Raw genomic sequence first — 288,358 nt, forward strand, 5'->3', positions numbered from 1 at the left:
TGCAAAGTCTCTTTTTATTTCGCATAGGAAGAAACCAAGGCCCAGAGAGACCGGACGATCAAGGGCAAAAATCACACAGTAACTAGTTACAGAGCAGGACTAGAATCCAGGTCTCTAATGCCACCCGTGTACAATACTTCTGTCTGGGGCCTTCACAATTTGCATATGGTAATTTGATCTTACATACATTATCTCCTCTGATTCTCTCAGCAGTTCCGTGCAATAGGCAGGAATTAAGATCCTTATTTTGCAGAGGAGAAAACTGAAGCTCGGAGAGATTGTTTGGTTATGAGGCTCACACAGTCTCAGGGTTTGCTGATTATCCACCTTAGAACAGCTTGGAAGGTAGATAATGATTACAGAGGAGGGCTTTCAAGGAGTCAATTAACCATGTTTAAGCATTCTTGCCAGTTCTCCAGTATCCACGGTGCAAATCAAAATCAAAATCAGCAAGTAGCTGGTCCTGCCCTACTAATCCTTCCCTGCAAATTGCCGTCTGAACCTCAAGCCAGCAGTCTGTGTGGGAAAAGCAGCTCCCTATCTTCAAATCCACACTTAGGGGACACGTGTTTTCTGCTGGGACTCTGACAGTCACTCTTGTAGAAAAGGTTCTCATTAAATATGTGTTGAAATAAACAATAATTGAACCATCTGCTGGGTGTTCTGACTCTAGCCATGCTCCCCTCATTTTCCCTTGGGGGGTTAAATAGGGGTCCATGTGCCTTTGCTGCTGGTCTGGGGAGGCCACAGGGTGGTCCACACCTGGTAAGGTGATGCTCACAAGGCAGTGCCGGTCCAGATGGGGAGTGAGAGCTGGCAGTGGCCCAGTGGCTTTCCCAGAGGATAAGTGATGTGCCTAGTGGGGAGAACTGGGTGGTTCTATGATTTTGGTGAGATGGACAGAAAAGCTGGGGGAGAAAAGCAGGGCTGCGAGGAGGTAGGGGACTGCAAAACGCGACGCCAGGTCCCCAGCAAGTCTGGCATGGGGTATGGGAGGGTGGTAGAAGACTGGATTTAGGGAGGCAAGGAAAGGCTGTCTTTCCTTTGTCAGGTTGTAACCAGGGGTGGTGCTAGGTAGTGGAAGGGGGTCTGCTAAGCTAACTGGAGAGTCCTAGAGGGCAGGGGTAGGACGAGGAGCATTTGGGGGCACTGAAATGACCATCCCCTCCTCCCTGTAAACCGAGGGCTTGCATGCAACTCTAGAAGTGGTCTCTCCTTCAGCCCTGCTTCCTCTGTCTTATTAAAAACCAGGGTTTGGGGCTTCCCCGGTGGCGCAGTGGTTGAGAGTCCGCCTGCCGATGCAGGGGATACGGGTTCGTGCCCCGGTCCGGGAAGATCCCACATGCCGCGGAGCGGCTGGGCCCGTGAGCATGGCCACTGAGCCTGCGCGTCCGGAGCCTGTGCTCCGCAACGGGAGAGGCCACAACAGTGAGAGGCCCGCGTACCGCAAACAAAACAAAACAAAACACCAAAGGAAAAAAAACCAGGGTTTAAGTCCAGAGCACAGCGAAACATAAAATGAAACAGAGGACAGGCCTTGGCTGCTCCCACAGACCTGCAGAAAAAGATTGACCTTAGGTTTGCCTCTGCAGTTCCAACGGCAGTTTTATCTCCTTGTGTTTCAAAGAAGGTCTGGATCTTCCAGCTGCAGGTAGGGTTGATTTAAAGTGCGTCCTCCCCACTCTTTGAGTGTCTGCCCCCACTGCCCCCAGTGGCAAGCTTTACCCCCTTGGGAAGGGGACTTGCAGCAAGCAGGGTTGGCTGTGGGCTGAAGGGATTGGTGTGTGTGCCCGTTTTGGGGGTGAGGTAGGGTGGCTCAGTGTTCGTTCACCCAGGAGGGGGTCACAGGTAAGCCACTGTGCTGGGGCCATGCGTCCCGCGCGGGTGTTCTGTGTGCAAGGAACCATTGTATAACTGTGTGATTGTTGAGGTGTGGCGAGTCCCTTGTCGGACGTGCCCTTGCTTTTAGTGCCTCTGTGCCGGATGTATATTTACTGTGCTCCGGGCAGGGGCAGTTTAGCTCGATCAAGGGTAGTTTTGGTGCCCAGAGTTATTGAAACTGTGTGAGTTGCACCACGGGGGCGGGTTCATCTGGACTCTAACGTGCCCGCCGCGTCCTCGGAGCTAATTTTCTCTGGCTGTCCGCGCTCCCCCGGAGGTGGGGATGCGACAGGGGGCGGGCGAGGTGGTCGTGTGGCGGGACAGGAGGCTGTGCAGTCGGGAGAGGAGACCGGCCGCGGTTGAGGACGACCTCGACGCGACCCGGTAGAGGAGGCGAGAACTCCAGGGAGGACGGGCGAGCCCCACGCGACTCCTGGTTGCCGCAGGGCGCACGGGCGACGAGTAGCGCCTGCCAGGGGACCGGGCCGCGCGCCCGCTGCCTTGACTTCCCCATCCCCTCGCGGAGGAGGGGCCACAGCGGAGAAAGTGCGCGAAGGGGCCGCGGCGGCGAGCCTCCCACGTGACGGGGCCGCGCCGAGCAGAGCGGGACCCGGCGGCGGCGGGCGCAGCAGGGCGGCCTGGAGCCCCGGGAGCGGCGCGCGCGGCCCCGGCCGGCCGGCGTCCCGGCCTCGCGCTGCACATTCTCTCCTGGCGGCGGCGCCACCTGCGGTCGCGTTCGCCCGAACATGGCGACACGGAGCAGCAGGAGGGAGTCGCGACTCCCCTTCCTCTTCACCCTGATAGCGCTGCTGCCGCCCGGGGCTCTCGGCGAGGTCTGGCCGCCGACGCTGCCCGGCGGCCGCGCGCCTGGGCCCCAGGATCGGGGCTTCCTCGTGGTGCGGGGCGACCCGCTCGAGCTGCGGCGTGGGGCGCGCGGGGCGCCCCGGAGGGCGGACGAGAAGCCGCTCCGGAGGAGACGGAGCGCTGCCCTGCAGCCCGAGCCTATCCAGGTGTACGGACAGGTGAGCGGTCGGCCCCCGCCTTCCCCCGGCTCTCTCCTCTCCCTGCGCCGCCTCACCCCCGCATCCATCCTTGGCTGTCGCCTCCCAGGTGCAGGCACCGCTGGGGACTTCCCGGCTGGCGTTTGTTTTTTTCCCCTCCTCACAGAGGAGTACAACCGTCAGCACTTGAATCGCCTTGATCTTTCCTTCTTCCTGTCGATTTTAGCAAACGGATTCCAGGGCACTTGCGGGGTGCACTGCCTGTTTCCCCAGGGTGTGTGCTCACCGGTGGAGTTCCGGCAGGTATCAGAGGGGTGCAGCTTCATTTTACGTGTGGATAAAAAACGGGCTTTCTTTCGTGTATCATCAGTTAGCAGCCGAGGCGAGCACCCTGCAGATGCAGTACATTACCCAGAACCGTCAGAGGAGGGGGTTTCCACACTTACCGTTTTTAACCACAATTAAGGTGGGCAAACCTGAAAGCTTACTCTCTGGGTATAGTCCAAGCAAGAGGGGTGTGTGTGAGTGTGTGTGTGTGTGTGTGTGTGTGTGTGTGTGTGTGTGTGTGTGTGTGTGTGTGTGTGTGTGTGTGTGTGTGGGCTGAATTTTTTTTTATTTTGGACAGGAATATCCCTCATGACACTTGGGAATTTGAAAGACTGCAATAATTTGGTGGGCATTATTGTTCAGTAAGTGATTTATTTCTGTCTAGGCAATGGATTTAATTAGATCATAAGGAACATGAATTTCATTTTTATGGCAGGACTTACTTCTGGCAATTACAAACCGAGTTTGTGGGTTAGTATCAGCGCTGGCAAAATTAATTTGTCCGTGTTACTGCCTCATGAGACTCGCAGTCCTATGGTTGAGACTGACATCAGCAAAACTGGAAGGTCGGTGGGGGGAGAAAAAGTGGGACCAGTGGAGGTGGTCAATTACACGATTTCTAGAGTCAAAATATTCCCTTCAAAGTAGAAATTAAAGGATTAGTCTGAATTCTGCCTCTCTTCACTGATTTTCCTTTAGCCGTTTCTTCAAGAAATATACAGAGTTAAATGTTCAACCCTTGGAGCCAGGAAGAACGTTATAAACCATCTTCCCTATTGTGCCATTTTGTTGATGAAGCCACCAGAGCTGGGAAAGGTGAAGTGACTAGCCCAGGGTCACATGGGGCAGGGTTGCCTGCTCTTTAGTTTTTGTCTGCATTGTCTCAGTGACCTTCGAGTGATCAAATAGTCGCCCTCTCTTTATACAGTGCTTCTTAAATAACTTTTTTCCAAAGTAAAATGTATTGGTAAGAGAGGGGATAGGGATGGAGGTGAGAGGATGGGAGCATTTGCCTTCCATCCACCATCAGCTCCTGGGCAAGAGCGTGTACCAGTGGGCATATAACTGCTGGTGGGCATGGGCTGCAGGAGCCTGCCTGTTTGGCTCCCTCGTGGGTCCAGATCCTTGTTCCCTTCCCCACCCCCATCTGAAACTTCTTTTTTGTATTGTTGAAAGAAGTCAGCAAGGTCCTTGCTCCCCACAGGGATGCCAGCCTCCTGATGGAGGATGGGGGAGGGAGAAAGAGAGGCTCCCTTGTTCCTTGAGCCTTCCCCATCAGCCCAGCTCTGCTGTGGGCTTGAGTCAGCTTTCTGGGGGCTGGGAGTGGAGAGCCGCAGGAGACGATCCCTTCCGGAGCTCAGGTCCCTAACATCTATAGTCTGGGCTGCGGGAAGAGCTTCCTGGTCGCAAAAATATGCACACAGGTGCCATTTCTTCCTTGGGTTTGGTTTGTGAAAGCTCCTGGGATTTGGGGGCCAGTTAAAGATGAACTGTGTTCTTCTTGGGAGTGACTAAAAAACCCTCGGCTTTTATATTTCTGAGCCAGATTGAGTTTGGTTCAGTGGAAGGTTGGAGAACTAGCCCTGGGACTCATAATGAGGAATTCCTCCCAAGGGTGAGGACCCAGAGCAGTGTTTTTTCTTCTCCGAGGCCTCCCCCCTGTGCCATTGTTCTTGGCTGCCCTGAAGCTAATAAAACTGGGATTAACTTGAATCTGTAAGGATTTGAGTTAGATAGAAGGAGGGACTTCCCGGTCCTGGGCTTTCTGCTACAAACACTGTCTGGTGCAGACCCTTTAGACTGCAAGCACAGGAATCAGTAACTGAAGGGGTTTGGCGTGTCCCTCTTGGAGCTCTGGAGGGCCGCCCAGCTATTTGGAACAATCTTTCTAGCAAAGATGCCCATTTGCCTCTGTTTTCCCTGGGACAGACCTGGTTTTTACGTTATCCCTGATGGTTATGAAAAGTGCTGTGTTCACTCAAAAAAGTGTCAGGATGCAGACTATAAATTAGATGGCCATTCTGCTTCTAGCCCTAAGCCAATTCCCATGTTATACTCCCCCCAGTCTCTGCCCTTTAACTTTGAAATGTAAGGACTTGCCATGTTTTTCCATAGTGTCACTTGAATTCAGTGTGATTCTATATAGGGATGGGGGTGCAGATGAGGGGGTGGGGAGAGTTTTCAGCCCTGCTTTCAGAAAGCTTAGAATTTAAGGAGGAGATAAAGCAGATGCAAATATACAGGCATGGAAATGTACCAGACAGGGACAAGGAAACATGGACATGATTCACCAGCCACAACTCTTCAGTGGCATGTGAGTGGGTTGTTTGATATGGGAGGGCATGGGAGATGGAGTGATAAAGGGTCAGTGGGCTCAGACACTCTGCAGCTTCTCGCTCTCTGACCTTTGAGTGAGGTTAAGAGGATGCCTGGCAGCACAGATTAGGGCTGGAAGCAGAAACTGCCTGACGGAAGAAGCCCCAGGGGTGATGTTCAGGCCACCAGCTCCAGGGAGGGGAGCAGGAGGGCTTTTGCATCTGAGAAAGAGCCCTGTGTTGCAGTCAGTGTCAGTTCTTTTTCTCTGGCTCTGCTAACCTATGGAGTAAACTAGGCTTAGTTGTGTCCCTTCTAAAACAGGCCAGACCCAAGAAGGGGGATTCCAGAATTCCTGTCACACTGGATTTCCTCCTGATTTTATGTCAGCTCCGTGCCTCTGTGCCACCTGCTTTTCCCTCTGCCTCAAACGGTCCTTCCCCGTTTCTTTCTTTGCTTGCAAAACCCCTCTTCCCTTTTTCAGCATCCAAGGAGTACCTCTTAGTATTCCCAGGCTCTGGTGGGAAGAGTTCTTTTGAGCTTGGTAACAGCACTGACTGCCTGGTGTTCTCATTGCTTGTTTAACTGTTTCATCTCCCTGTTTGCTCCTTGAGGGCATGGATCAAGCCTCTCCTCTGTGTCCCTGGCACTTGGGAGGCCCTTAATGAATATTTGTGGACCAGCTGCCCACCTGGAAAGAGAAAGACCTAGAGGGTAGGCGGCACATCCAAGTTACAGGAAAGGTATTTATAAGGAGGACTGTCGTGAGCCCACAGTGGAGAGTGGAAGTGAGTTGGCTCAGGATGTGGGTCTGGGAGCCCTGATTTTCCTGTGCTATTTTGGGGTTTATTTTGAATGAAGAGCTGGGATTCTATCGTACAGAAGGCTCCCTTTTAGGGCTCTCATGGTATTGCTAATGGTATTGTTTCGGGGAAAAATCCTTTGGAATGAAGCGCAAAGCCTAACAGGATTTACAGGTTTATTTTCCTTCCAATGAGTTCTCTCTTCATAATTCCTGCTTTTTAGAGTCCAGGGAGTATTCAGTGTCCTGATTTGAGACTGAAAATAAAGTGTCTGTTACAGCACGAGGCCCTGAGACAAAGAGCCTCCTTTGGGGGTGGAAGACTGTGTAGCTTTAGATCTCTTTGGGGTAGATTCTTGTATGATACACTTGCTTGGGAAAGAATTGGCTGGTTGATTCTGAAGTTAGGATGTTTGACCTGTATGCTTCCAAAAGATGAGAAGGCAAAGCATTTGCGGTTTCAAGTTGGCTTCTTCTGCAGAGGCGAAGGGTTCCTTGGCGTTTTGGGTTGGCTCGATCAGGGGTGTGACCTTGAAAGACTTCCTGATCTCACTTGGCATCTCTTCTTGGGCACAGTTCTTGGCTCAGTGTCTGGCCACTGTTTAATAGCTTGCCTGTCTTGGGGCGTGGCAGGTGGAGGCTTTGAGAGGTGGAAGGGATGGGAGGAAAACAGACAGGGAACAGGAGTGAGGAGATGGGGAATGAAAAGGATGAAATGTAAAGCCATCCAGTCCCTTTATTTAGCTTTCAGTAGGTAATGCATATTTGTAAAACAATATTTGAACAGAAGAGTATGTAGTGAGAAGTAAATTTCTCTCCCTTACGTGACCCCATTCACCCAGTGTCCACGGTCATCAGTTTTTTGTACGTCCTTCCAAAAACATTCTACACATATGTAACATATATGGACATAAAATTTCAAACTTGAAATATCAGCGGCTTTCTATTATCCCCAGCCCCTGATATCATGAATAATGACATCAGCTCCAAAATATATTTATGGCATAATTACTGTCAATGGGAAGGGAGCTACCTGAAGTGTCATAGTATAAAATAGATTGTTACTTTTCCTCCGGGCCAGGGTGGGAAATACCAGTCCACTTCAAGGATTCCGGCCAGCCAGGGCCAGGAGAGCAGCATTACGTAGCCCTCTTGTCACTTGGAAAGGTGCTGGAGGGCAGTTCCCTAGAGATGTAGCGCCCAGGTTTGTGAGAACATCAGAATACTGAGATCACGGATCTTGGCTTTAACTCATGTTCTTTTAGAAAATGTCTTCTTTAGATTCTGGAAAGTGGAGTCAATAGTATGCTTAATAAACTGCTTTGAGACCTGGGATCCAGGAGGCAGATTCTAACAGCAGTGAACATCCCAAAGCAAAAAAATGGATGCTGTAGGAACATTTCATTGTCGTATTTTGGGCTGTTCCTCCTTAGAGATGACAGCCATCTTGGTAGTGTCATTGTTTAATCCGAGGGCCAAGGATGGATGGAGACAAGGCTTGTACTGTCCCCTGTAATGGACAGACACAGGAGCATGTAGATAACCTGGAGAGCAGGTAACCCAAAGAATAACCTATTTGCCTTTGCTATGTATTTATTTAGTGTTTTTTTTTTTTTAAGGATCAGTTTACCTTCCTGATTAAATTTTGCTTAGGTGAATATTAAAATGAGTTTGCATTCTTTGAGCAGCTGATATACAAAATGACCGGCCTACATGTGTTAGGGAAAGCCAGTTTGGAGTTTAGAATTTTTGATAATAATTCAGATGTAGATAATTTGAGAGTTGACCACGTAGAAATATATTAAAACGAGGTATTATAGTAACCTTTCCTCCATTTTTTTTAGGTTCAGGTGTGATGGAACGTAAAGGAGAGCTCACTGCACTTTCGTTTGCATAGTTCATTAGTATTTCAGCAGACGTGGTCTGGGCTGCAGGGCTGAGGCATCTTTGTCGAGCACAGAACCTTCCTGTGCATTCCCTAGGTATGCCAGAATCTCTTGGCACATGGCACATTCAGTCCAGCCGTGTAAATGCAGAAATCAACTTCCCTCAGTTTAAAATGAGCTGCAGTTAATTTCGACCTAATTTACTGGTTTATCGACCTGTGAACCTTGGGTCTTCGAAGTAGTGGCACGGGCAGCCTTCTAGCATCCAAGTGGCTGATGATGCTGTAAATCAGAGAAGGTGGGCGGACTGCTGATTAAGGTCAAGATTTGGATTTCCTCCCGTGTTATTGTGAGACCCTCAACTTTTTATTGTAACATGAGGCATGCTCTGAGCGTTTTGGGCTGGGTTCCATAAAAATAGGACTTCATAAGTCACATGACTTTTGTAGTCCTGAACACAACAGGGAGTTAAAAATAATTACAAAATTCTGTTTTCCACTGCGTAGTTGTTAATAATCATGGTAACATCCATGGTTGTGTCACCGCTTCTGGCCAGGAGCTGGAAGGGTTTATCTTCCTGACCTCGTGTCAGGTCTTCTCTTCAACGGATCTTCCCGCCATGACGGAAATATTCTGGATCTGTGCTGGCCAGGGTGTCCACTAGCCATCTGTGGCAGTTGAGGCTTGACATGTGGCTGGTATGACCGAAGAATTGAATTTATTTTCCTTTCATTGAATTTTCATCGAGTTAAATTTAAGTTTAAACGGCCCCATGTGGCCCTTGGACAGCATAGCTTTAAGCGGTTGTGTGAAGTTCCCTTTCCCAGTGGTGGCAACTGGTGCTTCACCCGGGGGAGAAGCTTGTAGCCACAGCAAGGCCTGTCTTTGTTTCCACCACAAACAGGGGAGGGAAAGCGAGAGTTGAGGGCTGCTGGCTGCCAGGTTGAGTGTGGGGAAGACCCTGGCCTTTCTTTCCCGGGTAGGGCTGCATCAGGGGGTGTGGTGGAAGGTGCCGTGGGTGCCCTGTTCATCTTAGCAGCTGCCTCTGCACAGCTGTCTCCTCCCATCAGGGACCTGGGCACTGAAGGCTGACCTGTGTGCCTTCACTTTTGCTGTGGCTTTGCCCAGACAGCCCACGCGGCCCGGGCGGTGTGCAGACCCTGCGCATCTGTTTAGCCGAGAAAGCTGTACCTGGTGCCTTGACGTGGGGGCCGCCTCCCCACCCCCGCCCTCCGCTTCCTGGGCTCACCTTGTCTTCCCTCAACGCAGCCAGGTCTGTCTTCCGTCCCTGCAGCCCTGGAGGCTGGCGTGAAGACAAACAGTGTGGGCGTGGGCGTGGGCGTGTGGTCTTCATCACCGCCTGGGACCCCCGCCTCCCGCCGGCCCTCTAACCCCGCCCGCCGCTGCAGCTGCAGGCGCTCGGCTCGGCAAATTGGGACCCTTCACCATGATTTATCTCCAGTCCCCTGAATTAGATTAAAAACACCACTACAAATTCTCAGAAAGGCAGGCTGATGTGATTACGTCCCAAATTGGAGTGGCAGACAAGGGCAATAAAAAGATGTACTTGTTATCTTATATTCGTGTTTTGTGCCGTGTAGGGACCAACGTGTGGTTTATTATCTATCTCCCTCCCCCTCCCTTTGTTTTTGTTTTGTAACCAATATTGCATCTTTTATTTAGAAAAGAGAATAGCCTGTTGAATAGAAACCCTCTGCCCCCAAATAACTGAATTGAAGGGGGGAAGATGGCTGGGTTGATTCTTCCATAAATAAATGAGGGTTTGAGCCAATGGGTGGGTCGTGAATGGAGATTTTAATGTGTTAGTTGGGGCTGAGGTGAGATCCAGTCTACTTTGATGGTCTGGGGAGCTGAATAGTGTCAGGGTGAAATTCTTCACTCTTAGGAAACCTCTGTGTCCAGAAGAAATTGGGAGAAGCTGGTATAATCTGATGGAGCTTGGAGGGCCGGGGTTAAAAATAACCCTGGAGTAAAAGCCAGTTTAGGGACTGTCTCTGGGGAGCCTGGCGTGGGTACATCTGAGAAGAGCCATGTATGGGGGAGGGGCCCAGATAGTAAAGGACTCTATTTCTCTGTTAGCCCAGAGGATACAGGCAAGACGTTTCCATGTGGGTCTATGCCAGGGGCCTGGGGAGAAGACCTGCCCCAGGGTCCCAGCAGAGGAAGCTGCCCATGGCAGGGAGTGGGGACAGCGGACAGAGGTGGGTGGGTGGGGCCTGTGAGGCTGTTGGAGGGTTTGGAAGAGACTTGAAATGTTTTAAAGCTGTGCTCCATTAATTGGGTAACATGAGACTGTGTACCTATAACTTACCTCATCTGTATATATTTAGTTCCCTGAAGTTCTCTGAATAGTTCTTTAAAAAAAATCCTGCAGTTAACTGTGCACGTAGTTTGCTGGACTGGGCGAGATGTGCTGCTGTGGAGGTGATGCAGGGGTTCCTGCAGAAACAAGCCTCGGACCTGGAGAGGGGAAGAATTCGGGAGTGGATGTGGAGAGCTGGATGGAGGAGAAAGGCTGTCATCACAGGGTTGGGGAGTTAAGCTGCGTGGGGGTGGGGCCCGAGGGGCTTCTGCCCTCCTGGTAGCAGAGGCATCTCACAGGACTGAAAGGTTGACCTTGCTGTTGTGTTTAAACCACTGGTAAGGTGAGGTCTCGAGGCGTTTGGTTCTGGGATGTCATGTAAATATTTTCCCCTTGGGGCGAGGGAGATGCTAGAAATCAGTGCCACCTCTGCGTTGGATGGTTCGTTGGAGCCTTGGGAACCAGAGCTTGGGTTTCCCCAGGTTTCGAATCTTGGTTGTGGAGTGAGGGGAAGGCTGCCTGAGCGCAGGGCTTGGCCACAACTGTCTTCTTTTTTTAAAATAAATTTATTAATTTATTTATTTTTGGCTGCCTTGGGTCTTCGTTGCTGCACACGGGCTTTCTCTAGTTGTGGCGAGCGGGGGCTACTCTTCGTTGCAGTGTGTGGGCTTCTCATTGCGGTGTCTTCTCTTGTTGTGGAGCACGGGCTCTAAAGTGCAGGCTCAGTAGTTGTGGCACACGGCCTCAGTAGTTGTGGCTCACGGGCTCTAGAGCGCAGGTTCAGTAGTTGTGGCACACGGGCTCCATAGTTGTGGCACACGGCCTCAGTAGTTGTGGCTCGCGGGCTCTAGAGCACGGGCTCAGTAGCGGTGGCGCACAGGCTTACTTGCTCCATGGCATGTGGGATCTTACTGGACCAGGGCTCAGACCCATGTCCCCTGCATTGGCAGGCAGATTCTTAACCACTGCGCCACTAGGGAAGTCTCCACGACTGGCTTCTGAGCTTGACCCGGACGTACAGTGTTTCACCAGTTTATGTATGTTGTTACTTCCTGCTCTCAGGCCTCAGTGTTCCAACCCTGATGCTGCTCATGGTAGTTGTTGATATGCTGCCATTTTGTGAAGAATATGGTTTATTTTGGTATAAAGACCATACCAGTAACAAGAGGAGATAACGTTTTAGCATTTTGAAGTTTATGAAATATATTCATGGATAAGATCTCTTTTGATTTGAAGGTGAGCCTTATTTATTTATTAAAAAATTTTTTTTTTAGCAATATGAAAGGAAGTCTTTATTTGTTTTCTAGGGAGGACTAGTTGCCAGGATCACTGTTAAAGACTAAATCTTAATAAGAGACATACATTAAAAAAATCCCGGCACATATTTTTATTCTGTAATAATTTTGTCTCTCTCCCCTTTTGACATCCCTAAGAAATCCACTTTGCCAAAGAATAACGTTCCCCCTGCAGAGCTTTTCCAGTACATGTCAACACAGTGAATTTTCCCTCCTTTGTTAATAAAGCAGAAGTATCCAGGGCACCTTCTGTGGCCAGGCTGGTGGGCAGCTGCGATGTTGCTGCCATTCTTGTTGGCAAGACCCTGAATTGTGTGGCTGTTGCTCATAGGGTGGTAATGGTTCGAGCAGAACTTTCCACTGGCTCTGTGGTGTCACACATCTTCAGGGAAGCCTTATTATTCTTCTCAGGTCACAGATGAGTATCTTGAGGCACCAAAAGGCAAAGGGACATCCCCCAAGTTGTGCAGCCCATCAGTCGTCGAGACCAGGACTCAAACCCAAGCCTCTGACTTGTCTCAGATTTACGGTGGCACCTTTCCCTCTTCTAAATATTCCAGTGAAAGCCTTGCTTTCAGCCGGGGGTCCAGTGGCTGTGATCTCTTTTGTTCCCCCTTCAAAACCTAGAGAGCTCATATAATGCCACCCGTTCCTTGGCTCTCCTGGCTACACCAGTTTACTTTTAACTTTTCAAATTTGTCAAGTTCCAGGTCCCTGCCCGTTCCTGGATTTCGCTCTGTTCTTCCTCTGGATCTGTCTTTTCTGTTCTCCATCCCTTCTGCCCTGGACTCCTCCCTCTTCATCCTTGTGGTACCCACTGGGGGTCTTGTCTTCAGTGCAGCCCTGCACTTGGTTATGCCCCCCCAGGCTCCCACATTTAACATCTGTAAGTATTATTCATGAAATTAATTGTTTAACGTTTGTTTCCCCTACTGATTTAAGAGTCATGAGGCAGGACCTAGAAGTCTGCTGTTTTTTTAACGCCTAGTAGAGCACCTGGTATGTAGTAAGTGCTCAGTAAATCTCTACTGAATGAATGAGGTGGGGGGCTATTTATGGTGGAGCTGCAGAGCCAAAGTGGAGGGTCAGGGAAAGTGGATGTTCCGGAACCATCCTACGCAGGTGAATCCTGATTTAAGGCTAGTCCTGGTTCAGTGTGTCCAGCAGCCCGTAAACACCAGTGAGGGGCTTGCTGTGCTCTCAGTGCTGTGTGCCCCACTCTGCGGTCCTGGGTTTTAAGGCAGATGGAAACCCCATCTTTCTTTGGGTTTAACCCCATCTGCAGGGTTTGGAAGGTGGTTTAGATGTTCCCTGAGGTTCCTTCTGGCCCAGATAGTTTCTTCTTTTTCTTACTTGCCAACTGGTGAATTAAGGGGTGATTATTTTCATGACAAAGAGATTTTTCACAGGTTTTTTTTTTTTAATAGGGAGCCCTCCCAGAGCAGCAGAGCGGGCTATTTGCTAAATGACAAAGTGGGTTTCACCAGGAGGGAGTGGCAGATAGAGGTGGATCCTACTTGCCGAAGATTAATCAGAACTAAAGTCTCTCCGAGCTGATACTGTAAGTCAGGAAGAGGCATATAAATAAATCTAAAGAGAGCTCATTACTCTAGTTAAGGAGATTATAGTGAAAAGCTAAGTTTTTTAGTCTGAGGTCTTTCTCCCTTTGTTTCTTTGTCTGTGAAATGGGCAGCCCGCATTGATCAGAGAAGTAGTTAACGAATTCTCTGGGTGAAGCATCAGTGAGATGAGTGGAGAGGCCAGGACAGGGCCTCTCTGAGCAGGGAGCTCTTAAACTAGATTTCAGCTCTCCTTTGGAGGTGGAGAGTCCAGGGAGGGAAATGAGCTTACTAAATATAGTGGAAACACAGTCTCAAAAGGGGACATGGAGGGGCGATTTGCATAACCAGCATTTAGGTCGTGCAAACAGATGGTCTGAGAAACCTTGTTATGCTTGGACCTTGCGTGTCTGTCTTTGGTTTCCTCAGGTCCATCCTGCAGTTCCGACGATTTAGCAGCTACGTCTGTCCTTGCAGCTGAAGGACAGGATATTTGTTTTATACTTCACTGTAGAATTTTAAAGATGCTTCTTTGTATTTCACTGCTAGTGAGGCAGTGGAATGAACCAGGCTGCCTTATTTGTCCTTCTCATCCTGTGTTCTGGAAAGAAGGAGTGGTGAGGACTACAGGCTGTGGGTGTCTAGGACATCCTGATCTTTGGGTTTGACCAATTTGAGAGACGTAATGGCAGAAGAAATGAATGGAGATGGCATGAGACCCCGTGCATTAAGGGCCCCCATCCTTCTGAATAAGACTCAATGACTACAGATTTTGGTGGGTTTTATTGTAAATTTCTTATTACTTGTCAGACTTGTCCGCTGATTTCCCCCAGAAGTGCTCTGTGTACTCTTTTTTTTTTTTTTTTTTCCTGCGGTACGCGGGCCTCGCACTGTTGTGGCCTCTCCCGTTGTGGAGCACAGGCTCCGGACGCGCAGGCTCAGCGGCCCTGGCTCACGGGCCCAGCCGCTCCGCGGCATGTGAGATCTTCCCGGACCGGGGCACGAACTCGCGTACCCTGCATCGGCAGGCGGACTCTCAACCACTGTGCCACCAGGGAAGCCCCCTGCTCTGTGTACTCTTGACAGGTGAGAAGTGAGTAAAGAGCCCCAAAGGGTACCTAGCCCTTAGTGGGCCTCAGTGTATAAGCGATCACCACCTTCCACAACAAGCAATTTCTTTGTCTTCCTTCTATTTCTAACAACCCAGAGCTTGGAGCTTGGGTGGCAGCAGCTTCTTGCCCCTCTCTGAAGAGTGAAGCAAAACACTTAACCTCTTTGGAACGCCAGGGCCTGCCAGGAGACTGAGACAATGTGTGGGTTGACGGGGACCCAGGTGATGACTGTTGTGAACTGCGAAGTGGATGCTAGCCCTGAGCCTATGGCCATTGCTCCAGCCAGGAACCAGGGACCAGGGACCAGGCCCGCAGGGATGCTGTGGCTTTGCAGATGCCGCTTACGGCATTTTGAAGGATTGCTTTGACCAGAGACCCACTCCTCAGCCTGCCTTCTCCATGACTCACCCGAGCTGCATCTTTTGGTAGCATGAAGGACCGAGGTGGGGGAAAGAAGAATTTCTTACGAGTGGGAGCTCCTAGGTATTGCATCAGCAATTGAGAAGTGTAAGGTTCTTTGCAGGTCATAGACAGAGGCTTTTAAAAAAATGGAGATGAAATTCACGTAACATGAAAGTAACCATCTCAAAGGGAACAATTCAATCCAGTGGTGTTTAGTACATTCACGATGTTATGCCACCACCACCTCTATCCCGTTCCAAACCATTTTTTTTTTTTAAATTTTTAATTCTTGTGCAGTAAACAGGCCTCTCACTGCTGTGGCATCTCCCGTTGCAGAGCACAGGCCCCGGATGCGCAGGCTCAGCGGCCATGGCTCACGGGCCCAGCCGCTCCGCGGCATGTGGGATCTTCCCGGACCGGGGCACGAATCCGTGTCCCCTGCATCGGCAGGCGGACTCTCAACCACTGCGCCACCAGGGAAGCCCCCAAACCATTTTCATCACTCCAGAATAACGCCTCTTACCCTTTAGACAGTCACTCCCTATCCCCCCCTTCCCCCAGCCCCTGGCAACCAGCAACCTGCTTTCCGTCTCTGGATTTACCTGTTCTGGATATTTCGTATAAGTGGGATCACGTAACAGGTGACTTTCGTGTCTGGCTTCCTTCCCTTAACGTAGTGTTTTTGAGGCTCCTCCATGTTGTGGCACACGTCAGTAGATCATAGGGTTTTAACAGCTACCCAGGACACCCAAAGACAAACCCTCACAGAAAGAGTGAGTCTTCCAGCCACTGTCATTCACGTTCTGCCAGGAGGAAGGGAGTGAACTAGATTCATCGTTCCCTAAATAAGCTACATGAGAGACACCAGGGGCGTGTCCTTTAAAAATACCGATTCCTGGGCTCCAGTCAGAGGGTTCTGAATCAGTAGGACTGGGGTGGGGCCTCTCTGGGGTCTCTGGTTGTTAGCTGGGTTTGGGACCCCTGAACCGCGTGGCTTGTGGGGGGGCTACCTTGACTCTTAACGATCTGCCTGTGATCTTCGCAGAGGCCTGAAGCTGCGACCCCGATGCTGTTTGTTGTTTATGAGGCAGTTTCTCTGTGCAGAGACTTCTGTGGCATGTGATTTTCCTGTTTGCCTTCTGAGGGGGAGGCGTTGGGCCCCCTCCCTGCTGCTTTAGTACAGCTCCGATGAATTGTGGCTCATTTATCGAGCTCCAGCGACAGCCTGTGAGCTGGAAATCGGAGAGGGAAGGTTGTTCACGCCCCGGGGTTGTAGTTACAGCTGACTGCACATCAAGGTTACGTTGCTGTCGAAAAGCCACCCTCCCATGGCTCTCCCTCCCTCCCAGACTGGTGCCTTCTGGGTCCGTATGTGCCCACTCCTCTCCATGCGGTCTTTGGGACCCGAGTGAGCAAGGCTGATAGGAGTGATCCGGAAATCGGGAAGCCTGCAGCTGCGTCAAGAGGGCTGGTGAGGGGGGAGGCTAGGGGCTGAGGCCAGGAGGAAATCCCTGGTGATGGAAGAGGACCCAGACGAACCGGAAACCACCCACAAAGTGCAGGGACCCAGCACTGGCACCTGCAGGTGTTATGATCGCTGGGGGCCACTCTTGCACCTCTGGTTGCCTGGTCCCTGTCCGTGGAGGGCCTGCTTTGACATCTTCCCTTTCTCCTGGGGTGGGGACGGGGGGATGGAGACCAAGGGGAGATGCAGAGGCGGAAAGTGAGGCCAGAGAGCGCGATGATGTCTTTGCCTTAGTAAACCGGATAGCTTGCCAGCCTGCCTGGTGCGTGGTGGATTCCCACAGCTGACTCTGCACTGTGCTGTGGGGGGGTGGGCACCTGGGCTTTAGTGGGGATCAGCCTCAGCCCCGCAGGCAGCTCCCCAGGGAGTTACCCCCTGACCAGGAGGTGCGCAGCGCGCGCTGACATCCTGCCAAGGGAAGGAGCTGAGCTGTTGTGTGAGTTGCCTGGTGGCCCTTGGACAAGCTGTTCCTCGCCTGAGATTTTTTTTTTTCTCCCCACTGGGCTACCCTTTTAGGAGTGAAAGGGACCTCTAATAAAATCTTTTTTTTTTTTTTAAAGGTGTTTCACCAAGCTCGCCTTCTGGGCTTCCTTTGTAAAAAAAGCCCTTGGGTGTTCGGATGCCTCCTTTGTGCTGCTCTCACCCCTTCACCTCTCCTAGGATTGGTTGAGGGGGCCCCATAAATCTCACGTCCTCTGAATAGAAAGACTTTAGCAAGTTGTGTTCAGTCCTTGTTCCCGCTCTGATCACTGTAGGCTTTGTAACCTGCTCCAGGCGTTACTTGATTGTGAACCTGCCCATGGGGCTGTTCTGAGGTTGCCTGAGTGCAACATTGCTGGGCTTTAAATCTCAGACCCTGGATGAACTTAGTGATTCTTCCAGGTTCCAAATCCTTTATCGACTGACATTTGCATAAATCCTCAATTTGTTACCCTCTGGTTCTAAGGGTGAGGATGTTTTGGAGGGAGAAGGCTGTTAGCCTGGATTCCCAGGGCACCTTTGCCTGGTGGGCTTCTGATCCATAGATGCTTCCAGATTCTTCCCAGAGGCGAGGGCTGGCAGGAGAGGGGGAGAGGGAGGGCTGGAGGAAGGCTCTGCAGCTGGTGGCGATTCCCTTAGCTACTTTCCCCCGAGCATCTGGGCTCAATAATTTACTTATTTATATTTTTTATTTGCACGTCTCTGTCGATGCTTGCCTGGACTTACCTCTCTGGGAGTGAGAAGGAATGTTTTGGAATGACATATTTTCCTAAAAAAAAAAAAAAAATCCAGGGGCTTTTTCTTTAAAGAGGCCTCATTTCACCTGTTTCCCCAAAGAGCTTGGGTCCTGGATCAAATTAGGTGCAGGTGTTTAAGACCCAAAGCAATGTAGTTAAGGATTAGCTCTTTTGTTATTCTGTCAGCCAAGTTGGTGGCACAGGTGTTTCCCTTCTCCCTTCAGACAGTCTGAGAGCACTATAAGGAGTGGGCAGGATGAGGAGGGGAAAGGAGAAAGCAGCTGTGGAGGGAGGGGGGAGGGGAGGGAGGGGGGAGGGGAGGGAGGGGGAGGGGAGGGAGGGGGAGGGGAGGGGAGGGGAGGGGAGGGTTTTCTGCTCTGAGGGCCCATCAGCTCAGGTGTATACTTTGCATCAGTCCGGGAGGTGGGGTGGGCACGGTAGGGTGAGGGTGGGGAAGCGTGCAGGTGGACTGTGCAGAGGCTCCTCGGGGTCCAGAAGCTCGAGTTCCTTCTCCTGTGCCCAAGACAAGCCGAGGTTGAAGGGGCCGGTGGAATAGCTTCTCCCAGGCATTGCTTGTGCTCCGGATTTTTGGGGGGGTTTTGTCCTGAACGTTGACACCAGCTCTCAGAATTTTTGTGTGTGGTCATCAGTTGGCTCTTCCCACACGGAGGGGGGGGGTGAAACGGTTGCCTCAGGTGTGCCAAGATGCCAGCCCTTGAACTGTCCGTCAGTGACGGGTGAAAGGAAAAATAAGAGGAATGGAGTTAGCTTTTCATAAAGCAGAACCTATCAGAAAGAACTGTTCTTGATTCTGAGAGTCTATCTTTCGTTTTCCTCAGTTTTCTGTGTTAAAATGTCCTTTCTTTGAAACACGGCGGTGATTCTAGATGGTGGTCGTGTTGCTTTGGAACACAGCGGTGATTCTAGATGGTGGTCGTGTTGCTTTGGAACACGGCGGTGATTCTAGATGGTGGTCGTGTTGCTTTGGAACACGGCGGTGATTCTAGATGGTGGTCGTGTTGCTTTGGAACACGGCGGTGATTCTAGATGGTGGTTGTGTTGCTTTGAAGGGGGCGGCTGCATAACAGGTGAATCCCAGGAGCTCAGTGGTGTGAATGCATCTCCCCATTATGAGAAGTTCAAAACAAGTGGAGGGCCTTCTCGGGGACTCGGGCTCCTTCTGTCCTGTGGCCCCACTCTCCTCTGGGACTGAATGCAGCCTGCAGGTAGGGAAAGAAAACAGGGCCGTGTAAGGCCACACCCCGTCGTAAGGCCTGGGCCAACAGTCTGCTGTGTCCTCAGGAGGCCGGGGACAGAGATCCAGAGAACAGCCAGCCACGCTCTGACACGGTGGCTGTTTGCGTTAATGTTCTTACCTGGCAAGATAGAGGTGGCCGACCAGTCTTCTCCTGGCCTGCCTAATTCTTCTCCATTTTACTGGTTTACAAAAGCCAGAAGCCTGGGAAATACTGTTCGCAATAAACCGAAGGTCATTTCTGTGGAGTCCTGGAAAATATTTCCTTACTTGGAATACTTCAAAACTAGCTAAATAAAGCTGATGCTTTCCTTTTGTTCCTTCTTGTTATGAGCTAAGGATAAGCAACGTCACCTGGAGGCCAGAGAGAACCAGGTTGAACAGAAGTTTGAAAGCATGTTGTCTTTCCGGCTTGTGTCCCTTTTTTAAATGAAGAAGATGCTTCAGTGTTTTGGTTTCAGATCTGAAGAGTGCATGTCCCATGTATGGAGTAAGGATGAGAATAACCAGAGGTTGATTTCACAGAGGACAAAAATAAGCCAAGTTATTGGTTATGCCAGTGAGAGCCTGCGAAGAAGATGTTTGGCTATCTGGTTAATGCCACACAGCAGAGGGCTAGTGTTTCTTCTTGGGGAAGTTGAGTCTGGTGGAATCTGCAGAGAGGGAAAAACGGGCCGCCCTGGCCCGGTGCTCCAAGTGTGAGCATTTAGTCATGACAGAGGGGGAGAGTCTTGCTTTAGAAAGTTGGTGGCCGTCACTCATTTCTGTGTTGGTTTGATCTCTTTCAGGTTAGTCTGAATGATTCCCACAATCAGATGGTGGTGCACTGGGCCGGAGAGAAGAGCAATGTCATCGTGGCCTTGGCCCGGGACAGCCTGGCGTTGGCGAGGCCCAAGAGCAGCGATGTGAGTATTGGTGTCACTCTGGGCGTTCCTCTGTGTAGCCAGGACGCCCTTTTCTCATCCATCGAGGTTATCGTGCCAGACAAAATATTGGGTAATTGGGAGAATCTGGAAAATAACATATATCCCTTCTTCGCGGAACACAGGGTGGTGCAGGCGGTGTTACAAAGAGACCCGTGTGATGTGCGGTGACGTTTGTGCAGTGGGAGGGCGTGGTCTGGGTTGTTGCATCTGCTCAGCAGAATGCCGGAAGCGTGTTGTTGGGCAGAGCTGTCCGTCGGCAGCGGAGCCCGATGGAACCGAATGGGTCTTTCCCATGTGCTGATTTCTTCTAACCCGTTACAGTTGGGTGAGTCCTTGAATCTGAATCGCTCAGACTCTTAATTTCCACAGTTGGCACCTTACGATGTTTAATAGCCTAGAAGACATTAGACGAGGGTCACGCACTCAAAAGACCCGTGATAGAGGCCAGATGGGTAACAGGCAGGGGCGAAGCTGCCTCCACGTTTATAACACTCTTCACCTCCACAAGGAGGAAGGGTCTCTGCCATTTTTCTTGAAGTATGTGGCCCTCTGGGACTTTTTCCCACTTTTGATAGAGATGCAAGTTCAAAAAACATTCACCGGTATCTTGATTTGAACATGGTGGTGGACGCTACCTGGTCTCAGGGTATAAGACACTGGGAAGTGGAGGGACTTTGAGCTTCTGGGCTGTTACTGGCTCTCAGCTCTGGTTGCCATGCAGGGCCCAGTGCTGCTGGATCTGATTTTCTGAGAGAAGCTCAGAGGTGGGGATTTTTACGTGAAAACTGCTGAGTCTTACAAGTTGGCAGCTGCCGTATAGCTTTTACAAACCCTGTGTGGGCCAAGTAAAACATATATGAGGGCCAGAGTGAGCCCCTGGGTCCAAAGTCTCTGGCCCCTTCTCCGAACCTCCCCTCGTGGGGAAGAGGAACAGCCCCTGCCTCGGGTCAGGGTGAGGCTGTGGACAGAAAGCCACGTTGTGGAGGTTCGGTCACTCTGCACTCTGGCCAGAGGAAAGCCCCTGATGGCTTTGCTAGCACTGTCCCGTCAGCCTGGAGGACATACTTGAAATTCTTGAGCCTAGATTTGGTCTCCATGAGGCCCCTCACTCTGTATCCACCATCTGGTTTGGATGTGCTCCAAGGTAGGGGACCAGAGGGTACCCCAGGGGCTGTTTTCTGGTGGGCTGAATGGGGGCAGCTGGGGAGGGCAGACGAAGGGCTGGCCATCGTGATGTGTAACTTGGGCCAGGGTGGGGTGCTGAGCAGTGGTGGTGGGAAACCGCTGCAGCTGACAGCCAGGCTGGGCGCGGTGACCTGGTGCAGGGCTAGGCTCGTTTGGGGCCGTGACTTTGGCCCAGTTATAAATGCGATCAGGGTTGGCAAGCACAGATGGCAGTGTATTGATGACTGTTGGCCTGTGAGAGTCCGTAGGCCGCTGTGTTCAGAGGCATCTCTTTTGAGCACAGGAGACAGCTCTCTGCCCTCCTGCATTAAGAAATCCTCCTTAGGGTTTTAATGTATTTAAAAAATTCTTTGTGCAGATAGTATTTTTGGCGAAGACCTATCTTTTTACTGTTTTGTGGTACAAACAGGAGCCCAGAAGCATTACAGTGATTTGCGTGGGGTCACTCAGCACGTCTGGGGCAGGGTTGGGGCTAAGACCCCATCATGTACTCGGTCAGTGCGTGAGGGTGTAGTGTTGCCACGGTGACCAACATTAGTTTTAGCACTGACAGTCCTATATCCTGGGACCCTCCTCAGTCTTGGGTGAACCAGGAAGGTTGGTCACCCTACAGATACTGCCAGTCTATCCAAACCCAGTTCTCACTCTGCCTAAATATTTGGGTGATTCTTACTAAGGACCCATTGAACATGTGAAACGATAAACTATTCTGGAATGAAGTATACGCTAAGATTAAGTGGAAAGGAAACTTCGTGCTTGGAGATAATAAATTGGGATGGCAGAGATTTCCCTCATCAAGGCATAAGCTACATTAAAGAACCGGCAGATGAAACTGAGACGTTCTCATGTGGAAAGTTAATGCAAAAATAAATTCTGACTCAGAGGCAGGAGTAGGTGGTGCTGGAGTAGTAACAATCTAAATTTTCTTTAAAGACTGGAAGCACGGTTCACAGGGCCCCATCAGCAATCCAAAAGGAACAGAACCTATACAAATTAGGAACTGTGTGAGTTGGAGAACGGCCAACTCATACATATTCAGTATATAAAAAAGGAATGGATCTGGAAGCTGGAATCCCGGAAGATTTGCTCTTAAACAGAAAAAAAAAAAAAGAATATCCCGATGAACTTGTAGCCAGTGTGAGTCCATGAAGCATGGCTCCTGCAGGACCTGTCTTTTTCTGTGATAAGCCTGTAGATGAAAGGAAACCGAAGGTGGTGTTTATCTTGACCGTCCCCGCCTCTTCCTTTCTGCACCCTCCTGACGTATTTTATCAAGTACTCGGTTGCCACATAATTGACCAAAGAGCTTTCCAGAGATAGTGTCTACCAGAAGACCAGAATCAACCAGGGGAGGCATCAAAAATGGTAGGACTCACTGCCCTTGTACCCAGAGTGGTGTGACTGGTGCCCCTGGGGATTGGCAGGGGAGCCGGGCCCGCGCCTGTAGCCTGTGGGAGCCGGAGTCTAGCTGAGCCCCAGGTCTGAGAGCAGAATGCGTGGGTTTGAATCCTGGCTCTACCATCCATCAGCAGTCTGACCTTGAGCCAATTCCTTCATTTCCCCTTGGTTTTCTCATCCATCAGTGAGATAGTCCTTGTAAAATCTTGCTTCCCAAAGGGTGGTCTGCAGACCGGCAGTGCGCGGGTTTTGTGGGAGGTGGTTAGAAATGCAGAATCCCTAATCTCACCCCAGACTTCCTGAATCTGAGTCTGCATTTTGACCTGTGTCCTGCTGGGTGATTTGTAGGCGTGTTACAGTTTGAGAAGTATGGGTGTAAAGTACTTAGAACAGCCCCAGACACCGAGATGCTTTCTGGACACTTTAACCCTTCTCCCCCTCCCCTCCTCCTTCTCGTTATTATTTATGGTTTTGAAGTACAGGGGAAATAATTTAAAACCGTTCACTCTGAAGGACCGTCTTTAGAGGTAAGACTGATCTAACTAGCAACTTTTGGCAGTTTAGAAACTGGGTGTGGAATTAACAGACTACTGTATATAAAGCCACAAGGATGTATTGTACAGCACAGGGAAACAGAGCCCTTGTTTTGTAATAACTTTACATGGAGTATAATCTATAAAAATATTGAATCACTATGTTGTCTACCTGAAACTCATAAATACTGTAGATCAACTATACTTTAATTAAAAAAAAAGAGAAACTCCTTTCTTCTTTATTTAGTTGAGGGAGTAGTGTCCTGTGGAGGCCAGAGAAGACTAATTAGTGCAGAAACCTGTGTCTGGATGCAAAGCAAACGGTAGCAGCACAGGATGAGTGAGCCTGGGGGCGTTTGCCTCAATTCACTGGAGCTCACTGTGGGCCGTGAGTGAGGCAGCGTGCTAGGGAAAGAAACCCTGACTCAGAATGTACCAACCGGGGTGCTGTGTGGAGGCCATGAGGTCATCAGCCCACTTGGCCTCCTCTGAACACTGGAAGAGGCCCTTGCAGGGCTCCTCACCGTGGAGGAAGGTGAATAGCTGTGCACAGCCCCGAGCTTGCCTTTGCCCTATTGATCTGTTGATCAAGTAGGGATAAGAATTGTGAGGATAGGATCAAAATACCGTGTTGGAGTTGTCCAGCCTGGAGAAAGGAAGCAAGGCTGATGAGCAGTTTGAGAGCCTCAGGTGTAGCCTGGACCCTCACATACCTTCCTCACTTCTGTTTAGTATAAGCCCCAAAGGGATGGAGTTTGCTTACAGACGAGAATGTTAAGGGCGAGGTTTGTGGTTTTGAGGGTGGCCGCACGTCCACCACCAGTGGGTGATGCAGAGGTGTGGCGGGGTGTCCGGGGAAGGCCCCATGCTTCATTCAAGGTGGTGTTTTCTCTCTCCATCCAGTGTTCCTTCCAGTGCCTGGGCTGTAGCTTTGGTGTGTGATCTTCCTCTTTAGCAGAGAAATGTAAGCGTGCAGAGGAGAACATTCACCCAGAACGTTGACTTGAGAGAGTGGAAAGTCAGCTGAACTTGGGCTTGGAGGAACCCCTCCTAGTTTTGTCAGTTTCTAGCAGCATGACCTTGGGCTAGTCGTTCATTTCTCTGAGTTTTATCTCTTAAATGTAAACAGTTGTTCACTGAGTCAGGGATCCATTCATTTCACTCTCTTTTGTTCACTCACAGAACACATGCATTTACTCATGCTGTAGTGAAATTTATTCATTTCAGAATTCTTTTCTGAGCTCCTGCTATGTTCCAGGTCCACAGAAAGGGGCAAAGGAGAGACCCACTCACTGGGGTTTTTAAAGATGAAGAGAGTTGATGTATACAAAAGAGTATTGTTATGGAAAAATGCTGCCCCGATGTGAGCTTATTAGCACACTTGTGCCTCTGAGGAGGTAATGGAGTGGATTATCCATGTAGGGGACGATGCTAGGGCTGGAAGGAGCCTGAGCTCCCTTTTGGAGACGCCGTCAGTTTGCTGCGTATGACTTTGAATGTCACAAGGAACACTTCATGTCTGTTCTTGGCCTGGAGGATGGAAGTGAGAAAGTACCGCTTGGTCTTCCTACCACTCAGGTGATCTCTGAACGCTCAACCTGCTGAATTTAGGAAGCTGTTTCTGTGGCAGCCCCTTACCGTGTGTTTGGTCGTCGGGGAACACGTGCTGTGCTTAAGTGTGTGTGTTTGTAACAGGAATTCTTCCAGATGTTGGCAGAGGTTCTATCTGTGCTCTTCCAACCTCGACATCTAATAAATATTAATAACCCGCATGTGCGCTCAGTTTTCTTTGCACAAACACCGTGTAGTTCATTGTTCACGTGGGGCATCGTTTATCAGCAGTGACATGTTTACATGCCCGTTGTGTGAAGGGCCGTGTCTTTGTATGCCTGGTGTCCAGCGCAGTATCTGGCTCCCATGAACCCCTCAGAATGTGTTCGCTGCTGAGTCGATGGGATTCGTCCCGAGTTCCCATTCTTCTTGGGATTCACCTGTCCTTTTACTTTAACACTTTCCCCAATTCTAACTCAGTATTATATTCATAGTGTTCATAACATTGTAGTGTTATATTCATCTGTCAGGCTCATTTTAAACCCACTGACTGTATTAATTTCACAGTGCCTAGGTAGTAAAGTCTAGGGACAAACGATCTGACAACTTCCATTTCTTCCATCCCTTTCTTGAGGTGTGATGGCTTTCAGGTAGCCTCCGGGCACCTGGTAGACACTCAGTGCACAAGTTATTCTTCTGTTTCATACCTGTGGTTACCGGGGAGCCAGAGACCCGGAAGCAGGAGAGAAGTAAATACCGTTGGCAACTGCATGGCCCCCCCTGCTGTTCCTCTAAACTCAGAATCTCCCATGTTACAGGGTCAGGGTGCTGGAGGAGGGGGGTTCTGGGACCCCTCTGTGCAGCTTCTGTGCATATTTAATCACTTAGCACTGCTCTCTCTTTCATCTCTGGGGCTACTCTGTGAAAACCCATGAGGGTTGTTTTTTTTTTTTAATCGTCTGGAATGCTGTAAGGACAGAACTCCCCAGCAGAAGGATGAGAATTAGATTACCTTTTGGGTACATTTCAACAGATGGCAAAACAAATTCTCAATCCCTTCCCCTCAGACAATCACATTTTCTCAGCCTCTGGATGTAGTTTGTTAAACACTCAACCCGGCCTGTGGTGAGGAGCTTATCATGGTTTCTGTCTGCGCGTCTCCCCATCCAGGGAATTGTTGTGGCCTCAGAAAAGAGGCCACTGGCTTGGGGACAGACACAGAGGTGGCCTGCTTCTCCTTTGTGGGTTGTCTTCACACCTGTAATTTCATGGTATCAGGGACCCGTTGGGAACCACACTCGGGGCGCAGGGGACGCGTTTGCAAGTGGAGGCGGAGGGAGCCGCCTTTCTGCCACTTTTCTCACCGATCCTTTTCTTCTTTCCCACCTCCGTCTTCCAGGTGTACGTGTCTTACGACTACGGAAGATCATTCAGGAGAATCTCAGAGAAGTTGAACTTTGGCAAGGGGAACAGCAGCGAAGCTGTGATCGCCCAGTTCTACCACAGTCCTGCGGACAACAAGCGTGTAAGGACGTCACCTGTCGTGACCGCGTGGGGCTGTCTTTTGGGACCATGGCTGCGCTACAGGAGGGCGGGGAGATGCAGCGCTTGGGCGTCTTTGCCATGTGACAGGCAGCCGGGGACTGTTTTTCTGCTTACCTGGGAGTCGGTGACAGAATGTCATTCTCAGGGCAGAGCTGTGCATAATCAAGCAGGCCAGGTCCTGGCCAGGCAGGATTTCTAGACAAACAAGGGCAGGTTAAAGCCCAAAGCATCTGCCAACTACCCGATAAGTTGCCTGCTTCATAGGTGGCACAAATGTTACCCAGGGCCACTGGGTCTTGCACTGGGGTCTAATCTAGGTCCTCCAGGGCAGCCGCTGAAGTCTTGGTTTCATGGGTATCACCAGTGTGCGTACACACGTGTGTACCTGCGTGTGCATGTGTACCCCCGCTTCCCTCCAGCCTATACCGGTCTAGAAGGGAAAACCAGGGCAGCTGATCCTGCTGTGGCTCCTCATTTGTTTTCCCAGCTGTCTGCCCTGGGGCTTTGTTTCTGCAGTAGAACCCGGGCAGTTTGATTTGGAGAAAGCCTAGACTTGAGATGGCCCTGGGCCCCAGGGAGGAAGAGGGGGGTGCGGGAAGCAAGGCTTTCCTGTGGGTTAGGTACCTTGAGCTTGGAGAGCTGTGTTTGGTTGCCTTCCTCCCCACTCTAGTGATCCCGAGCTCATGTCCAGGATAGGATAACCGCTTCTAAGGATGCTGGAAAACTAGCTCCTTAGAAGCCAAAGCGAAGGTACGGGGCAGCTGCTGCTTTTTGCTCATCCGGAAAGGAGAGAGCGAAATCCACAGGGTCCTCTGACCAGGTCCGCCCCCGCCCCCCTGCCCCGCAGTGCTGGCTTCTCAGGTTGCCTGTGGTCTGTTAGCAGGGACTGTATTCAAAATATTTAGCCACTGGAATGGCCCTGACCAATCAGAACAGACCCAGTCTGGAGGGAGCTGGGTTTTGAAGGCCACCCTGCTGAGGCAGGCATTAACCTTTCAGTTGCTGGATTGTGGGCTGGGCCTGGGGAGGGGACCAGGCCAATGGAGCTTTAGGAGGGGCCGCTCACGGGTTTAAACGGCCTGTTTACTAACAGAAGTAATTGTTTTTTTAACAACTAGAATAGGTGCCACTGGTACCTACTAGTTAATATCAGCCCCGTCCGATGGTCTCAAAGTGGAGGGGCAGTTAGGACAAACTCCCCTCTAACCTAACTCCAAGGTGACTGAGCAGTTCTTCGCTCTGTGAAGAAAAGCACAGAAAGGGGTTGGAATCGGTTCTGTAGTCTGGACAGCAGGCCCGCCGCGCCCTCCCCACCACTGCACTGGCAGGCCTGGTACTGGGGACTCCCGGTCCCTCGAGTGACTGGGGAGCCCTGCCCCAGGGTCCAGCCTGCTGGCCGTGTTGCATCTCCTGTGGATCAATCTGCCTCTCAAGAATCAGACAGCCCTTGGATTAGTCTCTACGTCAGGTGGTACCCATCCATCATTGTTATTATTAGTAGTAGTACTATTACACATTGTCCCGAAGTTAACTCTTGCTGAAGTTGTGGTCTCGAAACTGCTCTGTTGTCCCTTTCAGCCCCATCTCGTCCCCTCCTCGCCTCTGACCGCAGGGCACAGGTGTCTGTAAGCAGGCTCCGTCTCCCTTCCTGCTTGTCGCGGGTTGCGGTGAGCAGCTGCTAAACCCAACAGTCGGAAGAGTCAGAAGACAGGAAAGATGAAGTTGGGGGCTTGCGGCGGGGGGTGGTTAGTGCGGGGAGAGGATCTGGGGCTTTTGGAGAGGGTGAAGGAGCAGGGCAGGGGCTAGGGCAAGAAGGAAGGAGAACCAGGGAATGGTTGCAATAGAGGAGCTCTAGGTGCTGCAGGTGCGGTGGGAGCCATGGGCCTGCGGCCTCAGTGCTGTCACCTGAAGAGGAGGGCTGCTCCGATTTCTCAGGGCTGAGATGGGGATGATTTGGAGTTGCTGGGAGGATGCATAGGGCTGCCTTCTTGGAGAACTTGGTGGCTGTTGGACCTGGGGCCGGAGCAGGCTGAGTGAGGTTAGGGATGCTGCCTTCCCTGTTGGGTTTGTAACTCCCCAGTGGAGGCTGTTACCCCTCCTCAGACTTCTCAGGAAGGAAGTGACTCTTACTGTGCTGATGACTTAGGTTACTTTTTGCTTTTGTCCCTTGGAAGGCAGATTGCCCCACTCGACCTACCATTTCCTGATAAACATCCCCCATGGCTGAGTGCTTTGCCCTCTACGCCAAGGTGCCGGGCCCAGGCCAATCACCTGCGCACAGACGTTAGCGTGGCTGCCACGGAGGGCGATTGGAAATGGTGGAAATGACTGTTCGCAGCTGCTCGGAAGGGCTAAGGTGTCACGAAAGGGCCACGTGGAAGTCTGGGGGGGCGTGGCCTGCAGGAGGGGAAAGAAGGCGCTGCTTAGGTAAATGGAGCGGCTGTGGGGTCACGTGAGAGTTTGGGTCTATTTTCGAATCAGCCCGCCGTCCCACTTCCTTCTTTGCGGGCCCCTGTGTGCCACCGCCTGGAGCAGTGTGCGGCTCTAGCCACCTGACAGTTCCACCAGCCTCGCAGTGCACCCGAGATCAGTCAGCAGTGTCCAGACATGTCTGGGCTCTTTGAAGGTCACTGGATGTGTGGTCAGATTTCCCAGCCTCCACAGATGCGAGAGCTGGTCCTGCCTTTTTCCAGGCAGAGGCTGGTCCCAGGTGGGATGGTGAAACGCTCTCTCTTTCTTCCCTTGGTTCCCACCTCCTGGAGATGAGTCCGTTCCCTGCTTCGTCTGCCCATCCTCCTTTCACGGTACTCTTGGCTTCTTCACTCGAAACTGGACACAGTCACTTAGGCTGACATGGGGATGAATTCTGTAGCGACTTTTGTTATCTCTCCGGAGGTCTTTGTGTTTTACGAGGGAACGTAGCGTTAAGCTAAAGGAAAAGATGAAGCACGTCTGGAATATTAAGTGATTGCAGACATGCTTGGAAAGGTAGGGGGTGGCGGTGAGGATGCTCCTGAAATTGCCCAGGTTAGGAAGCATCTAGTAGGTCAGCTCTGCTGGCCAGTCTGCAGGGTCGCCTCGGGCAGACTTGACAGCCAGGCGTCCTGGGACTAAAAGCAGAGTAGGACGTCCCATGCCTTCGTACTCTGTGCACATTGGAGGACGGTACCTAGCGGCAGGAAGCACGTGCCTAAGGGTGGGATGGAAGCTGTAGGTCATTAGAGTAATGTTGGATCAGAGAGGTGGGTGCTCGGGACTAGGGCTGGAGCTTCACAGATGGGCAGATTTCTGTAGCTGGAGCGGAGCTGGTGGGAACCCTAGGGGATCAGGGAGGAGAAGGGCATGGGCAGAGGCTTCAGGGTGCCAAATGTGTTTTCTCTGCAGGTGGGGAGGGGAGTGTTTGCACTGAATGGCTTAATGATGTCAGTGGGGCCCCACCTGAAGAGGGAGGAGTTTTCCCTCTGCCTTGAGGACTGGAGGGAGCCATGGAAGAACCTTGGAGCTGACGGGTTACTGTGAATACTGTCCCTTAGGGACCTGTGTCTGGTCTGCCGGCAGCATGCAGGATGGGCTGGAAGGGCAAGGTTAGAGGACGGTAAGAAAGGGAGCCCGTGGGTTACTATAGGCATGAAGTTGCCCAGTCACTTTACCAAACCTAATATCCACCCTCTAAGGGTCTCGCTCCCTGCTGGTCCTAGAAGCCAGGAGGATGAGTAAAACCCAGTGCCGACCCTAATTTCCTCATAGTCTCTAGTAGGACCACGGGCTGCGCTAGTAGCACTGGGAAGAAAAAGGAAGGCACTGATTGTGAAAGACCTTTTAGAGGAAAACCTAACAGGGTAGGTGGCCGATTGAAAGTAAGGGAAGGCAGTGGAGTAGAAACCAGACCCTAATGGTGAGTAATGGGGCCGGGGAAGGTGTCACGTGGATAGGGCTTGGGACATGGGGAGGGAGAAGTGGGTTTTGGGGGGCAGGTGGCGAAGAATTCAGTTTTGGACAGAGAGCAATATCTGGGCACATCCGGGTGGAGATGCTGACTGAGAAGGTAAAGAAGGTCATGAAAACTAGACTCTTGGGAAGACATCAGGGTGGGCGTGGAGATTTGAGAGTCTTGGAATGCAGGCTCCTGGAAGGGCGGTGGTGGAAGCTTTTGGAAGGATGAGCCATAAGCCACGGTAGCAGCCGAGGATGGAGGAGTCAGGGTCACCTGAGGGCGAGGAGCTGAAGAAGACAGAGGGGCTGGCAAGAGAGAGTCAAAGACAGATGGTCAGGGGTGGGGCGTGGAGCGATGATGCGACAGTGTCGCAAAAGGCAAGAGCATTTGCAGGGAAGCTTGGGGACTGGGTTAAGAGAGGAGGTACTTCACTGAGCCCAGCAGTCCAGGCTAAGACCTATGGACTCAATTCGGGAAAGGCTGCCTTTTTGTTGGAAGGAGAGAGGTAAGGTTTGATGAACCAGCCAGACGCTGATACGAATGCTGCCTCTTCCTGGTCACCTTGGGCAGCCGACCTCTCTAAGCATGAGTGTCCTCATTGGTAAGAGAGGAGATGACAGTATCATAGCTTGGAGGTGCTGCAGGGATGCTGTGAGTGAAAAGAGGCAAGGTATGCAGACATTCAGCCCAGCGCCTGGTGCATACTAAGTGCCTCTTGAAAAATTGTAGCTATTGGACTTCCCTGGTGGTCCAGTAGTTAAGACTCCGCGCTTCCAATGCAGGGGCCACGGGTTCAATCCCTGGTCGGGGAACTAAGACACGCATGCTGTGCGGCGCAGCCAAAAGGAACAAAAAGAAAAAGAAAAAAGAAAAATCATAGCTACTGTCATGAACGTCATACGTTCTGTGGCCGGACATGGGATTTCTAGGTCCTCAAATGTGAAACTGCAGGCAGCCATGGGATAGGTGTTTCTGGAGAAAACTTTTCAAACTGAGAGAACACTCCCTCCCCCAAATAACCAAGACAGTTTCAGAGCAGGAAGATGGGCCGTGTTATTTCTAGGGGACACTTTTATACCCCAAATGATGATGGTCCTCCTTAGGGTCCTAATTGTTTTTATCACTTTGCCTTTGGTTCTGCTAGTTTTTGCTTTCATACCATTTACTACCCTTTAGAGTTAGACTTCATTAGGCTTCTCCAGAGTTTGGAGTTTTACATTAGATGCTGTGGAGGAAACAGAGGAGAGAGAACACGTAAAACGCATGCCTGGGAAGTTTACAGGCTGGATGTGGGGAGAGAGCGTGAAGGAGAAGGAGCAGGAATGTCAGAAAGCAACGTGTAGACAAGTGCAGATTGTTTCTCCAGGCTGAGGCTGTTAGAGCTGAAGCGGGGTCTGGAGCAGGTGGAATCAATTAGGGAGAGCGTCCTTGGACTGATTCCTGTGAGTCCGTGATTTCTAGGATGTCAGTGGCTGAGTTTTGGTGGCGCTGGGTCCCTCCAGCTCTGGTTCTGGGTCACAGTCGTCCTCTGAGCCACCCTGTGCTCCTGGGAGCAGGGGACGTCCTCCAGCTCTCTGTGTGCACGCCAGGCCTGCCACCTTCTGGGCTTTCCAGCCTTAATTTCCTGATATTTCCCTCAAGCCCCAAGACCGTCACCAAACCCATACTGTTTTTTTTTTCCTTCCTCTTTTGTTCCCAAACTCAAACTGCCCTTGACTCGGCGTGTTCCTTCCCTGTGGAAGTCTTGTCTGCCCGTCAAGGCCCAAATCTTCCATGGAGTCATATCCGATCTCCCAAACCGGAACTGATCTGTAGTCTGTGCTCTCATAGGACTCTGTCCATGGTTTCTCAGTTGGTCTCATTTCCCCTTGCACTGTAGTTGGCTGTAGACACGTCTTTCTCCCACATTAGACTGGAAGGTGCTCAAGAGGAAGGGTCCTCTGCTTTCTCTGGGACGCCCTCGGCATCTGGTCCAGGGTGAATGTTCGGTGCAGATTTGTTCAGTTGAATTGCTTTGATCCTTTCCCCTTGAGAACTCTTCAGGCCGGCAGTCGCTCTCCAGCCTGACTTGTTCAGAGTCACTCACCCGTGGGGAAGCAAAATAAGGTGAGGCGCCTGCTTGCCCGCTGTGCCCCACAGTGAGTCTGCCGGCCCCGGTGGCCACTGGGTCCTCAGAGCTGCCCTGTCACCCGGCACAGGGGCAAGAAGGGGAAGCTAAGCTTCCTGGGTGGGTGTGATGGCAGGGGTCTTCCCGGAAAGGTGTGTCAGAGGATGCACGGCTAGTGAGCAGGCCCATCCGTGTGCAGCCAGCCTGGAGAGCGGGGCTCCTCTGCCCGGCTTCCTAGAGCCGCCCTCTGATTGTGACCGGGTCACCCCCCAGGGAATGAGAAAGGCCAAGTCAGTTGAAAGAAAAAATAGAAAGGCTTGGCTTGCTTCATTACCTGGGTAAACAAGAGCTCCACCTGGCTTCAGCGCAGCCCGTCTGCACCCTTCCTTTGCCGAGCCTCGTGTGATGTGCACCGGAGTCTCTTCATCGTCAGGAGATGGCAAGAAGACCATGTGCGAGGGTGCCGGCCCCTGGCCTCTGCACGCGTGGGCACTCAGACTCTGCTGGGGAAGGGGCGTTTGGGGCGCGGCCAGGCTCTGCTCTGAGCTCTCCTCCTTTCCCCGCAGTACATCTTTGCAGATGCTTATGCCCAGTACCTCTGGACCACATTTGACTTCTGCAACACCATCCAAGGCTTCTCCATCCCATTCCGGGCAGCCGACCTCCTCCTGCACAGCAAGGCCTCTAACCTTCTCCTGGGCTTTGACAGGTCTCACCCCAACAAGCAGGTAAGAGAGCTTCTGGGGCTCCTTGAGGTTTCTGTTCTGCCCCAGTGGATCGCCTGTCCTTCAAGTGACCTCCCCCAGCCCCTCCCTCCTCCTCTCTCAGGCTGAGCCTTTGTAGCTACTATTTCACTTCCCACGGCTGCGGAAAACTATATCCCCCTGGCACCCTGGGTCTGCATCCTAGCCAGGGAGCAACACCCAGCCCCGGCAGGCCCTGTTAGTTACACATCAGGCCATTCTTGCTGCAGGGACGCCTCTGTTAGTCCTGGGGGTAAATCGGGTCTCTGGAATTAAATCAAAGAGAGCCAGGTAGGGAAGGCTGGCATCTGAGCTGTGCTGGGACCTCTTGTCGAATTTCTGTTCTACCTTTCCCATCCTCCACCTTAAACATACTGCCCTTGCCTACCATTTATTTGAAGTTACCATTCACTTAAATATTCTTGCTGTGTGTGTGTGTGTGTGTGTGTGTGTGTGCGCGCACGCGTGCGTGCACACGAGCACACGTGTGTGCGTGAATATAATATAAATGTGTGCATTTTCTTCCTTTAACCCGGATTTGAAGGAAAGGTGAGAGATGGGGAGAGCGCCCAGGTAAGTTTCTATCTCAAGGTTAAAACTTGCCAAGTCAGGGGTATTGATCTCGCATAATCCCGTGGAACCTGTTGGCCCTGTAGGATGGGGTTCATGATGAGTTTCAAATGACTTTGCTCAGAGGAACCTTGGAACGATTCTTTTTCTTTCCAGGTTGTTTAACCAAAACATGACCTGTTTATCTTCACTCGCCTTAGGGAGTAACCCAAGTATGGGCTGTTTACCAGTGTAGGTGGATTATTTTTGTTTTTAATCTCCTGCTTCTTGCTCCCTGGTCCCTAGGGCCACAGGAACCCTCAGGTTTTGTCTTTGGAAGTTGAGGGGCAAAGGTCAGCAAGTCAGTTACTCATGGCCACACCTTTGTGTTCCGGGGATTCCCTGAGTCCTCTCCATTCAGCTTTCATCACTGTGTCCCATTATGGGTTTTCAAGGACACTGTTTCCCAGGCGAGAAGTACTGAGTATAATCCTTTTGTTTTCACCACCACGTGAGGGTCTGTCTTGAGTAAAATATAATTTCTGATAATCCGTAAAAGGAAGACAAGTCACGATCGTTTTTCCTTCCTTCCAATACGGAGGTACTGAGACCTTAGTAACAGAATGGGGAAGAATGCAAAGGTGAACTTCCTGCCCTTCCTGCCCTTTTTGGCACGTGGGGTAACCGGGTTGGGTAATGTGATCTCCCCACCTGTCTTCACAGGGGACGTATTGTTGAGGCTGGGGTTTCCACGGGTGTGTGCTGGTGATGCCATTCAGGGATCTCACATCATGCCTCTTGCATCGTGACCACTTGTCGCTTTGGTCTTTGCAGCTATGGAAATCAGATGATTTTGGCCAGACCTGGATCATGATTCAGGAACATGTGAAGTCCGTTTCTTGGTAAGTCGTGCCATCTGAGAAATTTGAGTTACATAATCCCCTTGCTTCAGTTCTAGCTCCTTCATGCAGGGCAAATCTGCCCTCCCCTGAAATGTGAAGCATCTGGTTCAGGAAAGACACATTCCAGACCCAGGAATGAGAGCTGCAGGTATAACAGACTCCCCAGGGGTTTGGGGGGGTGAGGAAGGAAGGTAACTTGTGGCGGGAGTGACAGAGCTTTTGCATTTTTCAATCCGTCAGGGAATCCAGGGGAATCTTGAAGCTCTTGCATGTATTAGAATTTCTAAAAGACCTTCATTTTTAGAGCATCATATCAGAAGTGGGGACTTTTCTCTAAAATTCGTTCATTTGTTCATTCATAACATATTTTTTTTGAATGTCTGCTGAATATAAAACAGACGCTTTAGGGTGTAAGAAGTTGAATAACTGATGGATATAGTTATTAAGGAGATTGCAGTTTAGGAGAGAAGAAGAGACATTTTGTGCATGTAACATACATCATGAAAGAAGCATGAAGTCCCACGGACATAGCATAAGAAGCCAGAGGAGGGCCATGCTCCTTCCAGATGGGTCATAGGCAGCTCCACGGAGGAGGTTACTGTTGATCCAGGATGTGCACACCAGGTAGGGTGTGGCTGTTTGGAGGGGTGCAGGATGGGAATTCCAGATGGGAACAGAATGGCCCAAGGCAGAGACGAGGCATCGTGGTGCTTGGGTGGAGAACCCTGAGTCTTATCCTTGGACAGTGTATTGGGTGAAATTTGGAAAGGGGTGTTGGTATCAGAATCTGCAGTGCTTGCTTGATAAAGGAATTTGGACTGAATTCTGAAAGCAATGGGGAGCCATTGTAGGTTTTTGAGAAGGAAAGTGAAATCAACAGGGCTAACCTTTAAGAGCTTGTTTCTGGTCTTAGTCACTTCCGGCCTTTTACTGTTGTGGGGATGATGTATATAATCTTGAATTTGTACATATGCAGACGAATGTGTAGAGCAGACTCCCAGGCGTGGACTTGGTGGGTCAGTGGGAGACAGTCAGACCATTCACACCTACCAAACTTGATACCTCTTGACCTTCACCACCCTGGATCAGCTCTACCCATACGTAATCTTCCCCATTTCAGTTTCTAGTTGCTCAGGTGAAAAATTCCGAGTCATGACTGATTCCGTGTTGGTTTCATGCTTCACGTTCAGTCCATCAGGAAATCCCTGTGGCTGTACCTTCAGTATATACCCAGGATCCACTACTCAGCAACTGCTTTACTCCAAGTCACTGCTGTCACTCATTAATCATCCAGCTGGTCTTTCTACTTCTACTCTTGTCCTTCTGCAACTGATTCTCAGCATGGCCGTATTGATCCTGTTAAAAACAGGTCAGATCATGTTGTTCTTCTGCTTTGAACCCTTTCAAGTGCATCATTACTTTTCCCAGATTAAATGCCAGCTACATTCCTAACCACAGGGCCTTTGCACTTGCTATTTTCCCCGTCTAGAATGCTTGTCCTAAAGATATATTTGTGGCTTGCTGCTTTACCTCATTCAAGTCTGCTCAAATAACATCTTCCAGATGGGGCCTATCCTAAGGATCTCATTAAAATTGCAATTACTCCTGTCATTCCCGGTCTGCTGTAGCCTGATCTGTTCTTTTCCTGCACAGCACTCATCACATCCTAATATACTCTTATTATGCTTATTATTTGTCTTTCTTCAATAGAATAAAACTACACGAGGGCATGGACTTTTTTCAGTTTTGCACTGATATATCCCCAGCGACTAAAGCATTGAAATTGTAACTTTGCCAAAATTTCTATAGAAAGTGTCAAATTTTGCATTCATTCTCAACAACATAGAATTATGCCTTTTTCCACAGCCAATGTGTTAGTATCTCAGTATAGTTGTATTTTAAAATCTTGTTTTATTTATTTATTTACTTACATGGTTGCACCAGGTCTTTGTTGAGGCTCGTGGGCTCCTTGTGGCATGCAAACTCTTAGTTGTGGCATGTATGTGGGCTCTAGTTCCCTGACCAGGGGTCGAACCTGGGCCCCCTGCATTGGGAGCAACCACTGTGCCACCAGTTAAGTCCCTTGGTATAGTTCTGATTTGCATTTTTCTTATTATGAATAAGTTTGAACATCCTTTAACCTAAGGGTCATTTTTACTTCTTTTTTGGGGCCATGTCTCTTCATGCCCTTTGCCCTTTTTCCATTAGATTGTTCATCTCTTTATTACTGATTTCCAGGAGCTCTTTATATATTTGAGATTGGTCCTTTGTGATATGAAAGAGCTTGTACGTGTATGTTCATTTATATTTATATTTTCCAGTTTGGCATTGGTTTTTTGACTTTTACATGTAGTTTTAGTCCTCATTAAATATAGTGGCTCCACAAGATGTGGATCCTGTCTGTGCGTCTTTTAGCCGTCTCTTTGAAGAGGAATGTCTTTGAGTTCGTATTGCTTCCTTAGTAATTAAGGACAGTAAAGGATGGAGCAGAGAGGGGCCTTACAGCTGACTATCTTCAGGCTCCAGTGGACTTCCTTTTTTTTTTTTTTTTTTTTTGCGGTGCGCGGGCCTCTCACTGCTGTGGCCTCTCCCGTCGCGGGGCACAGCCTCCGGACGCACAGGCTCAGCGGCCATGGCTCATGGGCCCAGCCGCTCCGCGGCACATGGGATCTTCCCGGACCGGGGCACGAACCCGCGTCCCCCGCATCGGCAGGCGGACTCTCAACCACTGCGCCAACAGGGAAGCCCTGGACTTCGGTTTTGTAGAGGGCAGCTCTTTCTGACTCTCAGTATTTTCCTTGGGCAGAGGTTGTAGAGTCTTAGATTATAACCACACTCTCATCCGAGTACAACCTCTACCCAGGGAATACCATTAGAACTTTTTTTTTTTAACTTTAAAGGGACAAATTGTTCTTTTTTCTGTTTAGAGAATCATATATTAAGAGGGCAAACCAGCAGGATTACTAAATAAAGAAGCTTCATGTTTGGGAATTTTTGTGTTGTACCTTCTGCCTCTGTGCAGACATGCAGATAGATATCCTAGGGGAAGGGGCTGCCTGTCTTCTTGTAGATAATGACATGTCTGGTGTCAGGGAATTTCAGGCTATTTGAGGGATTTCTCCTAGAGTTCCCCATAATACGTGAGAGTGTAATGTAACCTCTCAGAGAATAAAGGCACACTTTGTTCAGCGATGCTTGGCGGCCTAGGAGCAGCAGGGGTGAGGAAAACCAGTGATTTATGTTATCCAGAGCTGGAGATTGTCAAGACAGGACAGAGGATGAGCCATGGGGGCGGGTTCAAGGATGCCCTGTGGAGCACCCCTGAAAGGCTGTAAGTGAGGTGGGTGAGGCCAAGTGAGGACCAATGACTGTGCTCAGAGACAGAGCAAGGCTTGGAACTTCCAAATGCGGGTAAAGAGAAGAGGAAGTCAGTGTCAGTGAGCATGGAAAGTGGGAGGCTAGCGATTGCCAAGTACAGGAATTTGGGGGAGCAGCTCTCAGAAAGGAGAGGTTCAGATGTGGATTACGGAAGAGAATTGGGCTGAAAGCCGCAGCTCTTTCTGTTGCTAGCTGTTGGCTGCTTTGGGTTACGAAGGAATAGTAGAGGTGAGCTCCACCTCCATATCTGGGGGAAGGTCCCTTCCTCTCTGCCTTTTTAAAAATATCCAGCGTGTTTTAATTTGCATATCCTCTAGGGTAGAGGAAGTACTTTAATCAGTACTTCCAACTGTGGAAAAGAAGAGAACACGTCCTCCCCACCCCTCCCCTGCTCTGCACACAGAGCATCTCACGGTGAACGTTAGTTTCTCATTGGGACAGGCTGGTTTCTCCAGTGTCCGACCAAGACTCCAGATTGTAGGGCCAAAGTCAAGTCTTCCCCCTTTGCAAAAAGAGGCTCTTTTGTTTTCCTCTTTCTTGTCTCCCTTCTTTTCTTCTTCCTCCCTTCCTCCCTCCTTTCTTTTCTTTTCCTTCTCGTCCCTTCTGTCTTGGAACTTGCTCTTGACAATACATCTTGGAAGGAATTTCCTATCATTGCCTCCATTATCCCGAGAGCCATTGTGTCTGTAGAACTGTACAGATGGTTTGTGTGAATTAATCATTAATGAGTCCTGCTTCTCCTTGGGTCATCACTGCATCCTCACTGTGAAGCCCTCCTCCAAATTTTTCCAACTGTTTTTCCCTCTTGCTAAATGGTCCGCCTGGCCTTGGTGTTCTTGTGCATGTTAGGAAACCTCGGGCAGGTTAGTTGTCCTCCCAGGCTGCTCTTAGGGCCCTTCTTAGGGGACACACCAGTGCAGAGATTCTTCTCTCAGGTAGTTTGATCTAATCACTCTGCAGTTTTTGGTTTGGAAGAGCTTTTGCAATATGTCCATGGATCCACGCAGCAAAGATCAATGCAGCAAGGAACTCTATAGGATAAAAAGAAATGTAAGGCATGGCCTTTGATGGAATCTATACTCTGTCTAGGAAGCTCAGACAGATACATTATGGTGAACGGTATAATATAGTGGGTAAGAAGCTCCATTGTATAAAGTGAGAAGACTGATTCCAAAATCCACTTAAGGCAGTTCTCTCCCTTTTCTTGAACTCATAAAAAAGGCTTGGAATTGAGACGCATGGCTAGTGATGGGAGAAGGGCATGGAGGAAGGCTTCCTGGAAGAGGGGGACTTGCACTTGATCTCAGAAGACGAGTAGGATTTAGATGTGCAGATCAGAGTATATGCAGAGGGCATCCAGGCAGAGGGGGATAGTGTGGACAGAAGCACAGAGGGAGAGTTGAGCCCTGCGTTTCTGAAGGACGTCAAGGGGATCAGTACACTTGCCTTTCACTTTTCCTTCTTTTCCCTCTAGCCCCGCTGGAGCTTGCCTGGAGTGAAACCCAGGCTGCACTGTAAACAACAGTACCAGCAGAAAATACTTGACAAGTGGCAATTCCTTTCCCTCTCTACTGAGCCAAGGAGCCACCAAAGGGTTGTGTTTGCGGCACAGAGAGAGCATCACTTGTAGCTGCTGCCATGGTGACCCTGGGTTCTCACTGATGGTCTGCATGGCAGGACCTCTACACCTCCAACGACTCAATGTGGAGATGATGACAGCCGCTTTTTTTTTTTTTCTTCCAGGGGAATCGATCCCTACGACAAGCCAAACACCATCTACGTTGAACGACACGAACCCTCTGGCTACTCCACAGTTTTCCGAAGTACAGACTTCTTCCAGTCCCGGGAGAACCTGGAGGTGATCCTGGAGGAAGTGAGGGACTTCCAGCTGCGGGACAAGTACATGTTTGCCACAAAGGTGGTGGTAAGTTCGAGGAGTAAACTGCTTTTGCGTGTCCGTTCTGAGGGTGGGTGTTCTGTGATCAGGCACGGAGGGTCCATGCAGGCAGGGACGGAATGCACGTGCCTGGGGGAGCTTGACTGCCGGTGCTGGATGTAGCTGGACACTCCCAAGGGACCTGGAAGGTTCTGGGAGGTCAAGGAGCAGAAAAGCTTAGACAACCACTCAGAGTGTCTCTGGGTGCTGGGAATTTGGTCCTTTCCTGGTCCAAGCATCCTTGACCAACACACATTTCTTTGAAATCCCGATGAAAAGAACACAGAAAGGAGGGGTGGGGCTAAGTGGCTTTTTTTTCTTTAATCCCACTCCCTGATTTCCCTGCAGCTCAGGCCCATTTCTTTGGGAGGTTTGGACACATGTTCATTTACATGGCTAGTAGAATGTGTAGTCATTGGCTAGTGGGAGTTAATGCTCTAAGAAAAGCAGTACTTAAGCTTCCAGCTGTCAGTAAGTAGCTTAAGTCTCAGGCTTCGGGAAGATCTTCTCCTTGATTTTGTGTGTTGGAGCCACACGCTGAAATGGAGGGCTTGCTCATTTAAAACCACAGTTGATTATTTAACAGGACTTGCCTTACAGCTGTATCAAGTTGCAACCATACTGCCCTTGTGTAAAGGAAAAAACCAGGCCTGGCCAAGAGTAGGTTGGGCTGCTCTTGCCGGGGGGTGCAAGCTTGCTTTCATAACGCGACCATTGCCTCCTTGACCTCAGGTCTGACGGAGGTCTCTGGTGCCTGGGCGGTTGCTCTTTTCTGTCGTTGTTAACCTTAGGGACTAAAACCAGATGTCATGTTTTCGTCCAGGTTCTCACTTATTTATATGTTGGTAGCTGGCCAGGCAGAAGCAGGTCAACCCGCTTGGTAGGATCCTAGGGTGGAGAGAGGACTTCCCCAAAAGGGAAAGCAGGGAGCGAGGTTGGAATCAGAAGAGAAGATGCGAGAGGCTAAAGGCCAGAGGGGTTCCCCATTACACACCTCGAAAAAGGGTTTTTTTTTTTTGTTCTGTTTTGTTTTTTTTTGCGGAACGCGGGCCTCTCACTGGTGTGGCCTCTCCCGTTGCAGAGCACAGGCTCCAAACGCTCAGGCTCAGCGGCCATGGCTCACGGGCCCAGCCGCTCCGTGGCATGTGGGATCTTCCCAGACCGGGGCACGAACCTGCGTCCCCTGCATTGGCAGGCGGACTCAACCGCTGCGCCACCAGGGAAGCCCTCGAAAAATGTTTTTTAAGACCGCTAAACCATGACAAGTTTTCTTCTGTCAGGCTGTTTGCCTCGAGTCACTCCCTGGATCATTTGCTTCCTGCCTTGCCTGTCTGTCTCTCTTACACACGTGTGTGCACACAGAACAGCCCAAGGACACAAGCATCCTTGAGTTGTTTCAAGCACAGGGATGTGCTGGGAGTGCAGGGGTGAGAGGTCAGGCCTGAGGACTGGTACCTTGTGACATCCAGTTGGGTGACCCCAAGTACCAGTTGTGTTTAAAACCTTGTCTCCAGTCCTCTGGTGCTCATAGGTCTTTTTTGTTTTAGTCTCTTGGGCCTGTGCTTTTTGTGATTTTAATTTCTCAATTTTAAGTCCCAGTGACTAATTCCCAGATTTCTTTTACTGACTGAGCTGGGAGGGTCTGAGGTGGAGAGCACTTGTGCATTCCCTCATCCTATTATTTCTAGATCTCACACCTGAGAATAAGTTATATCCCATTTAGAGCTTTCTGTGCCTCTGTTCTGCCATCACAGCTATGTCTGTTGTGTAGACATAGCTGATTTTCAGAGTGCCGGTGGTAATTTCTTTACTATTCCTGGCCAGTGGTAGGATCAGGGGCTGTGTCTGTTTGATCATCACTGATGCAGTACCCAGTATCTTGCACATTGCTTGATACATAGCAGATGTACAGTGAAGTCGAATGAATCTTTGCCTGCCTAATTTAGAAAGATGAGGCTACTGGGGTTTTCTTTGGGTGGGGGATAGGATTGGGGGATATTAAATTATGAGCTCTTTTATTGTCAACTCTCAACTCTGTGTGTGGCTTATTGATTTATATGGTATTGGTGGCAAAATTGTAGTTGTGTTGGCTTCTTGCTTCAGCACATGGATGGACCACCAGATTCCAAGGTCAGTGGTGTTAGCTAGAGGCTCCAGGTGAGATGAGCTAGGCCACCTCCTGGAATTGTTGTCCTAGGGTCACCTGCAGCAGCAGCAGCAAGGGCCCTTGTTACAAATGCAGATGGCAGGGCCCAAATGCATTTTTTCCCCTGAGCACCCTAGGATGCCTAAGAGTCTCCAAAATTGGAGACATTCTTCCCTAAAGCCTTCTACATGCAGAAGCTTCCAATGCTAGTTATATTATCAAAGGCACGTTTCTCAATGGATAGGTTGATGAGAGGAGAAACACAACTGGCAGTGGATAATAACATGGGTATTTTTCTCCTTAATACACTAGAGTCCTAAGCCATAAGGATAAACAACATTGGCCTTGGTTGGATAACCCTGTCAGTAGGAGTATTGAGGCCTGCAAGTGTCACTTCTTCTCTGGGGTGTGCCCAGCACTCTGGTTGCTGGTTTTGGGGAATTCTGAGTGACTTTAATGTTAAATGGATTCAAATCAAATTAGGAAAGTCAAGAAACTCATTGTAAAACGACAGAAAATTGGTTTTGGGCGATGAACTCTTTGGCTTTTTTCCGGCACCGTGAATGATTCCAGTTCTTTGCAAGTTAGTACTTTAGAACGTGTCTGGGCAGCCATCTTGGTTCTGGACTGGAGCTGGTTTTCAAGTCTTCATATCTTTCTGGGGCCCTTCTGACCTGGCTCTTACTTCACATGTGCTTTGTATCAGATGCCCTTCAATTTCCTTTTAACCCAAGTTTAATTTTTCTTCCTTGGTTTTTGACATGAAATTCACTTACATAGTCCACAGCATAGGGCCACCATTAATGCAACAGGGAGGCACCTCTGCAAAGGGACCGACATCAGTTTGTGAACTTGGTGAGACGCAGCTGTGAGGTACTTCCTGGTGGATAACGGTAGTTGCCGAACAGTTGGAGGGAGGGGAGGGCTGGCTGCTACTCTCCAGCTGCACTCCCAGCCTCTCCTGAAAGCCAGGCTCAGACATTTCTTGCACAGACGTGCAGCAGTGAGCCAACACCCGATGCCTGAGCTTGTTGGAGTCTCCTCTCTGTTCTTACAGATGATGCAGACACAGGGTTCTAGAGCAGGCTTGGCAAACCATGGTCCTTCACTTGTTTTTGTCAATGAAGTTTTATTGAAACACAGCCATGCTCATTTGCTATGTGTCACCTGTTGCTGCTTTCATGTTACAGTGGCAGAAATGAGTCAGTTCCTAGAGGCAGGATGGCCCACAAAGTCTAAAGTATTTCTATACAGACCTTCGCAGAAAAAGTTTGCCAGCCGTTGTTTTAGAGGCAGGATTCTGTTCGCCTTTCACTTGGCATCAGGCAGCTAGAATCCTCCAATGCAAGAGCTTGATGAATCTGAGGCATCACCCCCAAGAGTTCAGGTGACAGGCCTCCCTAAATCGCTGTGCCCTGTTCATGCCAGGGTGTTACCTTTAGGATATTACGGCTAATTCAGACACCTTGCATTCTGCAGATTTCCCGAGAGAACTCATTTGGACTTTCACTATTCTGACCAGCCAACCACTAATTTCACTATTGGAAACCAATTTCTAACCATCATTATGCTGATTTAAAGTCGCTAAGGCTGATAGAGATAATGGAAAAACTTAGTTATTGCCTCAGAACGATGGGCTTCTACACAGGGGGTTAGCTGGCCACGGTTGGGGATGTGACTTTTAGGATAACTGACCAACATCTGACTCTTGACGAATTATTTTAATTATGACATCCCTTAAAGGTCTCCAAACATAGACCTAGGTATACGTACTCGCTGCTTATAACTCATACAACAATAAAGCTCAAATGTTTTTACGGATTAAAAATAAAACTATCCTACCAATGTGTTTAAAATTAATTTTTTGTAACACCAGTATTGAGATATAATTTGTACAGCATAAAATTCACCCTTGCAAAGTACACAATTCAGTGGTTTATTTCACGAGGTCACGTAACGCTCACCACCATCTAAATCCAGAACATCGTGGTCACCCCCAAAGGAAACTTCATACACAGTAGCAACACTTTCCACTGCCCTCTCCTTCCAGCCCCTTGCAACCAGGAATCTACTTTCTGCCTTGTGGATTTGCCTGTTCTGGACATTTTATGTAAAGGGAGTCATATGATTTGTGACCTTCCGTCACTGTTGTCTTTCGTAGTATCGTGTTTTCATGCGTGTTGAAGCAGGGATCATGGGATCACCGTAGTTTTACGTTTGCTGCTTCTTTCTCCTGCCAGATCAAATCTCTGGTTGAACCCCTCTGGCGAATTTTTGTTTTGAGTTATTGTACTTTTCAACCCAAGAATTTCTATTTGTTTCTTTTTTTAAAAAAAATAATTTCTGTTTCTTTATAGATATCCTCTATTTGGTGAGACAGTGTTCTCATACTTTCCTTTTTAATTCATGAGACATGATTTCCTTTAGTCCTTTGCATGCATTTAGGATAGGGGATTGAAATTTCTTGGCCGATAAGTCCGATATCTGGCCTTCCTCAGGAACAGTTCCTGTTGACTGTTGTGTGTGTGTGTGTGTGTGTGTGTGTGTGTGTGTGTGTGTGTGTGTGTGTGTGTGTGGTGTGTATGGGTGATATGTTGCTGTTTGCTTGCCATTGTTTTGGTGGAAAACTAGACATTTTAAGTGATATAATGTGACAACTCCTCACATCAGAGTAACCCATTCCCAGGGGGAGCTTTTTGTTGCTTGAGTTTTTGCAAGCTTTTATTTCATTTTCAGGATTCTGAAAAAGTTGATTTTTGTTGGTATTATTGTTGCCTTTGTTTTGTGAGTTTCCTGCATTCATTTTGTAACGTCTGCATCCCTTGTTGGGTATGGCTAGTAAAGTACTGACCATTAGTGGTCAGCTAATGATGGAACAGAGATTTCCTTAAGTACTTTGAGCCATTCGTCTGGCAGCCTTTGCTGAGGGCCTCTGAGTGTGTGTTGGTGCCATGCCTTCTACAACTCTGCCTTAGCCTCTGCTTCTTGTTTGTGTAGAGACGCAAGGTTGTTAGCTGGCTGTGAGAGATTAGGCCCTTTCAGTTCTTTCCTGAGCATAGCACAGCCCTTTTGTGTGTGACCTTGTAAATGTCTTGGAATATTTCAGAGCTTATCAAAACCTCTTACGGACATCTTCTTCCCCAGTTTTTCCTTTTAGGCCTTTTAGTTCACCTTTTGCAGTTCCAAGCGATAATGTTTCTCCAGCAGCTGTGGTGTTAAAACATTTGCCACTTGTCACTGTTCCCCGTAAACGCCCTGGCTACAGGTCTGTGTGTACAGCGAGCTGAGTCATGTTATATAAAGAGAAGACCTGAGAATGCAGCTTTCAAGTGAGTCACCAGGCAGATCAGATCTGACAGTCCTCTGGCTGTGGGGCATTTGGGAAGCTCCAAACCTGTTCTGTCCTCTCCAGTGGCTGCTGGGCTGGTGGTTTTCACAGCTGTTGTAGCTGTGAAGCTGTGGGTTTCCCAGGCTACCACAGAGCTAGAGAGAAAAGGGATGGGATTAGAACAAGTTAAAACATCACCAAGTTAGCTCTTCTTGCCGGTCTTCAGTCGTTGTCTTGAATAAATGCTCCTTGAGTTTTTGCAAGCTTTTATTTCATTTTCAGGATTCTGAAAAAGTTGATTTTGAGAATTTTTGTCAGTGTTCTTGTTGTTTTCACAGATGAGTGGGTTTTTAGAGTTCCTCACTTTGCCGTTCCAGAAGTGCTTTCAATTAATATTAACTTTGCACACTTTTTATTACGGACATTTTCACATCTACATAAAAGAATAGTTTGTACTGATATGACCCCCCCTTGTGCCTTCATTCAGTCTCAATAGTATCTACGTTTGCTAATCTCTTTTCAGCTGTCTACGCACTACTTATTTTTTTTCCTGGACTGTTTTAAAGCAAATCCAGATATATCATTTTATCCATAAATTGGGTATAAACAACATGAATGTGGATGGTATATAGCCGAAACTTTGTTACTGCTTTGAAGGAGAAGGTGGCAGGGAATCTTACAGCCCATTTCTATCATGATCTAATTTGTATGTGCAAAAGAAATTTGGATGTATCAATTTGGCACTGTGTCTGGCTAGCAGACTAGAAATAAAAGCGGCGTAGCCAAGACGGAGGTTTATTTTTCCCTCCTCAGTGCTGCCGGAGGTAGGCGGTCTAGGGCTGGCATGTTGGTGCCCTGGTGTTATTGGAGTCGCAGGCCTCTATCTTGCTGTTCTACCATCCAAACAAATGATTTCCATTCTCAAAGTTCCCTCATGGTCCACGACACGTGTAACTAGCCTTCGAGTCTATTGGAGTTAAGAAGAATTAAGGACAGACAGAAAGGTCAAAATAGGACCCCTCCTAGCTGATTCAGTCTCTTTAAGCAGCTTTCCTTGAAACCCAACGCAATAGTCTGTTTACGTCTCATCGACTGGTAACTCAGTCGCATGACCACACAGAGTTGTACAAAAGGAAGAGAGTCTTAGTCTTTTACTCAGGTGGCCTTCAGGGTCCTTTTGCCAAGGATGAAAGGCATTAATGGATGCTGGGGTAAGTGTAGCAGTGTCTGTCTCTCTCTGAATATGCTCATAGGTGACTGCGCAGAACATTTCTGAAGGAATGGCCCAGAGCCCGTTACCAGTGAGCACTCGGGAGCGGAGCGGAAACAGATCTTCTGCATTTTACCTTATACCTGTCTGTATTGTGAGATGTTTTTCATGAGTATGTTTTACTTTTATAATAATGGTAAAGGAAAACCCAACATCAACAAAAACCCATAGTTTATTAAGAAATCTATCTTACAATCAATGTGCCGTAGTTTCATTGTTAATACTTTTCTTGGTGGTGGTAAAATACCACAATAACTCGTCTGCAGATGCTTTAGGAATGAGCCTGATTGTCCAGATTTAGGAATCATTCTCTTGGAAGGAAGTGGGATGGGTGTGTTTAGAGGTTTCTCATGACCTTAGTATTCTGCGATTTTTGCATTTATGCCTTGCTATCCGTCCTCAATTCTCAAGACTCCCAGCAGCCATCATTAAGAACACTTAACTAATGAGGGGCCTGAATGTCACTGAGAAAGGTGGCTCCTTTCTCAGGTATAACTGCAATAGGAAGTAGTGACAGAACATAAAAAATATGTGTTTCACTGATATCTGTGTATTTATATATATTCATAAGGATTTATATAGGGTGACTTAAATCGTCTGACCTTTATACATAGTTATAAAACTTTATTGACCTAAGGAGGGCTTTTGGAATTTATACATAGCAGTTTTACTGGGAACTCTTCTCTCATTCAGGTGATACATTTTGCGTTTTTTTTTTTTTTAACATCTTTATTGGGGTATAATTGCTTTACAATGGTGTGTTAGTTTCTGCCCCACAACAAAGCGAATCAGTCATACATAAACATATGTTCCCATATGTCCTCCCCATTTTGCGTTTTTAATCAATCTGTCATTTCTATAGCCCCATACTGAGGACAAGGTATTATGTGGTTTTCGGGCTGCCATTCTGAAAAGGCAGTCTTCTGTACTTCTCTGCCTGGCTTCTTTAAAACAGACGACTTTTAACCAGTGTTTAGTGGTGGCTTGAAAAAAAAAATGTGTGTGTGTGTGTACACACATTCTGCTGCTCAAATGAATAGAAAATAACTTCATGTTCATCAGCCTGCTCTTCACAGTATTTATTGGACATGCGTGAGCATGTGTATTAGTAGTTGTTATATTACAGTTAAGAGAAATGGGCATCTTCCGTCCTCTATAGGAATTTAAAATCTATAATAAACAGTAGCAACATAGCCAAGGATAAGTGAAGCCTTCTGGCTGGGGATCCCGACATTCTAATCAGTTGGGTGATAGGCGTGCTTGCGAGGATGTCCGCACGAGGATGGGCCTCCCTGTCTGTTTTCGTAGATGTGCGACATTTGCCTTCAGTTCCCGGTCACAGACTTGTAGAGCTGGAAGAAGCCACATAGATCCTTTACAGTGTTTCTTATCCTTTTTTGAATCATTGACCCTTTTGAGAACCTGGTGAGACGTTCTCCCTAGCAACACGAGTGAGTACATCGACACAGAAAATTTGTATATATATTTCTGGGGTTCCTGGACCACTTAAACCCATACCCAAAGTCCTGATTCAAATCAGCTTCTCATTTTATAGATGAATAAACTAGGACCTAGAGAAGTTTAGAGGGGGCTCCAAATCTAGTGCTTTTCTATACATTTGCAAGCTTCCAGCTGTGGTTTAATGTCTCTAAAATGCAACGTGACGTGGTCAGCATCGTGTGGAGTGAGTGCATCACGTGCGCGGTCAGCATCATGTGACGTACTCTGTATGCTACCAAAGAAAGCATATTCTAGCCAAAGACCTGAATCACTGAGGAGTCTTAAAAGATTAAAAAGAGAATCAATGAAAATCCCTTCAACTCTTGGTACAAATTAAAGCCCTGTGACTCGGGGACCCCAGCGATCTGCAGATAAGAGTAGAAGGAGGAAGAGGGTATGTTTTTATGCGTATCAGGTGTGTGGCTGACCTCACCCAGGGGTGGTTTGGGGGCTGTGGGCTCCTCCGCCCCGCCTGTCTCGCCATCACACAATTCTCTCCCTTTTCACTCTCTGCTTAAGCTTTGGTGGCCACCGCCCCCTTCCCCAAGCTCAAGTTCTCCCATCATACCGTCGTCCTTCCTCTTCATGTGGTATCTGGAGTATCTAATATTTATCGTAGACCAGGTATCTAGGATAAAGTGGTACAGCCCCAGCTGCCCAGTGACAGCACATGTTGCAGAAATGTGCATTTGTGGTCACACTCCCTATTTTGTGTTTTTAGTTGAATCAGAGGGGTCTGACTTTTCACTTTTCTTTTTGCGCTCATTTTGAGTGGCGATAATATAGTACAGTTGATTTTTTTTTCCTCTTCCTTGGCAGCATCTCTTCGGCAGTCTGCAACCATCCTCTGTCCAGCTCTGGGTCTCCTTTGGCCGCAAGCCCATGCGAGCAGCCCAGTTTGTCACAAGATATCCTATTAATGTGAGTGGGGTCCACGCCGGGGTGGGAAGGAGTGCCGTTGTCCTCGTGCAGAGGTTAGAGGGAGGGTGATGGGGGATGGATACCTGATGGAGTCTCCCTGAAGTCACTTTCTAGATCGGTCTCGAGAGAGAGAACCATTATGCTTTGGGCATCTTGGTCTGTTTTCTCCCTCTTCACTTTTTGAAGTGGAGCTGAATGGGAGCCTTAATTTGCTTTAAGTGGAGAAGGATTGGCAGAGAGGTTTGGAACCAGAGTCAATGGTCTCAGTGTGCTAGTGCTGAAGGAATGAGAGGTTAGTGACAGCAGTAGTTATTTATTAAGTACCTGCTGTGTTGCTCACAGATGGTGAGGTTCCAAAAGGGGATAGGATTTGAGTCTCACCCTTTTAGAAACAGATGGGTTGGAGAGCCTGAGAGCAGAGCAGAGGAAGAAACCATGTACAGTCAAAGGCTTGACTGTGCAGTACGTGTTAGAACATAGGGAGCGATAGGGAAAGTCAGTGTGGACCGGGTCATCAGAGAAGTGACCACGGGGAGGAGGTGGCCTTTGGAGGCCTTGATGCCCGGAGTTGGTGTAATGGAAGGTTGGTAGCTAAGAGGAGGGTGTGACGGAGAACATGCTTGTCTGTTCTTTGCTTTCTCTGGGCTCTGCCTTCCTATAGTCACCTTAGAGAAAATAAGAGGGAAGGGAATGCACATTAATCCATGTTGTACTTTGTACTAATGATAGGGAGACATTATTAACTAAAAGCGATTTCTGGGTCATGTTTGGAGTTCAGGGCCCATTCTTATTTTGTGTCCCACCTGCCAAGAAGGGGTTTGCTCCGGCCGTAAGGCAGCCTCAGGGTCTCCAAAGAGAGAGTCGGCCAAGCTTCTTTCCCAACGTGGGGAGGCTTTCCGTGGGCTCCGAGCCCGCAGTCCTCACTGGGACCTTTGGAAGTCATTGCTTTAGTGTGCGCTGGGACAGTCCACAGGGCCTGTGTGGTTTTTTTGACTTCTGTCTTTTCTGACTTCTGATGCCAAAGGAATATTACATTGCGGACGCCTCCGAGGACCAGGTGTTTGTGTGTGTCAGTCACAATAACAACCGCACCAACCTGTACATCTCGGAGGCGGAGGGGCTGAAGTTCTCGCTGTCCTTGGAGAATGTGCTCTATTACAGCCCAGCAGGGGCAGGCAGTGACACCTTGGTGAGGTAAGGAGACCGGGAGGCCCTCCCTGCGTTCTTACAGCCCCGCACGACCTCTGGATGGGTGGTTTTCAACGTTAGCTGTACATTTGGACTCACCTCGGCAGGGAGGTTTCAGAAACCCCGATTATGCCTGGCTCCCCTTCCTAGAAATTATATTTTATCTGGTTTGGGGTGTGAGGGGTGTGTGAGGATTTTCAGAAGCTCCCCAGGTGACGTTTATGTGATGCACAGGCTGAGCACCACTGCCTGGGTGACACTTAGGGTCACCGCCACAGTGTCAGCCCCTCCTTTGGGTTCCCTTCATTCAGTTACCTGGTTTTGTGGTCTCAGAGCCAGTGGGAAAGAGCGCTTGCAAATCATCATCAACTCCAGACCAGCTGGTATATGTGGCCGCAAGGCCCTGCTTCTGTGTGACTCTGGTTAATTGACATCATTACTCTGTTTTTCAGTAACTGCAAGGTATTGTTCTGTGGTGTCTGTGGAAAGACACCACCATCACCGATCCTTTGTCAGTAAATCACATGCCTGGAGTTGTCCTGCAGTAACGGGTGTTCTCTGGGTCGTGGAGGAGTCCGGGGTTTGGGAGGGGTGGATGCCACGAATCCGTGGGGGCATTGGTGCCACAAGCCCATTTATTCTCATTTATCGGGTGACAAACCAGACTTGTGTGTGTCTGACTGTGATTACGTTTACTCTGTGCTCTTGGGAAGAGCCATCCGGTGGAGCTGACTGACTGGTCTGCAGTGAGGTCTGGCCCAAAAGGCCGTGACCACCAGGTCAGAGGGCAGGTCCTTGCTGCCCACTGTCCCTCTTCACGTTGCCAGTTCATTCAGTCATCAGTTCATTCAGCAAGTATGCTGCTGCCTGGTGCCTGGCGATGTTGCGTGTACAGCCATGAGATATTGTATCCAGCAAGGAAAACTCAGGACGAGGCCCCGCATTCTATGGAGCTTTTGTTCTAACTGGGGGAAAACAGAATATAAACAAATATGTGATCTGCTGATAATGGTGAGCGCTGAGAAAAAAAATAAAGCGAGATAAGAGGACAGAGGGTTACGCGGGTATTACTTTATATTGGCTGGTCGTGGAAGGCTGTTTCACGAGGGTGACATTCCAGCAGGTGCCTGAATTACACGAGGAAGGGAGCTGGGCACATACCCCGGGGAAGAGCATTGCAGGCGGAGGGAACAGCAGGCATGGGGGTTCTGAGGTGGAACTTTGTTGGTTTATTTTAGGAGCAGTGAGGAGGCCAGGGTGGATCAAACAGCTGGTGGAGGGGAGAGAGCATCCCCAAGACACAGGAACCAAGAGAGCAGGGTTCAGGTTGTGTAGAGCCCTCAAGGGTGTAGAAAGAACTTTATCTTTTTCTTCTGTTCTTCTTTTTTTGTGCGGTGTCCTAACCACTGGACCGCCAGGGAATTCCCTGTTTTTTCTTCTAAGCACGATGGAGGGTTTTGACCAGAAGCTGGACATTATTTGATTTAACCTGTTACGTTTTTTTGGACACCATTTTAAAAACTGTGAATTGCATTATGTAAAGAAAAGTGCATAAAACGTAAATGGGTAGTGTTAATAAATAATTTTCAGTGAACGCTCACGTGACTTATCTTTTAAAGAAGCCATCCTGGATGCCGTGTGGAAATTAGACAGCGGACTTTCACGTGTCTGGTGGGGACATGAGTGGAGGCGGACTTTCATGTGTCGGGCGGGGGGGACGCCCAGCTGTGAGAGCACTGCCGGAAACCAGGCCAGTGGAGATGGAGGTTGGCTGGACCCCGGGGCGGTAGCAGTAGAGATGCTGGAAATGGTCAAATTCTGACCATTTGCTGATGGACTGGACATGGAGTATGAGAGAAGGAGGAGTCAGGGACCCACCACTGCTTGGCCGGGGTTGCTGCTGCAGTGATGGTTTCAGACTGACGGAGAGGGCTGGGCGAGGTGCAGGTGTGGGGAAAAGATCAAGAGTTCTGGTTTGGAGATGCCTATTAGATATCCAAGCAGAGAACTTTCTGTGTGGTCTCTGATATGCTTTTCTACGCCCTGTTTCTTCTCCTTTGGAGGTGCTGTCATCTTTTACTCCTTACTTTTTTTTTCCCCGGTGTAGACTCGCAGGTTATTTATTTATTTATTTATTTATTCCGGGTCCCTCCCCCCTCCCACAGGTTACTTATTATTCAGTGTCTTATGTTGTGTTATAAACCATTCCTGCCCTGATTCATCCTCAGGTCGTTCTGGTCAGTCACGGCTGGTCCAGACCCTTCCGGCTGGTCCTGTGGCTTTTTTTTTTTTTTTGATTTATTGAAGTGAAATGCTCATGATGTTAACCATGTTATTAATATAAACAACTCAGTGGCACACAGCACATTCACAATGTTGTGCAACCCCCAGCTTGATCTAATTCCCAAACATTTACATTTATATTTCCCCCAAAGTAAACCCCTTACCCGTTCAGCAGTTTCTCTCCACTCTCCCCTCCTCCAGCCCCTGGCAGCCACCAGGCTACTTTCTGTCGCTACGGAGTTGCCTGTCCTGTTTCATATAAATGGAATCATGCCGTAACACCTGACCTTTGTGTCTGCCTTTGTGTCTGCTTCACTTTGTCATGTAACGTTTTCAGGGTTTATCCACGTGTAACACGTGTCAGTCAAGACTTCATTTCTCTGTATGGGTGAGTAATAGTGTCCTTCCTTTTTCATAACTGAAATCATGAACCACTCTCTCTCTGGCCTTTTGCTGACTCTTGTTTGTCACCTTTGAGAGCCTCCAGCTATGGGGCTGATAAGTCGCGGCTTGGCTTCTGCATTTGTCAGCTCTAAAGGATGGAGACGGCAGGGCAGGGCAGGGGCCCGAAGCTGAAGCGAGTGGCTCCCCAGGAAGCGGGAACCTCAGTGACGTGGCCACGCGACCCCTGCGCACAGACAGATGGCCCTTTATGCAGTTACAGACGTTCCTCCCCGGCTGCCTGCCCTGCCTCACCGCTCGGTCCAGTTAGGAAAGTGAAAATAGATTTACGTCAAGGTTCATAGACTGACATCCTCCTTGGCCTTCTTATTTTTTTTTCTTCAGATTTTATCTCGGGACTGGAGATGTTCAGATGTACTCAATTGAATGACCTTTGTCGGCTGCGTCTCCATCTCAGCACGATGACATGGGACGGGGGTGAAGGAGCAGGTTATGTGGACAGGCTGGGCTTAACTTACAAAACAGAAAACCACACCAAACCAAACGAGCTCTTCTTTGAGCTCAGTGGGAACGTGTGGTGCCGAGGACCTGGGTCTCTTTACTTAGAGACCGGGAGGAGGAATTCTCAGCAGGGGTGACCCTGACCTTGTGAGAGGTGCCAAGTGGAGGCAGCGTCTAGATGGAGAGACAGACGTGGTGGGCCCACAGGGCATCTTGAGGATGTGCTGGCTTTGGGCTGAGGGTGGTTGAGGGGGACCTGGTGAGCTGCCTGGCGAGGGGAAGAGCAAGTGGTGAGAGCCAGGGAGAGAAAACGGAAGAAAACGGACTCTCCGGGGGAGATGCTTGGGTAAGTCAGGTAGTTGTAGGGTGCAAGGCGTCAGAGCGGGAGATGACAGGGTGGACTGGGGCCTGGAGGAGCGTGGGACGTACAGAGGCTAGGCTTCTGCTTGGATTGAAAAAATAAAACACCAGGAGAGAGACCAGGGGGAGAAACAGGGCTCCTGAAAACGAGAGAAATCCAGACCTCCCAGATAAATTGAAAGAAGCCGATACGGGGACCTCACGATGCTAGGATCACAAGCAGCAGAGCCGAGGTGAATGGAGGGCAGGGGGGAGCAGACGAGGGGCCCGTTCCTAAGGAAGCAACTGAAAAACAACTAAAACAGACCTAAGGAAACCACGCATCCGAACGTTTGGTCTCAGCGCTGGTGTTTTCTGGAGGACCTTGCTCCGCCTCTCAGCTGGGGTGGCCCTGCCACTGCTGTGTGCGTCTTCCTGTCTGAGGTGGCCAGCCATCATCCAGCTCGACATTTGTATGACAGATAAAGGGAGAGCGCAGTTCTGTGCTTTTTTACAAAGCCCAGTGGCCCAGAACCCTCCAAATAAAGGACCCGCTTCCGGTTTTACAAGCCACGTGTGAACTGTGGCTACCCTTTCTCAGAGATCTGTTCTGTTTGTAACGTGTGTACCATGTTAGAACAAAACTTCTTCCCAGGGCAATTACAGTATCTGGGGTAGCAGTTAAGGCCCGGGAGGGTCGTCTTCTCTGCTTCACTGTTAATAAGCATAACCTCAAGGTTTCCAGAGCCATCCTTGTTAGATATACCATGCCTTTGGGAAAGGGGTTCTGCTTTGCTCCCAGACAAATCCTATCGGCTTCCGTCTGACCAGGGTTTTGGCTAATTAGTTGTTAAGTATCTGGACAGTGGCTGTGTAACCCCTTAGCTATATTCCTATAGATTGGGTTAGATTGTAAGCCTCAACACTATACTTCTTTAAATTGAAGAATAGTTGATTTACAACGTATTAATTTCTGCTGTACAGCAAAGTGATTCAGGTATACATATGTATACATTCTTTTTTATATTCAGTCCCATTATGGTTTATCATAGTATGTCAAATATAGTTCCCTGTGCTATACAGTAGGACCTTGTTGTTTATCCATTCTGTATATAATAGTTTGCATCTGCTAACCCTAAACTCTCAATCCTTCCCTCTCTCACCACCCCCTCTCCCTTGGCAACCACAAGTCTCTTCTCTATGTCTGAGTCTGTTTCTGTTTCATAGATAGGTTCATTTGTGTCATATTTTAGATTCCACATGTAAGTAATATCATATGGTATTTGTCATTCTCTCTATGACTTATTTCATTTAGTATGATAATCTCTAGGACCATCCATGTTGCTGCAAATGGCAATATCTCATTCTTTTTTATGGCTGAGTAGTATTCCATTGTCTATACGTACCATGTCTTCTTTATCCATTCCTCTGTTGACGGACATTTTGGTTGTTTCCATGTCTTGGCTATTGTGAATAGGCCAGCACTATAATTAGTATCGGTGAGTTTGGTTTAAGGTTTCCTGTTTGTCAGGGCTCACTAGAGGATTTGGGGTCAATTTCATTAGTGGAGAAATAAATGTGACTCTGACATCAACTTTTCCGTGTTGTATTAATCATTCTGAACCCCACGTGAGGAGTGATAGGTCAGGTGAGCATCTTGGCCTTCAAAATGACAAAACATCACTTTTTTAAAAGGACAGATTATTCAGCCGTAAGAAGGAATGAAGTACTGATACAACATGGATGAACCTTGAAAACATTATGCTAAGAGAAAGTAACCAGATACAAAAGGCCACAAATTGTATGATTCCATTTATATGAAATATCTAGAAGAGGCAGATCCATAGAGACAGAAAACTGATCAGTGGTTGCCAGTGTCTGGGATGGAAAGGGAAAGTGGGGCATGACTGCCAGTGGGTCCAGGGTTTCCCTTTGGGAAGATGAAAATATTCTGGGACTACACAGTGATGATGGTTGCATAACATTAGGAAGGTACTTAATGCCACTGAATTGTGTACTTTAAAATGGTTCAATTTTATGTTATTTAAAATAAGAACATGCCAAGCAAATGATGAATTCATGCTCACAGCTGTTTCATTTTCTCTTAATGTAGGTATTTTGCAAATGAACCATTTGCTGACTTCCACCGCGTCGAGGGGTTACAGGGAGTCTACATTGCTACTCTGATTAATGGTTCCATGAATGAAGAGAACATGAGATCAGTCATCACCTTTGACAAAGGGGGGACCTGGGAATTCCTTCAGGCCCCAGCCTTCACGGGATATGGAGAGAAAATCAATTGTGAGGTATAGATACTTTGCTCTTGTTTGGATTGTTAATACACACTTTTAACTGTAGTTCTACTCTTAACAGTTCCCAAACTCTGCCTCAAGATGCCTTGGGATGCCATAGTGAACTCACAGGGGCACCATGGGATATTTTAAGTTTTTGAGGGAAAAACTGTGATACTTGACATCTGTTGGTCACCATGTGAATTACTATCTTGAGTTAGTTCACCGTTTCAACATTAGCTCATGCTATATGTCTTTTGATGACATATCTTTGTGAAGCTGGATTTTTGGCATTTGATGTGATAAAAAGCAAGTAAGAAAATCAGGTTGGCACAGGAAATGATGGTAGTGATATCTGATTAGATTCCAAAGTTTGAGAAGATGTGCAGTGCCCAAAAGGTGTCTATATACTATTATTAAGTAATTTTGGTTATTTAAGAATGAAATAAAATTTTGTTTTCTTTCAATTTATACACACACACACAATATTATTTCAAACTGCTGCTAGGTTATTAGGATGTATACTTATTAAGTTGTTTGGACTTAACTATGTAAAAAAACAAACATTGGTATTTCTTCTGACCTGAGGCTGTTATAAAAAAAATTACTGAGATACCAGTTGTGCTGGGAACCAAGAAAGTCTGGGGACCTGTGCTGTACAGCAAAGTGATTTGCTGGGGAACATCTTTTAAAATTCCTCCCTGAATATAATTTAGGATTCTACAGTTTTCCCTACCTGTCGCTTCATCTGAAAAGCTCATAATACTAAAATGTGTTATTTGGTCCCATTCAGTGTTACCATTCGCTTAAGTGGCTCCTTCCTTTTCCCTGGGGAGAAGTCTGTGATCGTGGTCCTTGGCTTCATGTGACACCCCACACCTCCATTTTCATTTCTCTAGGGGATCTAGGGTGTGTAAAGTAGGCAGGCGGAAGGAACTTGGAAAAAAAGAGTAGTACTCATTTTTGGAGAAACCAAAACATTTTAGTTAGGCAATTACCTGGTCTTTTGGATTTTTGAACTTCATTTGCCCATGGTTAAGTGTATTGACTCTCTTGTGTGCTGTATCCGTGGTCCTTGGGAAGATTATTTTGGAGACTCTTGTTCTAGAATGTACTTCTTGATCTTTTTTCTTTTTCTTTTTTTTTTTTTTTGTACTTCTTGATTTTTCTTCCCTATTTGGCAACAGGTCTGGACTTACCACATCGAGTCTAGCTTTGGAGAGAGGCAGGTTATAAGTAGGTGCAGATAAACACCTAGGTGTTGTTTCACTGCACGATATAGGTTTTGGAGCATGTGGTAGGGGTCCAAACCTTGGTTAAATAAAATGAATACTATTGTTAAAATCCAGCTGCTTATTTCCCTGACTGATCAGTTTATTTATGAACTGTACAACAATTAGTAATCAGCTTTTAGTTTCTGCTTCTGATTTGAGGTGGTGACAGAAAAGGTGAGTTGGCAGGTATTTGAGACTCAGCCTAATTTGCTCCAGTTTTTATTTGCTGAACATTGATGCTAGCAAGACAGATATTTGTTAGAGAGATCCTTTTGTTATAAAAATAAGTATATCTAGCAACTCATGTCAGTTTTTACCTGTAACTTAAGCACATAGAGATACCCCATCTAGAACACCAGACAAGGCTACGTAACATTTGACAGTCACTTTCTGGCCGGGAGAATCAGGTATGACCCTATAGCAAAAGGCCTTGTTTGCAGAGCTATTAAAATCTGAGCATAAGTGATGGAAGCCAGTTTGAATAACCTGAAGTCTTGCAGAGGACACGTGAAGACTTGTCGTACAAATGCAGACTGCTTAAAAAAGTTTAATGTGACTCTTTTGGTGTTTATATCTCATATGTGTTGTACATCTGGGAGCTTATCAGTGAGATTTTCTGACTTCTGATTCTTAGTTTTTTTTCTGACAGAGTTGCTTAAATCACATTTGAAATACATCTTCATTGACTTAGAAAATAAGTACCATGAAATCATTTCATTCTCTTTCATTCTTTCGAATGACATGAGAGAAATTCTAGGTAACATGAGAAAGTGAAAGCTTTCCTATCTACTTGAGTTGGCACTAATTTCTTTTTTAATTTTTATTGAAATATAGTTGATTCACAATGTTGTGTTAGTTTCTGATGTACAGCTAAGTGATTCAGTTATATATATATATATGTGTATATATATATATATTTTTATATATATATATATATACACACACACACACACACACACACACATCCCCACACATATTATATGTATATATACACACACACACTTTTTTTTTTTTTTTCGGTACGCGGGCCTCTCACTGCTGTGGCCTCTCCCGTTGCGGAGCACAGGCTCTGGACGCACAGGCTCAGAGGCCATGGCTCACGGGCCCAGCCGCTCCACGGCATGTGGGATCTTCCCGGACCGGGGCACGAACCCGTGTCCCCTGCATCGGCAGACAGACTCTCAACCACTGTGCCACCAGGGAAGCCCCCACACACACTTTTTTAGATTCGTTTCCATTGTAGGTTATTACAAGATATTGAGTATAGTTCCCTGTACCATACAGAAGGTCCTTGTAGGTTATCTATTTTATATATGGCACTGATTTCTAATTGCTATTCTCTGAGAGTCTCAGAAGGAATTTTTTCTTAGGATTTTTCTCTTTTCTTCCATGAGAGGCATTTATGTGGTTCAGATGATCATGTCCACCTGGGGTAGTGTGGGGACAGCCAGGCTGTGGCTCTGGTCTCCTTTGGGCCGGATCTCCTTCCTCTGTGCCGACTGCAGCGTGGGCCCAGGAGGCCTCGGCGTTTCGAGGGAGACCTCCGTGTCGCGTCGCGTGCTGACGGCTCCTGAACTTGTGTTCTGTAGCTCTCCCAGGGCTGCTCCCTCCACCTGGCCCAGCGGCTCAGCCAGCTGCTCAGCCTCCAGCTCCGAAGGATGCCCATCCTGTCCAAGGAGTCGGCTCCCGGTCTCGTCATCGCCACGGGTAAGTTGGCTTTGCCTGTTCTCACTGACGGGTTAAGCTATTGGGTTACGTGCAGCCAAGTACACAGTGACCGCTGCCACCTAGGGCAATACTGGCTGTTCGTGGTTCTGAGACATCTTAGTGCGAGATGACTCAGAATTTCTGGTTGAGCAAGGTGATTATCTGGCGTATTCTTGACATTAAAAATAATTAGTCTTCTTGCATTTTAGGTTCAGTGGGAAAGAACTTGGCAAGCAAGACAAACGTGTACATCTCCAGCAGTGCTGGAGCCCGGTGGCGAGAGGTCAGCCCCCTCCCTCCGCAACCCCTGCCCTTGTTTGTGGGAGAATGTGGACTGTGCCTTGACATTTCAGGGACACACACGGCTGGTGGTGGAGGCCAATGACGCCAAGTATGATTATAAAATAAGGAGAGGTACCCGGAGCCACACTGACAGGGTCAGCTGATTTGTATTCACACCCCGTGATGTGGGCTTGTGATTTTGCCAAAACTGTTACTTTGAATCCAAAACAAACTTTTTAAAAAACAACTGTGAATTTGTGTAAATATCGCAAGATTATAAGTTCCGTAAGGATAAGGCAGTGTCTGTTCTGTCACGTCTTTACTCCTGGGACCTAGCAGCGTCTGGCATGGACACATGGTGCTCAGTAACTGTTTGCTGAATCCATCGGCAGATTGTCACGTATTTGTAGTGGTATCAGGGCTGACCCTGGTTTCTTACTTATTTTTGCATATTAGCGAAGTTAAAGCCAAGCCCCTGCCCCGCCCCCTTCCCTGACTGGCTGTGCTGCGCAGGCGCTCCGTCTCACTCCGGGCTACGGCAGACGCTGTGCTGTGGAAGGAGGCTGCTTTTGCCTGAAGGTTGTGTGACGAATTTGGATCCTTAGGAGCTGATTGTACCAATTCTGAAGGTGGGGCTAGTTCTCTAGTCCCCAAATGCTAACTCAGCCTTGGACATTAGAGAATTCCCAAACTTGTTTAAAAAAAAAAAGTGTTTTTCACCAGTCTCCCATCAGGGAGACGGGCATCTGGTCTCATTCTGTAGGGGCCGCTTTCAGTGGTGCTCTGCTGTGTGTGCAGGGAGCTGCTGGGGTAGAACTCACCAGATCTCTCGCAGGCCGGACGTGATGTCAGGAGGGCTGTGGGATTCTCGGGAGAACCAGCAGACAGCTCCCATCCTCATGGTGCCCTTCCTGGGAATGCAATACATACACTTGCAGAGTGAAATACATAGTATGTAAAGCAGTAGTAATGCCCAGCATTTGTTTGGGTCTTGGCCTGTCACATACCTTATCTCGTTTGAGGTAGGGCTTGCTGTCCCTCCACACATTGTGTGTGTGTGCGTGTATGTGCATGCGTGTGTGTGTGTGTGTGTGTGTGTGTGTGTGTGTGTAAGGACTACACAGCTGTACAGTATGGTAGGAAACATAATTACGTATTCGGATGAGGGAGATTGTTAAGGCCAGAGTAGTCAAAAAGTGTGAACATGTTGGAATTTTCGGGGCATCCTTGTCTAGCTTCCACGGGAAAGATTAAGCAGCGGCTTTCCTCTTCCCTGGAGCTGGACATTCCTTTTGAAATTGGGTGTTCTCTCCTCTGCAGATAGGCTGGTGGTTTGTTCGTACCTTCTGATGTTGGTGTAATCTGGGATTTGAACATCTGCAAGTGATTTCCTTCTGGGGAGAAAGCAGTGTCTTGCTCCTCCTCCAGTGAAGTGGTGTCGTCTGGCTAATGCTGGGGCAGCTGTCAGCGCCTCCCGCCAGGCATGCTCCGCACCTGCCAAGAGGCAGCCGTCGCACAAGGGACCTTAGTTTTGGAGCTAGCAGGGACTAAGTAGGGGATGAAAAGGTGGAGACTGTCTGTGTGAGCGGGCATCTGAGTCCCCACGGGCAGCCTTCTCTTTAGAGGGACATTCTCGAGTGTGTGAGGGGGATAGGTGGTGGCCAGGAAAGAGGAAATGGGATGCAGTTGACAGATGCTGTCTAGAAAACTGATGACTAGAATTCTTGTTTCCCTTCTCCTACTAATAAGTTGTGCAAATTCTCAGATCCACAGAGTTCCTTTTTTGCACTTAAAAAAAAAACAAACTTTGTTCATGTACAGTAAGCTGCACATAGTTAAAGTATATAATTTGATCAGGATCGATCACCATCACTACACCTTCACCCACACCACAATTAAGACAGTTGCATCACCCACCAAAGTTTCTTTGAGTCCCTTTGTAATTCATTCTGGTCTCTACCCTCATCCCTCCAGACTATTAGCATTTTCTAGAATTCTGTGTAAATGGACTCATACAGATGCAGTCTTTTGGCTTTGAGGTTCACTCATGTTGTTTCATTTATCAGTGATTCTTTCCTTTTTCATTGTTGATCAGTATCCCATTGTGGGGATATTCCACAGTTTCTTTATCCATTCATTGATTGATGGACGTTCTAGTTTTTGCTGATTACAAATATAGTTGTTACAGACATTTAATTGCATGGTTTTTAGGTGGACATATATTTTTATTTCTCTTGGGTAGATACCGTAGGAAGGAATGAGTGGGCAACCTGGTAGATATGTCTAGCTTTTAAAGGAATTACCAGATTATTTTAAAGTATCAAATTGTTTTCCAAAGTGGATGTACTGTTTCATGTTTCCACCAGCAGTGTGTGAGTTCTGATTGCTTCCGGTGCATGCCAACACTTGATATGGTCAATGTTTTAAATTTTAGACATTTTAATAACTGCATATGATATTTCATTGTGGTTTTAATTGGCATTTCTTTGATGACTAATGATGTTGAGCTTCTGTTTTTTTTTTTCTTTTTGATGTTGAGTTTCTTTTCATGTGTTCATTGGTCATTTAAAACTCTTTTGTGAAGTGTCCGTTCAAATCTTTTATATATTTTGAAGAGCTGTGTTTGTCTTCTTATTGAGCTGTAAGAGGTCTTTTTTTTAATATATTCTGAATTTAAGTCTTTTATGTGTGTGATAAGTGTTTTCTCCTAGTCTGTGGCTTGCTTTTTTGTTTCCTTAAAGGTGTCTTTTGAAGAGCAAGTGTTTTTAATTTTGGTAAAGTCTAATTTATCAGTTCTTTTCTTCTATGTTTTATGTGCTTTGTTGTTCTGAGAAATGTTTGTCCTTCCCAAGTTAGCAGAGATTGTCCCCTACGTATTCTTTTACAGGTTTTATAGTTTTAGGCTTTAGGTTTAGGTTTATGATCTATTTTGAGTTAATTTGTATATCTGGTGTGAGGGAAGGGTTGATACTCATTTTTTCCTTATAAACATGCTATTGGTCAAGCACCACTTGTTGAAAAGACTTCTCTTTTCCGCATCAAATTGCCTTGGTACCTGTTTGAAAATCAATTGGCCATATGTGTGTGTCTCTTTCAAGACTTTCTGTTCTGCTCCATTGATCTATATGCCTATCTCTTCACCAAAACCAAATTGTCTTGATTACTGAAGACTTAGAGTAAGGGTTGAGATCAAGTACAGTAAGTCTTCCAATTTTGTTCTTTATAAAATTACATTGACTTTTTCTCGTTCCTTTGTCTAACCACATTAAAAAAAATTTTTTTTAAATTAAGTTTTATTGGAGTATAGTTGCTTTACAATGTTGTGTTAGTTTCTACTGTATAGCAAAGTGAATCAGCTATATGTATACATGTATCCCCTCTGTTTTGGATTTCCGTCCCATTTAGGTCACCACAGAGCACTGAGTAGAGTTCCCTGAGCTATACAGTACGTTCTCATTAGTTATCTATTTTATATATAGTATCAACAGTGTATGTATGTCAATCCCAATCCCCCAATTCATGCCACCCTCCTTCCCCCTTGGCATTCATACGTTTGTTCTCTACGTCTGTGTCTCTATTTCTGCTTTGCAAGTAAGATCATTTATACCATTTTTCTAGATTCCACATATATGCATTAATATATGATATTTGTTTTTCTCTTTCTGACCTACTTCACTCTATGACAGTCTCTAGGTCCATCCACGTCTCTACAGATGACCCAATTTCATTCCTTATTATGGCTGAGTAATAATTCCATTGTATATATGTACCACATTTTCTTTATCCATTCCTCTGTCAATGGACATTTAGGTTGCTTCCATGTCCTGGCTGTTGTAAACAGTGCTACAATGAACATTGGGGTGCATGTGTCTTTTAAAAAAAATTTTTATTGGAGTATAGTTGCTTTGCAATATTGTGTTAGTTTCCACTGTACAGCAAACTGAATCAGCTATACATATACATATATCCCCTCTTTTTTGTATTTCCTTCCCATTTTGGTCACCACAGAGCACTGAGTAGAGTTCCCTGTGCTATACAATAGGTTCTTATTAGTTGTCTATTTTATACATAGTATCAATAGTGTATATATGTCAATCCCAATCTCCTAATTCACCCCCCCCCTTGGTATCCATATGTTTGTTCTCTATGTCTGTGTCTTTATTTCTGCTTTGTAAGTAAGATCATCTGTACCGATTTTTTCACATTCCACATATATGCATTAATATATGATATTTGTTTTTCTTTTTCTGACTTAACTTCACTCTGTATGACAGTCTCTGGGTCCATCCACGTCTCTACAAATGACCCAGTTTCGTTCCTTTTAATGGCTGAGTAATATTCTATCATATATGTGTACCACATCCTCTTTATCCATTCCTCTGTTGATGGATATTTAGGTTGCTTCCATGTCCCGGCTATTGTAAATAGTGCTGCAGTGAACACTGGGGTGCATGTGTCTTTTTGAATTATGGTTTTCTCTGGGTATATGTCCAGTAGTGGAATTGCTGTGTCATATGGTAGTTCTATTTTTAGTTTTTTAAGGAACCTCCCTACTGTTCTCCATAGTGGCTGTACCAATTTACATTCCCACCAACAACAATGCATGAGGGTTCCCTTTTCTCCACACCCTCTCCAGCATTTATGATCTGTAGATTTTTTTTATGATGGCCATTCTGACCACTGTGAGGTGATACCTCACTGTCGTTTTGATTTGCATTTCTTTAATAATTAGTGATGTTGAGCATCTTTTCAAGTGCCTCTTGGCCATCTATCTGTCTTCTTTGGAGAAATGTCTATTTAGGTCTTCCACCCATTTTTTGATTGGGTTGTTTGTTTTTTTTTTATATTGAGCTGCATGAGCTGTTTGTATATTTTGGAGATTAATCCCTTGTCAGTTACTTCGTTTGCAAATATTTCCTCCCTTTCTGAGGGTTGTCTTTTCATCTTGTTTATGGTTTCCTTTGCTGTGCAAAAGCTTTTAAGTTTCATTAGGTCCCATTTGTTTACTTTTATTCTCATTACTCTAGGAGGTGGGTCAAAAAAGATCTTGCTGCGATTTATGTCAGAGTGTTCTGCCTGTGTTTTCCTCTAAGAGTTTTATAGTGTCTGGCCTTACATTCAGGTCTTTAATCCATTTTGAGTTTATTTTTGTGTATGGTGATAGGGAGTGTTCTAATTTCATTCTTTCACATGTAGCTGTCCAGTTTTCCCAGCACCACTTACTGAAGAGACTGTCTTTTCTCCCTTGTATATTCTTGCCTCCTTTGTTATAGATTAGGTGACCATAGGTGCCGCGTGGGTTTATCTCTGAGCTTTCTATCCTGTTCCATTGGTCTAAATGTTTGTTTTTGTGCCAGTACCATATTGTCTTGATTACTGTAGCTTTGTAGTATAATCTGAAGTCAGGGAGCCTGATTCCTCGAGCTCCATTTTTCTTTCTCAAGATTGCTTTGACTATTCGAGGTCTTTTGTGTTTCCATACAAATTGTGAAATTTTCTGTGTAGAAAGCCATTGGTAATTTGATAGGGATTGCATTGAATCTGTAGATTACTTTGGGTAGTATAGTCATTTTCACAGTATTGATTCTTCCAATCCAAGAACATGTTATATCTCTCCATCTTTTTGTGTCATCTTTGATTTCTTTCATCAGTATCTTATAGTTTTCTTCGTACAGGTCTTTTACCTCCTTAGGTAGGTTAATCCCTAGGTATTTTTTTCTTTTTGTTGCCACATAACACTTTAGAATCAGCTTGTCAATTGCTATAAATCCTGTTGGGATTTTTACTGGGATCACATTGAATTTATAGATCAATTTGGGGAAAATTGACATCATAACACTACTGGGTCTTCTAATCCATGAATGTGGTGTGTTACGCCATTAAAAAAAAATTCTCTTAGCAATATTTTATAGTTTTCAATGTGGAGGTCTTATATACTTTCTTTTTGTTAGCTTTATTCCTAGATATTTTTATTTTTTGGTATTACTGTAAATGGGACTTTCTTTAAAGTTCATTTTTCAGTTTTTGCTATAGTATATAAGAAGACAGTTGATTTTTATATATTAACCTTATATTCTGCAACCTTGCTAAAATAATTCATTAGTGTTAGTAGTTGTTTTGTAGATTCAGTATAAGCAGTTGTATCATCTGCAAATAGGGACAGTTTTATTTCTTCCTTTCTGATCTTTATTTGTTTTACTTCTCCTTTTCTCTCTTCCTTCTCTTCCCTTCCCTAATATGTAATAATATGGTAATATGTAATATGGTGTATCATGTTAAAGGAAAAACTCTTTTCCCTTACTCTCAGAATACCTCTGATACCCAATGTATGGAAGTTTTCCCATCACAGCAAGCAGTACTCCAACTCTTCAGACACCCACTGATGTCCTACAATTCAGTCAGGACACATGCTAGCTGGAGTTGGCACAGACCCAGAGGGCTCAGTCTCACAAGACTGCCCCACCTGACCCCACTTCAGACGCCAGTTGCAAGTCTCAGGTTGTCACCTGTTCTTCTGACTGACCAGCTATAAACTGGGAGTTCCCACGACTCACTCTTTGGGTTCAGTAATTTGCTAGAATGGCTGACAGAACTCAGGGAAATATTTATTTACATTTACCCGTTTATTATAAAGGATATTTCAAAGGATACAAATGAACAGCCAGATGAAGAGGTACATAGGTCAGGGTCCAGAAGGGTCCCAGCCATGGAGCTTCTGTCCCCACAGAGTTGGGGTGTGCTGTTCTTCCAGCATGTGGATGTGTTCACCAACTTGGAAGCTCTCTGAATCCTGCAGTTTAGGGATTTTTTTTTTTTTTACTAATCATTTGACTTTATGTATTTATTTTTTAAATTGAAGTATAGTTGATTTACAATGTGTTAGTTTCTGGTGTACAGCAAAGTGATTCAGTTCTATATATATATATTTTTCATATTCTTTTCCATTATGATTTATTGCAGGATATTGAATATAGTTCCCTGTGCTATACAGTAGGTCCTTGTTATTTATCTGTTTTAATGGAGGCTTCATCACATAGGCGTGATTAAATATTAACTCACTCTCCAGCCCCTCTGTCCTCCTGGGAGGATGGAGGTGGGGCTGAAAATTTCAAGCTTCTAATCATGCTTAGTCTTTCTGTTGACCAGCCCCCGTACTGTCCAGGAGCCCACCGTGAGTCTCCTCATTAGGACAAGAGACTCTCCTATCACCCAGGAAATTACAAGGGCTGTAGGAGCTCTGTGTAAGACACACTCCTGTCACCCCCATCAGTCAGAAAATTACAAGGGTTTTAGGAGCTCTGTGTCAGGAACTGGGGTCCAAGACCAAATATTAAAACAAAAGGTGCTCCTATTTCTCTTCATCACTTAGGAAATTACAAAGATTTTAGGCCCTCTCACCAGGAGCCCAGAACAAAGACCAAAGTTTATATATCTTCTTATATCACAGTATCACAAATGTAATATGTAATATGGTGTGTAGTACATTTATTGGTTCTTGAATATTAAACTATCCTGGAATTACTAGAATAATTCTTGAACCCTACTTAGTTACAATATATTATCCTTTTAATGTAAGGTTAGTATTTTTTAAAATTAATTAATTAATTTATTTTTGGCTGTGTCAGGTCTTTGTTACCACACGCAGGTTTTCTCTAGTTGTGGCAAGCGGGGGCTACTCTTCGTTGTGGTGTGCAGGCTTCTCATTGCGGTGGGTTTTCTTGTTGCGGAACACAGGCTCTAGATGCGTGAGCTTCAGTAGTTGTGGCTCACAAGCTCAGTAGTTGTGGCTCGTGGGCTCTAGAGTTCAGGCTCAGTAGTTGTGGCGCACGAGCTCAGTTGCTCTGCAGCATGTGGGATCTTCCCGGACCAGGGCTTGAACCCGTGTCCCCAGCATTGGCAGGTGGATTCTTAACCACTGTGCCACCAGGGAAGCCCCTGTAAGGTTAGTTTTGATTTGCTAGTAGTTTTTAAAAGGTTTTAAAAGGTGTTACTTATGAGAGATATTGCTTGGTAATTTTTTTTTTATTTTTATTTTTTGGTAATGTCTTTGTCAGGTTTTGGTGTTAGGATAAAACAAACTGAGCAGCAATTCTTCCTCTTTTATGTTCTGATAAAGTTTGTGTAAGAATGGTGTTTTTTTTCTTGAATCATATACCAGTGAAGCTATCTGGACCTGAAGTTTTCTTCTTGGGAATGTTTTTGTTTAGAAATTGTTTCTCAGGCAGATAGAGAACTATTCAGATTTTCTGCTACTTATGTCCATTTTGGTGAGTTGTATATTTTCAGACATTTGTCCTTTCATCTAAATTTATTGAATTTGTTGGCTTAAAATTACTCAAGGTATTTTCTAATGTTTTAAAATGTCTGTAGGATTTGTGGTAATAACCTGTTTTCATTCCTGTTATTGGTGATTTGTATTTTTTTCCTCTATTTTTCTTGATTACTTTAGTTAGTGGTTTGTCAATATTATTGATCTTTTCAAAGAACCTGCTTTTGGCTTAAATTTTCTCTGTTGTCTGTTTTCTATTTTGTTGATTTCTCCTCTGTAGTATTACCTTTCCCTTATACTTGTATACTTTGGATTTACTTTGCTTTTCTATTTGTAGCTTGTTAAGGTATAACTTTAGGTTATTGATTTTTAGATCTTTTCTTATGTAGGCATTTGCAGCCCTAATTTTCCCTGTAAATACTACTTTAGCTGTATGCCGCAAATTTAGATGTGTTGTTTTCGTTGTCATTCAGTTCAGAATATATATATATATATTTTTTGCGGTACGCGGGCCTCTCACTGTTGTGGCCTCTCCCATTGTGGAGCACAGGCTCCGGATGCTCAGGCTCAGCAGCCAGGGCTCACGGGCCTAGCTGCTCTGCGGCATGTGGGCACGAACCCGTGTCCCCTGCATCGGCAGGCGGACTCTCAACCTCTGCGCCACCAGGGAAGCCCTCAGAATATTTTTTAATGTCTCCCTTTAAAATTGAGATGTAATTCACATGCAATAAAATGTACCCCTTTAAAATGTATGGTTCAGTAGTTTTAGGTATATTCACAAGTGATGTGATGTGCAGCCATCACCACTATCTAATTCCAGAACATTTTTATCACTTCATAATGTCCCTTTTGGTTTTTGTCTTTGTCTGATAAGTTATTTAGAAAAGGGTTGTTTAGTTTTCAGATATTTGATGTTTTCATAGATATCTTAATTTCCTTGTAGTCAGATAATACACTTCATATGATTTCAAGTCCTTTAAACTTAATGGGACTTGTTTTGTGATCGAACATGTGGTTTGTCTTGGTGAATATGTCATGTGCGTTAGCAAGGAGTGTATATTCTGCAGTTGTTGGATGCAGTGTTCAACAGATGTTATTTATATGAAGGCGGTTGATACTTGTTCAGACCTTCTACATACTTCGGGGCTAGTTCCATAAATTGCTACATATTGCAGTTTGGGCGGGGGCTAGTTCCATAAATTGCTATATATTGCAGTTCTGTAAATTGTTGGTGGTAAAATCTCCAGCTATGATTGTGGAATTGTCTTTTTTTCCTTTAAATCCTATCAATATTGCTTCATGTATTTTTACGCTCTGTTATTATGTACCTACACATTTATAATTATTTTTTCTGATTTATTGTCCCCTTTATCATTATGGAATATTCCTCTTTATCTATGGTAATACCCTTTGTCTTGAAGTCTTTTTTATCTGATACTGAAAGTCACTTTAACCGTCTTATGTTTACTATTTGGATAATATATCTTTTACTATCCGTTTACTTTCTACCCATCTGTGTCTTTACATTGAAGTGTTTCTTATAGGCAGCATATAGTGAGGGTCTTTTTAATTTATTCTGATAAGCTCTGCTTTTTAACTAAATGCTTAGGCCATTAACATTTAATATAATTATTGATATGGTTGGATTTAGGTTTAATATTTTATGTATTTGTTTATTTAAATTTCATTTTTAAAAACTATTCTGTTCCTCCTTTATGGCCTCCTTTTGTATTATTTAGGTATTTTTAGTATTCTATTTTTATTTAAATATTATCTTTTTGATTATATTTCTTTGTAGTATTATTATTTTTTTAGTGGTTGCTCTAAGGATTACAGCATATATATTTAATCTTTCATAGTCTTTTTTGAATTAATACTGCATTTAACATAATATTACACTTAACATCAAATTTAGAAACCTTGCAACCAAATAAATCCCTTTTCTCTTCTCCCAACTTTTTTGTATTCATTTTTTATCACATTGACACATATTGAAAAACTCAGCAATGTCTTTGTTTTTGCTTTAATCATCGTATGGATTTTAAAGAACTTAAGAGGAAAAGCAGTCTTTTATATGCACCCAGATATTTACCATTTCCCTTGCTCTTCCTTCCTTCCTGAAGATCCCTGTTTCCCTCTGTAAATTTCACAGCAGCCTGATGACATGCCTTTAGCATTTGTTGTGGAGCAGATCTACTAGCTGTGTGTTCTCTTGGTTTTCCTTTTCTTGATTTTCCTTCATTTGAGAATCTCGGTAATTCACTTTCATTCCTGGGGGATGTGTTTGTTTGATGTTGTGTGCTGGATTGATAGTAATTTTCTTTCCGTAGAGGCATACCTCATTTTATTGTGCTTTGTAGATATTGTATTTTTTACACATTGAAGGTTGTGGCAACCCTCCATCGAGCACGTCCATCGGTGCCATTTTCCCAGCAGCATTTGCCTTCTTTGTGTCTGTGTCACATTTTAGTGATTCTTGCAATATTTCAAACTTTTTCATTATTGTTATTATATTTGTTATGGTGATATATGTTCAGTGATCTTTGATGTTACTACTGTGACTTGCTGCAGGCTCAGATGATGCTTAGCTTTTTTTTTAATAGCAGTAAAGCACTTTTAATTAAGGTGTGTACATTGTTTTATGTAGGCATAATGCTGTTGCACACTTAATAGACTACAGGATGCTGCAAACATAACTTTCATAAGCACTGAGAAATCAAAAACTTCATATGATTCACTTCATTTTGGTATTTGCTTTATTGTGGTGGTCTGAACCACAGTATCTCCAAGGTGTGTCTATACTTTAAAGATGTGCTCTCTGCCGATGGGAAATCTATAATCATTTGTTACCATTTTCTTGTATGTATTGTGTCATTTTCCTTAAGATGCTTCGATATTTTTTCCTTATCTTTGGTTTTCAGCAGTTTTGTTTTGATGTCTCTAGGTGTGGTTTTCTTTGTGATGATCGTGTGATTCATCGATCTCTTGAATCTATAAATTTATCTTTTTCACCATATTTGGGAAATTTTCAGCCATTATTTTTTCAAATATTTTTTCTGCTTCAGTCCCTTTCTCTTGTTCATCTTGGCCTCCAATTAGACATAGACCTTTTGTTATTGTCCCACAGTTTCTTGGGGCTTTTTTCCTTTAAGTCTTTTATTCTGTGTGTTCTTTAGAATAGATCATTTAAAAATATATATTTATTTATTTTTGGCTGTGTCGGGTCTTAGTTGTGGCACGTGAGATCTTTTGTTGAGATGTGAGGGCTCTTCATTGTGGTGCGCAAGCTTCTCTCTAGTTGTGGCGTGCAGGCTCCGGAGCGCGTGGGCTCTGTAGTTGCCGCACACAGGCTCTCTAGTTGTGGCATGGGGGATCTTAGTTCCCCAGCCAGGGATTGAACCCATGTCCCCTGCATTGGAAGGCGGATTCTTAACTACTGGACCACCAGGGAAGTCCCAGCATAGATCATTTCTACTGTTCTGTATTTATCTTTAAATTCACTAATTCCTTTGTCATTTCTATTCTGTCACTGAGCCCATCAGTGAATTTCCTATTTCAGATATTTTATTTTCCTGTTCTAGAATTCATTCCTTTAAAAAAAATAGTTTCCACTTCTCTGGGAAGAATTCTTTTCTTTTGCTCATTTCCTTTACCTCATGGAACACAGTTATAAGAACTGTTTTAAAGTCTTTGGTAATTTCAACGTTTGGATCATCTTGGAACTAGCACCCATTTATTGTCTTTTCTCTGGAGACTTGGAGACTTTTTACCGATCTGTTTGTATGTTGAGTGATTTTGGATTGCATCCCGGACATGAAATGAAATCCTCTGGAGGATGTTGCTGTTTTCGTTTCAGCATGTAATGAACCTGTTCAGATTCGGACTGTAACTTTTGCCTTGCATTCTTTGGAGATCTCAGTTCAGATGGCTAAGTCTTTTCTGTGCTAGTTTGGGTCTGTTCCCCACACATACAGTTTAGGGGTTAGGCTGAAACATATGTGAGTCCATCCACGGAATTAGAGGGTTTACTTCCTCATGCTCTCCCCTCTGGGATTCCAGCTACATTCTCTCCGTCATGCAGGGGCTTCTTTTCCTGACTCCTTAGGCAGAAAGTTTCCATTGATGGTTTAGCTGCCTGGCTGGGACTAACGTATTCTAGGCTGGGGCATTCCCTCAGGGCACAGGTGTACCAGGAAGCCCCAATTGTTTGGGTAGTTTCTCCAGGTTTTAAATCCCCTTCATAAACTGCCTTATTTTGTTTACTTTTCAGCATCCTCGGGTAGCTGTCTTTTTGTATTGAATATTTTGTCCAAATTTTTTAGTTGTAATTAACAAGAAGGATGGGCTGTAGTGGGCTTATACCTGTCACAGTCAAAAACCAGAACTCTAGTTGGTTAATTTTTAATAGCTGCTTGGTGAGGGTCAGAGATGTGGGTTTGACTCCTGCCTCTGCAGTTTACAGTCTGCCACTTTAATAGGAACTCCAGTTTCTTCATTTGGCAAAAAAATATTGGAATGTGAGAACTTGCTCTGCCCAGCCCCAGGGCTGTGTGGTTCAGATGAGAGAATGGCTGTGAAGTGCTCTGGAAATGGAAAAGTTGTATTCAGGTGGTTGATATCCCTGCTGTGTGTGTGCATGTGTGTGCCTGAGTGTGTGTGCACGTGTGTGTGTGGTGTGTACCATTTATGCCCGGCCATCTCCATGGCAGTGACGTCAGCACTGGCTCTCTCTCTTCAGGCTCTTCCTGGACCTCACTACTACACATGGGGAGACCATGGCGGGATCATCATGGCCATTGCCCAAGGCATGGAAACCAACGAGCTGAAGTAAGTGTCTCTGGTGAAGCTTTTTAACATCACACTGTTCTCCCAGAAATTTAACTCTGTGATTTTAAGTGGATTTATCTCTGTAGCACTAGGTTATTGACAGCACAATTTGTGCCTTGGGAAATTACTTAAATTTTTCTTGTTTATTAAGTGGGAATGATAATCTGCCCTTCCTATCTCAGAGAGGAACAAATGAAATAATTTTACTGATTTGAAAAAGCACAGCTCTATATAAATATAAATTAATAATGACTAAAAAATTAACTAGAGGCTCTTCAACTTGTCTTTCTTTGCTTTGTGTGTGACACACAGAATTACTTATAGAATGAGTCATAATAATAATAAATAATAATGATACATGAGTAGTAATTTCAGAATACATATTACTTGATAGCCAAGTGACTTTTACTGTGATACCTTTGGTTTTGGGGTTCTTGCAAATAGACCTGGAAAGGACATTTGGGGTTAATGGCTTCATCTTCTAGATGAGAAAACTGAGGCTCAGAAACGTAAAGTAACTTACCCAAGATCCTCCCCTTTGTTAATAACAGACAAGACGAGCACTCAGGGCTTTAAATTACGTTCTGTGCTCTTTGCAGTATATTCCTCTGAAAAGCAAAAATGTCAAGAGTTAGTAACCTCTGCTTTCTTGAGTCTGATTTTATCAGAACCAATTCTTTCATTACTTTAGTCTGAGTTAGGACAGAAGTTAATTTTGTTAACATTCGGTCGGGACAGACTATCTCTCATTTCTCCTTGTTTTTGGGCTGAACCCATGAGACAGATTGCTAAAGGAGCGGGAGAGAGCTCCTATAATCATCTTGTTTAATGCAAGGGAGAAAGCTTTCTTTCCTTGGCTCCTTTTAGAAACAGGGTCAGCAGCAAGAGAGAGAGGTGGGTGGTTTGAAAAAAGAACTCTTAGCTCGTTTCCCCTGTAGTTAATTGGACATGTGCTGAGTGACCTGGCCTCCAAGAAGCAGAGAGAAGCAAAGTCCCGGTGTTCTGCGCTCCGCCTGGCTGGTCTCTGGTCTGTGCAGCTCTGGTCAGCAGCTGCTTTAGAGCCAGGAGTCAGAAGAAGTTCTGTTTGTACGCAACACACTGTGTCCCCATTCAGATTGACGTTTGCTCAAATGAGGACAGTCACGGTACATGCTTCCCACATTCGTGTCATTTATTTATCCATTAATTTATTAATTCCCATCTCACACATTTCGCGAGCACTGATGGTGCCTGGTGATGTGTACCTAAAGAGACATAGGATGTTTTCCTTCACTCGCAAGGATTCCATCCTCTAGTGGTGAGATAACACAAGGACACAACGCGATGTTCGGGCCGCTCCTTGAGAAGTACGGCAGGAGACGTAGTTTGGCTCCCTAGGAATACATTTCATTCTGTGTGTGGCAGTCAAACTGCAGAGACAGTTCCTGATTTTCCCTGTTTAACTCTCCTCCAGATTACATTTGCATTCCAAGCTGGCTTCTCTGGAGTAGTTAATGTGATTCTGGTCCTCTTACACCATCTGTCGGTGCATATGTGCTCGGGGAACGCAGCGTCATTGCTAGCTAGCTGCAGGAAAACATGATCAGGAAAATAGACCCGCTGCCAGAAAATCACAGTGCCCTTGGTAGATGTTGAGCAATGATTTTGGGGTGGTAGACTTTAAGGATATGGACCCTCTAGCATCCCTCTCTTTGCACAGGTCATGTGGAGGTGTCTGTAGGTATGGTTCAAATAAAACGTTTGCAAATATGAGAATATGTTCAGGCCTCCTATTGACAGGTGCGTGTGTCCCAGATACCAGGCTGAGCTTGGCCAAAATCTGTGTAGTGTAGCCACCTGGCATTTGTATGTTGCTCACAGAGTTGTTGTGTTTTTTTCTTGCTTCTCCTGCTGCTCTGCTTTTGACCTGTGTGCTATCAGCTTCATCAGAAGAGAAGCAGGAAATAAATATTGTAATTAGTTCGGATCCTTAAACCCCATGAGTGAAGGCTGCTTCTGACTCACCTGGATTTCTATTGCTGGTCTAGGACTTCAGACATGTCTTAAGTCTGGTCTCCCCAGCCATGGCCATGGCCCCCTCCTTTGAGTCTCATAGTGTTTATTGGCGGCTGTCTCGTTAATTTGGCATTCATCGCATGCTGCCTCCTTTTGTTAGTTACCTTTTCATTATATGCCTGGTTTCCTCAACTCATTAACAAGGTCTTTGTAGACAAGGATTTCTATTCTATGCAGGCTAGCAGGCACTTAGTAAATATTTGATTGTTCAAATAAATAGGTCATGCACACTTAGTCTTCCAAGATTGCTTATTTTTTTCCTGGTTTATAAGACTGGAAAGGGTGGGGTAGCATGGCAATCGCAGTCCCCGGGGGTGGGGGTACTTCCGTTATTCTCTGTTGTAAATGACAGTCCCTGGAGCTCAAATGTGAGTAGGGGTCCCCGGATGTATGCAGTCTGGTGAGAACGTGACTGTCAAGAGTTCAGGTCCACGCTGGATGGAAATGGAACATATTTCTGTTAAGCATCATTTCAGGTCAATTACACAAACATTTGTTGAATATCTACAAGGAGCCAGATGTTGTTCTAGGAACCGAGGATGCGGAGGTGAATGAGGCATCCTTTGGGAGCTGTCCAGCCCCACTGTGGCTCTGAGATGTTTCTGAGCCAGCTGGAGGGAGAGGCTGGGGGAAGAGCTTTCGACCCAAAGCTTATCCAGCCTTAGGGAGGAAGCCGTAACAACAGTAACCCTAGTGAGAGGTTTAGTGGGGACAGAGGGTGGAACATTGCTTAACGTAAGAGTTAAGTTTGGGGGTGTTTTTTTTTTTTGGTTGATCTTTTTTTAAAAAATTAATTGATTTATTTAGGCTGCATTGGGTCTTCGTTGCTGCGTGCAGGCTTTCTCTAGTTGTGGCGAGCAGGGGCTATTCTTTGTTGTAGATTTCAGAGCACGGGCTCTACGTGCACGGGCTTCAATAGTTGTGGCTCACGGGCTTCCGTTTCCGTTTCTTCCTGGTGGTTTGCCTGTCAGCATAATGATATTGGTAGTTACCAATAATACCTTGGACTTTCCCCAAAGCATCTTTCCTCATAGGAGATTTCAGATTTCAGAAGCCCTGAAAAGCCACTGCAAAGACTACACCCAGCAGAGCAGCTGTCTTTTCTGGACCTGAGTTCTGGAAGCAGCTTCACAGTTCTGGAACGTGGGAGATGGCGGTTAACCTGTCCTTGTGGTTGTGGAACCTCCTCTCCCAGTAACTTACCTGGATGGTTGCAGAGAGAGCCAGCCCCGCCCCCACTTCCTTCTCACCCCCATGTGGTGTCTTTGGCACTGTGAGTTATAGAGGAACAGGTATTCTTATCAACCTTTAACTGTTGAGAAACTGAGAGATGGGGTTAGAAAAAAAAAATACAGTGCAGTTCATTTAATTTCCTTTAACAAAAAAGCATTAATTAATGCCCCTCTGTGTGCCAGGGGCAGAAAAGTGAGTAAGAGGTCTTATTCCTGATGAACGGCAGCCCTAGTAGAAGACGCTCGCAAAATCAGGTCATTTAAATATAGTAGGTATGTTGCTGAACCAACTTGGGTGCACTTGCCCATCTGCTGACACTGGGTTGTGGTGAAGGCAAGTGCAGCATTTATTCTAAGGCATCATCAAGGAGTCCGGGACAGCTAGTGCTCAAAAAGCCCGAACTCCCTGATGGGTTTTATTTAGCAAAGCATTTTTTTTTTTTTTTTGCGGGCCTCTCACTGTTGTGGCCTCTCCCATTGCGGAGCACAGACTCCGGATGCGCAGACTCAGCGGCCATGGCTCACGGGCCCAGCTGCTCCGCGGCATGTGGGATCTTCCTGGACCGGGGCACGAACCCATGTCCCCTGCATCGGCAGGTGGACTCTCAACCACTGCACCACCAGGGAAGCCCAGCAAAGCATTTTTAAAGGCCAGGTGAGGGAGGGGCGTCGCAGGGTATGTGATCAGCCCTGCACAGTTCTCTGATTGGTTGATGATGAGGTAACAGGATGGTGCCACAGGGGTTAACATGATCAATCCTAAGGCTCCAGTAGGCTAGGTGCTCATGGTCATCAAGTAGTTAACGTCTTCCATTTGGTGGTGGTTTTAGCATCTGTAAAACAACACAGGAAATGTGTATTGTATACTGGTATCTAGGTATGTCAGAGAGGAGCTATAGCAGAGGACCTAGGGGAGGGGTCTGTTCCATAGGGTCCTGCTCCGTTACAGGTATAAGATAGAGGTGAGCACAGGGTGCAGGACGGCCACAGGAGGGCCAGTAATGCTATCTGGGAGACAGGAGAAGGCTCCTGGGAGGAGAGGAAACTTGAGCTGAGACTTCAAGGGTAAAAAGCAATGTTGGATTGCCACCCCAGGTTTAGAAAGAGCTTGAGCAGAGACCAGCATGAATCAGAGTGCAAGGTGCAGCTCTTTAGTATTGACAGAATGTACATCTCGGGGTGTGTGTGAGGAATGAGGCTTGCAGTAGCTCTGTGGTCAGGGGTCAGGTCCCCTGAGGACCTTACACGCCACACCAGAGACATTAGACTTTGCTTTTGAAATGATAGAGTCCCTCTGAGGGTTTAAAAATAGGGGAATGATGTGGCTAGTGTAGAAAGATGGCTCTGGCAAGTTGAGGAGCATGAATTTAAAAGGACCAAGACTGGAGGTGAGAGAGGCTGCTTAGGTGGGGACCAAGCATTTTGAGGACTATATGTTCAGGACCTGCTTTTTGACTAGACGGTGTCAGGGGGGATGGGGGGGGTGACAGGGCAAGATGATCATATCACTCATAGAAAAGCAGAGGAAAAGGTATTGGCCTGAAGGGCCATAGGATGAGTGCAGATGTGGACAAGTTGAACTGAAGTGGCTGTGGTATGTCCACGGGGAGATCCCCAGCAGGGATCTGGACATATTACATCCTCTGGTTCTGTCTTCCACTGCCTGTTGCAGGAATTTTCTCTCTGTCATCTCTGAAGGATGATCACCCAAGTCTTTGCTTGAATAACTCTAGTGATGGGGACTTTGCCAAGTCAAAAGGAGCTTCCATGTCACTTTGGACAATTTGTTGTTCATCTGTTCGTGCACTAAGTATTTATTCTTCCGTTCCTTTATGAATGAAAGTTCTCAGGTCAGAGAGAGCCCAAATTCTCCTCCCTCCCGTTGCTATGCAGCGGGCTCAGCTTCCGGGAGATACATCCAACAGATATTTTCTCTTCTGCCTGAAAGCCTTTCAGATGCATGAGGACCTCTCCCTGTCCTCTTCAGAGCATCTCCTCTTCCATGGCAAACAGCCCCCGTTCCTTCCCTCCTGTGCTGTAGGATCCTGAATCTACACCCTCTAGCTTCTCCTTTGGGCCCTCCGCACAATGTCAGAGGTTTAAGATGTGGAGCCCAGATCTGTCCCCAGCAGCCTGAAACATGCGTCACATTGGCGTTGAAACCAGCATGATCCTAGACACTCAATTTCTTTTAATAAAAACCCTAAGACAGTTTTTCTTTGCCCTATATCATTACCCTATTCTGAAATCAAGAGTTACCCTGAGAAAAGGAAACGGGATTCATTTATTGTGACTTGTGTGTGAAACAATTTGAGCTCCCAGCTTCAACTTCCTTCATGTCTAAGTGCTCTCCAATCAACTGTTTCATATTCCATTCTTGAAACAACTTTTTCTTCTTAAGGGAAATAAAACTACTTTTTCTCATCTAGTCTTGAGATCTTTATCTGTTCTCGTGGTTCTTTTAGAGATTATTAAAAGGAGCTCTGCAATTATACCTTTAAATCTTTCAGTTCCCTAGAGTGTGCTTTATTTTGCATTCATTTTCCTTTAACTTCCGTCTTTTTTTTCTGCTTTGTCCAGTTTGAAGATCATTCTCTTTAATAAAGACAAAACCAAAATAGAAATTGACTAACTACTGCTGCCTCTTTTTCTGTCTTTCCTATTTATACCATTAACCATCAGACGGATGAGCCTATTCCATTTCTAATTCTTTTTTTTAATAATAGTGTTTATTTATTTTTATTTGTTGACAGTTTGCTTTATTTATTTATTTATGGCTGTGTTGGGTCTTCGTTTCTGTGCGAGGACTTTCTCTAGTTGTGGCAAGCGGGGGCCACTCTTCATCGCGGTGCGCGGGCCTCTCACTATCACCGCCACCCTTACTGCGGAGCACAGGCTCCAGACGCGCAGGCTCAGTAATTGTGGCTCACGGGCCCAGTTGCTCCGCGGCATGTGGGATCTTCCCAGACCAGGGCTCGAACCCGTGTCTCCTGCATTGGCAGGCAGATTCTCAACCACTGCGCCACCAGGGAAGCCCCTCCATTTCTAATTCTTTATAGGACTTGCTGGGTCCTTTATAGGACCTTTATAGGACTTGCTGGGTCCTTGCTGGGTCCTTCTTTATAGGACTTTATAGGACAACCCACGTCTCACTGCTCACTAACCTCCCAATTATTTTGGTCATTTGAAGCATAATCCTTGACTTATTTTGAGTTTGCGTTGTTTGGCCACTGTTTCTACAGATTACTAGCTGTTAGAATGACAGCTAGGGTTAATTAGCAGATTGCTACTGCTCTTTAAGTTTTTGCCCTTGGTTAATATGACTCTTTTCTCATCTTGAATATGTTTTTTTTTAAAGTCTGAGCTCATCAAGGACCTTTCTCTCCAGCCACACATTTGTGTTTTAAATTGAGTGTCTACCAGTGCTTCACTTATTTAGTGTATCTTTGGTTATATTATGTTACTACTGTATTATAGTCCCATCTTCTTGAGAGCTTTGGCCATGAGATTAGGTCTATACTTCTGTTTGAACGTTTTAAATTCTCCGTTCCTAAGGGCTGGGGCCCTACGTCCTCTTTCACGACTATTAGGCGTATAAAGATGGCTTGGTTTGTTTTCTTGCAAGGTTCTTGTCACTTTCACTTCACCAGCACAAGTTCTCCTCTGGAGGTCAGAATTTGGTCCAGAACAGATGTTCCCTTAACTTTTGCAGTTGATAATGTGACTGCCATGTCTCCAAAGTTTTGAAAAAGCACTGTTTTTTAAATGCACAGTTTATTCTTAGGTTCAGGGCTGTACTGGGCCATGCACCTGCTTTTTAGTCTCATTAATATGTTATGGTCAGAGTCTGCTGGGAACTTCTCAAGAAATGGGATGATTCATTTCCTGAGGTTATCTCACGTTCGAGGAGCTGTTAAGCAGAATTACCTAGGCAATGTGCAAATAGGCAGACTTCCGGCCTTATCACACGGATAGCTCCCATCATGTCTGGTTAATAGGCTGACTCTGCTGGTTCAGTTTGCTTTAAAGATGGCACTAAGTCATTCGCTCATCACCCTGCTACAAGAAAGAGACTGAATGAGTTACCTTATCCCCGTACCTGCTTCAGAGATAGCTTAAACCAAAAGCATATCAGCCAGAAGAGAATTTCTCCTCTTAGGAAGATCTGTGGAGGAGATTGCTCAGTCCCCATTGCCCTGTAGCCCCACCACTAGGTTTAACCCATAGCACTTCTTGCAGAAGTACCAATTTTAGTAATCTCAAGGCAAGAGGAAGTGTTTGGATTGAATGATGTTGTAAAAAGAACTACATCAAGTATTAAGATCCTGAGTGAGTAAAACTAATATCTCAAAAACATGGGAAAAGTGAAAGAAAAGTTTTATATATAATTTGGATTTGAGAGACCCAGTAGCTCTGTGACCCTCATGAATCCCCTCTTAATTGAGTGGTTTCTCATGGTGAGCATCTCACCAGCTTACTGGGTGATGAAGCAAATACCAGGCATACTTTCCTCTCCTTCTCCTCTTCAATACAAAAGATAATTTGAAATCAATACAGCTACTTCAGTGCTGCTTTTTTTTTTTTTTTTTTTTTTTTCCCTCAAGGGCTTGCTCTCTCATTCTGATGTAATCTGTCTTGGAGACTTTTCTCAGGACACACTTTCCTCCAACTTCTTAATTTTTAAGACTATGGGAAAAGTTGGAAAAATTGTATAAAAATTACTCATGTGACCTTGCCCTACAGCTCCCTTAATCACCAATTGTTAACATTTTGTCCGTTTGCTCTGCTTTTGCCATCTGTCCTGTCTGTCATCTTTCTATCCATCCATCCGTCCAGCCATTCATCTGTGCAGCCACCCTTTTTTTTTGGGAATCATTTGAAAGAAAGTTGCAGCTCTTGGGCCCCTTTATAGCTAAATACTTAAATATACACATATCTCCAGGAAGTCAGCGTATTTTCCTGCACAATCAGAATGCCATTATCACACCCAAGAAAATGATCATGAACTCAGTATTACTTATAGACTATTACATTTTCTCAGTTGTCCTTTACTATTTGTAGCTGCTGTTTTTTTTTTCTGATCCAGGATTCAGTCCATGTTTACATATCGCATTTGGTTATTATACCTCTTTCGTCTCTTTCAGTCTATAACAAGCCCTCTGCCTCTTGTTGGTTGGTTGGTTGGTTGGTTTTTCATGGCCTTGATGTTTTGAAGAATCCAGACCAGTTGTCATGTAGAAAGTTCCACATTCTGAATTTGTCCAGTCGCATGGAATAGTAGTGCCTAGATGATGTGGTATCCTCAGTGCTTTATCCAGGAGGTGCACGACGTCAGGTTGAACCACTGTGAGTGATGCTAACTTTGTTGAGGGTTGTACCTCAGATTGTCCGCTGTAAATTACATTTGCCCCTTTGCAGTGAGTGTGAGTTGATATCTTTAGACCGTGTGAACACTCTGGTCCTCTTGTCTGACTCGGTTGTTACAGTGGGGGGTTATAGTACAGTCACTTTTCTCATTCTGTCATTGTTTTCAACATTTATTAGGTAGCACTGTAGTATAATAAAAAACAATTCCCTCCTCCCTTTCTCTTCCTGTTTGGTATCATTTAGAGACCCATGGCCTCTTTTCATTCAGTGTATTATCTGTTACCATCATTTCTCTTTGTTAAGTTCGTCTTTTCCCAGACTGGCCAGTCGGAGCCCCACCAAGGTGGCCCCCATGTCCTTTTGGGTCATCGGCATCCGTCCGTGAGCACTTCCCCCCTCTCTGGCACAACCTTAAACTTGCCCGGCTTTAGCCCAGCATCAGCCACTTCTCCAAGGAGCCCTGGTTCCTCTTACAGATGAATGTTATCTGGAAACCAAGCTCTTGCCCCGGAGACTTTAACCGCAAGGATCCTTTTACTTGCATTTGGGCAGGTACAGCACCAACGAAGGGGAGACCTGGAAAACATTCATCTTCTCCGAGAAGCCGGTGTTTGTGTACGGGCTCCTCACGGAGCCCGGCGAGAAGAGCACTGTCTTCACCATCTTTGGCTCCAACAAAGAGAACATCCACAGCTGGCTGATCCTCCAGGTCAATGCCACGGCTGCCTTGGGTAAGCTGCTGCCTCCTCGGCCCTTTGCACAGAAATACCTATTGAAAGCATCAGCTTAGATACCGTGCCCTGGGAAGAGTTTGTGATCCATTGAAGAAGACGGGCACATATGCAGTAAGCGAATGAGAGATTCAGAGGCAGGTGCTCGGGCAGTTGTTAATAGGGCCACATGTTGTCTTTTGTATCCTCATTTCCTGTGCGGTCACGGGCACAGGGCAGGTTTACGTATATGTGTGCTGAACATGTGAATGAATGAATGCTTGGAAAACATACTTCCAAATTAGCAGTTCCAGTTTGGCAAATTCAGTGGGTAACTACTACTAGTGATGCAGGGTCCTCTCAGAGCTGTCTGGGGTCTCATCACCATCTGCTCGCCCAGACCCAGGACCTGTAAATAAGCGAGCAGGGAGAGTGAACTTCTTTATCATACTTCTTCCGTCCTCACCCCCGTGTAACCCTGCCCTCGGCAACTTCTCTGCTTTGGCTGACATTATTCCAGCTGCCTGGAATGCCCCTTGGGTTCAGTTTCCACTCGTTGAAATCCTTGTCACGGATCAGGATCCAATGCACTTGACTGCTAATCCCAACCAAGAGATCTCTCCCCTCTTCTCTGTGTCCCTAGCGTACGTGTACTCATCACACCTTGAATTACAAATTTGTGTCTGTCCCTCTGGGTGTGTCCTCTCCCATCAACTAGATCATAGGTCTTTAGACACAAGAACCTGCCCTGGGCATAGTTATATGGACGGCCTGATAACCTTATTGTCAGTAAGGGTTTAATAAATGCTTGCTGATTGGAATGGTGTTGAGTTGACAGTAGTTCATCAGTTTCAGGCAGCATTTAATCTGACCAAAGACACACATATGAAAAAGACATCAACTACCAGTATAGACATTGGTGTACTTTGGAATTCCTGTAGAAACCACTCTACTCAAATTTCAAGTGGATGTGGGTAGATGGAATGACGGTCCAGGTTGTCTGACCAGTTCTCAGCCTCCTTTCATGAAGATCCCATACCTTCCGAGCAGTGACAGTGAATTCTCTTGCTCGTGGGCCATACTACCAGATGCGTCCACGCTGCCTCGGGAGGCAGGCAGGGGACAGTACTCCTGAGGGGTACCATCTCTCAGGGATTCAGCCTCTACCTAACTCCCTGGAGATGAACGCCTCTGGGCACCTGTTTCTAAGGAAACTGCAGAATCTGCGGAAATCTTTCCGAAGTGTAGACAGTGAGCACCAAAGAAGCTTGCTTCTTCCCATCTTTCTCAGATGCACGTCCGTGTTTCAGGGGACACCAAGGGACTGCTGCCCGGCCTCAGAGCCGGCTGATTAGAGGGGCGGGCTGGCTCCGGGGGCCTGCACACCCGCTGGGCAGTAACAGGAGGCACGGGAAATGGGTGGCTGGGCTGCGGGGCGGGCAGGACAGGAAACCCTGCGTGGGTCTGCCTGGAATGCTGTATTTCCTCCTCCTTAGGGGTTCCCTGCACAGAGAACGACTACAAGCTGTGGTCCCCGTCTGATGAGCGGGGCAGCGAGTGTCTGCTAGGGCACAAGACTGTTTTCAAACGAAGGATCCCCCACGCCACGTGTTTTAACGGAGAAGACTTTGACCGGCCGGTGGTCCTGTCCAACTGCTCCTGTACCCGACAGGACTATGAATGGTGGGTTCTACATCCACGCCAGGGACTGAGTTCTATTCTGGTCACTCACCGGTGTGGGAAACAGACTAGGACGTGGTCCCTTCCCCTGAAGAAAGGGAGGGAATCATAGGAAACAAATATTTATTAAGCATCTCTTATGAGCCCGGAACCGTGCTAGGCACTGTTTATGCAGGTTATTCCATTTAGTTGTTACAGCCGTGTGATGTGGTGGAGGTGTGACACCCAGGCAAGTTGCAGTGGTTTATGCAGGAATAGATCACTCTGGGATTTGTTTCTACGAGGGCAGCCCAAGAAAGGAACATGCTGAAGGTTCGATTGTAGATAACTCCTTTTTTGTTAGGAGCCCTATTCTAGAGGGAATTTGTTTCTTTATCTGAAACGAGGGGGGGTTAGTGTTTTATATATGTGTGTGTATATGTGTGTGTATATATATATATATATATATATATATATATTTGTATATTCATGGGTCCTTGAGTAAAATATCCAAGACACTGCTTGACATTGTGGAAGAAATGACGTGCACACAAATCATTGTAACAGGAGATGGGAGGGTGCAGGTACCTTGGAGGAGGAACGGGTGCTTTTACTGAGATTATTGATAGGAAAGAGGAGACTGGGATTTGCTGCTGGGCAATCAGGAAATCTCTGGAGGCAACACTGTTTGAGATGGGCTTTAAGGAGGAAGCATCTGGATACATGACTGGAGCGTTCTAGGAAGACGCAGCAGCAGCGTGAAGGTGTGGAAACAGGAAAGCGTAGTTGGTGGTTTAGTTTGGATGTCTTGTTGGGTGTATGACTGGGGGTCAGTGAGTGGAGATGAGGCTGAAAAGAGAGAGACTACGGTGGGGTGGAGACTTGGGCGGGGACCGTATTCTGTAAGCAGGAGGATGTCTTTGGAGGCTTTTGAGGAGAGTTGATGACCAGAACAGAGCTTAGCTTTAGGAAGATGATGCTAGCAGTAGAGACACAGGGTCTCAGAGCCCGTAGACGATCCCCCAAGTCTGTGATCCAACATGAAATCATTCCAGGTTTGCAGGGCTCTCGGTAGAGCGCGGGTACTGATCATAAGCACATAACTCATTTTTCAGTGGTTGCCGAAGCATAAAGAAACCAAAGGTTGCTTTGGGAAGCCACACTTATCTTGACTAAAGCCAGAAACCTTGGATGTGTTCTAGTCCAGAGGTGGGAACAGGGCCACAGAGTAAACGTTTTAGGCTTCGCAGGCCATGTGGTCTCCGTTGCAGCTACTCAGCTCTGCCTGTGTATCGAGATTGCCGCCTAGATGAATTGCCGCCTAGATGAATGGGCGTGGCCGTGACCCGATAAAGCTTTATTTACAAAACAGCCAACCAGATTCAGGCAGTTCCGGTCCTAGACCAGTGCTTCGGAAACTTGAAGGTGCATGTGAATCATCTTGGATCTCATTAAAATGCAAGTCCTGACTTGGTTGTCCTGGGGCCCTGCCGTCGCCCAGGCTCCAGGTGACCCTGAGGCTGCTTCTCTGCAGAGCTACCCTCAGAGCAGCAGGGCTTTAGACAGCCAAAGACGAGCATCCTCTCCGAAAGCCGTGTGGTCTTAAGATAACAACGTAGACGCTTTCATGGCAGAAGCACAGAGCTGTTCAATGTTCCCAGTGATGTCCGCTCAGTGCCCCTCTGCTGCCTTCTGCCCTCCCTTAGAGAACCCTAAATGGTAATGCCAGTCGGAGGGATTTTGCTGGTCTGAGGTGTCCCTGCCGACTGGATTGAGACTTTGGGGACCCTGATCATGGAAAAGATTATGAGCCCTCTCTCCTCCCTCTTTTATCTCCGTTAAATACTTGAAAATAAGACAAAATGAAGAATATGTGAGAAAATCTGACAAATCTTGATTTTTTTTTTGATGAACACTATTATGCTTTTTCTCTAAAATCATCATTGCTTTTCTCTAAAATCCCCCCAAAACAGCAATAGCAACAACCAAAAGCAAAAGCCAGGTGCCTGGCCCCCGTGGGTCCACCACACCCACTCAGCTAAAAGCCACTGGAGGCTGAGACCAGGAAACAGCCTGCCCTGTCCCTCTTGGGCTTTGGGCTTTGGGCCAGATGGGATTGTGGGGTGATGACCATGCAAACGGTGAAGGGTGTGTTTCAGGGCATCCTGTAGTTCCCCTGTTTGCTGTAGCTTCTAGAAAGGAACAGCCTGACTGACTGCATGGCTCTTGGAAAGGTTTGGTGGCACTGACCTGTGGCAGTGGGGAGGGCAGGGTCTGGACATGGACATGAAGAGAGGAAGTGAGAATCGGCGAGCTCCCAGTGTCTGTCCATTGGTCCTGCTCCTGAGGGACAGCTGTACTTAACTTCCAACAGTCCTTTCGGGCCTCCCTGGGAAGCACAGTTACTAGCCTGTATGTTCCCTGATTTCAGGAGTAGTTTCTTTTACATCTTTATATTCCCCCAGGTTGCCAATAAGAGTGGTTTTCAAACTCTTGACTGCAACTCCTAGTAAGCAATGTATTTTATAGTGTGATCCTGTACCTACACATATTTGTGTATGTAGACATGTACACACATCTATGTAAACAGAAGTTTTATGAGGTAAGATTCACTTTCAAGTGCGATGAATTTTGCAATTTCTTTGTGAGGTGGGGAGGAAGCAGGTCTGGACCCTCCAATATGCTTTCACAGCCCACTAGGTCATGACCCATAGTTTGAAAAAACTGCCCAAGCAGAGTACTTTGCCATTGGAGTAATTAATGCTCTGCTTAGTCCCCCAAAAGGTTTAAAGCAGCCATTCCGTAGAAATTTACCGGATTTAATGAATGGAACGTGTTTGGTACAGTAATAAAACTGCTCCCTTCTGAAAAATGCTCCATGGGGTGCTGAATGTGGACTGTCATGTAATATGTACACGAACCACTTTGCCCTGTACCTGTTAATACTTTTCCTGCAGTAGGTGTTATACTTGATAGAGTAAATGAAGGCTTTTGGGTAAAGCACATCGACATGGAAAGTCCCGTTGGATTACGAGTTTATGGTTTGGGCCAGACCTTGGCAAGTACAGCTGCCTCGTTTTAGAGCCGTCCACTCACGCAGACAAGGGCAGGGCCAAGACTAGACCTGGGACCCCTGCTTCCTACCCCAGGGCTCTGCCTGGCTAGCTGGCCAGTGTGGAAGAGATGTGGTCCCCAAATTGCAGAAGGTCTGTGGACTCAAGGTCTGGGTCCCGAAGTGCACTAGGAGGCCCCCACGGTGATTTTAGGGAGAAGGTGGACATGCTCTTAAATAACATTGAATCCTTAATTTAGAAAAAAGATGGTTCCTTTAAATTTCTCTTTTAATCCTTCCAGTCATGTCAAGGAGAAAGTCTCACTGGGTGCTAGTAATTCTTCACATTTGCCAATTGCTTTTAACAAAGAGAGGGCAGGCCCAGAGTCTCTGGACAGGGAACTGGGTCCAGCTAAAAAAAGTCAGTATTATTTTGTCTTTGGCATCATGATCTGTCTCGTTTCTGTCTACTTATGGCATATGATAATGGTTTTCCAATTACGGCTCTGTTATAAAGTTTCTTTTGAAAATGCATTAGTGTAAAATAGTGATTATTCGTTAAAGGGACGTGTTGAGTAACTTACAATACAGGTGGTGGGCAGTAGGGTGGACGTCGCAAGGGAGGGTCCCAAAATACGTGAAGTGTGTCAACCAGCGGCCTTACCGAGCCCCAATTGCCTTTTCAGTGACTTTGGCTTCAAGATGAGTGAAGATTTGTTATTAGAGGTTTGTGTTCCGGATCCTGAGTTTTCTGGGAAGTCGCACTCCCCTCCCGTGCCTTGTCCTGTGGGTTCTGCTTACAGGAGAACCAGAGGGTACGTCTCACAGAGGTTGCCATGTCTGGGACACGGCGGGTCTGCACTTGGTATGGAGAGCGCAGAGGACCACCTGGGTTCCTTTCATACTCTAAATGCCAGAATTCCAAGGTAGCAGGTTTCAGGTAGCTTGGGGAATATTTAAAACTGTGATGTTTGCAAACTCGTCTCCCCACCCTAGCCCCCCCGTGGAAAAAAATGCAAGTCTGTAAGCGTCTCTGCAACTCCAGTTGTTTCTTAAGTCATAAACTTCAGCCAGTGCACGTCTTCAGAGCATTGTGTTGAAGAGATACAGTTGACACTTGAACAATACACATTTGAAATGCATATAAGGTCCACTTACATGTGGAGTTTCTTCAGTAAATATAATACCTGTATTTTCATTGTACTTTTAAGTTAAGGTGGGGGAAAGTTTGTGTTCGATGAGAGATCACAGTATGTAGAATCGAAAGAACTAGGGTTCTAATCCTGATTCTACTCAGACTATTTGAGTTCCTGCCTTTGGGTGAGTCATTTATGAATTCCTTTGATTTTGAGGTGGAGGTAGCAGTACTACGTGGATTTTTATCTATAGTGGTGGGGGGTTGGTCAGTGCCCCTAACCCTGGAGCTGTTCAAGGGTCAACGGTATATGTGAAACTCTCGCCTGGGACAGTGCTCCAAATTGTCTGTGCTGCCTCATTTATTTACAGGCAGAAGCAATTCAGAATGATTCAGTTCCTTCTTCTTGCTGTATAGGAAGATGAATAGATAAGCTGTATTGTCCATGGATGGGTAGATGTTCCTTTATGACTATTCTTTGATGTTTCTGACCTCTTACTCTTGGTGGGGGGTGACAGCTATCGGAAGATTTCTGGGGACACCTGCAGTGGAGGAGATGTTGAAGTACGCCTGGAAGGAGAGCTGGTGCCGTGTCCTTTGGCAGGTGAGACGTGGTTTCTTCCCTTTGTCTTGTCGAGACATTGTTGAAGCATTCCTGTGATCTCACCTGGCTCTTCAAACTTCCTGGAGAGAAAGGATGGGTATCTCAGAGCTCCCCTTTCCCCCTAAGCATGGTATCCAAACAACATTTATTTATAACCTTATGTTTTTATAGGAATGGAAGACATTTTCGGAGGGAAATCCCTTTTGTTCATTGAAAAATATTTATTTGGCATCTGTTGTATTCTAGGCGTGGGGGGCCGAGGGCACCCTTAGGCCTTCTGTGTGTTCCGTGATCCGTTTGTTTGTCACAGAAGGAGACTCATGGCTTTCTGGGAAATAGCTAAGTGATCTATCTTAATTTTTATAACAATAATTATGACTAATATTTTAATGGAATTTTACACATTTTAATGTACTTTTCCATGCGTTATCAGTTTAGTCCTTAAAACTACCCAGTGAAGCAGATATTATTATTAGCTCCATTTTTTTTTTTTTTTAATATGAGGAAGTGTGTTCAGAGGAGAGAGTTAAACAATTTATTTGAGGTCACACGTCTGGTGAGTGACAGAGCTAGAATTCAGACTCTAAGCCTCATGCTCTTGCTTGGCCATCACTCAAGTGGCACGTGAGCGTCATTCCCATTCTTTGAGGTGATCACGTGCGTGCTCATTGGGGGAAACTTTTGCAGCAAGTGCACGTGCTATAAAGGTATAATGTGTTCCAAACATTTCAAGTTGATTTGGTGGTGATAGCAGATGTGGAGGTATTTGTAATATAGACGTGAAATTATGATACCTTAACAAAGAGCTAATCTCTTAGCATCTTTCCTTTCTTTGCTCCGTTTCTAGTCTTTTTCATGTAGGGCTTCTCTTCCCTCTGAGCCCTCCCTCCTGCTCATGCCTCTCGGGGAAGGTGCGTGACTGGAGCTGGCTCCACTGGTGGTGGTGGCGTCTGATGGAACAGACATCAGCGCCAAAGGAAGCCTGAGCGAACAGCCTCGTCCTCCGCGGGCAGGGAAGAGCAGCCCTCGCCTTCGCTCACTGCTCGCCAGTTTGCCCTGGTGTTTTTCATGCTAAGCTCATTAGTCCCTTAATTTAATCTTCCATCATTACTGAGTAATTAACATCCCTCACTGTGGAGACTTCAAAAGAACATGGCTTCCGCAGATTCCCACAAATGAGCAGATAATATTCAAACAGTCCCCTCACGAGAGCTGTTATTGATGAGGGCTTGGGTGAGCAGGGTTTGAGTGATCGCTCTTAAGGGGCTGGAGTAGGTACTTTGGTAATAAATATTTCTGAAGGTAATTCAGCGAGGGGCAAAACAGTTTGTTTAAAACTGTCTAAACTGGTAGGAAAGCTAGTTTCTCTTCTGATAGGAGAAGATAGGATAGGGAATGAAGTGGAAAAATCTCATTTGTAGTGTAGGCCACCTTCTAAATGTTTTTTTTTTTTTTTTGTAAAGCATGGAATAGAAGGCAGGGATGTACCAAGAAAGGAAAAGATGGTTTTATAGGACTAATGTGGAACCGTCATATGTTTGCAAAGATGAGGTAATCTGGTCGTCTGGAAGGATTTTTAAAAGTGAAGTAATTTTTCTTCCTTTGAGATTAGGATAATAACGCACATCTCTAGGCTGGGCTCATGTATGGCTGGGATTTACTGAGAATTCTAGTTCTTTTCTAAGTTAAGAATTACACACAAAATGCGGTCTGTTCCTCTACACCCAGTCCTAAGGCAGGTGTTTCAGGACTCAGACTCTACTCAAAAGGCACTAGTTGGTTAGAAGGAAAAAAAAAACAAACCCAAAGCAACAGAATGAGGTTTCTAGATGGTAGAGAGATGTGGGGTGAAGGGCTTGCTGCTGTGAGCATGTCTCCGCATCTCCACGTGGCAGCTGCCATGAGAATCCTTGATTCCAACGCTCGGCACTTTTCATCTTGACTGTTCCACCCACTGGGAATTACAGTGGGAAGGTTTTCTTGCAAACCAAAGGGAGGGGTTTGTTATCATGTGGTGGTGGCTTAGATACCTTTGAAGTGAAGTAATACTGAAGGAAAAGAAGGCAAATTTACCTTTGGTAAAGAATAGTAGGTAGACTTACATTTTGGGGGTGCATTATCTATATTGAAGCCTTTATAAAGCAGAGGTGGCTAGGACATGTTAACTCGTCGAATGAATGGGATGAGAGAGAGCAAACAACCACAGTCACCGTGCAGGCATGCAGCAGAGGGATCCAGATTTGCAACTTGGTCCCAGATGTAACATACTGTCACCACGGATGCCTCAGGTATAGATGCAGGTGTGTTGCTCATCTCCATTCCCTTGGAAGAATCTGGATGTTTTCCAGGCTGTTCCCTAAGTGGAAGAGACAGAGCACCAGCTCTTCACGTTCCTAGTTGTCTGACGTTAAGTCAGTCTCGTAAGCACCCTGGGCTTCTATTTCTATGTCTTGAAAAATGGCACCATCGGTGTTACACCATTGGGTGTTAAAACATAGACTCTGGATCCAGACCATCCGAGTTCAAGTCTTGGTTCTGCCCCTTACTAGTTGTGTGACCTTGAGTGGGTTACTTAACCTCTTTGCTCTCAGTTTTCTTATTTGTAAAATCAAGTTAATAGTAGTTCTTCCTTTATACAGTTGTTACTGGGATCAGACAATGCCTGGTACATAGTGTGTACGTTGTGTAAGTATTTAAGTAGAAATAGAATCTTTAGGTTGATTGTGTTGTAAAACGTTTTGTAGGTGGCCAAGGATGTATTATTGCTTTGAAAATATAGTAGGGTGATATAATTGCTCTGTGTCATTGTGAACAATATTGAATGGGTGAGTAAATAGATTAGGAAACTTAGCTGTAAGTCTTCAGCGACTTGGGGTCTTTAGTCAACAAGATTACGATGCCACGTGATGCAGTCCTGTGACAAGGAGGAACGTGCTGATTGGTGTAATTATTTTGTCAAGTGTGACCAAAACTTTTGGGCCGAGCTCTGAAGAATAGCTATTGGAGCATGACTACCGGAGGGAATCTAGATTTTTAAAAAATGTAGCAAGTAGACACTTTGCAGAGGAAACAGAGATTCATGGGAGTTTAAGAAACTTGCCCAAGGCAGAAATGTGATTCCCTTACCCACCTTCTAAGTCTGGATTCCTACGTTCTCACTTGACCCACGCCATGTGCAGTGGCTCTGGGGTTTATGGGTGAGAAAAAAAGAGGGTCAGACGTGCGAGGACCCGTTCAGCATCCCCAGGTCCAACCCCCTGTCGTCTTTGTGTGTCTGTGCAGAGGAGAACGAGTTCATCCTGTACGCCATGCGCAAGTCCATCCACCGCTACGACTTGACCTCCGGAGACACCGAGCAGTTGCCTCTCACCGGGCTGCGGGCAGCGGTGGCCCTGGACTTCGACTATGACCGCAACTGCTTGTATTGGTCCGACCTGGCCTTGGACATCATCCAGGTGCGTCCATTCTGGGTCTGCTCGCGGGGGCTGTGCCTCGTGACTGCCCAGTCCTGGTAAGCTTCTTGCAGAGTGGCCCAAGGAGATGGGTATTGGAGGTTTTTAAGTTGTAACTCCTCTCAGGGCCAACGGAGGACACTTTTCAGTTTTCTGTTTTAGTATGTTCTTTCCCTACCTACCTCTGTCCTTGTAGGAAGGACAGAGGGAGCCGCCAGTCTGTGGTATTGCTTCTAAGTGAGGTCTCCCTTTACCTGCTGGAAAGCGTTTAGGATTCGGTGTGTAGCACTATTAGTCCCTCCCTATCGTACGCACTGCCTCGTTAGCGTCCTTCCTTCCAAGCCGTGATATAGTAACACTTGACTTCTCCATAGTTCATGTAATTATCCATTTCAGCTATTCTGAGCACGGTCAAGAACCAGGAAGTAAGCTGTGAAGGTCGCCATGCAGGCCAGATAGATGGCCATACACTCAGACCCATGCATTTTAAAGGAGAGCTATTTGATATTTATTCATTGCTTATTTAATCCTTTTAGAAAAGCAATTCCAGCAAGTTTTATCTGGACTTCCAACCCAACAGAAATTTTACAGGGCCCGGGTATCCGAAGGGTTTGGTGGGGGGGTGGCAGTGACTACTGCCCGTTACTGTCCCAGCGATAGCACCTGATGGCTAGGAGCCTCCCGAGGGAGGAAAGACTTTTTATAAAAAGCAGACACGGGATTTAAAAAATAACAGCAGTCTGGTTTCGTTTATTTTAAAAGCAGACAGACTTATGCATTTTGGTCATCTCCACCTCATTATTGTGATACAGCACAGCTCAGTGACCGGTGTTCATGATGATAATGCAAGGTGATATAAAAGATTCAGTTCTGTTTAGTTATTCTGCTTCAAACAGGAAGCCATAATCCATTTTAGAAATGCTTTTATCAAAAACCAGCTTCATGCATCTGGAACACTTACGAATATAAAACATCTCCGCCCTCCCCCTTCAAGCCAATTGAATAAGTGGGTTCCCATCGAAGGGGCTGATTTGGCTGGAGGTCATTTGAACATTTCACACCGTTTCTTCTTTCTTTCTTTCTCATCAGCGCCTCTGTTTGAACGGGAGTGCAGGGCAAGAGGTGATCGTCAGTTCTGGCCTGGAGACAGTGGAAGCCTTGGCTTTTGAACCCCTCAGCCAGTTACTTTACTGGGTGGATTCTGGCTTCAAAAAGATTGAGGTATGTCCTTAATTATGCAAGCAGGGGAGCCCCTGGGCTGGGAGCCAGAGTTGACACAGAAGCAGGAACCAGTGTGTCTAATTCCTCTGGAGATTCCCTGAGAAATGCAGAGAATGGAGGTCCCGTGTGCGAACGGGGTGCCTGAATCTGTTAAACAGAGATTTCATTAAGATACCTGAATACTTACTTTTGGGCTAGCAGAAGCATAGAGTAGTAACAGCAATGATGATAATGATACCGTCGCGTTCTTACAATGCCGTAACAGCCACACTCGAGTATTATGCTGTCAGTTAGCATAATGAAGATAATATCGTGATTATTATCATAATATCATTGTTATTAATGATGAGATACCCTGTTGGAACCACTTTGCATGAATTATTTGATTCACTTCTCACAGCCACCCTGTAAGGTAGGTGCTCTCGTATCCTCACTTCACCTGTCTGCACCTGAGCTCCGCAGGGCACTGGGAGGGTAAGAAGTCATGGTCTCCTAGGCATATGCTCAACCCCTGCATGTTCCTGCTGAGGCAGTGGTGCGCTGCCTCCGCACCTCTTTATACTGATTTCACTGGGGAGACATGACTTGTGGTTTACTGGAAGGCACAGTAGAAGCAGAGAGACCCAGAGAGTTGGGGGAAGTTACATGACAAAAGCCACAAACTCGAGAGACGGACCTGGGTTCAGTCTTTTTTTTTTGCGGTACGCGGGCCTCTCACAGTTGTGGCCTCTCCCATTGCGGAGCGCAGTCTCCGGATACGCAGGCTCAATGGCCATGGCTCACGGGCCCAGCCGCTCCACGGCATGTGGGATCTTCCCAGACCGGGGCACGAACCCGCGTGCCCTGCATCGGCAGGCGGACTCTCAACCACTGCGCCACCAGGGAAGCCCTGGGTTCAGTCTTTATTCTAGTAGCTAAGTGACTCGGGCAAGTTTCTCATCCCCTCTAAGCTTCAGTTTCTTCATCTGTAAGGTGAGGATTCCTTTATCCATTCAGTCATTTGACAAGTGCTGTTTCCGGGCACACTTCGTGCCAGGTATGGTTTTAGGTCATGATGATACAGCAGGAGGCAAGACACACAGGTCCCTGTGCTGAGAGAGATTAGGTTTTAGTGGAGCAAGCAAAATAATGAAGAAATAAGTCCATCCGTCCTATTGGTGCCACGTGCTGCAAAGAACATCAAATGGGGCAATGTGACTGGGGAGAGGAAGTGTCTGGGACGGGACATCTGAGCTGAGCCCTGATCGAGGAGGGGATCACTGGAGTGTTCCCCTCACAGGGCGGTTGAGAACGGAAAGGAAAGATGCACAGCGCCGGGCGCACGCTGAGCAGTGCGTCGGTGGTCTTCTTATTACTCTTCCGCTCCTTTTTTTAATTGAGTGTGGTCAGCGCTCTGCTAGAAGGGTGCAGGTAAAGCTTCAGTGTCCACACGCGTCCACAGTGTACAACTGAAATACGGTGTGTGAAATGGTGTAAGAGTGGCTGCCCCTGGATCAAGGCGGCTCAGAAGGGTCAGCAGAGCCGGTGGGCCTGGGGGTGGATCTGGTGGGAGCAGACGGGAGCAGGTATGTCAGGCTTGGGGAACCATGAGAAGATCAGCCTCCCTGAAGTTGTAGGAGCCTGTGTGGAGGAGAGAATGTGGAGAGAGCAGTCTGTGGAGGCTCTTAAACGGCAAGGCGGTGACGTTGAGCATTTGTTTTGTGGACAAAGCAGAGCCATGGGTGGCTTTGGAGCTTGGAGCAGCGGAGGCGGGGGGAGTTAGTAAACACACAGTGAGCACTTACTTCGTGCAGGTCATCAAGCCCCCAGAACTGGGGGCACAGGTGGCGCTGGCTCCGCTGTCAGACTGTGTGAGAATTGTCACCTGAGCCAGAGGAGGGAAGAACTCATTCTGGCTGGAGGTCAGGGCAGGTTTCCAGATCAGTCTGTAGGGGAATCAGGCGGCCATAAAGGGACCCATCTGTAGGAGGGAGCCAAGTAGGAAACTTTGCAATGTTGAAGGAGCTCAGACCCATCTTGGCCTTTTCCCCTCCTTTGTCAGGTGGGGAATCCAGATGGCGACTTCCGACTCACGATTGTCAATTCCTCTGTGCTTGACCGGCCCAGGGCTCTGGTCCTCGTGCCCCAAGACGGGTAAGTGTGGTCCCAAAGGAAATCTGTGTGTGTCCAATGCTGCAACAGACAGATTCTCATGGAAAGGCAAACTGCTGGACAGAAACTTGTTTCTAATGAATGTGGTTGAAATAATCTATGACCTGCAAGTCTTGGAACCATGACTTAGTCATCCTGGGCAGCTAACTCCATCCCCTTTCCATTAGCAAGCATCAGAATCTCTGTAGGCACCCAGATGTCTCACAGCTGTGGGGTGTTTCTCTAACAAAAGGTAGTATTAAAAGTCTCTCTGGACATAGTCAGGCCCACATAGTTGGATATGAAGTCTTTATCTTGAGTTTAACGTGTGATACACACATTTAACCCCTTGCTTCTTTTCTCTGCCCCCCAGCTTGTGTTTTCTTACCAGCAATTTGTATGCACTTGGGAAATGCAGAGGTGCTTTTTATTAATTTATTATTAACGTAAGGAAACAGAGCTAAAAGGGAAGTTCTGGATGAGGCTTTGTAGCATTTATGATTGAGAATTAGATCGATTTTTAAAAGAAAATTCTGAAAATAAGATACGCATTTGATTAAAAATATTAAAAGAGAGTAGAAGTTTATGAAATGAAAAATATTTGTTTCCTCCATTTTCTTAACTCTTCACCCTCACATTTCCTAGGGGTAATCATTGTTAACAGTTTCTTGGTTAAGAGTTATCATTCAGAGTTTATTTTTACCCGTGTACACGTGTATGCCCTTTAAACACAGACACACAGACACACACACACACACATGCGTATCAGAAAGGATTATAGGATATTTACTATTCTGCATGTTTTAAAAATATTTAATATGGTTTGAAGATTGTTGTATGTGAGCACATGTAGATCTTTAGACATCATAATATTCTTTTGTGTGTACCATAATGTATCACTTTATAGATTAACATATTTGTGTGTATACATGTATATACACCTAAATATATATGTGTATACACACCTATGTATATTTTTTTGGCTAGTATGAACAATGCTGTGGTGAACATCTTTGTACATTGTCTTTGCATAACTTGATGATACCATAGATAAATTCCAATAAAAGAATTTGTGGGTCAAGTAATTAAGTGGCTTTACCTGTTAGAATTAGAGATTATAATAACAGTGCTGAACTAACCGGCTGAATGCTTGTCTCTTTGGAGCAGTGTTTGAGCTCCCATTTCCCCAGTTCTGATGGGATGTGTGCTCTTCCCCGGTTTTGGCCAGGGTGATGTTCTGGACCGACTGGGGGGACCTGAGGCCTGGCATTTACCGGAGCGACATGGATGGTTCGGCTGCCTATCGTCTTGTGTCGGAGGACGTGAAGTGGCCCAATGGCATCACCGTGGACGAGCGGTGGATCTACTGGACGGATGCCTACCTGGACTGCATCGAGCGGATCACCTTCAGCGGCCAGCAGCGCTCCGTCATCCTGGACAACCTCCCACACCCCTACGCCATTGCTGTCTTTAAGGTGGGGCCTCACCTGTTCCAGCATTGGGCAACCTGTCAGTGTCTGTGAGGAGCAGACTGAGGTGCAGAGCCTGCTGTCTCTGGGTTTTTGCAGAGATGCTTATCTAACCTAGAAACTCAGCTCATTTCTGAATTGGAGGCACTGTCTTTCTGCCCATAGGGAGGGATGCCAGACAGAGCTGCCCGGGATCCAGGATGCTCACTGTTCACCTTTCAAAAGTTTGAGCTTGCATCCCATGAAAATTCCTGGCTTGCCTTTCAGTATCGGTAGCCTCATTTTGGCTCTGTGTCTTTTTTTTTTTTTGTGATACGTGGGCCTCTCACTGTTGTGGCCTCTCCCGTTGTGGAGCACAGGCTCTGGACTTGCAGGCTCAGCGGCCATGGCTCACGGGCCCAGCCGCTCCGTGGCACGTGGGATCTGCCCGGACCGGGGCATGAACCCGCGTGCCCTGCATCGGCAGGCGGACTCTCAACCACTGTGCCACCAGGGAAGCCCTCTGTGTCTTTTTTAAAAATTTTTTATGTTTTGGCTGCATTGGGTCTTCGTTGCTGCGCGTGGGCTTTCTCTAGTTGCAGTGAGCAGGGGCTACTCGTCATTGCGGTGCGCGGGCTTCTCATTGCGGTGACTTCTCTTGTTGCGGAACATGGGCTGTAGGTGTGCGGGCTTCAGTAGTTGCAGCACGTGGGCTCAGTAGTTGTGGCATGTGGGCTTAGTTGCTACACAGCATGTGGGATCTTCCTGGACCAGGGATCGAACCCGTGTCCCCTGCATTGGCAGGCAGATTCTTAACCACTGAGTCCCCAGGGAAGTCCCTGGCTCTGTGTCTTGGTCTCTTGTGAGGTTTGCTCTCTTCATTCCCTGATGTCTTGAGATGAGCCCTGTCCCACCTCTGCCTCCTGGGGGTGGCCTATCACTTGTGCTTCGACTCTAGAACACAAAATGGTTGTTCAACTTTTCTACGGAAGGGTTCAACTTGTGGTCAAACTTACCGGATGCTTATCGGATAGTTTCTTTGGGGTGGTTCCTTCAGTGTGGATGCCTTGGTGAGGTTTGGATAAAATCACTGACTCTTGCATTTAAGTCAGGTCTTGATCAGGCTGATCATTCAGCCAGTGAATGGTAGGTGTCCACTGCACGATGGAGCTCTTGGTCTGAATGAGGGTCCAGAAAAAAAGACAGAAGAGCTGACTGACGAACAAAGGTTTTCTTTTTAGAATGACATCTACTGGGACGACTGGTCACAGCTCAGCATATTCCGAGCTTCCAAATACAGTGGGTCTGAGATGGCGATTCTGGCGAACCGGCTCACGGGGCCCATGGACCTGAAGATTTTCTACCGGGGGAAAACAACCGGTAAGGCAGCATCTCCTCCTTAATCTCTGTCGAGCTGATCTCTTGCAAGGGGCTGGGTGTGGGCAGTCTCTGATCAAGCGGGATCTGGCAGCCTGTCATGACAACATGTGCATTATTTAATTTCTTCCTGTGACATCTTAATTTCTTTTCTAATGATACACAAACAGCTGGAAGACAGCATGTTTTTGCCTGCCTGGAACGCTGGTGCTCGGTGGGTAAATGACACCCTCCTCCTGCCTTTGGCCCCTGACTGATGGGTGGTGTGGCTTCTGTTGCAGCTGGAGAGGCCCAGTGTGCACTTAATCCCCGCTTGGCACCCTGACAGGGAGCGATGCTGTGCTGGGTGCATAGCTTCCGACAGGAGTCCCGTCTTCTCTGGTTGCTCAGATGACCAGTTGCTCGTTGAGCCCTACTTCCCTCGCAATGTGAGATCTAGTTATATGATGACTTAATTCGCTTGTCCCCACTGTGAAACTCTAAACCCCATGAAGAAGGAGATTCTGTCTTTGTTTTTGCTCAGTAATCTTACCAATGACCAGCACTCAGTAGCTGCTCAATTCATACTTGTTGAAAGAAGAAGGGATGGGGGTGGGGAGTGTTGCTGGTAGGTGTAGAGAACGGGTGTATGAAAGACTGTGGGCTGAGGCTTCAAGGACTGCTGCAAGGCTCTGACTGGGTGGTCCTGGGGTCCGAGACTATTCAGTAGGATACCTTCTTCCTTACTGCACGGCCCTTGCCCCTTGTTTATCTCCCAACCGTACTGTTGATTCTAGAGGAGGGGGATCTGGGTACTCCCCAGAAGAATAGTCCCTTTAAGAAGAGCCCTCTTTATCTCAGCAGGATTAAGTAGCATCCTGGGTCTGCTGACTCTCCTTTATTGACAGACTGCTAGGTTTCCTGTTTTGAACTAGAACGTTGATATTGTCTTGTGGTTTTTGGCTGGCCCTGTGCTAAGAGAAAATTGACAAGGGGAAATAATACGGTTATAGATATCATTGCTATCCTTTGGGGACTAATGAAGAGAGCATGAAAACACACTTGGAAAACTGTAAAGTATTCTAGAAATGGAAGTCTGCATTATTGTTACGTCTTCACAGCTGACCCGTGAGGTGGGCAGGGCTGGTATTATGGTCCATGGTTTCTAGATTAGGGAACAAAATCTCAGATGTGAATTAGCTTTCCCAAAGACCCCTCCCTTGTTTAGGAGCTGGGCTTTTGTTCCAGTTCTGCCACAAGACAGAGAAGTCACATTCTTTCTTAGAGGAGGTGCCTGTTTTGAAATAGGGCAGAGAGACAAAATACAAAAAAAGCACGCACACACACACACACTTTCTCAAAGACAAAAAAAAGAAAAAGATTAAAAAAAAAAAAGAATGAAATAAGGAGAGAGAAAGGAATCATGCTTTCCAGCTCCAGGGGCTGAAATCTCAGGGCCTTTGATGGTGGACACCCAGCCCTACTGATCCGCCCCGCTGGCAAGCCGAGGGAATTCTCAGCGCTTCTTCAAGTTACCTCCCCGTCCAGAAAAGCAGGTCTGCATTTTGACATGTGCTTGTCAGCCTCAGCTGCGCACACAGCCTCAGCTCCTGCAACCCTGTGTTCCGATGAACCCACCCCGAGTCTCGGCCGGTCACTTCATCCCAGCTGCCATGCGGTCACCGCTGTGACCCCAGAGCTACTCTGGCTAGTTTAAAGGAAGGTGACTCTTTGGGACATAACGGGGGAAATCATGGCCTGTCTCCTGCTTCCCGGGGACCTCCTGCCCACAGGCACAGGGCCAGTGAAGCCAGTTTGTCATGTCTCAGGCCGGTTTGGGTTAAATCAAAGCATTTGCGGTGGCACCTGGCTGCCAGCACTGCCTGTGTGCAGTGGGTGCCTCTTGGCCTTGAACTTGTTTGCTCAATCCTGTCTGCTTTGTCAGACACTGAGAGTATTACAAGTTCATGACAGGTAGTGGCGATCCCTGGTGCCAGTCGAGTTTTATTAACTTTGTTTTCTCCTCCTAACACACACAGGACTTTGTACTAGCCATGTGTAAAGTGATAACAGCATTTACTCTGAGGGATTTTGCTGTGTCATAAGCACCACACTGACTTGCTCAGTGGGCTTGTATAACCTCAGTTAACCTTCCCCAAGTCCATGCGTATTATTATTCCCATTTTATAGATGAGAATGTGGAAGTCAGGTTCCGTACCTTTTCTCCATCACACATTTAGTAAGTGGTGAGAATTTGAACCGTGGCCTAGTTGACTTCAAAGCTTGAACTTCAATAAAACCGTCAGGCTCTGTTCCGTCTGTGATCTGTTGTTGGATTAGCAGTGCCGTGGGATACAACAGTGATCGAGAAATACTAGATTTTGATTGATTCTTGTTTAGGATAAGAACTTTGTTCACTTGCAAAGTGTCTGTTTGGGATATTTGTTTATAAACAGATGCATTTTTTTGTCTTTATACCTGGCTGTTTTTTACACAGCGTTACTGGAATTAACTCTTCATAAAGAGTGTTTTTTCCTTGAAACAGCTTACTTTGCAAGGCTATTAATGTAGGCAACTGATGCTGTAATGGGTTAAAATATTTTGGAGTTCTTTGAATTCTCCTTCAGAGCCGGCAGTAAGCACATGCTTTTCAGTATCTATAATGAAGGCAGATATTTATTATGTGGGGTGGATTTGATAATTGTCAAAAGTATGTAGATCGTTAAGCGAGATAATAGCAATTTTGGCTCCTAAACTGGTTCTGGGAGAGTTTTCCAAAGAGGAAATCTAACAGTGTTCTGACTACGCCTAGTGAAGACACTGTGGGGCTAAGTGTTTGGTCTTCTAAAGGAACATCTTTGGAGATGAAGACTGTCAGCTGTCCACTCTTCACATTGCCCACCTTGCCCACAAAAGGCTGTGGCATCCTGGGTGAGGGGTCTCTAGCTGTGTTGTAGTGGAACTCTGCTGAATCCTCCTTCTGTGCTCTCCCGGGTTCTCTGTAACTAGAACTCCCGTTTTCTGTACTGTGGCTTTGGACCTGCCCACACACTCCTGCCCTGCCTAACTCTTGGGGTCAGTGACTTGCCTGCCTAGGTTGGGGTTTGTCCCTGGCCCTGCCTCTCGGGCTGCAGATTCATTCAAGTCTGTTGAGACCAATCTCCTGAATTACCGCATCTCCCTTTGGGCACTGTACTTTCACCTCTTGCTTCTTTGGGTGGGAGCATTTGCCCTGCACGGGAAAATGTCAGTTGTGTTATTTTACAGACACGACCCATGTGAAAATACTCCTGTCGTTGAGTATTTTTCAAATATTCTGTTATTCAATTTCTTGTAACGTCAAACAGTACAGCATCCTTTGAATACAAAGAACATGTTCCAGAACCCCAGATGGGGTTGTTTTCGTTCCTGGCAGCTCAACATTCCCTCCTGCAGCCCACGGCAGGTGTATTTGAGATAAAGGGACAGTGTCTGCCCACGGAACAGATGAGCGGGAGCTGGCTTCTGGCATTTCTGCTCCAGTCAGCAGGTTATTCACTATGATAATCCAGCCTATAGGTTGATGGAGTCATTTGCAAACCCCTTTTGAATGTTTCATCATACAGGTCTCCCCCTGTGGATGTGTGTATTTTATCTACTTGGTAATGCCTTGTGCTCTTGTATCCTTAGTATGAAAGCAATACTGTTGCTGTACCACGGGGGTTTTTATCTTTATGTGTAATACCAGTTAAACACCGATGAGGTGCCAACACATCCAAGGCTTCTGAGTGTGTCATCACCCATCTGAGTACTGATTGTCATTAATGAACCCTGTTTCCCAACCAGAGGCCAGCAGAGGCGTGGCCTAGCTCAGATCTTGGCTGGCTGGAAACCGGTTACTTGGATTTCATTCCGGTGGGGTTCTCTGTCCACGAGATGGCACAGCTGAAGAATCTTTATCAGTTGAGTTTTATCCAAGCATTTATGTTTCTTTTTCCCAGTTTTGGTGATGAGTAGTCACAGGCAAAAGGAAAAAATACATTTCTTAATTTACATGGCTTTCACATTGCTTTATAGTCGCATCGTATTTTCAGTTGTTAGGAAATGGTTATGGGTCCTCTCTCTCCTTCCCAGAAAGACGTGGAGGGTAGAAAACACCTTTTCCATCCCTGCCCATCCACAGAAGTCCTCCCCTGAGGGCACAGCGGAGGATTGTGTGGACTCTAGCCGGCACGCTCTTTGGAAAGCTAAACCAGAGAAGAGATTGGAAATAGTGGGCTAGATCAACAGTGACTGGTCCTTACGTGGGTTCATTGCATTTGGATTTATTGCCTGATGGGTCTCTGGTTGGTTCCTCATTGAGCTCAGCGGCTGTGCCTTGGCACAAAGGAATTGAGAAGGGCAGGCCCAGATTTTGGTCCGAGCCCTGTCGTTTCTCAGGTGTATGTTCTAATTAAGGGCTTTTGGGTCACAAGGTATAGTAAACTCGCTCAGGCTAACTCAAGTGAAAAGTGCTGTGGAAAGCATGAAGGGGGGATAGGAAGGAACCCAATATAGGAGGTGCAGGTGCGCCAATGGGGACTGGGGCTGGGCCTGGCAAAGCCGTCCTTCCTCCCCCTCCCTGTTCCCTCGTCCTGGTGTCATCCTTTCTTCTCTCCCTAAGTCGGCTTCGTCCTCCTGACGCTGCAGACTGATCCTACCTGCACGGCTCTGATTTGTACAGGTTTTGGCTTGCCCTGCAGCACCTGTGATGCCCTGCATCACCTGTGACACCCATGGGGCATGGCTCTCCTCCCGGATCCAGCTCCCCACCTACCCTGTGGTGTCTCGGCGTCCTGATTTCAGATTCCCAGGAGGACCGGTGGGTGCCTGGCTTGGTTCCGGGGCCATCTGATCCAGCCGGGGCCCGTCTCACACTCACCACTTCTTTATCTTCCTGAGCTTCGTGTTGCTGGGTCTGTAGAAGGAGGAAGTCGCCCTGGGTCTCAGGCCTGCGTTCGGTGCACCCTGGTGTTTACTAACCTGGCCACCACCATCTGTCTCCTTTCCAGGAAGCACCTCCTGTGCGTCCAGGCCGTGCAGCCTGCTGTGTCTGCCCAAGGCCAACAACACTAGAAGCTGCAGGTGTCCAGACGGTGTGTCCGGCAGCACCCTCCCGTCCGGGGACCTGATGTGTGAGTGTCCTCACGGCTATCAGCTGAAGAACAACACGTGTGTCAAAGAAGGTGCGTCGCTGTCCTTTTCCCACCATCCCCCTTCCCTTCTGTCCCCGCTCCGGGTGTCCTCGATGCACTCATGTTTGGGGTTATTAAAAGTGCCCAAGGTAGAAATTAAACCCCCCTAGATACAGACATCCTGGTTCGGGTTCCAAGGCCCTTGATCCCTCAGTCCTCATCCAGAATGGGCCCATGCTGTTCCTTTAAAAATAAGAGCTGCTTTTAGGATTAGTGTCTGGACATGTAGGCTTTCCTCTGAGTGCCCCTTTCTTTTTTTTCCCACCTCTTCCTCATCTCATCCACGCCCCACCTCTATCTTCTCCAGCTTCTCCTGCGTCCGTAAGTCGGACCACCCTGACTTGGGCAAGGGACTGGTCGGACTCCTTCAGAGTTCACCACATCTCATCCAGCAGCTTCCCGCCCCCCTGCCCCCTGCCCCCTGCCAGCCTGGAAAGTCTGAACTTTCCAACCAATATTGCGGAGGACTTCGAGCCTTTCCTCCCAAGCCCTGGCCAAGTGGCGGCAGCAGCCTCATTCCACTCCCCCTTTCAACACGGATTCTAACATTTTCCCCCTGAAAACCTGCTAAATCTTTCTTTCCTGTCTAGTTTTTCCATTTACCCAAAGTGGCCTTCTGGGCTCTCTTAAGAAATACAAACGGAAAGAAAATGAACCTTTTCTTCTAAGACACAGGAGACTCTCTTTCAGGCTCTCGACATCATCTTAAAGTTGTTTGGAAAGAAATGGAGTTAACACTGAATTCCAGCAGGAGAAGAGGGCCTCTCTGTATCCCTGTCAGAATGCCTTTGGTTATCCAAACAGGAGGCCAGTCATCACGTGTTCTCGACCCAGTCAACTAAACAGTGCCTTTTTTTCTGTGTGAGGAATTGTAACTGCTTGCTTTGAAGAAGTCATGGTTTGAAGAAGCAGAAAAAAAATCCTCACGAATATGTAAAGCAAATCTCCATAACCCTCCGCGTTAATAAATGGAATATATGTGAATATATATGACCATAGTATATATAAACTATATAGATACACTGAATATATGTTTGGATCTTGGTACACAGTCCCTTAAGGAGTTCCTTGTGAAATTAGTATTTTATAACATTGATACTAGACCCACTGTATCCACTAGACCCACCTGGCACCATCACTCTCCTTTTTCATCATCGTAACCCCCTCTGACGCTGCTAGCTGCCTCTTCTCCAATTTTAATTAAAAGAGGAGAGAAGGGGGCCTCCTTGGACGCTTGCTTCCCGGTGGGCACGTGTGTGTGGCATCCCCCTTCCCCTTTGCCGTCTAAGGCCTGTTATTTGAGTAAGACAAATGGACACTCAAAAGAGAAAGCCTTGTGGTCCAGCAGGAAGAATGATATTGGTTTCGTTTCCTCCTCTGTCTCCCCCGATGGCCAGAGAACACCTGTCTCCACAACCAGTATCGGTGCAGCAATGGGAACTGTATCAACAGCATCTGGTGGTGTGATTTTGACAACGACTGCGGGGACATGAGCGACGAGAGAAACTGCCGTGAGTCCCCGCTTGGCCGAGTTTTCGGGATGATAGGCATTTCCCATTACTCGGAAGGCTGGTCGGCGCCTCCTGGGTGGGGTCTGCAGTCTGGGGCCCCCATGATCAGTGATGCCCATTTAAGTGGCTGGAGAAAACACATTTCCATATTAGATATTTATTATTAATTAAAGCAAACCCACTTAAGTAAGCTAGCTACTCATTGCAAGAGATTTACAAATACATCGCGTGGTTGGAACTGAGCTGATTTGGGAGTCAGGCAGTCTGGGCTCTGACTGTGGCTCTTCCACTGTGAATAGAGCTGGTGACCTGGGGCAGGTGACCAGGTGATAGTCCTTGATTTATAAATTTAATGTTTAGCCTTTTCGGAGATGGGAAACAGGCTTTTACCTTGTTACCTCCAGTCAGTTGGTGCTGGCTACCTGCCAGGCTCAGGAGAGGTTGTTCTAATTGGTGATGCCAGCTTTGGCCTGGGTTGTGGGAACATTGGTATGTATGCAAGTAGATGTCATCTTTGGACTATGTAATTTCTGAGGTCCAACTACGAAAGTATGTGATTCTGTTTAGCAGGGTTTAAGGACAAACAAATAACTGCTTATAATGGATAACCTATTTACTGCAAAGTTGGCCATCTTTCTTCAGTTAATTTTTAGTAGCTTCGACATCATCTCCTAAGGAGGGGTCAGTCAGTAATGTGTTCACCCGTTCACTCAACACGTGTTTATTGAGGACCATGTGTTCCAGGCTCTGTGATAGGCCTGGGGATAAACTGGTGATCAAAGTGGACACAGAGTTTACAGTCTGAAGCGGAGTCAGAGAAGTAACCAGCCAGGTACATTCGAGCCATGAGCTCTGTGATGGGGCAGCGCCGTGAGCTTCGGGAAGGGTGCTCCCATCAGACTTGGGGAGGTCCTTAGGAAGAGTGGGCAGAGGTGAACCAAGCAGAGGTAGAGGGAGGAAAGTTCCGGGCAAGGGAGCAGCATGGACGAAAGCCCTGAGGCCGGTGTGTGCTGCAGGAGCCGGAAAGCAGCGTGGGTTATTGAGAACTTGAGTGGGAGCTGTGGGGTAAGGGGAGGGTGGCCTGGTGCCTGGGGCCCAGAGTAGCAAGGACCTTTGGACTTTATCAGAAGAACAGTTTGGAATGACATTGAAATGACAGGATAAGATTTTGCCTTTGGAAAGATAAAGGCATGGGCAGAATGAATGAGGTGGGAGAAAGGCCAGAGCAGGGAAGCCAGAGACCAGTCTGAAGACTTCTCTTCCAAATATTTTGCCTTTGGAAATCCAGAAGCTCATTTCTCATTTTGTGCTATAAGGACAGATTAATGGGTGTGTCCCGTCTCTGTGTACCCACCTTGCCTCTGGGGAAGGTATTTTGCCAGCCATCTGTAGAGCACAGTGCCTGTTCATATGCCCCTCCTCCCAGAAAGCAACTTCAGGAACAGTCAACTCGTTAACTCATCTGGGCCCTGCAATCCTATGTACTGCCTTTTCTGGCTCATAGGAGGTTATTACCAGACCTTAATCATTTTTCCTTGGTTTCGGTGGCTGCCTTTCACGCAGAGGGAGAGGAGCTTACCAACAGCAGATTTGGGAGAGCACCAGCCTCTCCGTGTGTTTTTCTTTCCTGCAAAAGGGACACTGATCAAACCTCCTGTACCTACCAGGGTCTCAGGAAGGTGCGATATTTGTGACATTAATTGATATTAACATCATTGGAGCAGATTCTGCAAAGGAGTTTGTTACGGAAGAGGGTGGGCGAGGAGACGCTTCTTAGAATTAACACATTGTAAGAAAACTGCCCGGACGTAATGAGGCGTAGCGGAAGCAGAGAGCTGTAAACTAGATGACCTCGTGCTCCAGTAGCTCGGGATTCCTCCTGGGGTTCCTGGGCTTTGGTTTCTACTAGATGGATGAGCTGGGGTCTCATATGGGTTCAGTGTTTTGCGAGGAAGACCTCCCTCCATCTCCTTCCCCACAGCCCCTGAGCTGTGGCCTCACAGGTTTCCATGCAGAGTTGAAGCTTCTCCTCGGAGTGAAGTATGCAGCTGGCTCTGCGCTCCGTCTGGTTAGGTGCAAGTGTCAGCCGGGATTTACCCTCCCGAGCCCCTGAGACTTGCTTTCTGCTCCGCTTTCTTGCAATTCCCCGCGGCTCGGGTCCTGGACTAGTCAGATGTGTCAGAGGTGAGGGGGTGAGGGTTGCAGGGTGTAAAACGTGGAGCCTGGGAGCCAGGAGGGTGGTGCTTATCTGAGCCTTCCTGAGGGTCTCCCTGATCAAGGAGGGGGCAGGCACCCTGTTCCTGGGCAGGGCTGCAGGAGGGGACAGGCCGTGGCTGGGCAATGCTGTCTGGAAGTTAAACGAGGCATCCCGTCAGCTGCCAGGGAAGAGGAGAGGCGTGGCAACAAAAGGCAGACGTGGGAGGGATGCTGTCGGCACATCCTCCTTCCTCTTCGGCAGGCTCCTGCCCTGGGTGGCTGTCAGCCGCTGGGGGTTCTGACATGAATCCCCTGCAGTCTTGTCATTTCTGCATTCATCCCCTGCCTCCCACCATGAACTCAATTACGGAGAAGAAACGGAGCTGCAAATAAGAGTGGCCGGGCACGTCTGACTGCAGGGTTGCCACCCGCCTCTCACTTCCTGATACTCCCCACCCTCTTCCCAAGATTCTGTTCTATCACGTCATTCCTTGTGGATTGGCTGCTCTAGGAGCAGCCTTCTTTCCCAAAGCCTTTTCTGGAAGGTTCTAGGGCTTATGCTTAAACCCAGATAATTTCTGTTTAGAAGGGGGAGAAAAATCGAATTGTGTTCACATTCCGAGGCAGAAGGGCGAGAGTAAGGATGGGAGGAGACGTGACATTTGTTTAGAGCCCATTATATCCACATCCTAAGGATGGGTGCTGGTCCCAAACTTGTTTTCTTATTGACCTTCATAATAATGCCAGGAGGGTAGGTATTATCTCCATTTTACAGTAGCGGGACCGGAAGCCCAGGGGGGGTTGGGTGAAGTAAGTTGCGGCTGGTGGAATTAAGACCCCCGTCAGGTCTTTGTGTCTGTCATCACAAGCGCTTGCCCACGTGACCTTATCTTCCTTGTGCTGTGGAGAAAACTGAGGCTCAGGAAGGTTAAAATTAATTGCTAGAGGAAGAGGCAGAGCCAGGATTTGAAACCCCGTCTCGCCTGACTGCAGGGCCTCTGTTCCCGCTGCAGAATTTACCTCACCCTCCCTCTGTCCTCTGTACGGTGAGGAGCCAGCTTTGTGTGTAAAATTGGGCCTCCTAACGGTAGTTTTCCAGATGAAGGTATTTCTGCCATTTATTTAGGAAGACACCGTCACTTCTGAGGGGATCTTAGGAGGTTATATAGTGGAGCGGTCCCCAACCTTTTTGCACCAGGGACCGGTTTCGTGGAAGACAGTTTTTCCATGGACGGGGGCGGGGGGCTGGTTTCGGGGTGATTCAAGCGCATTGATTTATTATGGTCTCTGTGCAGTCAAACCTCTCTGCTAATGACAATCTGTATTTGCAGCCGCTCCCCGGCGCTAGCGTCACTGCCTCAGCTGCACCTCCGATCATCAGGCATTAGGTTCTCATAAGGAGCGAGCAGCCTAGATCCCTCTCGTGCCTAGTTCACAGTAGGGTTCACGCTCCTATGAGAATCTAATGCCACCGCTGATCTGACAGGAGGCGGAGCTTGGGCCGTAATGCGAGCAATGGGGAGCGGCTGTAAATACAGATGAAGCTTCGCTCGCTCACCCACTGCTCACCTCCTGCTGTGTGGCCTGGTTCCTAACAGGCCACGGACCGGTACCAGGGACCCCTGATGTAACGCATCATGCTGTCTCCTAGCTCAGTGACCGTTTCTCACTCTTCCCAGCCCTGTTCGGGTCTGGAATCCGTCCATGGAAAGAGAGGCCCTTATCTCCCTTGGTTGTAAATTTCAGGTTCTCACGCAGTTTATTTTTTCTGTAAGTCTAGGTTTCGATTCTGTTGTTGAAATTCATATTACAATTAAAATCTGCTTCCTCCTCTTTTTCAGTTGGCTTTCCAGTGGGATGTTTGTGTTTGAGGGGAGTTGACTGGACCTAATGAGCATGTTGTCTCTCTTTCCCATCCTAGCTACTACCATCTGTGATCCAGACACCCAGTTCCGCTGCCAGGAGTCTGGGACCTGTATCCCACTGTCCTACAAATGTGACCTTGAGGATGACTGTGGCGACAATAGCGATGAAAGTCACTGTGGTAAGGGGACGTGATGTCCAGGAATCCTCTTCCAGAGGGGGCGGCACCCTGGCTCATGGGATGGGTTGGAAATGGAGGATTTCTGAAAGCCATTGTGGGATTTATGACATCAGCTGCATGGCCACCTCCATTCACATGATAGGATTGATTCATTCATAGAGTGATGGACCCTGCTTCCTTGCAGAGATGCTGTACACATGAGTGTGAGAATTAGGAAGATTTCGAAATGAATTCAGGCAGTTATTAACAGCTATACAGCCTTAGCCCACGCACGCCTCTGGGCAGCTATGACGTTAGCCTCCTGGAGACTCAGAGCTATACCTTTGTGAACTGTTTTTTCATTTTGTTTTTTTTTTTTTAACTGATCTAATTCAGTAAACCCTGTTAGAAGTCAGTGGATGGTACAAACGTTGTTTGAGCATCTGTTTTCTGAATGGACATTTTTATTTAGGAAAATAGTGTGTTGGAATTGAAGGAGTGGTAGGAATTCTCTAGTTCAGTCCTTTTGATTTCCGGATGAAACACCTGAGGTCCATAGAGGTCAGGGGGCTTATTCAAGGTGACACAGTTAGTTTGTGTCAGAAAAGGGAACTGGGACTGTGTTTCCCACGCCCTTCTTCTTGCATAATCCTCCCCTGTCAGTTTCACGAGCCCTGTCTTAGTTGATGGGCTCTGGGTACCAAACCCGTAGCTACTGACTGTCACAGGATGGAACAGTACACAGAGTGCCCCAGCCTGGAGGGGAGTGCGTGTGGGGGCCGGATGCTGACCCCGCCGCTGTGAGGGTTCGGTGAGGCCCTGTGGGCTCCCTGCCTGTACACGGGGGCAGGTCCAGTCCCGCTGTGCGTGTGCTTCTGGACGGGGCCTGCAGCATCACGAATGGGGGGTTTGACTCACTGGGACTCAAATAAGGAGAGTGGGGGAAATGATCCTAGCCTGGATCTCAGAGCACTTCTCTGGGGGGGAGTGGTTACATAATTTTCCTTCACCTTTGTAAAAATACGGAGTTCCAGGAAACAGTCCTCGGGGTTTGCACTGTTTTCCCTTCATTCCTCCCACGTCCGCCTCTGCACTCAGAGGGTTAATGTGTGCAGCCAGTTTTGCTCTCGTCGGGAGGAATCGCCACGTGGTTATCTGTTTCTGATGTGTCCTCTCACCCACTCACTGGACACATGTTGGACCGTTAAACGGTGTCTGTCCCTCAGATTCTCTGTTCATGGTCCATTCACGCTGGTGCACCTGAGTCCACCTCAAGGTCTCAGGTCGTCCCTACCTCAGATCCAGGTCCTCTTCGTGAGTCTCCAGACTGTTTCCTCATGAGTATCTGCTCCCCAGTTCACCATCAACCTCTCTCACTGAGGCAGCCACCCCGGGCCCCCGGGCTTGGCTACTCCTGTTTTCCTAGAATCTTTACAATTCCATGTGAAAATTCTGTTTTGTTAGTATCCCCAGGGCCTGCAAAAGATGTTGTCAGTGTAGTTGCCCCTCCTGTCCTGGTCAGACTGCCCTGGTTCGTTTGTCTCCGGCCCCCACCCTTCTTGAGACAGCCCCAGCGGCCAGCATCCCGGGAGCTCTGCCCACAGGAAGTCACCAGCTTTTCTGTTTGGGGAGCTCAGCACTGATCTCTCTTTCCCTGAACTGAGCATCTCACATCGATCAGCACACTCGGCTTTCTCATTACTCCTGTTCTGAAACCACAGGCTCTGTCTCTGGAAGTCTGTTTCTTGAAAATTTGGCTTTCTGGGCAGCCAGAGCATTGGTTCCCAACCTTCTTCCTGACATAGGAGGCATAGAAAATGATATTTGTAAAGTGCACCAAGATAAATGGCCAAGGCCACTGTCGCCTAGAGGCAACTGGTGGCCAGAGTGTGAGGTGTCAGGATCTCAGCACACCTGTGCCCCATTTGCAGCGCACTACAGTCATCCTTGGGTATCCACGGGGTATCAGTTCCAGGACCCACCATGGGTTTCAGAATCCACAGGTGCTCAAGTCCCATAGGCGGCTCTCCATATCCACGGATTCCGCATCCACGGATTCAACATAGTAAACAGTACATATTGCACAGTTGGCCAAATCTGTGGATGCAAGACCTGAATATCCGGAGGGCCAGCTGTACTTGGGCACCATCCTCGAGGACCTTCCATCCCTGGTTAAAGTCTTCATGCGTGGATCATCAGCGATAATAGGGATATTGGGTGCATCTGTAACCCTTAGGAGCTTTGACCTCAGAGACAGAATTCCGGGCAAGCTCTTGTGCTCAGATCCTTGTCTGTGGTCTCACCTGCAGAAATGCACCAGTGCCGGATTGACGAATACAGCTGCAGCTCTGGCATGTGCATCCGCTCCTCCTGGGTGTGTGACGGGGACAACGACTGCAGGGACTGGTCTGACGAAGCCAACTGTACCGGTCAGTATTCCCTGGACTGCCTGAGAAGCACTTCCCTGCTCACGTGCTGGGTAGCATTGCAGCCCTACGTGATCGCAGAATCTAGGCTGTAAGAAATGGGCCTTAGAAACCAGCAAGATCAGTGCTTCTCAAAGAGCTGGTCTTTGATAAGCTTGTGCCGAAAATTTAACCAACTCTCTGCTTCCTCCATTGAGAAGGTCTTGCCATGAAAAAGTGTTCAACTGAACAGTCTCCTGAGTGATCGAGTGGATTTACATTTTGGCTCAAGCTTATTTCCTTAGGACCAGTAACAGAGTTTACAGACTGACCCCTGGTCTGGGGACCATACATTGAGTAACAGTGAACTAGCGCATGTTTTGGAATGCAGCATCAAGGGGTTCCCTAAACACTGAAAGCTTAAATTGTGCTTGCACCTGTGTTGGGTAAGATTTTATCGAAAGTAAATTTGGGAACAACATTAGAATATGAGAGGAAGGCTGGATGGTGTAAGGTAGAAGTAGTGTTGTAATTCTTCTGTTGGGTGTTAAGTTCACTCATGTTCACTCCACTGTTTTTTGTGAGTGAATGAATGAATGAGGGCCGTATACATCATGGTGGACTCGGGGACAGTAAGGAGTTGGGGAAGTTGGAGTCAGGAAAACAAAGCCCACTTCTGATGAGTAAATTTTCTCTGCAACCTCTTCTAGAAATTGTCATTCCGTTCTACCCTAAATCCCTCCAGTGATGGAGGTAAAGATGTTTCCTTTAACCCTTTTGTGGAGAGGGGAGATCTGGTCATTCAGGCTTCATTTTGCCATCCACTGTGAATGGATCTTCAGTCTCGCGAATTAAATCCCTTAAGTCCCGTGTCTTAATCTCTCTTTCCCCCATGGTACCCCAGCAGTTCTTACACACCGCCCAGCATCCGGGAGCTCAGAGCATGCCTCCTAATTTGTAAAAGCAAATAAAAAGTAGATCTGTTATCATGTCCCACACTTACGTATCAGTGTTGTGCTTTGCTTTAGATTTGGTTTGTGAAGGGCAGAAATGATATTTTACTCCTTTATATTCTCCTAGTGCCCAGTTCAGAGAACCTCTGTTGATTGGGTAATTCTACACAACTGTAACTCTCCATTCATTTTACTTTAGAGGTGACCTTACATGACTTTAAGGAGTAAACGGAGCTCGTCAAAGGCCAGGTACATCACACAGGCTGATCTGTGATGTTACCAGATTCCACCCCCTCGTAAACTCCCCCCCGCCCCCATATCTTTTCTGGCGCAGTCTCGGTGTCTGCGCCTCTGCTTCTGGAAGGACTGCAGGTGATTGCTTCTCTCCGTGTGCAAGCCTGGCCTGCAGAAGGAGGGATAACCAAGGTCCGCAAAGGAACTGCCATCAGCCCAGGAAGCATATGAGTGCTGTTCGGAAGCTTTGAGTTGGGCAGATAGTTGGTTAATAAATTAGAGGGGTGGGGCTCCCCTGGTGGCGCAGTGGTTGAGAGTCCGCCTGTTGATGCAGGGGACGCGGGTTCGTGCCCCGGTCCGGGAAGATTCCACATGCCGCGGAGCGGCTGGGCCCGTGAGCCGTGGCCGCTGAGCCTGCGCATCCGGAGCCTGTGCTCCGCAACGGGAGGGGCCACAACAGTGAGAGGCCCGCACACCACAAATAAATGAATAAATAAGTAAATTAGAGGGGCGCACCTGGGCATTTCCGTTTGTAAATTGCGGTATTGAAGGAGACTGAACATCTTGTTAGCACAAGCACGTTAGTCAAACGTGTGTTTTAGGTGCATGTGTCGATCCTCCACAAAGAATGAACAGCTTCAATTCTGTGGGTGGGCTTGTCGCAGACTCCTCGTTTTATCTCTGGTTTTCTCTGGCAGGGCTACCTGGGGACGTGTAGCGTGCTTGCACCATAACTGCAGCCTTGTTCCAATGGCTGTGCTTCCAAACCTTTTAAAGATGATTCTCCTTGTCTGTCGTCTCAGAATAGTCGGGGGTCAGGTGTGAGCTCATTTTGATGTGTGGCGGGTTACTTCATTTCCTGGCCTAGTAAATTAAGTCACCTGCAGAGCCAAAAAAAATGGGTCGACTGACGTCCTGTGGGCCTCAGCTCTCATGCATGGTCTGTGCCGGGCATTTTCTTGGCTCTTCCCCTCCCCCTGTTTTGCTTTCTATGGAATTGAGTTTCCTTTATCCCTCCCCCTCCATCCCTCTGCATTGATTTTGAACGTAAATGTTTCATTTCTGTTCTTTTAGCTGTTGCCCTAGACATCTTATGTGTATTCCTAATATCTTTCCCCTCCCCTCGACCTGCTTTGATTCCAGTCTCTGACCACAGTTTCAATACTGACATACTTCGTATATATTTAGTATTTTAAAACATGAAATACTTTGTATTTTAGTTTTACGTTTTAAAAATCCTAAAATTAGTCATCATTATTATTTTTTAGTAACCAAACTTATTTATAGGTACTTACCTGTCTACTGCTTCTGCTTCTTGTACTTAATGCTTCCTTTCTGTGCACATCCTTCAGTGTTTCTTGTAGCAGGAGTCTGTGAGTAGTAAATTTCAAGTTTTTGTTTATAGAAACATGTCTTTATTTTGATCTCAAAACTGAATTCAGATGGATCTGGGTTTCTGGATTTGTAGTAATTTTCCCTAAGTATTTTGATGGAGTTAGTCCCTTTTTTTCTGGCCTGTTTTGTATTGATTTAAATTCTCCTCTCAGATTATCTGTTCAAACAACAGTCTGACATTCTTTTCTCTCCAGTTGTCTCTACATTTTTTGCGTTTTGTTTGTTATTCAGTTTCACCTACCTAGGTGTGGGAGTATTTTTATTTATCCTATTTGTTTTCCTTCTAAAATCTGAGGATTTACATTTTTCATCAATTCTGGGAAATCACAGCCACTATCTTTTCAGCTGTATCTGTTTGCTACTTTGTCTACTCTTGTCTTCAGCAGCAACTATCATCCATTTGCTGGACTGTCTCATTCTGGTGTTCATGCCTCTGGTTTTCATATTTGCTGTCTCCTTATGACTCTGTGCTAGACTCTGAGTTACTTCCTCAGATTTCTCTTCCAGTTCAACAATTCTCTTTTCAGCTGGATCTGATCTACTGTTTCACACACCCACTGAGCTATTTTTATTTCCATGGCTATGTTTTTTTTATATCTAGAATTTCAATTTGGTTCTCTTTTATGTATATAATTTTTGGTGTACTACATGTGTGCTTTAAATTTATTTATTTATTTATGGCTGCATTGGGTCTTCTTTGCTGCGCCGGGCTTTCTCTAGTTGCGGCGAGTGGGGGCTACTCTTTGTTGTGGTGTGCAGGCTTCTCCTAGCAGTGGCTTCTCTCTGTTGTGGAGCATGGGTTCTAGGCGTGTGGACTTCAGTAGTTATGGCACACAGGCTCAGTAGTTGTGGCTGGTGGGTTCTAGAGCGCAGGCTCAGTAGTGGCATAAGGGCTTAGTTGCTCCGCGGCATGTGGGATCTTCCCGGACCAGGGATCGAACCCACGTCCCCTGCATTGGCAGGTGGATTCTTAACCACTGTGCCGCCAGGGAAGTCCCTCTATTTGATTCTTTTTCAAATTCTGCCTTTTATTTTTCAGTGCGCTTTTCTTCATGCTTTATGTTATTTTTTTACATTATTAATCATTCAAGTTGTGTTGATGTTAGCATTTCTTTTTCCCCGTTCATTTCCTAATAGTCCAGTGCTTTATAATAAGGCAGTGCTTCTTTTGTCACAGTAATTAATTCATCTCTTCTGCCCCACTTTTATTTGGCTCATGCTTTTGATTAGGTGTCACAACGGGTCTTGCTGAGTCAGGAGAGATCTGCCCAAGTCAGAGAATATGTAGGAGGATAATGGCCTCTATTAGAAACCCTGGTATTCGAACTTCATGATCATTTGCCCCATTAGCCTTTCTGTTCTTAGAGTCACAATGAATCCTGCTCTGCAAAGGATTCTTCATCTTCCCCAAATTCTTTACTCTGTATTAAAGTCCATCTCTTTCATCCTTGTAATTAAAAAATATTATCGATTGAGCATGTATCATTCATCAGACACTCAATGACAGAGAGCTAGTAAGTTACTCAGAAGACAGAACAATTCAGAAAAAGAGAGTATGTTAAGCATTCCAGCCCTACCTGGCTACTTGAATGAAATGGTGCAAATTAATTAGTCTTTCTTGACTCAGCATCTGTGATGGAATCTGGAGATCTCAAACATGCCCCCCAGAATTGTCATTTGGAAACTTCATTAACGCTCTGCAATTGTTTTCAACTGGAATTGAAATGCATAGGCTGAATAATAACAAGTACATCAGTATGGCAATGAGTTTAGGCGACAGTATCTTTTATGAAAGCGAGCAAGGCTTTGGTGAGGAATTTTTTGAAGGGCTGTCAGATTTGTAAAACCAATAAATCAGAAGTATTCCAGGCAATGGCTGTTACTGGGGCAAAGCTCATGTAACATGCATGATACACTTATTCCTCTTATCAGAGATAAGTATATTTTAAAAAGATGTTTAATGGATTCTGATTGCCAAAGGCTGTAAAATATTGAAACTTCCTGTAGACTTATTTGCATGCTACCCGATATAGCCTTGGTCTTTGAGGAGATAAGTCAACAGATGATGGACAACCGTTTGTTGTAAAGTGGTTTGAAAAATCAGGTGCTTTGTATTTCAGACTACTGCAAAAAAATAGCCTCAAAGGCAGTAGAAATTCTAGAGGGCGTTGGAAGCCCATTTTCCCAACCCTTGAGTCACTATTACCAACCATCTCGATTGAATAAATAACTATGGTGTGCACTCAACAACCCACTTTTGTTTGTTTTGCCTCCTTCTGTTGCTAGAACGCCCTGTCCACACAGTTAAACCAAGAGAGCCCGTCTGTCTTGGTTATATTATTTTATGCCAGTTGTAAACAAGGCCAGCCCTGGCTTTCAGCAACAAACAGACACAAACTGCTCCCTGTGTCAGAGGAGGACAGGGAAATCTGATGCAGAAGGCGCTTAGTAGTGTTGGTTGGGGTTGAGGCGGATACTATGCATTTGAAATAGGTTGACCGAGGTTTTGGGACGTTTTCTAAACGAATTCCAGGTGGCCTCAGCCCATGTATGCAGATGAACCTGTTAATTTATAACAGTGGCTCTGTTTCACTTGCCTTTTTTTTTTTTTCTTTTAATGACTGTAGAGAACGCCCCGTATTATTGGCTGGTAGATGTCTCTCTCAACTGTCCAGAAAGTTAGATTTTGGATACATCTTTTATTCTCTTCAGACCTGAGGTTTTCCACATTTGAAATTGGGTGGTTTATTTAGAATTATAAAATCATGGCTTTTCAGAACTTACAGGGGTCCTTAGATATGAAAATAGATGATGGAATTGAGGCCTCCACACAGTGGGGACCAGCTTTAGAACCCAGTCCCCTGAGCACACACTGCCTGTCCTTATCCTGCAGAATCTGGATGAGTGAGAAGATAAAGTAGCCAGGTAGAGTGGAGAAAGCACAGGCTTTGGATTTGGACAGCCCTGGTGCCATTACTTCATTATCTTTGTGAATGTGGGCGAGCTTCTTAGCGTCCTAAGCCTGTTTCTCATCTGTAAAAGGCGGAATACTTCTTACCTCATAAGTTGTTGTGAAAGTGACTGATTTTTTTAACATGTATATCTGTGCTTGTAACACTGATAAACTCAGAGCCTCAAGCTGTTGCCCATTCAGGAGGCAACCTGAATGTTCCACCTTAAGGGCAGCCCCAGGTCATACCTGTGATCTAGTACAAGCCTTCTCTCCACTTGGCCCCTGATGGTGATGGGAGCACGGAGGTGAGGGACGTCTTGACCATTTCTCTCTTCTCTTTCTCTGGCAGCCATCTATCACACCTGTGAGGCCTCCAACTTCCAGTGTCACAACGGGCACTGCATCCCCCAGCGGTGGGCGTGTGACGGTGACATGGATTGCCAAGACGGTTCTGATGAAGATCCAGTCAGCTGTGGTAAGTGCAGATGCTTTGGCCCCACCCAGAGCATTTCCCATGTCTGCTGTTCCGGAAAATAGACAACAGACAGGCTAGGAAATTGAATGGTGTCCCGCTGGGCCCGGGTGCCCACTCTGACCACTAGTGAGCCCACAGTTTCTGTGTGGCACTGCCGTGCAATGTGTAGGCCTGGGTTATGTAGTCTTAATCCTTGGGCAAGCAGGTTGCCTCACTGCTTGTCCATAACAACTTTGAAGAAAAGAAATAGAAACCCACTAACCCACCCGGAGCACTAAATGCAGTCACATTACCAGTGTTCTGCCGGAAGTTAGCCAACAGTTACTATACAAATGGTATATTTAATGGCTAAGAGGTCTCTGTTATGGCCTCTTGGGAAAATGGCTTACCACTCGTTAAGGCAGAACTTGTTCAGTATGATCTATTAAAAAAAGGATTCTGAGATAATCATTCGAAATTAACCACAAAATAGCTGTCGTACAAACACAATACATAAAATGCTTTTTCACACCAAACTTTAAAAAAAAATTTGTTTTATATTGGAGCATAGCTGATTTACAATGTTGTGTTAGTTTCAGGTGTGCAGCAAAGTGATTCAGTTACACATACACATGTATCTATTCTTTTTCAGATTCTTTTCCCATAGAGATTATTACAGTGTATTGAATAGAGTTCCCTGTGCTATACAGGAGGTCCTTGTTGATTATCTATTTTATAGATAGTAGTGCGTACATGTTAATCCCAACCTCCTAATTTATCCCTCCCCCCAACCTTCCCCCTTTCACACCAAACAGTTTTAAAGCTCTCTCTCCTTATCCTCTTGCCGTGTGTCTGTGGGAAAGACTCCCTGTTTTGTCCTTATAGTCTCAATACTCTGCTCACACAATACTTCTGACACTTCTTGGCCACCAAATGTGTGTTTTCCATATCAAGCAATTCCCCGACACCAGCATGTCCTACAATTTAACTCAATCCTGACACTGTCTTCCTCAAGACAGTGTCACGTCACACAGCCCCCACTTCAGATGCTAGTCACAAGTCCTATGTTGTCACATGTTCTTCTGATCAACCAGCTATAAATCTGGGTTCCTACCACCTCTTCTTTGGGTTTGATAATTTGCTAGAATAGCTCAGAGCACTCAGCGAAACAACATTTTTCAGTTTATTATAAAAGGTTATGATAAAGGAGAGAGGTGAACAGCCAGATGGAAGAGAGCCCAGAGCCCAGGGCAAGGTACAGGGAAGGCCATGGGCCTTCCACGCCCTCTCCAAGCCCCACCACCCTCCAAGCACCTCCGCGTGTTCAACAGCCTGGAAGCGGTCTGAACCGCCTACTTTTGGGATTTGGGGGTGGGGCTTCGTCACTTAGGCATGATCCCTCATGAGCTCAGTCTCCAGATTTCTCCTCTTCCTGGAGTGGGGATGGGCTGGAAAGCTCCAGGCCTCTAATCGTCACATGGCTTTTCTGATGACCAGCCCCCCCAGTCACCTCATTAGAGCAAAAGACATTCTCATCACTCAGGAAATTATAAGCGTTTTAGAAGCTTGATGCCAGTAACCGGGGGCAGAGACCAATATACATCTTTTCTGTTATTTCATACCATACGTCCCTAATTTTCATGGGGTTGTACCATTGTCTGCGTGCTGTTCTGTGTTCTGCTCCTTTCATGGCACAATATTAAACAAAGATGTTTCCATACGTCTGTATTTCTGTGGTTAGCATTTTCATGGCAGATGTCTTTTCTCTTTGTATTTTTGCTATAACGTAGTTTTACTTAGTCGCTCCCTGGTTGAGTAATTTCAGTTTCATACTGTCATGCATAGTAAAACTGTTTGTGTCCTTGGAAATGAAGGCTTCATTTTCCTTTGAGGTACTTCCTGGGGTATGTCCCTCAACATGGAAGTGCTGGGTCAAAGGTTCTGTTCGATTTCCATGGTTCTCATTAAGCGTTTCCAGATTTTATTTCCGAGTGACTATACTGAAAGGCTCTCCATCAGTTATATATCGTATGTTTCCCCAAGCCTCCCTTGATTTAATCTTTTGAGTTGTTTTCACTAATTTAGTGAGTGGGCATTTGTCTTGTACAATTTAAAATTTATACTTTTGAAAAACCTTTTTATGCTGAGTGACATTAACTATTTCCCCAACTCGTGGTACTCCTTTACTGTTTCTGTTTGATGTCCTTTGAACAGTCTCCTAAGAATGATGACTTTTTACAGGATTAAAACACATTTTCTTGTCTTATCCCTGATCCTCCTGGGACCATTCCACCAAGAGTGGAATGGGTTTGCAACTGGCCTGCTGGAAGTGATTTTTAAGTCACATGTCTGGCGGTAGCTCTCTGTTCAGGAGAAGGGGTGGCCTAGTGCTAAGAATTCTATGCTAAGTGCGAAACCTAAGATTCTTAACATTTCTAGGACAAACTTTCTCCAAAAGGGCTTTGGTTTACAATTCCCGAAGAATTAAGACAGTGAGTGATTTAAGAGTGTCCTACTTTTTTCCATCCACTTGAAGCTTTTCTTCTAATTTTCATTAAAAAAAAAATTGTATTTTGAGTACGTAAGAAAAATCTGCTCGGTTCCCTCCCTTTGTTGTGTATCCTTTCAGAATATTTTTGTGCATATATGCAAATTTAAATATACTACATGTTCTTGTCCTGTTTTACACATGTAGTATGCCACGTACCTTGGTTTTCCACACAACTGTATATCTAGGACTTGTTTTTACGTAGTGCTTCTTCAGTCTCTTTGTAACAGGCTAGTGTTCCTGTGTACAGTAATTACACAGTCCCCTATTGATGGATATGTAGGTGGTTTTTAATCTATTACAGACAGTGCTGCAATGAATAACCTTGTGCCTCCGTTATTTTTGACTCGTGTAGGTAGATTAGTTTTCTTAAGTGCTATTGCTGGGTCATCGTATGTATACGTCTGTAATGCTGATAGCTCTCCGTAGGGTGGACAAATTTATACCCGTCACCTTCCCAGCCCCACGGCCAAACAATGATGTGAGTGCCTGCCTGTATCCTTATTCTGCTTCTTCTTGAATCACATTCCAGAGAAGAAGTGCAACGGATTCCGCTGCCCGAATGGCACCTGCATCCCGTCCAGCAAACACTGCGATGGTCTGCACGACTGCTCGGATGGCTCAGACGAACAGCACTGTGGTGAGTCCTCACCCTGCCTGGGGGGCGCCTTGTGGCTGTGAGTGAAGGGCACACATTGGACTAAATGCTTTCATTTCCTCAGTACCTGCCTGCAATTAGCTTGTAAATGCGGTGACCCCAAGTTCTCAACCAGGACTCAGAGGGATGGAGTTGGGGAGGTGCGGTTTGGGGGAAGGAGAGCAGGGGAGGGAGCCGTGGTGGGTGACTGTGGAATTAGGTCATGGTCCATGATCATCTTTGTTCAACTGCAGTATGTCCTGTGAATGGACCAATGGTTTGGAATTGGACACTTATTTCTCCTGCTTCATTGGTTTTCCTAGTTGCTGACTATCACTTAGGTAACAGTTTTAGGCCCAGTGGCCCTTTTTATGCCCAGTTTTTTTGGACCCGGAAAGGTTTTCTGGAGTCAGTGGTGCCCATCCTGGGGAAGAGCAGGCTGGAGACCCAGGGATGAGCCAGCGTGGCAGTTCAGGTCTGAAGGCCGCCTTCTCGCCATGTCTTCGCGTGGCCTCCTCTGTGCCTGCATCTCTGTTGCCTCTTATATGGACACCACTTCTATTGATCCTTTTGATCAATTTATCAATTGATTTATCTCCCTTTACCTGGATTACTTCTGTAAAGTCCTATCTCCAAATACAGTCACACTGGGGATTAGGGCTTCAACATAATATAAGTTGGGGGCGGGGGAACTCCCTTGCGGTCCAGTGGTTAGGACTCCGTGCTTTCATAGTAACAGCTTGCCAAGCCCCGTATTGGAGAGTCAGCATTTGATCGATACGTGGTTAAGATCATGGGCTTTGATGTCAGGCAGCTCTGGGATTCAGGTTCGGCTCCACCCTCATCCACTGTGTGCTCTTGGTGAAATACTTAACACTGCCACCCCCGTGCTTCATTTGGAGAACAGGAGAGTAAAACCTCTCATCATATTGTCCTGGGAGTTTAACGATGTACTAGAGCTCAGGGTTTGCTCAAAGCAAGCTCTCGGTGACTGTGCCTGTTACTTCCGTCTCCCGAATGCGCGTCTGGCCAGGGTGCATCCTCCCAGGGCCCACGAGGCCTCCAGCCCCGGGGGCTCACGGCCTCTTTCCCTTGCTGGACCCTTCCAGAGCCCCTCTGTACTCGCTTCATGGACTTCGTGTGTAAGAACCGCCAGCAGTGCCTGTTCCAGTCCATGGTGTGTGACGGCATCATCCAGTGCCGCGATGGCTCGGACGAGGATGCGGCGTTTGCGGGATGCTGTGAGTGGGGCGGGGGGAGGGGGGTCACTCGTGGGCACTGGAGAGACTAAGGGGTGCTGGGCTGCCTGGGGATGCGCCCCCGTCTAGTTTACCAGGTCTCGATTGAGGGTCCAGTCTTGCCTTTTCTGAGAAGGCTCACCTTTGTTGCTTCGGAAACTTGCTTGTTAGTTGTACAGATAAACGGGAGGACAGAGGATGACCGAGACCTTGGCCCACGTGTCAGCTTCACCCGCAGGATTTCTTGCTCCCCCATCACTGAGTGGCACCGTTGCCTTGCTGCAGTGTCTTCACCGCACTCACTTCCACTTTGCACGCTGTACACTTATTTTGTGGGCTGCCTCCCCCAGCTGGAGTGTGTGTGCACGAGAGCAGGTCTTTGTCTCGTTCACTGCTACAGCCCTGTTCCCCAACACTGCCCTGCACGAATTACATTGGGCTGGCCAAAAAGTTCGTTCGGGTTTTCCCGCGATGTCACGGACGAACCCACATGAACTTTTGGGCCAACTCAATAGTAGGTACTTGCGTCAGTCTGCTTGGGATGCCAAAACAGAGGACCACAGACTGGGGGCCTTCAACAACAGAAAGGTGATCTCTCAGTTCCGGAGGCTGTACATCCAGGGTTAAGATGGCGGCGGGATTGGCTTCCTCTGAGGCCCCTCTCCTTGGCTTGTGGATGGCCGTCCTCTCCCTGTGTCTGCACATGGTCTTCCTGCTGCGCCTGTGTCCTCATTTACTCTTCTGATAAGGACACCAGTCCTGTTAGATTGGGGTTCTACCCTCATGACCTCGCTTTAGCTTAATGACCCCTTTCAAGACCTTATCTCCAACTACAGTTGCATTCTGGGTTGCCGGGGCCAGGCCTTCCACTGACTCGCTTTCGAGGGCTCCTTCAGCCGTGCAGTCTCTTGGTGGAGGACATTCGTTCTTTCCTCTCGGTTCCAAACAGCAAGTGTTATATAGAGCTCTTTGGTGTAGAAGCAATCTGGACTTTTCGGGTGTTTGTCCCTAGCTCCAGGCCCCGAGTTCCACAAGGTGTGTGATGAGTTCAGTTTCCAGTGTCAGAACGGAGTGTGTATCAGTTTGATCTGGAAATGCGACGGGATGGATGACTGCGGTGATGACTCTGACGAAGCCAGCTGTGGTAAGGAGACCTGGGCTCTGCCTCCTCGCTTCCCTGATCTCTGGGTTGAAGGCTCCTGAAGTTAAGGAGGGGGCGCTCGGCCCACTCCGGCACCGGCTTTGCCATCTCCTTCCTCAGCCACAGTTCCTGCCAGTTCTTGAATCCGTGTGTAAGGAATTGAGTCTTAAAGTGAGAACCTACCCCCTAGCAGGGGTCAGGGAGTATTTGTTCCGTTTTCTTTTCTTTCCCCAGTTAGGAAGTTCACGTTATATATAAGGAATATGATGGAGGAGTTATGATAAATATTTTGGAATGTGCTTCCCCCTCCCCTGGAAAGGTTACAGATGCCACAACGTAATAGAAATCACTGTCACCATCACGTTATCATCAGTAGTTAGGTCATTCCTTTGGTGAAGTGTCAAAATTAAAACTCGGGTATCATTAGCAAGACATAGAGGCATACGTCAGAGAATGTGAGATGGAATCCAGGAAGGTGGGCTTTTGTTTGTGGATATGCTCTTGTCTCCCGATTTGTCCAGGAAGCTGCCTTGTCCTTCTCTGGGAGGGCCTCGTGGGCTGCCTTGGGGCTTGGGTGAGGAGCCTGTGTGTCCTTGGAGCTCTGTGTCCACAGCGTGCAGGGCAGATGACTGACCATGCGGTTCACCCCCCAGAAAACCCCACGGAGGCCCCCAACTGCTCCCGCTACTTCCAGTTCCCGTGCGAGAATGGGCACTGCATCCCCAACAGGTGGAAATGCGACAGGGAGAACGACTGCGGGGACTGGTCTGATGAGAAGGACTGTGCAGGTGAGGGTCCGGGGCAGCCCCATCGCTGAGACATGCCAGCGTCCTCCCACCTGTTCACACAGAATCCAGCTCTGTCTCTTTGGTGGCTGGCTTAGGCAGTGATTTTTTGGGGGGGGGCGGGGGGTAACTGTCTCTCTGAGTTCTTTGCTCTCCCCCTCCCGCTGTGAAAGCAGCCCGGTTGATTTCTCCTGTTCTGAGGGTTATGCTTTCCAGGGCACAGTGAGGACTTTAGAGCTTAGAGCCTGGCTACCCCGAGTGTGGCCTGCAGACCCACAGCTCCTTGATAGAATGGCAGCCTCTGACCCCACCCGAGGCCTCCCTCCTGACTCAGCGTTTGCGTTGTAACGAGCGCTCTGGGTGACGCATGGGCCGTGACACATTTATGTGTACGTGATACACGCCAGGGGAGCACTGGTGTGGGCGGTGTGCCCATCCCTTTCCTTTTTGGTGTTCTTGTCCCGGAGCCGGTCTCGGGAAGGTTGGCGTTAAGTTAAGCAGAACAGGGTTTATCCTCCATGGTAATGAATTCTCCCACCCACCCTGTGCATTCCGAGTCCTTCCACCAGCCTGCATGAGCCCCTGCGAAACTAACTCATCCAAATGTTAGCCCAAATCAAATCAAATAGGTAAGGTTAATCCGCTCCAAAGAAGGGAAGAGAATCCAGTCTGTTCTGACACCCCATCATAAATGATTTTTAACTGTTCAGAACCGTGCCTGACACCGGCCTCCCTGGGCTGGTGCAGCTAAATCTGGGACATCCATGCTAGGTTTGGGACACATTTGGGTCTGAGATCAAGCTTCCTGTAACATTTTGGGTTTCCTTGCTTGGTGTTTTCCTCAGATTCACATATTCTTCCCTCCCCTACTCCCGGGCCCTCTACGTGTCTGCCCAATTACTACCGCTGCAGCAGTGGGGCCTGCGTGATGGACAGCTGGGTGTGTGACGGGTACCGAGATTGCGCAGACGGCTCGGATGAGGAAGGCTGCCCCTCGCCTGGTGAGTACTGCACCTGGCCCTGGCCCGTGGCACCTGCTTTAAGGAGAGGACCTCTGGGGCTACACCCTGGGCACAGCCTGGCTGAGGGCAGTATCCTGCCCTCTGGGACTCTGCTCTGTGGCCAGGCCCCTTCTCACCTCCAGAGCAGGGAGACCCCGGGGAACTCAGAAGTCATCTTCTATCACTGCCCTCTGATCTTCCTGCAGGGAAAGGCCAGCCGCCCTGCTTTCCTCCTTGGCTGTGGTTGGGTCTCCTTTGCTTCCTCTCCACAGGAGGTTACCATGGGAATTATAGGGGAGGTGTCTGTGCGTATTAAACTCGGGGCGGCGCAGGGTACAGAACCCGAGTCTCTGGCTTGCTAGTTGGCGGCCATCCTATTAACAGAAGGGTAAGCACTGCCATCTAGTGGCTGAACACAGAGAGGCTCTGGAGGTCTGTGAGTGACCGTATTGCTGGAGGTCTTGGTGAACCGTGAGACCGCCGCCTAGGGCACACCCTTAACTGCAGGCAGAATTGTATCCTTTCCTAAACAGTTTTCCATTTCAAACTCAGTTATAATAAAATAATAGGTCATTGCTTGCCATGGTTTACATAATTCTTTTCAGCAAACTTATAGGTCAATAGTCTGATTTTCCTCCTTTAAGACTTGTTTTCATCCCATCTCTTCCCTGTTTAAAATCATCACTGGTTTCCACTTGTCCTTTTTGTCCAGAAGATAGACCCTAACCCCTGAGTCCTATTTTCAAGGCCCTGTTTGAGCTGATCTTTCCTTGCTTGCCATTACTTTTCACTTCTGCAAACTGCACTCCTCACCCACCCTGGACACACCTGCTTCTTCTCTGCCTAGATTCCTCCAGTAGGGTTTTTGCCCTTATCAGACCCGACCTCGTCCCCCTACTTTCCCTCTCTGTGAAACCCACTGTCGGTCAGGGCAGACAGAAACACAGGTTTCGTAGTTAAAGGAGACCTCAGTATGTTGTCAGTATTTCTCAAAGTACAGCATGAAGCCCACCTGTAATGGAATCACTTGGGGTGTTTATAAAATTATAGAATCAGGACTTCTGCCTGGAGCCCGGGAGCTCCCCGTGTGAATGGTAGGCTGACTAAAGATTGAGGCTCCTCTTTCAGGCAGGTAGGGTTTTATTCCCCTTCTCAAGACGCACCCCCACAGAGCGTTCATTGAGTTCTTTAGCTGATGTCCACCCCTTTTCCAGTGTCATTGAACTCTGCCCTGTTGTCCTTTTGGCGCTGAACTATGAACAGCCACATGTTGCTTCTTGGTCATTGCATGTGTATAAATCTTTCCTTTCCATAGCGATTGTGCCGGACCTCGTGTTTTAGTCTGAATCTCCCACTCTGCCTACCACAATAATAGGCAGATAGCCAGTGCCCCGTAAATGCTTCTCAGATTAAAACAAATGAAAAAAAACCCTTCTGTCTCTGCCCTTTTCCCCCAAGGCCCATCTCTCTGTAGTAACTTGATTGTCCCTCTCTCAAAATTGCCTGTTGGTTACTGAAACTGAGCGGGACGTTAACCAACTCTAGCAAATTCGGACTAATTCAGTGAGCAGATTCCTGTTTAGATGCCGCGTTCAGCTTTTTTGAATTCTTTTTTTATGTATGTTGCCCATGTAACGTTAAATTGGCATCTAGCTCTCAGATCTTATTTCTTCACTGGATATTTCTTCACTCTGAACTGGGTTCTCTGCCTCATGTCTCCCCCTTTGCGATTTATCTTCCGAGAAGCCTAATACATACTAATACGTAATTATATCCTCTCCCAGCCTGGACCCCCCTGATGGTGCCCTTCCTGTCCAGGTGTGAGCGCCATGATGTGCCTTGGCCCAGTCCTCTGGCCTCATTTTTTCCCCCACTCTTCTCCACGCACTTTGTTTTAGCAGAGTGCTTCTGGGGGTTGGAGAGGCCCTTTGAAAATCCAGTTGTCCAACTGTGGACCACACACAGTATCCCAAAGCTAATCATTGCTTTCTGTTGTTGTTTGCTGCCTCAGGTTATTGTATCTTTGGCTGGTGCCTCCTCCCTTTCAGCAGCCTCTTGGTGTAACTTTCCACAAGGTCACTGTATTAGGTGATTTCTCAGCTCCATTGTTTGCCTTGGAGATATCCCTTCTAAGAGGAGCTTGGCGTCTCCTAGTCTCCTATCTCGGCTGACTGTTCTCCCAGCCTGCTGCCTGTCCTTACCCTGGGGCTTCACTGCCCTCCCTGGAATTCTCTTTGCCTTTCTCCTGATTTAGATTCCCCGTTTTCCTGGACCTTGTGTCTTGCTTTTTCTTAGTTTACTCCCTTGTTTTGCTGGAGCACACCCTCTGGTAGCTTTGTCAGGTGAATATGATGATATGGTGCCCGAGGACACGGTGATGATGGCCTTCATTCAAGGTGTTTATCTCTTGAGTTTCTCTGGTTTGTGCGGGTTGTCTGGGGCACAGGTATCTTCTGGGCGGTTGTTTCTCCATCCTTAGGACTCGCTTTACTTCTCTCACGTTGCAGCTCCTTTTTCTATATCCCAGGTCTTTCCTCTTGGTTTTTAGTTTAATCCCACATTTTGGTAGAGCACATTTTCCAGAAATTTCCTGAGAAAAGTACATGGGAGGTATATTTGAGGCCTTGCTTGTCTGAAAGTGTTTTTCTTCCGTGTTCAGACCTGATTGGTTATTGGGCTGGGTTTGGAATTCTAGGCTGTAAAAAAAAAAAAAATATATATATATATATATATATATATCCTTCAGAAATTTGAAGACATTCGAATTTCTGTCTTGAGAAAGCAGCTCTTGGAAAATGCAAAGCCATTTTGATTTGAATCTTTTATATGTAATCTGTTTTTACTGTCTGGAAGCTTGTAGACTCTTCCTTTTGGTACCAGTGTTGAAGTTTCACAGTGCTGTACTTTGCTGTGGGTCTCTTTCTGTCTAATGTGGTGGATGGCACTGATGTCCTCTTTGATTCTGGAAATTTACATATTATAGTTTTGGAAAATTTTCTTGAAATATCCCTTAGTATTTTCTTCTCTCTTTTCTTTTTCTTCCTGGAACTCTCGTCAGTCATACGTTGAATCTCCTGATCTAGTCCGCTTACTTTTTTAAAACTTAAAAAAATTTTTCTGTAATCTTTTCTTTTTCTACTTTCTACAAGATTTACTCACCTCTGTCTTCAAAGTCTTCAACTAAGTTTGGGCCTGAGAGAGAGAAGGATGAGATCCCTGTGTCTCTTCAACCTGCCGTCTTTCACCAGAGCTCACGTTTCTGTTCAGGTCCCCGTCGTAATTCCGAAAGCACCGAGATCTCCAACACACCCAATAGGTCGCTATTGCTGGCCAGCCCCTCAGTACTAAAAAGTGAATTTTAAAAATCTTTTCTTCTAGCAAATGTCACTGCTGCCTCCACTCCCACCCAGCTCGGGCGATGTGACCGATTTGAGTTCGAGTGCCGACAGCCGAAGAAGTGTATCCCCAGCTGGAGGCGCTGTGATGGCCTTCAGGATTGCCAGGACGGCCAGGACGAGGCCAACTGCCGTGAGTCATCAACGGGGCCCTCTCCCCCAGGGAGGACTTCTAGAGGCAGGATGTCTTGTGCTTCTGCTTTGTTTCTCATAATAATAATTCTGGTATTATCTCCATTTTAGATATAGGAAAGTTAAGCTTCAAAGAGGGTCACCTCGTCAGTAACAGACTGGGGCATTTATTCAGTACTTTTTTGTACAAAATTGTGATCTTTTCATCAAACCATGTTGCAAGTTCTTGTAGGGAGGAATACTCCAAAATAACACAGAGAAATTAAATGGGGATTAGTGTAAAATCCTGCACTTATATTAAAAAGAGTGAACAAAGTGGGCCTTTGGGACATTGAAATAACAGGGCAGATTGATCCAACACTTACCATAATAATAGTAGGAACATCTGAGCCAGATAAGTATAGTAAGAAGAACATTAAACATAATTAACAAAGAAGAAATGAAATAGGGCCTTCCTCCTGGGTGGGATTAATTCATTAATGGGTATTCTTTAAATAAGTTTCTTTAGCCTGTTTCAAATCTGCCTTATACATAAGGATGTTGCTTGGTTAAGGTCTTAAAATCAAGGTGTACTCTATCTACAATTTTCCTCAATCCATTAATCGGATAACCCTATCAGCAAAGGAAATGGGATTAGTGTGACATGCCTCTTCTTAGAGAAGCTGGCCCCTGAAGGCCACTACATTCTGTTCTAAGTGCCCATTAATCATTTGTTTAATAATCAGTTTAAGAATTTTTGGAGATTAATGACAGCCTTATTCCCAGTTTCTAAAAACTATGTTCTCCCTTTTAAAATATTGAGACATGGGCTTCCCTGGTGGCGCAGTGGTTGAGAGTCCGCCTGCGGATGCAGGGGACACGGGTTCGTGCCCCGGTCTGGGAAGATCCCACATGCTGGGGAGCGGCTGGGCCCGTGAGCCATGGCCGCTGAGCCTGCGTGTCCGGAGCCTGTGCTCCGCAACGGGAGAGGCCACAGCAGTGAGAGGCCCGCGTACCGCAAAATAAATAAATAAATAATAATAAAATAAATAAATAAATAAAATAAAATATTGAGACATGTTTCATAAAGAAACCTCGAGCATCCTCCAGCTTTACTGTTCAGCTGTTCTTTGATTATATTTTATCACGTTCTTACCAAGTGGAGTAATTCTGTGATGGGGATCTTGGTATTTTCCGAAACAATTCCCTTCTGAGCATGGAGTCCTTCTCTGACTCTCCTGTATAAAGTCCCCATCACTCTCTTACTATTACTGTCTTTATGTTTCTTTGTAGCTCTTATCAGTATCTAAAGTAACATATTTGTTTGTTTACTCATTTGCTGTTTCTCTCAATAGAAGGTAAACTCTATGAGGGTAGGTCCTTTGTCTGTTTGACACGTCACCATATCCTTAACATCTTGAATAGCAGCGGATTCATGGTAGGACCTCCGTAAATGTTCACTGGATGGATGGATGGATGAATTCCATCTTGGGCTTCTGAGACTGTTCACTAGTAGTTCTCAAACCTTTTCTAGATGTTCTAATGCACTTTTTTATGTAACCAAGCCCCCCATCCAAGCTCCCCCAGGCCAACCAAGTTTTGCTCAGCAAATGACAGAACTGTATGATACAAGGATTCTCTTAAAAAACGGAATTCTGTACCTCCATCCTGGAGACATTCAGTGAAGTCTTAATCCTTCTTTCACAAGGAAACTCATCAGTTGAGGACAGCGGTTATAGTATTCTGCCCCCACCTTCCACTTCCACACCCTGTATCTTTTCATCTCTAGTAAAAGTTCCCAGGATCCTTTACGTGTTCCTCTTGACCATCCTGGTTGCTCTTGTGAGAACATTATCCAGCTTCTCTACCTACATCTCAAAGTGTGGTTTTCAGAAGTGGATGCACTGCTTCAGATAGAAAACAGGATCACCTTGTTCTAGAACAGAAGTCCTCAGTGCTGGCCAATTCTGCTGAATCACTGTGGAGCTTGTAAATACGACACACGCCCAGTGTCGTGTTTCTGCCTCAATAGCTTTGGGGCAGGTCCTAGGAATCTGTATGTTTTAGACGTTCCCCAGAAGACTATTAAGAACCACTGTTGTAGATTCTCTACTGTCGGATAATCACCGTGGTTTAGTGGTCTGTTTGGATTTCTTCTAGTATGGGTAGAGCCATTGTATGGAACATTGTGTGTATATTTCCATGGGGTGGGGGGCATAAGCTAGGAGGAGTCTGATTCAGAGTCCCAGTGGAGAAATTACAGTTTGAACCCAGGAAACCGAGGTAGAATCCCAATGTAAGATCTGGGCAAATTACAGTATTTCAAGTGTGTATTAGTCTCCTATGGCCACTGCAATAAATTACCACAAACTTAATGCCCTAAAATAACACACATTTATTATCTTACAGTTCTGTAGGTCAGAAATCTGATAGACATCTCACTGGCTGAAACCAAGATGAAGGCATGGCTGAGTCCTCTGAAGGCTCCAGGGCAGAATCCGTTTCCTTGCTTTTCTCAGCTTCTAGAGGCCTCCTTCCTCCATTTTCAAAGCCAGCAACATTCTGTCTCTCTGATCCTTCTTTGGTCTTCACATCTTCCTCTTTGACCACAGCTGGGAAAGGGTCTCTGCTTTTTTTTTTTTTTTTTTAAATTAATTAATTTATTTTTGGCTGTGTTGGGTCTTCGTTTCCGTGCGAGGGCTTTCTCTAGTTGCGGCGAGCGGGGGCCACTCTTCATCGCGGTGCACGGGCCTCTCACTATCGCAGCCTCTCTTGTTGCGGGGCACAGGCTCCAGACGCGCAGGCTCAGTAGTTGAAGCTCATGGGCCCAGTTGCTGCGTGGCACGTGGGATCCTCCCAGACCGGGGCTCGAACCCGTGTCCCCTGCATTGGCAGGCAGATTCTCAACCACTGCGCCACCAGGGAAGGCCTGGGGTCTCTGCTTTTAAGGGCCTGTGTGATTGGATGGACCTGCCCGGGTAACCCAGGCTTAAGTCCTACGTCAAGGTCTTTACCTCAATCACATCTGCAGAGTCCCTTTCGCCTTATAAGGTGACTTTAACATGTTCCAGGGATTTGAACATGGACATATTTGATGCGGAGGAGCAAGAGTAACTTTAGAACCTCTTTACTGGTGGGGTCGGGTTCTGATATAACTCTCCCTGTTCAGGGCCGAGCAGGCAGGTGTGAGTCTCTATAATGAAGGCCCAAGGTACCTGAACCAGGACCCGGTGCAGACCTACCTGGGGTGGCAGATGCGGTTTCTGTAGCCATTCTCATCTTTCTTCTTTTTAGGGTCATTTGCAGTTACATTGTCATCGCTTCCTTTTTAGAGCCTCTCATGAAGTTTAAATCTACTTTGCAAACTGGAGAGAACATCAGATTATGGTTTCTAGCCAACGAGTTGCATAACTCTTAACTCATCAGTGCTCTTTACTTGCGTTATTTCATTGTCTGCGGAAATACTTTGAAAAGCTAAACAATTAAAAAGATTACATACAGTAGACATGCTTCTTACTATTGTGATTCATCTCATTATTATTAGTCTCACTCAAAGCAGAAATCAGAGGGTCATTGTGGACTGCAGACTGACAACAGGAGAAGATGATTAGGAATAAGTACCGCAGAGGAAGAGCTGCACCTTGTGGATGCCTGCTCTCAGGCGTATTCCAGGTGCTTGATCTCACTGGGTCCTTGTAGACACAATAGCGATGGAGTTGTCACCCCAGTTTTATACCGGGGAACTGAACTCGGGCACTACAGGCAGACCTCGGAGGTTTTGCGGGTTCCGTTCCAGACCACTGCAATAAAGCGAGTCACACGGATTTTTTGGTTTCCTGGTGCATACGAAAGTTATGTTTACACTATATTTTAGACTGTTAAGCGTGCGATAGCATATGTTTAAAAAATAACGTACATGCCTTAATTTTAAAATAGTTTACTGCTAAAAAATGCTAACCATCACCTGCACCTTCAGTGAGTTGTAATCTTTTTGCCACGCGTTTGTAATATCAAAGATCACTCATCACAGAGCAATATAATAAATACAGTAATAATGAAAGAGTTTGGAATAGTGTGAGAATTACCAAAATGTGACACAGAGACATGAAGTGAGCAAATGCAGTTAGAAATGCAATTGTGGCTCTGCCACCAGCCCTCAATGTGTTGAAAAACGCAGTTATCTGCAAAGTATGAAAAAGCTGAGCACAATAAAACGAGGTGCGCCTGAGTTAAACAGTTAGCTCAGGCTCATACAGAGCAGGATGTAAACCCTGATTTCTTTGACGCCAAAGCTCTGGCCCTTCCTGAAGGCACCTTCCCCCGGTCAATGTCAAATGAAGAGGGATTAGCAAGCCAGCGTGGGGTCCCCGCCACCCCCATCCCGAGGGTCTTTTGAAGCAGAAGCTGATGAGTTCCCTTTTCCCGAACACGAGAAACCTTTGGTGACCGTGGCCCCTCGTGTGTTGCAGCCACGCGCAGCACCCTGACCTGCACGGGCCAGGAGTTCCGGTGCGAGGACGGCGAGGCCTGCATCGTGCTCTCCGAGCGCTGCGACGGCTTCCTGGACTGCTCGGACGAGAGCGACGAGCACGCCTGCAGCGGTGAGTGTGGCCCCCCAGGACCCCGGGCTCACCCTCGGCCCTGCTGGGTAGGCCCTGAGGTTGAACCCTCTTGAGCTCTTCCTCAGTCTGAAAATGCAAAGCTCCTTGCTCACTGTTGGAGCTGCAGGTGAGGCGAGGCCCAGTCCCGCCTCTGGTGCAGCCTCCAGCCCACCTCGCCCCTCTCAGGGAAATGTTGGTCTTAGATTGGGTGTTTTTGGTTTTTTGTTCTATTTTCTTTTGCTTTAGTCCTTGTATTGGTACTTGGATCCTTTTATTTATTTATTTTTAAATATTCTTTTCCATTATGCTTTATCACAAGATATTGAATATAGTTCCCTGCGCTATACAGTAGGACCTTGTCGTTTATTCATCCTATATATAATAGTTACATCTTAGAATGGGGTGTTTTTGAGTTTAAATAATGATAATTTTAATCAAAAGATACTACTTATGAAAAATTAGGTAGTGTCTTAGAATTATGATTTGCTTAATTACAGTAGTGCATTCTGTTATACAAATAAAACAATTCAACTTGATCTTTCATAGGAGTTTTTTTAATTTTTATTTTATATTGGAGTATATTAGATTGGCTTTGGAAGGACATCCCTCGTGTTGAGGCATCGTTGCTCCCACAGAGCGTCAGGCTTTGTGGTGGGGTGAACTCCATCCTTCTGTCTGGAATGCATTTAGCAATCATTTGGGGGCTGCTATAACCGTACCACCGACTGAGTGGCTTAGAAGCAACAGAAACTCATTTCTCACAGTTCTGGAGGCTAGAAAGTCCGAGATTGAAGCACCAGCAGATTCGGTGGTCTGGTGAGGGCCCACTTCCTGGTCCACAGACAGCCTGTCTTTTCTGTGTCCTCCCACGGTGGAAGGTGTGAGGGAGCTCTCTCGGGCCTCTTTTACAAGGACACTAATCTCATTTTCAAGGACTCCATCCTTATGACCTAATCATCTCCCAAGGGCCCCACCCCCAATACCATCACATGGGGGATGAGGTTTCAGCATATGGATTTTGGGGGACACAAACACTTCAGTCTGTAGCAGTAATGGATCCTGCCATGACACTGTCTTTGGATTTGTAGCATTCTCTGTTGAGAATCAGGCTTAAATCAGTGCAGACAAGGAGGTGAAATGCAAGGAGAAATGCCATGCTTGGAAATTTAGGAGACCTTGGGAAAGGTTATATAGGAAGGTCTGAACTCTTTTTTTTCTGAGGTGTCTTAAGATAATGATGGTGGCCTGACCACATCGCAGTAGGTCTGCCTGAAACCAGGGAACCTCTTGGGTCCTTTGAAATCCAAGATTTCTAAGATATCAATTTCTCTTTTTTCCCCTTGCTCTCTCTAGAGGAATTAAATGTATACAAAATACAGAATCTTCAGTGGACGGCTGACTTCTCTGGGGATGTAACTTTGACCTGGATGCGGCCCAAGAAAATGCCCTCTGCTTCTTGTGTGTATAACGTCTACTACAGGTGGGTCCCATCTTTGCCGTGGGAGAAAATAATGTTTCTATTGCCACTGGATGTTCCATAAACTCTGTGTGCGCACAGAGCAGCTCTTTTTTGACGTATTCAGACATCTCAGCCACCCCATGCGGCTTTGATGTGATGCTATCTTTGTTCTCTTGGCCAGGGTGGTTGGAGAGAGCATATGGAAGACTCTGGAAACCCACAGCAATAAAACGAACACAATATTGAAAGTCTTGAAGCCAGACACCACGTATCAGGTCAAAGTCCAGGTCCAGTGTCTGAGCAAGGTGCACAGCACCAATGACTTTGTGACCCTGAGGACTCCGGAAGGATGTAAGTGCTGCAGCTTATTTTTATGGCAGGGACAGGACCTTATGTGGGATTTTCAGAGAGTTTCCCAGGATGCTCAGGAGCGTGGAAACAAAAGTACTTGTGCTTCCTATGTGGCTAAGTTTTATGGTCCTGGCTGAGTTGTTCTTACTATGTCACTTTTTTTTTTCAATACAATTCTTTTTATTGAAGTATAGTTGATTTACATTGTTTTAGGTGTACAGCAAAGTGATTCCGTTATACACATATATATATGTATTCTTTTTCAGATTCTTTTCCGTTATAGGTTATTACAAGATATTGAATATAGCTCCCTGTGCTGTGCAGTAGGTCCTTGTTGTTTATTTATTTTATATATTGTAGTGTGTATCTGTTAATCCCAAATTCCTAATTTATCCCTCTCCCCCTCTCCTCTTTGGTAATCATACGTTTGTTTTCAAGGTCTTAAAACGATTTTTTTTAATTGAAGTATAATTGACCTACAACACCGTGTTAGTTGCAGGTGTATGACATAGTGATTCGATATTTCTGTAATTACAAAATGATCACCACACATAATGTTTTTCTGCCCACCATTGCCCTCTTTCTACCTCTACCTTCCGTCTCTAGGTATTTCCCAGTATTTGGTACTTAGGAGATCATCATTGTTAACGTATGAGACTCGTCAGAAGTATTGTGGGTTCATTTTAAGGAAATTTACCAAAACCCTTGGGTCATAGAGAGTTCCCTAGTTCTTCCCCCTTCACAGTAGTTGACATTGGGTGACTGTGCTGATTCCTGTGATCTCTGCTCCCCAGGTTTTGTGAACTTTTCATTTGCAGTTGCCATCAGAACCATGTTTACATTTGGAGATGTTAATATGAACTCATGTTTATCTTAACGTGCGTGTAGATGGTTACACGTAAAATATTTCTAGATCTGTGTATGTGCACAGGTTAGTACACACGCATATTTTTTCTGCTTTGTCAACTGAGAAGGCCCAGAAAAACGTCATCATTCAGATTTAGGTTTCTAATGCCTTCTTCAATAAGAGGACACAGGGCTCTTCGAAGAAATGGCCAAATCCAGGCCTGGGGCAGGAGATCTGTAAGATAAGCCTGGAGCGTCTGGTAGTGCCAGAGTGTAAGGACGTGAAGTAAGTGAGAAGGAGAAAGACACATATCATATGCTGCCACTTCTAAATGGAATCTAGGAAAGTGATACAAACAAACTTACTTACAAAACAGAAATAGGCTCACAGACATAGAAAACAAACGTTACCAAAGGGAAATTGGGGGGAGGGGTAAATTAGGAGGTTGGGATTAACAGATACACACTACTAGATATAAAATAGATAAACAACAAGGACCTACTGTATGGCACAGGGAGCTATGCTCAATATACAGTGGAAAAGAATCTGAAAAAGAATATATATATATATATATATATATATATATATATATATATATATATATATATATATATAACCGAATCACTCTGTGGTGCACCTGAAACTAAAACAACGTTGTAAATTAACTATACTTCAATTCAAAAAAAGAAAAAAGAAATTAAGGAAGTGCTGAACAAAACACACAAAGAAGAATCTATGAGTTATGACTTTGTTAGAATAACATTTGTTCAGTAGAGCAGAGAGAGTGCCAGAGAGTCAGCAGAAGCCCACCAGGGAAAGTGAAATAGAGAAGTTTATTACTCCCAGGTTCTGAAGGCGGTATACGCGTACCTCAAGGGGCCACGCAGGAGGTCAAGGCAGGGTGCAGGCAGAGAGCAGCGGGACCTGGGGCACACGCCTTTTTTAGGATTTGTGGGTGGAGTGCTGTGGAGTTCCTGGGCTAGGGCTGGTTTGGCCAATTCACACCAAAAAAGAGGGGTTTTGGTAAACTTCTTGGGAGTCTTACCTAAGGAGCACAAGGGAGAAGGTCCTGGGAGGTGGGGAGACTTTATCACAAGGGCCCTTGGGGAAGTCATGTTAGGGATTTGCATTTGCTTGTAACTCTTTGGGCTGTGATCCAGGGCTTGCTTGGGGGCTAATGTCAATTTAAGGCCCCCTTAGCCTATTTGTCTAAATAAAGTGGTTGCTGAGACAGCAATACCATGGGCTAGCTTAGCTAAACTCTAAGTGGAACCATTTTTGAAATATCCCATTCGTTGATCTTCTTTCCACAAATGGTAGCTGAGTCCCTACTACTGCTCAGGAATTAGGTTAGACACTGGAGAATCAGATGAGTAAGACACAGTTCCTGCCCTCCAAGGGCTTGCAGGCCATGGCTTGTGGATGAACATTCACTGTATTCACTTGCTGAGGCTACCATAACGAGGTACCCCAGATTGGGTGGCTTAAACCACAGGCATTTATTTTCTTCCAGTTCTGGAGGCTGGGAGTCCAAGGTCAAGGGTTGGTTTCATTCTGAGGCCTCCTTGGCTTGCAGACGGCCGTCTTAACGTGGTTTGCCCTCTGTGTGTGTCTGTGTCCTAATTTCCTCTTCTTATAGGGACACCAGTCACATTGGGTAAGGGGCAATGACCTCATTTTAACTTAATGACTTTTTTAAAGACCTTATTTCCAAATACACATTCTGCGGTACTGGGGGTTAAGACTTCAACACCTGAATTCGGGGTCGGAGGTGTTACAGTTCAACCCTTAATATTCATCTTCAGCGGATTATCAACATGAATAACTCCTGTGCAGTCAAAATGAAGTTTGGCTGGAAAGCACTGTAACTGGTTTCTGTGTGGTTTCTAACTGGCCTCTGAAGGCAGTCACAAAAGGGGAGATCCCGAAAGGTCTCAGAAACGCCAGCAGTGAAGTTATTAAGAAACCTACTTTGAAGGGGGTCCCTTCATTTGAATCTAGAAGTTCTGTGCTATTAGAAAGTAAGTCTTGGGACTTCCCTGGCGGTCCAGTGGTTAAGACCCCGGGCTGCCACTGCAGGGATCATGGGTTTGCTCTCTGGTCGGGGAACTAAGATCCTGTACGCTGCGCAGCATGGCAAAAACAAAAGAGAGAAAGTAAGCTTTATTTCTTTGTAGCCACACCAGTAGTTCTCTGGTTGTAGGAGAGTTCAGGACAGCAGACGCCGTCCTTGACAATTAAGATCTCAGCATCAAAGCCCAGGGCCAGTGGTGACTTAGCCCGCCCACGTGATTCTATCCTGCAGCCCTTGTGAGCCCCCGGCCTGCGTCAGACTCGCTGAGCCGTGGTCTGATACGTGCAGTCATTAGATGTGTGATGAGTGCGAGCAGGCCTTGCCTTCCGGAAGAGAGGAAAGGTGTTCTGTCAGCTGACAGCGCTTTCTAGGGGATACGTCCCACTGCCAGCTCTGGATTCTTTCTCGGCCGAGTTTTAAGCTCAGGGAAATTCCTCCAGTTGATGAGTATGCAGATGGATTTTAACCCTGAGTTGCCTCTTTTCCAGTGCCAGACGCCCCTCAGAACCTCCAGCTGTCGCTCCACAGGGAAGTGGAAGGAGTGATCGTGGGCCGCTGGGCCCCTCCCGCCCACAGCCACGGCCTCATTCGGGAGTACATCGTAAGTCCTTCTGGCAGCGGGCTGTGCGCGGGTGAGCGCAAGAGATTGCCGGGGCTGGTAGAGCAGAAGCATGTTCTGTGTGACAAGGACGTGGTTTGCTGTCACCTTGTAAATGATCATCCATCCTCTGGAACGTTTTGCATCTCACCTTCCCCTCTCTCCGCCTGCCTCCTTGCAAGGTGTCGGGATGCCCAGACCTTTGGTTACCTGTCCATAGTATTTTTTTTTTCTCCTCACTTCAGGTAGAGTACAGCAGGAGTGGTTCCAAGATGTGGGCCTCCCAGAGAGCTCTTAGCAACTTGACAGAAATAAGGAACCTACTGGTCAACGCTCAGTACACTGTCAGAGTGAGTGTTCACACGCGTTTTAGCCGTCCAGGTGGTCTTGGAACATGGGGAGATGGTTGGCCTTTCATGAGAACTCCGTGCCTACCTTTGTGAGATGCTTACTCGTGGTGTGCTCAACACCCAACCTGTTGCTCTGGAAGCTTGTCATTTCTTTCAGTCTCGTAAACCAAGGCCACAGAGAACTTGAAATCAGACTTTGCTCAGATAACCAGCAACCGATGGTAATGCAGCTTTACCTGCTTTTAACCCAGATATTCTGCTAGTGCTTTAGCTCCAATTACTTTTGCACCCACCTCTTTTCTGCTTATTTTTAGCTGCAGGGAGATGCAGAGCTATGATAAGTAGCATTTATAAAATGATATTGTGGGGTTCTTATGAAATATATTATCAACATCTTCAGTAGAAAAGAGGTTTTGTGCAAAACATGTTTTGAGACCATGAAGTGTATACACAGACTCCCTCATAATTTCAGTGCTCTCACAATTCCCTTTACCCAGGTTCCCTCCCGTTGTCTCTTTCCCTGTCTTATTTCAGTTGCTGGGGCCTCAGTCTATCCTGAATCCCTCTGTGTATAATTTCTTCCACCCTTATAGCCAAAGCCTCACCACTTTCGCTCACTCGGGATTCTTACTGTGTGGTATGTTGCCTGTATTTCATACTAATTCGCACTCTGATTTGAAAGGTGGCTGCAGTGACCAGTCGGGGAATAGGAAACTGGAGCGATTCTAAATCCATTACCACCATAAAAGGAAAAGGTAAGTGATTCCAGCATCTGCAGATTTCAAGAAGATAGAAAAACCCTTTGGAAATAACTTTCAGTGTGACTGGAAAATGAAGAAGCAGAGATCAGGAAACTTCACACAGCCTCCCTCTCCCCGATACACGCACTTTTGTGGGTGTCTCCATAGTGCTTTACACACGAAGTCTTTGGGGGCAACTGTTGAAGGTATTCCTCCTTCTAGAACTGAGCATTTGTTATAATAAAAACATACAAAGGGATTTCCAGAGGCCTTCATGCCCTTGTTCTCAGGCACGGTATCAAAAATAGAAGGAGTCCTTCCTTCCCAGCCGAGATAAAGATGATCTCGTCCACGTGTAGTTGTGGTGTTTTTAAGAGAGTGCCGTGCTGACACTTGTTACTGCCCCAGGGGCACCGACCGACGATGCTTAGGTGGCAGTTTTCTAGCGCTCTCGAGCTGATCGGAGTCATAGCTTACGACTTGCCTTGGACCTGCTCTGCATACACCAGCTCATCTCGCTGAACCCTCAGAACAACTATAAGAACAGATAAGGGACTGGAAAGGTTATGTCTCTTGCACGCAGTCAGTCAAGTGACAGAGCTGGGATTGGAACCTGATCTCCTGAGTCCAGAGCCTGTGCCCTGAACCACTGTACCACCTGCTTGCCGGGAGGGGCTCCTTGCCTTGCACACGTGCCTCGAGGGTAGTGTCGGATAGGAGCTGATGAAATAGTGGACGAGTGAGTGAATTGAAGCAAGTGAAACGAAGGCTCTGGCACTCTATGGGAGACAGTCCAGCTCGTCTTCCTGATTGTAGCTTTGGCGCTTGGGGCTTTCGTCTTTGGATTGGCGGGCGTTAAAGCCAGAAGTGTCGCCTGGAACGTGCTTGGGGGATTACACTTTAATCTGAGCCTGTGAGAAATAGGCTCTGGGTCATGGAGAGTCACTGTCTGGTCGCCTGTGAAATATGGTGTCATTGAGATCAGGACAGGGGCAGCTAAACTTAGTGAAGCCAGCCAGTCTGTGGAGCAGGGAGTGTGTGGGTATTGGAAAAAGTGTACTGAGTTCACACTCCCCGAGAGTTTTGATTGTGGTATTATTTTCCTCTACAAAGTCAGTCAGAACAGACTGACCATACATACTGAAAAGGAGGGACATTGGAAGGTCATCAAAGGAACAGGTAGTACCTTGAATTCCTCATCGTAAGTCACACCTGCATTTGAAAATCTCAGTGGGTGGTCGCTTCTCTTTAACTTCCTTAATATGATTTTGAGGATGAACCCCAACTCCTCATATGTGTGTCGGTGAGGGCATGTGTTAGGCAACTGTGTGCCAAGTCAAAAAGTGTGAGTTGTGATCTATCTGTGACCTCGTGTCCTAATAAGGTAAGAAGACGGGGTACAAAACAGTGGTGGCCTCACCCAGAATCACCACCTTCATTAGTGAACGCAGTGGATTAATTATAACAGCAGTGAGAAAAGCCACCTTATTTTGAGCACCATGTGGGTTGTTTTACGTGAACTGATCTCTCTTAATCCTTATCAACCCTGTGAGTATTCTTATGCTCATTTTGTAGCTGAGGGAACTGGGATCTGGAGAGGATCGTGATCTGTCCCCAGCCACCACGATCATAACCCAGGTCAGCTTTACAGCAGCACCCGAACTATTTTGCTCTGAGCTGGCTGCCTAAAACTCCTAATATCCTTTCTTCTGGTTGCTGTGTTTTCCTCGAGCCCACTTTCATTGATCATCTGGAGAGACTCCTGCAGATTTTGGTACCTCTCTTTGCCACAAAGTCTGAGGCACTCCTTTGAGTCTCTCTTGCTTTGCCAGTGTAAGAGGCATATGTGCCGAGAGTCTAATACGCACGCGGCCATTTAAATCTTACCTTCCGACGATGCTGACTGCATCCAGCGCTCCTGGGCTATGCTTGGCCGCACACTGTCAGGTTTCTGCTGGGTAGACCTTCACAGTGACCGGCATCATGCTCGGCACTTGAGCCAAGAGGGGTCTTTTCTCTCTGCCGCCCTCTCCTTGTGCCCTCAGCTCCCAGCTCGAGCTCCGATCTTTCTGAGAATGCCAGTGGCTCACCAGCTCTTTAATCTGTCGTGGGAACGGGAGAGAAAGGGAACTGTAGTTGGGTGCCAGGCCCTTGACATGCATTATTTTAGTGAATTTTCCCACCTCTGAGAAGTACAGAGGGCATCTCCAGGCTTCACGAGGACAGGTAACTTGCCCCAGATCACACGGTGCTGTGTCTCTATAGGAATTTGAACTCCAGTGTGTGAGACTCCAGAGCCCAGATCCTTTCCGTTCTGCCACACGCGCATTTACAAGTTAGGACTTAAGATTTAGCTTGCCGTCAACCTTCCAAAAGGACTTGAGCCCTCTGGGAATTTGTTGGTGCCAATACAGGTGGCTCTCAGTGTGATCCCTGTGCCTTTCAGAACCAGGCTGAAGCTGGGTTAATGAGGGACATTTACATAATGGAACTTTTCTGCTCGACCTAATTGCCAGGATAGCTGACTGAGCCAAGGTAGTTAGTTATGTGTTCACCAGGTAACTGTGGACCTAACCTCAGCTTCAGGACAACAGTGGTAAAAGGGAAGAGTAGAAGCCGCCAAAGAAATGCCCTTTCTTCCCCGACTGAAAGGTTGTTTTGTCTCTTGAGTTGAAAACTGTTAAGTTCTGCCTTCTTCCCTTTTCATCACCTGGTTTCTCTTTTTGAATCCCTCTTTTGTTCTCAGTGATCCCACCCCCAGACATCCACATTGACAGCTATGGTGAAAATTCTCTAAGCTTTACCCTGTCCGTGGACACTGACATCAAGGTAACGTGGAAATTTCAAACCAGCGGTTGGGCGGTTTGAAATGGGGCTTTACTTTGCATGGGAACCGATACGGCAGAGGACGGGAAGATTAAGAAAAATGAATGACTTGACCCAGCAAAGCTAAAATACCACACCTAGGTTGGTTCCTCCCCCTACGAAGAACAACTTGAGTCTTCACGTGTAATGATTCTGGCTCAGCCTGGTGCCTTTTTTTTTTTTTTTTTACCGTATAATTAAATGGTTCACAGCTACAGTGCAAATAAAGAGTTGGTGTTAACAGAATATGTATGCCCTGTAATTTTCAGCTTTATTGGATTTCCTGGTGCCGAGCGCTAATGCAGAGGTTCCCAAGAGTGAGTCTTAGGAGAGAGTCAAATACCTCGGAAGCATATCCACTTAGATCCACCTAATATTCTCCCCTTCTAGCACCTTCCTCCCCTCTGCTTGGTCCATCTGCTTGACCAACTTCACCATAATTATCTGTGTCCCTTTGGTTTCTCAAGTTGCCACACACCTTTCATGGGGTTCTTTCTTGTCTGTCTCCCCTCACATCCCTCCCTGTCTGTGAAGCTGTGGTGGGGGCAACAGCCTGTGCCACTGACTGAACTACAGTTTGGTGTCATGCCCTTGGCTTCAGAGACAGCTGATGCCAGAAATGACCTTGTGTAGACCTTGTCTCTATAGTCTTTGCTCTTGAAAACGTTTTAATTTGGTGCATTGGCCAATATTTTTAAAGACCTTTACATCAAATCCTTCTGTGAGCTCAGAACTTGGAAAAGGTAGTCTTTCCTGACCCATGGATGTGTTTGCTCCCATTAGACAAAAGAGATCTAAGCAAGCCCCCTTTGTATGGACCTCTCGGCCTTGACTGCAAGGACCACCTGAGCTAAGACTGATCCTTAGTTACCGTAATCTAATTACCTTTTCAATTTTTATCCTTTCTGCCTTTTTTTTTTTGGCTGTGCCACGCGGCTTATAGGATCTTAGTTCCCTGACCAGGGATTGAACCCGGGCCCTCGGCAGTGAGAGCTCAGAGTCCTAACCAGTGGACCGCCAGGGAATTCCCTTCTTTCTGCCTTTTTAAATTGGTTCTTGTCCTTTTATTATTTATTAAGTTTTTTGTGTCATTGAATCTATATGTTGTATTATGAATGGTCTCACATTTGTTTTTAGAAGTAGGAGGGAGTATAAGTAGTCAATGATAGCACAAATGGAACTGGTTTAAGAATCCAAAGGACTAGCCCGTCCATTGTAAGAAGGGAGATAGATACCCGAGGAACAACAGAAAAGATCTTCCTTTAGTGTCTGGTGAGCTCTGTGAGTGTGGACTGTTCCTGTAACATGGCTCTTGCTCCTTGGCAGGTGAATGGCTATGTGGTGAACCTCTTCTGGGCGTTCGACACCCACAGACAGGAGAAGAGAACGATGAACTTCCGAGGAAGCATATTGTCACACAAAGGTAGCGCCCTGGAGCTGGTCGGTGTGTAAGGAGGAAGGCTAGACCGATGCTTTCCTGGCATTAGAGCTTGTGTGGGGCGCCGGGACAGGTGGGGGGTCTTCTCTGCAGCCGTTCTGAGTGGGCAGGTGTTCTCCATTGAGGATGCTGTCAGTGACTCCTGAGTCCAGGTGAGGGATCCATTGAGTGGTTCCCCAAATCCCCTTCTAACCTGTTGTCTCTTCATGGAAGTTGGAGGCTTAAAAAGGGGGAAACACTGGAAAGAAGCCAGGTTAACCTTCTACAGATGCTTTTTGCCTCCCAAAAGAGAGAGTTCCTGGGTTTAGTTACCTGTCTCTCTTTTTACTGCCCTGGTTTGCTCCTTCTTTGCTGATACAAGGTAGCGCAGGGCCTGCTGCATAATTGGCGTTCAGTAAACATTTGTTGAACGAATGGACCAACAGACTGAGCGAAGGAAGCAAGGAGACAAGGAAGGAAGAGGGTCCAGTTCCTCTTGTATCTGTACAGATAGTGAGTCTCAATTAAAATCCTCATATCCGAAGATGGACTAAAGGAAGGATTTTAATTTATTTCTAAGACAAAACCTTCATTGGCCAAGGCTGCTTGTGAATGTTGAAGAGGACATGGGAGCTTCTACTCTTCCCTTATACTCTGTTTGCAAAGTACTTTCAATCCTAGCAGGCGTTCTGTTATACACAGTATATTTTTTTGGCGGGAGGGAACCGAAGGTTGCCTAAGGAGGCTGTGCAGGGGTATAGCTAACATTGAGCACTGACTGTATACAGGCATTTACCCAGGCACTCTGTGTGTGGTGTTTTACAGAACACCTCCAGAATAGTATGGTGGGATCTACTCATTTTATGGACGAGAAAACAAGGTTCAGGGACTGAGTGATTCCCTCAGAAGGTGGCAGAGCCACGATGGGAATCCACGCCTCTCTAATTCCAAAGGCTGTGGTCTCATCGCCTCGACATTACACCAATAGAAATTGGCAGAGTCGGGAGCAAAAGAAGTCTTACCAGCCTTTGCCTGAAACACACGAAGGTCTTGCTCCATGCCAGGCGTCATGCTGAGCACTTCAGAGGAATTCTCTTTTTTTGTTCCCTGCAACAGCCAGCTGGTATAAGTGCTGTCACTGTCCTCCATCTTACCAACAAGGAAATGAACTTGGAGAGTTTGAATACTTCATTCTTGCTTGTACAAGTACGAAGGGTAGAGTTGGGCCTTGAACCCAAGTCCTTCTGTTTCCAAAGGCTGTCCTCTTAGCACACCCTCCTTTTTGTTCACTGCTCTCTTAGTTTTTAATAACATTTCCCCTAATTAGAAAGGGGGCACATGTTTATTACAGAAAATTTAGAAAACGAAAAAGGTACAATCGAATTTTTAATTTCCTATCATTTCACTTCCCAGGGAAACCACTTTTACATTTTGGGTGGTTCCTAAGTTAATACTTTTCCTCCTCATTGATTTCTTTGTATCTTCTTAAATAAAATTTGAATAATACTATATGGAATTTTATATCCTGCCTTTTTCACTGAATGTAAATAACAGAATTTTCTAGTTTCATTATATATTCTTGGAAACAACCTTTAGCGGCCGCGTAATAGTTCATGGAATGCACGTGAAGCTCGTGGATGCCCATTATTTAACTGTTGCCTTGTTGCCAGGCAGTCAGATGATTATACTTCTTTTCTGCCATAACAAACGCTGTGACAGACATCCTGGCTGCACAAATTTTGGGATCCCTCTCATTTAACTGCACTGAAGGTTATGAAGGATGTCAAGTCTCACAAGGCCAAATGGCTCTCCAGGAGGGTCGTACCAATTTATATTCCCAGATAGGCAGCTTTCAAAGGGATTTTCCCATGCCCATGCAGTGTGTTGCTTGCAGTAGTCATTAATAAATCACGCCGAGTGAATCTGTAAAGTCATAAAAATTCTACAGCATGTGGGGCTCACTTAAATGGAGAGATGACATTAAAAAAAAAGGGTGTGCATATAAAGATATGTATTCCTGACTGCTGCCCCCAGCCCTTTGTCCCTGTTTCCCCAGTGGGCAACCTGACAGCTCATACAACCTACGAGATTTCTGCCTGGGCCAAGACTGACTTGGGGGACAGTCCTCTGGCATTTGAGCATGTCACGACCAGAGGAGTCCGCCCACCCGCCCCGAGCCTCAAAGCCAAGGCCGTCAATCAGACGGCGGTGGAATGCACCTGGACCGGCCCCAGGAATGTGGTAAGTCAGCCAGGATGACCCTTGCAGAGCACGGATGGACTGTCGCCTGGCACTAGGCCACAAGACACCCCCAGGGCTTCCCCCTCTGTTGCTGTTGATTTTCTTCTCACCCCAGACACAAGCTGCCCTTGTAGTCAGTTCTGGATTACCTTCCAGAGGCGCCTGACATCCTGCCTCCGCCTCCCTTTCTGCATCCTGGCCTGGCATCCAAGACGAAGAGCCCCTGCTGTTTGCTGAACAGACCTAGTTTGAGGAGGGGGCACATTCCCGAGCTGGGAGTCTCACCTAGGGATGGGTGAGAAGTCGCCTGCAGGACAATGAGTATGCACCTGAGGACCGTGCCTCAGGCTCCTCGAGCCCCTCCTCACCTATGGGATCCCCCGCCCACAGGTTGCTTTCTCTGTCCCCCCAAACATGCCCCACCCCAGTTCTTTCCAGGATGCTGGCTCTACTTGTATATAGGCCTTTTGTTTTCATGTATGCATTTTGACTCACTGGAATTAGATCTGCGCTTCTTTTTTTTTTTTTCTTTCGCGGTACGCGGGCCTCTCACTGCTGTGGCCTCTCCCGTTGCGGAGCACAGGCTCCGGACGCGCAGGCTCGGCGGCCATGGCTCACGGGCCCAGCCGCTCCGCGGCGTGTGGGATCTTCGCGGACCGGGGCACAAACCCGTGTCCCCTGCATCGGCAGGCGGACTCTCAACCACTGCGCCACCAGGGGAAGCCCTGTGCTTCCTTTTGAGCCTGGCTTTGATTTCCCGCCTTCCACAGTGTGCACCTCCTTTGCTTTCAGGTGCACTTTCGCAAGCCTCTTATCATGCCCCTCCTGCCTCTGCAGCAGGGCGTCTGCTCTCTCTTCCCTGGAATCCTTCCTGCTCCTGCTGCTGTGGAGTCAAATCCTAGCTCTTCTACTGGATCTCTTTCCCTTACCAACTCCTAAATCTTTAGAGTTGACGCCACACAGCATAATGTTTCATTAGATACTACGTATCCGATTTGATATCTTCTGTCCACTCTCATCTCCCTAAGTAGTTTGTAAGTTCTTGAAGGGAAGGATTGTTTTCTGGGTTTTCCAAATGGAAAAGCATATGGAACTAAATCTGTAATTGAGCCTTAGTGAATTCTCAGTGGCCGGTGAGGAGGAATTGGCATGAGTCTTGTCTTCTGAGGGCATCCCCAGTGTGCATCGGGGGCAGGACTGGTTCGTGGGGAAAGAACCAAGGTTTGCAAGTAATTAATTGTCTGTGAGATCAGCCGTGAAGGAGGAGGGAGAGGTAGGAGTTCACTGAGCACCCACTGTGTGCCAGGCACGATGCCCACCCTTCATCCGTGGTCTTGCACTTAATCCTCTCATCAGCTCTGTGGGGTAAATGTTCCTTCTCTACCAGTGAGGAGACCGTGGCTCAGAGGGGGTGAAGTAACTGGCCAAAGTCGAGGGTTAGTAAGCAACAGGCTGAGTTAGAGCTCAGGTCCAGCTAATTTAACAGCCCAGGCTCTTCTGTTGCTCCAGAACCTGACTCTGGGGCAGGGACAGAGATGAGAATGCCCAGAGCCCCCCCGGTCTCCATCTTACCTGGAAGTAGACCGTTATCACAGAGGGGCCTTTATCTCTGTTTAAGTACCCAACTCAGAGCCTGCCCACCTGTCACCCCCAGCTGTCTGCACAGAGTGGGGCATCGTGCACAGAACATTGGCCCGTGACTTGTTTTTAGTGTCTCACCACACGTGAACTTGGAGAAGGAGCCTAGCCCGGCCTCCTCCTGGCTGAGAGACCCCTTACACTCACGGTAGCCTTCCGAGGGTCAGGGGCTGGTGGAGTCCTCTGGACGAAGCTCTCAGCTTCCGCCCGTCTTCATCTCACTGCGGACGCTGGGGTCTCACTCAGGGCTGCCGTCAGCACCGCAAGAGCTGCCCCCATCACTGTCTGCCTGGGGCCTTCTTACACTCTGGCTCCGTCGCTCCAGGGACCCCTTTCCTGGCTCCTGGTTGAAGCCTCCACCCCATGGTGGCCATGGGCCTGTTCTCTCTGGGGGTCAGGCTTGCCTGCGCCCTGGGTCCCCCTCTGCCATCCCATCTGAGCTCTCTCCTTCCCCTGTTCCTGTTCCATTCCCGTTTGCTCATCTGAGACACACAAGTCCTTTTGCATGTCCCTGATGGGCTCCCTTCATCCCCACAGCTTCTCCAAACTTGTACGGTTTTCAAGTCCCCTTTCTTGCCTGCTCATATGCTCTTGGAGAAAATGCCCTTTGTTTCTACCTTACAAAGGAAGCTTCCTCATGCTTCCCCCATTAGAAACATGCTCTCAGCTTCCACTTTCCCCTCTATGAGGCCATCAGACTCCCACCTCCTGCTTTAAACTCCACGTGTACCAATTAGGGTTAAGAATGGGTGCATAGAACAGGAATGGAGAGTAACTGTGGCTTTCAACAGTTTATTTCCCTCCTAATTACAAGTCGGTCAGAGTTTGGAGTTCAGCCGTCTGGGAGCTCTACAGCCGCAGCACAGTTTGATCTGGGCCCCAGGCCCTGCCACCTCCAGCCTGTGGCATCACCTTGCAGTCCAGAGGGCCTCCTGGACCACATCACCCTGCATATTCCAGGCAGCGGGAGGGCAGAAGAAGGGCACCGCTCCCTGCATTTCAATGTGTCCTCACCGAGGTCCTGCCTGGAACATCTACTGACATCTTGTTGACCAGCCCTGTCACGTGGCCTCTGCCGCTTGGAGGGAGGTGTGGGTGTAGGCATGTTTCCAGGTAGCAGTTCTCACTAAGAACCAGGATTCTGCTGAGGGACGAGGGGAGGATGGGAACGTCCTAGGCAGCCAGCAGTGCCCGCCCTCCCTCCCCATGCCCCCTCCACAAGCTTGCACACTTGCTATCCCCTTCGCACCTTGGTCAACCCCTCTTTTCCCCAGTTTATTATGCAGTCTTCTAGTATAGCATCTAACCTTGCACATTTGCATCTTGTTATTGATAATTCTGTTTTTCCTCTCTGCCTGGCTCTCCTCAAAAAAGCAAGCTCTGAGGAGAGTCTGCACCGTATTTATCTTTGTAGGTGGGAAGCCACTGCCTGGCCCAGGGTGCCTTCTCTGTAAATGCTGATGAAATAGATGTTGAATGAAGAATTCTTTGTGAGCTCATTTGAAGTGGTTCCCCGGGTCTTAAATTAGGGCTTTCATGAGAGTGAGGTCACTGGCCACTGAACTGGTGTCCTTTTCTGTTCTCTCCTTTTACCAGGTTTACGGCATCTTCTATGCCACATCCTTTCTTGACCTGTATCGCAACCCCAAGAGCTTGACTACATCACAGCACAACAAAACAGTCCTTGTCAGTGGGGATGAGCAGTATTTGTTTCTGGTAAGTTTCCTGCGCCAGGAGTACAGAAGAATGTTTTATTTTTTGAGGATGTCTTAATTGCTGGCCTCCTGGCTCAGACCCAGGACCTGGGGAGCTGGAGATGTGGATTCCAGGATCCGCGTGCGATGCGTGTGCGCCTGTGCATGTATTTGTGCGAGAGAGGGGGGGTGTGAGAGAGACACACACGGGAGGATGGTTCTTTTTCACAAGCATCAGGTTTTTACTTGAAACGCAGAATGAACGGCCACTTAGCCAACTACAGCTCCCTTGTGCAGGATTGAGAACTTGGAGAATGGGTCACAGGAATAAATAAAAGCTTTTGTCAGATTCCACTTCTAGGAATTTAGCTTACATGCTTTTACATGTGTGCCAAGATATTTAGAGAAACATGTTTGGTATACTGTTGCTTGTGAAAACAAAAGATTTGGAACAAAGGTCTATCAAGAGAAGACTGGTTAAAAGGGTTGTTGCTTATCTTTGTGATGGAGTATAGTGCAACCATCCAACACAAATACAACAAACTCCAAATGTACTGATCTGGACAAATCTCCATGCTGTATTATTAAGTAAAAGAAGCGAAGAGCATAATAATATGTGTAATGTTTTTGCATTTGTGTAAAAAAAATTAAGAACAGTAGGCTACACATATACATGCATGCATAAGTACACACATATATAAGTACATATCTCTACACACGTACCCGTATATCTGGGCTTATATTTGTGTAGGACATTTCTGGAAGGAAGCACATAAAATCACTACTAGTACTACCTCTGGGAAAACGGATTAAAGATCTGGGGTAGGTGGGGAATTATTCTACATCTTTTTGTATGCATTGAATTTTAATTGTATCCATATGTCACTATTTTGTTGAAACAGTGGTTTGGTGACAACTGCATGAGTTCGAATGGTGTTTGTTTCAGGTCCGGGTGGTGGTGCCCTACCAGGGGCCGTCCTCTGACTACGTCGTGGTGAGGATGATCCCAGATAGCAGGCTTCCTCCCCGTCACCTGCACGTGGTTCATACAGGCAAAACCTCCGCTGTCATCAAGTGGGAATCCCCATACGATTCTCCTGACCAGGACCTGGTGAGGGGACGCATGGTCTGGTTCGGGGGCGGGTGGGTCCTGTAATGGGGCAAGAAACCTAGTCCTGGGGCTTGGAGCTCAGCAGGAGGTCTCCCCCTATTTCTGCCTGGTCAAAGACGGGGTCCTTAAGGTGCCTCTTCTTCATTGTCACATCGCCAGTATTCCTGGCTACCATACTGGTTTGTCCCTCCTTCTCTGCTTTCTCTGCCTTCACTAACAAATCTAAATCTAGCCCACTGCCTGTTTTTCTAAATAAAGTTTTATTAGAACCAAGTTATACCCATTCGTTTACACATTATCTAGAGCTGCTTTTATGCTACAAACAAGAGAGATGAGTAATTGTGGTAGAGACCATCTATTCTTCAAGGCCTAAGATATTTGCTCTCTGAACCTTTACAAAAAAGTTTGCTGGCCCATGCCCTAAGAGAAGAGGCATTGATTCTAGAAAAAACCTCCCATTTTCCCTTGCCCAGGCTGCTCTGACCTCCATGCCCTCTGCCCTTCCTGCCGTCCCAGGGGTGGGTGGTTTTAAATGCTTGGTCACAAAGACTCCTCTGGACTCTCAGCTTCTTCCTGTTGATTGAGTTCCCTGTGCTTACTACCTGTCCTTTTACTTTCTCCCTGTCCCCATAGATGTAAGAAGCAACCTGGGAGAAAGTAAATGGGTTTTTTTGTCTCTTAGAGCTGGGATTGAACACTTTCATTCATTGTTCCCCTCTGACGACATCCCGACACTATGGCAGTGGAGATAGAGAATTTGAACACTGAACTGGTTTTTTTTTTTTTTTTTTTTTGCGGTACGCGGGCCTCTCACTGTTGTGGCCTCTCCCGTTGCGGAGCACAGGCTCCGGACGCACAGGCTCAGTGGCCATGGCTCACGGGCCGAGCCGCTCCGCGGCATGTGGGATCCTTCCGGGCCGGGGCACGAACCCGCGTCCCCTGCATCGGCAGGCGGACTCTCAACCACTGCGCCACCAGGGAAGCCCTGAACTGGGGTTTTTCTTGCATGTTCCAACCTACCTCCTGCTGCCATCACAAATGTGGTTTTCCCTAGAGTTGTTTTTTTGGGGTTAGGTGGGGTAGGTGGATCAAACTGACAATTCTCTGTACAAATCTGGGAGTGAATACTTGTTATAAGGTTGGGACATGACTACCCCAGAGGCTTTCCAAAGAACAGACATTGGGGCTCAAAATATTGTTGCTGGGGGTCACAACCACTGACATACTTATGTTACATGGGCCACCATTGAACTACAAAGAGTAAAACAACTCCAGGTTCCTGATTACCATTAAAATGTCTTTTTCTTGTCCTAGCTATATGCAGTTGCAGTTAAAGATCTCATAAGGAAGAGTGACCGGAGCTACAAGGTGAAATCCCGCAATAGTACCGTGGAATACACCCTTAGCAAGTTGGAGCCTGGAGGGAAATACCATGTGATCATCCAGCTGGGGAACATGAGCAAGGACTCCAGTATCAAAATTACCACAGGTGAGCAGACGAGCGATTGGCGGCCCCCCTCACACAGCAAGGCACTCCCAGTGCCGCTAAAACGCCTCTAGGCATGGGATTTCTTTTTTTCCTTTTTTATTTTTTAGTTTTTTGAAGACATAGGATTTCTATCAGTAATTGCACAGGAAGTGCGAAGACGACCCGCAGTGTCCACGCTGGGGCAGAGCCGTGCAGGGGTCCCAGTATCTGGGCTGCAGGGTGGTGGCCAGGGTGCTGTGGGCTGGGGAATGGCTGTCGTTTTCCATATTCTCCATCTCCTCTAGTCTCCCCTCCCCTAGCTGGTTTTGACATTTCCAAGAGAGTTAGGAAATAAAACTGAACATTGGCCACTTAAAGCCAAGCTTTGCATCTGGGCACCTGGACTGAGGTCATTGTGGTTCCTTGGGGCGACATCATGTGCAGAAATGGACGGAGACCAGTAACTGGGCAGCAGATTAAAGGGGGATTTGCTGCCAGCTCCAGGCTGGCTCAGCTGTCAGGCTCAAGTTCAGAGAGCAAGTAATAAGCTCAGTTACTCGGACAGCAGCAGGCGATATCAGGAGTGTCAGTAACGGAGGTCGGCAGTGTGAACCGTGGGCCTGGGCCATACTCGGTGGTCATTCTAGGGCTCTGTCTTCAGACCGAGCTCCCTAGGCCCTCACTGACCTCTAAGGCCTCTGGCATTTGGAGCACGAAAGTAGACTGGAACCAGAGCAGAAGTCCAGGTAAACTTTGAACATGGTTCCCTCCCACCCCATCCCTTCCTCCCCCTACCCCGTTTGTTTTTGGCCATCCTTGAGTCTAGATAATGTCCAGATATCTTGGCTAAAGGTATTATAACAACAAAAGAGATGCCAGTTAAAGAGTGTCTACCATGTGCTAGGCTGTATACTAAGCGGTAATGTGTATTATTCCTTCCTTAACCTATCACTTCAAGATTAGCATTATTTAATCAACCTTTGACAGACAAGAAAACGGAGACTCAGATGTTGAGCTACTAACCGCATCCTACTTCACCTTTAATTTTCAGTTTCATTATCAGCACCTGATGCCTTAAAAATCATAACAGAAAATGACCATGTTCTTCTGTTTTGGAAAAGCCTAGCTTTGAAGGAAAAGCATTTTAATGAAAGCAGGGTAAGTTCCTCCCTCCTTCTCAGTGACTTTGGAAATCTAATTGAAATGCCATTTTAGAGATGAGCTCGTTAACAGCATGCTGGCATAGATAGAGTAAAAAGAAAGAATAGGGCAGGGGAGTGAACTTGAGAATTAAAGGACCATTTTCTGTAGGATTGCTAATTAGTGAAATGTTTATACTGCCCATTAAAGATGTGAATCTCTGCACTAAGCACTTTTCAATCCTGAAATTGTCATCCCCTGAAAGATAGGGAAACGGGCTGGAGTCCTCACTGTGCTTCCTGAGGCTGGACAGGGGTTCAGCATCAGAACCCAGGGCCCCCTCTTTCCCAAACAGTCTGAGGGCGGGGCTATGGCTTTAGTACTGGGGAACTGAGCTGCACTGCCAACCTGGAATCTTACCAGTTTCTTTCCAGTGAGCAGGAAGTGCTTGAAGATAGTCTTTTGACATATGAAAAACACCTTGTTTCATTTTGTTTTTAGCAGACCAATTACTGAACTCACAGCAGGAGATAGGAGGAGGAGGAGGAGAGTGGCACCTGGGAATAGATTTGCCATCCAAGGGTGGACAGATTCTCCAGTGGAGCTGGGTTGGCCCCATTGTCAGCAAAGCATGAGCTAAATAGATACACAGTAAATCAACCATGGCTACCTCGGGGTAGAGCGTTGGCAGAGAGCCCTCCAGTTCTAAATCGTCACAGTGTAATGCCAGAAGGATCAAAATTGGAAAATTCTCACAACTGTGACATATAAATGGTTAATGTATTTAAGTGTAAAGAGAGCTTTCAAATCAATTCAAAACAGAAACACATTGACCCTTGAAAAACGCAGATTTGAATTGTGCAGGTCCACTTATATGTGGAACCTACAGTACCACACCATCTGTGGTTGGTTGAATGCAAGGATGCAGACCGAGGATACAGAGGGTCCACTCTAAGTTATTCTCGGATGTTTGACTGCTCAGAGAGTCAGGGCCCCAACCCCTACATTGTTCAGGGGTCAACTGTGTTATAATTTTGAATAAGGAACAGGTAGCAAGGTAAAAATGTTCAAGCAGCAGTGAGCAAAAGAAAATAAAGTTTCAGCTTCACTAGTAATCTAAACAGCACAGATACAGCACTTTCACATTAAATTGGCAAAAGTTTTGGGGGAGGGTAGTACCAACATGAGTCATAGCTGGGGAGAGGAGTGCTCTGGGAATATGAACGGGTTCAACCTTCTGTAAGGCACTTTGGCAATAGGTATCAGAAACATTGAAAGTGTTACATCGTTTGATCCAGCAATTCTAGGATTTTACTCTAAGGAAACAGTGTGCATAAAGAACTTGATTTATGACAGTAAGAAAGAGAACACACCCTAGATGCCCACTAGAAGAGGGTTGGTCAAGTCAGTTATGGGTGGCTGATGTTGGTATCATTTACATTTTTTTTCTTTATCCCCTTACGTATTTTGCAAATGTCCTACACCACATATATATTAGAAAATAATAAATGCTAGTTAGTAGTCTATAAAAAAGAAGGCAGGAGTAGGACTCCAGGCAGGTGCTGTAGGGAGACCCAGTCGGGCAGCCAATTGTCATCAGCGTGGCAGGAGCCCAGCTTCGTAAAGGTTGGGCTTGCAGTCAGTATTCCATTCCCAGTGCAGGGTTCCAGCATAAGCTTAATGTGTCCTTATTCCTTCCTCCTGACTTAGAGTTCAAAGAAGAGGCAGGTCATCAGAATGAGAACCAGGAGACTATGATTATGCAGTGGGGCCCAATATGTGGGTAGAAATAAGATGGGAGGGGTTCTGTGGTGGGGGGAGGTGCTGGTAGCTATGACACTGGAAGACTTGGAGATCAACCGGGAAGTCTGGGAGTCAATCCTGATCCCAGCCAGCATGCTGGGTTCGGGCTGTTCCAAGAGGGATTTTTCCAGCATAGGAGTCCAAGACTCTCCCCGAGCCAGTCTAAGTAGGATGCTTATTTCACACTCCCCCAGTGAACAGAGGCTGAGCTGCTGCAGTGCTGCCTAGTTCAAGGCCAGGCTTGTCTGGGGCTGAGATCAGCTTGGATGAGCTAGAAAGCCCGGAGATAGGAAGTGAGCTGCAAGCCAGCAATGGAGTTTGTATAGGCTGTTCTAAGGAGAAATGTCTTGCTTTTATTTTTTACCCCATGCCTGGAGTCCACTGCAACTTGGATTTATTATTGGTCCATCTCCTTTCAATGACCTGTTGCTATGTTGTCTGGATTCTTTGTTTCATTTAATATTCCTTGAGATAAGTGGATTGCTGACCAGAACTTTGAATTCTGTACTGGAGTATTTGTTAAGATGGCTTTTGTTAGGTCTGTGCTTTTCATTTCTGCTATGTGGCTCAGAAGTGGGTAGTTAGATGTTGGGGATGAGAATGTTCCCATTTTCTGAATCTAATATCTCAGTGCTATGTAAAAAGAACTGGTACGAAACACACACTGCTTTAGCATCTATAAATGTCTGCAATAAGGAGCTCACAGAGTTGGAACCAGTAGTAGCAGCTGTTAGATTCCTTATTTAACTTGCTGAGCAATCCCTCCTGTGTTTGTTTTCAGGGCTATGAGATACACATGTTTGATAGTGCCATGAATATCACAGCTTACCTTGGGAATACTACTGACAATTTCTTTAAAATCTCCAACCTGAAGTTGGGTCATAATTATACTTTCACTGTCCAAGCACGATGCCTTTTTGGCAGCCAGATTTGTGGGGAGCCTGCTGTCCTGCTCTATGATGAGTTGGGATCTGGTAAGTTGCTGTTGTTGCCCATTTCCATCTTCAATTCCGAGGAAATATATCAAGGATGTAGCATGGCTTGATAAACATGTGTCCTTCTAAAACGCATTTAAAATATTCTTGCAGCTCAAAGGAAAATCATTTATGCATCAGTTTAATCAGATACTGATATATTTAAAAAATACTTCCTGGGCTTCCCTGGTGGCGCAATGGTTGAGAGTCCGCCTGCCGATGCAGGGGACACGGGTTCGTGCCCCGGTCCGGGAGGATCCCACATTCCGCGGAGCGGCTGGGCCCGTGAGCCATGGCCGCTGAGCCTGCACGTCCGGAGCCTGTGCTCGGCAACGGGAGAGGGCACAGCAGTGAGAAGCCTGTGTACCGCAAAAAAAAAAAAAAAAAAAAAGCTTCCTGAGTCAGGCATGGTGTGAGGAGCTGGGATTATAAGGTGACCATATTCTGAATGTAAAGCAGAAGAAAGGGAGGTTTTGTTGAAAAAGGAAATTCTGCTTGGGAAGCACTCGCTTAATGAGTTTTGTTTTTATTCTGTGGAAGACTGTTCAGAGCTGCTAATATGCTACTATTCCCTAGGATTCTGCAAGTCAGTAGATTATCTCATCACAGATTCCCTGATTTCTCAGCCTCTTCATCTTCACCATCAGCCTCAGATCAAAGCCTGAAGTTGACCTGGGGTCTCTGTCTTCTGGACACACACAGACAGCAGTGTCGGGCCATGCTGATGGCAGGGGAGAGGAACCTTCCATTTGCATGGAAATTCTGCTCAGATTGTAATAGCTTAGCCAGGATTTCAACAAATGTTTTGCCACTGGCCTTTGTAGTTCCATTTATTCCCAGCCAAGAACTGACCAGTGCTTAAGCTCAGAATCTTATGTTAGACTTGTTATTTGTTCCATCACGCTTCCCGGCGTGGCTTCTGGGGGAATCCTTTATCCTTGGCACCTCCCTAAAAGAGGGAAACCTTGCACACCACATCCCTTGGAGAACTGTCGCATGTTTGAGGTTCTGAGAAGTTTCTACAGGAAACAAACAACCAAACTCTTGTTGTCCTAGTGTTTTTTAAATAGAGTCTCCTTTTTAAGTAAAACCTATTAGCAACCTGTGAAATAGACTTTGGGGAAAACTGCTGTGAGGACATCTGCCAGCTACCTTTGTAAACCAAGACTGTCAGCTGGGAGAATCTCTCAGGTAGACCTCTCGGGCCACGTCCTGCCCCTTGATGTGCACGTCCCCTCGGAGGCGGGGTGAGGACAGGAGCTCACTCATTCCTGCCGCCTCCACCGTGCTGGCTTCCTCTTAACTGCTCCAGCCCAGAGCTTTCCCCCAATTTTCCACTTCACAGCTGGGATTAGGTTGGGACGCGTGAACTGAGATTTGGGAGAGTTTTTTCCAGTAAGTCGATAGTGCAAGAAATTAACGACGTGGCTATTGAGTTGTTAGATCAGACTCGCAGGAAATGGCTGCTCTCTGGCCCGTTTTTACGAGGACCTATTGGGATGAAGCCCTGGGCAGCTCCTGAGCTCTCTCCACAAGGCAAAGCCCTGGCCTGCATCACCTCGCCCTGCACCAGGGAACAACCTCAAGCCTGATGAAGCTCCTCATGGAGACCGAGGAAGTCCACTTTGCTTCCTTAGCTAAAACTGACGCCTGCAAGCCATGTTCCTGCCTCAGGTTCAGACTTTCCCCAGGATTTATGACATAAAAATCTACCCCTTCCAGGAAGGCTGGCTCTAACCCCACAGGGAGATGGCTTTGCCCCAGAGCCCTGTTGCTACAGCTTTGTCAGTACCTCATGATAAAGCTAATATTTGTTTAAAACAGTGGGAAGGGAGCATCACTGTTAGGTTATAGACACCCAGATGGCTTTGCAAAGAACTTTTACAAAATGTTAAATGTATATGGAAAGATTTTCTCTCTCTCTCTCTTATTTAAGTTAAAAAACCTCATAAAACTTCATGAGCTGTTAAGTCAGTATTGCAGTAAAGGAATCTCATTTGTATCACTTAATGGAGCTTCAGGTAATTGCAGTTCAGAGTGACTTTGGTGCCAAGTAGGGGGAAATAATTGCAATCTCGTTAATTAGTGGTCTGATTTCACATCCTCTTATGTAAGGCAAGCGAGCGGTCTTAAGTAATAACGCTAATGAAATCAGTGTTGGTACCCCAACAAAGGTCTCCCTTCCAAGAGATTATCTAAATAACCAACGAGGCCGTGATTAGGAGCCTAATGTAATTACCGTATTTGCATGCACAAGGCCTGTCCTCCATCACTCATGGCAAGGAGTCGGGAAACATTCAGGCGTCACGTGCGGGAACGTGCCATACCGGGCAGGCGGCTCGGGGAGGTGTTGCGAGCTCTCAGCGTTCCGGGGTGGGTGGGGCAGTGAGGGGTTGCCCAGTCTGTTCTCCCGCCCTTACGTGGGAGGCTCACGGGTTGGCCTCTTGCCTTGGCAGGTGGCGATGCCTCAACGATCCAGGCCGCCAGATCTACCGACGTTGCTGCCGTGGTGGTGCCCATCCTGTTCCTGATACTGCTGAGCCTGGGCGTCGGGTTCGCCATCCTGTACATGAAGCATCGGAGGCTGCAGAGCAGCTTCACCGCTTTTGCCAACAGCCACTACAGCTCCAGGCTGGGCTCGGCCGTCTTCTCCTCGGGGGATGACCTGGGTGAGTGCGTCAGGGCACAGGGTTCTTCTTCCCAGGGCAGACCCCACAAAGCCAGGGGCTTGCTGAGGAAACGCCCGCCTCGAGCTCATCTTTTGACGCTAGCAGAGCGCTTTACTAACCAGTGATCCTACTGCTTTGGGTTGAATCAGTTGGAGCCCTTTGCTTTGAAGTTGCTCCTAAATTAAAATACCAGTATTCTCTTAAATAGTGTGCCCGAGACAGGGAGTTCTGTGAAAGAACAGATAGGAGCTTGCCCTTTACAGGAAGGATGGGCAGACCCTGGGCTTTGGGTATTCCCAAAGTATTGGCAAATTCTTAAGAATTTCCGACCCCTCTCATCCTTCACAGACCTGGAGGCCTGACGTCTCTGGAGTTGTTAGTCTAGACAAAAAGCCACGCTTTCCCCATCGGCTTCCGTCCAAAGAAGCCCTTCCCATCTTACTGTTTCTCTTTCTGATGGCTAGCACAACCTCACTGGCCATTCTTCTTTTACGTATTATGGCATGGCGAAGAGAGGGAGATGTTCCTTTTATAAACGTCTGTGTGCTCAAATTCCTAAATGCTAATTGAGCAAGTAGGCCACTTAATACATGTAATCAAATAGGTGTGTTTTGGGGCCTTCGCCAAACTCGGGCTTGTCCAAACTCAGACTGCTGAATGGGAGTTTACATATTTATTTTCTTCTGTCAACCAGTTACAGTTTTGTTTATGCAGACATTTACGTGTTCCCTGCTCACTGATCATTCGTTATTGAGTCTTCTCCCTTCTCAGTTTCCTTTCTTGTTTCATCACAGGCGCTTGGACTGCCTTGCGTGAATAGGGTGGGTTCTTTAGTGGGTTCTTTGCTTCTGTTACTGGGGGCAAGAGGAATCCACCCATCACGGGGCCGTGCTGTGATCACTGAAAGCAGATCAGCACTTAGTTGCTCGGGGTGGTACCAGGGCCCACGAGGGGACAACCATGAGTCTGGCTAAATGCTTAAACCCCTCTAAGGTCCTTTTCTTCATGAACAGTGTGGGTTCAAAGGAGAAAACAGACAATGACGTTCACTGTGCTAGCATAGGGTGTGGACAACTCAAATCGGGGCACCTAAGCTACCCGTTGGACTTTGGGGTAGGGAATAAGATCCTCCCTCGTCAAAGATTTACTTTTCTTATTTGGTTAATTTCAAGTACCATGAAAATAAGCTTGGCCACCCGTTGATGGGGAACAGGTGACCCAAGAGTGTCAGAGAGAAGATGGGCTGGGTTTCAGCATCGATTCTTGTGCCTGGCTGGCTCTGCTGCTGACTTTTCCAGCTGGGGCTTGTGCTGTAGGGATGGAGGGTCAGTGGTGGGGTGTGGGGTTGGGCGGAAGTGCCCCGGAACTCACCAAGGACTGACTGTCTTGCCTTTAGGGGAGGACGATGAAGATGCTCCGATGATAACTGGATTTTCCGACGACGTCCCCATGGTGATAGCCTAAAAGAGCTTTCCTCACTAGAAACCAAATGGTGTAAATATTTTATTTGATAAAGATAGTTGATGGTTTATTTTAAAAGATGCACTTTGAGTTGCAATATGTTATTTTTATATGGGCCAAAAAAAAAACAACAAAAAAAACAACAAAAAAAAGGAGGAAAGAAAGGAATGAATAAACTTTGTCGTAATCAACTGTGAACTTCAAACCAGGTTGATTTTAGTAACCAAATTGCTTTGATTTGATATTAGTGTAGTCTTACAGGGCTGTGCTTACTGGGCATGCTTTTTAAGTCTGTGAGATAATTTTGGTTCAGTAAATTGGCCATTCTTTTTATTTTTCTAAGACACAGAAATGTATTTAATAAAAACTTCGAGAGTGACGGGTAGAATCCCTCCTCCTCGAAAGTATGCTCAAATTAAAATTTTTTTTTGCATTTAGTTTCTATGAAAGTGTTTGGGCGTATGACGGGGGAAGGTTCTTTTGTGTTATTTTGTTAATTTATTGGAACTCTGTATAGGGCAAGGCTTTAGTGGTCATCTGACACCACACATGTTATGAGCCCCTCGCCTATAGGGTTGAGGCGTGGGGAACAGAAGCAGTTTTGTTTCCATTCCAGAAACAATCCATTTTTATTCACTCGTGTGTCACACGACGGTGTTTGACAGAAGAGCATATTGAATCATTGCTCCATTTCAGTTAAACAGAGATGCAGCTTGGGAAGCCCTGCAAGCAACAGCTTCCTCTCTCATATAAATGGATAGATTCTTACTGTACACACCTCTGTACAAGATGTAGCTTTGAAAGCTACAAAATGATAACACTGCTTTATTATACACTGGTGTCATTGTCATTGCAAAACATTGCTCTGGTTGTGGGAGAGAGTTCTAGATTTGTGCCATGATAGCTACACTGGCAGATATAGTACCTAATTTTTCCTCTTGGGATTTTTTGTTTCGTTTTGTTTTTACTTACCGCTGAAGAATGTCAAATGTAAAGTTTTGTATTTGTGTTGAGTTGGCCGCTTACTGTCCTTAAAAATCCGTACTGATATATGCAGTCATTTTGAATTGGGTCAGTGCCTTCTCTTTTCTTCTCTTCTACCACCTGCCTCACCTGTACCCCTGCCCAGTTTAAAGAGAAAATGCTCTTCACTCTTACAGAGAGACAGGAGATGTGTGAATTTGAGACCATTCGATCCAGTTCATGGTAGTGGCAACGCTAGAGTTGATATGCTCTGTAAAATAAGCTGGGCTGTATCCTTCTGCCTTTCAATGCCTCCCCTGTATTCAAACCGTGGCCACTTGGCAGGTGTGTGAAATCCACTGGGGACTGGTGCCCACTCTTGAGACCTAGTGTTGTTAGCAGCAGTGTCTAGCATTGTTGTGACGCCTATCGTATGCACCTCACTGCAGAACTTCTTCCTGAACGAGAAGCAGTGAGCTCTAGGGATATTCCAGAGTCATGCTTCTGCACATGTGTCCCTCACCTGCAAGCTTTGTCAAAACCCCGTCTCCTCTTAGATGCAATGCATCACCTTCTCACAAGTATTTGCTTCCTTTTAACCAGAAGTATCATTCTTCGCTGATAACATAGTTTTGTTCTACCTGGGGAGTGTTTGGGAAACAAAGAGCCAATTAAAGTTTTTTTAGTTAAAACATTTTATTTGTGTATATATATATTCTGCTTGAGGAGTATTTTCAATTGTAGACGTTTAGTATGTCGTGAGTGGTGGTAAATGACAAGCCTTCTTCCAGCATGTTTTTCTTCTATCTCTTTCCTGTGTTATGTTTTTAAAGACTGGAATTTCTTTGGCTTTATCTTGTCTTACCATGGAGTTTCATTCAAAACTCCGAGCCCTACCACCTCCCCTTTTTATAAATAAGCACTTTAAGTAACTGAAAGATGAATGATCTGGTGGGAGGCAAGTCATTTAATCGAACCACTAGAAAGTCTATTTTCGTCTTTTCTTTTTCTGCCAACTTTTTGGTGGCATTTGTGAAAGCTGATATCAAAGGCTCTGAGACTTTATATTCAGTTTTTCCATAGGCAAAAGCCTTTCTACAGAGCACATGTCTCCAGTTGGCAACTTGAGATATTTCTGAGCTTCCGAGTCTTATTCCCAGTGCCTGCCAATGCTTAGTGCGCTGTACTGTATAGACTGGCCATCACCCCTCTCCTTGGAAAATGCTACTGGGCTGTTGGAGAAAAAGCAGCCTTTTAGGGCTAGAGTATTTTATATAAACAGAAGAGCTAAGTTCCCGAAGACTAAGCTAGATAGATGGAGCTATGTGGAAATTGTCTATTTTTATGAACTTTTGAAGCACGCACTCTCACCTCCCTCTGCATGGCTTTGTGAGGTTTGATGTATATACGCCGTCTGCAAGAGTCCCAAGGTGGGAGTGACAAGAGCAAATGAGAACAGAAAACTCCGTGGAGACTTTGAAGGTGACCAGATAATTGTCTTCACTGTGACCAGTTGGAGCCTTTGAAGAAGGGGCTTTTGTACCTCATTGGAGATCCTACCTCCAGAGTTCACACTGTATAGGGAAAGGGCTTTATTTTCTTCCAGGATGCATTAGAATTTCAGAAGCCCACATTCATGTGGTCGGCGGACCATGAGTGGACCACTACAGTTTGGCGGGCGGGGGATTGTGTATAAATCTCCTCTGGAAGTTGGTTTTGCCCCTTGATGGATTGAATGGCCCTCAAGCCTTATGAGATGTGGGTCCGTGTGGATAAAATAACAGAGAATAGAGTTCTGCAGAGGAATCCAGGGAGAGGCCATGCCTATGCAGACCCTTTTCCAGACAGGTGAGACGCTCCCGTGACTTCTGGCTGGCCCTGGCAAGCTGGGTAAATAGTTACGAAGCTGGGTAACTGGTTGAAACTTCTGACTTTTGGAAGAGGGGTTCCTGGGGTTCCATCTCTGGTAGTTTCACTGGGGATATTTGTGGGGGACAGATGTGCGACACACAGCTACATGTTCTCTCTGCCCAACACGTGTGACCCACTACATGCAGCTCTCCAACAATTTAAGGAACTTCTCAGACCAGTGGACATTTTTGGGCAGGGGGACTGGACAGTCCTGCCTTCAAATATTCGCCTAGTGGTAACTCTCCATCTAGTGAGGTCATGTTCTCGGTACTTCCTTAAGGGCAGAAACCCCATCCTGTCGGGTTTGGTTGGTCGCTTTCCCACTAAGAATGTCACAGTGAATCCCTGAGACATTTCTCTTCCTTGCGGAGAATTGGGGGTCCCTCAAAGAAAGGATCCAGGGAAGTCAGCAAACCCCATACCACTTCCATATTGATTTTAGGGATTGACTCCAAAATGCTGTGCAGAATCTTCACTCGTGTTGATATTGTATCTTGACGTTCCTATTGCATTATTTTTCTTAAAGGAAGCGTGTGCTGCCTGTCAGGTACAATTTTTATGTAATAAAAGCCAGTGCATTACGTTTATGTAGACTACTTTTTATGCAAGACTGAGGTATGGAGCAGATAACGAGAGATTATGTGTGCTGTTGGGTACACAGATGGCAAGCATGTTTTCGGAAGGGGTACCCCCAGCAAACGTGGGTTGAGGGAGGATGGGTCGTGTATATGTTTCTGCCCACTAATTTTGAGCAGCCATATTTTGAATTAAATCATCGGAGCCAAGTAACCCAAGAACGGTATTAGTTTCATGTGTAATAGCTCAAATGGGACAAGTACGAACGCTGGAATGGAACATTATTCTCTGATATTCCATGTCATTTCTCAATGAAAGGCTCTTGTTGTGAATTATTAGAACCTACAGGCAAAAATCAAAAGTATTTGCAGCAAAATAAAGGCCTACTCTGCTCTTAAAGTGAAACACTGTATACTTGCTTCTCTCCAAAGTGAAATTAGGTATTTATCATTTCAGTTGCCTCGATAAGTTTCCACATCACTGGTTTATGCTGAAGATTTTACTATATTGTCTCACAGTTTCAAATCATTTTTGTCTCAATGTCAACTTTTTTCACTGAATAAAAATTTAACTGGGTCAAGAAAACACCTCTTTGAATATCCAGTCTCTACGCGTGTCTCGAGTTCTTTGGAGTGCAATAAAGATGGTTCATACAGTCTCGGAACACCATTTGATTTGTCTGTTTTAAAGGCATGTTTATTTCATCGAGAAGAGAACACTAAGACCTGGAATAATTTTGTTATTAACAAGCTGGTCTCAGATGGTGGATCACGATGTCTACTCGTGTTGGCTGAGGAGAAGGGAGACATGGTGGCTGTGTTGAAGTAAATAAAATTATTCTGCCAGGACGACAACTAAGTGGCTCCCTTAAAGCTGTAACTACCTTTGCTAAGAGACAATTTGCTAAGAAGGCAATTTTCAAATCTGAGAGAAGAAAGCACGGCGGTATGATGAGGCTTCTGGAGGTGATGAAGTCTATGAGGGTTGCCACACCTGCCTCTGATCAGTGATGAAAGGCAGGTGGACCGACAAAGTCAGGACTGGAGAGTACGGAACGGGTGGGAGAGGGTGCTTTGGTGTGACATCTTCTGGGATGTTGCTTTTGTTTAACTATTGAGCCAGAATCAATCTCTGAAGTTTTATCATCCCATTTGGTAGATGAGGAAAAAGGCTCAGAGAAGTTAAGTAATTTGCTTAAGGGAAACCAGGAAGTAAATGGCAAAACCAGCCTTCAATAGAACAGTGCCCCTGTTCTGTATCACTGTGCCACCCTGCCTCCTGTCACCATTCAGTGTCAGAGTGAACACCCTCAATCCAGCGCCTTGCGCCCAGAAGAATCCCAAGGGGATACCTACCATCCGGTTATGGCCTAGCCCTTAGGTTCCAGGCTTAGATAGAGGGTTTTGTCGACATACGATAGAGAGTCATCTCTCGATGGCAAACGCACCTTAACCAAGCTCCCGAGACTGATATGCAGCAAGATGACACCCATTTATTAATTCACCTCAGGAAATCACCCTGTCTCTTAGCAGGTTAATGTGGCCAGTACATTCTCCCCGTGTCAGGAGCTCTACCTAAGAAGCCAGTTAGACGAGAAGGTTGCTTGTTGAGCTAGGGGTCTGGGCGTGAATAGTGGTCGCCCAATAAATACTGAACGGATAACGAGTGCTGGACGTTCCGCTAGAAGAAGAATCTACTCCATACAAACTTAGTATTTGAAACCTTTAGGATATAGATACTCCCTGTATCCATTTCTATTTAAGAAGGCCTTGCCAGTGGGACCTTAATCCTTGAAGTCCCTTTGCCAGTTTCCCCTGGACAGGGCTTGGACACTGCCCGTGTCCGGTACCCTGAGTCATCTTTTTGTTTTGTGGTTGAGTTCACTGCCCCCGACACGAAAACATTCTGTAGCTGATGTTAACACTGCATTCAGACTGGGCTATAATAATATCTTCCTGGCTCGAGAGCCGTGTTTCTGTAAGATTATTCTGCCTATTATGTGTTGATTTTAAAGTTTAACCCTGGGAGGATACTGTTGTTGAGTCCTTGGGGTGACAGTGTAGCCCTCAAACTCTGCCTACATGTGTCAGCTGTGAGTCTCTGGTTCCCTAGGCCACAGTAAATTAAAAATGGAAAAAGATGATTAAGGCAGAAGCCCTGACAACAACAAATGAAAAGCTATCAGAAAATATAGACTGTCAGAAACCTCCGTTAGAGATAAAGGAATTCAACAGTTTGTTGGGGCCATTTAGTATAGAACCTGTCGGGCCCCAAAGGTACAGAGTCCTACAAGTTACATGACCCACTTGATGAAAATAATAATGGTTCTCCTCGGTTTGGCCCCTGTTCTTTACCAGTTGCTGTGCTAAACTCTTTATAAACTTTTTTTTTTAATTCTAAAAGTGATCCTGTGATTTAGATAGTTAACCTTTGTTTTAAGAGATGAGGACAGTTGCTCGTAAGAGAGGCTGAGTGACACCTGCAAGATCTCACATGTAGGAAGTGGTAGAATCCAGACTCAAACCTAGATTTATTCCATTCTTGAGTTCGTGTTCCTATTCGCCATGCTGCTTTGCCCTTTTGGTACACTATTAGAAGTCTGTAGCAGTAATACTGTTTAGGGAATTCAAGGGTAGAGGTAATACATTTTTAAAAGATCTCCACCAGAAAGATTAAAAATGACATTTGGAGACAGAGGTAAACTTCAATTGCTTTGCAAAATCATTTATGTGGAACACCATATTTCCTACTGATGCTAGATCGATGAAGCCTTTTTTTTAATTGGAATTTTTTTTTTAAGAATTCAGTAATCAGAAACACGAACGATTCTTTTGCTTTGCAACAACCCAGTTAGATTTTATCAAAATCCTTTGCATCTTGGGAAACGATGTCCAGTGCACATTTTACTAACCTTTATTTATGTACACAGTGGAGCATACGATTGCACCATGTCCCATTAGGGTGCTAATTGGGCTCACACAAGACCAGTAGGGTCCCAGCAAAAGGAGGTGGCTGCCATTCTTTTTATACAACCCTAAGTGGCTTTGATGCCAGTGCCCCATTAATTTTTTGTAAAAAGATTATGTGTAGGGTAATTTGAGCCTGCAACAATTTACAGAAGAACAATGATGTTATGCTTTTAAAAATGCTAATGTTATCATTGTCGTGCCGCAACCCTATTTAACGCCAGATGACAACTGGTAATGTTTGGGAATATTTGTGTGAAAACAATATCATACTTAAAACTCAGCATCAGCAAACTTTGAGGAAGAAAAAAAAGGCTCGAATTTAAATGTAAATCAGCCTTTTATGAAATTTGCCCTTTGGTTGTATGCTAGTACATAAAGCCCTCAAGATCAATTGAATGAAGAGGTCTCATAATTAAACTTTAATTTTCAATCTCTCTCTAGCAGAAGCAGAACCTATTAGTTACCCAGGGATTGATCACACCCTAGGTGGTGCTGAATTACCTGGGGGTAGGTGTGCACGTGTGTTTTATGGAATTCTTCATAGGCAGTAGATGAGCGATACAAGAACATCAAGCCCTTGATTTCATAAACACACCTTACTTCGAACCCCAGACAGCTCGACTGCTCCCAAGAATTGGCACATCTTCAAAGGAGGAAATTTTAATCCCATTGAAATGATTCAAGGGAATGTGTTTAAGACCCTGAATACAATAGATGGTCCCTAAACACTTTGAGCGATAGTAGTCCTATGGCAATAAGTCATAATAGCAAATAAGTGTTTGTTTTATGCCAGGCGTTGTTCAGGGGGTTTCTTGTGTATTAACTAATTTAATCCTCACAATAATCTTGTAAGGAAGATATTATTATCCTCATGTTATAGATAAGGAAACTGATGCACAGAAAGGTTAAGAAATTTGCCCAAGTACACAACAGTTAGTAAGAGGCAGGGCTGAGGTTTGAACCCAAGTAGCTTGATTTCGGAGTCTGTGCTTTTAATTCTTTCACACAGACACGCCAGGTGACCCTTTGAGAGCCTCATTTGGGTGTATACATTTGGAATTTATTTTTACCAGTTTATCTTTTTAAACATTTATTTTTTTGGATTATAAAAGGAGTTTGTATCCACTATAGAAATTTGGGAAAAAATGAAAGAAGCAGCAAGAAGGAAATGAGATTTCCTGGTAAAATCCCAGAGACAACCACTGTTAACATTTGGTGTGTGTCCCTTTATCACTTTATTTTATATGAGCAATTGCATCTGGTTACAGTTCTGTTGTCGTGAATATGACCAAGTTCACGTGGGAGAGTTTCCCAAAGCTCTGCTACTTCTGTCCTGGTTCCACCACAAAGGCGAACCTGAATGCAGATCTCAAAAGCAGCCTGATACCCTCTTCCCCTTTGTCCCTATAAGCAGTTTTGATATAGACTTACTCTGAGGACCAGTGGAACCAGAGGACCACCATGCCATCAGCTGCATTTCTACCTATCATCACAGTGAAGTACTTTGACTCATCTTCTGTACTAGTGAAACTCATAGGAGGATTTACTTGAGTCACTTCGTTATCTCTGGCTCACTAATTTTTCCCTGTTGAGTGTTTTGCTGCTCGGAAATATGGGAGGAACAGCTTTCGATGCATCCCATCAAAGGAAATGGACAGCGTTAAGTAGACATGAGAGCATAAGACAGATGCGTAAGCAGAAGGTGCTTCGCAAACATGGTTGTCATATGAATGTGTTTGGTCCCAAAGTAACCTGAGTCATCAAGAGGGATGTGTCTGAGTTCTGAGGAAGAGAAGGGGATGGTCTAAAGCCAGGGGGTGGGGTCACTTTGCGTGTTTCTGGGTGATGGGGTAGGAGGAAAAGAAGCACTTGGAAGGAGCCTTGGAGGTATTAATATTTAGTGTTGGATGGTGAGCACTTTCTCCATTTCAACAGGGCAGGGGATGTGTTAAACGGCAAAAGAGTTTCCCTAAATATTAAACTGCAGCATCTAGCTTTGCAAGAGCTGGAGGGTAGAACAGGTGGATTTTATGTGAATAGATGCTGAGCCCCCATTGGAATCTCTTATAAATGTCTGCAGGTGTCTAAGATAGAGAGGTATCAGGCAGAAGAAGAGGGAATTCTGAGGATTTGGGCAGTTCCCAAATAAGTCAGAGATTAATGTCAGGTGTCAAGCTCTAGGCTGACAAGACTCAATACTCCCTGTCAGTCAGGCACCTGATTCCTGGACCCCAGAGCAACATTCGTTTAAGAAATATTATCTGAGCACTTCCTCTGTACCAGGTCCTGCGTTAGTCTCTGGAAGAAGAATGTAAAAGCAGACAGGATGCTTGCCCTCTGGAACAGCAGAGAATAAACCTCAGGGTTGGCAAGTCACTTACGAGTCTTGTGTAGATGGTGTATGTGATTTCATAAAAGGGGAAACGGAGGCTAAGGATGTTACATGACTTGCTTAAGAGCTCAGCTAATTAGGGAGTTAACCCATCTTAATTCTCAAAGCCTGAGGTCAAGCCTGTGCTGGGGTCTCCCATGATTACGCTGGGGGAGGAAGGAGGCTCCAGTTCAGCTTCTAAGAGAAACACTGAAACCCTACTTCGAGGAGAAGAGTGCATCATTGGCTGCGTATCCACATTTTAATTAATAATGTCATACCTTGTTTCCTTTGAGCTATTGCTTTTTATATGTAGACTTCCTCAATGGAAGGCAGGACGAATGGAAGACTACTAGCCCACTTCGATAGGTCCAACTCCGGGAGAGAGCGCGGGCTGAGGTCGCATCCTAGTGCTGCAGTTCTTGCCATGTGACTACAGAGACCACTTGTCAAGTCTCCCTAGTGCCGTAGTTTTCTTGTCCATCAAATGGAGTGATACCAAAGCTGACACCACAGGGTGTTGGGAGGTCTAACGAAACATGTGCAAGAGCTTTGAAGCTGGAAGGTGCTGTAGGATTCGGCGGTTTTTGGAGCTCAGAGACTGAGCTGGGCTGGAGATCTTGCTGCAGAGGTACATCTAGAATGGTCAGAGTTAGAGGGGCCGGTGGAGATAAAAGCCTGGAGAGAGAGAGAGAGAGAGATGTTGGGAGTGAAAAGAGATCTCAAAGTAACACCCAAAGCCGAGGAACCTGGGCCAAGCCAGATTGCAGCCCTCAGGTGCCCTCGGAGGAGGGAGTATTCAGTCCTGGCAAATGCCTCAAGGAACCGCGACCAGCGTCTGCGGGGCACTTCCTCTGTGCCTGGCAGCCCTTCATGCGGAGTTGCATGTGGTCAAGGGTCTGGGCTCAGATGGCCTGAGTTGGAACCCTGCCTGGGGAACTGGTGACTCTCGGTGTCTTGCCCCTTTTTGCCCTGCTGTTTCCTCACCTGTAAATAATGATCCTTTAGCACCTACCTCATAGGGTTGCTGCGAGGGTGAAATCAGATTAGATACGTTAGGTAACGCCTATGAAATGCCACAACTCTGAACGCTGTCTAGGAGAGTGACTCTTGTCCTCCCCACAGCCCTGCGAGGCGGACCCTGATTTTATTTATTTATTTATTTTTGCGGTACGCGGGCTTCTCACTGCTGTGGCGTCTCCCGTTGCGGAGCACAGGCTCCGGACGCGCAGGCTCAGCGGCCATGGCTCACGGGCCCAGCTGCTCCGCCGCATGTGGGATCCTCCCGGACCGGGGCACGAACCCGCGTCCCCTGAATCGGCAGGCGGACTCTCATCCACTGTGCCATCAGGGAAGCCCTGGACCCTGATTTTAGATGAGACCAGTGGTGTCCTCACAAGAGGGCTTTTGAGGCATGAGGTGTGGACGCTGGCTTAGTGTAGGATGAGCAGGGCGTGGACGGTGTGGAGGAGCCGTCTTCAGGCTCCTCTTTCTCTACTTTCCAGAGAGAGACCTAGTGCGAGCTGGACCCAGACTAGCACAGCATCCAGACAGATACTCGCGAAACTGAGTCACTCCCAAACCAAGTTCCCCTGCCGAGTTTATGATTAACCTCTCTGCACAAAACTTTATTCCCTTTCTTGTCCCATCTCTGTTCCATTGAGGGGTATCAAAAAAGGGGGGATCGAAACTGCGCAGGAACCTGCAGGGCCCTCCGTGTCCCCTACTTCTTGTTTGTAGAAAAAGGCTTTAGTCTCCTAGGCCTCCCTGAGTTCCAAAGAGCAGATTCAAGCAGTTACTAATTAGGGAAGTGAGGTAATGCAGAAACAAAGGAAAAGCAGTTATGCAAGAAAAGTAAGGTAATAGTTCGGCAATGAGAGTTCTAATTCCTCCTGAAGGAATATACAATCTGATGCAGATCTTTGAGTTAACAGGCACTTAAGACGCCCACCCAGGTGAGGATGGTGACTACATGCTGACCAAAAGCACGAGACCCCAGACTGAAACCAGGAGGTTAATGATTAAGACTCCGTGAATACCACGCTGTTACCTCACCACTAACCAATCAGAAGAAAGTCATGCCCCCTGCAGCCCCACCCCCAAATTTTGCCTTTAAAAAACCCTTCCTTGGCGTTCAGCTCTTCGGAGCATGAGTCATACGTTCTTCTTGCTTGGTGGCTGCAATAAGTGCTGCACTTCATTTCACCACAACCGGGCATCAGCAGACGGGCTTCACGGCATGGCAGGTGAGTGGACTCAAGTTAGATTTGGTAACACTTGCTTCTCCATGTTTGCTGCTGCTGCTGAAAGTGCAAAGAGAGAACCCAGGTCACTGGGATGCAGAGGGGGACTGGTTGATGGTAGGTGCCTGACCTGGAGGGAGAGGATGGAGAGGGGAGAATGCCCCCTCCATCACCAGCACACTGCACTGGGGGGAGGGAGCCCCCCACTCCACCTCCCTCAGCACCTGGCAGTGGCATGTTGTGGTCTGGGAGGGGGGATGCTGGCCCCAGCCCCCTTACTCCATGTCCACTCAGCGGTCCCCACACTAAGCACTTGGGATGCAAAGACAAAGGAGGAGCCAGGCTACCTGCCATCCGCAGGCTGGAGGGCCCAGCCCTGCCAAGCGCCCTGACAGAGGCAGGGACACGATGCTATGGAGGCTGAAGGGGATGGAACAGCCGTACATTCGGCGACGTTGGGGAAGGTGGCAGCGTGGAGTTGGCACTTGACCGAGGCCTTGCGGAATGAGTAGGAGTTTGCCCCATGGGGGGTGGGGTGAGGGCAGGTGTGTGAAGACTGTGGTCTGTGGAGGGAAGTCAGTTGGGTGCAGCTGCTGTGGGCCGTGCTGGGGGCGGTTCCGGGTGAGGGGCACGTGGCCGAACCGGAGTCCGTGTGCTCACAGCAGAGCAGGGCCTATCTGAAACCCTGGCGTTTGCAGCAGAGGATGGTTTATGGCAGGACACCAGGCAAGGGGAACAGGCAACTCGTGCTCAAAAGACCCAGACTCCCTGGTGGCTTTCAGGGAAGGGTTTTTAAAGACAACATTTGGGGTGAGAGCTGCAGGGGGCATGACTTTCTTCTGATTGGCTGGTGGTGAGGTAACAGGGCGGTGTTCCAGGAATCTTAATCAGCCCTCTGGTGCCAAACAGTCTGGAGTCTGCGTGCTTGCGGTCAGCGTGTAGTGTGGTCAGCATCCTCCACCTGGGTGGGGTGGAGGGGGGCCTTAGTTCCTGCAGAGCAACTCGAAGACTTGCAGCAGATTGTTGTGTGTATCCCTTGAGGAGGAACTAGGACTCTGCTTTATGGCTGACTTAACTGTCTCCTGGCTGCTTTCCCTTTGTTTCTACATTCCTTCACTTCCCTAATTCGTAATTGTTTGAATCTGCGCTTTGGAACTCAGGGAAGGCTTAGGAGACTAAAGCGTTTTTTTCCTACAAACAAGAAACAGGTGTGTGTGTGTGTAGCATGGAGGGGCTTTTGTACCTGGGAGGGTGCTCGGTTTCGATGACATTGTAATTCGTGGCAGAGCTTCTTCTGGAAAACCTTCTGGAGTCTTCTGGAATACCAGCAGTATCCTCTAAGTCCAGAGGGAAGCATATTGGCGCAACCTCCTGTTTTTCTCACAGTGTTCCCAGAAAGGCAGCTCTGGGCTCAGAGGACCTTGGACTTGCACTGAGCATTCAGATCTTACCAGGTGACCTGACTTCCACTTTCTCCTGTGTCCCATGGTCAGGGTGCTTCTGAGGTTTTCAGAGACGGAAGTGTGGGTGAGGTGGGTTGAGTAGTGCAGATCGAGTTCAAACCTACCATGTTTTATACCCCAGATGCATTCTGGAATGTGTCAATCTGTTTTCCGTGAATTCAATAGAATCTTAAAGAAATTAGAGGGAGCTGTCATTTCATGGAGTTCAAACCTGCCTCTCTATCAAATGAAGGGTCTTTTTGTAATGCAAATGGCTGCTCTTCTTGAGCTGTGATTCTGTCTTGACTTTCTTTAAACGACACACACCTCTATGGGGCAGAACGTGGGGCTTACAGGCAGCATTTTCAACGCAGGCAAATGTCCATCCCCCGCCTTTGTTGTAACCACTCGCTGTGGTGGTCTTTGTTTATATCAGGTATTATTTTGGCCACTGGAGGGCCCTCCAGATAGAGGATGACTGGAGAATCCCAAATGTGTTCCTGAGCCCAGGCTCCAGCTCACACCCAGATTTTTGAGCAGGCAGCACATCTTGCAAATAGGATTTAACTGGGGAGAGTAGCAGTAGCATTGATGTTTCTTTTATTTAGGAATTTAAGCATAAGAGAAACCTCTATTTAAAAGAGCAGCTTTTGGATTACAGTCTATTTGGAGCTGGAAAGGAGGTGCTAATCTTATGTGTGGAGAGTGATGAGGCAGAAGTCAGCACAGCTTAGAAAAGCGGAGCTTTGAACAAAGGTTATTTCTCTGTGTGAAGAGAATCACACCAAGGTGTATGGAGCGAAGTAGGGCCATAGAATTTATTTTTATAAGGAGGAAAAGAGAGTTGAGATAGGACACCTGGTAAAGCACAAAATGACTGCTGTTTATTTTCATGCCACATCTTTTCACCTGCAGTTTTCTACTTTATTCTTTGAGTCTAGTTCAGAGATGTTATTTTGCTGAATGTTGCCAAAACACCCTAACTTCTGTGCTCAAAGATGTCCCTGTGGCATGAAAAATTCCAGATCCAGCCCCCCCATGGATCAAAACACGCACCTGTTGCAAATGAGAAAAAGTCAAGGGAAGAGTCCAGCAAAGAAATATAGGCCGGTGACCAGGTTTCCTCAGTTTACAAAACAAAGAAAATTCGTCAGAACTCTCCAGGGCAGATCAATATCAAACCAGACTAAAACAAAGTCTCATGTTCTAATCGCTTAAGGCCTGCAACAAAAACTGAAGTTGATTGTATTGATTTGCATGGTTCCCCTGAACTAGTAATTTTCCACCACCAGAGCAGGGCAGGCTTGACTTGTAAACCGCTTTGAGGATGAATTTGGGCCCCAGCCATTGAAGAACTTGGTTCTATGGAAACAGATAAGGCCACTGGAGATACAGCTAGAGTAGGGCAAGATCTGTGAAGACTGAGCTGGTTCTCAGTTCCTCAGAAAGAGGAAATGAAACTCTTTCTGACTCATCCCTTAGATGGTGGTGTTACTGAACTGAACTGAGGTCCACTCGCCTGCCATGCAGCAAAGCCAATTTACTGACACATTGTGGTGAAGGAAAGTACAGTGTGTGTTTGCAGGGCACCAAGCAAGGAGAAGGGCTCATGCTCAAAAGACCCATGCAGAGGACATCTCTTTCTGTATTTATTTAGGGGTGAAATGGAAGAATGGGAAGGACTGAGCCTCAGTAGAGAACCTCAGTTTCCCTTTGAACTGGGGAGTTTATAGGTAAGGTGGGAAAAGATGAGCAGACAGATTGACTCCAGTCCGTATTAGCAGACTTTCCTCTTCTGGGAACGTCAAAGGTAGGCAGCAGAGAACTGAGGGTGTGTTCAGCAGATGCGTGTCAAGGGAGGTAAAGGGACTGAGTGAGATCTGTGAGCCTGGACCTTTACATTCGACCACAGTTCTTTCCCCTGTCGATTAACCCCTCACAGCCTGTGTCTTGTTGGGGAGTTCTGTTCACATAGCTGTATCTTGGAATTTTGCTTCTCCCAAGGATGGTACCTGGGAGTCAAGTCTAGGACCCACCCAATTCTGATTTTGCGTGATAGGATGCAGTTTGAATGGTCCCCTAGCAGGGTTGTCCTCTGGCAATGAGCTCCCCAGGAACTGGAGAGAAGGATTGGACTTTAAAGCTGGAGGAATGGAGGTCAAGGCTGACACGGGTTGACTGAAATCAGTTATTTAGGGGATTAGACAACACAAGGGATGATTGGGAGAATCAAACTTCTCAGAATTGCCCCCAAACACTGAGAAAAGGTCGACTGAGGGTCTGGAATCCCCTCCCTGCCTCTGAACTCACAGCTGTCATTTGTCATGGACACTGACTTGACATTAAACATACATTTTCCTCTGACATATTTGTATTGTTTTAAAAACTGTATGACAGATAGTTGTGCTGAGTGAGTGCTGGGCACCTAGCAGGCAGGCGGTAAATATTTGCTGAACGTTGGAAAAATGCGGTGGCTTGGCTGTCAGTATGGTTCCTATTCAGAACCCATCCCCAGCGCTCCATTCACACCGGGCTGGGTGGATTTTACGTCCCAGCGTTGATCAAGCCCTGCCTCACCAGAATAGTCTCTGTGAATACTGGAACATTTAGAGTAAAAGCCACCATGGCAGGAAAGAGGGACGGCTGGGGGAAGTGCAGCTGGGAGTTTTCCTAGAGACGAGGTGCGGTTCCTTTGTTCTGGTAGATTTCAGCCAGAAGGAACAGCAAATTTTAGTGTCTGCAAACCACCAACCAGCTACTCCCCTCCCCCTTTACCTCCTTCCTTCCCGACCTGGGAATTCATTTGCCGCTTCTCCCTCCTCCTCCTCTTCCTCTGCCCCAGAGCAGTCCCCAGGGACAAAGCTCTTTGTTGTGAACACTCCGAGGCAATACGGACTTGGACATTCTCCAGGGCAAAATCAGGGCTGTCCTCCAAGGAGAGTGATCGCCGGGGCACAGACCCTCCCCTTCCCCCCGCACCTGTTGATCTCCCCCTTCCCGGGGTGAACGTCAAGCCGCAGTGTGCTTGGGACGCACGCGCTTCTACACCAGGCTCAGCAGATGGCGCTGGTGAGCAAAGCCCTTCCCTTCCCTGCCCCGCCCCTCCGCGCCGCAGCCGGAGCCTCGCTGGTCTAAAGCGAAAACAGATGTTTTCATCATTTCTGGATCCGGCATGTGACTTGCAGTTCAGCAGTGTGCCAACAGAACCCAGAGATGTGCGTTCGCTTCATTCCCCGCAAAATAAAAATCCTTACTTGAACGAGCCTTCCTCCTAAGTGAGCCACTGACGCGTGATCTGTTTAATCCAAGGGCACATGTCTCATCGGGAGCCAAGTGCAAACTGCCTTTGTAGCCAGCCCTGGCTCTATAATTGGGAGGCTTTTTTTTTTTTCCTTCTTCTTCCCCAGAGTAAAGCCAGGGCGGCCAGACTAGCTATCTTTACACCGAGGGCTGGGGAGAGGCGCTAGCTTTTTAAAATAGCCCTGGTCTGGCAGGCTGGGGACCGTGTGTGCGTGGGAGCCAGTGCGTCCCCAACAAAACAGGAAGGCCAGGACGGCGCGCCCTGTTCCCCACGCTCCCGGCAGGTGGCAGCGTCGGCCCGGCCTGGCCTCTGCCAATGGCCAGGCCCAAAGCCGGGCCCTTTTACTTTTGGTGGCCTCAAAATTATTAGTTCCAGATGAGTTCTTGCAATTGTAATATTTGGTTTAACCCAATCTGCCCGATTGCGTCAGCACATGTTCAAATACAGCCGTCTGAAGTCTAACCAGACATCAGAGGCATGTTTCAGGGGGTGTCAACATTCCTTACCCTTTGAAAGAATTTAAAAAAAAAAAATGCGCACAAAAACCCAGAGGTTGATTTATCCCCCAAACGAAAGAAGGGTGAGCCGCCTGGGGCTGAGGTGCCCGAGAGGGACAGAACAGGGGGAAATTCAGGGAAGGCGTAACAATAGAACTTTGTGGGTCGAAGTCTGCTAGAATGGAACTGGATTTATTTGTTGAACTAGGAAGGGACCTCTGGGCTCTTTGAAGGTTAGAGCAAATAAGTAGAACCGGTGAGCATTTGGTTTTCTAAGAGAAGAGCCCTTCAAGTCATGTAGCTGCTATTGTGAGACACAGAATGCTATCTGCCTGCGAATGGGCCTCTGCTCACACTTGGCCTGGCAGCTCAGGAAGGGGGCCAGGGAGGAGGGGCCAGCATTTTAACACAGCTGTGAGGGGTACCCCTAGTCTCCAGCTAGGGACACAGACTGGGTTTCCTAAGCACACCAGCAGAAGGCCCTGGAGGACCCAGTTAGAAAACGCAGGACATCGTGAAGGCGTCTGGCCAGGGGACCTGCTGGAGGCCTCCAGTGTCTTGTAAACAGCCCTGCTGCAGTTGGTCACTGCCGCACCCTGGTGCTTGACACCCCGGAAACCGGGCGCCCACTCTGGTGGTCTCGGGTTTTACAGACGTGTCAGCTGAGGCTAAGAGATTCACCGAGCTCTGGGGAAGAGTAACACATGTGCTCAGGCAGCCCAGGAATCCTGCTCCGATCGTCAGACAGGAAAGGGTGTCTTGCTTCCCTTAGCGGAGATGGAGTAGCCTGGCATTAGGAGACAGCCTCCGTCATGAGGCCCCCCTCCTCCTGCCTGCACCCCGCTTTTCCATCTGTGCTCAGATTCTGCAAGCACCTCTCTCGAGGTTGCAGAGAGATTCCTGCTAGCCGACTGCGGGGAGCCTGGCTGTTTCCCTGCAGGTCTCTGGCTAACATGCTCCTGATCAAAAGCCGGCACCCGTCTGGCAGATGCTTCGTGTCCTGCGTGTCAGGAGCTGGTGGCTGGTGCCGGCATCAGGCAGACAAGCAGGCTGATCGGCCATCTTGTCAGATGTGGTTGGGACCTCGCACTCGCCCCTCCCTGCTCCAGCGGCCACCCCGCTGCCTGGATTAGACATAGGAAGGGTGATGGGACCTCCACACGGCTAGCTGAACACCTCCATAATGTTTAGGGGTCCAAGCTGCAGACTGTTTTCCTCTCAGTTTGAAAAACACATGTGTCCCTACACGTTGCTGGGGAGATGCTGATGGTCAGTGGTAAGAGCTGCACCTCCATCCTAGCAGATGCTCAGCTTGGGGAAATTATCCAGTCAGCAGACAGGTGAGCACGATACTTACCACAGTCTTTGTACACCAAGAATAGCTGAGAAATTCCAGTATTCCTCTCCACTGCCCCAATAACTTTATTCCCTTCTGAGAATCAGCTTTTAGAGATTCTATAATCCAGGCTATTCAACCCTGGCTACTTAAGAATCACCTGGATGCTCCCCCAGAGATGCTGAAATCAGAATGGAAATAGGGTGGGAGACAGGCATCGTAATTTTAATCCGCAGTCCCCCTGCCCCCAGATGATTTTAATGTACACCCGAAAGTTAAAAAAAAAAAATCACTGTGATTCTATCCCAGCTTGATGAGGTTCTATCCCAACTAGATGAGGTTCCTAAAAGTTAAGGGGTTTCGCCAAAGCCACTCAAGTTCGAGTCCAAGCCTGGAATTTCTGCATAAGAGCACTAGCTCCTCAGTGATGGTCGAAACTCCTCCTCCAATCACTGAGCCAATTACCTCTTCTACTATCACTTTTCCCTGTTCAGTGAAACTCGCCAATGACCACAAACCTGTGTCACTGTCGTTTCTAAGAAATTTGGAAAGAGCAAATACTTCCTGAGGAATTTTCAGTTTTGCTCGTTTAAATAAATGCATACACTCAGAAATGAGAATCACCCTGCACCCTGATGTCCCTCATTTATCACTTCTGTTTCCAAATGGGATTCATGCCTGCACAAGGCCATCATGTAATAACAGCTCTGCAGTGATCTGTTTTTATGGGGGAGGCAAGAGGGCCCTAGAAAATTTCAGCATCATGTTTAGGATTAAGTAGATGACAGTGAACCAAGTGAACATGGAACCATCCCCCCTCTCAGGCTGGTGAGACCATGGGCTTGGTTCTTGCCAGCCTTCCCTGTGACTGTTTAAGATGCTGTTTGCTTCTCAGTCTTTCCCCACTGGGGGCAACAAGCACCCTCTGAAATAACTCCATCCTGCGTGGGCAAGGAATAGTCACTGGCTCATCCCTTGAGGTAGGGTTTCAGAGAATAGATCTGTGATGCTTATAGGTTGAGTGAATGACCATAAGTCACTGGGAACAAGAGAGGCAAAGATCCTGGATATCATCGTGGTGACCAGGTCAAGTAGAAAGGAAGCTGGACAGGAGTCAGGGGCAAAGGTTCCCTGGGTGGCCTTGAAGGAGCCCTTGTACTTCTCTGGGCCTGAGTTCTCTCTCCTGGACATGACCTCTGAGGCCTCTTCTCACTCTGACATTCCGCAATGAGTCCCTGCTCTCTGGGACCTCCCCATCTTTGGTCAGATGTGAGGGACCAAATTCTTTTCTTTCCTTCAATCAATTACTCTAGAGCCATTTCCCCAGTGGCCTAAGGGCTAGTTCATGATGATTAAAGTGGAAATCTGACGAGAAGCAGCTACGGGCAGACGATGACTTAGTCCCCTACCCGGTGCCTGGTGGTTTCACAAAGGACACTTGTAAGTCCCTTCAGTAGAATTCTGTCCCTTCTTGGAGGAACTGCCAAGGGATCTTGCATCACTGGGGTTCATTTGTCCATCCACCTGTTTCTTCCATCATTAAACATTTAGTAAATACCTACTACATTAAAAAAAAAAAAAAAAGATGGGTAAGAAAAGCTTAGACCCAGGAGCAACTCTTCCAGATTAAAAGAGACCAAAGAAGCATTATAACGAAATGCAATGTGTGGACCTTGACTAGATCCTAGATCCAAGGGGGAAAGCTTGTAAAAGACATTTTTGAGTCAGGGAAGCCTGAGTGTAGACTGCATAATGGGACTATTGCTGATTTTTTGGATGTGATAATAGTATTACGTTTGTATAGGAGACACTCCTCATCCTTAGAGGCATTTCAGGATGAATGCCGTGATGTTGGCAACTTATCTTCCAATGATTCAGGGAAAGAAAGGCAGATGTGCTAGAATGTTAGCAATTGGTGAAGCAAGGATGGAGTGTATTGGATGTTCATTGCCTAGTTATTCAATTTTCCTGTAGATGAAAATTTTTCAAAATAAAAAAGCAAGATGAAAAAGAAGTGCCTGTGTCTTCAAGGATTTTACTATTTACTTTTACCATTTATTCTTTATCAAGGGCAAAAAGCCATGTGAATCACCATGTCGAATCTGAGACAGAATAGAATGGATGGCCAGCGGAGGTATAAGTATTAAGTCTTGGAAGCCCAGAATAAAGAATGGCTCATTTTCCCTGGCGCCTGGGGGTGGGGGGTTGGTGGTGGTAGTGAGGGAAGTCTCCCTAGATGGGGCAATATTTGAGTTAGGTATAGAAAGATGTGTACAATTTCAGTAGGAAAATGGCAAGGCAGGGGATTTTAGGCTGAGGGGACATGGAAGCAAAGTTACAGAGCCGGAAGTTGTCCAGTGTATCTGGAAGATAATAGGTATGTGAAGGGATGCCTTGGGATTTAAATATTGATTGATGTCAGATGATGTGTGGCCTTGAATGCCGTAGGAAAAATTTTCAAAATCTGACCTTAAGAAAAGATCAACCAAATGTATTCTTCATCTTACATCCACAACTCTTGGCCGTATAAGCGTCAACACTGTTATCTAATTAGTGAATTTTCTATGGCAAACTTGTACTGATGCTTCAAAACCAGCATACGTGACTCAACTCTAAAGTTTTCTCCAACCTCTGCAGACAGAATTAGTCACTCTTTCCTTTTCCATTCCTGTTCCTGACACTCACCTGTGCTCTCCGTCCATGTAGTGAGGAGCATGGAAGGCCGCTCTTGACAACAGCCAGTTACACCTTTCTCTAGAATTATCCCACTGCTCCTTATTCGCCCCTTTTTGGAGTTCCAGTCCTTAGGCTCCACAGTTCACTTCTCAATCCTTGCCTCAAGCTCTGCTTGCTACAATAATCAGTCAGTGTTCTCAGGTTCATTGGTTTCCTCAAATTAGCTTGGTTTGCTGGCTCCATGGATCATGGCTGTAGGACAGTGGCCTGGCTGCTGCCCAGCTCATGCCAGGGACCCACCTCAGCTGGATTAGGCTCAGTGGGCCGTCACCAGGGCAGAAGATGAGAGCATTTCTCTTTCATGTTCTCAGCAAATCTGTGTACCTTTACTGTATATAGTATTTATCATACTGTGCTGTGATTATTTTCTTTGTCCATTTCCCCTACTAGATCATGAGTTCCTAAAGGGCAAGTACCATGTCTTAGTCAGCTTTGAATCTCCAGGACTTAGCACATTGCCTGGTACTTAGTAGGTCCTCAATAAATGCTTATTGAAAGAGTGGGTGGATAAAGCAGTGGACAAAGAGGAAAATCTTTTCATTGACATCCCTTTAGATTTCTGCACTATTAGTCCCTTATTTGAGTGCATAATTGAGAACTGACTAGTGTAGGAACCGCCAGCCATAAACAGGTCACAGAGAGTCTACTTTACTGAAGCTCCATCTCTGGGTTTATTTGTATTAGTGTGAGTTTTAAGTATGGCTCCTAAGACAGTGAGAATCTCCAGTTGTGTTCCTCTGGGAAGCTGCTTTCCCGATACATGTAAAAGAGATCAACTCTGCCTTTGAAATTGCAGTGGGATTTTTTTTTTTTTTTTTTTGCATTACGCGGGCCTCTCACTGTTGTGGCCTCTCCCGTTGTGGAGCACAGGCTCCGGATGCGCAGGCTCAGCGGCCATGGCTCACGGGCCCAGCCGCTCCGCGGCATGTGGGATCCTCCCAGACCGGGGCACGAACCCGTGTCCCCTGCATCGGCAGGCGGACTCTCAACCACCGCGCCACCAGGGAAGCCCGCAGTGGGATTTTAAATTGTGTCAACACAGAGCTTGGGAAAGGAGTTGAGTCATAAACCATAGTAATCAGACTTTGCTCTTACATGTGGCCCTTTGCACTAGCAGATCCACCAAATATGCAGCAAATACTAATTAAAATCAAAAGATTGCTAGAGTTGTATTCCTGTCCAGGCTATATGGGAAATGCACTGTCATCACATCTACAGAGGCATCGCCATTTCACCGCTCTTTCCCATACCAGTCAATTGTGTGCAGAGAGTCAAAAGAACCAACTTCAGAACACAGAGCAGTTTCCGTGAAGAGCCTAGGCCAGGAAACATGGGGTCTGTTCTGATCACTAAATAACCATCCTTAGTCCATATAACAGATGGTGGGTAATTATGTTGGCTTATATGTTTTGTCCCGACAGTGTTTCCTTGATTACTCTCTTCAAAGTAGCCTCTGTCCCTGCCCCCCACTCCTAGGCTCTATCTCTGTAGGGTAGGAGATGAGTCTCCAGTACTTTCTGAATTCAGGACTAAGCTGACCATGTCTGTGGGATTCTTGTAGAAAATAAGTCTCATGCTGAATCAAATAGCAGCTTAAATCCCATGTAGGACAGCATGAGGTGGCTTTGGTGACTGATTCCATTGGCCAAGAATGGACACCTGGCAACCTGATTGGGCTTAGGGACATCACCTTGTGATAGAGAGAGCTTCTCATCTCTTTATCCTCCATCCTAAACTAGAAGCACAAGAGTCCTCCCCCTACAAGGGACTCAGTCTCTGACCAAAGAATCACATACCATACCCTCTTCTGAACACTATTCATAGAACCATTTTGGTTCACTTCAGTGCAATTCAGTGATAATTAATTGAGCAACTCTCATGAGACACTGTACCAGGCTCTGTGGGAGCACAAAATTATACATTATACATTGACCCTGCTCCTCGAGGCTCTCTAGATCTAGATCTCATCTCTGCTCCCACTTCTTGTAGGACCACAGAACTGATTTCATCCTCAGACGCTATCAGATAAATTGGTATAGAGAAGGAGATCCCAGGAAATAGGAGTATGGGTGGAGTGAGAGTGATTATAATCAGCTGAATATCTTAAAGGAAAGGTGCTATGCAAAAGAAGAGTCTGGTTGTAAATTCGATTTACCAAGACCTTAGAAATATTATCTGTAAATTCTCTGGTTTCAGAAACAGCCATCCTTCTGCCTGCCACTTAGAGGTCTGGTGATAAGAAAGCTATAAATGGTCTCCTTTCATTATTTGGGGACATTTCTCTTCCCCTGGCTTGGATGCCATGGGTCCACCGTCATCAGGAACAGAGGGTTGGAACTGTGGGCACAGGGTAAAGACCCATTAAAAGACAGACAAGCAGGATTCTCAAAGTGGCTAAAAGAAACTGCTAGGTAAGCTTTGTGTATGGGAGCTCCAGTCCCCCTAGATGAAAGAGAGTGATAAGTTTGAAGTTAATTTTGCTCAAATTTCCCAGATTTTTTCCTGCAGGGACCTTTTCTTGAGTTACTGTGACTCTAGAAGGTTCTGTGTTCTGTCATAATGAAGGGGCTCCCCACTAGCCACTTGGTCCCACTATCCATCCTGCCATCCATTAATCCACCAGTTCAAGTTGTATTTATTAAACATCTGCCACATGTCTGGCACTGTACTCATTGCTCGTGGTAAGGGGGCCAGCCCCATTCCCATAGACCGGTTGTATTACTTCCTTGTTGTGTATCAGCAAGTTATTCAACCCTTCTGAACCTCGGTTTCAGCGCCGGTAAATTAGGAATATTCATACTATTTTGTGGCATTTCAGTGAGGAATAAATGAAATATTTTTGACACACTGGTACTTGGTAGATATTCAATAACATGAATTCCTTCTCCCTTTCTTTAAATCTGAATTTCTTTATTGCAAAATGTGGATAGAATAACGGCTCTTTCAGTGGGAGGTTTTAAAGATTAAGAAAAGATAACACATGTTAAAGTGTTTTGTAAGCTCTTAACTACTGCCATGATGAGAGCTTATTATTATAGTCGCCCTCAAAGAGCTTACAGTCATGCTAGGAGGCCATGGCACACACCTATGACACAGAGTACGTGTCTAAGCACATCAATACCCCAGTGCCCTCTGTAAGGACCCCAATGCCCCACTACCCTCTAAGTGGTTTGACCTAAACCATATTCCTTCTTCCAAATGAAAATCGGGCGATAAAGAAGGCTGCTCCACACCTTTCCGTGATTTGATGGTTTTTGAATAGTGACAAATGATTCTTCCTGCCACCTCAGCCACAGGAAGGTTTTGCTTGAGAGTTATTTCCACGGCTCTTTACCTCTCAACTTTGGCCCCACTGAGTCCCTGTATGATCCCTTTGTTCTAGCCAGGTTGGGTTGCCTTACTTTTCAACAAACCTATCTTGTCCTATTCACCCCTGCATCTTTGCTAATGCTGGACCCTGAAGCTAGAACTGACGTCTCCTTTCTGTCCATGCCACTCTTGTGTTGTTGACTCACTTTCTTCCTATGTTTTGTCTGAATCTTTGTAAACCCCATGACAACCAGCACAGGCCCTGCACGTGGTATGTGTTCAATAAATATTTATTGGATGAATGCTTAATTTTCTTCCCCATATTATATTCAAAGAGACTTAATTAAGGAATTAGCTGTATGAGGCACTGTGCCAGGTGCCCTACTGAGATAATTACATGAAGGATTCCTGTCCCTAAGTAGCTTAACATCTAAAACTGTTAAACCGATGGAAACACTCATTTATAGTGGCCGATGACCTGGGTTCCTAACCTGGAATCTATTGATTAAACCCCTCCCCCTATGAAATCACTGAAATTATAGGGAAAAGGTTGCATACATGCATATTCTGGGGATAGGGTCCACAACCACTATGAGAATAAGAGCAGAAGAGGTGGTGAGAAGCAGCAGGTCTAGATTTTATTCTGGATTTATTGATGGACTGGAGAAAGAACATGAGAGTAGTGGCAGAAGCAGAGAGAACTTTGGGGTTTTCTATTTGAGCAACTGAGTCTTGCCATGTACTGAGGGAGCGACTGTTTGGTGGTGGAGGTGGGAACAGATTTGGGGAAGAGGGAAATCAATAGGTAAATAATAAGATAGCTTGAGATGTCTATTAGGCGGCCAAGCACAGATGCCAGGGAGCAATTGCAGGCATGAAATAGAGCTCAGGGGAGAAGTCTGGGCCCGAGATAGAAATTTGGGAATTGTCAGTAGATGGTACTTAAAGCCACCAGGTCAGACATCACCCAGGGGAGGAGAGGTCCAGGAAAGGAGCCCTGGGACTTTCTAAAATGTAGAGAAATGGAGGATGAGGATTCAGCAAAGGAAACTGAAATGGAGAAACCACTGATTGAGGAGTAAAACCAGGTGGGTGTGGGAGCCTCAGAGCCAGAGAAGACAGTGTTCAGAGGAAATCAGTTATCAACATGCCAGGCTTCTCTCCTGGAAACTGCATCACCTGCATGATGCAGTTTACTAGTCTGAATGTCTTGAATGTAGGAATCATGTCTTATTTATTTTAGAGTCCCCAGGGTATAGCACAAAGCCAGACACATGATCGGTACTTGCTCATTGTCTAATGAATGGGAAAGAAATCTCAAAGATCAAGCAGGGAGAGTAAGAGGTCCCCCAAGCAGAGACCTCTATGGCTGAGATAGGCGCTGCTTCTGACATGCTCTGGGGGAGATGGGGGAGTGGCTCTGACTTGTCTCCATGCAGCAGGAGGCAGGACAGTGGCATTGCCATGTCGAAGAGCTGGAGCCTTGGCAGGACACTTAACCAGCAATGTCATTTGTGCACAAGGGCACTCGGCTGGGGAGCAACTGCACTTCCACCTCCACCATCTGCTTGGTTAATTCCCAGCCCACTGGCTCCAGTGTCACTTACCTCTTAATTACCAGCCTTGGCTCCCACCTGGCTCAAGAGACCAGCTTTGCTTCCCTGTTACATTTTAAGCAGTGACCTGATGAGCCCATCTCTCCTGGCTGAGAGGGCTTACCTTCAGCCAGCCCTTCCCCTCTGAGATGTCCTGAACTTGCACATTTAGGGGTTTAGAGCAGTTGGACATCCTGGTGGCCTTGGCAACTCTAAGCTTAGTTCTGTCCACTCGGGGGCAATGCCCCACAGGACAAACTGGCTCTGAGAGCAGCTGGAACAGGAGAAAACCAATTAAGAGGATAGTTGAGAGGTGCCCGGGCCCCGTGGCGTAATCTACCATTGGTGGACCGGCCAAGTCAGGATGATGGTAATTACCTGAATCCTGGACGCTCTGTATAAGCTTCTGATATTCTGGTATGGAGCCAGGTTTAGGTGGGTTATCTCACCACAGATGATGTCTATTCTTGAATTATCCTCCCTCTAAAGAATTTCAGATTTTTTTTTTCTTTCTCAAGTGGAAGAGATGGCTTTGAGTTTATGGCATCTTAGTTTTATGGCATAACCCCAGAGTGGAAAGCTTTCCCCAGCTGAGTTGACCAAATATTCCTCCTCTTAACTAATGCTTTTTCTTAAACCCCAGTCAATAGAGAAACCCCAAAGTTTACCCTTCTTCTGAATTGAGTTGCCTCTGTTCTATTTTATTTTAGTCTTTCCTTGTGTGGGAAAACTTCCCATGACCCTGACAGTAAAGAGGGGCTTGATGCCTAGATTTCTGAGTGTTGTATTCTCACCGACAGCTAAAACATACACTCCAGATATACGCGGCAGCCCTAAAAGGTAGATTTTGTCCCATATATTTACATGAATGTTCTAGGGAATAGGGGCTTTTATTAAGAAACCAACAGGAAAACACATTTTCTCATTGCATCCCTTGCTATCCTAAGGGGGAGGGAAGGAAAGAGGACCCTTTTCTCCCCCCTCCCTTTTTACAGATGGTAACTGAGACATAGAAGCGATGAGTTACCCACTAGGTGGATCTGGGACTTGAACCTGGTTCTTTAGATTCCACCAAAGTCAGAGGCTCTTTGAGGGTGGGGTAATCACATGTGATTCCTGGTTCATCCTTCTGGGATGAAGATGGTAGAAAACTGCACTGTTACAGGGGCTGAGCTACATCTCTACCCATCCAGTGTGTATCAGAATCTTTAGAGCAGACGAAGGAGGGAAAAAAGGGGTACTCTTCAGAAATATATTCATTATACTTTCATGTTTAGAAAGTGAATGTTTATACTATAAACTGCTTAGCAAAAGCGCTAATAAAATCTTGACTTAATGAGGTATGGGTTAAAAAGTGTTGAAAAACAGTTTTATCTCTTTTGTCCTCTTGACTGAAGAACTGTGGTGTCTGGAGCTGGGCAGTCACTGCACGGCTCAGTCATCATCTCACTAAACCCTGGTAGGCATAGAGTCAGAAGTAGCTCTGGAGGAATCAGCTCTTACTACCAAGCCCTGGTCTCAGATGGAGTGGATTCTCGTGAGCTGGTGAACAGAAGCTGACCCTTCATGAATCACCAGGTCTTACTTAAGCACATGTTCAGTGCTATGGTAGGTCCTTTGGCCAACAGAGAAAACCCACAAAGGATATGCATTCTAAGTAAGGAGTCGAAATAAAATGCTTGAAGTTGGATGGAGCAACATTAACCTAAAAGACATATTTTTAAAAAAGAGTCATTTTGTACATAATTCATTCAGCATTTGAATATTTAATACCCCCTATGTGCTAAGTTCCCTGAGTGTTGGAAAGTGGTGGGTGGGGTATAATAGGATGAGCTAGGCTATGCTGAAGTAACAATAGTGCACACACTTCGGAGCTTTAACACAACAAAAGTTTATTTCTAGCTCAGGTAACACATCCAACAAGGGTCATCAGGAGTATCAGCCCCACGCAGTCGCTCAGGGATCCATACGGATGGCAGCTTGCCATCTTCTAGTCGCACTCTGGGGAGACATGTGACCTCTAAGGTTTCCAAAGAAGGGAAGAGAAGGATGGATGAGGCACATTGGCTTTCAACCTGCAGCCCAGAAGTGACATCTACCACTTCTGCTTGCAGTCTGTTGACCTAAACTAGTCATATGACCCCAAAGTCATGCAAGAGAGGCTGGAACCTATAGAACACCTGGAATGTTTGAGCACTGGGTTTCTGCTACAAGTGGAGAGTGGATCTAAAGATAGATACAGCCCCTACCCTCAATTACTGTGCAAAGCTGTGTTATAAAGCAGGTGAAGCTAAGCCTCATCAGAGAAACAGATCATGTGCTAAGGAAGTCTAGCCCTGGGTACATGAGTGGGGCTGAATCCAGGACAGAATTTTGGAGAATGTGGTATTAGAGTGGGGCCTGGGGATTAGGAGGTTTTGATGGACTTTAAACAATGGATGTTGGTGGAAACGCCAAATAGAATAGTGAATCGTTTGCTGGAGGGCAGGATTGTGACGTAGAGAAATAATATTAATGATAATGGTAATAAGAAATATGCATCCAGCGCCAAGAATAGGCCAGGCACCATTCTAAGTGCTTCACATATATTAACTCTGTAACCATCTCAATAATCCTTTGTCAGAACTGAGGCTCAAGGACGTGAAGTAATCGCCCAAGGTCGTACCCGGGTGTGGCAAAGCTGGGTCCTCACCCAGGCGGTCTGGCTCCAAAGTGCGTTAACCACCACTACCCACTGGTTGGGGGAATAGGCTAGGGCCAGATTCCAGAGGAACGAATTTGTCTGAGCATCTATTCTGAAGGCAGAGGGTGCTGTGGAAGGTTTTAAAGCAGGGGCGAGACATGATCAGATTTCAATTAAATCATAGACAGCTTAGGTCCTGCGTGTGAAGATCTGGGAGAGGAAAGCAGAAGGCTTTGTGGGGATCTGAAGCTGGGTTCTGAGAGGTGGGGCGACTAGGGTGGATCAGAGAGAATGAAAGGATATTCCAGGCAGGGGACAAGTTGCCTGGGGATGTAGAAGGAGAAGTGAGTATGGTTTGGAACAAGGTAGTGGGATTTGCCTGACTGACCTGGAGCTGGTCTCCTAGGGTCAGGACAGATGGGGCAGAGCATCACAGTTAGGGATTTCGACGTCAAGCCAAGGAGTTCGATTTGATTTAGTATGAAGGAAGGAGACATCGACTGCTTTGAAGACACAGCTGAGGAATGTGTCAAGAGGTGCTTCTCTGCCCTTCACTGTCCCCAGCCTGACTTTCGTCACAAGCCCCAACACACCTGGCATTTCAAAGCCTGGGGGCATTTTCAAAGTAAACCCGAAAGGCTGGTTGTCATTCTTTCAAAAGATCTCCTCTGTCCTACAAGCAACCAAATAATTGAAGTCTGGTTGTTGTTTTTTTTCCTTTACTTTTCTTTCCTTTTTTTCCTTTTTACAAGGACCATTACAAAGGTGTGCAATATTCGTCATTTACACATCTGTGAATAACACTGTAGGCTAAAACGTGTGAGTTCCCATCTCAGCTAATGAATCGGAGTATGGTTTTAATTTTTGAACTGCAAAAATGTTCTGCCTTTTTTGGTCATCCCTACAGAAGATTTCATATTTTAATAATTCAGTGCAGCCTAATTACTTTAATTAATCACCTTCCTTTCAGACATGTCAGTGGGCTTTGTTAATTTCTTGTTACTGTAGGTACTATTGGGAGTTTTAAGGAATTTAAAAAATATATATGGCATAGTCCAGGTTAACTCTTTCGTGAAGTCTGAGACGTGTATCCTTCCCCCGAGGGCGCTCTGTCATTCACAAGTGGTGGCTTAGGTTATACCCATAACTCTCATCTCTGCTGACACATTCCCTCCCTGTGACTGGTTAACAAAACTATCTCTGGTCATTCTGTGTCTTAAAAACTGCTGTCTGGAGAGAAAAGTAAAATGCTATTTAGAGCAAGTCAATATTTTTGCATCTTTCTGAGTCATGATGAATATACTGAGAATGACAATAGCTTTTATTGTACAATCAATATAATTTGCTTCCCTTGCAGGAAAACATAATTAGCTTACAGTTCACACAGTGACAATGAAAATGTGTTCCTTTCTGAAGTTTGTGGGTGGAGGGTCCTTTCCTGCTCAGAGTGGAGGTGTCCCCTCCTGGCTCCTGTCCCAGGCAGACTGGGGATCACCAAGCAGATCTCTCAACTTTCGGGGGCCTTTGTTAGTTCTTTGCACCAAGGAATGACAGTGCTTTTATACAGAGTTAATAATACATAAACTGGTTATGTAGAGGCGTGAAGTTAGATTCCGGCCTTGCATACAATCTGTATTACTTAAATGAGAGAGCTCTAATATTGATTGTTTAACTGGACCCGTATTTTTTTCTCTCCCTTTTTTCCATGAAAGGGAGAGCTCAGATCTTATGATTTTTACCCATTTCCCTCATATATATAAAAGGGCCCCTGATTAATGAGTGCATTGAGATACAGGGAAGGAAGACACCATGGAACCTTCCTTGTTCTTTTCTGGGACCCTTTTGTCCCCCTCGGAGGCGGCCGGCCCCCCACCCCTCAGCGTGGGCTGGCTGCAACGTCGTTCCCATGCATTTCACACTCCCTGGCACTAGTCTCTGGAGCCGCTGCTCGGTGCAGGCGGGGCAGCTTTGTAAGCAGTCTGAGGTTTTACGAGGACTGAGAACAAAGTGAGGTTTGAGTGGAGACCTTGACTGAAGTACATCTCGCAGGATTCCTGGTAAAAGGCTGCAAGGAGGCCTCCTGTTTGGGGCTTAAGGTTGAATGCTTTTATTTTGAAATGCTGACTGTCTGAAATCAGATTTACTCAACCTCCACTTTGGCTTTGAACTGAAGCACACAAGCTACCTGTCACCTGAAGGACTGCAGTTAGGGTCTGCACTTGGAGCCGTGTTCTCTATCAGTGTGGAAGGGTGGATGTGAGCAGAGCCTGGGATTTGTGCAACGGACAGAAAAAGAAAGACCTATCTAAAAATCTCCCTTTTTGCTTTTGTCTCCTCCCATTTACTGCTCATGTCCCACCCTCTTTCCCCCCAAATCTTGAGAAGTCATAGAAATCCACAAGAAAGAAATCAATAATCAGATCAGTTCCTGCCATGGATCCAATAAAGGCTTATGGTTGAAAACCCTCCTGGTCCTTCTGAGTCTCCTAAAATGTTCTGTTGCAATCAGAGATGTTAATTGGTTGAAACTGCCTGTGGTCTTAGGAAGTGCTCCGGTTACAAGGAGAAATCCTTTTATATTTGCTGGATTCCAGCCACAGGATCTCTGAAGTTAGGAATCTGGCAGAGGTAGGGCCCCCTCCAGGGTGTAAATAAACTGGCTAGGTCTATAACCCAATAAGAAGTGAATTTATGGCATGCGTGTTTCAAGTCACCCAGCGCACACACACTGCACATTTATGAAAGAGAAGGTGTGGGTTACAGCCGGAGCCCAGACAATGGAATATGGCAAGGGAGCTTGTCAAGTGTATGCAATCAATGGAGGGAAAGCAGGGGCCCTGCAGGGATCAGAGCTTCTCTTCCTGCCTAGGTTTGCAAGGAACTGCCTAGAATCGAGCCGCTGAGTTTGACCGGCACACAAAACTACTTACTTTGCTAGCCAGGAGACTGAGCCTCAAACGGCTAAGGTGGGTGAATGTTTTATAGCCCGGGTCTGGCAGCCGGGTGACATTCTCGGCCCAACGGTGCCTACACGTGGTTGTTATCAGAACTGGAGCTTTTGCTGGGCCAGATTTTGCCGTGACCCCTTGAGAGGCCGCGGGAAGCGAGTCGGGAGGCGGTTCCGAAGCCTTGGGCGGGGAACGTGATGAGCCCCCGGTTTACGTTACACAAAACTGTTTCACTTACGTTGCCAAAGGTTGTTCGGGGTTCACGTATGGTGATTAAGACCAGAGAAATCTTCCAGCCCCGCTCCACCCACGCTCCCACCTCCCAACTCAGCTCTAGCATAATTGCATCCCCCGAGCGGTGTGTGGCTCTGCAGGGTAAGGGTGTGAAATGTGCCCAACCTCGTTTGCAGACTGCTCCAGACTGCTGGTGACAGTGAGCTATTAGTGAAACGCAGGACCGTGTGAACAAAGCTGCCTCTTAATTGCTCACTCTTCAGCATTAGTCCCTCGGACAACACTACCCACCCACACCTTACACATAGACCTAAAAAAAAAAAACCCATCAATTTACAGTACCCCACTTTAGCATAGCAAATACAAGAACAGTCCAGCCGGAGAGTCTTTTTTTTTTTTTGACTCCCCGCCCCCTCCACCTACATCCCCTTCATTCCCATTGGCTCCCGTGAAGTCCCAGAGAACCAATGGGATTCCTCTCCTTCATTCATGTCCTAGCAACAAGCCCTGTTCCAATCTTTCTCTGCCAAACTAACACCTGAAAAATTACATCATGAATAATGGCAAAAGCAGCAAGGGCCAGAGAAGGGCCCTTTTTTTTTTCATCTGTCTGCTGCAGAGTTCATTTAAGGTGTTTTAGTCTAGATTCTTAAAGCAACAATGTCCTAGATTTTTTGCCTCTGTTTTTTCAGCACATCGGTTAACATTTATAAAATAGAAAATGAACAGTAACTGAATGTAGCAAAAGGCCTTTAGGTGAAGTGAGGGGAAAACATACTGTTAATTGTGTTCTCTGAACTTTTCTTTTAACAGTCTTCTTTCAGGGAAGCCCCCAAAGTGGAGAACTAGATTGCTCATATAGTATATTTTGGGGAGAAATGATGAAAACATCCCAAACCACGGCAACGGCCCACGCACTCTCCCATACAAAAAGCCTTCCTGGTAGCTTCTCTTGCTCCTGTTAGCTACACCCAAGGCCCTTTCTCTTCCTCCTTTGGAATAAAGGGCTCATTCTGTTAAGGGGATTGGAGCCAGGGAAGGAATCCTTGCCTTACGGATCTGTGAGTGGCAGCGTGAGGTGGTCGCGGTAAAGGGGGCCGCAGCGTGGGTGCCATGAGCACGGGTGTGTCTGTGCACGTGCAGGGCTGCAAATGCAGAAGGGCAGCTGGGGAAATGCAAGAACAACGAGATCCAGATGACCGGGGAGGGGGGAGGCCGGGCGATAGGGAGTGGGCGTGGGGGAGGGAGGGGGCCGGAGGGGAAGGCCGCTGGCCAGGCAGACTTGTTCTCCCCAAATGTGCGAGGGTTTCTAATGAAAATGTCCACACTTCTAGGCATTTTTCAAGACCCAGATGCTGATTTGCCGCTTCCGGCTTCCCCACCCCACCCAGTCTAGCGCAGACTGCGAGCCGAGCCGCAGACACAAAGAGCCGCAGCCCTGCGCGCACTGCGGCGAGAGGGAGCCGGGCGGTGGTTCGCACCTGCCTGCGTCCCAGTGCACCGGCCAGCCCGCCCCCGACTCCCTCAGTCCTGGGCACCGAGGCCCCTGCCCACCCCTCACCCCCCACCCCCCGACATCCTGGTGTCCCTGTAAGCATCTGTGGAGTGCCTGTGGCGCGAGCTGGGAAGGGACCCAGGGTCCCCAGGCCGTCTCGGGTGCCTTGCTGGAGAAGCAGAAAATAGATATATTCGGCGTCTGGCTCCGACGCGGAGTTTGCAACTCGCCTCTGCCATCGCCTTGGCAGCGGAGTGGCTAGAGGGGTTGGCAGACAGTCTGCCTTGGGACTTGTGAAAGCGCATGACTATATAAGGCCCGGGAAGGAAGGAGAAGGATGCCAATCTGAGGGATGGGATGGCGAGGGAGAGGAAGAAGTGCAGGGGACGCAGCTAGAGCTGTTCCCCCTTGTCCATCCCTCCCCCCACCCCCCACCCCCCCCCCGCCTCAGGTTGCAGAGATAATAACTCCTGCAGAAGTTCTGCCCCCAGCTGTGGAATAACTGCATCATGGAGGTGGGGCAGGGAGGGGCGCTGCGCCGGTGTCTGCAGGAATAGATGCTCTTGCCCTGGAAGCTACTCGACAGCTGCCTCTTCTTCTGGCCTGAGAGCGAGCTGGCTCCAGGGTGGGTCAGGACGGAGACCCAGAGGTCCAAAGTCTCAGATATCTTGGTGAACACCACGTTCCGTGGTGCAGAGAATGGGTGGGGGAGGGGAGCAGTTTGGAGAAGTCGATGGCTAGATGGTCTGGGCCAAGGAAAAGGCGTAGGGGAAGGAGAACCGGAATGGGAGCCAGGAGTCCTGTATTAGTTCCCGCTCTGGCAGGAGAGCTAGAGCAGTGCTGTTTCTGTTCTTACCCACTGCGGCTGTTGCAGAGATCAAATCAGAGGATTCTCGGAAGGTGCTTAGAACAGTGTCTAGAACGTACAGTAAGTACTCGATCGGGTGAGATGTTATCACGACCCTCCCACTGGCCTCCTGCGTGGGTCTGGAACCTTGAGTTAGAAGGGGTGCCGTCTGCAATTGTATCCTCTTTGAAATGCTCTCTTCCCTCCCTTGGCCCCTGTGGTATAACATTTGCCTGTTCTCCCACCTCTTGGGCGCTCCTTCTATCACTGTTCTTTGTGGAACCTGCTTCCTCTGGCGGGGCCTTATCTACCGGTTCTCCTCTGGACTCTGTCCTGGGCCCTACTCCCTGCACAACTGTGCTTTTGTGATCTCATCCTCCCAGAGGTTTTTTTTTTTTTTTTTTAACATCCTTATTGGAGTATAATTGCTTTACAGTGTTGTGTTAGTTGCTGCTTTATAACAAAGTGAATCAGTTATACATATACATATATCCCCACATCTCCTCCCTCTTGCGTCTCCCTCCCTCCCACCCTCCCTATCCCACCCCTCTAGGTGGTCACAGAGCACCCAGCTGATCTCCCCTGTGCTGTGAGGCTGCTTCCCACTTGCTATCTATTTTACATTTAGTAGTGTATATATGTCCATGCCACTCTCTCACTTCGTCCCAGCTTACCCTTCCCCCTCCCTGTGTCCTCAAGTCCGTTCTCTACATCTGCATCTTTATTCCTGTCCTGCCCCTAGGTTCTTCAGAACCTGTTTTTTTTTTTTTTTTTTAGATTCCGTGTATACGTGTTACCCCCAGAGCTTTTGATCATTTGTTCTGTCCTGATGGCGGCTGTAGTAGAGCTCCAGCCCAGCTCTCCCAGACTTCAGGTGGTGCTAGTAATTGGGACTTCCCGTATCAGGGTCCTCCAGGCACTTTAGATTCCATACATCTCCCGTCTTCTCCACCCTCCTCTCAGTTTGCTTTTACACCTTTGTGTAGTTATCTCAGTGAAGAATGCTGCACTCATGGAGGTGTCCCAGGCGGAAACCTGGCTGGAATCCTGGATTCCACCTTCTCCCTCATCCCCCGTGTCCAACCTTCACCAACAACTACCTGTTTTACCTCCTAGTTAGCAAATACATCCACTTTTCTGCCTCCCCATGGCCACTGGTCTAGCGTAAGCAGCCAATCTTCTCACCTGGACGGTTGTATCAGCGCTGGACCACCACCAGAGGGTCTGACCTCATTGCTCCTGTCCAGGACCCCTCTGGGGGCTCCCATTGCTCTCAGGATGTACTCGGACACGGCTTCCCATCTTTCATGCTTCATCTTGTTGCACTCTCTGCCTTGTTCTTAGAGCTCCGAACTCGGATATTCCTTTAGCCTCTTCAGAATGCTTCCCACCCCAACCCAGACTTCCTAATGCAAAATGCACCCCTCCATTAGATAAATCCTACCCACTCATCATTACGCACCCAGTCGGATTCCTTTTTATATGATCTATCGCACGGAGCTGTTTGGTTTCCTTCACCTTAGAATTGTGCATTCCACTTGTTTGATTAATATCTGCCTCACCCATAAGACGATGATGCCATGAGAATAGAGACCTCACTTTTTTCCTTCACCATTATAGCCTTAAATACTTAGCACACAGTAGGTGCTTAAAGAATATTTGCTGAATAAACAAATAAGACATTCCCCCAACTATGTGTCACCAATCCATCTGGTAAACATGATTTCTTTATTGGCATTGTGCTTATGTAGGAGAGAATCTTTATTGGTAAGAGATGCATGCTGAAGCCTTTAGGGGTGAAGTGAAAACATGTCTACAACTTACTTTCAAGTGTTCTATCCAAAGGAAAAAAAAAGGACAATACATAAACTAGGTGTCATACTGGTACTCACTGTATTGGTTTTTTGTCAACTTTCCAGTGTATTTAAATTTTTTCACAATAAAAATTTGGAGAAAACAAAACAAAACATGACATCTTGCTCTATAAGAGTATAGATGCAGGCAAGGTTGAGGACGAAACCCAATACTTTAAATCCAATTAATATAATCTTATTACTTAAAATCAACATTATTGAGGTATAACTTACATATACATTACATACATTAAAATGAACTCATTTTAAGTGGACACTTTTATGAGTTTTGACGTATGTATGGACCCATGTAAGCACCACCGCGATCAAGATCTAGAACATTTTCATTACCTAACATGTCTCTTTGCAGGCAATCTTCACTGCTCTTGGACCCAGGCAACCACAACCCTGTTTTCTGTCACTATTGATAAGTACAGTGTTGCCTGTTCTAGGGTTTCTTACAAGTGGACTCATCCAGTGTGTACTGTTTGTGTCTGGCTATTTTTACTCAGTGTTATATATTTGAGATTCGTTCGTGTGGCAGAGTCTATATTAGTCGTTTGGTAGTTTGTTCTTTTTATTGTTGAGGAGTATTCCATTATATGAATCTATCACAATTTCTTCATTCATTCATCTGTTGATGGACATTTGGGTTATCTCATTACCGCATTTGGGTATTGTGGTTAAATCAGTCTCAGACATTTGTGTACAAGTCTTTGTATGAACATTATCTTGCCCTTCTCTTGGGTAAATGCCTAAGAGTGGAATTGTTAGGGTATAAGTTAAATATGTGCTAACTTTGTTTGAAACTGTCAAACAGTTTTCCAAAGAGTTGTCCTATTTTGTCCTTCCACCAGCGATGTATGAGAGTTCTAGTTGCTCTGCTTACTTACCAACACCTGTTATTGTGTGTAGTGGTGTCTCATTGTGCAATGGATTTTTATTTTGATGATGACTAATAATTTTGAGCTTTCTTTCATAAGCTTACTGGCCATTTATATATCCTCATTTGTGAAGTGGCTGTTCAAATCTTTTGTGTCCATTTTTATTTTAAAAAGGTTTTCTCTATCGCTGATGTTGTAGAGCAGAACCCCAAAAGAAAAAAGACCCATCCCCTCTTCCCTCTGCCATAGTTTCTGCTTTGCTTTGTCACATGTGGCTTGACCCGACTTCTCTCCATTTTTAAATTGGGTTGTTTGTATTCATCTTCTCATTATCAAATTGTAAGAGAGAGAGAGAGAGAGAGAGAAAGAGAAATCTATTCCTCCCTCCCTCCCTCCCTTCCTTCCTCCCAGTCTGTGGCTTTCCTTTTTATTTTCTTAACAGTGTCTTTCAAAGAACAGAACAGAAGTTTTAAATATTGATGGGTTTAATTTATCATTTTTTCTTTTATGGTTAATGCTTTATTTGCCCTAAGAAATTTTTGCTGCCCAAAGGTTGATAGGATTTTTCCCCCGTGTTTTCTCCTAGAAGTTTTGTAGTTGTAAATTTATGTTCAGTTTGATGATTGATTTTGAGTTACTTTTTGTGTGTGATGTAAAGTAAAAGTCAAGATTCATGGCTTCCCCCACAAATTCCAGTTATTCTAACACCATTTTTTTGAAAAGTCTGTTTCCTCCATTGAATTACCTTGGTAATTCAACTGTTTGAGTTAACTGACCAAAAGGTTGAACAACCAACTGACCAAATAATGTGTGGGTCTTTTTCTGGACCCTCTGTACTGTCCACTGATTTGTATAGCTACCCTCACACCAATCCCACACTGCATTGTTAGTGTAGCTTTATAGTGAATCTGAAATCAGATAGTATAAATCTTCCAATTTTGTTCTTTATCTAAAATGACACTACTGATATTAAAGACTCTTGGCATTTCCATATAAATTTTAGAATCTGCTTGTCGAATTCTATAAGAAATGTAGATAATTATAAAATTTTCTCCTTTACTTTGTTACTAAGGTAAATTTCAGTGGTTGAATTTAAAATGTTAAACCAATATTGCATTCTTGGTATACACCTCATCTAGTAATGATGCACTGTTATTTTTATACATTGCTGAATTTAATTTGCTAATAGTTTAAGATTTTTGTGTCTATTTTTGAAGGATATTGGTTTGAAATTTTCTTTTCTTGTAATTTCATTATTTGGTTTTGTATCATAATATTGCTATCCTGTGAAATGAGTTGGCATTTTTCTGTTTTCTGAAAAAGTTTTTGTGAGATGGATATTATTTCTTCCTTATAGGTTTGTTAGAACTCACCAGTGAAATCATCTGAGGTTGGAGTTTATTTGGAGGAATGTTTTAATTTACAAATTCAATATATTTAAATATATTTTGTATTTACTCATACATTTACTATTTCGGCGTTCTTCATTTCTTCATGTAGATCTGAGTTCCCATCTGGTGTCATTTTTCTTCAGCCTGAATTTCATTAACATTTTTTTTTTTGTTTTTGGAGTGCAGATATGCTGGTGACACATTCTTTCAGCTTTTTTTTAAAATGTCTTTATTTTGCTTCTATTTTTGAGGAATATTCTCAATAAATATAGAATTTTGGGTTGACTGATTTTCTTTAAAGGTGTCATTCAATTCCCTTCTAGCTTGCATTATTTCTGGGGGGAAGTCTGCCGTCATTTTTACTTTACTTCTTTGGATATGTCTTTTTCCTCTGGATACTTTTACAGTTTTCTCTTTACCTATGATTTATAGCAGTTTCACTATGATGATTCTAATTTTTTTCTTTCTACTTGCTCTCTGTTGGGTGTTTTCAATCTGTGGGTTTATAATTTTTACTAAGTTGGATAAATTTTTGACTTATTCATTTAAATATTCTTTTATGCTTCCCTTTCTGGTGCTCCACTTACACACATATTAGACTGATTTATATTGTCTTAAGAGTTGAGCATTTCTTTTTCTCTTTCTGTTGCTTGCCTAAAAGCTCACTGTTTTCTTCTGTTTGTTTGTTTTTTTCCCTGCAGTGCTTAATCTGCTATCAAGTAAGAACATTTAGTAAATTTTAAATTTCAGATATAATATTTTTCAGCTCTGGAAGTTTCATTATACTTCTTTTTCATCTCTTTAATTTATTTCATTACTTTTATGTTTTCCTTTAAATCTTCAAACATATTTATATTAGCCATTTAAAAGTCTTCATCTGCTACCTTCATTGTTTCTATCTGTTCCGTTGTTGTTTTTCTTGTATTATTATTTTAAAATGTTCTACTGGTTATGGGTTACATATCAAGCAACTTCTTCATGTTGGGTGTCCAATTGGTGTTGGAGATTGTGATTGTAACAGTTTAGATTGTGTTGTTTTCTTTTAAGGAGTGATGAATGTTCTTGTGGCAAGCTGTTAGGCTACTTGTGGAACAGCCTGATCCTTTTGGGACTTGTTTCAATAATTTTAAAAAGTAGGTTTATTTATTTTAAAATAAATTTACCCATGGGATAGTTTTACCATATTTCTAAGGTGTGACCCTTCTCAGTCTCTATTGAATGCCCCAAGGATCAACAGATTCTCTCCATGGGGGGCTGGTTGGAACTTGACTGTCTTCCAGCCTCATGTGAGCTCTAGAAATGTTGAGTTTACGTCTCCTCAGTATTTGTTCTTTGCCTGGCCTCATAGCACTTATTCTTGAGCATGTGAAGCTTAGTACTTAATGAAAGACTCAAGAGGATCACAATGCAAATTTCTGGATCTCTTTTCTTGTGTAGATTCCTTTTCTGTGGTACTCTATTCCACAAATTCCAGCTGCCTCAGCATACTCAAACACTGATCTCTACCTCCTCTATTCAGCAAGACTACTATGCTTTAGTTGGCCTGCTTCTCTCTGTACCATGGCCTTGGAAATGCTTTCAGACAGAATGCCTCACCTACCACAGGGCTCATCTAGTTTGCATCTCTTAGGGATCACAATCAAGCACTGCCTGTTTTCTAATGTCTGAAAATGATAGTTTCACTGCTTTTGTCTAGTTTCCTAGTTATTTACCATAGGAGGACAAACCTATCATGGCCAGTGATATATTTTTAACCAGCTTACCTAACAGAATTCTCATTTTGTATATATTCTTCTAAAGAAATTACCAAAGAGTATAAAACATTACAAAAAATGAAGATACACTACCTTCATTAGGTATAATCACTCTAATAATCATTTTCAAATAGGAAATAAGATTGGTGGATTTGACTTAGTCATAATGAACACATACTAACCTAAAGGGATCACTTCTTTCTCTTCATAAGTCATTGTTTAATAATACTTTCTAGGATTCTGCCTATATCATGTTCACTATTAAGCGTTTTCCAGAATTTATTTTTCTTTTTAAGTATGAAGATATATGTCTATTTCTGGTCTTTTGACACAATAATATTTATAAATAGCATCTATTTACTTATAGAATGCTTACTTTGTGCCAGGCAGCATGCTAATTATTTTATGTATGTTTCTTTTTGACTCATCACAATACTATCAGTTAGTTTCTTCTATTATCTTCACTAGATAGACAAAGGAATTGAGAATAAAAGTTATAAAATAACACCTAAGGACACTCAACTAGAAAAAGGTGGAGCTGGAGTTTGAATCAAGGTAGTTTGCTTAGAAAATGCCAGTTTAACCACTGTAGGCTATCTATTCTTAACATCACCTTTCTCAATCTTCAAGATTTCTCAGAATTGGTATTAAAATCAAGCTTCTTAATTCCTCTTTGTTTCTAAATATCACTTGCGATACCCAAGGAATGGCAGATATGAGCAATAATATAGGGACCTTCAGTGTGTATTGAGTATGTTCTGCTGATTAATTCACTTCATCTCTTTCTACTCTTAGGGCATTGTGGGCAAGTGGAACAATATGTAAGACAAAATAGAGACACAAAACTGTGGGACTCGTTAATTCAAATGCAATATGGGGTTGTTTCATAGCAACTTCACATGGATGTTGTGAGGGTAAAAACGGAAGAAACACATTTTAGATACATAAGGAACGAATCATGAGAATGTGCATTTAAAGTTCATAGATATATTGGGCAAAACAATGACTACAACACCTGCATGAATTTAATTAGTGCTTTTCTTGTGAAGAATGTAAAGTACTTAAATATACCATAGGATATCATTGTTAGTGGTTTTAGGAGGGGAAATCATTCACCAAACAAGACAAACAAGAAAACCATGAGAGCCAGATAAGAGCAATATGTTAGAGGTAGAGGAGACCCAGAGGAAGGACAGATCAGCCTAAGTCTTCTATTTAAAGAGTAGGAAGAATTTGCCTGACAGACGGGAATAATAAGAGCTGGGGAGAGGGCGTTCCAGGCTAATGGGACAATATGTTTAACAATACAGAGGCATGAAACAGGCCACATTTTCTTTGATTGTTATATATATTCTTTTCATAGACCATTCAAATAAGGTTAAAATCTTAGTTTTCTCCCCCAAAGAATTTCTAACATAAACAAATAGATCAAATAGATCAAGTGTAAGTATGGAAAGAGAATATTGCTAATATATGATAGAGGCCTGATGAGATAAATATCTGTTGAATGAATGAATCAATGATCAATAAATATCAGGGTGTGCTACATGCCAAATGACTAACGCCAACAGTGAGACCTATGGGAAGACAGAGCAGAGGATGTTCATTTTTGGGTGGCATGATTAGGAGAGTCCTTGAAGGAGAAGTGGGTCTTGATCCAGATTTTGAAGGGTGGGTAGAGTTTGGTAAATAGATGAGAGAAGGTATCACAGGAGGGTGAAGAACAGTATAAGCAGAAGCAAGCAGGAGAAAGGCATATTCTTAGGGAGGCATGCATGTAGAGAAGGGGGCGACCATGAGGTAGGAATCACCAGATGATGGTGGGGCATGAATGCCAAGTTGAGCTTGGACTTTGTCCTGTAGTTTGTGGGGGATCCTTAAAGGGTTATAGGTAAGGATAAAAGCAACCTTAGCATTCATGGATTAGGGTAAGTTATAAATGATTTGACACATCAAAAAAGATTTCTTACAATTTTTTTTTAAAGACGCAACTTGTACTTTTATTTATTTTTTAAAATACTAAAAAATTTTATTTACTAATTTATTTATGGCTGTGCCGGGTCTCCATTGCTGTGTGCAGGCTCTCTCTATTTGTGGTGAGTGGGAGCTACTCTTTGTTGAGGTATGCGGGCTTCTCATTGTGGTGACTTCTCGTTGTGGCACGTGGTCCCCAGAGCGTGCAGGCTTCAGTAGTTGTGGCACGTGGTCTCAGTAGTTGTGACTCATGGGCTCTAGAGTGCGAGCTCAGTAGTTGAGGCACACAGGCTTAGTTGCTCCACAGCATGTGGGATCTTCCTGGACCAGGGATTGAACCTGTGTCCCCTGCATTGATAGGCAGATTCTTTTTTTTTTTTTAAAGTTCTACTTCACTTTTATTATCATCAAAAACAGATTAATCTTTACATCATCCTGACATGATTACAAAACAAGTTTATGTGACCATTGGTGATAAAGGCAAAATTCGAAACAATTTTTTTTGAATTTTATTTTATTTTTTTTAATATAGCAGATTCTTACTAGCTATCTAGTTTTTACATATTAGTGTATATATGTCAATCCCAGTCTCCCAATTCATCCCACCACCACCACCCCCGCTTTTTCACTCCTTGGTGTCCATACTCTACATCTGTGTCTCTATTTCTGCCTTGCAAACCAGATCATCCGTACCATTTTTCTAGGTTCCACGTATATGCGTTAATACACGATATTTGTTTTTCTCTTTCTGACTTACTTCACTCTGTATGACAGTCTCTGGGTCCATCGACATCTCTACAAATGACCCAATTTTGTTCCTTTTTATGCCTGAGTAATATTCCATTGTGTATACGTACCGCATCTTCTTTATCCATTCGTCTGTCAATGGGCATTTAGGTTGCTTCCGTGACCTGGCTATTGTAAATAGTGCTGCAATGAACATTGGGGTTCATATGTCTTTTTGAATTATGGTTTTTTCAGGGTATATGCCCAGTAGTGGGATGGCTGGGTCATATGGTAATTCTATTTTTAGTTTTTTAAGGACCCTCCATACTGTTCTCCATAGTGGATGTATCAATTTACATTCCCACCAACAGTGCAAGAGGGTTCCCTTTTCTCCACACCCTCTCCAGCATTTGTTGTTTGTGGATTTTCTGATTGATGCCCATTCTAACTGGTGTGAGGTGATACCTCATTGTAGTTTTTTGTTTTTGTTTTTGTTTTTTTTGTGGTACGTGGGCCTCTCACTGTTGTGGCCTCTCCCGTTGCGGAGCACAGGATCTGGACGCACAGGCTCAGTGGCCATGGCTCACGGGCCCAGCCGTTCTGCGGCATGTGGGATCTTCCTGGACCGGGGCACGAACCCGTGTCCCCTGCATTGGCAGGCGGACTCTCAACCACTGCGCCACCAGGGAAGCCCCCTCATTGTAGTTTTGATTTGCATTTCTCTAATAATTAGTGATGTTGAGCAGCTTTTCATGTGCCTCTTGGCCATTTGTATGTCTTCTTTGGAGAAATGTCTATTTAGGTCTTCTGCCTATTTTTTGATTAGGTTGTTACTTTTTTTAATACTGAGCTGCATGTGCTGTTTATATATTTTGGAGATTAATCCTTTGTCCATTGATTCATTTGCAAATATTTTCTCCCATTCTGAGGGTTGTCTTTTCATCATGTTTATAGTTTCCTTTGCTGTGGAAAAGCTTTTAAGTTTCATTAGGTCCCATTTGTTTATTTTTATTTTTATTTCCATTACTCTAGGAGGTGGATCAAAAAAGATCTTGCTGTAATTTATGTCATAAAGTGTTCTTCCTATATTTTCCTCTAAGAGGTTTAGAGTGTCCGGTCTTACATTTGGGTCTTTAACACATTTTGAGTTTATGTTTGGTGTTAGGGAGTGTTTTAATTTCATTCTTTTTTTTTTAATACATGTATTTATTATTTTATTTTTGGTTGTGTTGTGTCTTTGTTGCTGCATGCAGGCTTTCTCTAGTTGCAGCCAGGGGGGCTACTCTTCACTGCAGTGTGTGGGCTTCTCATTGCAGTGGCTTCTTTTGTTGCGGAGCACAGGCTCTAGGTACATGGGCATCAGTAGTTGTGGCCGGCGGGCTCTAGAGTGCAGGCTCAGTAGTTGTGGCGTACAGGCTTAGTTGCTCTGCAGCACGTGAGATCTTCCCGGACCAGGGCTTGAGCCCATGTCCCCTGCATTGGCAGGCAGATTCTTAACCACTGTGTTACCAGGGAAGCCCTAATTTCATTCTTTTACATGTAGCTGTCCAGTTTCCCCAGCACCACTTATTGAAGAGACTGTCTTTTCTCCATTGTATATCCTTGCCTCCTTTGTCATAGTCTAGTTGACCGTAGGTGCATGGGTTTATCTCTGGGCTTTCTATTCTGTTACATTAACCTATATTTCTGTTTTTGTGTCAATACCATATTGTCCTGATTACTGTAGCTTTGTAGTATAGTCTGAAGTCAGGGAGTCTGATTCCTCCAGCTCCGTTTTTTCCCCTCAAGATTGCTTTGGCCATTCGGGGTCTTTTGTGTCTACATACAAATTTTAAGATTTTTTTGTTCTAGTTCTGTCAAAAATGCCATTGGTAATTTGATAGGGATTGCAGTGAATGTGTAGATTGCTTTGGGTAGTATAGTCATTTTCACAATATAGATTCTTCCAATCCAAGAACATGGTATATCTCTCCATCTGTTTGTGTCATCTTTGATTTCTTTCATCAGTGTCTTATAGTTTTCCAAGTACATGTCTTTTACCTCCTTAGGTGGGTTTATTCCTAGCTATTTTATTCTTTTTTTGCAATGGTAAATGGGAGTGTTTCCTTAATTTTTCTTTCAGATTTTTCATCATTAGTGTATAGGAATGCAAGAGATTTCTTTGTATTAATTTTGTATCCTGCAACTTTACCCAAATTCATTGAAGAACTCTAGTAGTTTTCTGGTGGCATGTTTAGGATTATCTATGTATAGCATCATGTCATCTGCAAACAGTGACAGTTTTACTTCTTTTCCAGTTTGTATTCTTTTTATTTCTCTTTCTCCTCTGATTGCTGTGGCTAGGACTTCCAAAACTATGTTGAATAATAATGGTGAGAGTGGACATCCTTGTCTTGTTCCTGATCTTAGAGGAAATGCTTTCAGTTTTTCACCATTGAGAATGATGTTTGCTGTGGGTTTGTTGTATATGGCCTTATGTTGAGGTAGGTTCCCTCTATGCCCACTTTCTGGAGAGTTTTTATCATAAATCGGTGTTGAATTTTGTCGACAGCTTTTTCTGCATCTATTGAGATGATCATATGGTTTTTATTCTTTAGTTTGTTAATGTGGTGTATCACACTGATTGATTTGTGGATATTGAAGAATCCTTGTATCCCTGGGATAAATCCCACTTGATCATGGTGTATGATCCTTTTAATGTGTTGTTGGATACTGTTTGCTAGTATTTTGTTGAGGATTTCTGCATCCATTTTTTTTCAGTGGTATTGGTGGTAATTTTCTTTTGTTGTAGTATCTTGGTCTGGTTTTGGCATCAAGGTGATGGTGACCTTGTAGAATGAGTGTGGGAGTGTTCCTTCCTCTGCAATTTTTTGCAAGAGTTTGAGAAGGATGGGTGTTAGCTCTTCTCTAAATGTTTGATAGAATTCACCTGAGAAGTCATCTGGTCCTGGACTTTTGTTTCTGGGGGGATTTTTAATCACAGTTTCAATTTCATTACTTGTGATTGGTCTGTTCATATTTTCCATTTCTTCCTGGTTCAGTCTTGGAAGGTTATACCTTTCTAAGAATTTGTCCATTTCTTCCAGGTTGTCCACTTTATTGGCATAGAGTTGCTTGTGGTAGTCTCTTATGATGCTTTGTATTTCTGCTGCGTCGATTGTAACTTCTCCTTTTTCATTTCTAATTTTACTGATTTGAGTCCTCTCTCTCTTTTGATGAGTCTGGCTAATGGTTTATCAATTTTGTTTATCTTCTCAAAGAACCAGCTTTTAGTTTTATTGATCTTTGCTATTGTTTTCTTTGTTTCTATTTCATTTATTTCTGCTCTGATTTTGATGATTTCTTTCCTTCTACTAACTTTGGGTTTTGTTTGTTGTTCTTTCTTTCTTTGCTTTAGGTGTAAGTTTAGATTGTTTGTTTGAGATTTTTCTTGCTTGTTGAGGAAAGATTGTATTGCTATAAACTTCCCTCTGAGAACTGCTTTTGCTGTGCCCCATAGGTTTTGGGTCATCGTGTTTTCATTGTCATTTGTCTCTAGGTATTTTTTGATTTCCTCTTTGATTTCTTCAGTGATCTCTTGGTTATTTGGTAGTGTACTGTTTAGCCTCCATGTGTGTGTGTGTTTTACATTTTTTCCGCCTCTAATTTATTTCTCATCTCATACCATTGTGATTGGAAAAGATGCTTGATATGATTTCAATTTTCTTAAATTTACTGAGGCTTGATTTGTGACCCAAGGTGTAATCTATCATGGAGAATGTTCCATGTGCACTTGAGAAGAAAGTATAATCTGCTCTTTTTGGGTGGAATGTCCTATAAATATCAGTTAAATCTATGTGGTCTATTGTGTCATTTAATGCTTGTGTTTCCTTAGTAATTTTCTGTGTGGATTATCTGTCCATTGGTGTAAATGAGGTGTTAAATTCCCCCACTATTATTGTGTTACTATCAGTTTCCTCTTTTATAGCTGTTAGCATTTGCCTTATGTATAGAGGTGCTGTTATGTTGGGTGCATATATATTTATAATTGCTATTTCTTCTTGGATTGATCCCTTGATCACTATCCTATCCTTCCTATAGTGTCCTTCCTTGTCTCTTGTGACATTCTTTATTTTAAAGTCTATTTTATCTGCTATGAGTATTAATACTACAGCTTTCTTTTGATTTCCATTTGCATGGAATATCTTTTTCCATCCCCTCACTTTCAGTCTGCATGTGTCTCTAGGTCTGAAGTGGGTATCTTGTAGACAGCATATGCATGGGTCTTGTTTTTGTATCCATTCAGTGAGCCTGTGTCTTTTGGTTGGAGCATTTAATCCATTCACATTTAAGGTAATTATCGATATGTATGTTCCTATTACCATTTTCTTAATTGTTTTGGGTTTGTTTTTGTAGGTCCTTTTCTTCTCATGTGTTTCCCCCTTAGAGAAGTTCCTTTAGCATTTGTTGTAGAGCTGGTTTTGTGGTGCTGAATTCTCTTAGCTTTTGCTTGTCTGTAAAGCTTTTGATATCTCCATGGAATCTGAATGAGATCCTTGCTGGGTAGAGTAATCTTGGTTGTAGGTTCTTCCCTTTCATCACTTTAAATATATCATGCCACTCCATTTTGGCTTGTAGAGTTTCTGCTGCGAAATCAGCTGTTAACGTTATGGGAGTTCCCTTATATGTAGTTTGTCATTTTTCCCTTGTTGTTTTAATAATTTTTCTTTGCCTTTAATTTTTGCCAATTTGATTACTTTGTGTCCTGGTGTGTTTCTCCTTGGGTTTATCCTGCCTGGGACTCTCTGTGCTTTCTGGACTTTGGTGGCTATTTCATTTCCCATGTTAGGGAAGTTTTTGAGTATAATCTCTTCAAATATTTTCTTGGGTCCTTTCTCTCTCTTCTCCTTCTGGGATCTGTATAATGTGAATGTTGTTGCATTTAATGTTGTCCCAGAGGTCTCTTAGACTGTCTTCATTTCTTTTCATTCTTTTTTGTTTATTCAGTTCCATGGCAGTGAATTTCACCATTCTGTTTTCCGGGTCACTTCTCTGTTTTTCTGCCTCAGTTATTCTGCTATTGATTCTTTCTAGTGTATTTTTCATTTCTGTTATTGTATTGTTCATCTCTGTTTGTTTGTTCTTTAATTCTTCTAGGTGTTTTGTTCTTTAATTCTTCTAGGTCTTTGTTAAACATTCCTTGCATCTTCTCGATCTTTGCCGCTATTCTTTTTCTGAGGTCCTGGATCATCTTCACTTCATTATTCTGAATTCTTTTTTCTGGAAGGTTGTGTATCTCCACTTCATTTAATTGTTTTTCTGGGGTTTTATCTTGTTCCTTCATCTCGTACATAGCCCTCTGCCTTTTCATTTTGTCTATCTTTCTGTGAATGTGGTTTTTGTTCCACAGGCTGCGAGATTGTAGTTCTTCTTGCTTCTGCTGTCTGCCCTCTGGTGGATGAGGCTGTCTAAGAGGCTTGTGGAAGCTGCCTGATGGGATGGATGGCTGGTGGGTAGAGCTGGGTGTTGCTCTGGTGAGTAGAGCTCAGTAAAACTTTAATCTGCCTGTCTGCTGATGGGTGGGGCTGAGTTCCCTCCCTGCTGGTTGTTTAGGCTGAGGCCATGCAGCACTGGAGGCTACAGGCTCTTTGGTGGGGCTAATGGCAGACTCCAGGAGACCTCATGCCAAGGAGTACTTCCCAGAACTTCTGCTGCCAGTGTCCTTGTCCCCATGGTGAGCCACAGGCATCCCCCACCTCTACAGAAGACCCTCCAACAGTAGCAGTTACGTCTGGTTCAGTCTCCTATGGAGTACTACTCCTTTCCCCTGGGTCATGATGCACACACTACCTGTGTGTGCCCTCCAAGAGTGGAGTCTCTGTTTCCCCCAGTCCTGTTGAAGTCCTGCAGTCAAATAACACTAGGCTTCATAATCTGATTCTCTGGGAATTCCTTCTCCCGTTGCCTGACCCCCAGGTTGGGAAGCCTGATGTGGGGCTCAGAATCTTCACTCCGGTGGGTGGGCTTCTGTGGTATAAGTGTTCTCCAGTTTGTGAGCCACCTACCCAGTACTTATGGGATTTGATGTTATTGTGATTGTACACCTCCTGCTGTCTCATTGTGGCTTCTCCTTTGTCTTTGGATGTTGGGTATCTTTTTTGGTGAGTTCCAGTGTCTTCCTGTTGATGACTGTTCAGCAGTTAGTTGTGATTCCAGTGCTCTCAGAAGAGGGAGTGAGCACATGTCCTTCTACTGCCATCTTGAACCCCAGAAAAAATTTCTCGACAGGCAGATTCTTAACCACTGTGCCACCAGGGAAGTCCCTACAATTCTTAATTAATTACTAATTAGTTAGTTAATAGGTGTGAGGATACAGCAGTGAACAGAAACAAAGCCTCTACTCTCATGGAGCTTATATTCTAGTAGGAGAAGACTGACTGACAATAAACACATGCATATATAACATGTCAAATGGTGGTGGGTGTATGATGGAGAATAAAGCTCAGTAAGGCATAAAAGAGTGATGGTGAGATGGTGTTATTTGTATAAAGTAATCAAGGGGGACTACTCTGACAAGTTGGCATTTGAGAAGAGAAATCAGGGAGGGTCCAGGCCATACAACTTTCTGGGGACCATACAGGGAGTGAGAACTGCAAATAGGATGGATCTGAGGTAGGAGTGGGTATGGAAAATTTGTAGAACAGCAAGGAGATCATATATGTGGCAAGGAAGTTGTAGAGTGGGCAAGGGAATAGTCATGGCAATGAGATCAGAGAGGTGGGGCAGGGACTTTTCTGGAGATCAGGGGGGAGCCTGTAAGTTATGGAAAGGACCTTCAGTTTTGCTCTGAGATGGGAAGCCATTGGAACGTTTGAATGGAAAAGTGTTATGAGCTGGCTTATTTTGACAGTATCACTCTGCCCACTGTGTAGAGGATAAACCTTAGTGGGAGAAGCAGGGGATCTTATTGGAAGTTACTACACTAATGTGCAGACAGGAAGACAGGATGGTGGCTTAGATTTCGGTGATAATGGAAGAAGTGGTGCAAATTACCTTCTGAATTACCTTTTTTGAAGGTAGACCTGATGATTTGCATTTGAAGTATAAGAGATAGATGTCAAGGTTGTCTCTAAGATTTTTGGCCTGAGAAAGTGAAATGGAGATATTTCAGGGAAAAGCAGGCTGGTGTATGTGTGTGTGTTGGAAGTTGTGGCTAAAATGGACATATTAAATTTGAGACTTGTAAGAAGAAATATCAAGTAGGCAGTTGTATATATGGATCTGTGAAGTTTAGAGAAGCACTCTTGCCTGAAGATGTAGTTTTTGGAGTTTTCAGTGTCTGGATATCCTTTAAATCCATGAGACTGGGTGAGAACACCACTGGAGTGAGAAGAGAAAAAGGACCATACATTCCAAGGTTTAGAGTTTGAGAAGATGATAAAGAACCAGCAAAGGAGATTGAGTAAGAATAGGCAATAGCTGGGGAGAGATCCAAGGAAGAGGACCATGGTAGAAGCCAGATGAAAAAAGTGTTTCAAGAAAGAGCAATGAACTACATCAAATGCTGATCTTAAATTGATTAATATGAGAATCAGAAGTAGCTACTAGATTTGACAACCTGGAGGTCTCTGGTGACAAGAATATTTCCTTTGGCTGATAGTGACTGAAAAGCCTAACAGAAGTTGATCCTGGGAAAGATGAGAGAAGAATAGAGACAACAAGTATCATGATTATTCTGAGGATGTCTGTTAGGAAAGTAAGCAGAGGAAGGGGGGTGATGTGGGTGTCAAAGGAATTTTTTAATGGGAAGGGGATTTGTTGGTAAGTTCGTAGGTTGATGGGATGAGAATAGGCCATTTGAGAAGGAAATATTAAGGAGAGAGAGGACAGGATTGATTAAGTGAGGATGAGAACTGAAGGGGTTGGCCTGGGAGACAGGAGCAGAGGCAGTTCACTATGGTAATAGGGATACTGGAGCCCCCCCTTATCTGTGGTTTTGCTTTTCATGGTTTTAGTTATCCCCAGTCAACCATGGTCTGGACATATTCAATGGAAAAATTCCAGAAATAATGCATAAGTGTTAAGTTGCACACTGTTCTGAGTAGTATGATGGAATCTCATGTTATCCCACTCCATCCCGCCTGGGATCCCCGACCATTGACATGGTCTGCTCCTGACATCCAAACTCAGCTTTGTCATGGCTGGTAATCCAAGGAGATGGTCCTTCTTCTGATGTATCCTCAGGTCAAGAGCAGCCTAATGCTACTTCACAACACCTACATCATTCACCTCACTTCATCTCATCACATAGGCGATTCATCGTCTCACATCATCACAGAAAGGGTGAGTACAGTCCAGTAAGATATTCTGAGAGAGACTACATTCACATAACTTTTATTACAGTATATTGTTATACGTTTTCTATTTTATTATTAGTTATTGTTGTTCATCTCTTACTGTGCCTAATTTGTAAATTAAATTTTATCATTGGTATGTATATATAGGAAAAAACATAGTATATATAGAATTTGGTAGAATTCATGGTTTCAGGCATCCACTGTGGGTCTTGGAATGTGTACCCTGCAGATAAGGGGGGAACTGCTGTCAAGGCAGTGATGTGAGTACAGGTACAACTAGGTTATTAGATTTGGTGGTGGGCCTTGTAGAAGTTCTCTTCTGATCGCTGCTACCTCGGTGAAATAAGGAGCAAGGTCACCAGTGGATAGAGAAGAGGGGAGGAGATGTTGGAGATTTTGGAAGGAAGATGGTCAGTTTGTTTCTGCCTGAGTTGAATTTAATGAACTGATTGGTCTCACAGATGAGAATACCTAGCAGGCAGTTAGAGCAATGTGATTACAACTTGGGTGGTTACAGTCAAGGAAAAAGTTGGGTGTCATGTGAAAAGATGTGGAGATTGAAGCCCTGCTAGTGGATGAATTCTCTGATAGACAAATACAAGGTGGTAGGCCTCTCCACTGTCCAAAGCTGGGGTGTAGGGTAGGAACTGAGAATCAGTAAAGGAGACAAAGTCAGGGAAATCAGTGTGGTGTTCAGGCCCCTCTCCCTATGAGCCTTCTCTCTCCCTCTCTCTCAGCAAGCGTGAAGGTCATTCAAAATTATCATGAGTCTGCCATATGCCCACCACTGTGCCATATACCCTTTCCTTGATTTCTCACAAAAGTCCTGTTATTCTTGTTCTGGTTTTACAAATGAGAAATGGAGGCTCAGCAGACACAAAGGAAAGGGGTGAACCAGGCTATGAGCCCGCGTTGTCCTCTTTCCATGACATCAAGTACGGAAAGTTCCATGAAGATAGAAAATGCTTCGTCAGGTCCTGGACGATGGCATGCTGGAAGACCGTCATTTCTGACTGAGTACTCCATGCGTTACCTAGCACAATGAATGTTTACAACAAAAAAAGACCTCCTATCTGGACAGACTTGGCTTTGCGGGCGCAGGCTTGGGGGGTAGGTAGCACCTCTGTGTGGTTTCGAGAATGGTGAGCCTCTTTTCTGGCGCACACACTGCCTCAAACCATGTGTTGTGGCCTGCTGGGAAGAGTACGAGCTAGACTGGAGCCCCACCTCACCCCCTCAGCCATAGGTACCAACTCCCACCATTACCATCATCCCCATTTTAAAAATGGGGAAATGAAGCTCAGAAAGGTTATGCAACCTGCCCAAGGTCACATATGCACCAAGCAGCTGAATCAGAACCTTGACTCAAGCCTCTGTCTAGCTTCAGAACACACACACTTAGCTCCAGGCAACATGGCCACGCTTAACCTTCTCTGGGTTACCATTAGAAAGAAGCTGCTGACTCTGTCTACCTGTCAAGGTGGACCTTTATTAAGCCCGTCCCTTGTGCCAGGAATTACTGATAGGGTGCTGTCAAGGCAGAGAGCTGAGCAAGCAAGCAGCGCTTCCGTACTCAGGAAGCTGGTGCACATATCCGAGTGGGCCTTGGGTAAGTAGCCAATTTACTTAGCGCAAGAGCAGAGACATGTTTTGCTGGTGGTTTCTTGCTGTCTGGAGATACTTGCTTGAACAGCCTGTTGGATCCATACAGCCAGTTCCCAACGCCTGCTGGAAAAGGGGATGGGAGTGCAGCTGGATATATATCCACATACGAGCGTCCAGAAGGCCTGCACCTGAGGCACAGAGGCTGTAACGCTATTCTTGTGTACCAAGAGTTGATATAGTGCTATGGTTGTGTGTCGATGGAAGACGTCCTAGAGATCCATCTGGACTCCTTTGTTGAGCAATAATGCTGCATGGGGAGGCCTCCCGGGGATGTGCAAGCAAGAGTGACAGGGACAAGGGTAAACTGAGGCAGGCTCTGGCCAAGGAAGGATGAGAAATTGGAGCTGAAAAACTGGCTGAAACCCTCTCTGCCCCTCACTAGCAATTGAATTAACTGGCCTCGGTGTCCTGCTCTGTAAAATGGGGTAATCACACTCACTCTGTCTCATAGAGATGTAGGGGTTCACATAATATATGTGAAAGTGCTTTGCAAAGTGTAATGTATGAAAAAGATTACACATGATCCTAATCATCAGGCTATTAAAATCACTGGGAATATATTTTAATTTATAATCCAAGGGCATATTAGCTCAGGCTAACACTAAAAAATAATGTCTCGTGGCATCTAACTTATATTTTGTTGATGCCCAGAGTTTCAAAGCTCTCTATCCATACTGCCCAGTGACATATAATGAGAGTCCCATTTGTAACTTAAAATTTTCTAGCAGCCACATTAAAAACATGAAAAGAAATAAATGCAATATTTTTATTACCATATATTACTTTACCTAAATATATACAAAACATTCTCAGTTTAACATTTAATCTATCTTAAAAATTATTCATGAATTATTTTACATTCCTTTTTCACATGAAGTGTTTGAAATTCAGCATGTATTTTATACTTATTACACATCTCAATTTGGAAGCTACATTTTCAGTGGTTAAAGTAAAATGTAGTCGTACCAGACACTAAAGTTTTGTTTAACAGAAAAATGTTTCACCCTGTTTCAATTCCTTAGTCACAGCAGATATGTCTCCAGTCATCAATAGGCATATTGGCTTGTGGCTGCCATACTGAAAGGCATAACTCTATCATCTGGTCCCTCTTTATTCTAGGTCATGCTTCATTATGTCGCCAGGCACTCCTGCCACCTATAATCAGGCAGGTTCCTGTATTATCCCATGAACATAGCACAGTAGTGGAGGCTCAGTTTGCTTGTCTGCGCAATGGGGTTACTAAGAATGACTCCCTCCCATGCTGGCTGTAAGGAGTCCAGAAGATTACTTAGTGAAGTACCTACAACAATTCCCCGTTGAATAGTAGGTGTCAGGAAATATTAGTTTCTCTTTCCTGCTTTGTTGTTTCTGCTCCTGCGGGGCTCTCCCTTCTCCCTTCTATCACACAGATAGATGTTATCCATTTTTCAAGGTTTCACTTAGTCCCAATTTGCTATAACATTGTCACTGGTCACCCTGGGTATTCATTCATCTCTAGAGTTCGTTCCCTGCAGTTTGGCCCTTTAGTCATAGCCACAGTTTTGTCACTTGTATTTTGTCACATGTTGGTCTTGTTTTTCTAACATCATTGTGACAGGGCAGGACCGGAGCCCTTCATATCACCCAAGCGTTTTCCACAATGCTGAATTCACAGTTCCAAATAAACACATACATTTACATTTTTTGATGGATGGATTCATCGAGGTAGCCACAGAGGGGTTCTTAGTGACCAGGGGCGTCCCATTTGGGTTTTAAAAAATGAGTGTAGACAAAATACTTTGTGAATTCAGTGGCACATGGATAATTAAGAATTGACATCGATTTGCCCTCACATGGAGTTCATCAATTTCAAGTTACTTTATGTGAAATGTTACAATAAATTAAAATGTTTCTTTAACGTAATCAAATTTCAAACCTGTTGGAAAATAAGGGATAGAAAAAAATCCATCTATAATCCTATCACAGTCCTTCTTATTATTTTTATTTATTTATTTAAAATATTAGGAAGTAGAGTTCATTTACAATGTAGTGTTTAATTTCTGCTGTACAGCGAAGATTGGGAGTTGGGATTAGCAGGTACAAACTACACTATAGAGGATGGATAAACAAGATCCTACTGTACAACACAGGGAACTATATTCAATATCCTGTGATAAACCATAATAGAAAAGAATATTAAAAAGAACATATACATCTGTATAACACAGTCCTTTTTATTATTCTGCTGTTTTTTTCCTCTCAATTCAAGTGTTTCCAATATTACATTATTGATACATGTTGCTAGGTAGAAAATAAGTGGCTATCTCCATTTTACAGGTAGTGAAACTGAGGCTCCGAGATTCAGGAAAGCTGCTCAGTTTTATATCAGAAATCACGGTGAAGACACGAGAAATGTGGGTGTCTTGACAGCCTCTCCCAGCCTGGTGCCAGCAGGTTATGTTAGAGCCACTCTCTTTAGAAATCGCTGTTTCCCTGACTGATACGAATTAGAGAGTAAGGTATTGCTAAGAAATTGCCTTTATTTTCATTGCGTGTTGAGTTGTTTTCCAGGATGATGTCGAGGTTTCTTAACATCAATAGAAAAGGGGGAACTTGCAAAAACCAAATGATGATGGCGTTCAGTTGCATCTTTGAGAGGAACCTGGATTCAGTTAGATGACTGAGGCTTTGTTTGACCTTAAACAGCTTTGACAGTTTAAATTTGAGATTTTAACCCCTCCATAAGGCTGTTAAACCAGCCAGAAAATCTGGAGCATTTGAGAAATTCTGCAGACTGAGGGGACAAAAATTGAGTGGAAGGAGCCCAGCGCTGGCGCTTAGGACACAGGTGCAGGTCGAAGCGGGGGAGACATACCTGGGTTGGCAAAGGCTCGGGAGCTTCCTAAATGATGGGGCTCCTTCTCTCCCACTCTGCGCTGCCCCAACATGCACCTGCCTTCCGGGTCCTTCCCATAGGATGGATCTCTAGCACCTTGGCATTTTGAGCGAGCATAAGGACAAAGTGATAACAGAGCCCCCTTATTGTCCCGCATGGAATGCACTGACTTATCCTTTCAGTGAGTGTTTAAGAGCGTGTGGCACAGGCAGAATGTACAGAGGGCTCAGAAAAAGATGCAGATGACACTGGAGGCTGAAGGCGTCTTGACTTGTGTTGTGGATACATAACGGGGCTCAGAGAGGTGCTGGGACCGCTCCAAGCTAAGCAGGTTCACGCTGTTTCAATAATTCCAAGTGCCCTATTTCAAGACTGATTTGACACCACTTTTGTCTGAGTTTACGGTTTGTTGTGTATAATCCTCAAGCAGGAGCACAGGCTTCCTGTCTACACAGAAGATGGAGGTGGAGTAAATTCCAGCCCCAGAGGCTATTTCTCACCCACTTGGCTTGCTGATGCCTCCCAAATCTATTTTCCCAGAAGATCCCAAGCTTTAGACTTTTATGATTTTCATTTCCCAGTGGTTCTTCCTGAGTCCCTCTGGCCTCCTTGCCAGGAATCAAGTCCCAAGGATTCCAGTGTGACCACCACAGGCCACTTTATCCAAAGGTAGTTTACATATTATGGCAATGAATGGACTTCCGCTACCTGAGGAAATCGCCACCTGAACGGCTGTGGTCCCAGGTGACCAGGCGTTATGATGGCCATTTTCTGATTGGGCAACTAAGAGGTCAGAGAGGGGAACCAATCAGCTCAGAGACACGCAGCAAATCAGGATTAACCCCTGCTGCCGAGTGCACGCGCCGGTACTTGCTCTCAGACAGGTGACCTAGGGCTTGTGGCTTGGGCTGTCGGAGATCTCACGGCCTCTCTGTGTGTCTTCCCTCTCTTACTCTCCAGGGAGCTGAGCAGAAGCTTCCAAACAGCTCGAGTTTCATGGGGGTGAGGGGGGTGGGTTGGAGTGGAACGTAGGCAGGGAGGGCTGCCGCGGTAATTTGTCTAGTTTACTAGGTCAGTTTCCTGTCAGGACTCACTGTGGTTTAAAATTATTGTGGAGCTTTGTTTCTTATTGACAGGGGTTTATAAACCCCAGTATGTCTACTCCTGCCTCCATCCTGGAGGGAGCAGCTTCTCCCTAGCCTTTCCAGGCCTTCCTTCTATTACTGAGCGCTAATACTGTTTTCCTGGGTGACCCGTGATGCCGGGTTCCACGTTTGGGACTGGTGCTGGCTCCCCTCAGCACATTTTCTGGTGAAACATTTCCATTTTGAAGGGAATTCTACTGGATTTGCAGTACAACCTATCATCTTCTCCCTTTTTCTCCCTTTTTCTATGTCTACGAGCCATATGTCCTATATGGTAGACATCAGACACATGTGGTTATTACATACTTGAAATGGGGCTAGTCCGAATTCAGATGTCTTCTAAGTATAAAATATACACTAGATTTCTAAGACTTAGTACAAAAAAAGGTTAGACTAGCTCATCAAAATTTTTATATTGATTGTATGATGAAATGACAATATTTAAAGGATACTGGGTTACATATAAACATTAAAATTAATTTCACCTGTTTCTTCTTAGTTTGCTATGTGGCTACTGGAAAATGTGTAACTTACACATGTGCCTCACCTTCCATTCCTGCTGGCAGTGCTGATCTACACCAATTTCTGGGAAGTGTTGATTGCTCCTGTGTTGCTATTTGAAACACCTGGGTTGGACTCCTAATTCCAGTATTCCTAGTTTATCATCTCCTGCAAGTTGCTTATCTATACCTAGGTTCAGCGTCTTCGCCTCCTGCCAATTATACTGCCTGTGTTTCCTGTCTCTTATGAAATTCTATGTGCAGCTGGAAACATTTTGAAATGTGTGGCCCTGGCCGTAAGGAACTGTAATGATTGTTAGGCAGTAGTGCCTGCCACCTGTACTAGAGGACCCAGGATGTCTCGAGTTATTTCTCCTCCTCCACTCTGTGCAAGGAGAAAATGGTGAGAGGCTTTGTCTTCCTAAGAGTTAAGAAGAGGCAGTTTGAGAGAGTCAGTCTATCTTTCGGTTAACAGTTCCCAGAATAGATCTGGGGAGGTAAAAAAACAAAAAGGCCATCGAATTGAGTGAGGAGACTGAAAGCTGCTGGCATTTCACTTCTTTTGTTCTCCCTCTTGGCCGTCAGAACAGAAACTGATGGGCAGTCCGTGGCGTGGACGGCCCCTGCAAAGTGGCCTGATCAGATTCCTGAGCTTGTAGGTCACTGGGCAGCATGGCGACTGGCCGGAGCCAACACCACGCCCTCCTGACCTTGAAAGGAGCCACAAGTGGACTTGCATTCATTGCTCTGCGAGCCTCTGCTGGTATCGGTGACATCGTGGGCATCAATCTTATATCTTTATGAGAGTTTGGTGAGCCAGCAAAGGCATAAGGAGAGGAAATGAGAAAAAAATACATGTTTGACCTTAGTGAACAGCAACAATAAAGAAACAAACTAGAAACAGAAAAGAATATCAAAGACTCCTCCCTTCCTGTCCTTTCCATCGCTTTTATTCTCAGAGTGTAGCATCGTCCCTGGCGCTTAATGGTTCTCTGTAAGTGAATGAATGAGTGAATGAATGAGTTGTTTGTATCCAAATAGACATATTCCTTTGTGAAATAAAACCATGTAGGCTGTTGTGATTTATCTTTTCAACCCCCGAGTACACGGCCAGAAGATGTCAGGCATCGGCTGAGAGCAAAGCAGGGATTCAAAAGATACTCAGTATATTGACAGTTAACCAGAGAGGCTGAGCTCAGCCTACATTTATCTGATATCATAGATTTTTCAGAGGGGTGGATGGAATGATCTCTCTTTTAACCCTACAAACATAATTTTATATAAACACAAAATGCAATTATAATACACTTGGTTGTGTGGTCTTTCTTTTCCATTTTTCTTAGCTCCTTCCTCCCCACCCTGCCTCCATTCATATCACCTTCTCCCACGTAACTCACGTGAATACCCTACTATCTTTCTTTCCTCACTTTTCTCCATGCTCATGTAATCACACACACATCATACACATACAACATTCCTTTGTCAGGGTGGATTTTACTTAAATGAAATAAAATTATATCACTTTCCTCATTCAATGATTCTTCCAGGAAATCCCACCAGGGCAGCTCTTAGAGCTCTGAATCGTTCTTTTGAACGACTATATAATATTCCAGAGTGTGGCTAGATCATTACTTCCTAACTTTCCCCTTAGCAATAGGCATTCACTTTGTTTCCAGGTTTGTTTGTTCATTTTTGGCCTTTTGAACAATACTTGCCAATCTACTTTTTTTGTATGGGTGTTTTTATTTGTATTAGCTAAATTCCCAGGAGTGAGGTTACAGCGTATACATGCATTTTGAAACTTTAAAGAAATATTGCCACATTACTTTCTAAAAAGGCTGTTACAATTCTCATTTTTTTTCAACTACGTGAGAAAGTACTCCTTTGCCACATCTTCCCCTGAAAAGGGTGCTTTTTTAGAAAGAATATGTTGCCAGCAGGATGGATATAAATTTATATAATTCATTAACTCTAGACTAGGAGTTGTTAACTATTTTGGGGGAGATGTACTCCTCAGAACACTGTTTTTTGAAGGGCAAAATAAATTACGTAGGATTACAAAGAAAACGAATTATATTGAAATATAGTTTTTAAATATCAAAAAACCCCATAGATATTATATGTATATCTACTCACATTTTAAATAACAAAATTTAGTTGCAGATCCAGTAGCTACCATAGGTTCAAAGAAGTGATGAATCCAGATGACATTTCAATATATATGCTACAACCGTAGCATGATAGGAAAATCGCTGTGATTCCTCTTGGACACAAAATCATAGGTACTGCTAATACGACTGTGGTTGGTTGACTACACTTGTCATTGAAACAAACACTACATTTCAGTTGAAAAATAATGAAACTAAAAATGTGGTTTTTTTTTTTTTTATCTAAGTTCATGGATTGTTCAGTATTATCCATAGACTCCTTGGGGTATCCCTGTACCCCAGGTTAAGTACTTTCAGAGAAGAGGCCCTAAATACCACCTTATTCTACTCTTTCATTTTACGGATGAGGAAGACATTATCCTAGAGTTTGTGCGCTGACCAAGACCCAAGTTCAGATGTCCCAGCTCCCTGCCTGGTTACTCTTTTGCCACAAATTTTACCCTCTGCAGGGAGGCCCACCCCAGTGCGTGAAGCTCCCTTAGCTGCTTCTGTTTGGCTCCAAGTCCTGGTTAAACCAGGGGTTGAAAGACTATGGCTCATGGACCAAACTTGTAAGAATGCCTCATCTTATAAATAATCATTGAAACATAGTTCTATTCGTTTTTTTGCATATTGCCTGTGGCGAATTCCTGTTCCAATGGCAGAGTTGAGTAGTTGCAACAGACCACATGGGCCACAGAGCCTGCAATATTTACTATCTGGCCCTTTACAGGAAACATAGCCAACTTCTGGCTTAGACCCGCAGGTGACCTGCACTCTCACCTCACCTATACTTTGATGTTCCATCTTTCAGCAGTGGAGCAGGGAGCACAGTGGTTCTCTCTAGGGACTTTGCATAAGCAATTCCCTTTCTCAGGAATACTGAAGCCCCACCCTCACTCCTGGGATTTCACCCCCTTCAAGAAGCTTTCCCTGATCCACCCCTTTCTCCAAGTCTGCTTTATGTGCCCCAAATGTGTGCCCTTTTAGTGCCCACCCTGACTAGCACCATTCAGATGTGTGTCTGACTACACCCGATATAAGCTCCCTGAGGGCAGGGGCTGTGTCCTTCTTGTTCAGTTGTCTACCCTCAGTATCTGGCTCTAAGGAGATGCTTAAAATGTATTTGTGGAATGGATGAATGAATGAATGAATGAAATTTATTCTCAGTGGCTCTTGTTCCACCACTTTTTCATCCTTTTGCCTTTCTGTTCAGGGGTAGCCCATCTTCATCTTGCTCTCCTCTAGGTGGTCTCACTTAGTCACCTTCTTCTATTGAAATGTGCTTTTAGGAAATGATTAGATAAACTCATTCTTAAATGACTGATGGAGATTAAGTGCCATGAGAGCAGAAACTTTGTCTATGTTATTTCCCCCATTTATCTAATGCCCAGTAAAGGGCATGGCAATGAAGAAGGTATTCAATAGATATTTACTGAATAAATTAATGTTTATGGTAGCTCAACGTTGGATTAAACCAAAGGAATACATTTCATATTGTGGAATTTCTGGTGTCAGGGAGCCAAGTTGGGAATATTTTTGGAAATAGAATGTTTTCATTTGTGCCTCTGAAATTTAACCAATTCAAAGACTTCCTCTTCCACTGAACTATAACTAGTCGGCTAACCTATGGGATAGTTTTGGCATCTTGGGTGTCAGTGTGGGTGACAGGAAATGCTGGTGTAACATGAATTAGGAGAGGTATGAGAAGCCAGGGAAGGTGGGTATTTGGTGAGAGCCTACTGTCTTTGTAGCGCCCACATCTGAAAATTCTTTAATCCCTTACGTACAGGAGGTTTTCTTTTTCCCAATGTTTATGAGTGGCCGTGACAGCTCAGCTTCTGAACTCCAAGTCTAGCTCTGCTCTGGGGCCACTCCTGTCAGCTCTGGATATGAGAGCGGTCTCAGTTCCAGGTGCTGGAACAATAGAGGCCTCCCTCTCCGGGCTAGCACCTTGTCATGCTGTCAGCTCCCACTTTCTCTCTCAGCATCACCAGCGCCTCTGCAGGCACTTGGTGCCAGGGGTTTGGGCTACTTCTGCCCATGGAGGCCTGTGGGAGGTATCACCTATTACCACCCAATGTCCTGTTTTTCCCAGGCTAGGCTCCTGTCTTTCTCAATGGCCCTGAGTCTGTACTGGTAAAAAGTTGGAAATCTCTCAGCAAAGCCCTTGCGTCTTTTGCATCCTTCCAGAGTGCTGGAGAGCTGATGGAGTTCCCCCTCAGGGATTTTTTTCCACTTACCAGCTCTCAGGGAGCCCAGGGTGGAGAGCAAGGGCAGGTGGGGAGAGTGAGAAAAAGGACAAATATTTTCTTCCACATCTTTGCTATCTCCCTGGGGCTGAGGCTGGGAAGGACAAGCTAGCTTAGCTAATAGTGACCCTCTTTCCATCATCACTGATTCTCAGGTAGCTTTTCTTGGGTGGAGGGGATACAATAGATCCAATTTAGAATGAAGGCCTCAGGGCTCTCTGGACCTCCAACAGCAGGACTGGCTTTCCCAGTCCCCTCCCCTTTATGCAGCCTGCCACAGTTCTAGTCCTGACCCTGCCCAAGGATATGTGCAGGTTATCCGAGGGCATTTGGTCTCGACCTCCTGATGCCTTCTTTGCCTGGGCAACCAGCCCACCTGCGCTGGCATCCATGAGGTCTTCATAAAATCTCCAGACTCTCTAGCCTGCTGGGTTACATGTGTGCAGAAAAATAGGACCTCGGCCCAAATCATGCCTGTAGCAAGTCAGGGCAGGAAAATCGTGTGAAGAGCTACCAGCTTCTTGGTCCACAGGGCGACTTACAGATCCCTTCTCTTCTGGAATGTACCACCAGCCCAGGGATGGACTGTGACGAATATTTGGCCTGAGGCAACAGTGCAGCCCGGGGAATGCTCTCGACGCATGTGTGTTTTCTCACAGAATTATAAAGCCCCGCAGCTCTCGGTGCCAGAGGCTGCCGAGACTTGCTGTGTTTTCCGACCATTCATTCGTGATTACATCCCCCCCTGAACACCTGCAAGACCAATTCATAAAGCGAGCATTCATGGACTTTGGCAAGGCCTTCATGGGAACGGCAGAGTATGGGCCACGGTCATTGTATCTCCAGATAAAAACATTCTCTTACCAAGGAGGCCTCGGAAAATAGAAGCAGGCTGCAATTTCAGTTCCACACCGCGGGGTATTAAAAAGAAAAGTGTTACTTCACCTCGTCTCTTTATAAAGTCAGCAGGCTGCGGGGCTGCGGCGGTCCTGGACAAATCCTCTTTCAGGACCCTTTGGGGAGCGAGAAGAGGGGAGTGGTGGGCACGGCATTGATGGTGACAGAGGACGGGCCGGCCATCGGTGTGTTGTGGCATGCTTCCCCGCAAGTTACACTGATTTACAGCTGGATAACAGGAAACACGGAGCCTGGGTGGCCTTCTGTGTGATTCTGGGGGACAGATTGCTTCTGCGACTCACAAAAACGGCGTCATAATCTGAAAAGGCCAACGATCTTAAGGAACCATTAAAAAAAATAACATCTTTCTATAAAATACGGAGTCGGCTTTCAACGTGATTCTTTTTCACCTTTAGTTTTTCTTTTAAATGCTTGTTATTAAATGACAAAATGGCTGCGGCCAGCACAGGAAGCCTTGAAAATCAGTGCTGGAGCACCGTGGCTGAGTCTGTCTTAGCAGACCAGGCAGAGCCAGAGGTATGCTCAGAAGCACCGTGAGGACCATTTCACAGAATAAGCTAAGATGTATCTGGGCATCTGGAAGCCCAGGCTCCCCAAAATGTAAAAATATTTTGTCTTATAGAGGCAAAATGAAGTTGATGTGGATGCATTATCCGATGAAATTGGCTTTCCTGGATAATTTATCAGGGTTTTGCTTATGTGTGTGTGGGGGGTGGGGAATGGGGAGGGTTCCAGATCTGCCCTCTGCTCTGCCTGTGTAGACAGCCTCCAGTGCTCAGTTAGCCTCCTGAAGAGCCCCATTCTCAGATAACAGCTTATACGCTAGGAGAAGGGATGCTCACAGTGTGTTTTCTCCTCACACGTCTAAACACACATCGTCACAAACTCATTTAGGTTCGAAAGGACTTTTAATGGGACATCTGGCTCTGTTCCACGACTTCTTGTCAAGGCAAAATAAGTTCCCTTGTGAATATCCTGTCTCAACCCCATGGGTGGCTAGAATCCGTGGTTACGTAGAAAAAATTTTTTGTCTCTTGCTATCGATTCAACCAGCACAAGGGAACCAGCGGCAAATGGTTGAACCTAAGAAATTACAGTCAGAATTTCCATATATATCACTGCCCTGAAAGGTGGGGGAAGCTTAACCTACCTTGAAGGGCCTTTTCCATGTTTAAATAATAATAAATGCGCATGTTTGGTATTCAGTCAATATGGCATTAGTATCAGCAGTGGCCAACTCCTTGAAGATCTCAATGCATCGTTCTGGGGAAGAAGAAGCTGATGAATAAAAGGAGAAAATTTCATCAGCTGCAGTAACATCACAAAAATGCTACATCGACTTCTATCTCCTAATGTTAATACAGAGCAAAGTAATACGAAGCAAGCTATTACTTAAGTAATTCGATCTGTGCAAAAAGTCAATGTAACCAGGTCTCAACCCCGTCTAGGTTGTCCTCATGGTAGGATTTTTTTGTTTTGTTACAGATAATTCCCTAAGCCTCCCATTGTAATTTGTGTGGAGGTAGCCGGCATCTGTAATGCTTGAAAAGGGCAACTAGATTTTGTAAGATGATTTCTTATTATCCTGTTCATGTCACCTGCTAACTCGAGGCTTGATTTAGCTCCGTCCACAGTGTAGACTCAGCATAGCCCCAAGTGGAGAAGGTTGTCGGTTACCTAATAACGATGAAACTCAGGATAATTTAGGCAGGATAAAAAGCTTGCTCTTTTCTGGATGATCTGGTTAATTATCTGGTTAAATTAGGTTAAAACCTTTTTGTCGGGGGGGGGTGGTCTCTAATTATCTGGAAAACCAGGTAACTGTGTCCTTTTAAGAGCCTGTAGGCTTGAATTATTCATCAACATAACCCAGCATCCCGGGAAGACACCCAATTCTTCACCTGCCTTTTTGTGCATGATTTTGGATTGAGACTCTTGAGCTGCTCTATTTGCAGCCTCTTGTAGATGCAAAATCGTCAAACGGTCTCCATTTTATTTATTTATTTATTCTTTTACAAAAGAGAGCTCCACCTTTGAGCTGTGAGCACACTGGTGCTCAACTTGCAAGATGGGTAGCAAATTTTCCCAAGAGACACAAACAAACACACGCATAACTGGAATATCAATGAGGTCTTTTTAGAAGCGACACATTAAAATGCAAGGCAGGAGATAATGAGATAAGCAGCAAGTTACAGGTTTCTTAATTCTAGCGTGAAAGGAGAGAGGAAAAAAAGAGAACAGAAAACCCCTGTAAAGTAGCTTAGCACACGGATCTCCTGGGCTTGCTAGCGTGCTTGGTTGGGGAGGGGGTTGGGGGTGTTTTCACCAGCTACCTCAGTGACACACATGGAAGGGGAAAGAATTGCCTTAGAGGTGACAGGAGAGATCGTAAAACCACGCAAAAAAATTTTTTTTCATAACCTAGTTTATGTCTCTTTCCTGCCCTTACTACCATATTCCTAAGTCAAATATATAACATCTTTTCTGGTGATGACTTGACTCTTTCCTGACTATTCTGGGGAAAAATTGGTACCATTTCTTGAGAACAGACTATGTACTAGGCATAGTACTGGCGGCTCTGATCTTATTTACAACATTCTTATAGCAACCCTGCAGGATGATGCTGTGACCGATGGGGAGACTGAGGCTCCAGTGTTCTTGTTCAGGGCTGGGAATCAGACCCAGGTTGCTCAGACTACAAAGCCAGGCTCTACCTCAGCTGCCCTCTGAGCCACTGAAGTTACGCCCAGACAGATTGTCTGTCTGCCAGCCTTCAGTCTGACATAGGAAAGAAATAGAACAAGAATGAGTCTGGGGCTACTTAGTGGAGGTGTAGTTGGAAGAGCACTTGACTTGGAGTCAGAAAATCTGGGCACCAGGCTAGATGCTGCCTTTAGCTGTGTGGCTTAGGGCAAGTTACCTAGGCTCTCTGAGTCAGTTTCCTCTTTGGTAAAAGTGAGATACCGATACCTATATTTCAGGGGGTGTGGTGAGGCTTGATACACGTGAAAGCATGGGAGTACTCAATTCATGTTTAAGAAATAAAACCCAACCTAACAGCTAACCAAACAAGCAAAAACCAAGATTCAAAGTCCAGGAGGAAATCAGGATAAATATTCAAATCATTTAAAGTTTCCTTCCTCTCTAGTCCCACTGTTACCACCTGAATTGGGGCCTCATCTTCTCACTTGGACTTTGGCAACATTCTCTTATCAACTTCACCTGCCTCCAAGGTTGGTCTCTTTCAGGGCATCCTCCAGCCTGCTATCAAAGAGAGCCTTCTGAAACTAAGGGATAATCATGTGAGTTCCCTGCTCAAATTCCTCCAATGGTACTTCATCGACTATGGGACGAAATCCAAATTCCTCACTGCACGAGGATCTGTAGCTTTTCACGATTAGGTTCCTGCCTCATTTTTCAGCCCTTGGTCCTGACAGGCTTTTATCTGCCTGCCGGCTACTTTGTTATCTGCACTGAGGTCCTTTCGATTTCAATAATAAATCAGAATCTTTCCTACCTTTGGGTCTTTGCACATGCTGTGCCTTTTTTCTGGAATGTCTCTCAACTCAGACATCACCTCTGCTCTGGAACCTTCTCTGATTTTCCTAGCCAGAAGCTGCCGCACCCTCCTCTTTGATACCTTAGCTAAAAACTTACCTGACTGTGGCAGTGGTGTCCTTACTTGTGTCTCATCTGCTAGATTCAGAGTTCCTTGAAGGGAGGACCAGGGTGATTTATCTCTGAGTCCTGGCACCAAGGACGGTGCTTCACGTACATCATTTGTTCAGGAAGAACAGGGGGTGGTAGTGGACAGTGGGCCAATTAGGAGGCTGCTGCAGTTGTCCAGGGAAGACGTGACTGACGTCTGGACAGTGATGGAAAGGAGATGTGGTTTTCCCCGCTCCGCATGCATTGACTGGCTGGCTAAGTGGGTACCCCCTCCCTTGCCTGTCCTCAGACATCTCTTCCGAAGCACACCTTTCCGTAGCAGTCGTATTAGAAACACAGGTTCCCGTTCCTGACCTTTTTTGCTCTTTTACATTTTTTATTGTTCCGTTAGGCTTGGGACTTCACAACCAAATGCTTCAAGGATCAGAAAGCTGACACTCCAGATGTTATGGTAGTTGGGTAAATTTTTTGGCAGTGTTGGGTATTTGGTGAGAGCCTACTATCTTTGTAGCTCCCACATCTGAAAATTCTTTAATCCCTTAAGTACAGGAGGTTTTCTTTTTCCCAATGTTTACGAGTGGCTTAGTTGGTTTAGAAGACAAGCCTTTGTCTTCGGACCTGAAGCTTTCAGACGTGTCAGCTTCAAGAAGGAAGTCTTTCGTACCCATATTTCCTACATATTGTTTGGGGATGGGGAGAAAGGCTCTGGTGGTTTTAGACGTAATTGACTTTAAAATAGTGGTTTCGGGCTTCCCTGGTGGCGCAGTGGTTGAGAGTCCGCCTGCCGATGCAGGGGACACGGGCTCGTGCCCCGGTCCGGGAAGATCCCACATGCCGCGGAGCGGCTGCGCCCGTGAGCCATGGCCGCTGAGCCTGCGCGTCCGGAGCCTGTTGCTCTGCAACGGGAGAGGCCACAGCAGTGAGAGGCCCGCGTACCGCAAAAAAATAAAAAATAAAAAATAGTGGTTTCAATGTTGACTACATACTGGAATCACTTTAGTGCTGGGATTTTTGAAAGATCCTTATGTGTTCCCGGTGTACAAACAAGGCTGAGAACGATCCTCTCAGCTCCCTTGGCTTCCCTTAGCTCTAAAATGTTCCCAGGAGCTCTTAGCCTCACCTTGTGTAGCTGGTTATTGGAGGTCTTAGAGGAAATTAGAATGAGAACAAAGAGAAAGGAAGTTAAGGCAAAAGAAAGTATTCAGAATAAAGGTTCATTATTAACCAAACCCAGTAATGGAGGGAAGGATATTTTCATTTCTGCCAAAGGCCACATGTGAATGCTTGTGAGGGAAAGTGTACCCATAGCTTTGTGACTGAACCAATAATTCATATCTGATTCAGAAGCTGACTTTGTTGGATTATAGCTCTACAGCTGTTCTCATTCTAAGGCCAGCCTCTCCCAATGGGACTTATTGTAGCAACATGTCTCATTTATAGAACTCATATGCAGGGGCCTGGAGACCCCAAACTGTAAATTAAAACCTTGTGTATATTACTTGGGTGAATTCAATTCAAAAGCGTTTTGGCTTGTCCACATAGGTCATTTTCACTACAGAGGGGAGGAGGAAACACAATGGGAAGGAAATAGGTCTTTTATATTCACCCTTCCTGTTTCTGGTAGGAGGTCTTGACACAAAGGTAATCATGGAAATAAATTCTAATAAAATGTTGAGGCTTTGGTCAGACTTGGTACTGGCAAGTGCGGGGCAGGGGAAGCAAGCAAGCAGGAAAGGGAGAGGGACGGAACTCGGGAGCCTGAGTGTTCGAGCTAGAAAACTCCTCAGAGAGCGCCTTCCGGTAGAAGACCAGCTCCAAGGTTGCTTAGTTTGGAGGGTTTTTTTTCAAGAAGACACTAGAAAAGGAAACTGAGGCCCAGAGAGGGAAAATGTGTTGACCAAAGTCTCACAGTGAATTAGCAGATGAGGCGGAACTTAAAAGTGCTTTGTCTGGACGGGTAATCGGTGTCCTTCTCTCTTATCCTGTTGCCTTGAAGATACTGTGGGGACATTAAAAAAGACCTAAGAGGCAAGAAAGTATTCCAGGTACTGTTTCTAAAATAAGGGAAGACTATGAATCAGAAAACATTTCCAGGAGTTTCAGGCTAAAAGAATTCTCCTGGTTTGTCTCAAATAAGATATGGCTTGAGAGTGACCTAAAATGTGGGAGACATTTTAGAGGGAGAACCAATAAGATCTGGGACTTACTGGATTTTGTAAAAGAGGAAAAAGGACAGTGAATCAGAACACATAGATTTGATCTAGAAATGCTTTGATTTGCAAAAAATGATTGCTAATGACCTGGTACTCTCTGTTCATACCCACTGTCTAACTTTCATTCATTTCTCATTCTTTATTAATGCATCACAGTGAAATATGGGGAAGGCAAAGAATATAGTTGCAGCGACAAAGCAGAGAAGGATATGGATTTGATGGGAGTGGACAGCCCGCCTGGGTTAATTCATTCAATACACAACAAACATTTTGTTGAGCACCTTCTGTGTACCAGGCACTCAGGATGTGTGAGAGAAATAAAACCCAACCCCACCTCTGCAGGAACTCAGTCTGGTGGGATTGCATAGTCATATGAGCAGACAACTGTGACTGTCTTCTGTGAGGAAGCTGAGGAAGGAGTCGGGGCAGGGTGGAGCCCTGGTCGGAGAAGCATCCCAGTAGAAGTAACTTTTAAGCTGATCTTCACTGGAAGATTGGGAGTTTGTTGGGAGGTAGCAAAGCAGAGAAAGCACCATATATAAAGACAAGGGGATGTAAAAAAAAAAAAACAAAAGCAAACCCTATGTTTGGGGATTGGGGACCAGTTGGATATGTCTAGAAAGTAGGATGTGAGGGGCCACTGGGAGAAATAAAACTGGAAATGTGGTTTGGGGCCAAGTTAGGAAGCCGTGTTAAGGAGTACAGCCTTTATCCTTAGGGGACTGGGAGGGGAGGCATTCATGGTTTAGAAGCCCAGTGTGATGTGCTCAGAGAGGAGAGTTATAAAGTCATCGTCAGCCTTGAAATGATGTGTGTTAAGCAAGAGGGAATGCTAGAGGGGTGGAGACCAGGCAAGAGTTTCTAGAACAGTCCAGAGAAGGTAGAGTAAGGGCTGAGGATGATCTAAGATTGGGGATAGATGTGGGAGACATCTTAAAGGGGGAATCCACAAGACCTGTGACTAACTGGATCTGGAGAAGAGCAAAAAAATATGCGAGGAAATGATGATTCTTTCATTTTTATGCCTCGAAGATCTATGTTTTCCTGTCCAATTTGTTTACTCAGATTTCTTAGGTGAGGGCTTCAATTCCATAGCTAGTTCTCCTTCTCTACTGGTAGAGCCAGGTGTTTTCCTTCCGTCTAGTATTATTAAGAAAGCAAGGGCGAACACGCTATTACTCTGCCACCTCCTACTGTTACCACTACCACTACTATTACTGGCTGCTACTGCTGTACTATTTGGGGCGGTAAGGCAGTTATACCCCAAACAGATAAGCTCAAAACAAAGTTGTATTCTGCTCTTTCTAGCCACCCCCTTTTGCTACCATTTGTAATCGGGATTTATTTCTTAAACATTTAAAAAGAGCTTACTGTGTACAAAGCGCTGTGCAAACTCAAGGGAGTAATCCCAGGGCGCAAAGGAAAGGCAGTGTGGGTGTGTCAAGAGTTCAGATAGTGGGACACCATGGGGACTGGGGCATTGGGGCAGCCCTGCAGAGGAGTCTGGAGTTACTATTCAAGTCCTGAAGAAAGGAGCATGTTTGAGCCAATGCTCTGTGTGAGAGATGCAAGGCCAAAAGCGTGGCGGGCAGAGCTTGAGTGAAGATGTGGAGTGGATACATCTTTGACATATTGGGTGACAGTGACTAGACCAGTGGTAAAAAGCATTTGGGAGGGAGGAAGGAGGGATTGAATCGTGTCCTGGACTCCGTCCGACTTGCTTTCCAGGCATCTAGGCACGGCCACGTGTTGGATGAAGCCATTTGCACCTTGTTCTGAACTATGTCATGACCCACACTTTGCACCAGTGGGATGATTGGATGGGATTCTACTGATGGTGTCCAGCAAACGGTGACACTTAACTGCTTTTTGGTCTGTGAAATGAATGGGCAGGAGATTGAGCCTCTGAACTCAGTCCATTAGCACCTTGCCCGGCAACTCAGGGGCACGCCCCAGCCTCCTCACTGTAGCCTGTGACCTAGTACCTCTCTTCATAAATACGAAGGCTTTTCTAACACAGCCGTCGCTAAGTGAATGATTTTATTTTATTCTATTTTTTTTGCGGTACGCGGGCCTCTCACTCTTGTGGCCTCTCCCATTGCGGAGCACAGGATCTGGACGCGCAGGCTCAGTGGCCATGGCTCACGGGCCCAGCCGCTCCGCGGCATGTGGGATCTTCCCGGACCGGGGCACGAACCCGTGTCCCCTGCATCGGCAGGCGGACTCTCAACCACTGCGCCACCAGGGAAGCCCAGGGAATGGTTTTGAAAGGAGACACATCTTTTGTTTTCTCTCTCTTTATCTTTGCTTCTGTATTTCCCACTTGGAATTTAGTTTGCTAACCACAGTGGAACACACTGTGATTGCCTCAGGTAGGGAATGCCATGCTGGGTGACTATATTCTCTTCCTGAAAGACAGTCTACAGTTTAACAGGGTGAGGTGAGTGTGAATAAGGGCACAGTGATGGGATTAACATGTACACACTGCTATATTTAAAATGGATAACAAACAAAGACCTACTGTATAGCACAGGGAACATTGCTCAATATTATGTGACAACCTAACTGGGAAAAGAATTTGAAAAAGAATAGATACATGTATAACTGAATCACTTTGTTATACACCTGAAAGTAACACAATATTGTTAATCAACTATACTCCAATATAAAATAAAAAGTTTAAAAAAATAAAGAAAAATCACAGTTGTATTCATTAAAAAAGGGGGAGGCAGTGAAGAGGAGCTTGGGGGTCTGGGTGGTTTATGGTTATGGGGCAGCCAAGTAATTCCAAGTTGGAACTCTATGGTAACTCGTAGGGTCTTCTTTTAAAGCTCACTCTGGGGCTTCCCTGGTGGCGCAGTGGTTGAGAGTCCGCCTGCCGATGCAGGGGACACGGGTTCGTACCCCGGTCCGGGAGGATCCCGCGTGCCGTGGAGCAGCTGGGCCCGTGAGCCATGGCCGCTGAGCCTGTGCGTCCGGATCCTGTGCTCTGCAACAGGAGAGGCCACAACAGTGAGAGGCCCACATACTGCAAAATAAATAAATAAATAAAATAAAATTAAATTAAAGCTCACTCTGGATCTTGATGATGGTGGAACCTTACTTGATTGCTCTCGGAGAGTAGACCACTTGCAGGAGTGGTTTGTGAATACCATCTCAGTGTGTTCTTCCCCCCTGGTTCTGGGGAAGTTCACTGTGGGGATGGTATCCTATGCTTCTTGCTCAACCTACCCACCCTCCAAGGCCAGATCCAGAGTTGCTTCTCCCAACAAAGCCTGTCACATCATGCCAGCTCGCTGAGATTGTTACCTGTTTTATATTCATAAATCTCATCGTCTGTACCTCTCCCTTGCGAATAATTATACATTATCTTGCCAAACTGCTTGTCATGTTATCTTTTCTATAGTTTAATCCTTACACTGTTACTTACATTTGATATGTTTATGCTTTGTTCCTCCAAATCGGCAGCGAGCTCCTCGTGAACAAGGCTCAGACCCCATGCTTCATCGTATCATCACGTGACTTTGCATTTCCCTGGCACATTAGCGCTTATAAATCCCTTCCACATATATTACCTTATTTAAGCTTCACAATAATACTGTCAGTTTGGAAGAGCTGGTATTATTAGTATCCTCATTTCTCAGATGGGGAGACCTGGTGTAAGAAATATTAAATGCCTTTCCCAAAGTTACGCTGAACCATGATTTTCACAGAGCAGGGCCATTGGAGATGCCTAGTAAGTATTGTTGATTTATCTGTTCATTAAATTCCAGCTCAATTCCACAGACAGCCTGATGTTTTGAGCAATAGGATTTGTATTGGGGGGAGATGATTGGCTGTAAAGACATCCTGGACTCACTGGCTTAATAGGCAGCCTTCTGCATCACCCTCCCTGTTGGAAATGCATTTGGTAAATCAGGACAACGTGGACAGATGATAAATCTGATTTTTCACACATACCCTTCCCCGATATTCTCCTCCAAAGTAAGTTTCAGAGAATCCCTTCGCGGCCTCACCTCTCCTTTGCACGCTGCCTATAAAGGCACAGGTGGGGTAATGAAACAGTGGGTTTGAAAATCCTCCTTTCCAGATGTCATCTATTTAGTTCTTGTGACATTAGTTGGCAGCCATATTCAATGTTAGAAGTGTGAGGATTACTTGAAACCATGTGACAGAACTGTTTTTCTTATGGAGCCAGACGTTGAAAAAGGTTTCAGTAATGAAAGTGGTGCAACAGAAATGGAACTCGTAAAGAGGGATTTTGTACCCCTTACATTTCCAGGAGTCTGTCAACCTGGGAAGGACAGAAGTACAAGTACTTTTTAACATCCTCAGTGCGGGTAAGGGCTTTTTCTGCCCAAGTCTGTGTAGCACAAAGTGAGTCCAAAAGTTGAGTAGGGCGTCCCTGGTGGCGCAGTGGTTGAGAGTCCGCCTGCCGATGCAGGGGACGCGGGTTCGTGCCCTGGTCCGGGAAGATCCCACATGCCGCGGAGTGGCTGGGCCCGTGAGCCATGGCCGCTGAGCCTGCGCGTCTGGAGCCTGTGCTCCGCAACGGGAGAGGCCACATTTGTGAGAGGCCCGCGTACCGCAAAAAACCAACCAAACAAACAAAAAGTTGAGTAGATTGGCTGCTCCTTCCTGCTTGCACCTCCTCTCCCTCCCGGTTCCTACCCCCTCTGCGTCCCATTCTGTCGTTAGTGTATTTAGGCTAAAGTTTTCAATTTGTCTGAATTACCTGAGAAGTTGTAAGGATAAATGAGGTGTGAAAGCACTTTGAAAGTAGAGAATTGCTTTGAAGACGCCAAACCCAGTCTAAACAAAACCCTCTGTACTCTGTAATCCAAGAAGAAAGAAGATGATGACAATGATTACAGTGAAGTTCCCAATGAGGTAAAAGAGAACTGGACTTCTAGGGTGTGTCTCTGCAGTACGGAGGCAGAGGCAGCTGCAGTACGGAAAGCAATGCAATGGAGTTAGAAGGTTTGAAACCACCCAACTGTCACTTACTCCTTCTGTCACCCACTGGGGATGACTCATCAGATCTCTTTGAGTGTTTCCTTATCGGTAAAGTGGTGATAATAATGCTTGTATCACTGGGTGGCTGTGAAGAGCAAATGAGATAAACCATAGGGAAAAGCTTTGTAAATTGAAAGGTGCTATACAAAGGTAAGGGATTACAGTTATTATTTAGAACAGTATCTTATGCCTTTGACATATGCATTTATGGAAGTGTATTGTGGTTTTTAATGTTCCCATGGATGCTTGAGGCAGCAAAACATCTATAATAATTGAGCAAAGACTCAGTTGTGTCCATTAGTTACCTATTTAGAAGGTGAATTAAATGCCCTTGAGAAGCCATGCCCCACCCCTCCCTAAGATACCCCTTGCTCTTGCTACGAAGACCTCTTCTTGAGCCCAGATGTGCCCTGACTTCCTTTCTGCCCCTGTGCTTTTGTCCATCTTGGCTCTTCAGCCTGGGGAGGGAGTGGGGGTGGCTCTCTTATTTTCTGTTAGAATCCTGCCCATTCTGCAAGGCTCCCTTTTCTCTTGTCCTGTGACGTCATTTCTTGAGCTCTCCAGGGAAAGTTACTTCTTCTGCAATTCTTCTTCAGAAACTCATTCCCCTTTTTTAACCATTTGCACCTATATTTCAGAGTGAATTTTCATAGACCTCTTCTTCTAGAATTGTAGTCCTGCCAGGCAGGGCACCTGGTATATTTCCCCTGGTTTCTCCGTTGCACAGATACATGTTTGCACTCACTGAATAGTAGTGGTCTGGAATCTCCCCAAGGTACCTGGGTTGAGCTGAGTAAGAATAACCTGTAGGGCCCTGAAAGAAGTATGTAATTGGTATATTGGAAAATAACTGTTGGCTGATGACTTTATCTTCAGCAAAGAGATCCAGAAAGTCTTCCTAATTAATCTCTAATTTGTCACAACATTAAATCCACTGAAACACTTCATCCCTCTGAGCATTTTGGCTACTCAAGGTCTCACCGTACAAACTGTTTTTAATTTTAGTTTTTTATTTCTATGGGTATTTTTTTTCTGATTTGAAAAGTAGCAGATGCCCACTGTGGAAAATTTGGAAATTGCAAAAAATGTAAAGAAGAAAATAATAATACTACAATATTGAGATACTTTGTTCTATTTTTATTGGGTATATAATTTTGAGATTAAATTTTAGCACATAATTTTATGACATTTTTCACTTAATGGAACATCAAAGGCATTTTCCATGTCATTAAAAATCCTGACGAAATATATTTTTAGTGACTACAAAGGGTTCCGTCATATGGATACATCATAATTTACTAAACCATTGTCTTGTCCTGGTCATTTAGATTGGATCCAATTTTCCTGTATTATAAAGGATTCATACATGAAGATCTTTATTTAAAAAATTATTTGCATTTCAGATTGTTCCTTAGGATATATTAATAGAAGAGGAATCACTAAGGTACAAATATTTTTAAGGCTGGATGCATTTTCCCAAATTTATTTCCAGAATGATTATACCAATTGTATATATTTTCATTAATGAGTATTAGAGCGCCCTTTGTTTTCACTCTATATTTTATAACAAACTGTTTGGCTGATTTTACTTTTTTCTACAGAAGGTGTTTTTGGATCAACCTTACTTTGACACAGATACTTATTTAATGTTAGCAACTTATTTCTAGAGGTTTTGGTGCAATGAAATTATAGGTGCTATATTCTGTAAGGATGATCTAGTGCCACTAATATAATCCTGATGAGAATGACATTAATTTTAAATAACACAAACCACAAGTGGTATAAAAGTGTGAGCTGTTGTTATTATTATTATTATTTTTTTTGCGGTACGCGGGCCTCTCACTGTCGTGGCCTCTCCCGTTGCGGAGCACAGGCTCCGGATGCGCAGGCTCAGCGGCCGTGGCTCACTGGCCCAGCCGCTCCACGGCATGTGGGATCTTCCCGGACCGGGGCACGAACCCGCGTCCCCGGCATCGGCAGGCGGACTCTCAACCACTGCACCACCAGGGAAGCCCGTTATTATTATTATTATTTCCCAAGAAACAATAGGATTTAGGCAACTGACATATCTAAGATGTCTATTATAGCAATTTAAGAAGGAAATAGTCTTCTGCAGACCACAGTAATGTAAGGAAGTCTTGATATATTGAAACTGAAGAATAAGTCAAGCATATATTAAAAATGGAAAAGGAAATCTAGGTCCAGTGTGTTACTATATTACCAATTATTTTTGTTCCTGAGGTGAATTAGAAACTCAAAGCTAGGTTAAATGTGTGTGTGTGTGTGTGTGTGCGTGCCTGTCCCCTGTCCTGGCTCTCAGATGTATTCCCCTGGTTTATCTGGATAAGTAAATCTCTCAAGTCTTCCTAGTGGAGACCTGGCTTTCGTTGATTTTCCATCCAAAGGGAGGAAGGGCAGAGAGGCCACAAAAAGCTAATATTTTCCTTCTGTGTAACTCGTCTACTTTAATTCCTGCTTGCCACCCTCACTTGCATCCCCATTTTTAGGCTAACCAATCAGAAGGCCATCTCCCCCTTAGCTGCCTCCTTATCCAGACACTGGAAGAATCACTCAAATCCCAACTTTCTTTTTATTACACTTCTTGGGAGTACTGGGTAATAAATCAACTGGGCAAGGACAGATATGGAAAAGCAATATTTAAAATGAGTTATGATGTAAAAGAGATGACTTGCTCTTATGTTTTATCAAAGGCAGCCTCTAACGAGCATAATGTAATTCACAATGCTTAAGTAGGGTGACTTTAATTGCACCAGTCATTAAGCTCACAGGATCATTAAATACATTAAAAGAGGGAGCCAATGAGTTATTGTGAATGAAATAAGGCCCCCCACTCACCCCACTTCACCTATTTAACTGGAATTGAACTTAGCCTGGGTCTCTGATTAGTCACAACCCTTGACTTTCTCTCCTGCTTCTATACCAAAAAGTCACTGGGACAATTTCAGAACAGGTCAAACAGAAGTTCTTGAGAGGAAAGAAAGACAGAGGTGTTGTCAAACTACAGTTTAAATTTACTAGCAGATTAAATTTTTCATAACATTTTAAAGTTTGAAGTCTAGCCACTTATCTATTTTTGGTAAGTTTATTATCTTAAGAAGCCTACAAAAAAAGAACTAACCACATACAAAAAATTCTATTTCCTCAGTAATTACAGGAATGTAAACAGAAACTTATCAAATTGGTAAAAAAATAGAAACAAAATGACTTTTCCTATTGATGGAAAGCATATAGGGAAATAGGTACTCTCTTACATTTCTGGTGGGATTTTAAAGATTAATAAATTTCTGGAAAATGAGCTGGCACCATGTATCAAAAACCTTTAAAAAGTATTCATATAGGGCTTCCCTGGTGGCGCAGTGGGTGAGAGTCCGCCTGCCGATGCAGGGGACGCGGGTTCGTGCCCCGGTCCGGGAGGATCCCACATGCCGCGGAGCGGCTGGGCCCGTGAGCCACGGCCGCTGAGCCTGCGCGTCCGGAGCCTGTGCTCCGCAACGGGAGAGACCACAACAGTGAGAGGCCCGCGTATCGCAGGAAAAAAAAAAAAAAAGAAAAAGTAGTCATATATGTTGAGCCAGAAATTCTGTATCTTGGAAGTTATCATTAAAAATGTTAAGATTTAGCTATGAGGATAAGTGTAAAAAGAAACTGGAAATACTCTAAATATCCTGCAATAAGAGATTGGTTAAATAAAGTAACATAGAGCTAATAAAGGAATATTATACATTTATTTAAAGTGATATTTTAGAAGTGCATTTATTGAGAAGGAAAAGATGTTAACAACATAAAGTGATGAAATGTGGACCACAAAACCTTATGAATGGCATGAACCCACCTTTGTACACAAAATATTTTTTAAATGCACAGCTACCCTTACATAGAAAAGAGTGGGGATTTATGTTCTGGTCTCTTCTCTTCAACGTCATCTCTTAACGTTCATACCCTTTCACCCTACTATTCTGACATTGGAATTATTTCAGGTTTTTGGATGCAAATGCTCCTTCTCTCTCTTTTTCTCCTGGGTCTTATAGAATATTGTTCCCAACTTTTAGAACACTGTCTCTGCTGTTCTCCTAGTCACACAATCCCTTCAAGTTTGGCCGAGGTCTCATGTTCAGTATTTTCTACTCCAGAAATTCTTTCTTGACCTCTCAAGTCTGGGTTGGGTTCTCCTTCCATGTGCTCCTATTCCACGGCTTACCTCTTGTATCCCTGGGATGACCTGTTGACTTGTTTGCGTCGCCTGTTTTTTCTGTGAGAAGAGACTATATCTAGGTTCTTACAGCACCATGTGTGGTAGCCTCTCTCCAAGATGGCCACTATAAAGTCTTCCCCTCCCTGGGTCTGCATTCCACAGCCCCATAGAGAGGTAGAGTCTGTTCCTTCTCTCACCTTGGATCTGGGTTGGTCTTAATGACTCACTTTGACCAATAAAATGTGGCAGAAGTGAGGTTCAGAGAGTGCTAAGGCTTTCACTTGGGTTTCTTAGAATACTACCTGTGGGGAAGTTAGTCATCACCTAAGGAGTATGACTACTGTGAGACAACCATGCTGTGAGAAATTCAAAAAAAGTGGAGGAGGGCTTCCCTGGTGGCGCAGTGGTTGAGAGTCCGCCTGCAGATGCGGGGGACATGGGTTTGTGCCCTGGTCTGGGAGGATCCCGCGTGCTGCAGGGCAGCTGGGCCTGTGAGCCATGGTGGCTGGGCTTGCGCGTCCGGAGCCTGTGCTCCGCAACGGGAGGGGGCCCCAACAGTGAGAGGCCCGCATACCGCAAAAAAAAAAAAAAAAAGTGGAGGAGGCCCTGAGAATGGGACATTATGGGGAGGGAGAAAGGGAGGGAGGGAAAGGAAGAGAGAGACAGAGAGACAGAATGGCCAAGGACCACTGAGGTTCTAGACATCCTGAAAGTCACCTGTCTAGCGCACCAGCCCAATAAACACCAGGTGTATCCAGCTGAGTCATTCCCCAGTTCTTGACCCACAGAATTTATGAGCAAGATTAAATGGTTGTTTAAGCAACTAAGTTTTGAGGTAGTTTATTACAGTGATAGGTAACTGTTATATCAGCCTGGCATGTAGTGAGCCTTCAGTAAATATCTGTCAAAGGAATGCATAATGGGGATTTTTACTTCTTTTTTTTTCTCCTAGTTACTTTCTTAGTTCTCTGTCATGTACTGTGTATAAATAATAAAACAAAATATATATATTTTTTTACACAAGAAAGAGGTTCCAGGAGAGCTAAAAATGAGAAGGACATGAAAGATGATACATTATGGCCAATTGACCAGAGAGTATGTCTGACTTAACCCAATTCTGTAGATGTCCTTAATTCTTTCTGGAAGGCTGGCTTCTCCTTTGTCTCATTGGAGACATGAATAGTTATCTAAAAGCCTAATGCCCTGACAGAGGGAAATAGGACCGTAGCATTGAATTTTTAATCTCTCTGTTTCTACAACCTCAAATGATCACAGACAACTTCACCAGGTCAGGGTCAGTTTAGCCTTCTCTGAGCTCATCATTCCCTGTTATTTAGGGAAGAAAAACATTATGCCCCCTCTTTCCTCTTACAGAACAGTCTCAGGTCCTTAAGGTTAAGAACATGGAAGGCTTCATTTTTCTTCTAATAATGTTTCTGTGGGTTGGGAGGAAAACGCCTACTGGCTCATGATGACGTAGCAGTGGGTGGGGGCATTGTACCAGCATCCTCCCCATAAGAATTTCTTTCCAGTCTGGGCTGTACCTAAGTTTTGCTTATGAAGCCTAGGGAGGGCAATTACCATCAGTGGCATTTCTAAACCAGTTGAGCATCTGTATCTAGGATGAATTAGGTGTCCTGGATGGATGGAGTGAAATGCTCTTTAGTGACAAGTGGAGGATTAACTAGATGATCTGTGCTAACACTTTTAGCCCAGGAATTCTATGGCATCATGGATTTCCACTTGGAGAGCTGAGTGCATTGAGATCTTTCCAACACTAGCATTTTGGATCTCATTATTCCATGGATATGTCTGTACATTCTAGATTTCCTTTGAGATTAAAGTAAAATAAATGAATTCATAAATGAATAACTAAGATGCATAGCTGTATGAAAATTTTTTATTGTGGTAAGATATGCATAAGATTTAATATTTCAACCATTTTTAAGTGTACAATTCAGTAGCATTAAGTATATTCATAATGTTGTATAACCATGACTAGTGTTTATTTCCAGACTTTTTCACCATCCCTATAATTTGATTTTTAAAATGCCACTTCTACCTATTCAAAGGCTACTTTTTCTTATTTCTAGATTCTAAACGGTTGATGTAGACAAATAGCTAACCTTGACATAAGTACCTTATGACAGTAATCCTCCACGGATGAAATCTTTCAAAACATGTTCACCAGAGTAATAATACTGAAGCAGATTTCTCAGTGTAGGGGTCATGTGAGTGGTTTTAAATCCTCTGAGAAGAGTGAACATCTAAAAGCCTCACAGCTACAATTAGTGAATCATTCAGAACATCTTCAGGTTTGGGGGTGAGTCTTGCTCTGTGTGCTCAGTGTCTGTTCTGCCTCATCCTGCTAATAGACTCCACTCCCCAGGCTCAGGGATGATCTGTGGTCCAGGCTGGGCTAGCAATAGTGCCTCACTCCCAGGCCATAGTGCTTGGTCCAAGGGATGGGCATAAGATTCAAACCATGTTCAGAATTTTTATTTATTTTTTATTTTTCCAAATTTCAATTGAGAGAAGAGGGCCTTCATTTTCCTCTATGGTTTTGGAGCATTTGGAATATAAATCTGGAGTAACCGGCAGCCATGTACCCCACTCTGTTAGGTAAGCTAGTTTGGGAGAATATATGTAACATTTAGAGAGATGCAGAGATGAGAGGTGAAGAAAGAGACTCCTTAACAACATTTGATCCTTGATTTCGCTGTCCCTAAGACCATATCCATTCCTGCCCTTTCTGCTGTTCAATTATTATTAATCTCCCTCTTTTGCTTGAATTGTTTTGAGGTATGTTTCTGTCCCTTGTAACCAAGAGTCCTGATCAATACAGTGGGATTTATAATTGTGGCCAAACTACATATTTTGCTCAGGAATATAGATGCCAGCCAGTGTGGCTACCCTGTGACTCTATGGGTTAAACATATGGAGACAGGAAGATAGTGTTTCCCACATCCATCCATCCACGAGTTCATCCATCTGCCCATCCACACTCCAGCCCCACGGATATTACATACATGTGAATATACAGCAATACTTTCAATTGCTAGAAGTTTACTGTGTTGTGAAATCCTACTCATGGTTCAAAATGGTTAGCATACAGTTGCAGGGAACAGAAAGCACTCTATCCGTTTCAAGCAGCAAGAGCTTTAATGTAAGGAATGAGGTCATTACACAGTTGGCGCATGTGCTGGAGCAGCGGACTCTAGGTTGGACCTCTAGAAATGCCTCTTAGAACAACACGGTGGAACTGCTCTGCCAGGGGAGCTTCTACTTCAGCCAGGATCAGCAAGGAGAGGTATTGGGAGGCCGCCCCGGAACCACTGACTTCAAAACAGGAATCGGGAAGCCACTTCGGAGGTCTCCACAATTGTCTTTAATCGCCCATAAAGCCGGTGATTAGGAAACTTTCATCTGCTGTGGAAAAAGCAAAGTCTCCACAATTGTACTTAACCGGTGGCAGTAGCAGAATTCAGGGAAATGGACTTCACCTCGCTTCCACCTTCTAAATCTTGGGTGTATCTAAATGCATACAATGTTAATTGGGTGAAAGAAACAGTGTTTAGAACAGAAGTGGGGATAAGCTTGCTGTCTGTGCTGGTTAAACCTCATCTTTGCATTTAGTTTTGGGTACTCTCCCACCTCCCCAAAAGGGAAAGAGATAAATAATGTGTTTGGGAGATGGTGGACATGAGGATGAAGAAACCAAACAATATATTATCTAAGGAATAACTGAAGGATCTGGGAATACGTAGCTAGGAGAGAAAAGGTTCTGCCAGTTTTTGCTAGGTATTTGAAAGGCTAATTCTTTATGGTCTTTAAGGGTAAGATGAAAGCTATAGGAGTTAGATTTTTAATGGACAAAGGAAAAAGCTTCTACTAATAAAATCTATGGAACGATTGGGCTACTCTGGAGTGCTCCATCTCTTGAAGTACCCAACCATTGTTTACATGACCAGGTGATAGGAATGCTGTGGAAAATACTGTATTTTTACTCCCCTCCTCCACTTTTTTTTTTTTTTTTTTTTAACGGTACGCGGGCCTCTCACTGTCGTGGCCTCTCCCGTTGCGGAGTACAGGCTCAGGATGCGCAGGCTCAGCGGCCATGGCTCACGGGCCCAGCCGCTCCGCGGCATGTGGGATCTTCCCGGACCAGGGCACGAACCCGTGTCCCCTGCATTGGCAGGCGGACTCGCAACCACTGCGCCACCAGGGAAGCCCCATTTTGTATTTTTTTTTTTACATTAATTAATTAATTTTTGGCTGTGTTGGATCTTCGTTGCTGTGCGCAGGCTTTCTCTAGTTGCAGCGAGCCGGGGCTACTCTTCGTTGCGGTGCGTGGGTTTCTCGTTGTGGTGGCTTCTCTTGGTTGCGGAGCATGGGCCCTTGGCACACGGGCTTCAGTAGTTGTGGCTCGCGGGCTCTAGAGCTTAGTTGCTCCGTGGCATGTGGGATCTTCTTGGACCAGGGCTTGAACCCGTGTCCCCTGCATTGGCAGGCAGATTCTTAACCACTGTGCCACCAGGGAAGTCCCCCACATTTTGTATTTTTGATGTCATATTTTACATCTTCATATTTATCCCTGAACTGTTTATTGTAGTTATAGTTGATTTTACAAAATTTTTGTCTTTTAATCTTTGTACTAGTTTATTAAAGTGGTTGATCCACAGCCTTTACTACATACTGTATTTGACTTTACTAATGTGATTATTCCTTTCCTGTAAATTCTTCCTTTTTGTTGTAGGCTTTTCTCTTCTACTTAGAGAACATCTTTAACACATTTTTAGGGTCAGTTTAGAATTGATGAACTCTTAGTTGTTTGTTTATTTTTTTGTCTGAAAAGTTCTTTTTCTTTCAATTCTGAATGATAAATTTGCTGGGTAGAGAATCCTTGGTTATAGGTTTTTCCCTTTCAGCACTTTAAATATATCATTTTACTCGCTTCTGACCTACAAAGTTTCCGAAGAAAAATCAGCTGATAGCCTTATGAGGGTTCCCTTGTATGTGACTCTTTGTTTTTCTCTTGTTTTTAGAATTATCTCTTTTTTTAAAATTTAATTTTATTTTTTTATACAGCAGGTTCTTATTAGTTATCCATTTTATACATATTAGTGTATACATGTCAATCCCAATCTCCCAGTTCACCACAGCACCACCACCGCCCTCCACTCCTTTCCCCACTTGGTGTCCATAAGTTTGTTCTCTACATCTGTGTCTCAATTTCTGCCCTGTGAACTGGTTCAACTGTACCATTTTTCTAGGTTCCACATATATGCGTTAACATACAATATTTGTTTTTCTCTTTCTGACTTACTTCACTCTGTATGACAGTCTCTAGATTCATCCACGTCTCTACAAATGACCAAATTTCGTTCCTTTTTATGGCTGAGTAATATTCCATTGTATATGTGTACCACATCTTCTTTATCCATTCGTCTGTTGATGGGCATTTAGGTTGCTTCCATGACTTGGCTATTGGAAATAGTGCTGCAGTGAACACTGGGGTGCATGTGTCTTTTTGAATTATGGTTTTCTCTGGGTATATGCCCAGTAGTGGGATTGCTGCATCATATGGTAATTGTATTTTTAGTTTTTTAAGGACCCTCCATACTGTTCTCCATAGTGGCTGTATCAATTTACATTCCCACGAACAGTGCAAGAGGGTTCCCTTTTCTCCACACCTTCTCCAGTATTTGTTGTTTGTAGCTTTTCTGATGATGCCCATTCTAACTGGTGTGAGGTAATACCTCATTGTAGTTTTGACTTGCATTTCTCTAATAATTAGTGATGTGGAGCAGCTTTTCATGTGCTTCTTGGCCATCTGTATATCTTCTTTGGAGAAATGTCTATTTAGGTCTTCTGCCCATTTTTGGATTGGGTGGTTTTTATTTTGATATTGATCTGCATGAGCTATTTATATATTTTGGAGATTAATCCTTTGTCCATTGATTCATTTGCAAATATTTTCTCCCATTCTGAGGCTTGACTTTTCATCTTGTTTGTAGTTTACTTTCCTTTGCAGAAGTTTTAAAGTTTCATTAGGTCCCATTTGTTTATTTTTGTTCTTATTTCCATTACTCTAGGAGGTGGATCATAAAAGATCTTGCTGTGATTTATGTCAAATTGGGTTCTTCCTATGTTTTCCTCTAAGAGTTTTATAGTCTCTGGTCTTACATTTAGGTCTCTAATCCATTTTGAGTTTATGTTTGTGTATGGTGTTAGGGAGTGTTCTAAATTTATTCTTTTATATGTACCTGTCCAGTTTTCCCAGCACCGCTTATTGAAGAGACTGTCTTTTCTCCACTTTATATCCTTGCCTCCTTTGTCATAGATTAGTTGACCATATGTGCGTTTTCTATCCTGTTCCAATGATTTATATCTCTGTTTTTGTGCCAGTACCATATTGTCTTGATTACTGTAGCTTTGTAGTATAGTCTGAAGTCAGGAAGTCTGATTCCTCCAAGTCCATTTTTTTCCCTCAAGACTGCTTTGGCTATTTGGGGTCTTTTGTGTCTCCACACAAATTTTAAGATTTTTTTGTCCTAGTTCTGTAAAAAATGCATTGGTAATTTGATAGGGATTGCATTGAATCTGTAGATTGCTTTGGGTGGTATAGTCACTTTCACAATGTTGACTCTTCCAATCCAAGAACATGGTATATCTCTCCATCTGTTTGTGTCATCTTTAATTTCTTTCATCAGTGTCTTATAGTTTTCTGCATACAGGTCTTTTGTCTCCCTAGGTAGGTTTATTCCTAGGTATTTTATGCTTTTTGTTGCATGGTAAATGGGAGTGTTTCCTTAATTTCTCTTTCAGATTTTTCATTATTAGTGTATAGGAATGCAAGAGATTTCTGTGCATTAATTTCTATCCTGCTACTTTACCAAATTCATTGATTAGCTCTAGAAGTTTTCTGGTGGCATCTTTAGGATACTCTATGCATAATATCATGGCATCTGCAAACAGTGACAGTTTTACTTCTTCTTTTCCAATTTGTATTCCTTTTATTTCTTTTTCTTCTCTGATTGCAATGACTAGGACGTCCAAAACTATGTTGAATAATAGTGGTGAGAGTGGACATCCTTGTCTTATTCCTGATCTTAGGGGAAATGGTTTCAGTTTTATACCATTGAGAATGATGTTTGCTGTGGGTTTGTTGTATATGGCCTTACATTGAGGTAGGTTCCCTCTATGCCCACTTTCTGGAGAGTTTTTATCATAAATGGGTGTTGAATTTTGTCAAAAGCTTTTTCTGCATCTGTTGAGATGATCATATGGTTTTTATTCTTTAGTTTGTAAATGTGGTGTATCACACTGATTGATTTGTGGATATTGAAGAATCCTTGTATCCCTGGGTTAAATCCCACTTGATCATGGTGTATAATCCTTTTAATGTGTTGTTGAATTCTGTTTGCTAGTATTTTGTTGAGGATTTTTGCATCTATATTCCTCAGTGATATTGGTATGTAATTTTCTTTTTTTGTAGTATCTTCGTCTGGTTTTGGTATCAGGTGATGGTGGCCTCATAGAATGAGTTTGGGAGTGTTCCTTCCTCTGCAATTTTTTGGAAGAGTTTGAGAAGGATGGGTGTTAGTTATTCTCTAAATGTTTGATAGAATTCACCTGTGAAGCCAACTGGTCCTGGACTTCTGTTTGTTGGAAGATTTTTAATCACAGTTTCAATTTCATTACTTGTGATTGGTCTGTTCATATTTTCCATTTCTTCCTGGATCAGTCTTGGAAGGTTATACCTTTCTAAGTATTTGTCCATTTCTTCCAGGTTGTTCACTTTATTGGCATAGAGTTGCTTGTAGTAGTCTCTTAAGATGGTTTGTATTTCTGTGGTGTCTCTTGTAACTTCTCCTTTTTCATTTCTAATTTTATTGATTTGAGTCTTCTCCCTCTTTTTCTTGATGAGTCTGGCTAAAGTTTTATCAATTTTGTTTATCTTCTCAAAGAACCAGCTTTTAGTTTTATTGATCTTTGCTATTGTTTTCTTTGTTTCTATTTCATTTATTTCTGCTCTGATCTTGATGATTTCTTTTCTTCTAACTTTGGGTTTTGTTTGTTCTTCTTTCTTTCTTTGCTTTAGGTGTAAGTTTAGATTGTTTGTTTGAGATTTTTCTTGCTTGTTGAGGAAAGATTGTATTGCTATAAACTTCCCTCTCAGAACTGCTTTTGCTGTGCCCCATAGGTTTTGGATCATCGTGTTTTCATTGTCATTTGTCTCTAGGTATTTTTTGATTTCCTCTTTGATTTCTTCAGTGATCTCTTGGTTATTTGGTAATGTACTGTTTAGCCTCCATGTGTGTGTGTTTTTTACATTTTTCCCCTCTAATTTATTTCTAATCTCATAGCATTGTGGTTGGAAAAGATGCTTGACATGATTTCAATTTTCTTAAATTTACCAAGGCTTGATTTGTGACCCAGGATGTAATCTATCCTGGAGAATGTTCCATGTGCACTTGAGAAGAAAGTATAATCTGCTCTTTTTGGGTGGAATGTCCTATAAATATCAATTAAATCTATGTGGTCTATTGTGTCATTTAATGCTTGTGTTTCCTTAGTAATTTTCTGTGTAGATGATCTGTACATTGATATAAGTGAGGTGTTAAATTCCCCCACTACTATTGTGTTACTGTCAGTTTCCTCTTTTATAGCTGTTAGCATTTGCCTTATGTATAGAGGTGCTGTTATGTTGGGTGCATATATATTTATAATTGCTATTTCTTCTTGGATTGATCCCTTGATCACTATCCTATCCTTCCTATAGTGTCCTTCCTTGTCTCTTGTGACATTCTTTATTTTAAAGTCTATTTTATCTGCTATGAGTATTGCTACTACAGCTTTTTTTTGATTTCCATTTGCATGGAATATCTTTTTCCATCCCCTCACTTTCAGTCTGCATGTGTCTCTAGGTCTGAAGTGGGTATCTTGTAGACAGCATATTCACGGGTCTTGTTTTTGTATCCATTCAGTGAGCCTGTGTCTTTTGGTTGGAGCATTTAATCCATTCACATTTAAGGTAATTATCGATATGTATGTTCCTATTACCATTTTCTTAATTGTTTTGGTTTGTTTTTGCATCCTTTTCTTCTGTTGTGTTTCTCACTTAGTGATGTTCCTTTAGCATTTGTTGTAGAGGTTGTTTGGTGGTGCTGAATTCTCTTAGCTTTTGCTTGTCTGTAAAGCTTTTGATATCTCCATGGAATCTGAATGAGATCCTTGCTGGGTGGAGTAATCTTGGTTGTAGGTTCTTCCCTTTCATCACTTTAAATATATCATGCCACTCCATTTTGGCTTGTAGAGTTTCTGCTGCGAAATCAGCTGTTAACCTTATGGGAGTTCCCTTGTATTTTATTTGTCATTTTTCTCTTGCTGCTTTCAACAATTTTTCTTTGTCTTTAATTTTTGCCAATTTGATTACTATGTGTCTTGGTGTGTTTCTCCTTGGGTTTATCCTGTATGGGACTCTCTGCACTTCCTGGACTTGGGTGGCTATTTCCTTTCCCATGTTAGGGAAGTTTTCAAGTATAATCTCTTCTAATATTTTCTCGGGTCCTTTCTCTCTCTTTTCTCCTTCTGGGAGCCCTGTAATGCGAATGTTGTTGTGTTTAATGTTGTCCCAGAGGTCTCTTAGGCTGTCTTCATTTCTTTTCATTCTTTTTTCTTTATTCTGTTTTGCAGCAGTGAATTCCACCATTCTGTCTTCCAGGTCACTTATCACTTCTTCTGCCTCAGTTATTCTGCTATTGTTTCCTTCTAGTGTATTTTTCATTTCAGTTAGTATATTGTTCATCTCTGTTTGTTCTTTAATTCTTCTAGGTCTTTGTTAAACATTTCTTGCATCTTCTCAATCTTTGCCTCCATTCTTTTTCTGAGGTCCTGGATCATCTTCACTATCATTATTCTGAATTATTTTTCTGGAAGGTTGCCTATATCCATTTCATTTGGTTGTTTTTCTGGGGTTTTATCTTGTTCCTTCGTCTGGTGCATAGCCCTCTGCCTTTTCATCTTGTCTATCTGTGAATGTGGTTTTTGTTCCACAGGCTGCAGGATTGTAGTTCTTCTTGCTTCTGTTGTCTGCCCTCTGGTGGATGAGGCTATCTAAGAAGCTTGAGCAAGTTTCCTGATGGGAGGGACTGGTAGTGGGTAGAGCTGGCTGTTCCTCAGCTGGGCAGAGATCAGTAAAACTTTAATCCACTTGGCTGCTGATGGGTGGGGCTGGGTTCCCTCCCTGTTGGTTGTTTTGCCTGAGGCGACCCAACACTGGAGCTTAACCGGGCTCCATGGTGGGGCTAATGGCAGACTCTGGGAAGGCTCATGCCAAGGTGTACTTCCCAGAATTTCTGCTGCCAGTGTCCTTGTCCTCACGGTGAGACACAGCAACCCCCCGCCTCTGCAGGAGACCCTCCAACACTAGCAGGTAGGTCTGGTTCAGTCTCCTATGGCATCACTGCTCCTTCCCCTGCGTCCTGATGCACACACTACTTTGTCTTTGCCCTCCAAGAGTGGAGTCTCTGTTTCCCTCAGTCCTGTCAAAGTCTTGCAATCAAATCCCACTAGCCTTCAAAGTCTGATTCTCTAGTAATTCCTCCTCCCATTGCTGGACCTCCAGGTTGGGAAGCCTGACGTGGGGCTCAGAATTTTCACTCCAGTGGGTGGACTTCTGTGTTATAAGTATTCTCCAGTTTGTGAGTCACCCATCTGGCAGTTACGGGATTTGATTTTATTGTGATTGCGCCCCTTCTACCATCTCATTGTGGCTTCTCCTTTGTCTTTGGATGTGGAGTATCGTTTTTGGTGTGTTCAGCGTCTTCCTGTCGATGATTGTTCAGCAGTTAGTTGTGATTCTGGTGCTCTTGCAAGAGGGAGTGAGAGCATGTCCTTCTACTCTGCCATCTTGGACCAATTAATTTAGAATTCTCTCTTTATGTTTAACTTTTGCCATTTTAAATATGGCATGTCTTGGTGTGTGTCTGTTTGGGTTCATCTTCTTTGGGACTCTGTGGTTCTTGTACCTGAATATCTGTTTGCTTCTTTAGGTTTAGGAAGTTTTCAGCCATAATTTCATCAGATACATTTTTGACCCCTTTGTCTCCCTCTTCTCCTTATGGGATCCCTATAATGTGAATGTTAGTACTATTTAAAATAATTTTTTAAATTGAAGTATAGTTAAATTACAGTGATGTGTTAATTACTGCTGTACAGCAAAGTGACATATATATATATATATATATATATATATACACACACACACACATTCTTTTTCGTGTTGTTTTCCATTATGGTTTAATCACAGGATATTGAATATAGTTCCCAACAAGTAGGACCTTGTTGTTTATCCATTCTATATATATCGGTTTGCATCTGCTAATCCCAAACTCCCAATCCATCCCTCTCCTACCCTTCTCCCCCTTGGCCACAACCAGTCTATTCTGTATGCCCCTGATTTCTTTCTGTTTCATAGATAGGTTCATTTGTGTCATATTTTAGATTCCACATATAAGTGATATCATATGGTATTTATCTTTGTCTTCCTGACTTACTTCATTTAGTATGATAATCTCTAGTTGCATCCATGTTACTGCAAATGGCATTTTGTTCTTTTTTATGGCTGAGTAGTATTCCATTGTATGTATGTACCACATCTTCTTTATCTCTTCATGTGTCAATGGACATTTAGGTTGTTTCCAGGTCTTGGCTATTGTGAGTAGTGCTGCTATGAACATAGGGGTGCACGTATCTTTTTGAATTATAGTTTTGTCTGGATATATGCCCAGGAGGGATGTTGCTGGATCATATGGTAATTCTCTTTTTAGTTTTCTGAGGAACCTCTACACTGTTTTCCAGTGGCTGCACCAACTTACATTCCCACCAACAGTGTAGGAAGGTTCCCTTTTCTCTACACCCTCTCCAGCATTTGTTATTTGTAGACTTTTTAGTGGTGGCCTTTCTGACTGGTGTGAGGTGGTACCTCATTGTACTTTTGATGAGCATTTCTCTAATAATCAGTGATGTTGAGGTTCTTTTCATGTGCCTGTTGGCGACCTGTATTTCTTCATTGCATAAATGTCTCTTGGGTTTTCTAACCATTTTTTGATTGGTTTGTGGTTTTTTGTTTTTGTTTTATTAACATCTTTATTGGAGTAGAATTGCTTTACAATGGTGTGTTAGTTTCTGCTTTATAACAAAGTGATTCAGTTATACATGTACATATATACCCATATCCCCTCCCTCTTGCGCCTCCCTCCCACCCTCCCTATCCCACTCCTCTAGGTGGTCATAAAGCACTGAGCTGATCTCCCTGTGCTATGTGGCTGCTTCCCACTAGCTATCTATTTTACGTTTGGTAGTGCATATATGTCCATGCCACTGTCTCACTTTGTCCCATCTTACCCTTCACACTCCCCATATGCTCATGTCCATTCTCTAGTAGGTCTGCATCTTTATTCCCGTCTTGCCCCAGGTACTTCTGATCATTTTTTTCTTTCTTTTTCTTTTTTTTAAGATTCCATATGTATGTGTTACCATACGGTATTTGTTTTTCTCTTTCTGACTTACTTCACTCTGTATGACAGACTCTAGTCCATCCACCTCACTACAAATAACTCAATTTCGTTTCTTTTTATGCCTGAGTAATATTCCATTGTATATATGTGCCACATCTTTTTTATCCATTCATCTGTTTTGTTTTTTAACATCTTTATTGGAGTATAATTGCTTTACAATTGTGTGTTAGTTTCTGCTTTATAACAAAGTGAATCAGTTATACATATACTTCTGTTCCCATATCTCTTTCTTCTTGTGTCTCCCTCCCTCCCACCCTCCCTATCCAACTCCTCTAGGTGGTCACAAAGCATCGAGCTGATCTCCCTGTGCTATGCGGCTGCTTCCCACTAGCTATCTATTTTACGTTTGATAGTGTATATATGTCCGTGCCACTCTCTCATTTTATCGCAGCTTGCCCTTCCCCCTCCCCATATCCTCAAGTCCATTCTCTGATAGGTCTGTGTCTTAATTCCCATCTTACCCCTAGGTTCTTCATGACTTAATTTTTTCTTAAATTCCATATATATGTGTTAGCATAGGGTATTTGTTTTTCTCTTTCTGACTTACTTCACTCTGTATGACAGACTCTAGGTCTATCCACCTCACTACAAATAACTCAATTTCGTTTCTTTTTATGGCTGAGCAATATTCCATTGTATATATGTGCCATATCTTCTTTATCCATTCATCTGTAGATGGACACTTAGGTTCCTCCCATGTCCTGGCTATTTTAAATAGAGCTGCAATGAACATTGTGGTACATGACTATTTTTGAATTATGCTTTTCTCAGGGTATATGCCCGGGAGTGGGATTGCTGGGTTGTATGATAATTCTATTTTTAGTTTTCTAAGGAACCTCCATACTGTTCTCCATAGTGGCTGTGTCAATTTACATTCCCACCAACAGTGCAAGAGGGTTCCCTTTTCTCCACAGCCTCTCCAGCATTTATTGTTTCTAGATTTTTTGATGATGGCCATTCTGACTGGTGTGAGATGATATCTCATTGTAGTCTTGATTTACATTTCTCTGATGATTAATGATGTTGAGCATTCTTTCATGTGTTTGTTGGCAATCTGTGTATCTTCTTTGGAGAAATGTCTATTTAGATCTTCTGCCCATTTTTGGACTGGGTTGTTTGTTTTTTTGTTATTGAGCTGCATGAGCTGCTTGTAATTTTGGAGATTAATCCTTTGTCAGTTGCTTCATTTGCAAATGTTTTCTCCCATTCTGAGGGTTGTCTTTTGGTCTTGTTTATGGTTTCCTTTGCTGTGCAAAAGCTTTTAAGTTTCATTAGGTCCCATTTGTTTATTTTTGTTTTTATTTCCATTTCTCTAGGAGGTGGGTCAAAAAGGATCTTGCTGTGATTTATGTCATAGAGTGTTCTTCCTATATTTTCATCTAAGAGTTTTGTAGTGTCTGGCCTTACATTTAGGTCTTTAATCCATTTTGAGTTTATTTTTGTGTATGGTGTTAGGGAGTGTTCTAATTTCATACTTTTAGATGTACCTGTCCAGTTTTCCCAGCACCACTTATTGAAGAGGCTGTCTATTCTCCACTTTATATTCTTGCCTCCTTTATCAAAGATAAGGTGACCATATGTGCGTGGGTTTATCTCTGGGCTTTCTATCCTGTTCCATTGATCTATATTTCTGTTTTTGTGCCAGTACCATACTATCTTGCTTCCTGTAGCTTTGTAGTATAGTCTGAAGTCAGGGAGCCTGATTCCTCCAGCTCCATTTTTCGTTCTCAAGATTGCTTTGGCTATTGGGGGTCTTTTGTGTTTCCATACCAATTGTGAAATTTTTTGTTCTAGTGCTATGAAAAATGCCAGTGGTAGTTTGATAGGGATTGCATTGAATCTGTAGATTGCTTTGGGTAGCAGAGTCATTTTCACAATGTTGATTCTTCCAATCCAAGAACATGGTATTTACCTCTCCATCTATCTGTATCATCTTTAATTTCTTTCATCAGTGTCTTATAATTTTCTGCATACAGGTCTTTTGTCTCCTTAGGTAGGTTTATTCCTATATATTTTATTCTTTGTTGCAATGGTAAATGGGAGTGTTTTCTTAATTTCACTTTCAGATTTTTCATCATTAGTGTATAGGACTGCAAGAGATTTCTGTGCATTAATTTTGTATCCTGCTACTTTATCACATTCATTGATTAGCTTTAGTAGTTTTCTGGTAGCATCTTTAGGATTCTCTATGTATAGTATCATGTCATCTACAAACAGTGACAGCTTTACTTCTTCTTTTCCAATTTGGATTCCTTTTATTTCTTTTTCTTCTCTGATTGCTGTGGCTAAAACTTCCAAAACTATGTTGAATAAGAGTGGTGAGAGTAGGCAACCTTGTCTTCTTCCTGATCTTAGTGGAAATGGTTTCAGTTTTTCACCATTGAAAATGATGTTGCCTGTGGGTTTGTCATATATGGCCTTTTTTAGGTTGAGAAAAGTTCCCTCTATGCCTACTTGTTTCAGGGTTTTTATCATAAATGGGTGTTGAATTTTGTCGAAAGCTTTCTCTGCATCTATTGAGATGATCATATGGTTTTTCTCCTTCAATTTGTTAATATGGTGTATCACAATGATTGGTATGTGTATATTGAAGAATCCTTGCATTCCTGGAATAAACCCCACTTGATTATGGTGTACGATCCTTTTAATGTGCTGTTGGATTCTGTTTGCTAGTATTTTGTTGAGGGTTTTTACATCTATGTTCATCAGCGATATTGGCCTGTAATTTTCTTTCTTTGTGACATCTTTGCCTGGTTTTGGTATCAGGGTGATGGTGGCCTCATAGAATGAGTTTGGGAGTGTTCCTCCCTCTGCTATATTTTGGAAGAATTTGAGAAGGATAGGTGTTAGCTCTTCTCTAAATGTTGGGTAGAATTCGCCTGTGAAGCCATCTGGTCCTGGGCTTTTGTTTGTTGGAAGATTTTTAATCACAGCTTCAATTTCAGTGCTTGTGATTGGTCTGTTCATATTTTCTATTTCTTCCTGATTCAGTCTCGGCAGGTTGTGCATTTCTAAGAATTTGTCCATTTCTTCCAGGTTGTCCATTTTATTAGCATAGATTTGCTTGCAGTAATCTCTCATGATCCTTTGTATTTCTACAGTGTCAGTTGTTACTTCTCCTTTTTCATTTCTAGTTCTATTGATATCAGTCTTCTCCCTTTTTTTCTTGATGAGTCTGGATAATGGTTTATCAATTTTGTTTATCTTCTCAAAGAACCCGCTTTTAGTTTTATTGATCTTTGCTATCGTTTCCTTCATTTCTTCTTCATTTATTTCTGATCTGATTTATTTCCTTCTGCTAACTTTGAGGGTTTTTTGTTCTTCTTTCTCTAATTGCTTTAGGTGCAAGGTTAGGTTGTTTATTTGAGATGTTTCCTGTTTCTTAAGGTAGGATTGTATTGCTATAAACTTCCCTCTTAGAACTGCTTTTGCTGCATCCCATAGCTTTTGGCTTGTCGTGTTTTCATTGTCATTTGTTTCTAGGTATTTTTTGATTTCCTGTTTGATTTCTTCAGTGATCTCTCGGTTATTAAGTAGTGTACTGTTTAGCCTCCATGTGTTTGTGTTTTTTACAGATTGTTTCCTGTAATTGATACCTAGTCTCATAGCGTTGTGGTCAGAAAAGATACTTGATACGATTTTAATTTTCTTAAATTTACCAAGGCTTGATTTGTGACCCAAGATATGATCTATCCTGGAGAATGTTCCATGAGCACTTGAGAAGAATGTGTATTCTGTTGTTTTTGGATGGAATGTCTTATAAATATCAATTAAGTCCATCTTGTTTAATGTATCATTTAAAGCTTGTGTTTCCTTATTTATTTTCATTTTGGATGATCTGTCCATTGGTGAAACTGGGGTGTTAAAGTCCCCTACTATGATTGTGTTACTGTCGATTTCCCCTTTTATGGCTGTTAGTATTTGCCTTATGTATTGAGGTGCTCCTATGTTGGGTGCATAAATATTTACAATTGTTATATCTTCTTCTTGGATTGATTCCTTGATCATTATGTACTGTTCTCCTTTGTCTCTTGTAATAGTCTTTATTTTAAAGTCTATTTTGTCTGATATGAGAATTGCTACTCCAGCTTTCTTTTGATTTCCATTTGCATGGAATATCTTTTTCCATCCCCTCATTTTCAGTCTGTATGTGTCCCTAGGTTTGAAGTGGGTCTCTTGTAGACAGCATGTATACGGGTCTTGTTTTTGTATCCATTCAGCCAGTCTGTGTCTTTTTGTGGGAGCATTTAATCCATTTACATTTAAGGTAATTATTGATATGTATGTTCCTATTCCCATTTTCTTAATTGTTTTGGACTTGTTATTGTAGGTCTTTTCCTCCTCTTGTGTTTCTTGCCTAGAGAAGTTCCTTTAGTGTTTGTTGTAAAGCTGGTTTGGTGGTGCTGAACTCTCTCAGCTTTTGCTTGTATGTAAAGGTTTTAATTTCTCCATCAAATATGAATGAGATCCTTGCTGGGTAGAGTAATGTTGTTTGTAGGTTTTTTTTTTTTTTTAACATCTTTATTGGAGTATAATTGCTTTACAATGGTATGTTAGTTTCAGCTTCACAACAAAATGAATCAGTTATATATATATACATCCCATATCTCTTCCCGCTTGCGTCTCCCTCCCTCCCACCCTCCCTATCCCACCCCTCCAGGCGGTCACAAAGCACCGAGCTGATCTCCCTGTGCTATGCGGCTGCTTCCCACCAGCTAACTACCTTACTTTTGGTAGTGTATATATGTCCATGCCTCTTTATCGCTTTGTCACCGTTTACCCTTCCCCCTCCCCATAGCCTCAAGTCCATTCTCTAGTAAGTCTGTGTCTTTATTCCTGTTTCACCCCTAGGTTTTTCATGACATTTTTTTTTTAAATTCCATATATATGTGTTAGCATACGGTATTTGTCTCTCTCTTTCTGACTTACTTCACTCTGTATGACAGACTCTAGGTCTATCCACCTCATTACAAATAGCTCAATTTCGTCTCTTTTTATGGCTGAGTAATATTCCATTGTATATATGTGCCACATCTTCTTTATCCATTCATCCGATGATGGACACTTAGGTTGTTTCCATCTCTGGGCTATTGTAAATAGAGCTGCAATGAACATTTTGGTACATGACTCTTTTTGAATTATGGTTTTCTCAGGGTATATGCCCAGTAGTGGGATTGCTGGGTCATATGGTAGTTCTATTTGTAGCTTTTTAAGGAACCTCCATACTGTTCTCCACAGTGGCTGTATCAATTTACATTCCCACCAACAGTGTAAGAGGGTTCCCTTTTCTCCACACCCTCTCCAGCATTTATTGTTTCTAGATTTTTTGATGATGGCCATTCTGACTGGTGTGAGATGATATCTCATTGTAGTTTTGATTTGCATTTCTCTAATGATTAGTGATGTTGAGCATTCTTTCATGCGTTTGTAGGTTTTTCTCCTTCATCACTTTATATATGTCCTGCCAGTCCCTTCTGGCTTGCAGAGTTTCTGCTGAAAGATCAGCTGTTAACCTTATGGGGATTCCCTTGTGTGTTATTTGTTGTTTTCCCCTTGCTGCTTTTAATGTTTTTTCTTTGTATTTAATTTTTGATAGTTTGATTAATATGTTTCTTGGCATGTTTCTCCTTGGATTTATCCTGTATGGGACTCTGCGCTTCCTGGATTTGATTAACTATTTCCTTTCCCATATTAGGGAAGTTTTCAACTATAATCTCTTCAAATAAGAGATATGGGAACATATGTATATGTATAACTGATTCACTTTGTTATAAAGCAGAAACGAACACACCATTGTAAAGCAATTATACTCCAATAAAGCAGTTAAAAAAATCTCTTCAAATATTTTCTCAGTCCCTTTCTTTTTCTCTTCTTCTTCTGGGATCCCTCTAATTCGAATGTTGGTGCATTTAATGTTGTCCCAGAAGTCTCTGAGACTGTCCTCAGTTCTTTTCATTCTTTATTCTTCTCTGCAGTAGTTATTTCCACTATTTTATCTTCCAGGTCACTTATCCATTCTTCTGCCTCAGTTATTCTGCTATTGATCCCTTCTAGAGTATTTTAATTTTTATTTTATTTTTATTATTATTTTTGTTGAGGTACACGGGCCTCTCACTGTTGTGGTCTCTCCCGTTGTGGAGCACAGGCTCTGGACGCACAGGCTCAGCAGCCATGGCTCATGGGCCTAGCCGCTCCACGGCATGTGGGATCTTCCTGGACCAGGGCACGAACCCGTGTCCCCTGCATCGGCAGGCGGACTCTCAACCACTGCGCCACCAGGGAAGCTGTAGAGTATTTTTAATTTCATTTATTGTCTTGTTCATTGTTGCTTGTTTCCTCTTTAGTTCTTCTAGGTCCTTGTTAAATGTTTCTTGCATTTTCTCTATTCTATTTCCATGATTTTGGATCATCTTTACTCTCATTATTCTGAATTCTTTTTCAGGTAGACTGCCTATTTCCTCTTCATTTGTTAGGTCTGGTGGGTTTTTACCTTGCTCCTTCATCTGCTGTGTGTTTTTCTGTCTTCTCATTTTGCTTATCTTACTGTGTGTGGGGTCTCCTTTTTCGCAGGCTGCAGGTTTGTAGTTTCCGTTGTTTCTTGGTGTCTGTCCCCAGTGGCTAATGTTGGTTCAGTGGGTTGTGTAGGCTTCCTGGTGGAGGGGACTAGTGCCTGTGTTCTGGTGGATGAGGCTGGATCTTGTCTTTCTGGTGGGCAGGTCCACGTCTGGTGCTATGTTTTGGGGTGTCTGTGGACTTATTATGATTTTAGTCAGCCTCTCTGCTAATGGATGGGGCTGTGTTCCTGTCTTGCTAGTTATCTGACATAGGGTGTCCAGCATTGTAGCTTGCTGGTTGTTGAGTGAAGCTGGGTGTTGGTGTTGAGATGGAGATGTCTAGGAGATTTTTGCCATTTGATATCATGTGGAGGTGGAAGGTCTCTTGTGGACCAGTGTCCTGAAGTTGGCTCTCCCACCTCAGAGGCACAGCACTGACTCCTGGGTGGAGCACCAAGAGTCTTTCATCCACATGGCTGAGAATAAAAGGGAGAAAAAATAGAAAGAAAGAAAGAGGATAAAATCAAATAAAGTAAGATAAAATAAAATAAAGTTATTAAAATAAAAAATAATTATGAAAAAAATTTTAAGTAAAAAAAAAGAGAAAAAAACAATGGATGGACAGAATTCTAGGACAAATGGTGAAAGCACAGCTATACAGACAAAATCTCACACAGAAGCATACACATACACACTCACAAAAAGAGGAAAAGGGGAAAAAATAATATATGTTGCTCCCAAAGACCACCTCCTCAATTTGGGATGATTTGTTGTCTATTCAGGTATTCCACAGATGCAGGGTACATCAAGTTGATTGTGGAGATTTAATCCGCTGCTTCTGAGGCTGCTGGGAGAGATTTCCCTTTGTATTCTTTGTTCGCACAGCTCCCGGGGTTCAGCTTTGGATTTGGACCCACCTCTGCGTGTAGGTCGCCAGAGGGCGTCTGTTCTTCGCTCAGACAGGACTGGGTTAAAGGAGCCGCTGATTTGGGGGCTCTGGCTCACTCAGGCCGGGGGCGAGCCTGCAGTGGCAGAGGCCAGCGTGACGTTGCACCAGCCTGAGGCGTGCCGTGTGTTCTCCAGGGCGAGTTGTCCCTGGATCCCGGGACCCTGGCAGTGGCGGGCTGCACAGGCTCCCCGGAAGCGGGGTGTGGATAGTGCCCTGTGCTCACACACAGGCTTCTTGGTGGCGGCAGCAGCAGCCTTAGCGTCTCATGCCCGTCTCTGGGGTCCGCGCTTTTAGCCACGGCTCGCGCCCGTCTCTGGAACTCCTTTAAGCAGTGCTCTTAATCCCCTCTCCTCGTGCACCAGGAAACAAAGAGGGAAGAAAAAGTCTCTTGCTTCTTCGGCAGCTCCAGACTTTTCCCTGGACTCGCTCCCGGCTAGCCGTGGCGCACTAACCCCCTGCAGGCTGTGTTCATGCTGCCAAACCCAGTCCTCTCCCTGCGCTCCGACCGAAGCCCGAGCTTCAACTCCCAGCTCCGCCCGCCCCGGCGGGTGAGCAGACAAGCCTCTTGGGCTGATGAGTACTGGTCGGCACCGATCCTCTGTGCGGGAATCTCTCCGCTTTGCCCCCGCACCCCTGTGGCTGCGCTCTCCTCCATGGCTCTGAAGCTTCCCCCTCCGCCACCTGCAGTCTCCGCCCGCGAAGGGGCTGCCTAGTGTGTGGAAACCTTTCCTCCTTCACAGCTCCCTCCCACTGGTGCAGGTCCCATCCCTATACTTTTGTCTTTGTTTTTTCTTTTTTCTTTTGCCCTACCCAGGTACGTGGGGGGGTTTCTTGCCTTTTGGGAGGTCTGACGTCTTCTGCCAGTGTTCAGTAGGTGTTCTGTAGGAGTTGTTCCACGTGTAGATGTATTTCTGATGTATCTGTGGGGAGGAAGGTGATCTCTGCGTCTTACTCTTCTGCCATCTTCTCTAACCTCCCATTCATCTGTTGATGGACACTTAGGTTGCTTCCATGTCCTGGCTATTGTAAATAGAGCTGCAATGAACATATTGGTACATGACTCTTTTTGAATTATGGTTTTCTCGGGTTGTTTGTTTTTTTGTTATCAAGTTGTATGAGCTGTTTGTGTATTTTGGAAGTTAAGCCCTTGTTGGTCGTATCATTTGCAAATATTTTCTCCCGTTCTGTAGGTTGTCTTTTCGTTTTGTTTATGGTTTCCTTTGCTGTGCAGAAGCTTGTAAATTTGATTAGGTCCCATTTGTTTATTTTCATTTTTATTTCTATTGCCTTGGGAGACTGACCTAAGAAAACATTGGTACGATTTATGTCAGAGAATGGTTTGCCTATGTTTTCTTCTAGGAGTTTTATGGTGTCATGTCTTATGTTTAAGTCCTTAAGCCATTTTGAGTTTATTTTTGTGTATGATGAAAGGGTGTGTTCTATGAATATGAGTACTACTATGTTGTCCCAGAGGTTCCTTAAACTCTCCTTATTTTTTAAAATTTGTTTTTCATTTTGATTGGGTGATTTCCGTTATTCTATCTTCCAGATCACTTTTGCATTCTTCTGTATCACCTAGTCTGCTGTTAACTCCTTCTAGTGTGTTTTTCATTTCAGTTAACATATTCTTCAGCTCTCTGGTTCTTTTTAATATTTTCTAGTTCCTTGCTAAAATTCTCATTGTGCTCATCTATTCTTTACTCAAGTTCAGTTAGCATTCTTTTTATTTTTTATTGAGGTATAGTTGATATACAATATTATATGTTTCAGGTGTACAGCATAGTGATTTAAATTTTTTAAAGGTTATCCATTTATAGTTTTTATAAAATTAGCTATATTCTCTGTGTTGTATAATCTTGTAGTTCATTTATTTTATACATAGTAGTTTGTACCTTTTAATCCCCTTTGCCTATCTTGCCCCTCCCCTCTTCCTTCTTCCCACTGGTAACCACTAGCTTGTTCTTCGTATCTGTGAGTCTGTTTCTTTAGCATTCTTATTACAAATGCTTTGACCTCTTTATCTGGTAAACTATTTATCTCTGTTTCATTAGCTGTTTTTTCAGGGTTTTGTTTTCTTGTTCTTTCATTTGAAACAAATTCCTGTGTCTTCTCATTTTGTTTGAGAATATTGTATTTGTAGATACTAGAGACTTGACTATGTATTCATTATGAAGTTGTTAATTTTGGCAAAGCTCTTCACTTTCCTCAATTTTCCTGGGTAACTGTGACCATGTTAATGATGGATTTAGAAAGAAATAGGGTATGAATCTGAGTACAGCATCTCTCTCAGGATCCAAAAGAAGATCTTATGAAGGGGTGGTGGCTATGTAGAACTCAGGAGAGGGGCAGATATGGTTGAAATAACCCCTTCAGGGGTTAAAGAAAAATAAGAACTAGTAGTACCTCTCAAAACAGGATTTTAGAAATATATCCTACAGGAGATTTGGGGTGGAATTGAGCTTTGAATGAGGGGCGTAATGGGGTTTGGTAAAAGTAATAATAGTTATTATGTATTGAGCATACTGTGTTTGTAACATATACCATGTTTGTAACATATACCATGTAAACACACCCTATGTTTGAGAGCTCCTTGATTTACATATGAGGAAAATGAAGCCTAGAAAGGCTAAATAACTTGTCCAAGGCAACAGAGTTACTAAGGGGCAGGGCCAGAATTTGAACCCCAGAGCTCACGCATACACATCCCACTACATTGCGCTCCACATCCAAGCTGGGAAAGAATAAATATCCAGCTGGTAGTGGAGCCTGGGCTGTTAACAACCTGATCTACACAGCAAGGCCAGGAGGGTAAGACAAAGCAAATGTCAGAGCCATTTGGGCAATGAACCAGCCATTTTTCTTTCTATAATTGGGATAATACAGTCAAATCTATGCATAGCCAAGGAATGCTATTTTTGAGACATCTGTAATAACTTATTTCACCACGACGTATTCCAGTCACGGTTTCTCATCCATAAAATAGAAATAAAACTCATTGCCTCAAAAGGGTCATGTGAGGATTCACTGAGATAATGTATGTAAAAGTGTTTGCCTAGAGCGTGGTTATCAAATAAAAGGGAGTTGCCTCTTAATTCCCAACCCAGGAGTTGTTTTGCTCTTAAGGACATGGTCTCAGTCTTAGACCATCTAGTCAATTAGAAGAACAATGGAAAAGAGGCATTTTTGAATTCTCAGGAGACCTTTTCTGGGGGGGGGGAAATGAATTTCACCTGTGAAATGTTATTTGAGCCTACCTGTGGTTATATCCAAACAGGCAGGGAAATTAGGGAGTTCAGCTTAAATTCAGCGAATCCAATTTATGCTCAGGTTAAAAACACTTGCGTGTAAGGCCAAGGGGGGTATTTTTCTGTACAGCTGCTATTCATAAAGACCAGGCAGCTGCTTATGTGACAGGATTTGAAAGGCATGGAAAGGCCTCCTCACATCTTTCCTCTTTCAAACATAGAATCTGAATTTCCATTCCAAGAAATCTCTCCGTGGGTGAGGCACTGATTCTCAAACTTTACTATGTATCAGAATCGCCTGAAGAATTTATATAAAATATTGACCCTGGAACTCCTGAGTCAGACTCTTTGAGGTTGGGGCTCAGGCAGCTGTATTTTTAACTAGGTGAGTCTAATGAACAACAAAGCTTGAAAACACCAGATCAAGGCATTATATCTACAGAACTCCCTATTAAATTTCAAGTTTTCTTTCAGGAGGTTGCCATGGTTCTCAAATTATAGCTTCTATTTCCCCCTTCTACTAAAACTGTTCCGGTCCATATCGTCAGTAAACTCTTTGTTGTCAACTCTAATGGATTCTTTTTGGTTTTCATATATTATGGCATCTCTCCTCAGCATTTGATGCTGTTTACTCTTCCCCCTCTCAGTCTCCGAGATATCAATCTCTCCTAGTTTTCTGCCTTATGTCCTTGACTGCTTCTCAGTCTCCTTTGCTGACTTCTCCTCTTTTCAACTCCAAATATGGAAGTTTTTATATGGAAATATGGCTTGTAGCCAGGCCCCCTGCTCTTCTCTGTATACTCGTTTCCTGGATTTAAATAGCTAATGGCCAGCCATTCCCAAATTTTTACCTCCTACCTAATCTCCCCGAGCTCCAGTTTTGCGCTGCCAACTACCTACTTGGATATCTCATGATTATCTCAAACTCAGTAGGTTGAACAGGATTCCTAGACTCTCCTTTCCCTCACATCCTCTCTAGTCTACACTTCTCAGGAAATGATACCATAATCCACCCAGTTACTCAAACTAGAGCCTAGACGTCATGTGGATTCCTCCTTCTCCCTCATCACCCACAGCCACTCCATCAGCAAATCATGTCAATGTCATCCCAAATGAATCTTGAACTTCCCTTCTCTCTGTCTCCCATGACCGCTATCCAGCAAGCTACCATACTGTTTCCCAGAATCCTTCCTCGTATTCTCCCCCTATGACCCTCTTTACATTATTCTCGAGGAAGCCAGATCATTCTTTTAAATGACTCCAAACATAAAAACAGAAATTAGATCATTAATTTTTTTACCTTAAACATTCAGTGGTGTCACAATGCATTTAGGGTCAAATCGATACCTCACTGTGTCTGTAAGGCACCTACTAAGTTCTCCCTCATCCTGGTCTATAAGGCTCCTTATTTTCTGATTCACTGCATTCCTCGCCATATTCCAGTCACACTGATCTCCTCTAAGTTTCTCAAATACTCCAAATTACTCTCAGCCTCAGGGCCTTTGAATATACTGTTCATTCTGCCTGGAATGTTTTTTATCTCCATGACTGTCTATTTCTCATCCCTCAGAGCTTAGTTTAAATCTCACCTTCTGTAATCACTCTTCCTAACTAGGTTTTCTCTGTTATTTTCCATTAATTCTTCAGAGTATTTTGAATTGTAATTACTTATTCATTCATTTGTTTGTTTATTGTCTGTCTCCCACCCTAGAAAATAAGCTCCATGAATTCAGGAACTGTGTCTACATATCTAGCTTCTAAAATAGTGTCTGGCATGATACCTGCTCAATAAAAATCTACTTAATAATAAATAATCATGAAAGTATTAGAAGAAAATATAGCAGAATATTTCTGGAAGTTTGAAAAACTTTTTCTAAGCATGACAAGAAACCAAGAAATGATAAAGATCGACAGATTTAGCTACATTAGCATTTAGCACTTTTGTACTACAGAACTAACAGGTAGAAAGAAAACTGAGAAAAATCTTTTATCAATTACTCAAAGGAATTTCTTCAAATCAGTAAGAGAAGATTAGTAAACCAATAGAAAAATGGGTAAGAAAACACAACTTATAAAAGCAAAATAACAAATGGTCAGTAAAAATATCGTAATATGCTCAACCTTACTCTTAAAAACATGAGATTTTCATCCTGTTGAATTAGCAAGAATTACAAAGATTTACAAATACCCAGGTCAGGTGTGTGTGGAAACAGTTAACTTTTATACATTAATGTTCTACACTAACAGTTAACTTTCTTACGTGTGTTGTAAATTAGTGTAACATTTTTGTTGAACTGTTTGGCCATGTCTATTGAAATTTAAAATGTGCTTTACCTTTGACCCAACACTGCTTTGAATTAGCAATTTTAGGAATTCATCCTGAAATAATACTTTCACAATGTACAGTATATATTTATATAAGAATATACAATATATTCATATATTAATATATGATGTATATTCATATAGCTTATGTTTATTTTGGCATTGTTTTAATAAACAAAAACTGGAAACCATCTGATTTTGCAATTAAATAACGTACACTCATACAAAGAAATAGTATGCAGCTGTTACAAAGAACAATGGTGTAGATTTGTATATTCTGTTTCGTAAAGATATCCTTTGATATATTGTTAAGTTGAACAGATTTAATTGACTGGTATGTGTATTAAGATTCCCCCCTTAAAAAAATAAAGATGCAAGTATTTATAAATTGTATAAATATGTTCAGGTAGGCATGAAAAAATAAGGAAATGACTGAAATTCTTAATGTCTATATTTGGAAAGCTGGATTTTGGAAAACATTCTCTGCATCCTACATGTATGTTTCATACGTTTCTGTGTTGTTTGGCGTTTCTTAAAAACCACAAGTGTGTATTATTCTGTAATTTAAAAAAATGGGATAGAGAGAGGGCGTGAGAGGGATGGAGAAAGAGAGAGAGAGACAGCCAGCCAGCCAGAGAGACGGTTTCTGTTTCATGCACTTTGCCATCAGCCATGTTTGGAGCTGCCCTGCTGGGCCTCGTGGAAGGTCAGACCACTCGGTCAGGGGTTCAGGGGCACCAGCCCTTCCCCTCTCCCTCTTTACCCCAATTAGGAGAGGCACTTTAGCATCGTATGTTTTTGTAAGGATTAAATGAGATAAAAGTTCCCAGAAAGCTTTATCAACTATAAAGCTCTTTCAAATACAAGAGATTATTATCATCGTCAGAGTCCACTTAAACCTGCAGTCCCTTTTTTCCAGAAGAGCCTTTACCCGCCCCCCGCCCCCCTCCGCAGCCTCCACCCGGTGCTTCTCCCGGGAGGGGGATGGAGTCGGCCCGTCTCCTGCGCCATCATTTCACCCCGGCCCCAGCCCAGCCGCTTCCCAGCAGAGCTTGGCTGTTCCTTGAACTTTCAGTGTTGGTTCGATTTCCTCCAGTGGTACCACATGCTGCTGTGCAAACAGAGCACGTGGTCGGGCCAAACAAAGGAACATGTGTGCTGCAAACCACCCCCCTATCACGGGAGCGGGAACTCGGCCAGGAGAGGGCCCGGCCCGCGCGCTATAATTTTTCACTGCAGTTGAAACTCCCCGTAAGCTCTTAGGAAGCGGCGCGGGTGGAGGAGCGGCCGAGAGCAGGGGCCTGCGTCTCTGGCTCTTTCCATCACCGCCCTGGAAATAGCAGCGATTGTGCACGGCCCGACCCGGGCTTCCCCCAAGCTGCTAAGATTTCATTTCACCTCCAGACAGGCTGCTTGGGGACTCGCTGGGAAAAGATCACTCTCCCGGGATGCTGTCAGGGGGAGGGGGCCCGCGACTGTATACAGCTGTCAAAGCGTCTCGGACGGGAGGTTCAGGCACATCTGCACGAGCCTGTCTCCGGCTGTGGGGCACGCGGGGAGCACCTCAAACCTATCAGTGTACTGGCGAGCGGTAATTGCATTAGGATTAGTTATCTCCTGCGCTCTGCTCATTAGCCCCGTGGATGGCGCGCATCCAGCAAGAGGGTGCCGCAGGGCGAGGGGGAGGACGTTGCCTAACAGGTCGTGATAATGGAAGACTTGCTCTCCTGGAGTTTGCTTCGCTCTGCCCTCCGCCCTCCAGGCCCCCTACTCTCCTCCGTCTTCCTCTAAACCTCATTTCCTGACTTTTTCCTGAAGGTCTTATGAAATGTGCCATTTAGGAAGATTATGATGAAAAAAATCTGGATCGGCTGGAGGTGGGGGAGGGAGGCTGCCGAGGGCATGGGGCTGGGTTGGTTGCCTGAGTCAGAGGAGGAGAAGAAAGCGGTTGGCATATTCTGATACCAAGGCCAGGGGCCTGAGAATGCCTAGGTGCTTTTGCTGGCGGGGCTGGTTCTTTTTATGTTTCAACTTCCTTCCCTGTGTGATGCCTAAGACTGGGATGAAAGGGAGAGGCGGCGATTTCCAGGGGATTTGGGTCCCTCCCGACCTTGGAGTGTGTGAACTCTCCGGGCTGCACCCACCAGGCTGAGCTCGTGGCTCCCTGCTCTGTCCGCCCCCAGCTCTCTGGCTGGTTTGATCACGTAAGCACCATAGAGCAGTTGTTTGTTTCTTGTTTGCTCCGGGACCCAGTCAATTTATTTTTTGCTGTACCTAGCACACGGTCTGGTATACAGAAGGTTCTCAAAAGTGCCTGATGGGTAATAATTTAAAAAAAAGAAAGAAAAGATCAGGGGAATCACCCTCCAGAGGCACCATGATCCCAAACTGGACTTTCAGGCCGGCAGACTTACTAGCCGTGTGACCACGACAGGTAATCTAACTTTTCTAAATGTGTTTTCTCATTGGCAAAACAGGGTTAATAGTTTACCCGTGGGCTTATTCACACGTGTGTAAATCACCCCAAATAAAGCCTAACACGTAGTAGGTGCTCAATGGATGTTAGCTCCTCTCTACATCTTGCTTTATTCATCCCTAAGGTGGGAATTAAAAAAAAAAAACCTCTTTGATGTCTCAGGAGGAGGTAATTAATGTTCTCTTAACCCATCTGAAAGGGCCAATAGGGTACAAAGTTGTTTTATAATTAAGAAATGTATCAGACCCTGTGCAGGACTAATTGCTGTGCAAATTTGATTGAGGCCTGTGAGGACAAGATTGCCTTTAATGGGTTGCAGAGAAGGGGACTATTTAATATCCTTCAGGGAAGTTCCAATACTCAAGTCTCTGCCTTGGAGATTGCATCACCAACCATTAAGAGCACTGCTCAATGGTTTAGAGTGAATACACCAGGGCTTTGCTTAAATAATTATTTTGAAACTGGAAGGTTTATTGAGAGTTCAGGGTTCAGATTTAGAAATGTCAGAAATAGAGTTTTATTTGTTTCCATTGCACATAATGAATTGCCCTTTAAATAATGAAGCCATGAAAATGCCAAGTACCACATACTCCAATGGATTGCCAAATGTTGAATTAGGCCCCTGTGAGACTAAGGCTTCAAAGCCACATACATCAGAGAATGGGGGCATTTACAATTTCCACAGAAATCATTGATCCAGAGGGAGCTCAGTGGAGGCAGGTCCCTAACCAAGTCTACGATCTCCACTTTTCAACTTCTACTGGGGTGTTCTGGGACTACTCGGCAATCCTTGTTGTTAGGCATCTGGAACAATACTTTGGAGAGGTGACAATGGAGAGAAGCTCCTAGAACAGCCTGTGTGGATTCCATATACTGGTATGGAACAAACATGTTCTCCCTTAGACAGTAAGACCATGCGTATATATTCAAGTTGGGGTCCAGTGGGAATGAGGAGTGTGGTTGGCTTCCTTCCGTGTGGCCTGAAGCCACTAGCTTTGCTTATCACAGGGGAATCCAAAGGACTGGTGCGGTTTAACCTTGGGGTCAAATCTTCTTCCCCCATACGCAGAACCCCAGAGCACCAAAGTCTTTTTTCCTTCTTACACCTCATTCTCTCTTTGTCCCTTCTACATCCTCTGCAGATAAGAGATTTCCCTCTTTATCTCCCAGGCTAATTCACCCATGTCTCTTCTTGACTGCATTACGCTCTGCTTCCATCTGGAGTTTTGTCCCTTCATTATCATTTTTCTCCTAAGTATGTGGTGTGTATATATATATATATATATATATATATATTTTAATGTATTTATTTATATTAGTTATTTGCCTGCACCAGGTCTTAGTTGTAACATGCAGGATCTTTGTTGCCACATGCAAGCTCTTTAGTTGCGGCGTGTGGGATCTAGTTCCCTGACCACGGATCAAACCTGGGCCCTCTGCATTGGGAGTGCGGAGTCTTAGCCACTGGACCACCAGGGAAGTCCCTCTCCTAAGTATATTTTATATTTCTTTTTTCACTGGAATTTACTTGGTTTACTTCTGCTTGCATTCATAGTCCAGCCTTCTTGATATTGAAAGTAAATCTTCACTTGAGTTTGCTCTTTTTCTAGTATCTTTTCTAGTTTGTCTCCACTGGGACATTATCCAGTGTCCCTCGAACCCTCTGAAGCCTTTGTCTACTCTTCTGATTTGTCTCCACTGGGACATTATCCAGTGTCCCTCGAACCCTCTGAAGCCTGATTTTTGCTTCCTTTAGTCTCCTGATTGTCACTGTCAGTAGTCCATTCTGTCCCCATCCTCCTTTGTTTATCAGTCTCTCCTTAAGACCCTCTGGGCATATGTCACATGGCGCTAAGTCTTTTCCAAATTTCTCTGATTCTTCCTCCTCTGGGTCTTCCAGGCCTCCCTTCCTTTTCTTTCTCCCCAAATATATGCATACCTCCATAACCAGAGCTGACATTTATGGAGTACTTACTGTGCTTTTTTTGGGGGCTGCGTTGGGTCTTTGTTGCTGCACGCAGGCTTTCTCTAGTTGCGGCGAGCAGGGGTTACTCTTCGTTGAGGTGTGCGGGCTTCTCATTGGGTGGCTTCTCTTGTTGCAGAGCACGGGCTCTAGGCACGCAGGCTTCAGTAGTTGCAGCACATGGGCTCAGTAGTTGTGGCTCGTAGGCTCTAGAGTGCAGGCTTACTAGTTGTGACACGTGGGCTTAGTTGCTCCATGGCATGTGGGATCTTCCCGGCTCAGGGATTGAACCCATGTCCCCTGCCTTGGCAGGCGGATTCCCAACCACTGCACCACCAGGGAAGTCCCCTTATTATGCATTTTAATCCTCCCATCAACCCTGTGAAACAGGTACATTAATTATTTCATTGTTATAGGAAGAACTGAGGCTAAGAGAGCTAGTAGGTGTCAAATCCTGGTCTGCTCTGTCTGACTTGAGTCCAAGCACTTAACCAGGTGGCTCTAATGCCCAAGGCTTGGTTTTCTGATCTCAATCCCCCTTCGTCTACCACTGACAGGCAAATCTCACTTTGTCTGTGGGTCCCACCAGATCCCAAACCCTAAATTTCCTGATGAGCTGATCACTCTCCCCTCCTTTCAGCTCTCCTTCCTGACTTCCGTAACAGAAATGACATTCTCCTAGGACCAAGGCTTGACCCCTAGAACCCTCTTCTCTTTTCCTAGCTCGTTTTGCTCAGCCCTTCATCCTATTAGACACCAGGCCTTGACCATATTTCTTTTATGATGTCTCTTGAATACTTTTTTTTCCCCTTCTCATTACCGTCCCTTAATATAGACCTTGGAATGGTCCCTTGTTTGAACTAGCACAGTATTCTGATATCCTCTTACCTGTTTTTCCTGCTGTTGGTCCTGCCTAGCTCGACCTGTTCATCGCAGCCAGAACCATCTTCTTCCACATTCTCATGGTTTTGCTCAAAGAACTGAAATGATTTCTCTGTACCTGTAATAAAATGGGTGCTCCTAAACTTGTTACTCAAGGTCTTCTGTGTTCTGGTCCCCCAAGTTTTCAATCTATAGCACCTAAATATTTCTAAACAACCTCTTAGCACTGTTTTAATTAACTAGTTAATTGATATCCTTCCTTTTACTACAAAGGCCTGAAGACCCCTGTTGCAGCCTCATCTCCATGGACCTGGGCAATGGTGTTTAGGTGTAGTTTGCGTGTATATGAGCTATGAACCAACTCTGCATTTGTTGAGGAAGTTCCCTGGTTCCCCTCTTCCTCCTCTTCTTATCTGTGTAATGAGGAGCTGTCCTAAAGTTTACAGAAGGAAATAAACGCTTACATCTATTGGTGGCAAAGCAAAGATATTCAACAAATAGTAGTTATCATTCATCCTTTTTATTTCCCCAACATGCTTGGTGCTTTTCTGATTCTGCACCTTTGGTTATGATCCCCCTTATGAAATTGCGTTCCTTTGTGTCTCCACTGATTACAATTCTCCCAGTTTTTAAAAGTACACTCACCGCATTGCCTCAGTGAAACTTTCCCCAGCTCCCCTTGGAGAGATTTGTCTCTAATTTTGACACTTACAGGTACCATGTAAATCAACCCTTAATTACATACTGTCTTGTGTGTCATCATCCAGCTGTTCTAGGCCTTTCTCCCCACTCAGCCAACCACCCCAGGGCCACCCATGAGAGCATCAGGCACCTGGGATGGAGGAAGGGGTGGAAATGTTCAATGGCTACAACAATGGAGTTGAGGGGGACGGAAGTAAGTATATTAAACAGGAAAAGTCAGGGAGGGTGTCAGACATCTCCTTTCTTCCTTCCTTTCCGCCTTTCTTGGACAAAATAAGTAGTGTGCTTAACTGATATCTTCAACAAGCACAATCAAAGGATGTGATCAAAACAGAACTGTATTTTGTTTCCCACTGCCCATTCATAATTTATTTGGTGGGGATAAAGTTTCCCTGCCCCTGGATATGGGTGGGTCCAACAATTTTTTAAAACCTATTTATTTATTAAGACATAATTTACATACAATAGTATGAACAGATCTGAAGTGTTCAGTCTGATGAGTTCAGTCATTCTGTACACCTGTGAAACCACCGTCCCCCAAACAAGATAGAAAACATCTCCATTATCTCAGAAAATGCCTTCACTTCTCTTTCCGGTTATTTACTTTCCCACTATCTCTAACCCCATTCCCACTGCCAGACACACTCCTGTTCTGATTTCTCTCACAATAGATTAGTTTTGCCTGTTCCCAACTTTGTATAAATGGAATTATGCAGTATATACTCTTTTGTGTCTGGTTTCTTGGGCTCCGCGTAATGCTTTCAGGATCCATTCTTGTGTTACCTATATTAGTAGTTCATGTAATCCTTTTTATTGTGTGCTGTGTTGTATTATTGTGTAGTTCTGTTACATTCCTAAGAACTCTGCTGTTGTATGAATATACCACAATCTGTTTATCCATTCACCTGTTAACTGACATTTAGGTTGTTTCTAGATTTTGGCTACTATGAGTAAGGCTGCTATTAATATATTTGTGTAAGTCTTTTTGTGGACACATGTTGTTTTTTATTTTGGGTGAATTCCAGGAGTAGAATTGCTGGGCCATAGCGTAGTTGCATGTGTGATGAAAAATATGCCTTTGGGAAGTTGTTCTCTAGAGCAGTGGAAATGTATGGCCAAAATAGAATGCCTTTATCAGGTGTTCCATCTGAGTCTTAGTTTTCTATGAGCTCTTTTCTTTTAGAACTCTGTTGCGAGCTGAATCCTCATGTTGCCAGCCATTTGTCTACTTTTATTAGATATTTACAGAGTCTCATAAGGATCTGGATGGTAAATGAGCTAGAAATTGTTTCTTACACAGTAGCCTTTGATTTATTTATGCAGGTTTTTTGTAAGGAGTTGAAGGGCTGTAGAGGCATCACTATACTTCTTAATACCTCCATGAACCAAAGACAAATCAAAGATGCCCATTTTAAAGTTGGAGAAGTTGAGGCACAGAGTGGCAGCAGGAAGAGCAGTACTTTTCTGCAGAATAGACCTGTCTAAAATGTCTCAATATTGGTCTGCACCACCCAGACCGACTTGTTCACCGCCAAACAAGTGAGTAAACAACTATCATAACAGCCCACAAGGTCCCTTTCGGGGTGTGTGTGTGTGTGCGTGTGTGCACACGTGCACGCCCACATCATGACTTTCCTGCTGTTCCACCTCACTCAACTCATACATCACAAAACTAATAGCCCATTCGCTGTGGGGTATTTTACCCTCCCTGGTACCACCACTTAGTAACTCTCTCTCGAGATGCATTCCAGATGTCAGATATTTGGCTGAAAAATACCACAGCCAAGGTCTACAGCACCACTGCTATGATCTCAGGAAATTAGCTAGAGTTGGGAGAGCAGGGTTGGCAGTTCACTGGTGGGACAGAGAGTAGCATCAGGCCATTTTATGTGCCAACTTGACTGGGCCAAGTCACACGTTATTCTGGGTGTGTCTGTGAGGGTGTTTCTGGATGAGATTAACATTTGAATCACTAGACTAAGTAAATCAAATTGCTCTTCCTAATATGGGTGGGCCTCATCCAAACAGTTGAAGGCCTGAATAGAACAAAAGGGCTGACCCTCCCACAAGTAAGAGAGGAAACTCCTTCTGCCCGACTGCCTGGAGCTGGGGCATTGGTCTTTTCCTGCCTTTGGACTTGAGCTCAGACCAAAACACTGGCTATTCTTGGGTTTGGAAACGCTGCCTTTTGAATTGCCTTACTTTATACATACAGTTGACCCTTGAACAACGTAGGGGTTAGGGCCATGGAAAATCTGCCTATAACTTTGCAGCTGGCCCTCTGTATCCTTGGTTGTGCAACCGTGTTATTCAAGGGTCACCTGTATCTATCTACCTACTAGTTCTGTTTCTCTGGAGGACCCTGACTAATACAGGCTGTTGTAGGAGAAGAAGGAGTTTCTGAAGTAAAATAATTTTCATGCTGAGGAGGTGGGGCATGGGATCCTTCCAATGGAATCCTTCCATTACCTTTCTTTGAAATTATTCATGCTTAGAAAGATTTTTAAAACTTTGGTTAGATATGCTTAAGGATTAAAAAGTGGTTATCTCTTAGTGGGGACGATATACATGATTTTTGTTATTTTTCTGTGTGTGTCTGTGTAGTCCAGATTTTCTAAAATTACTATTACTTTGAAAAAATCAAACTTTTAATTTTGAGATAATTGTAGATGCACATGCAGTTGCAAGAAATAATACAGAGTGATCCCATGTACCCTTGGTCCATTTCCCCCAAAGGTAACATCTCACAAAGCTATAGTGCAATATCACGACCAGGATACTAATGTTGATACAGCCAAGATTCCATCACCCCAAGAATCTCTCATGCTGCCCTTTTATATCCATACTCACTATCCTCCCCTCCTTAACGTCTGGTAACCACTGATCTGTTCTCCATTTCTGTAATTTTCTCATATTCAGAATTTATATACATAGAATCCTACAATAGGTAATGCTCTGGAGATTCATGTTTTTGTGTGTATCAGTAATTCATTCTTTTTTAAATTGTTGAGTAGTATTCCATAGTATGGATGTACCACAAGTTGTGTAACCATTTACTGTTGAAGGATATCCGGGTTGTTTCCAGTTTTACACTATTATTAATAAAGCTTCAGTAAATATTTATGAATTTATCAATTTTGCCTTTCACAGATTGTGCTTTTGGTGTCAAGTTTGGGATCTATTTTCCTAGCCCTGGGTCCCAAAGACTTTCTCCTATTTTTTAAAAAAATTATAGTTTTGTTTTTTATGTTTGATCCATTTTGACTTCATTTTTGTTTAAGGAGTGAGACTTAGGTCAAGGCTCTCCTTCTTTACATCCTCCTCCTCTTCTTCTCTCCTTCTTCTCCTTCTCTTTCTTGCCTATAGATGTCTAATTGTTTCAGCACTGTTTATTGAAAAGCCAGTCTTTCCACCACTGAATTGCTTTTGCGCCTTTGTCAAAAATCAGCTGGGCATGCTCGTGTAAGTCTATTCCATTGATCTATGTGTCCATTCCTCTGCCAGTACCACACAGTTTTGGTTACTGTGGCTATATAGAAAGTTCTGAAATCAGATAGACTGTGTTCCTTTTACTTCAGTCCCATTTTTCACAACGGTTTTACCTATTTTAGTTTGCCTTTCCACATAAATTTTAGAATAATCTTGTCTATATCTATAAAAAAAAGTTTTCTATAGTTTTGATAGGAACTGCACTGAGCCTGTGTATAAATTTGGGAAGAAATGATATCTTTTACTATGTTAAGTCCTCCAATCCATGAATACAATATATTACTTCATTTATTTAGATTTTATTTGATGTCTTCCATCATTGTTAGCATACAAGTTCTGAACATGTTTTGTTAAATTTACACACAAGTATTTAATTTTTCTGAGTGATTGAAATGGTACTGTAATTTTGGTGCCCAAGTGTTCATTGCTAGTGTATAGAAATATAAAAATAAATTTATATATGTTATATATGTGTATAAATTTATGTTTATTTTGTATTCTGCAATGTTGCTGAACTCACTTATTCTAGGAGTTCCTTCAGTAGGTCTCTTGAAATTTCCTATACAGACAAGCGTGCTACCTACAAATACGGGCAATTTTACTTTTTCCTTTCCAATTTGTATGTCTTTTATTTCCTTTTCTTGCCTATTGTATTATTTAGAACTTACAGCACTATATTGATTAAGACTGGAGAGTAGATAGCCTTACTTTATTCCTGATCTTAGAAGAAAAGTGCTGTCTTTCGCTATTAAATGTAATGTTAGTTATAGGTTTGTTGTAGATGGTCTTTATCAAGTTTCTAAAGTTCCCCTAACCCTATTTTCTTCCGAGAGTTTAAAAAAAATTATAAATGGATATTGAATTTTTGTCAAATGCTTTTTATGCATTGATTGATATTATCATGTGATTTTACTGCTTTTCCCCATTAATATGATGAATAACATGGATTGATAATTTGGAAATTGAACCAGCCTTGCATATCTGGAACAAATTCCATTTAGCCATGGTGTTTAATTCTTTTTGTAATTTCTGAATTATATTTAATAACTTTTTGTTAAGAATTTTTGTGTTCATATCTTTTTTGTACTGTCTTTGGCTGAGTTTGGGATCAGGGTAATATTAGTTTCACAGAATAAATTGTGAAGTGTCCTCTCCTCTTACATTTTCTGGAAGAGATTGTGTAGAATTGATGTTAATTCTTCTTTAACTGTTTGGTAGAATTCTTTAGTGAAACTATGTGGGCCCAGAGACTTATTTGGGGGGGGGTTCTTGGTTATAAATTCAACTTCCTTAATATTATAGGGATATTCAAATTATCTCTTTCACATTAGATGAGTCGTGGTTGTCTCTGTTTCTCAACGAATTGATTCATATCATCTAAGTGGTCAAATTTGTATGTAGTAAGTTTTGAAATCAGGAAATGTGAGTCTTCCAACTTTGTTGTTCTTTTTCAAGGTTGTTGACTATTTGGAGTCCCTTAAGATTTCATGTGAATTTTAGGCTGGGTTTTTGTATTTCTGCAAAAAACATTGTTGGGATTTTGAGAGAGATTGCATTGAATTTGTAGACTGCTTTGGGTAATATTGACATCTTAAAAATATTGTCTTCCAACCCATGCACATGGAACATCTTTGCATTTATTTATCTCTTCTTTAATTTCTTTAGGCAATGTTTTGTAGTTTTCATTGTATAAGTCTTTTACATCCTTAGGTAATTCCTGAACATTTTATTCTTTTTGATGCTATAGTAAATATAATTGTTGTCTTAACTTCCTTTTCAGATAGTTCATTGTTCATGTATAGAAATGCAAGTGATTTTTGCATGTTGATTTTGTATCCTACTACTTTGCTGAATTAATTTATTAATTCTAACAGTTTTATTTTGGTGTGGAATGTTTAGGATTTTATATGTATAAAATAGCATCTGTGAATGGAGATAAATTTACTTTTTTTCTTTCCAATTTGGACGTCTTTAATTTCTTTTTCTAGCCTAATTGCTCTGGCTGGAACTTCTAGTACTATGTTGAATAGAAGTGGTAAAGTGGGCATTCTTGTCTTATTCCTGATCTTAGAAGAAAACCTTTCAGTCTTTCATCATTGAGTATGATACTCATGGTGGGTGTTTCATATGTAGCTTTTACTATGTTGAGGTAGTTTCCTTCTATTCCTTAATTGTTGAGTGTTTTTATCGTGAAAGTGTATTGAATTTTGTCAGATGCTTTTTCTGCATCAATTGAGATGATCACATATTTCTTTTCCTTCACTCCATTAATGTGGTGCTTTACATTGATTTTTGTATGTTGTACTGTCCTCGTATTCCAGAAATAAATCCAACTTGGCCATAGTATATAATCCTTTTAGTATGCTGCTGAATTCAGTTTGCTAGTATTTTTTTGAGGATTTTGCATTAATGTTCAAAAGGGATATTAGTTTATAATTTTGTAGTGTCTTCGTCTGGCTCTGTTATCAGGGCAATGCTAACATTGCCCTCATAGAATGGGTTAGGAAATGTTCCCTCCTTTTCAAGTTTTTGGAAAAGCTTGAGAAGGATTGGTGTTCTTTAAATGGTTGGTAGAATTCACTAGTGAAGGTATCAGGTAGTAAAAAATGTGCCTGTTGCCATTTCTGAGTCTCTGGCTTCTTCAGCTCCAAGTCTGGGGTATATGAAGCAAAAAGAAAACTTAGGAACTCAGTGCTGCATTGTTTTTTAGGTCCTGAGGTCACTGGACACTCTTCCATCTTCTCTCCACCTTTCAGAGTCTATACCTTTGTTTTATATATAATATCCCACATTTTTCAGTTGTACTTAGTGGAGGAATAGGGAAATGTATGCCTACTCCATCCTCCTGGAAGTGGAAGTATATTCATGTATTATTTTTATAATAAGAATAAAACACATATTTTTAACAAAATAAGACTTAAATTGCAGTTGGAGGTATATGAGTAAATCAAGGAGTACTTGCCTGATTTAATCCAAAGACAGTAAAATTGGTGACTGATATTGGGCGATGATCAAAAACCACACCATACTTTCTTGAGCACAGGCTATGTGGTTTGCACACATTCTTGCTTTTTATGAATCCTCACAGCAAACCTGGGAGGCCAGCATTATTCCCATTTTCCAGTGAAGTAAACTGAGATACAGATAGTTTAAGAAAAATTTTCCAATGTTATGTACCTAATGAGTGAGACAAGAGGGATTCAAACTCTAGTTTGTCTTAATGCAAAACCCATGCTCTTAATCTCTGTGTTTCATTGCCTCTATGTACTTCCTTTTAGAAGAGGAGAGACTGGAAGTATTTAGGTTACATCCGGTGGAGAACAGGGCATTTATAACGTGATTGAGCAGCCCATATTACCTGTGGTTTTGTAGGAAGCACTTAGGGTCCCCTTGAAGGGATCTGTTTTCATGTAGACTACTGATGGCATTTCTACAGAACTTGTATTTTACATTACTTCCTTCAAACAACTTCGAGATGTAGGTGGAAGCCAGCCTCACTGATGAACAGATGGGGAATCTGTAGCTCCAAGAGGTCGAGTGACTTGTCTAAGACCATATGGCATTGAACGCTAGAAGCAGACCTGGAAAGAAGGTCTTTTGAGTTGGGAGCAAGTATGCGCCCCACCCGCTCCCTGCGCTGCTTCCTGCTTGGTCTCTGCACTACTGCTCTATTCTTACAAAGCAGAGTCCTGGTGTAGGCAGGGCCTGCTGCAGTTAAATCAGGGCCTCCCTCCAGCAGCCTCCTGGCTTGCACCAGTTTGCAGACTGTATCTGATGGAAACCTTACGCAGAACAAAAAAACCAACCTGAAGACCAGACCCATCTCAGTATCTCCATCCGCTGGATAAACATCTCCAAGACAGATATACAGGGAGGCCAAGCACCCTTTGCCAAGTTTTTAACCTAAAGTTTGGAAGCAGCTTGCATTTTCCATAGAGCAGTAAACTATTTTCATTCCTTTTACAGTGAACGACTCCTTATGGGGTGATAATTGACTTTCAGTCTCTCTTTCAGGAACTGATGATTTTGTCTTCTTGCCTGAAAGAAGTTGCGGGTTAAAAGAAAAGGCCCATTTTTTTTTTTTTTGAAGTTTTCTTCCTTCCCATCTTTTCTTTTTTTCCCTTTTGAAAGCCTGCTTTGCGAGTCTTTGGAGCCTTGCCTCTTTATTTGGAGAGAACTTGGCTCCTTCTTGGTGCCCCCATTCCTCTGCTGAATCTAATCTGACTGTTCTATTTATAATTCTTGAGCAAGATGAATCTCGTCTTTGTGTTTCTTTCTGAGCAACAGCGTCCCCTCCCTAGGACTTGAGCCATTTAACCTCCACAAGAATCTCTTTAATTTCTCTGCAAATTGCCAGAGAAGCAGGCAGCTGAAACCCTATCAGGTCCTGGATCATATCAGACCTGTTTTAAACTGGTACCCTCCTCCATCCCCCAATCTCCTGGGAGTTCATTTAGGAACAGGGCTCTGCAGAGAAATTCCCAGCAGCCTTTTGGCGATGCCAGCACAGTCTGGGAAGTCTGATAGGGAGGGCATGGTTTCTGGAGAACAGGGAGGCTGTAGGATGGACCGCCTGCCCACTTGTAACCATGGCTTTCTTCCTCTCAGATCCATCAAGGTTTATACATACATTACGTACTATTCACCCTTACTTTAATTCATCAAATTATTTTGCTCGGAAACCATCTGGCCCAAACACCTTGGTTTATAGGAGGGAAAATGGAGACTAAGAAGGGAACTGACTGATTCAAAGTCACACAGCTACTTAGTCCAAGAGTTGACTATAGAGTAGGTATCCAACCTTATAACTCCATGAATATTTTTAAATTAATTTTTATTGGAGTATTGTTGATTTACAATGTTGTGTTAGTTTCTGCTGTATAACAAAGTGAATCAGTTATACATATATCCACTCTTTTTTAGATTCTATTCCCATAAAGTTCATTAAAGTGTATTGAGTAGAGTTCCCTGTGCTATACAGCAGGTTCTTATTAGTTATCTGTTTTATATATAGTAGTGTGTATATGTCAATCCCACTCTCCCAATTTATCCCTCCCCCCACCCTTTCCCCCTTGGTAACCGTAAGTTTGTTTAATACATCTGACTCTATTTCTGTTTTGTAAATAGGTTCATTTGCACCATTTTTTTCGATTCCACATATAAGCGATATCATATGATATTTGTCTTTCTCTGTCTGACTTCCTTCACTCAGTATGACAATCTCTAGGTCCATTCATGTCTCCATGACCTTGTGAAAGCATTATTTTGATTTAATGTATCTACTCCAATTCAATGTCATTTTAAAATGCATCTCTATTTTTATGCATTTCTAATTTGTATGCACCTTCTAATTCCTCTTTTCATTCTCTGTCTCCCATACTTCATTTTTGCCCAGTCCTTTCTTCTATGTCCAGTATAGGTCTCTCTGTTCTCAAGGTATGTTAATAGACCTAGAAGAAGGTCAATTCTATAACCAGGGTTTGAGAAAGAAGTGATGAGCCTCAGAATCCTAGATCTTGAGCAGGCAGATCATTGAGTCTGTGTGGACCTCTAAAGCTGTGAAGGGGCAGCTTCACAGGTAGCACGGCAAGCTAGCAACCAAGCCAGGATTAGAGCTGAGATTCTCCCCTTCCCATCCAGGCTTTCTACTCCACTCAGAGTTCCTGCTGGCTCTGTGTAGATCCCAGTTCTGACGTGAGTCTAGAAAGTCCATTTAGACAATTCTTTTTTAATTAGGGCTTACCCAGACCAACCAGATTTCCAGGCTGACATCCATTGTAATAGGGGGATGTTCCATCATACTCATAAATGAACCACATTTTAACCTCTTTTGCCATGAGCTTCCTTGTAAAATTAAAAAAGAAAGGGTCAAGATATTTACTCTGACCCTCATAACATAAGTGGTCTTTTTCAGCAACATAAACTGAGATGGTCTTACAAGTTTTTAAGGACCAGGCATCAGTGTATCCCACTGAACATATGTAAGCACATTTACCCTTTGAAGCTACGTGGACCCGTTTGAATATGACACAAACACTACTTTAAGCCAAGCATAATTATATTTAACTCATACTGAGATCCAGGTGGTGGAAAGGCTGTAATCAATGGTTTCCTAAGCTTGTAACTGTTTCGGTGTCCCTGCCTCCCTCTTTCCATGACACTCTTTTCCTTTGGGACGTGTGGCATGGTGTACTTTTCGGAAGGCACTAAAGAGAGGAAATGGAGTTTAAACATTTTGAAACAGCACACTTGCCTTCACTGTAGGATCCTGCCTCTCTTAAAATCAAGGAATTCCCTCCAGTCAATTTAGGATATAAACATCCATTTAGTACACGGAGAAATGGGAACTAATGTTCTTAAAGTTTTAGTAAGTGTCAAATGTGCTACATTCTTCATAAACCTTTTTTTTTTTAAATTTGCACAATATTTCTGGTGGGCAGGTATGGTTGCCTGCATTTTAATAATGGAAAAATTAAAGCTAAGAGAGATTTAAAGACCTTTTGCCTGAGGCTACTCAGAGAATGAATGGTTTAGGTAAGATTTAATCCAGGTCTCTGACACCAAAAACAGCTATTATTATGAGTGTTCTTATTTATGTTTTCTTACGGAATATGTGTGAAAATTTCATGGTGTGTGTGTGTGTGTGTAGAAATGGAGCAGCTGGGTCATGAAGAGTGTACATCTTCAACATCATGAGACATTCCAAATTGCTCTGCATAGTGACTACTTATTTATAGTCTCTCCGGCAGTGTTTAAGAATTCTTGTTACTCCATATTCTTGCCAACATTTGCAGTGATCAAAATTAAAAATTCTTCTTCTGGCACTGTTTGGTACTTCATTGCAGTTTTAAGTTTATGTTTTCTTGATTACAATGACACTGATTGTCTTTTAGATGTTTATTATTGCTTATTCAGGTTTTCTTTGTGGACTACCTGTTGATATTTTTTCCACGTCCTCTGTTGCAAAATTGTGTTTTCTATTTCTAGTTGATTTGTAAGAATTCATATATATGTACATATATCATGAAATATGCATACATATACCACACATATATACCCACGCATATATACTCACTCACAAACATATATGTTCTTTTCTTAATCTTCAACTTTCTTAATTTGAATTTTTTTTATTGAAGTGTAGTTGATTTACAATGTTGTATTAGTTTCAGGTGTAAGGCACAGTGATTCAGTCATATATCTATATCTATTTATCTATATCTCTCTCTCTATTATATATATATATTGTTTTTCAGATTCTTTTCCTTTATAGGTCATTACAGAATATTGAGTAGAGTTCCCTATACTATACAGTAGGTCCTTGTTGTTTATCTATTTTATATATAGTAGTGTGTATATGTTAATCCCAAACTCCTAATTTATCACTCTTGCCTTCCCTTTCCCCTTTGGTAACCATAAGTTTGTTTTCTATGTCTGTGGGTCTATATATACTCACATATATACTTACTCACAAACACATATATTCTTAATTCTAATCCTTCTATGATTATATAAATTGCAAATATCTTCTCCCAATCTGTAACTGGACTTCTTACTTTTTCAATGATGGCCTAAAAAAATCCCAAGCTCTATTGAAGTATAATTTGTATACCACAAAATTTGCTCATCATAAATGTACAGATTGATGTGTTTTAGTAAATTTACGATTAGACAACTATTGCTACAATCCAATTTTAAGGCATTTTCATCACCCCCAAGAGTTACCTTTTGCCCATTTTCAGTCAGCGTTGCCTCCCAGTCCCAGCTCCAGGCAACCACTGATTTGCATTGAGTCACTAGTTTAGCTTTTTCTAAAGATGTCATATAAATGGAAGTATATGATATATGCTTTTTTTGTGTCTGGCTTTTTTCATCTAGTATACTGTTTTAGAAGTTCACCCATGATGTTGCATGTAACAGTAGTTTTTTTTTTATTGCTGGATAATATTCCATTTTATGGATATACCACATTTTGTTTATCCGCCCATCATTTGTATTGTTCCCAGCTTTCATTATGAATAATGTTATGAAAATCTGTGTACACATTTTTGGGTCAATATATATTTTGAGGTCTTTTGGGTAGATATTCAGAGTGGAATTGCTGACTTGTATGTTAATTCTATGTTTAACTTTTTAAGAAACTGACAAACTATTTTACAAAATGTTCAGACTGTTTTTCATCCTCGCCAGCAGTGTATGTATTTTTTAAACGGGCAAATGAGTTGAATAGACACCACACTAAGGAAGACATGTAAATGACTAATTAAAACATGAAAGGATGCCCAGCATCATTAGTCAATAAGGAAATGTAAATTAAAAGCACAATGACATCACACTAATACCCACTAGAATGGCTATAATCAAGAAGATTAACAATGCCAAGTGTTGGCGGGGATGTGGAGAAACTGTTTCCCCTAAGATGTATAGTCATTAAGGTATCTGCTAAAATTTTTTATTCTTAATTTTATTCGGACTTCCTAGAGGTCCCCCCTATGTCTGCATAGCTTAGTGGCCAGCCCATAGGTGGCCAGGGATTATGCTTGATTGGGAAAGGCTTTTACCCTGTGCTGTTTGATATGTGTGTGAATTGAGAAATCATTTACACTTGTGACCAGTTCTCAGGTTTCCCTTGGCATTTATCTCCAGACTTTCTTGGGCCTCCCTTGCTAACATGTCATAGTTTTGCAGTCACTCAGGTATGTGTGGGAAGTTCATTTCAGCTCTTCCATGGCTTTCTGATTTCCAGATCTCTCCATTAAGTTTGTGACTGGTCTATCCCTCACCACAACTAAGGTTGCAATCTTGGACAAGCAAGCTGCTGTGGGTTTTCCCCATTTTTTCCCTCAGAATTCAGCTGCCTCCCTCTAGCAGCAAAGCTGCTGGTTTTGCAGCTAGCCCAGCCCAGGAAAAACTAAAATTCTTACCAACTAAGCTGGGTTGGTAAGAAATAGGAGCAGCTCCAAGTGAGAAGACCACACATCCCTGCTGTTCACACCCAAAGATCTGGCAGATTTCAAGAATAAATGCTTTCCAATTCATTATCTGCCTTGAAGTGATTGATTTTGAGAATTTTGTCCAGTGTTATACTTATTTTTGAAGAACTACTTCTTCATCCTGCCATAACCCCAAATCCCTCCAGTTATGTCTTTCGAAACACAGAATACTTTAATTGTAATATAATCAGATTAATCAATCTTTTCTTTCATGGATTTTATACTTTGAGTATTTAAGGAATTCTTCCCCATCACAAAGTCATGAATATATTCTACAACTCTTCCAAAATGGTTAATTAGTTTATATTTTTGTTTTCATTTTAAATGACTTTTAATGGGTGTGGAACAGGGTAGAAATTCTTTTTTTTTTCATACAGATCATAGTTATTCTAGCACCATTTATTGAATAGCCTATTCTCTCCCCGCTGATTGGCATTGTTTTCTCTATTATACATGAAGTTTCTTCATATACACAAATCTGTTTTTGAACACTAAAACCTGTTTTTATTTTATTTTTTTCAATTTGTCCATCTCTTTTCCAATCCCACAATGCTAGTCTTGAAATCTGGGCAAGTCTTTTTCAAAAGTGTCTTAGGCTTTTCTTGGCCCTTTGCTCTTTCATACAGTTGTAGAATCTGGCTTCTCAAGTTCCATGGACATTCTGTCAGGACTTTGATTAGAATTTTTTGAATGTATAGATTAATTTGGGAATAATAGACACGTTTAAGTTACTGAGTAGTCTTATCCATGAACTTGGTACATCTTTCTATTTGTTTAGATCTTTTAAATATTTTTTCCATAATATTTTATCATTTTATCCTTAAAGATTTTGTACATTTTCTGTGAGATTATTTGGTACTTTATATTGGGTCTTGTAAAATTACATTTATTATTTTTGTTTAATTTATAAGGGAATGCAATTAACTTTTGTATATTTGTACTATATCCAACAATCTTATTGAATGCTTTTATTAAATCTACTGGTTTTTTCTGTAGATTCATTTGTTTTATTGCTCCATGTAGGAAATCATCAACTCTAAGTATGAGCAGTTTTGTTTTCCTTTTCAATTCTTATACCTGCTATTTCTTTGGCTTTTCTTACTGTCCTTCTTAGAACCTCTATTATAAATTTATAAGTGTCAATAGTGGGAATTTCAGCATCTTTCCTATGAAACTTTTAACATTTGATTGTTAAAAATGATGTTTGAGCGAAGTTTTTGGTAGATGTAAAAAGTTCTTTTCTTAGTTTGCTAAGATTTTCCTCTTTAAATTACAAATGAGTGTTGAATTTTATCAAGTTTTAATATTTTTTCCTGTGGGTCTTTGGGTATTAGCATATTATTTTTCTCTTTTAGTCTGTTAGTGTAAAATTTATATTAATCAAATTTCTAATGTTAAGCCGTATATGAATTCCTGGCATAAACCCAGTTTGTCACAAAGTCCTTTTGATTCATTGCTCGATTTTCTTTGCTAATAGTTTAATATTGCCTTATCTATGTTTATAAGTGAGTTAGGTCTATACTTCTTTTCATGCGACTGCCTATTTCAACTTTTAGAATAGTAACATAAGTGCTACTGACTATTAGTCCTCTTCAAGACCTCTATTAGTGTTGAAGCAGTGGAAATGAGTCATATGCAGAAGTTAGTGAGAAGGAAAAAGGGAAGGATTTAGTGAATATTTAGATTCAGGAAGCAAGAACTTGAATGAGTGCTACCACAAGCTCAAGGATGAAAGTGAGAAACAAGAACTGTGTAAGGTAAACACGATGATAAAGAAAAAGTTAAGTTCTATTTAGATATGAGTTTGGGATATTGAGGTAGCTAGTGACACTATCCAGCAGGCAATTAGGAGTTTTATAAATTGAGATGTTGTGACTAGAGATACTGTCATGGGAGCCATTTGCACATAAACTACGTAAGTGGATGATATCATCATCTGAGATGATTATGCAGGGGAGAGGGGAGAGGATGGCACCTTGAAGGGTACCACAGTGAGAGGATGGGGTAGGAAGGGAGAGAGGAGCTGTGAAGTTGCAGTTTTCTGAGCCAGGGCTCAAAATAAAAAGCAATAGCAGGTGGAGTCTTATACCTCCTCACTTAGTTCACACACTTGAGACAAGGGGACCATTGCCTTTCTCAAAAGATTTTTGGAGGAAATATTGTTAAAAACACTGCTTCCCTAAGCCCAGAAAAGTAGATCTCATGCTCTAAATCAAAGGTGGTCACACACATTCTATCATCCAGTGGCCTACAGCTTATTTGCCTTTAAGTCTCATGAAATTATTAACCCAGTCTCGTGGAAAGTCAGTTTAAGTATGACCTTGAACTCAGACAGCCAAACATAGGTTATCTACTTTTTACCACAAATATCCTATAGGTTATGAGACTTCCTAGTTTTATCCTAAATATAGTTGATAGTATAGTCTATGTTGTCTTCTTTGACATCAGTGTATCATTGATATACATCAGTCAGCTAATATAGGCACGTAGAATTTCAAAGTTAGAGGGATGAGAAAAGCATCTTTCTCATTCCACAAGAACACTCAGGACCAGTAAGTAAGATGCAGTGACTTGACCCAGGTCACTTGATTAGTTAGAGACGGAGCTTAGGCAAGAGCCCAGATCTGCTGACTTGAAGCCTTTATGATCCTGAGCCTTACAAGTATCAACACATGAATCGCTCTTGCCTATAACAAAACTTTTTGTTTTTGAACTAATAATCTGTTCATTTTATTGATGGCTGTTTCCTTAGTTATGAGCTGTTAGTTTATACAAATGATATTTGCTGGTGCCTACAAATGCACTGTGATTGTGTCCAGTTTTTTTTTAAGTTGCTTTTTTTCATGTTTAAACATACTGTTTGGATATATTGAGGGCGCATAACGGAGACAGTTGAATAAGTATGCCATTAGTTTTCAAACAGACATGTCAACTGGGGCAAGATCCATTAATTTGTTGATAAGTGATTCACTGGGTGAGTCCTACAGCATATTTATCAACTATCTTTAATTTATCCTTTCTGAAGCACAAACTGAGTTCTTAAAAATATATAAACTAACATTTGTACAGCTCATTGTATTTACCATACTGGAAGCTCTTAATATCTGATATTCTTTTATTCAACAAGTATTTAGTGAGTGCCTCCTATGTGCTAGGCCCTAGGGATAGAATAGTGGGCAAGACACACAAAGAGGTCCTGCCCTCATGGAACATATATTGTAGCAGTGGGGAGGCAGACAATCAACATGCAAATAAACAAATGGTATTTTTTCAGATAGTGACAAGAGCGATGAGATAGAGAGTGACCAGAGGAGATGTGGCCAGGAAGGGCCCGTGTTGCAGGTCAGGATTTTTGGGAAGACAACTCAGGTGGTGATGAGCATACAGAGAGTTTACTGTGGAGCTCTTTTGGGATCAGTATTCATGGGGGAGTATAGGAAGCAGGATTGGGAAGAGAAAAAAGTTGGGCTGTTATGTAGTCACAGCAAAGCCTCAACCTCCAAAGCCACAGGACACTTTGGAACTGGGATAGCCCTGCAGGGTATTCTGAGTTGGGGGACGGATGGACTTGAGACCTTCTTATTGGCCATGGGCTGATGGGATGGGATGGGATAAGACCATCTTATTGGGATGGGCTGCCTTGGATGGGGGAGAGTGAGATCTTGGATAAGGTGGACTGCTGAGGTTTATCTATGAAGGGGCCCAGCTGTGAGTGGTCAGTGGCCAACTCTCTCAGCAGTTAGGGGGATGATGCATCAGTCCTGAAAGAGGGGGGTTATCTGAGCATCCACTATTGCTCCTCTGATCAGGCAACATTTGAGCTGAGACCTGGATGATATGATCGCGTTTACTGCTGGGGTCATTATCCCCACTTTGCATCCCCATTTACCTCTTGGAAACTCAGAGAGGTAAAGTAACTTGCTCCAAGTCACATAGCTATAAGAAGCAATAATTGTGTCTCCTAGCCCAGGGCTGCTTCTAGTATGATCTGCTTATATGTTATTCCATTTATGCCTCTACTTGTGAAAGTGCCAATGGCACATATTTCTATAAACAGTTTAATAAAGGATGTGGATACCTCGCCAACAGAATATAGGTTAAGGCTCTGTGTATTTCACTTTAAAGTATAATTACAGGGCAAGTCCATAAGGCCATGTTTGCCTTTTTTCAGATAAGTGATTAGATAGTGTTCTGCAAAATCTTTAGAATTTAAAAAGTTTGCAAACAATACGCTGACAACTTAGTTAAAAGAAAAACAAGTGGAACAAATATCACTAGACGTTACTTGTTCCAAAAGTCAAAAGGCTAACCACAGCCATGCCAAACATCTGCAAATATTTTCAGGCTTCTAATCCCTGATCTTTCTTTAGTTTCAGGTATGAGTGGAGAGCACTGGGGTGCTGTGGCTCTTATTGCTAACGGCTCACAATTTGTTCCTTGCCTGACTTTCAACCTTTGACCCATTTGGCTGATCTCCATTCCATGGTGGGTTTTGGTCAGGCAACGTCTTACATGTCACGTTCCTCTGCAGATTTTAAAGTGCTTTTGCATAAGTTATTTCCCTTCAAAAATACTGGGAGGTGTGGACCTTTATTCCTCTTTCACTGACACCCTGAGGTCCTGAGAAGTTGACTGACAGAGGTACATCAGTTGAACTCAAGTCCTTTGTTACCAGATTACATGTTCTTTCCATTATTTCTCTGCCCATAGAGCTCTGAGGTAGGGTAGGAGTGGGCATGTAAGAGAGTAAAGAAGACATAGGGATGAAGAAAAGAGAACAGATTATTGTTTTTAAGTATCTGGGCAAGTCATGTAACTTCCTTAGGTCTCAGTTTTCTCATTGGAGAAGCGACAGAACTGAATTAGATTGCTTTCTAGGACTTTTCTCAACTTTAAACCCCTCTGGAGTTAAGGAAACAGAAAAGAAAAAGAAGAAGAAATCAAAGCAATGAGACATCAACAACAGCAAAGAACAACCATGCTGCCCCAGGTCGGTAGCCATCATTACAACTATATAGTGACTCTTTCTTTGGAATTTTCTCCAATGACTGAATGCCTCTGTTTTGTACAGTCCACTGCCCAGGTAGCTGCTGGTTTCATTACTGTTTTACACATAATGATGAACAGACTGAAGAGATCAAATTAAATCCATTTCCACTTTAGGATGGGAAATCTGTTCGGAACAATCAAGGGAGTTTGGAGCACTAAGCATGGGTTTTCAGTTGCCATCAAATGGTAAATTGCTTAATGTCAATTGGCATTAAGTGGACCGATTTGTACCCAATTAATATACTGTGGTTGGAAAGGAAGAAAACAATTTCATTTAGCTAGATTGTTTTTCTCTGGGTTCTTCCTGCATGGAACTCTGAGCAGTTTGTGGCCATTCTCTTTTATTCCATCAATCCTCTACCCCTTGTGGGCTCCATCCTCCCTTATTGGGAAGGACAGGCTCGGAGAAGCTCAACTGTAACTTCTTGCATGCCCCAGAGTCCCATTTAGGGAATGGCTACTGCAGGGTCCCTAAGGAAACACAATGTTAGTGGTGGAAAAGAGTTAAGTCAGCTTTCAGAAGCAGTTCATTTCCAACGAGAGCTCAGTTTTGGCCCTGGACAAAGCTGGCTTACTAGCTATTAGGCTGAATTAATGGGTCAACCCACTCCCTGAATTTGCCTGGAAGACTCCTGTTGGAGAATCCAAGGGATCAAAGTAATGCTGGGACGACAAAGCAGATGCATGAAGCCTCAGTGTCTCCGCAAGATCTGGAAACCCCCCTTGGCATTGACAAACTACCGCAGAGGAAACACAGGTCACTGGATCGTGGCCAGCCGAAATGGTGGTACACAGAAGCTCAGCTAAATCCAGGCTCCAGAGACTCCTCAAATGAGAGAAAGCCATGTGAACCCACATGGGCCAATCTGAGCTGGATGAGGGAAGATAGTAGTCTCATTTTCACATCCATAGATTTTATGCTCCCTTTGGTTGGTAATTTACATTTATATAGACTCTTTCAAACTCTGGGTTCTAAAATGGCTTTGCTGGTTTATATGTACAGGGCACCACTTTGTATCAGCTGTTTGCTCTGTAGATGTAAACAAAACCTGACCATCTGTATTTAAATAAAATCATGCGGCTCAGTTTTAACTTGGTCATTTTGAGCCATTAGCATACTTGAGTTCCCCTGAGTGTTTTGGTTTTTTTTTAAGGGTACATAAATGCGGTAGCATGGTTCTCCATGCTACTGGAGAAACCCTTTAGTCTGATTCCATTTTGATGCCAGGTGGCTCTATAGCTGCACGTCCTCCATGAGTTATGTATGAAGATAAAGAGATGTGATGTGGCTGATAAAAATACAGGTGAGGACTCTTTCTCTCCTTCAGCCTAAACGCAAAATGTATTTTCCGCTCCTTCCCATGCGTTTGCCCACAGAAATACCTGGGGAGAAAAAGGACGGACGTGGAAATCACTGTGTGAATTGTTAAGCTCCATAATGGTGTTGATGCCTATCGTTGTTTTGGAAAGAGGCAGCTTCTCGTGGTAGAAGGATTTCTGCATCTGGCCTCAGAAGGGCAAGGTTTGAGCCAAATCACTGCAAGTTAGGAACAGTGAGATCTTAGTCATGTCACTAAACTTCAGTTTCCAAATCTGAACTGGAGGTGTGTATACCGACTCGGTTTGCTTAAGACAGTTGTTGAGGAACGATGGACATCTGTCTGGGGCATCTGACATCAGTGACTGCCAGGGTCAATTTGGCTGTTTGGCCGGGCTGAGGTCCCTGTCTCTCTCTCAGTTGGAGAGAATGGCCTTTCCAAATAGCGGAGGACTATTCTTCAGTTACAATTATTCTAATAGATGGAGGACCCCTAAATAGGGCTGTCGTGAGGATGGAATATGATCGTGTATACAAAAGAGCCTTGTTACCTGTAAGAGGCCATATGGATACATACGTATATCCGTGCAGGAACTTGCTGGAGTTTTGTGTTCCCTAGATGGAATTCCCAGGATCACAAGAGGCATCTTGCTACTGAATCTAAGATGCTGTCTCTCTCCAAAGCTTGAGGATCTCTGGAAACATCAACTATTGCTTATCACAGTCTCTCTTGTACCAGAGTTATTCATATGTGTGCTGTCGTATCCCTTAGATCAGAGTTTCTCAGTCTTGACACTATTAACATTTTAGATTAGATAATTCTTGAGCTTAGAAGCTGTCCTGTGTGCTATAGGACATTTAGCAGCATTTCTGGCCTCTACATATTAGATGCCAGTAACACCCTCCCTTGGTAGTGACAATCAAAAGTGTCTCCGGGCACCACCAAATGCCCCCTGGGGGGCAAAATGGCCCCAGGTTGAGAACCACTGACTTAGATTGTGAGCTCCATGGAAGCAAATTCTATTCTTTTTCTTAAGTTGTATCCTTGCACAAATCAGCATAGTATCTAGCTCTAGCAGGTGCTCAATAAAAAGTAATTGGGTGAAATTAAACTCAACAGCTAGTTTCACCTTGGTACAAAAGCCACTTCTCACCAACTTTCAAGTCTCTGTTAAAGGGGCCAAATTGAAAAGCAGACAAAGCATGTTGTAGCTGTTAAGTACACCAGGCTCAACGGGGAAACACCTGTCAGCAAAGAATGTAAGTTCACGGCATCCCTTGATGCAGATTTAGAAGAGGTGATTGACACTATCCAAGATGGTTGCCAGGTGTCCAAGTACAATGGGATCCAGGGAGCTGGGGATGCGTTTACACCTATTTGTCCATTTCATGTCCCCCTTCTTCCTTTTCTCCATCCTCCTTGCCAGAGATTTGCTCACAGCACAGTTTTCCAATTGGCTTTGGGTTCTTGACCTTAGGAAGTTGTCATTGTGCTGGTGGCCATACCCAACTGTGCACACAGACCCAGGCAGGAAGAGAAGGGAAGGGGATATGTGGAGCTTAGTCATTCCACATAATAAGGCGCTGCTGATTTGGGGCTTTGCAGAGAGGTTG

At 44.8% G+C, this 288,358-nt stretch overlaps 1 protein-coding gene across 1 annotated transcript; it reads left to right on the forward strand.

Annotated features, from left to right (window-relative positions):
• The first annotated feature begins 2,627 nt into the window (after positions 1-2,627).
• SORL1 (sortilin related receptor 1) lies at positions 2,628-163,328 on the forward strand. The gene is made up of 48 exons (XM_060160633.1): positions 2,628-2,903; positions 19,687-19,803; positions 25,891-26,016; positions 32,644-32,805; positions 34,204-34,271; positions 39,393-39,573; positions 48,649-48,750; positions 49,775-49,944; positions 55,577-55,769; positions 58,618-58,735; positions 58,945-59,018; positions 72,025-72,113; positions 81,320-81,498; positions 82,974-83,160; positions 86,875-87,003; positions 87,842-87,927; positions 91,210-91,382; positions 92,469-92,600; positions 94,642-94,733; positions 95,959-96,205; positions 97,420-97,558; positions 102,565-102,738; positions 104,145-104,258; positions 108,376-108,498; positions 110,787-110,906; positions 116,767-116,892; positions 119,952-120,059; positions 121,166-121,297; positions 122,307-122,438; positions 123,089-123,223; positions 124,066-124,221; positions 127,600-127,749; positions 132,197-132,328; positions 133,682-133,808; positions 133,969-134,138; positions 137,548-137,660; positions 137,903-138,007; positions 138,690-138,762; positions 141,494-141,576; positions 142,939-143,035; positions 145,086-145,270; positions 148,505-148,624; positions 149,549-149,713; positions 151,028-151,202; positions 152,233-152,339; positions 154,906-155,098; positions 157,555-157,767; positions 159,164-163,328. Exons 1-48 carry the CDS (start codon positions 2,628-2,630, stop codon positions 159,229-159,231), a joined length of 6,636 nt encoding a protein of 2,211 aa, XP_060016616.1. The 3' UTR covers positions 159,232-163,328.
• The last annotated feature ends 125,030 nt before the right edge of the window (positions 163,329-288,358 follow it).

Source organism: Lagenorhynchus albirostris, chromosome 9 (genome assembly GCF_949774975.1).
Source record: "Lagenorhynchus albirostris chromosome 9, mLagAlb1.1, whole genome shotgun sequence".
Lineage (NCBI taxonomy): Eukaryota > Metazoa > Chordata > Mammalia > Artiodactyla > Delphinidae > Lagenorhynchus > Lagenorhynchus albirostris.

Bases quoted from the DNA above. Each gene is read 5' to 3' on its own strand.
- SORL1 (XM_060160633.1), top strand. From the start codon at position 2,628: ATGGCGACACGGAGCAGCAGGAGGGAGTCGCGACTCCCCTTCCTCTTC. The intron at 123,224-124,065 runs GTGAGGGTCCGG...TGTTTTCCTCAG, and splicing joins TGATGAGAAGGACTGTGCAG to ATTCACATATTCTTCCCTCC. The intron at 134,139-137,547 runs GTAAGTGCTGCA...CCTCTTTTCCAG, and splicing joins CCTGAGGACTCCGGAAGGAT to TGCCAGACGCCCCTCAGAAC.